At 37.5% G+C, this 288,358-nt stretch overlaps 4 protein-coding genes and 2 long non-coding RNA genes across 10 annotated transcripts in view; 4 read left to right on the plus strand and 2 right to left on the minus strand.

Moving 5' to 3' along the window:
* Positions 1-53,789: 53,789 nt before the first annotated feature.
* On the plus strand, positions 53,790-124,953 carry RNF180 (ring finger protein 180). Of its 3 annotated transcripts, none has more exons than XM_062612304.1 (7): positions 53,790-54,282; positions 64,684-64,819; positions 67,043-67,138; positions 70,688-71,611; positions 99,712-99,937; positions 104,735-104,860; positions 121,745-124,953. In XM_062612304.1, exons 2-7 carry the CDS (start codon positions 64,718-64,720, stop codon positions 121,948-121,950), a joined length of 1,680 nt encoding a protein of 559 aa, XP_062468288.1. In that variant the 5' UTR covers positions 53,790-54,282; positions 64,684-64,717; the 3' UTR covers positions 121,951-124,953. The 3 variants fall into 3 exon arrangements, with proteins under 3 accessions (XP_062468288.1, XP_062468289.1, XP_062468290.1); XM_062612305.1 differs by having other exon boundaries at positions 53,790-54,099; XM_062612306.1 differs by lacking the exon at positions 53,790-54,282 and adding an exon at positions 54,892-54,958.
* A 120-nt stretch (positions 124,954-125,073) lies between these two features.
* LOC134160377 (uncharacterized) lies at positions 125,074-132,224 on the minus strand. Of its 2 annotated transcripts, XR_009963534.1 has the most exons (5): positions 132,097-132,224; positions 130,817-130,924; positions 128,454-128,560; positions 127,586-127,648; positions 125,074-127,174 (listed from the first exon to the last, which is right to left on the minus strand). It is a non-coding gene; the product is annotated as an uncharacterized LOC134160377 (long non-coding RNA). The 2 variants fall into 2 exon arrangements; XR_009963533.1 differs by lacking the exons at positions 130,817-130,924; positions 132,097-132,224 and having other exon boundaries at positions 128,454-129,677.
* A 222-nt stretch (positions 132,225-132,446) lies between these two features.
* LOC134160378 (uncharacterized) lies at positions 132,447-146,966 on the plus strand. 2 transcript variants are annotated; one of them, XR_009963536.1, is made up of 3 exons: positions 132,447-132,556; positions 133,687-133,839; positions 140,840-141,468. It is a non-coding gene; the product is annotated as an uncharacterized LOC134160378 (long non-coding RNA). The 2 variants fall into 2 exon arrangements; XR_009963535.1 differs by lacking the exon at positions 132,447-132,556 and adding an exon at positions 146,814-146,966 and having other exon boundaries at positions 132,563-133,839; positions 140,840-141,183.
* A 3,855-nt stretch (positions 146,967-150,821) lies between these two features.
* On the plus strand, positions 150,822-190,084 carry RGS7BP (regulator of G protein signaling 7 binding protein). Its single transcript, XM_062612314.1, has 6 exons — positions 150,822-151,472; positions 154,194-154,360; positions 176,934-177,064; positions 184,995-185,142; positions 188,001-188,071; positions 189,071-190,084. Exons 1-6 carry the CDS (start codon positions 151,314-151,316, stop codon positions 189,160-189,162), a joined length of 768 nt encoding a protein of 255 aa, XP_062468298.1. The 5' UTR covers positions 150,822-151,313; the 3' UTR covers positions 189,163-190,084.
* Positions 190,085-198,939: 8,855 nt separating this feature from the next.
* SREK1IP1 (SREK1 interacting protein 1) lies at positions 198,940-205,091 on the minus strand. The gene is made up of 4 exons (XM_062612317.1): positions 204,940-205,091; positions 203,244-203,384; positions 201,027-201,105; positions 198,940-199,533 (listed from the first exon to the last, which is right to left on the minus strand). Exons 1-4 carry the CDS (start codon positions 205,004-205,006, stop codon positions 199,344-199,346), a joined length of 477 nt encoding a protein of 158 aa, XP_062468301.1. The 5' UTR covers positions 205,007-205,091; the 3' UTR covers positions 198,940-199,343.
* Positions 205,092-208,018: 2,927 nt separating this feature from the next.
* The window catches only part of CWC27 (CWC27 spliceosome associated cyclophilin), a 123,334-nt gene continuing 42,994 nt past the window's right edge, over positions 208,019-288,358 (plus strand). The window contains exons 1-10 of the mRNA XM_062612307.1: positions 208,019-208,389; positions 210,586-210,682; positions 212,593-212,705; positions 215,896-216,039; positions 216,791-216,889; positions 217,054-217,157; positions 217,793-217,862; positions 218,900-218,979; positions 222,015-222,048; positions 226,004-226,176. Of these exons, the coding sequence (XP_062468291.1) occupies positions 208,348-208,389; positions 210,586-210,682; positions 212,593-212,705; positions 215,896-216,039; positions 216,791-216,889; positions 217,054-217,157; positions 217,793-217,862; positions 218,900-218,979; positions 222,015-222,048; positions 226,004-226,176 (956 nt within the window). The 5' untranslated portion in view covers positions 208,019-208,347. The remainder of the gene's footprint in view (positions 208,390-210,585; positions 210,683-212,592; positions 212,706-215,895; positions 216,040-216,790; positions 216,890-217,053; positions 217,158-217,792; positions 217,863-218,899; positions 218,980-222,014; positions 222,049-226,003; positions 226,177-288,358) is intronic.

The following is a 288,358-nucleotide window of genomic DNA, read 5'->3' on the forward strand; positions in this document are numbered from 1 at the left end:
TCTGTGGCAGGCTTTCTATTATCTTGCTGCTCAGTATTCTTAATGACGTGAGATCTTTAGCTCTGCTTCGTAATTGTGCCCTGCAAACTCAGAAAATGCAGAAAGCCAAATAAGTAATTGCTTATAAGGAAGATTTGCCAGATTCTAACTTAATCAAACTTGAGATGAGGATCGCAGAGCCTGGCTTGCACCCGCTTAGGTGTCCTCATCTCCTCTCAGTCAACACTTTAAAAATAAGTCTGAGTTCAGAACTTCCCAACACTTGGGCAGATTTCGGCCCGTTCCTTTTTATGAGCGGTCCAGGTTACATTTCTCGCCCCCCCCCCCCCCCACTCCCCCCCCCCCCCCCAGGCTTGCGATCTTTACTATAAACGATCAAGGCTCAGAGATGCGGTGGATCAGCAGAGCAGAGCTGCAACCCTGCATGCCCGTTGTACTGACATTTTCATGTTCTGTGCCCTATTGAGTGAAGACTTACACTACAGAGACACAGACAAAACAAAACGTAATCGATATTTAAGTATGCTTTTCTCCTTCACCACCAGAACCTATTTTCTTTTTAATTTCCCCTCAACTGCACGGCATGGTTGGCTTCTGAACAGCTGCCTATTTAAAGACCCTTTCCCTTCAGTGAAAGCAAAGTTTGTGCTTCCTGCTGTTTAGAGCCAGCCTGAGGCAACGAAGAATGCAGCTTTTTGCATGGTGGTGGGCGAATCATTAGCCTAATTAGATTAGCCTGGAATTAGCGTTTCAAAGCCACAGGGGTGCAGGTTTTAGGGATCCACGAAGGGCTCTTGAGGAGACTGTTTCCGGAGATGTTTTGCACTAATACAGCCAAAGGAAGTCAACCCCAGACACTTTTTGCCAAGAAAATCCAGTGAAGAGAAGTAGGCAGGATCCTTTTTCAACTGAAATCTTTTAAATCGGCTTTACTTTTTGAACGTATTTTTTGTTCAGAGACTGAAAGTCATTTCACTCTGAATTAAATTGAGAAGCAATTTAGGCAGCCGTGGAGGAAGGGGAGGGAGTAGGAGGTGAAAGATATAGACGAAAGGAAAACTCACTCTTCTGATGTGATAGGGTCTTTAATCCTACTAGCATTTGAACACAAAAATGCCATTTATACATCCAAGAAACTAAACGATGTGCTAATGTCTTTAGATAACCTAGACGAAGAGCCCAGCAAAATTCTTTAAGGAAAGCCACATAAAATCTAAGCTAACTTAAGAGTAAATGAAACCTTAACACCGCCCAACCTTAAAAGTCCAATTAAAATGTTAACGTTATTCAGTTATGACAGCTGCAGCAAACAAGAGGTTCCTCTGAAAGTATGAAAAGAAAAACCATTAAGAAACTGTGGCAGAAGATGCTTTCCTGAGCAATTGCATTCTATACATTTTGGAAAGAGAGCTATATATTCTTGATGCTTTCAAATTCTGTCTGTTATCTATTTGCTGAAATAAAATTGAAATGCTACAACCACAGCACCCTGTTCTTACAATTGCATATTGCACTTTGATTTGAAAAGGATTTGGGTCTTGAGTTGGGTTTTTTTTACTATTCACCAGGATAAAATACAGTATTAGTGTTATCCAAGAGATTATATTCTGGTAATGGTTTCAATATGTGGGTTTTACTAGGCAGCTAAGGAAATGAATTATTTCAGTTCACTGAAACCGATCCAGTCAAGTTGCAGTTTTCTGTGAGAGAAGTTCAAACAGGTAGAAGGAAATGTGTGCCAGGAGACAACCTACCAACTACAGCCTTCTTGAATTTTCTCATTAGGCATTTTGGAAATAGAGCCAACCGGAATTAGCACTGCTCCTCACTGTTCAAATCCTTCTGAAGAACAGCTATAACTTTAAAATACAGAAAAGCAAACAAGAATTTCATGGCTGAAATGACTTCATCATTGAAACTCATCCGTTTCATGCAAGCACATGCATTCCACTATGAGATCCACTTCAGGATATCTGCTCCCACCTTTTGTAAAGCACAAAATGTTTCACAGTGTAAGCAAATTTAAACTTTCTACTGTAAAATGCCAAAAGCTGAAAGTTAAAGGCCATTGCTAACATTGTAGCTGACTAGCTCTCAGCCAAACTTCTCTGGACCAAAATGAGTCCAAATTTGGCATTCTGTTTAGTCCTGACTTTGTGGAGAAGATGAACCATCCAGGAACCTGAGGGAATTTCAGTACCAGTAGCAGAACTGTTCCCTGTGACCTCTCTGTAGCTATGATCAATTTGTGAAGTCCTGCACATAGAAATCATATATACGGTGTGGGGGGTGGGGGGGGGTGGGGGGGAATCCCTCTGGAATGCTACAATTAATCAGCTCAGAATCAATAAACTACAAATGCAGAGCAAGAGCACAAAAAGGAAGCCTATGTTTCCAACTTCTGGACCACCTTTGTGCCATCTCAGTTCTTCATGGAGCCCATAGGGCTGGCTAGTTGTGGCCCACTAGGAGCCATTCAGTGCTGAGACATTGCATTAGCTCTGCAAGAATCAGCTTGGGCCTAAAAGGTAACAGCATCAGCACATCAGCACAGCATTCAGCTTCAGTACTGAATTAGGTCCAACTGAGATGTCTCTCGACCTACTCCTTAACACTCCCAGTTCTGCGAACAGAACAGTGACAACCAAGGACAGGTCTGGAAAGGTCTTATAGCTCTGGTGTCTGTCATGCCAAAGCAGCAGTGCTGCTTCATAGCTTTAACAGGACTTGGTACATCTGGGTTCACACATTGCCTATTCAGCCTCTTGTGGCTCTGCCCTGAACCCAGTCAGATTTCTCTTCCCTCTTCATTGCACAGTTAGAACCAGATCAACAATCTGGGCCATATAGCCCAGAAGAATACCATGGAAGACACAGGAATAACCACCACCTCAGGATGTTGGAGTGCCTATTATGTTTCCCATGTTAGTAACTATGTTTTCAGTTGCCTGAGATACCCCTGTTGCCACAATCATACTAGACAATGGTGGGCAGAATGCAAATTCCTATTTCCTGTCCTATTTTATTCCATTCAGCTATCTTACAGCACCTCTTGTGTTCATAATTTTCATTAAGGCCAGAAATTATTTAGATATGCAAGTATTTATTTGCTACCTCTGCCTTTTCTCTGCCAAGAGCTTACCATAATAACTAACATTGTAGCATAACTCAGCATAAGCCACAAAAGAGCATAATTAATTCCACCTCACAGTCTTAGAAGTAATAGAACATTGGGTAAATGTTTAATCCAAAATGAATAAATGTTATGTATATTCAACGAGCATCACTGAAATTAAACTGTTCCTAGTGATGCCTGCTATCAAAATCCTGGGGCAGCTTTTACGCAAAACTAGAAATTTAAGATGAATTTTGAAAGAAGTTCACTTTCTTCTCTGAAGGAAAGAGAATTTCAAGCATTTTGGTTCAAATTTTTTTTATAAGTTTATAGAAACTTCACAGAATTTTTACATTGAATTTAGGCTAAATTTTCTTCTGTGCACAGTGCAGCTGTGACGAAGAAAGGTGGAAAGTTGTCTCTTAACCACTTGTGCATTTTCTCAATGCTTAGGCTGCTAAGCACAGATATGATCCCAGAGAAGCTCTGACAATCTATTTAGTTAACTCTAATTGGGCTGTGGGGAACAAAGCAACGTTTCTGAGGTTTTTATCAGCACATCTGTGTCAGAGACAAGCGAAAACAATACACAGAGGTGGTGCATTAGGAACTGGTTTCTATGAATGAAGATGTCATAACTGATTAAGAATCACCTGTGTAACGCAATGCTGTTCCAAGAATATGGAACCTGGCTAAACCATTTCTTAAAAACTGAACCCCAATGCTTTTAATGTACTTAAACCCACTAGCTCACAAGTAATTTCTCAGCCAAAGTTTGCAAAATAAATTATCTTATTCTATATTATTCTATAATTGCTGATTAGCACTGATCAGAGCAGCTTCTTCGTTAAATCAGACTTTTTCTTGTAGCTGATTAAGATTATTCCATCTACTTAATTAACATTCACATTCATTTTATAGCAAGACACACAACTGGCTTAAAGCATTTCCTGACAATGCATACCAGATTCCAGCAGTGTTCTAGATCTTAACCAGTTTTTCCAGATATTAAACAGTATTGGCATGATTATTTTAACAACAGTTGCCAATACATTTCAAGCTTTGCAAGCATTTTTTTTTCACTTATTAGTTACTCTGTTTATGGATACATTTTTGTGGACCCATTCAAGTTTGTTTTATTTTGCTCTCCCTGCACCCTTCTTCCTCCCCCCCCAAAAATGGACTAGCTTCCAGGTGAGAAGGAACTTTTTACAATGAGCATTAAAAGACTTCCAAAAATATTTTAGCTTATGGAAACTTGTTCTCCATAGCTTTTATTGCAAAGGCCATTTTTGCTGCTTTTATATACATACGTTATTTGACTTCAGAGATATAAAATAAGAGACAAATTATTCTTGAATAACAGCAAGTTATGAAAAAAAAACATCTCTAGCTAAACTTCTGCAGGCCTCATCTATAAATACGAGGCCAATCTAAGTAAGTTTATCAATATTTTCCAAAATAAAGTTAAGGTATTTTAATCTTACAATTGAGTTGCAGGTATAGCAATTGATGGCTTCCTTTGCTCTTGCCATGTCAGAACTTCAATACTACAGTAGAGATTAAAAGTAGATTATGTAATATCATTGTCTCCTTAATCAATAAAGACAGCAATTAGAGTTTCAACATCACTGCTTACAAAGGACATAAACCTTCCTATTTCATGCACACTGACTGGAGCTCAACAGTATTGACCAGTTCAATAGTATATTAAACCAAGTGCATTTCTTAAAAAGATATTATTATGACTTATGTTTAATTTTCTTAAAATGAATACAATACTATTATTTTTAAAAATACAGTTTGGAAAAAAGCAGGGCTGATGTCTAAACATTAAATTTTAGGAAGATCTTGTCTTTGCAGACTAACTTTATCCTTTTAAATGAAAACCAGTTTATTTCATTACACAGAGACAGGTCACATCTAGCCATAGAGGTCCACATAGACTCTGCTTTTAGAGTGACCTTGACAAAGGCCATGAGGATGTTTCCTTTCCCCTTAAACCCCTTTACCTATGGCATTAGTTGGCACCGTGTCTTCCCAGGAACCCGGGACCTTGTTCATGGTGGATATTTTCTTGTTTTCTTGCTGGAAGTAAACATGCTTTTGAAGAATTACTTAGCTGAAAACCCCTTCTTGATTGGTTTTCCTAGTCAATCACTGTACCATGCACAAGTTGCTACTGCTTGAGGCAGTTGGAGTGTATGGCCAAGGATACAGTGGAAGACTGAAAGGCTTCTTTAAGCAGCATCCCATACTTGAAGTCAGTTTTTAATGGTTGACTCATAGCTGCTGCTCTGACTTTTAAGCACCCTACTAACCAGGAGGAGTCAGGTTAAGTTAATCACCCAGGATTCCTATGTAACAAATGGAGTCCACAGATCCACAAAAAATTTGTATTTTGAGCATACAGCCTCTTAATCCTTCAAATAATAAATCCTAAGGACAAGAGTGTTATTGAGCCTGTTCTCAGATACCTAATTCCATCAGCACAGCTGGAAACCTCAAAAAAATTTTGTGTATTCATCGCAGCAACAACATGAGTTCTCTTTAAGTTGACCAGGGAAGTCATAAGTGGAAAATAGACCAGTGCAAAAGTCCAGGGTGCAGATGAGTAAGTGGTGCAGGCCACTGCCCCCCATCTCACTTTCAGTCCATTCACTAGATGATTCTTAAAGAAGGTCAGTAAGGGAAAACACAATGAGGACAAACAAATATTTTGGCTAACCATGGGACTTAGATACACAAAGATAGTAACATATTTTATAACCTAATGGGTGAGTGTACTATCAAGATAAGCCAAGGGAACCTTGTCTTCTACAAAGAAACAACACTAGAGATAAATGAGATTTTATCAGATCTTAAACATCATCATAAAATTATGGGAGAGGTTGTGTTATTTCTTGGTGCTGTTCCTTGATGATATTAATTCTTTCCCATTTTTTTTTTATTTTTCTGCTCTCCAACCTCATTAATCACTCTTTATCAATTCTTCAGTGCTAGACAAAATTTCTGTACCCTCAGGAGCTTCATCACATCTGCTTCATCACATTCCCTTTCTAGTTGCAGTGGTAATCTGAACTCCCTCTCTGCAGTTTCTGCTATCACTCATTTAGGTTCAAAATAAGTAAAACAGGGGGTAGGGGTGGGGAATGGATTGTATGCAATCATCTAGTTATCAGTTCCTCATTTTTAATCTCCTGACCAGATGGCATCAGATTTTGAAGCTCTCAAAACTATCCCAACTGCACTTTACAGTCATGGATGTTGCAAGTGTAATTGTAGTGCACAATGTCCTGCTAAAACTTTTAGGAAGGTTCATCTCCAAGCAGGATTTGTGAGAATCGAAATTTTGCCCATAGGCACATGTTGAAGGAATGAACTTAGTTGCAAAGCCAGCACTTACTACTTTTCTTAGATGCTGTCTCAAATTATTTATATCCAAGAAGTCAGCATTGTAGCACCAACGCTGACTTCTTGGATATAAACTTTACCATTATAAGCATTACCATTTAAACTTTATATTGTCTTTACCACTACAAAACAAAATCTGAGAACAAGCTGCTAAGCAAATTCTGAAAAAAAAACCCAAAACTCAGATACTTCCTCCCTATTCTCTCCAATAACTTTATCTTCATGATTGTTTACCGGAAGAGTCACAATGTGTTCTATGTATCCTGTACATCATGTAGCCCTCAAGGTCTTCACAGTTTTTCTTGCTGAGTCACAGTTTATGTTAGTCATAAGAGTCTAGATAAACTTTCTTTCACCTGTAATCTTGTGCAGTATATAATTGCAAAAGAAGCATAGGATTATGCCTCTGAGAGGAGCAATTCATTTCCTCCTTTCCATCTGTCCAGAGGGGAGAGTAATCTGCCAGATGATACCTGTTTGTGTCCAAAAAAGGAGTATGGCAAAATCTTCATTATTCCTCCCTGTGGGGCATTCTCCTTTCTCCCACTCAACACTCTTGATTATGTGAACCAAGAAACCACACCGTTTCTTCACTAACTGCATAAAGTTTTTCTTAGGTTTTTCTAAAGATAGTTCCATGAAAATTAACACTGCAGCCATATATATACTTCATGTATATGCTCACTTGGTATCGGTCCTCTTCTGCATCATATTCCATTTTTAGTAAGAAATCAATATTATGATATCACCCTTGAATTCAATTCCATTTTGCTTATTCTCCACCTATGTTTCTGCATGACATTGTTAAGTAATTAAACTGGCTAAGGGTTTTCAAACAAAAAAAGGAGTAAATTGTTTTCTGCATAAGTGCACATATCTGATTTTGTTTATCTGGATGTCAGACCAACATTGCCATCATGGGGATAAATTTACCTGTATTTGATTATTACAAGACAATGAGAGAGATTAGAGCTGAGAAAGATTGTATTTATGACTCTTTGTATGCAATATCATTCAAGTTAATATTCTATTTGCCTTTAAACCACACAAAGATCACAGAAAAAAAAGTAATTACCCATTGTATTCCTTACATAGATCAAAGCCTGGATGTTCATTTAGGGATTCATATTTTAAACTGTGTCTACATCAAGACAAGGGATGCATCTTTATCCATCAGTGGCCACAAACTGGAGTTTCAGAGAAAGATATAAACCCCTACTAGGCAATTATGCACAATATACCTATACGAGAAATTACTGAAAGATTTTGCAGTCCCATAATTAATGATTAACGTATGTTCAAAACCAGAAGATAATTTATTCCTATGTCTTTACATACCTTTTTACCCTAATGTAATGAAGGTCATAAAACTGCTAAGTTCAAGAAGAAAGCATATTTTGCTCTTGGCCTTTATTTCGTATTTGGCAACGAGTTTAATATTTTAATTATATGTTGTGTAAAGGATTATAAATGGGTTTAAACATTTTTATTAGTAAGCCTTGTAGCTGTGTATAAAGAAAAGTCTGAAATACCTTCTATATCCTTTTTTTTATTCCTCTCATATATCTTTCTAATAAGTTCTAATAAGTTTCTGACTGAACAGAATTACTCCAGTCTCTTCACATCATTGGGAAGGCTTTATATCTCTCTAAGCCCCTCTCAAAACTGATGTGCCTGTTGTGTCTTTGGAAGCATTGTCCCAGGAGAAGAGAGTTTGTAAAGTTCTTTTTCCTAAGAGGATTCACTTCAGCAAATGTGAAATTTTCATCTGAGCAACTGATTTAGTTATTGCTTCTGGTTTCAATTTTCAGAAGAGTATTACCAGTAGCTACTTCTATAAACAGTTCTCTCTCCTTGAGCTACCTTACTCAATCATATATAGTTTGGAGCAAACTTCTACTCCTGTATAATACTCAGTTCCTCTTGCATCCATCTTTCTGACAGTTGGATGAGGAATAGATTTCAAGCCTTTTCAATAAGTAATAGCATTAGTCTTATTATTAATTGTGAGTGCAGATAAAAATTAATAATCAGTATTTAAATTAAAAAGTCTAAAGAAAGTTCCTGGATTAAGAACAATGGAAATTGGTTAGAATAAATGCCATTATTAAGAGATGTGGGTTTGATTTCCCAGCTGCTGTAAATCAGGATAGTTAAATCAAAATGCAATTATCAATGGCCATAAATTATAACAAAATCTGAGAACTAGTAAGACTCAAAGAAGTCTGTGGCAGCTAAAATAGAGTATCCTCTTTCACATGAACCCAGACTCTGGTTTCCATTGCACTTGGTCATATGGTATAAGTTAAAGATCTTGGCTGCTGTAAATATATCCAATTATTCCATGTTTTTAAGGTAGTTGAATGGGGAAAGAAGGTAGGCTGGAAAATTTGCTGTTGAAAGGAAATTGTTACTCTGTACCACAATAATAGCTGAATCTTTTTAATCTAATAAAGCATGTCCTGCTTTTCTTAGTGAGATGCAAAATGAGGTTGATATCAGACACAGGAAACTGGGTACAAATTCCTTTAAGATAGGGGCATATAGAAATGCATACATCCAAGATCATGTAAATAACTGTTCCGTGAGACGATGCTGTAATATCTGTTCTGTTGCATGATGGCTATAACCCTGCATCCATCAGTGTTCATCAGAGCTGTTAAGGCTGCATTCCTGACTTTGGGTTACCTGCCTGGTTTTTCTGTAGTGTTTATCATGCCATTCTAATCAGAATTTAACAAATGTTCTCTCTATAACAGTTGCTGCCTATACAGAAACTCCATTTGCCTGCTGTGTTAGTATTGTGTAGGTCATTGTAATGAAGACCACCTTAAGAGAATTTCTGATATGTCACACTTTATAATTTTTTTTTCCATTTTTGATCTGTCATCTGTTGAGGTTCACTGACAATGGATCCTTATCAGTTTCTTTCTTCTATAGTTATACTAGGCTCCTGGTTTCCTTCATACCTGAGATGAATGTTCCAGTTCTCCACAGCGTGTTCACAGGATGGACACAGGATGAAGACAGTCCTAAGTTAAAGCAGCTCATGCTTCAAGAAAATCTTTACCGTTTAGCCAAAGTTCTGCAATCATAACAGCTACAGGTTTACCAAGTATATATGAACAGCTGCACAGTATCACTTTTCTTCGGAACTACATGAGAATAAAGATTATGGCAAGTGAAAAAAAACAGTCAATGGAATGTTGAAATACAAGTCTTTGTCAAACAACATACTATTTTTTTGCAAAGTATTTTAAGCACATATGTAATGCTCAGCAAATATATGTCTGTTCTACATATATAATTATAATATAGTATAATATAATTAATATATATACACACTATATATACATAGTGTATGTCCCACTGACATATATAGGCAAGCCAACTACCCCACAAATAGTCAGAATTCAGGGAGGAATAATGGATGCAGCTCTGGCCATGTTAAAAGCAAGGTGGGTTTGCCCTGAAGTTCGTTCCATTGTCTCCAGTGAGGATAGGCTTTCTTGCAGAATTTTCTTTTCATGTTTGTCCAAAATCCTCCATTTAAAATCACTTAATAAAAATTAATATTAATGGCAAATAACACGTTTAATCTAATTAGATGAATGAAGATGAGACCCAGTAGTGACCCTAATTAAAAAAAAAAAAAGTTATTCTATTAATCTACTGTTGATTCTAGCTGATTGTCCATTTCCTAAATGATAGAAGGATAGCAAGGTATAGTATAGTGTCAGTACATCTCTCTCTTGATTAAAACTCTTTTATTTTCTATGTAGATAGATAAATATCCATTAGTCCATAGAGAGAATGATTCAGTGACTTAGTGCAGATAGCCTTAAACTGGTTTCAGATCCCTACCCCTATGACAAGTGAATTGTTTATATAAAGTGGCGCAGCTCTAATGAGCTGCTGCGTATCTCCACCAAGAGATGAAAAGTGCCTTATTTCAGGATAGCAAATAGCCTCATGGCCAGAATGCATTAGGGTCATGGAAAAGACCTAAGTTCAAGTCTATCCTCTAAATTCAAAAGAGTTTTGATGACTTCAGCCCACATGTTCTAGACCTTAGGGATATATCCTAATGATCAAGTTGTCAACTATGATATTCCTCATTTTCAAGCCTTTTCTGTAAAAAAAAAGTAATTTCATCTAAATATTACTGTCCTTGCTACAAAGATGAGCCCTAAATCTGTTTATCTATCCTGGAACAAAATTGTTCTTGGTGTTAATATTTTTTCCTCCAGTGTCACACTCTGTCATGGAAATTCAACACCTTTAAGTTCTAACCCTAACAAGTTCTAGCCTAACAGCAAAGCAGGTAGATGCGTAACATTTTTCAAACTGAAGAATCAGTAGTTATCAGGGATAATTGCTATCCATAGTAGCCATGGGTAATGACTGTTTCTCCACAGCTACAGATCTCTCATGTTCATGTCATGTTTATTTGATTATCAAGCAGTATAACATCTTTCAAGGCCAGACTATTAGTTGCTGAACTGAGATCAGAGGTCTCTTTTCAGGCTCTCGATTAATAAGTCTATTGTATTTTTGCACGAGGAAGTATCTTTCACCCCAAAAGCTACAATAATCTGCAATAGACAAGTATTTTCTCCCCAGCAGCTACAGATTTGGTTCCATAATCTGTAATTCAGACTCTGTCTCTGAATTTGTCACACTAACAGCCTTTTTGCAAAGGCCAAGGACAACAAATACTTGTCTCTGCATTCATTTTAGCCTGGCAAAACATGAGTTGTGTGAGAGGCCAGAAGCTTTGGATACCTGCAGGCCAAATCTTCTTGTACAGAAGGATCTTTTGTTGAACCAAATGGCTAAGACTCCCTGAATATAGATAACGTGGTCATTGCTCTGTATCTGTGCACTGGATACTAACTATATCTGGATATGTATTTTTCAAAATATCAATCTGCATCCTATAGTTCGTCCCAAAAATTCTAAGTCCCAAAAATTAATTTCTAGGAGCACAGCCTCTATCAAGTCTCTAGTCTTTCAGCCATAGGTAGCATAACAGTGACTGCAATTGCCTCTCTTCCATGCACCAGGTTACTCCAGTATAATTCAATGCGCTTTCTCCTACATTGCAACAAGGTGATGAAATCCAAGCCTGTAGCATGCTGCAGAGATACGACATTTCTATACATGATTTAGTAGTTGCAAAACTGCAGCTAAGATAGTGTTTCCGTTTGCCTTAAGCTCCTACTTTTCCAAGTACAAATGACAGGACAATGATCTGATTCTGAAATTAATCAGAAATAATTCATTACAACCACGTTGGTTTAAAATATTAAAAGCTCAAGCGTACCCTGACTGAGTTTGCTGACAATACCAAACTGACTGGGGAAGCAGGTACTTTGGAAGGGGGAGCCACCCTACAGAAAGACCTGGATAGGCTGGAAGAAGACTGGGCTAACAAGAACCCTATGGACTTCAATGAAGACAAGTGTAAGACCTTGTACATAGGAAAACACAACCAAAGAGTGCAGCACAGGCTGGGATCCGCCTGGCTAGGGAGTAATTGTGGGAAGGAACCTGAGGGTCCTGGTGGGCAACAAGCTCAATACGAGTGAACAGCGTGCAGCTGTGGAGGCAAAGAAAGCCAGGGGGAAGCTGGGTTACACCAACATGGGCATCACCAGCAGAGATAAAGATGTCATTATCCCACTCTACTCAGCTTTTGTCACCTGGAATACTGTGGTCAGTTTTGGTCCTTGCTATACATAATAGATGTGGACAGGCTGGAGAGGCTACTGAAAAGGGCCACAAAGATAAAGGCCTGTGAAGCCTGCAGTGTGAGGGAAGACTGAGAGAAGTGGGTTTGCTCAGCATTGAGAAAAGAAGGCTCAGGGAGACCATGTTCCAGTATTTAAAGGAAGATGGAGACTCCCATTTTACAAGGAGTCACATGGAAAAGACAACGGGTAATGGGTACAAGATTCAGGTTGGACACAAGAGGAAAATGTTTTACACTGAGAAAAATCAGCCACTGGAATAATGGTGGATTCCCCAGCACTGGACACTTTAAAGATTTGGCTGGACAGGGTGCTGGTACGTTTAGTCTAGATCCTGTTTTGCCAAGAAAGGTTGGTCAGATGATCCTTGAAGCTCCCTCCTCAAGGCATTGTATGATTCTATGAAAATTTTAATAAGTAAATTATAATAAGTAAAAGCAAAATCAGCTATATGATTATCTGCATACTACTCTGCCATCCTTCTAGGTTTCTGCCTTTGAGCAACTGTTTCCAAATCTTTTTTTATTGTTGGCTCCCAATATATGTTTGTTTGTTTATAAAACAAATATATGTACCTCTGTACTAATACATAATGCACATTATAAAATGCACATAAAGTAGAAATTAAAAAGGATAAGATAAAGCTGAAATAAAAACATTTAAAATATTATTTTATATTATTTATTAATAGTAAAAAATGTTTTTTTTTAATTCCCACATCCCAACAGATTGTCCTGTGCATCATCTGGGGTGCACACACCCCACTTTGAAGATCACTGTCCTACACTGAAGTTCTGCCATTGTTGCTTCTTTTCCTAAGCAAAGACTGTCCCAATGTAATATACAAGTCACTATCAATGACAATGGGTTTATGCACTGATGGTTTAACTGGCAAGAGCATTCAGCAGTTGCAAATATACAACAATAATGTAGCAAGCCCTGCCAGCTCTGTCATTATGGTTTCTATGGCTAATTCTAGATGTCTTATTCACTGCCCAGGACCATGACATTGAGCTATTTTTTCTGCAAAGACAGCGTAAGTCAAAAAATTGCCAACAAAAAATTGCATATGAAAATGTATATGCCCCTGTTTGGAACACTTGACATGAACTATCTCAAAAAGTCAGAGGACTTAGAAGCACGAAAAGGTAAGAAATCAATTTCATACTCATAGTATGAAACTTGTGAGTAAAATCCTGGTTCCACCAAAATTCAAAGTTCCCATCCACTTTCACTACGTGAAAATTCTGCATCAAATACAGATATGAGCAGTTGTCCTAGACACAGCCAAGCAATATTTCAGACATGAACACTGTAAGTTAGATCAATGTATGCTTTTAGAAAGATAAAAAATATTTTATTTGCTGGAAATAAACTGAGTGGTGGAATGCATTAGGTAATAAGTTGGAAGAAAATCACCTCCATCTTTTGAAATTAAATGAAAATGCACTTAAATGTATTTTAGCTGGCAATCAGAAACTGCCAGGTTGATTAATTTTTTAATATAACTCAGCTGCAAGACGGCAATCCAAATTTTGAGAATTTCATTCAGAAGCCAGCTACTAGCTAAGGAAAAGAGCAAAGTAGCATCAAAAGCTATACCAGTTCCATCAAAAAGGGATAATGTGCACATTAAAGTGGATTGGTAAATGTTCTGCTTGCGGAAAGTCTTTTTGTGAAGAGTTCAACGTCCACAATTACAGTAGCAAGACACACCCTTTAAATTCTAGTGATTCCAGGTGTCTCAGTGAGACTATTTGTATGCTTAGAGATAACTCCTATTTCAGCAAAAAATTTGAGAAAATGTTGAAATTAGCAGGCATTTACATTCTTCAGTGCTCCTGAATGAATCCACATAACTGTGTGTTTGCTTTAGGACATAGGTCAGTACTCTTTATTCATTTTAGTAGTGCTTCTGCCTCAGGGAAGCAGATAAATCTGTCAAATCTCTAAATCAGATCAACACATTAAATGGCGGTATGGACACAAGAGGGAATTACTAGAGCACACAGTCTTAAACCATTTGGTAAGTGAGAATGCCCTTTAAATATATGTGTACAAGCAGGGGCCAGAATGAACCAGCATGTGATGGTACCCCAGGCACGTATCTCCAAATTTTTTTTCAGCTGCCTTGACTAGGAATCAATTAGTAGGTAAAATGCAAGAAGGTTTAGAGTCTGTGATACGTAATCCTCAGCAGTTCCGGGATGAAAACACTCAGTTTTGAGCCTGACAAAGAGCATTTTATAAGCGTCCTATAGAGCTTGCTGGCTCTTAGTCATCATTCCAATTCAGGCTAGGAACCCTAAAATTAAGCCAGAACTCAGCTGCTACTCAGGCTGCAGCAAGGTACAAAGAATTGCCAGAAATGCTGCTAATACCCCCATATGTACCTGGAAACACTGCAAGGGGTTGAAATCCACATGGGAAATTTCACACACTGCTTCAATTTTATCAGAAGTCACCCATGCAATGCAATACCTGTAAAACACTTTTCAATAGCTCTGAAGAAATCAGCTTGGTTTATGTCATGTTCTCCAGGTACATTTTGCTTCTCTGGGGCTTGAAGGGAAGTTTTCTGGAGATGAAGTTACAAATATATTTGAAGGTGCTCCATCCCTGGTGGTGTTCAAGGCCAGGCTGCACAGAGCCTTGGGTGACATGGTCTAATGTGAGGTGTCTCTGCCCATGGCAGGGGGTTTGGAACTGAATGATAGTAAAATCCTTTCCAACTCTAACTATTCTATAATTCTATGAGACCAGGGGAATATAGCTTAGTAAATATTTAAAAAGTAACCTATTAATTGCATACCTCAGCAAGTCAATTGTGCAAAGACAATAGAAACAACAAAACCAGTTTTCACACTGTGGAAGAAACAAATCATCAACCCTTGAATGAAACAAGTCAGTGTCTTGGCTGACTTGAATTATTAAAAGCCATCATTTAGCTGGGAACCTGCCAAATGTTCATCATATACACTGGGTGGAAATGCTGGGAAAAAATGAATGCATAAACATAAAATATGATGGTATGACTCTCTTAAGCAAAGAGACTTTGTGACGTAATAAAATGAAGTTGGGGAGAACTTTGTCACTAAAGTATTGGCAGCTCAACTTTAAATAACCTGATCAAGGTTTTATGTTACACGCTTTTTATAGATGGAGTTGAAAGAAGTACAATAAAATTATTGGATGGAATGAATACAATTCACCATCAAAGAAAGTGGGAGTTTAAAGAACAATCCTTCCTTTAAAGGCAAATGATGGTATGACTCTATTTGGGTTATAGAGGTCATATGATATGTATGCAAGATTTGGAGCTTGTGAGGAAAAAGCAGACAAACCATAGCCATTTAGCAATCTCTGTGACACAAACTTCCTGCTCACACTTAGTACGTTTCTCGTTTCTATAGGCACAGAGGTCAAACATTGTAGAGTCTGGTAATGCGGATGGACCAGGAGACAGCAAGCTCACATATGTGTGTGCTCTCCAAGCACATCTTCCCTCAGCAGGCCAGAATTCTTTTGATAAACTGTCAGATATTGGACAGAAATACGTCTGATCAACATTTATCTACACGTATCCACTATTTATCACCCTGAGATATGGGGTCACACTTGATAAAAAGTAAAACACATGTTTTTATAGATGCTGCGTGTTTATGGGCTGGGAATTTCATGGACATCAAGGAAAAAAAAATAGGCTAACACTGAATGCATCTGAAAATGTTCTCCTAATGGAAAGAAAGTAGTAAGAGAGCAAGTGGGCATTTTAATATATTTAATTACTATTTATTGTTTCTATTAATTTTTATTTTCTATTACTACTAGTTATTATTTTCTATTAATAACTTAAACAGCTTGGGCAGCATCAGCCATTGACAGCACCCAGTTCTACAGTTACAGCCAAGGCAGGCAGCTTACACTGTTCTAGTCAGTTAAATGGGAATGCTCTTGGGCAGTGAAGTGAAAAGTGTGAAATGCCTACAGCTATGCTAACGATTTCTCTTAGCACCCAGAGGATGGTAGTTGCATGCAGTATGTCCTTTAGAAGCAGTTTCTAGGAAAGCACAGAAATTGACTGGAAGTGACAGATGACTGGAGATGTAGGTATCCCAGGGAAAACTTGTGCAGTATAAAGGGGAGATATTCCAGCGCATGAGTATGTCTGGGCTACAATTTAGCAACTACAGAAGGTGTAAACTGCAGTAGATGGAGTCACAGAATTCAGGTGTATTGTTACATTTATAATTTGATGTCTAATCTCTCACACATGCATGCACATGTATGTGCAAATCTGAACAGTTACAATCCCATAGGTCAAGAATCTTCTGTGATAAATTGCCCAGACTAGAAGAGGAGGGACTGCTCCTTTACCTAAATAGGTGAATATTTTGTATAATTCTAAATTTTGTTAATCTACCTTGCTTCTGCACCCAGATTTTCTCCTGTTCATTTCGTCTGACACTGGCACCAAACCAAGCTTCAGTTACTAGCCTTTGGCACAGGATTACTGAAACGGGCCATTGCTGAAATCAGCAATATCCATAAAATTAGAAAGCTGTAACAGCTGGTTATACACGATCCTGAGCTAGTGAAAGGGTAGGTTTGGCAGTAGTAAAGACAGACTGGTTTGTTTCTCTGGGTTAAGTTCCAGTGGAATTTCTAATCATTTAGCCTGGTTTTCTACACAGCACAGGCCATTTTATTTCTGCCAATTGCCCCTATATTTATCCGTATCTTATATTATCCAATTTTTATTTGAAAGCATTTGGTCCTTAAAAAAAAAAAAAAAGGAGAGACTTTGATAGTTTGTTCCAATACTTTACACCTTAGTTGTTAAAGCCCATACTTAACATCTACTTGGAATTAGTCTCATTCCAGCTTCCAGTTCTCATTTGCAAGGATTACACTTTTTTTTCCCATCACAGTCAGAGAAGAGATTTTTAGCTGTGTGATATTTCAACTGAAAAATGAAAGGATTGTAGCAACTTTCAGAGTAATCATCTCTCCCATTCTGGAAAAACTTCATGGTACATTTTTTCACCATACTTCTCCTTAAAGAGACATACTCATTAGCAGTTTTGGAGGTATTTCTATAACTGTTAAAAGCACTCATCTACTTTCCCTGATTAGTTGTTTGAACACTAAAGCACTCTCTCATTTTGAAAAGAAACACACTCAAAATCTCTTCAAGGAAAATCAAGACCTGGTATATTTCCAACATTAACAAAGCTTTTTCCAGTCTGTGATGTTTTCATCACTTGTAAATGATATTCACACTGGCTGGGTATGATAAGTGTGAATGTGATACGAAGCAATATTTTAAAAATATATTGAATATTTAAATATTTAAAAATATTTACAATTTTTTAATATTTTTTAAAATGGATTCTAGATGTTATTAAACTTGACTGCTTGTTCCTAAATGTTCACCAATTATTTCATATATCTATTATATAGATATATGTGCAAATTATCTTATATATCTAGATATATGAATATATATATAGATATAGTCATTATATAGATATAGTTCAATTTATTTCATATATCTAGACTGGTTTCTTTCTCTGAGTTAAGTAAAAACAGCTTCTAATCACACTGTTTGCTCAATTAATTATGAAAACCTTATCAATGTATTCCTCAGAAAATATGTACACTTCCTCTGTCATTTTTTGTGTACTGGTACAGTGAATTCCTGGGTCACTTAATTCTGTGAAGATCACTGAATTCTTATTAAGATATTTTCCCCTAATGTCTTTATACTCCTGCAAAGAATTTAAAGAAAAAAGCTAACTTTTGAAAATAGAATGCTAAATACTGCTAATGAGTATGACTATTTAAGAAGAAGTATCGTGAAAATACGTACATAAATAAAGAGAATATTATTTGCAGTTGTTTCATGGATATGACTCACAAGAGAAATTCTCTTTTGGTTTTGGACTCTTTAACTTATTAGGGACACTCTGAATTCTAGTCTTCCTGTCTTCCCTCCAAAGTACTTCAAATCCACTGTAGTCCAGTGATACATGCAGACTTTCTCAATATGTTCTTTATTTCACCATTCAGGCCATTAATTAAATTCCTGAACAGAAGCATGCCCCAGGCAGACTTATGCAGTAGTTCCAACCACCCAGAATGAGAGCACATCTTTGAAAACCTGTTTGTTCCCCCACTTTATTTCACCTGGACCATATTTCCTTAGTTTGCAAATAAGGAGGTCATGCAGGATAGTGACAAAAGTCTTACTGAAGCCAGTATATCCCATAACCTGCTTCTTCCTCATTTGCTACACTGGTTCTCCCATCAGATGAGGAAATTACATTGAATCCCATTATTTGATCTTGACAAACCTACATTGAATACCATTGTCATCATTGTTATCCCACAGAGATGCTCACAAAATGGATTATTCTAGCACTTTAACTAATATTGAAATTAGGCTGACACACCTGTAATTCTCTAAGTCCTTCCCTGGTCCTCTTCAAGTTATGCTGCATTTTTGCGTTATCCTTTTCAGATTCAAAGTGATAATCTCTACTGATTCCAAGGTTGCTCAGGAATTCTTCAGAAAACCAAACTGAGTTTTACCAGCCCTTGCAACCTGTAGTCATAGAATAGTATCAGATTCATTCAGGATTGTATGTTGGAAGAAAAAAATCAAGTATGAGACCGAATTATACTATCCCCCATCTCAAGCAATCACAGGAGATTCCAGCCAAAGTGTAATAGGTCTGTAGTCTGTGGGTTACTTATGCAGTATGCTGGAAATTAGGTGAAGAATCGTGCGTTTGATAGGTAAGATGCTCTGCTGTGGTGTTTGAAATAGGCAATATTTCTCATGTCCATCTGCTTGTGTTTCTGTGAAGTGAGGCTTAAGTAGGCAGAGTGAAAACTGATCTGACTCATAAGTGATCAGGTAGGTTTCCTGCAGAGGCAGCAGCTCTAGCAAGAAGCTAGGTAGCAAGGTGGCGGCAGTAAGCTCCCTGGGTTTGATAACAACACACAACTCACAATGTCCAAAGAAAGGCAACTGGGGCAACTTGCTTCGGACTATTACACCTGTTAGCTGCATGGAGCCACTAGATTAGGACCCGTCACTAGTGATGCCCCCCACAGATTGATTTGGACCCAATATTGTATACTATCTCCATGACAGGATCAAGTGTACCCTGTCTAATTTTGCTGACAATACCAAACTGAGTGGGGAAGCATATACTTTGGAAGGAAGAGCCACCCTGCAGAAAGACCTGGATAGGCTGGAAGAGTGAGCTAACAAGAATCCTATGAAGTTCTGCAGGGACAAGCAAAAGCTCTTGCACCTGGGAAAACATAATCCAGGAGTGCAGCACAGGCTGGGATCTACTTGGGGATCTACTGGGATGCATTTGGGGAGCAGCAGTGTGGAAAGTCACCTGGGGGTCCTGGTGGACAACAAGCTCAAGTATCTCTGCTCAAGCAGAGATATAGAAGCTCTTATCCCACTCTACTCAGCTTTTGTCAGGCCACACCAAGAATACTGTGGTCAGTTTTGGTCCTTGCTATACAAAATAGATGTGAACAGGCTGGAGAGGGTCCAGAGAAGGGCTGCAAAGATGATCAAAGGAGAGGGAAGGCTGAGAGAAGTGGGTTTATTCAGCCTTGAGAAAAGAAGGCTCAGGGAGACCTTATCACCACATTCCAGTATTTAAAGGGAGGCTACAAAAAGGTGGGGAATCCTATTTTACAATGAGTCACATGGGAAAGACAAGGGGTAATAGGTACAAGTTGATCCCAGTGAGATTCCAGTTGGACACTAGAGGAAAATTTTTCACAATGAGGACAATCAGCCACTGGAATAATCTCCCCAGGGAAGTGGTGGATTCCCCAGAATTTGAGAGTTTTAAGATTTTGCTGGGACATCTACTCTAGATCCTGCTCTGCCAAGAAAGGTTGGACCAGATGATCCTTGAGGTCCTTTCCAACGCGGTATTCTATGATTATATAATTCTACAATTCTATGATTGTATGACTTTGGTTAGCAGTGGATTTGCTGGAAAATCCATATATATCTTCTGCAAGACTAGGTTAAATGTTAACTGCATCTACGTTTTACCTCATCTCCAAGGTAGGCCAATCATTGAAAGCTTAGAACACTGCCTATCACTCTTGAAGGACTTCTGGGTTCCACTAATGCTAAAAGCATGAACTCAAGTTTTTATGCTTTTAAATTTTTTCTTTATTCTATGCAAATCATGTATGTAACAGGGAAGAATTTAGAGACTTGTGCTGAAACATTATAAAGACAAACATATAATCTTAACCATCTCATTCACCCAAGATTTTTTGAAAAGGCCATGTTCTATATTATATAGAACCCGTTTCTCTTCTTGTGGACAATTTCCTCTTTTATTAATATAAAGTTCTCTATTTCACAGTAATACATAGCAAATGCTAAAATGTTGCCAAGGTCAGATGACAGTATTTGGTGTTTCTTTTGCTTTGATACATATCACATCGTGCAGGGTAATAGGTCATTAAAAGAGTAATTCTCTACTCTTCATGTAACATGTAACAATAAAGAAGATCTTATTTCACCATTTCTTACATGTGAATAGAAAAATGACACTCAGCATTTGTAATTTCTGTTTAGGCTGTGAATCTCTCTTGCTATGCAACACTTCAAGGCTGTCAGCAATATCTTTTAGAGGTGTCAAATCTTTTAGAAGTCTTACTGCAGTATTTACTGACTATAAAAATGATACGCAGCTGCATGCCATGCATCACATGGTGGGGGGAGTGTATATTCTTTAAAACAGATTTATTCAGTCATTGCGCAATTCTCTGCAATGGAAATCATGTTCAGTGGTGAATCATTTTCTACTGGAAACATCTGTATTTATACAGAAACACTAAAATAATAAAATATTTAATGAAGATTAAAACTTAAGGCAGATAAACCTATTAGATACAATATGAAAGATTTATTTGCCTTATTGTTTCTCCTCCTTTTTCTGACTCATAAGGATACCAAAATGAATAAGGCAGGTACAGCTTTTCAAACTGTTTATACAGCCAGAGAGACAGTAAACACACAGTTAAGACATAAAACATGAAAATAAAACTCTCTTTCCATTATTGATGCTCCAGTTTGTTAGAATTCAATTGCATTAATAGGGGAAGATCAACCCCTTACACTAATTCTTTTGCCTACTCTACATCTGTACCATATGCAATGTGTTGTCGCTCTAGACAGGAGAGCCATTCTGTTTCTGTAGCAGGATCCTAAAGACCATGCTGATGCTAGAGGTGGATTTTAGTTCCTTCACAACTGTCAAGCACAAATGTTTTCAGGACTCATTCATTCACAGGTCTCCACTTGTGTTCTTGGCATTTTCCTAAGGCCTATTCCCCTGTGCCCTAGATAAAGCAAATGGCAGTACTGTAACTTGGTAGCAGCTTTGACCTGTGGTAGGAACCTTCCCCTGGTCATTAACATTGGTCAGGTGTAAATTCAGAAGAAATATGCTAACTCCAGCAGATCTTTACGAGAAAGCCTGAGTGTGAATCTTAAAGGTCATGCCCACTCCTATTGAACAGCTGTTTTTATCTTCCAGTACCCAAGAGTGTGTCTGGAAATTTTAGGTCCATTAAGTAATTTCTAGAGATACTATCTTGCATGTCTTCTTCATAGCATCTGTTCTGAGGACCAGGCACATGTAATATGGTCTTTAAAAAAAAATGCTGTCATCACAGGTAATCACATGTTCAATCAAACCAGTTAAAATGAAATTATTTAATCTGTGGGGCGATGCCAGCCCTCTCTCCCCTGTACACCCCTGGACTACTACTTTCTTTTACTCTTCTCCCTCTGTCCTTGATTATTTTGACATTTACCGCAGTCACACAGTCAACTTCATAAGATTATAACTTAAGAAATGCAACTCACTTTGAAAGCCCAAACATACTTGTCGGTTTTCTAATTCACAATGACCTACACAGGCATATTTGTGGCATATCCTTCTAGGAACAAAACATTCACTATTATATGTGCCTTAAGACAAAGTTACTGCCTATATGCCAATCTACTCTTCCCATGAGAACTTCTGAGTCTGTTTTTCCTTCAGTCTCAATGGTTGCCACTGGATTAGTTAGATTCTGTAACATCAGCAAATGCTAACAAGCAAATTCTATGCTACCAGTACGTAAGAGGGTAACGGTTCGGCATGAAGAAGGGCAGAGATCTCAGTGAAATATATACAGGGAATATTTTCCCAAAATGAACTGCACTGAAACTTGGACAGTTAAGCGTAGATAAAATTAGAGAACAAAATCTAAAGAAATGAACAGTTGTATTTTCTTTGTACACAGTTCACAGCAGTGAAAATAACTACTTTCTGCTCAAAGAAGGACTTGCTTATAGTCCTAGCAATGAAAATATTGTAAGTCTCATACTTTTATCTGTATCCACAGTACCAAATTCTATTCTCTTTAGATCACAGCTGAGTAAGCTTTCCCATCTTTACAGAATTCTCATATGCATGAACAGAAATGTGATTCTACATATTTCTCCTTTATTTGATTGAAATTCATGGCTCATATATGTTGATGTTTTCTTCACCTCTATTTTATCCAACCTGATCTCTCCTACACTCTTCACTGTCAGAGAATCATAAAACTACAGAGCAAGGCTGGGCTTCCTTTGAAAACAGATCTTTCTTTTGATTTCCTTTAGCTTGGGTACTATTACAGCTGTGGAAAATTTTACCCAGTGTTTCTGTTTTATACATTTACCACAGTTTTTCTGTCTTCGAAACTTAGTCGCATTTAGAAAACTGCAGTTTGGTAAATCTAAATCAACTTACTCCCCAAAGGGCATTATTTTTTGTTCATAAAGCCCTATAGCAAACATACTGTAGCACAGTTCTGTATGGAGAGAGTTTTCTCTATATCTATAACCTGACTATATAGACAGTTAGACAGTACAGGGTCCACAATGTCTCAAAAAAAAAGTTATATATTTTCTGGTTTGGCTCAAAGTAAAAGAGAAAAAAATCCTGACCTTGGCATTAAGCCTGGCTAAAATTGCACAGTCTTCTAGATAAAACAAATGCTTACCTCTTGTATTAATAACCAGTTTTTCAATATTCAGGCATCTGTAATGATTCATTGGTGCCAGAGTTGCTTAAAGTAATATCAAGCTCACTGGGAAAGTCCTATGGAATGAAAAAGCAAATAAATCAAGGAAGAAGAAATCTAAAAAACAGATTGCAGAAATTACTCACTCAAGCTATGATTTGTACTCATACAAGACATCTCTCCTAAAGGATTTTATTCAAATAATTGTATTATTAAAAGCCTCTGTGGTGAAATAATTTTTCCATCAGTTTTTGTTAATATTCAGATATAACATGTTACTCAGTAAATGTTATTTCTGAAAAAGCAAATAGCATCTGACACTAGGACAAGTTAACCTAATATGAACTTTTTACAAAATGAAATAGAAGTTTAAATGCGCCTGCATAGTTGAATGCAGAAATGTCACTGTCTTATATAACACTGGCAAATTAAAAAAAAAAATCTATTATTGCAAGATTTTATTCTTTTTTATACCTCAAGTTTCACATGTACTAGAAAGCAGGTTCTCACTTTGGGACTTGTGAGCAATTGAGTGGTATTAAAAACATTTTTTTCTTAACAGCTAGATGAAGATGCTGAAACTCAGGGACTGAGTATACCTGAGAACAAATCACATAACTGTGTGAGGATAACAGCACTAACGTATTTTTCTTGGCCAAATTGTTAGCAATTTTATATTTCTATTTTATTCTACTTAAATATCTCCACTTTACTTTTTCACCCATAGAAGTCCCTCTGACAACTTATTGCTCAAAGTACTTAACTGTTTTAAAAGAAAACATATCAAAAGTGGTATCTACCAAGGACAAATCTATTTCACAAAAAAAAAAAAAAACCTGAATCTAGAAAAACTATTTTACAGAAAACCTTCAGACAGATGCTAGCTTTTTCTGAAAACACCTGTTTGTTTGTATGGCAAGGTTTTGGTAGTAGAGGAGTTACAGTGTTGGCTTCTGTGAGAAGCTGCCAGAAGCTTCCCCTTTATATGACAGAGCCAACACCAGCCAGCTCCAGGATGGGCCCACTGCTAGCCAGAGCTGAGCCCATCAGCAATAGGGGTAGCACCTCTGGGATAACACAGTTAAGAATGCGGTGGTGGGGGGAAAGTGCAATTGCAGCTGGAGAGAGGAGAGAATATGTGATAGAAACAGCTCTGTAGCCACCAAGGCCAGTGCAGAAGGAGGGGAGGAGGTGCTCCAGTGCCAGAGCAGACATTCCCCTGCAACCCATGGTACAGCCCATGGTGAGGCAGCTGTGCCCCTGCAACCCATGGAGGTCCACGGTGGAGCAGATCTCCACCTGTAGCCCTGGGAGGTCCATGGTAGAAGAGGTGGATGCGCCTGAAAGAGGCTGTGACCCTATAAAGAGGAGCCCACTTGTGACCCTGTGGGGGACCAACGCTGGAGAGTCTGTTCCTAAAGGACTGCACCTCATGGAAGGGACCCACACTGGAGCAGTCTGCTCCTGAAGGGCTTCACCCATGGAAGGGACCCATGCTGGAGCAGCCTGGTCCTGAAGGACTGCACCCCTAGAAGGGACCCACCCTGGAGCAGGGGAAGAGTGTGAGGAGTTCTCCCCTGAGAAGGTGGGAACGGCAGAGAAAACGTGATGAACTGACCAGGACCACTATTTCTGGTCCTCATGTGCCACTGGGTGTAGTGAAGATAGAGCACAAGTTAAGCCTGCGAGGGAGGGGATAGGGGGAAGGTAGTTTAAGGTTTGGGTTTATTTCTCATTATCATACTCTGATTTGATTGGTAATAAACTGATTTCCCCAAGTTGAGTCTGTTTTGCCCATTACAGTAACTGGCAAGTGATCTCTCCCTGTCCCTGTCTCAACCCACAAGCCTTTCATAATCTCTCTCCTCTGTAAGGCTGAGGAGGAGGAGAGATGGAGGAGTTTTGGTGGGCACCTGGAGTTCAGGCAAGGTAAGCCCACCACTGCACCAAAGTTCTTTTTGCTAACTGGCTCATTTTCCTAGTGTTCCAGCTTTAATGACGTAAAAAATTACTGTGATGTGAGGACAGCACCAGGATGCCAATTTTTATCATTTCACCTCTAAGGGGAGCTGGTAATAAGTCATATAAAGAAGATACAATGTTCCTAGGAGCTTTTGTACTTACTACAGCAGTGATTCCTTTGAGAATCAGTGCATGGTGTTTATACTGGACAACTGGATCAAACACATCCAGCAAGTCTGAACCATCTCTGTCATATTCCATAATTTTGTGAAAAATAATAGAAACAACACAGACCTGCTGGAAAAAGTGGAGAACAGGGAGGGGAACCTTAAGAGGGAATAACAAAACAAAAAAATCTCTTCCTTTTATGGACAAATCCACTTTTGTCACATTATATAATGCTCATGTGATTTACAGTTTCTTGCTGGCATGTATTACTCAATATGTACCACAAACTAAAAGTTCTGAACTGGTCATATTTCTTGTTAAGCTGGTCCCAAAATAAAAATTATATTATATTATTATTTAATTATAATAAAAAATATTAGAAAATATTAAGAAAGGCTCAAACAACAATGAAAGAGCAAATCCAGTGTAATTATTTTTAGGTGATAAGCACTTGGTGATTTTGGTGTATAGTTCTTGCATGTAACATAAAAGAAAAAAAAGTCTCAATTAATTTTAAATATAAGGTAGTCTCTTCTGAGGAGGAGAAATAGTCTGACAAATTTCCTGAGAAAAGCTTATAACCAACAACCCACCTCCTGGACACATCTTGTTAGTATAGCAAATGGGCATGCATACAGGACATGAAAAAATTGCACCAGTTACACCCGCCTAAAGCCAGGTTTAGATGTAAGTAGTGGGAGAAAGCCTCAGACCACTGTAGTGAATTACATTTAACTTAACCTTTGCCTGATTAAAGCACAGATTTGTAAGTAAGACAAGACAGGTGTAAATTCTCTTTTCTGTAACCACCCAGAGTTGCCTACGATGGTAAACTGTGATCTTAAGGGTAATGTAGTAGCTGATACTCAGTAGAATACAAATTCCACCATTTGGAGGCTGGAAGGAAACAGCCTTTGAATGAGTGTGTAAGTTTGAATAATTTCATTTTCCGTATTTCAGGTTTTTCTGCCTATAAAAGAAAGCAAATTTATACCTTTCCAACACTGATATATTTCAATACTTTATTTTTCCCCCTCCAGTAAATAAAATTTACTATGGGAAAATTGTTAATAATTATTTTCAAAATTTCATCTCAAATTCACCATGAAATGTAAAGAATTCCTTCTTTTGCCTTTTGTGCTAGAGGGTATGCAGAACTCAACAACTCTTCAGAGATCATGACACAGAAATTATAACTGGATTTTTTCAGCAGTTAGGTAGAAGGCATGATTCAAATGACTATTAGCATTTGTTCACAAGGAAGCCTAAAAACCAGAAGAGTAAATATTGTTTAGCACTGTTACACTTAAATTTGTTCCTGTCTATGACAAATGAGGTCTTTAAAAATTACTATGTGTAGCCTTGTACAGCATTTTCAGTATTTCTTACTGCTTATTTTCATACTCTGGTTTCCTTTCATGTCTTTTCAGATTGGCAACTGCAATGCAGTTGTTTTCATTCTGTAAAAACTTTGCTATCACTGGATATAATGAAGATGGATTAGCTTAAGACATTATCATTTTAGATCTACTGAACAAACTTGAAAGTATTATGTTAACAAGGATCACTTGTAAAAAATTTTCATTGGAAACAGATGTCTGTCATTGCTGGCTAAAACCATTGCTGGATACACTTAGAATGTGGTTTGATATTACTTTAATCCCAACATAAATGTAGGTTGCTGCTGAAGGAGGTGATTTACATCATCCACATAACCCTCATCAGCACATTCAGAGTGCACATGAATGTTTGTTTGGTCACTTGATGAATCATAACAGGAAACAGATCCAGCTGAAAATTAATCTTTTAAGCTATTTGTTTATCTTGCTGATTCCAGCTGGATCACTTCCCAGGCCCAGCTCACTTACCTCAACACAAAGATTTGCACAAGATAGGGACTAGGAACAAGTGGCTGCAGGTAGAGAAAAGGGCATTCAGGTCAAATAAAAGGAACCATGAAACAACAACCTCAGAGAACAACAGTATGTGGTTGTGCTTCTTTCTTAGGCGGCTGGCTTACACTTTTCAAATCTGTCACTTTTTAAAGGAAAATTATAATAAAAAATATTCAGTTTTGTTGAAAGGAAATCTGGACAAGTCATACTTTTAATAGAAGAGTTTATATTGACTACCTAATACATTCAAAATACAATGGCTGTGCTAGATTTTTTAAATGCTATTTTAAGGATGTTAATGTGTATAAAATGTAAATTTAAAAAAAAAAATCCAATTTTACATGGAGGTAGATGTACACAGAGAATAAAACCAATACAAAAATACCCTATGATCCTGTAGACAAGAGTAATAATAATATATATATATAATATAGATATAATAATAATATATATATATAAAAAATACAATAAATCAGTTTCCAACAGGTATTTTAGACGAATCTCACAGAACTTCCTTGGTAATCTGTAAGTGTCAGGATAAGCTATGATTTATATGGTTTATCAGAGTGCAGCCTATGGTATCAGCACAGGTAAATCTTAATTTTAACTATTAACTATAGTTGACTATGAACTATAGTTAACTAAAGATAGCCATGCTATCTTTAAGTACCGGATTGTAAAATAACAACATTTACCATAGGAAAATGTTTTACTCTTGTGTACTACTGCCAAGTAGCCCAAATATGATTGCATTTCTAAAGCCAAAGTAAAATCGTGTTTACTGGCCTCCTGTTTTCTGACCCTCTGAAGACAAGCATTTTCAGGTTTTCCCCTACTGCTCACCAAACTATGAAAAGGGCTTTATGGCAGAGACACTTAAATTAGTTGAACTCTTGTTTATGTCTGTTTTGCATGGGTAACTTACTAACTCAAGTTAATTCAGTTCAATAATAATTAAAATAGATCAAGCACATTTTTATTAGGCTTCTGAACTGATCTATGTAAGCTGCTTCAGTTTACCCTATTGCAATGTTTTACAAATTAGGACAGCCCAAAGGAATCTCAGTTTGTAAAAGCTGCATCCTGCTCAACATGAAAGGACAAAATGGGATACTTTTGCAACTGAAAGAATCAAGGTTGCAGCAATTTGAGCAAAGGAATCACGACTCAATGGTTTGAAGAGGTAGGCACAAAGAGGAAATTGCGAGCATAGAGACAAGACTGTGCAATGTTGTGTAAGCAAGTTGGCAGGAAAAGATCAATGTTTTTACAGGTAAATTGTGCTTGCTAAATTTTTCAGGAGACAGCCTCTTGTATATCATGTCCATAGGTAGGCATCAGCCAGGCAAAGCTATTGCTAAATATTCTCCCATACATGGAAAATCCCCTGTTCATGGAATTAAGTATTCTCAGCTGCAGAACTTTGGATGCTGGCTGTCTCTCTTGGGCACCTTTTTCATCTTCTTGCAAAGAAGTGTGCAAAGACAGAATGACCAGTTCAGTAGCAGAGGATATTCTATTAGAATCTATTCTAATAAATTTTACCAAGTGGAACAGGTTGATACATCAAAAAGGGGAAATCCCTTAAAATTATTTGTGACTAATGGAAACTTGAATAAACAACATGACAATCCTCTCATATGTTTTCATAGTTATTTTAGTGCTAGAGGCAATTTCAAAAACTTTTTGCTCATATATTTTGCCAAAGAAACAAGTGGTACAAGTACTTGTCATTATTCCAAATATTCATCAAAGATCCTCACAAAAGCCCTCCTAAACATTCTTTTTTTTTTTTTTTAATGCAGATAACTCAGTCTGGTTGTAACCCCATATCCATTCATTCAGAGACCCCATCTCTTAATTTGGGTATTTCTTTATGGCTGTTAATGAAGTGTGACTTAAGCGCAGGACTATTAAAATAGCAACTTGTGAGCTTAAAACATTTTAGAAATAAAACAAAATAAAATATTTTAAAATTAAAGTTATATATACTTGGAATTCTGTGTAGAAGCAGGGTGATTATGTTTTAATGTGTCTCTTGTTCCCACAAGACCTGTTCTTTAGTTCTTAGTCCTCAAATCAGTTTCAGTTTTGCTGTTGATTTTTTTTTTTGCTTGGCTTTTTGTTTGTTTGTTTTTCTTATTTTACACATATGGGGAATAAAAAAATTTCTCCATGAAGCCTCTACACCCAGTGTACCCTCTACCTAGCACTGGTACAACTTTTGGATCTAGAATCAATCCCCAGTGCCTTATATAGGCTCTATGCAAGGACCTAGTGGAGCATGGTACCAACACAACTAAAACCTTCAAAAGGTCAGTTTTGTTTCAGGGCAGCTTTGCTGAAAGATGCTGGACAAAAACTACTGTAACGAGGCATAGACTGTGGTCTTTTACCATTTTGTATTGTTCCAATACTGATAAAAAGACATAGTGCTTTCCATATCTGATGTCTACAATCCACCAATTTTATGACTGAGATCTAAATTCTGTCCTCATTGTACAAGGTCATGCTCACTGAAGTGTAAGAAAGTCTGATGCAAAGAAAAGTCTAGTAACTCTCTTCTGTGTCTATTACTGCTCATCTATAGAGGAGAAGGGATTTAATTCCTTATGAGCCAAACGTGACCTGTGCAGAACCACTTTTTCTCTGATCACTGGAAGAAAAGAATATACTTTGGTTTTCTGATCCCAGTTGTGTCTGCACATAAAGATGCAGGGGGGAGGAGGAGAGTAGAATAAATAGATTTGATCAGAAATAACTATGATATTTTTACCAAAACTTCCTGTATCAATGAGTCACTTTGATGTTTGAAATAATGTGCATTGAATACAGTACATCCTACAAACAAAAGTAATATATTTCACAATTACTATCAGGTTTTTGTATGGCAATGTGAACTTTTGCAAAACAGACTGAAAAAAATATGCAATTCCCTGCATACTCGAACTGGTATGCACAGGCTCTCTAACTCAAAAAATTACTCCAGCTAGAGAAGAGTTTGTTGAATTATAATACTGAGCACACATCTCTTTTAATCATAGAATCATAGAATAGTTAGGGTTGGAAAGGACCTTAAGATCGTCTAGTTCCAACCCCCCTGCCATGGGCAGGGACACCTCTGACCAACCCAGCCTTGAACACTGCCAGGGATGGAGCATTCACAACCTCCCTGGGCAACCTATTCCAATGCCTCACCACCCTAACAGGAAAGAATTTCTTCCTTATATCCAATCTAAACTTCCCCTGTTTAATTTTTAATCCATTACTCCTCCTATCACTACAGTCCTTAATGAAGAGTCTCTCCCCAGCATCCCTATAGGCCCCCTTCAGATACTGGAAGGCTGCTGTGAGGTCTCCACACAGCCTTCTCTTCTCCAGGCTGAACAGCCCCAACTTCCTCAGCCTATCTTCATACAGGAGGTGCTCCAGTCCCCTGATCATCCTCATGGCCCTGCTCTGGGCTTGTTCTCATGAGAGAAAGAGGGGCAGGATCACCTCTTTCAACCTGCTGGTCACACTCCTTTTAATGCAGCCCAGGATACGGTTGGCTTTCTGGGCTGCAAGCACACACTGAAGCCGGCTCATGTTGATTTTCTCATCAACCAACACCCCCAAGTCCTTCTCCGCAGGGCTGCTCTGAATCTCTTCCCTGCCCAACCTGTAGCTGTGCCTGGGATTGCTCCGACCCAGGTGTAGGACCTTGCACTTGGTATGGTTAAACTTCATGAGGTTGGCATCAGCCCACCTCACAAGCACATCGAGGTCCCTCTGGATGGCATTCCTTCCCTCCAGGGTATCAACCGAACCACACAGCTTGGTGTCATTGGCAAACTTGCTGAGGGCGCACTCAATCCCACTGTCCATGTCAGCGACAAAGATGTTGAACAAGACCGGTCCCAACACCGATCCCTGAGGGACACCACTTGTTACTGATCTCTAGCTGGACATTGAGCCATTGACCACAACTCTTTGTGTGTGGCCATCCAGCCAGTTCTTTATCCACCGAATTCACACACCTGAAGACTTAGGAGCATCTTAAATCAGATTTTTATTTTTATTATCCTGAGTTCAATCACATTCTTGCAAATAAAATTCTAAAGAAAGAGAAAACAAACACAAATTATTTATTTTTACTGTTAGATGTGCAAATTTTATTCTATAATTTTTAAAAGGGAAAGATGGTTTGTAGGAACTCACACTGAAATCGACAGAAAGCAGATTAATCAGTGCCGTCATAAATCCCACACATAAATGTCTTCTCTAAAAACTTGAGCTCCTCTAATTAAACCTGTCATAAGAAAACAATTTTCAGAAAACAGCAAAGGTTAAAAATATATATTTGTATGACTTACCCTTGTGATCATGTGTGGCTGTTTACAATGACAATGGTCTGCTCAACCTGGAGAGGAGAAGGCTCAGGCAGGATCTTTTCAATATATATAAAGGGAGCTGCAAAGAGAACACAGCCAGTTTCTTTCTGATGGTGCCCAGTCATAGGACAGGAGGTAATGGGCACAGACAGAATCACAGGACACTTATTTTGTACATCAGAAGACACTTTTTTACTATGAGGGTGACTGCACGCTTGCACCCGTTGTCCAGAGCGGTTGTGGAGTTTCCTCCCTTGCAGATATTGAGGCTGCATTTCAAATACCATGTTCAGTTTTGGGCTTTGCACTACAAGAGGTGCTAGACCATGTCCAGAGGAGAGCAACAAAGTTTCTGAAAGGTATATAGAGTAAGTCTTCTGAAGAATGGCTGAGGGAACTGGGGTTTTTTAGCTTGGAGAAGAGAAGGTGTCAGGTGAGACCTTTTCACTCTCTTCAGCTGCCTGACAGGAGGCTGTGGGGAGGTGGGGTCAATCTCTTTTCCCAAGTAAAAAGTGATGGGATGAGATGAAATGGCCTCAAGATGTGCCATAAGAGGTTTATATTGGATACTAGGAAAAAATTATTCAATGAAAGGGTTGTCAAACATTGGAACAGGCTCCCCATTGAAGTGGCAGAGCCACCATCCCTGGAGGTATTTAAAAGACATGTAGATGTGGTGCTTAGGGACATAGTTTATAGGTGGACTCAATGATATTAAGGGTCTTTTCCAACCTAAATGATTTTATGATTCTATTCAACAGCTGTCTGGACATGATCCAGGGCAACAGTTTTTAGGTGACCCTGCCTGAGCAGTAGGGTTGGACACAGTGACTTTCAGAGGTCTCTTCCAACCCCAGCCATTCTGCGATTCTGTGATTCTGTGACAACTAGTCCATTACTGAAATAGAATTTTCATGAATTGAATCATAAATATTTATTGTATAATTATGCTTACTATACTTTCAGAAACTTTGTATTAAAATAACAGGAAGAAAGCATGTGGAATCAGTTCAACTAGGAGAAATGAATGATGTTAAAGGTCCAAGAGGGCTGCCCACTTTATTGTCTACACCTTTTTGCCATAAGACCAGGTGAAAATTTGGAAAATGTGAAATTTGGTCTGCATGAACAATCTCTTAACTGAAATAACAAAAAGGGCACTTCAATGTCAACATATGGGACTCTAAGCCAACTGGTGAGAAGGAATTTCCTTCTTACCTGTGACTTCATTAGTAAATTTGACCTTCAAAGGAGCTGTTAGGTAAGACAGATAGTTGCAAGTCAAGGCTGTAATACAAAATCCTGTTTATTGTGATTCCAGGGTATCCTAATAAGAATGCTTTGCCTGTATCTCCATTGCTCAGCTTATTTTGTGTTCATAATGTATTACCTTGATTTAACTGCCTGAAAGCTTCACTCTGGAAATCAGAAATAGAGAAAAAATCAGAAATGTCAGAATCGATATACAAAGTCATATCGCAACTCCAAGACAGTCACCAAAATACTACTGTTGTTAAAGGCCTGTTCTTGTTGCTGTTCTGTGTGAGAGTGGAGCATGCTATTATTAGGATTCTGCTAAGCTATCATTTCCTTATTTAAAATGCCAGAAAGGATGTTTGCTTTTGTTTCTATTAGATTTCATAGACCACATGTATAGCCTAACTCCCATGGATGCATAGTAACAAAAAAGCCATAATGACCAAGCTCAGCTGTCACGAGCTGAATGAAAATCAGCAGTGAGGCAAACTTGCTAGACTTCTTATTATAATTCATAATCCATACAGCCATACACAGGAATTAGCACTTGTGACTACTACATACTGCATTCCTTTTCCTTATCTACTGTCTTTTCTGTGTGCTAAAGGAGAAAGTTCTTAGTCTGGGGACTCTCACATTTCCTACTAATGCTTTGAACCTGTGGTGACCAGTCAGCTTCCTGCACATCTCTCCAGAGTTATGCAGCATACTTCACATGAAGAGATGAAGTAATGCAGCTTCCCTTATGCTCCAAATCTCAAAAGTCTTTCCTATCTGTAATGCCAACTGCTTTTGCTGATAGCTTCTGTTCAGAGTAGATTAGCCTGGGAATGATGGAAAGACATAATTGGGAAAAGACTGCAAGTGCAGCTGTGTAATAAAACCAAGGCTGGTTGCTTAACAAAAGTGCCTGTACACTTCTTCTGAGGTGTCCATTACAATCTGAGTAATACAACACATGGAGTTAGAAGAATCATGGCATTTTTGTGTCCCCTTCTATCAAATCTACAAGCAATGAATTGTATTGCACAGCTGTTTCCAACATCTCATCCCTGTGCAATTTTAGGATGATGGTGCATGAAGGAAATGTGTGCAGCTTTAAAAACAATAAGCAGCTTAAAAGCTAACACAGATATTGTCAATGGACAGACACTACACTAATATGTAAACTCCATTCAAGATTTATTTATACCTTATGTTAATGACCTTTAAAGAAAGAGTTGAAACCAATACCTTCAATTAGATAATCCTTGAAATTACTGAAGTCTTCAAAACTGTCTTCCAGACAAAAGTAAGAAATACTGTTCAGAAATACTTCCAGATCTTCCCACATTTGTAGCAATAAGCTTTCAGCTATTTTTGATTCTGTACCTTCATTCTTTGGCTCTTTGATTCTTTCAGCTAGAATTTGCAGCACCATAGACATATTATGGGACAAGCAGAACACTATGTTATCCAGGAAGAAGAATGAGACTGCTTCAGAACGTAGTAAGACATCAGGATAATGGATAAAGCATGCCTTAACAATTATCAATTATGGTATGAAACTCAAGACTTCAATCAGTGCTTCAGTACCATTTAGGATTTGAGGTAAAATAGATTTCAATTGGTTTTAAAGAGGAAATTCCTTTTCCATCACTAGTGAGGACATGATATGTTTGACTACTTGAACTCAGATTGCTGCAGAATCTATTTAACTCAGACAGGTGCAATTAGCAAATCTCTTCCCTTCTATATCTTCAAGGGTTTCTTTGATATCTTCATAGTTTAACAAGTAAGAAATTGCCCTTGAGAATATGAGTTATTTTCATTCATCTACATCACTGTATTACCAATCATTTTCAAGTAAAGTTAAATTATCTTCTTACCTTAAGTCAGGGTAATCTGCATATATTAAATATCTGTGTTAATTGGCCTAAACTGGATGGGCACACACAGAGCAGACACCTGTTTTAGAGTGATAGTCAGAAACAGCTTTCACTCTGCCTGGCTTATGACTTTAGGATTTCTCTCAATTCATAACACCTAACGAAGCTTCCTGCAATAACGTATATTGTCTGTGATTTTTAGCATGCATTTGCACTTTTATCTTGCTTGAGTGAGAAAATGCACTCACAGACACATTTTGAGAAGCACGATCAATGATTCCACACTAGAAAATCCTGTGACTGAGAGCTGGCAACAGCCTGTGCAATAGTAGGCAAAGATTCTGTACAAGTGAACGTATCAGTTCTGGTTGAAATGTGAGAAGGAGGTAAGCACATTCATGTATAGTCTTAAAATGCTCAGTCATATGTCAAGGAGCCAAGGTTATTCTGGATGGCTACCCTGAAAGGAGGAATAAGTGAAGCTTGCAAAGTGAGATTGTTACTAACCCTTCATTATGCCAGGGAACAAAATAATATAATCCCTCTTGCGTCACTTGATACAAGTTTAGCTAAGAGTGCCTGCATACCAGTTGCTGACATTAACCAGGAGAGAATGGTTCACTTCCACACTCCTAAATTATCTTAGCCTCTAAAACGGCAAGGGCACATACAAACTGCCTAGTGGAAATGATTTGCAGTACATTACAAACTCAGCTTGGAAATTGTTTGAAACAGTGCAAGCTCACATGGGCCAAAAAATATAGTAGGAAACACATTAAAAATTCCACAGCATGTACAATTGAATTTCAGTGCTTAGAAGTGTTCCCTTGCACTGTTCAATTTCATAGTAGGTTTCAGAAAGATGATTGGTAGTAACAGTGAGATTAATGGTCTACCTGTGCAATTTTTTTTTATTAATTTTACCTAGTACCTAAACCTCCTCACTTTCTCTTTTCCATTTTGGCCTTGTTTTGTTTTCTTACTGAAGGTGAACAAATTTCCCTATGTTGTCTGAGTTTCAAAGATTTCTATCAGGACTGGATTATACTGTGTGTGCTTAGCAGTTCTGCAGATCAGGCCTTTCAGATTGTACTTCCTCTATCTGCAGCTGCGCCTCTGTGCTTGATGCATGATCCAAATGAGAATGTAGACTGGTGATGTGGAACTAAAGTTCAGAGGAGACTTGAAGTGCCTCATTTAAATCTGGAGTCAAACGTAGACATTTGAAATACCAATACTGTCAATTATGTTATATTCAGAGGTGAAAAATTAATCTGAAAGGGCATTCCAGGGGGATGAGAAAGCATTAGGGCTTGAGGGTATTATGACTCACTAAAAGCGCAATTGCTAGCTCCAGAACTCGAGGCAGTGTAGATGTTACACTGTGTGCTTGCTCACCACTTGGGACTCCAGTTCTCCAGTTGATGGATCACAATTAACAGACAGTAGAAACAGAATAGTTAATCTTTGGAGATAATGATTCAGAATCCTTCTACAGATTCTTCTAATTCTTCTACATCTTCCCAGTAGTCCTGTCAGCAAATGCATGGGTGTGGACCAGGCTTCTGTGAAAGGCAAGCAAATCATTGCCACTTTTGAAGAAATGGAAGATAGCTTCCTTCCAGTCTTGCTCTGCTGCATGAAAATCTAGCTCAAAAGTTAAGACTTTTAACTTAAATTTTGGAAAGTACAAAGCACAGATTTGACCTCTTTTTGCACAGAGGTAAATCTTGCTTATACATGGAAGCAACTAAGGCTGCTGGATGATACCTGGCACAAAAGGGCTATGTCTGCACTATGCAGACATCCTAGCTGCAACAAAAATAGCCATGTCAAGGTAAAGTATAAGCTAAAGAAGACAGTTAAAGAAGAATGTGTTCTCATTCTGTTGCCTTTCTAAATTGTAAATGTGAGATTACAGCCTTAACAGTAGAAACTTTTCCTCACATTTACTGTGCTTTGAGATACCATTAGCTGTTAAAATGACTACTGAGTAACACCTCTGTTTGTGGGAGGGGAGATTGTTTTCTAGAACTAGCACCTTAGACTTCTTCCATACACTGAGAAGGTTCAGAGGGGCAAGCCTGTGTATGACGCAAATTTCAGCCCACCTAATTTTATTACTAGGCAATGGAAAAATCCCTTTCAGCGTGGGCTAACAGAGCGGGTACTCTCTCTGTTCATCATCTAGTAAGCAAAAAGTGAGTCTGTAAATCTTACAGCAGATGGTAGATTTATGCTACAGTCTGTGTGCTTTTCATGGGATTTATTACCATATGTGCTGCTTCTATTTTACCATCCTTCTGTTTTGATTACTGATACAACTCCATTTGAATGCAAGAACGATTAGGGCTCAGTGTAATGAATCCAACTCAGGTTCCAAAAGAGCAATAAGCAATGCACTCATCCTTAATGTAAAGATGGTACCAGATCAAAAGTTAAGATTAAATGAAAGAATTCATCAAATTGATTTAGTTATCTCAATTTTTATATGCTATGTCCTGGGATTTGAATTCTCCAAAAAAGGGGCTAACGACCACCACAAGCTTTTAAGAACATTCATGCTAAATTAGCATTAATTAGCACTAGTATTAGCATTTAGCTACACAGGCAGCTGGCAACTTCTGAAAGCCTTCTTGGGTAGTATTAGACAGGTGCCTCCTCTTTGTCTCTTCATTCCAAGATGCAGACTATTATTCGTATTCTTCTTTCATTCTGTCTTCCTCTTCTTTTCTGTCTCTTTCTTCATTTCACCCAGTTGACTTCAACAGGTGGGAGAGGAGCAGTCAAAAGGTAAAAATATTCAGCCAAAGATTAATCAAATGTACCTTTATTTCCCTGAAGAAATGCCTGTCACTTCTGTCAGGTTGCAGAATTAGAAAGAGGATTTGTATATTTCACTGGAAGTAAAAATTAATTTTGCAATAACAGCAGCCCAGAAGAGAGGTGATATTAATTCTAGAAGTTCAGGAAGAGGCTCTGTTTGACATCCTGTGGCTCAGTGTTCTCCTGCATACCTTTGTAACAAGGAGTAGGATGGACAGCATCTAGCCCTTAAAAAACAGCTATGACTGTAGTGCTATAAAATGCTCTAGGTCTATCCATAAAAAAATGTTATCATTCCTGGTTTTCATTTGGTTTGGTTGTTTGAGGAAAAGGGGAATACACCTTTCCAAGGATTTGTTTGGGGTTTCTGTTTGTTTTTTCTATCCCATCAATACTCTGGAATGAAAATGGTTCATTGTGCATTATTGATGTCTAATCATCATCTTTTTTCTATTCAGGTAAAAATCTGTGACTTTGGGACAGACAGCCTAGGACAGCTAATAATCAAAGAGTTGTGTTCTGTTTATTTACTGTTATATAAATGCTAAAGTTATGTCAGACACGCTGGAGAGGGCAATCACAGCCCGCTCAAATCTGTGTATAACTTACAGTTGCAACCTGGCAGAGCCAGTAAGAGCCAGTAAATCCCTACTCAGAGCATGTATTAGTGACCCACATTACAGTTTGCATTTAAAGTACAGAGACATAGTAGATACCAAGAAGTGCCAGAACAAGGATTACTCTTCAAGTTTCTTATGTTTTTGAAGCATAGCACCTGAAAGCATTTGTATGCCACAGGGTAAATTCTGGAAATAATCAGTCAGAAACACAAGGCCTCACCTAAAGTTCAGTTATCTCCTATCAAGACACTTTATAAATAAAGGTAACTTTTAAACAAGTTACAATAACAGAAATGGAAACCACATTTCACAGTGAAATCCTACTGCAATGACGCTTGAGAAAACCGTGAGTACAAGTTTGCTCACAAACAGGACCATTCAGCAACAGTACTAGCAATCATCAGGCTAACTTTAAAGAAGCTAACTCAGGAGCCTTTGAGAGTCTACCCACAGTCACACAGCTCAGTGGAAGTTAAATTTAGCCTGGTAAATACAGTTTCTTAACTCAATGATGCTTTGAGTGGACAGCTCTTCATTCTCAGGAGAGGTTTGTTACACCCTTATAGTTAGAGCAAGTCAGCATCCTTAATAGCCTTTAGAAAAGCCCCCCCAGCATGACTTGGACAGTATACCAAGTGAAATGCCTTGCCTGACCTAGATAAAGGGACATGCGGTTTTCTAAACCAGTTGTGAAAAGGAAAAACCTGAGTGGCAACCCTTACCACATCTTCGAATTTGGATGAAAGGGTTTTATTTAACTGACATTTGTGTCTGCAAATATTTTTCAAGCATATAGAATCATAGAATCATAATTTCTCTCAAATAAAACCTTACTTTCTTAAACATTGCTGCCTTAGACCTTTTAGAAACTACATGATTACTGTACTTTGGCAAATACATTACTACCACACCACTCTTCCTAACAGTGGGCTCCTGGGCAATAAATATAGTTTGCAAGTTGACATACAAGTCAACATACAAAACAAGCAATAATGTCCACATTCATCTTTTCAAGCTACTACAAGTTCTTTTCAAGGTAAATACTATTGGTAGTGAGCCAATACCCAGTTATACCAAATATAAAATAGTGCCTACAGAAACAAATCTGCCAAAGACATGTTAGGTGAATGTCTAGAACTATGCATACCAGAGCAAGGAAGGCTTTTTTGGGATGGAGCAATGGGGAAATAACACATCTGCCAAAGGAAAAACATACAAATGTTGAATATGTGCATTTTAGTCAATCTGTACTAGTGTTTTCTTCCATCATGCATTATTTTCTTTGGAAATACAAAGAAATACAGAATTTCTCCAGTATACAAATAATACTATGTAAATTCTGTATTTTGGAGACAGCTTGATGGTGAGCCAATGGTGGTAATCAACATACTGCCAATTAACATATTTTGATTATCTCACATAAAAAAGACATTTAATTAGATAATCTAAAATTAACTAAACTTGCGGTTTTAAACTTGTGGTGCATGTAGAAGATGCTTTTTGATGCCCCAAATCAATGAAAATTCCTATCATTGATGAAAACACCATTGTGGGTGAAGATGCAGTAAGTATAGCAATATGTCTGAAGAAGACTCCGTCTTGGTCTTCCAAATACTTAAGCCATTTATGTAATGACATTGAGATGTTGTCTGCAGTCTGATGATGTCTCCTTTCAAAGGTGGCTAGCCTTCTGGAACACTGCTTGATTTTTTACTGACCACATCAGTCATTAGATAAGCTATTAAACATCCCCAGAAACCTGTCCCCCTCAAATAGAAGAAACTGTCTCAAAAAAAAAAAAAAAAAAAACAAGTCTTAAAAATGACACTTGCTAGCGGAATACTTCTGAATATCTGTCTTTCAAACCCTATGTCTATATAAACAATTCACAAGAAATAACTTTCTTAATTCTATATCAAAATAATCACAGCAACTTGTCATTGTTTAAGCCCAGCAAGTAACTCAGCACCACTCAGCCATTTGCTCATTGTCCCACTTCCCCCCACCACTCTGTGTGGGAGAATGTAAACTCCACAGGTTTTGATGAGAACAGGCCAAAAACTAAATAATATAAAACTACTACTAATAATAACAATAATGATGATGATGATGACGGAAATAACAAGGGGAGAGAATATAAATCTAAAAGGGGAATGGAATTAAAACAGCAAATAGTAAGGCACAGTACAACCACTTACCACCCGCTGACCAATACCCAGCCTGACCGGAGCACTGATCTATCTGCCCTTCCGGGTGACTCCCCTGGGTTTATATACTGGACATGACGTGCTGCGGTATGGAATACCCCTTTGGCTAGTTTGGGTCAGGTGTCCTGTCTCTGCTTCCTCCTGGCTTTTTGTGCTCCTCCGCACTGGCAGAGCATGAGAGACCGAAAAGTCCTTGAGCAGGGTAAGTGCTACAGAGCATCAACTAAAACATTGATGTGTTACTGGCATTGTTCTTAGACTAAAGTTGAAACACAGCACTACACCAGCTGCTAGGGAGGAGAAAAAAATAACTTATAGCTGAAGCATAACTAGAACCAAAAATAGCTGGTGGGTCACCCTCCAATCTTTTCCCTGCCAATATTTAAGTTTTCTCTTGTAGATGTTACACATTGATCAGAATCTCTGATTTCTATGAAATAGCATAGAAATCTTTATGTTAATCTTTGCATTCTCTTGAGAGTGCCAGTGTACACAGTATTTGCCATCCCTCAAAACTTTAGTTTTAATGTTTTTCATTACCAAAAACTTCAGTTTATCTTTTGAAATTCTAATTTTCTGATAAGATCTGAATTACGTGTACTGTAGTCAAGAAAAAAAAAGATGAAAACATTACCTAATATCATCTCCCTTTCTGAGGAGAATACAAATTCGGTTGATGTTATCAAACTGCTAACTCTGAGCCTTATTTTCAGACTGCAAGAGACTGTTAAAATAAGAGTCACAGGTGTCCATGTCTTGATGTAATGCTTCTATTTTATTAGATTACAACACCTGTAAAATTCTGCTCATTGATGGTTCCCAGCTTGAGACCAGATTTTTAGGAGAAGCATTCTGTCTCAACATAGTATCTAACACAATAGGCCTCCCTGCCTCGGCTGCAGCTAGTGTGAAATTACTGTAATATTTAGCAATTAATTATGGTGAGCAAGATGTTTCTGTATTTTCCCTTTGAATGTTATTATTTATATCCTTAAAGTAGCTCCTAATGGCCAAAGGCATGCTGAGTTCTACTGTGGCAGGTACAGAACAAATATATAGGAAGTAAGCAAGTTCCAGATGAACTTGCTGGGGGGGGGGATGCTATATCTTTTTTGTACTGAATTTTGGAACTATTTCCATGTAGTAAAAGAGTAATTTATGTGCACAGATTATCAAAAGCTTTTGATATATTGAGAAAATGCTACCAAAATAAAGTAACCCTCTTGACAAAATAAAATACTTTTTGACTACCCCCCTCAGTGGCAACAGTCTAGGTAGATATTACTTTGGCCTTTGGCATGAGACCAACAGCAGTAAGCCTCCTTACTTCACCCAGGTTCCAACCAGTCTGTACATACTACAGATGTGATTAGTTACTCAAGAATCCACTGGGTGTGGTTTAAGTTGTGATTTAGTACTGCTTATTGTTAATGAACTGTTAGAGTATGCTTTCTGAAAACTACACACTATTCTACCATTTCCTTTTATCTTATGCTTTGATCTAAAATGGGATCCTATAACACTGTAAGTCATAAATTGTTATTTGAACCATTAACATGGCACATTGAATGGTATTGTTCCTAAGATTGACTTTTTGCAAATCCTGACACCTCCTCACAGTTAGAGTAATTAGCCTTTAGCTCATAATAACCAAGTCCATTTTTTTTTTCTAATCTAAAGGCTCAAGAGGGCTGTTGCCCAGCAGCCCTATTTTTAATAGAACTAAAAATTAATTCCAGTAAATTTTGGAAGGAAGGAATGAAGGAAGGATACCAAACATAATCACAAGCTGGTGTGGGTCAGTTTAATTACTGGGCTGTTATTCAGGTCAGCCCACTTTGTTTGCGCCTCATCTCTATTCAGCCTTCTCTGTTTCTGGTAAAATCTGAGAGAAACCAATAATTAAACAGTTGAGCACAGCCCACACCTTTCTTAGAGCTCATTACACTCAGGGATCAACGACTGCTTGCAAAATGCTGACAGTTCATGGGTAAATCAACCCCTGTTTTCCATTCATTCCCAGGAATGTACTTCAGGAAAATCTTTAGAATCATTGAGAACAAATATCCTGCAGAAAAATCTAGAGATTTTAACCTTGTTACTTGCTCAGAACATACTGATCAAAATAAGATTCATAATGTTCCAGGTACTACCAGTGGATTAATTACTCATTACATAGGTTGGCTTTTATGAGTTTTTTTATGATTTCTTTTTTTACATAATTCCCATAGTTAGTGGTGAAGATTTTGTTAACCAATAATCATTACAGCAAGAAGACCTATCATTTCAGTTTACACTCTAATGAACATGCTCCAGTAATGAAATAAATTTCCCTATTAAAGACTTAATCTCAGTTCGTCAATATTTGATTTATAGCAATCATAAAGATATATATCACCACCATTAATTAAAAGCAGTTCCTCAGTAATGTTTCACACATCTAGTCAGCTAACCATTATTTCTGCATTCTTACCTTCTAAATTCCCCAAACTTTTTACTAGTTAAGTAAGAATTGCAGCCCTTTCAAGATAACGCTTTCTGTTTAGGTAACTTAAGTATTTTGCTTTAACCATCTCTTTATTACACATCTCCTCATAAGCGTTATTCTTCCGCCTCTGCTGGCACTCCCATGTTCGCTTTTGGGGCTGCAGTCAGGCATCCTCGATAGAGTAATGACTGTGGAAATCTCTCCCTCTGGTGGTCATTCGAGCCTCTCGCTGTCAACAGTTTCCAATCACAACCCAGCATTTACCAGATGGATCTAATCTACGGTTTTATTTTTTCCTATCTGTTTAGTGGCCCACTGTCTGGAAGAACAGTTTGTACTTTTGCTTCACTTCAAGAAATCATCCCATACGTATTTTTATAGTGAGCAAGAGATACTGTCCACACGGTTTTTGTTGAGCTCAGAAAATTATGAGGAGATACTTGGTAAACCAAAAAAGGGAGAAAAGCAGTGACAGATAAATAAAACATACTGACTGCAAATAAGAAAAAGTTACATAAAAAACATAACACAGAATATTAGTACTTTCAACAATATAAGACATACAAAATTTTGCAAATGGGAATTGTTTTTAAACTATTAGTACAGAAAAAATACACAGGCTAAGCAGGTACCAAAAAGTGCATTTAAAAATGCAGTTAGGAGAAACATGGAAAACAGAAATAAACCAAAGGCATATATCTAGAGCTGGATTATGTGGCTACTCCAAGCATGCACTTTCTATAAAGCAGTGTGAGAAATGTATGTGTTCTATGTAGTGTATGATAACTGTGCAGGACCATCAGTTTAGATAAGGGCTGTATTGCTTCTGATCATTGACAATTCAAGCTCTTGGAAGATTATGGATGGCTGAAAATGCAATTTTGATGATGTTTCTACTTTATTTAAAAAATGTTACATTAAAAAATGCCAAAGCACACATCTGATTTCTCAGACTAGAAGACACGACGGTTATGGGCACAAGTCTACTCATGACATCTAGTTGTTCCTTCCTTCAGACGCAGAAATAGTACCTTTAGCTCTTTTGGTAAGTGATGTGTCACCTTAATGTCACACCAAAGGTGGGTTGCTTCGGGACATGCTTGTGTCCCAGAATCATACCTAAGCATCCAGAGCTGTGACAGATGTCCTGCCCACACACCATGACTAATCAGGAACAGAAAACTGAAGGGCTAGTGTGGGCCTAGGAGGGAGAACACCAGTCCGCAAATCTCTCCAGCTGCTCTCCTGGAGCTCTTCAAGCACTAGCCCAAATAGGCTCTCACTGCCAACCCGATGCAGGAAATATTCCAAGAGAGGAATGTGATTCTTTGACCCATCACTTAGCTCCTCCTTGGCATGCTGCCTGGTTCCAAGTACATGCAGAGCACAAATGACTTTCTGACATTATATAGATTCTTTTAGCCATCCATTTAGACTCTTTAAGGACATTATTTTTTCCAAATGTTTTAAATTAATCCCTCTTTTCAATATAATATGAAAACATTTTATTTTTCCTTTTTATTAATGCAGAATTATGCTTTTAAGAATTCAGCTTTAAAGGACAGTAAAATGTTACTACAATCCTGCTATTTCTATAGCCCCATGAACTGGGCAGAGACTGTTGTAGAGAACTAAATTTGCTTGCAAAGTACTAATAGCTCTTGTCATTTCACCTCACCTTATAATGTGTAAGAAGAATTAAAAATACTTTTATGGATGTATAGAAGGATTTATTATTTATAATTAAAACAAAGAACAGCTTCTTACAATCCTTATTATTTACATTGCGTATTCATTTACAATTATTTTGCTGTGCATGAAGAACCACAGGCTTCCTTGTAAAGTATGACACTATTAATACAGAAATCAACAAATATTGTTTCTCATATGTCATTAATATTAATAATCTAACCAAACACAGGGAAAAAAAGTGTATCAAAACAAAATCCGAAATATACACAACAGATCTTGGATTCCTGCAGCATAGAAAAAGAGATGCTGTAGCAAGTATTTGGCACATTCGGAAACAGTGATACCATGGACCAAAGGACAAAGCACTGGCTGGAGACTGACACTCAACAAAGAATTATGATTACATGCCAGCTGTGTGTTGCATTCCCACTGTTATACAGTGTCATTATTTAAGAGTTCCAGTCAGAAATCCAGTCTCTGTCATACTCATGCCTAAAGATAAACACACACAAAAAATATCACTGCACAGTCTGTGAGGATTTTCAGTTTGAGTAATGTGAGTGGACCACCTGGAGAAGGCCACATTTGGGCTAATGAGTGATGAGGCGCACGCTGTACCTGGAGACCACTGCACCTTGGCAAAAGGCTGCATGGCTGTGCTCCATCCCACCAGACAGGCCCTCTCAACCAGACTGCAGCAGACAGGAGGGGGAAGTTGCACACAGCACCAGGAGAAGGAGGAGAAAGCATTGTGTGTTGGGATAGAACTACCAGCTGCACTGTTTGTAATGAGGACTAAGTCTTTACCTGCAGTTCCCCTACTTTTGTTTTCTTCTAATTAGATTATTAGCTAGTGCCTTTGAGTCCTTTTGGGGGGCAGTGAATGCCCCAGCTTGCTGGTGTGACCCTAGTTTCCTTGGCTTCCGGGGCACCCTACTGCTGCCAGAGGCATGGCCTCTTGTGGGCTGAAGAGGCCTGTGAGCTGCTGGCCTTCCTTTCTGGAGGGTGCTGGGGCATCCCAGGTGAGCCATCTGGGCCCTGGCAGCAGTGGAAGGATCTGCCACCACGTGCCCCAGCTACTCATAGAGCATCTCCTCCTCCTTAGGAATGGGGCAGGATCTCCCCCAGGGAGGCAGCAGGGCCAGGAATGGCACAGGGCTCTCCTCCTCAGCAGCATAGGAGTCCAGGAGGTCCAGCTGTGGAAGCATCTCTCTGCACGGTTCTCCTACAACACTGATAAATTGGCACACAAACGTCAGTAATCTTTGCTGCCTATGCTGCCTAAGAAGCTTCCCATGTTAGGAAGTTCAAAAGGAAAGGCAGAGTTTGCACAGAAAATTCCTTGGATATGGCAGAAGTACAACACCTGCAGAGATTTTTGGGGTTGGTCACTACAGGAAACTGATTCCCAGAAAGGTTTTCTCTGACTTTCTTTTCCTACTTATCAACCTTAAAAACAGAAATACTTAGGCAAATAAGAACACCTACTTTTTGGACATCTCAAATAATCTCAGATGTAATATTAATACTGCATTCAATTCCCAGTAAAAAGGCTTCTAGAGCCATTTGACATGCCCCTAGATACCAAACCTGGCTTCCAGATGCTGCTCTAGAGGGCTATGTTGTATCTGCCAGTATGATAAATACGTGAGCATTTAAGTAGCGCTAAAGACGTATGAGTGGGTATCTCAATCAAGCCTGGTATCAAAATCATAAAAAGGACTCTGAATACTAGCTTTCCACAGCCAAAAAGGTCTTAAAGTGCCTGTGGTTTGTAATGTCCACATACAAACTACAAAAGTTTTAATAATTTCTCTTTTTTTTTACTGTTTTGCTCAGAAAGCTGCTGTGCCTTAAGTCTGAAGAAAGGATGTGACTAAACTATGACAAAGTGATTGCTCTGCTAGTTTGCAGCATCAGTACTTCTACTTAAATGAGAGTTCAGCATCATGATTAACGGATACATGTTCTTACTCCCTAGCTCAGGCAGCATCCTGCTAAGTGCTGGAACAGAGAACTGCCCTTTAAAGAATCTCACTCTTCACTGACTCTGTGAGGCACATGGCTGCCCTGAATCACCTCACCAAAGCAGGGAGTTTCCTTTTAGACCACCAATACATAGTTTTGGCAAATAAAACAGACACTTTAATAGGTCCCTTTGACAGGATAAACCAAAGTTTACATCTAAGGATCACAGAACAGCTTCCATGGCAAAAGCTATGAGGTAACGCTCTGTTTATATAGAAACTGGTAACAAATAAATAACTGAAGTTAATACATTGTTTACTGTAGCATCTTACTATAAGACATATTTTAGATGACTGTACCATATGAGAATTTTTGATCTCTGTGAGATCCATCAGAAGGATTCACAGGCATCATATTTCAGTAACAGTAAAAATATTATGCATAATCAGGCATGAGTGTAGGAGGAATTTTTGACTACAAGAGTATTTGAATACAGTATCATGTTAGAAAAACAAAGCTTCCAAGTCCTCTGTTTTGCTTCTGTTAAGTCACTAAATTGCAAATATTAAGTACAACATAGCATGTCAGACCACAATTCTCAACTCAAAACCTGTGAAATAGAAATAATTATTTTTCCGAAAAGTAGAGCTAGAAATTACCTCAAAATTATTTATGTCCTCAACTGAAATCGATATCTGAATCAAGATACCATCCTCTGAGCATAAGACAAGTAAGTTACGAAAAAAATTGAACATTTAAGTTGTGTAATATGAACTGGAATGTGTATGTAAATAAGCCAACCCTGAAGTAATTTAGAGATTCATTTATTGCCAATTGTTTTACTACAAACCAGGTTTTTTAGTTGATAAATTCAAGCAAGTTAACAGGCTAAAAAGTGTTTAGAATGTCATTAATAGAAAATAAAAGTTATTTAATACAACTGCACAATCTGTAAAAATCGTTAATTATGCAAAAAATACCTAGTTCACAGTGTATTTCCACTTAAACAGATCTTATAAAATTAACATTTTGATCTGCCCTCAAGGAAAATGAGATACCTTAACCTAGGGTGTATTATAAAATGAAAAACAGATTATGTTGTTTTCTTCATCAGTCAGACAAGTTTCTTATTCTTTCTACTTCCCCCTCTACTTAATATTTGTAAACTATAGGATTAAATATATTATGCATACAGACATCCAAATGAAAGAAAAGCACTGCTTAAAAGCTAAACTGATTTAATGAGTCTATACACTAAAAGCAATTTTCAGTTTAAGGGGATAATTAATTTATTTGCATCTCAGCCTGAGGACAAGCCTGTTACACGCAAGCATTAGCTCTAATGAGTGAAAGAAACTTTCACTGCTTTCTACTAGTTCCTGCTGAAAAAGTGAAATTGATAATTCTAGAAAGGAAATTAATTTCAGGCTGCTGTCATAAACCATATGACATTGGAATTAAAGAAAAAAAAAAAGATTTAATTTAGACAGTGGCAACACACTGCTGGAGTCTTATGAAATCTAAAACTTCACCAGATAGAAATTACTGTGGAGAGCTGTTCAGCATGTTTGAATGACAGCAGCACTGAAAAAAACCAAATTCCTTTATATCCCTTCTGAAGGATATAAAAGACATTTTTCACTTCTTAGGAAATTTTATTTTATGTAAGTATTAAGCACTGACAAGGCAGTGACCCTCATGGGACAGGAAAATCAGGACTAAGCACACAGAGAGACAGTCACAAGATAGCAAATTACCAAGGATAATCTCCTTTTCCCAAAAACTGTAAGATTTAACGGAAAAACAACCAAACAACAAAACAAACAAACAAAAAACCTACAAACAAACAAAAAAAAACCAAACAGCTGGGGATGTAGTAAAAGAAGACTGCAAAGAACCTTCGAGGTCTTCAAGTCTCACACCGACTGCTGTAAGCTTCATTTCATACAGCTGTACTGCATCTTCAAATCAGTTGGTGGTTTTCTCCAATACTTTTCTTAGGAAGCTCTTCCAGTAATCTCCCTGGTGGAGCAATTACAACTTTTTAATTTTCACCCTAAATTTTTTAACAGTCAATTCATACCTACTTCTTTTTTTTTTTTGCATACATCTTCTAGGGTGTATAGTGTTGACATCTTTTATTTGCCCACTGAAGACCTATCAAGAAGAACTATTCTCAGCATTTCTTTTGCTGAACTGAATAAGTAAAGCTCTGCCTTTCCATAACGCACACTCTATCCATTTTGATCATCTTAGTATTACTTCTTTGTGCCTATTCTAGCCTCAATTTCTTTCTTGAAAAATGGATTATTGCAACTGTCTGTATTACTTTAAAGAGTAACTACAGCATTGATATTCCCCTGTATGTACTGGAAATATACCCACAGTCCAGGTCACAGATGGCGTTTTCAAAGCTACATCATCCTGTCAATGCACAGACATTCTGTGACCAATTAGTATACTTCAACACTTCTTCTCTTGTTAGTTCAATTTGATGAGTCCTCAGCTGATAGCAGAAATTCTTGTCATCAGTATCCAAGTGCATAACTTTGCACATTATTCACCTGAATGTCAGTCATTTTCCACTTCTCTAATAGTCAAGGCTAAGTGCTTTCTTAATAGTCTTTGCAAGTTCTAATTCAGCTTTGATTTAACCAGCTTTTATTCCCACTCTACATTCTAAGAAATAACTTTATTTGCTGATCAGTATTTTCTTAATTCCTTTCTGTTGTTTTCTAGTCCTTACAGTGTTCATGTATTTCTAAAATCCTTCTTTAACTGACTATCCATTTAGTTCTGGTATCATTTCTGAAAGTCTTTTCCTTGCTCAAATATAATTTTTTTGTACTTTAACTAAATTTAACTTCAATTTCAGATTTCCTCTCAATTAAAACTCCTGAGCAGTTCAGACTGAAATTTCTTTAGCTTATCTAAGCTTCCTCTTCAAATCAAGCACTTCACTTGAAGACATGCTTTTTTCCGAAGGAAAGTTAGACTTTTTTGGCTAAACTGAATCAATGTAATCAAAAGCCTTGATCAAAATTTACAATGACTGATTTAACTCCAATGTCATTGTTTACCCAAGCTAAACATAAAATAGTACAAAACCCATTTCAAAGGGTTGTTAATGTTAATTTTTACTTGTCAGCTTAGTGTAGAACACTTGAATCAGTCCTTGAAGTTCCTTGAAATTCTCTTTCCCACAAGTTCTACAATTCTTTAGGCATGGGCATGTTCTCTTTCATCCCTTATAGTCCCACATACCATAAATACTTGGAAGCTGTGCCACTGTGAAGAAAATTAGCTCTGGCTAGGTAACTAGTATGTTCTCCCAAGTTAAGAGAAATGTGGGACAAATAAGCAAGTTGTAGATAGAAGTGACCTTGGGTCTCTTTTCTGTGTAAGTACTTCTGTGTAAGTACTTTCACTTCTAGGAACTGTTCCCAAGAGGTGATAAACAGAACACATCTAATGAACTTCACTGACCTTACTCATTTTCAGAACATGTCTTCATGATGTTTTCTTTTATCCTACCTCAAGACAGCAGGATTCCTTGATCAGCTGGATTCTGAAGCACAGAGAAAATGTCTGCATTTAACAGAGTTCAGGGTTCCATTCCAGGAAAAAAAGTGACCACGAGATAAGAAAATGTTATTAAGAATTACTCTATTAGATGTAGTCCTTGGTGACCTAAAAAATGTTTTCCCTAGTTCTAATACAGCCTACGACCATACAGAGCAATTTTAGACTGATCTGATTGTTTTTCAAAAAGAAGCAAAAGGAAATCAAATGATTCATTAACTGATGGGTATTCTGTATAAGCTTTAAATTTTTTATGAGTATGACAAACTTTACAAATCAGATTTGGAACCTTAACTGCAAATATAAACTATTATCTTCAAAGGAAAGAGGAAGAAATGTAATTTTCTTACAATTTACTTTGTAATGATGCTAAATTGGAAATCAGGATGTATTTTTGAAAAGTTAAATTGGAAATCAGGGTATATTTTTGAAAGGACAATAAAAAGCAAAAATATTATAATCTCTATACAATGTAATGTTATGCTTTATGTAATGCCTAGTGCTGTTAGCAAAGTTTTTTCCAACAATCCTATAGTGAAGGCTTCTCCCACTACAATGCTGTTTAAGTATGCAAGCTGCTTAGAAAAAAACGGGTAATGGCAACAATAAATTTCCTCCCATGCTCAGTATCAGGACCTGAAAGTTCTACCTAACAGCTTCCATTTCTTCATTCATTTCTCCTCTCTGACCATCTTCTTAAGATACTTTCCTCCAGCACAGATGATCAAATAATAGATATGCAGGTTTTAGATGATGCCAGATGATGGGGACAGCCTAACAGGCATCTCAGACCCAGGGATTATGGAAACAGGCTAATGCCATTAGTCATTAGTGCATTATTGAACATCTGGAGAAAATGTAATTTTTTCTTTTGGAGAAGATGTATTTTAGAAAGGAAATCTACAGGAGTAAAAGTCAACTCATTCAGTTTCTTAGGCAGCCAAGGATTATTTTTCCCAGCTTCATCAACACTATTGTCAAGAAAAAATGATGCATCCATGCTAAGGCTTTTGGAATACACTGCCACATGTCAGAAGTGTTCAGGGAGGACGCGTGAACTGGATATACTATCTATGTGCCATGGACAAGAAAACAGTATGAGTCATTTTCTATGCACAAATCACAACACCATTGCACTCTGTTTCAGCGTTCACTAATACACTGCATACAGCCTTCAGTATAGTCTTACCACTATACCATCCTTGTCTCAGAACAGCACGTCAAAAATACTCTCTGGTTTCTGATTTACTGTGTGTCAGTTTGACACTGATCCTTGGACTGCTCACCACAGACTCAAGGGGCTATCCCAGTAAAAAGCAATTCCTATATATTCTGCCTTAAAATTAACATCTGCACCAGGCTGTCACATATCCCCAAAGCCACAGCACAAGCAATACCCATTAAACTTCTTAGTCATCACCTAAGCCACTCTAAACTTTGCACAGGCCAACTGCCCGCTCTCATCCTCTGACAAACTCTCTCTAAGAAAATAAATACAGCTAACCACACATTACCCTTGCTTCCCTTGTTTAACAAAATCAAATATGCTGAAAAAAATTCTCAAAATATAATCTTATAGGAAGTAGCAACGTTCTATTTTTTCTTATGCTACTTGCTGTTACTCTGACATGAGACATATGGTGCCTTTAATTTCTTTCTCTCCAGGCTATCTTCACTGATATTTCTCCTTAAGGACGGGTTGCCATTAAATTCAAATAGTCCAAACCTACATCTTACTAAAGTGGAAGCAAATGAGATGACAATTTAAGAGTAAAAGCTTTCTCCCGTAACAGTTTCAATATTCTTTTATGTCAGAAGGTGAAGACTTAAAGTAATTTTAACCTGTATTTTATTTCCTCAATTCATCTATTTCACTTGTTTCTACATGCCTTTACCAATTAAGTTTGCTAGAAAATGCCTTATAACCTGCAACTCCTTATATATATACTATATAGATACATACAGATATACCCTGTATAGATAGTGCTTTATCTAAGCAGTCCTTTAAATTTAAATTGAAGTTTACTGTACCACACTAGAAATTATTTCAAAATAACAGCCTGTCTCTTCTACATATAATTACTGTACAATCATGGCAGAGCAAAACAGAATTATTGTGAGCATTTGTGAACATCTTTATGTAGACCTTCTTCACTAGATCTACATTAAGCAAGAAAAAATATCGATTAGCACATGTCACCAAATATAACAATCATTAAAAAGACCTTAATAATCCTCTCCTCAAAAATAAAACCAACAGCTTTTCTAATCATGGAGTAGGGAGAGAATGGCAAGATAGGAAAATGGTCCATCATAGCACAGAGTAATTTGATGTTTGTAAAAAAAAACAAAAAACCACACAAACAAAACCACACACACACACACACCAAAAAAAAAAATACACAGAAAAAAAAACCAAACCAAGACAACCCACGAGATCCAATTATAGTGTTTAAGCACAAACAAGTAAGTTAGTTAGCTGTAATTACTGAAAAACAAGGCTTTCTGAACAGACGAGGTACATTGTTACTTAAAATATTTGTATCACACTGAAAACTTTTCACATGATTAGAACTCTAAATAGCAGGAACAGAACAAATCTATATCAAGACAAAACAGACTACTTCTAGTGTTACTAGGCAGTCTGTTAGAATAATAACAGGGTAGTAAAAAAAAAAAAAATAAATAAGACAACCGGTAGGAGCACTGAAACTAAAAAAAAAAAAAATAAAAAGTGAGATGGTGGGAGCGCACTTCTGCATCCATGACAGCCCAAATCTTACGGTGAGTCCTACCTCATACAAAATAGCTTACCTGATGACAAACCTTGTCTTGATCTACAGGGAATACGCATCGAAATGCAAGAAAAATCACTGAAATTATATGTAAGTGTAGGAGAAACCGTGAAATGGAGGTTTCAGTATTTCAAACCACCCCCACAGGAAAATGTGGGCAGATTCTAAATTTTTATTCCTCAGCAATCTTCCAGCCTTCCCTACATTTACACTGCTTCAATAACCAGTCCCTTTCTGTGTTTGAAGTTGAACAACTATTATTAGCAGACTGTCAGCTACGAGCACGTTAGCTCCTGATCAAGTCACAGTACCATCACCAAAAGAACACTTCCGAGGTGAAAACAAACCCCACTTAGTTTACCAGCTTCTATTCACTAGCGAGGTATGGACACCAGCGAACAGCCCATGGTGCTGCTCTCTTCAGAGCGGTATGCCTGCCTTTTCTCCCACACAGCTCTGCACGATTTGCAGAGATTCCCTATAAAATTTCACAAGTTTACTTCATTACTTCCACCCGCGCCCCCCCCCCCCTCCCCCCACTTTTTCCTGTAAAGCTTCCCCCTTTGCTCTTGCAGCCTACTAAAATAGTCAGGGGCTACTGATGACACCCTTCCAGTACGTGGTTCTTTGCTGGCACTTGCCGATCCCTGTGATGTCCCTAGCCCAGCTCTTTTGACTTCTGGCTCTGGGCTTGTTCCTCGGGCGTGAAGGCACGTATATTTTGTCCCACTTTTTACTGAGAAGTTTCCATTCAGCTCCCCGTAATTCACCGCTGCACCCTCGCCACCTTGGCTGACCCCACCCCAGCTCCATCTCTGCCAGTCAGGAGACGAGAGAACGTGCCACCCTCAGGCCTCGGCAGGGCGCCGGCTGGCGCGGCCGCTGCCCTCTTCCCGATGACAGCAGGGCCGGCCCCGCGGCTGGCGATGGGCCTGTCCTCCCGCGGAGACGAGGGACGCTGCCGACGCCGCCCGAGAGGACTGGCCTTCCCCAGGGTGAGTTTCACGGCCGGCCGGCCCGGGCAGGCGCCGAGCTAGCGCAGCGCTTTCCGCCGCCGTTTGTCTCCCGTCTCTTCCCGTTCGCCCGAGCAGCTGCTGCTGCTGCGCAACCCTTCCCCGCCCGCCCGCTCGCTCACCCCAGCGGTGTCGCCTCCTCTCAGCCTCGCAAAGCTCGGCCCGGTGAGCTGAACCCGGTCAGGGTCGGGGCGGGAGGGCGGAGGGAGGCGCCGCCGCCGCCCGTTGGGCCGAGCCGGGCCCTGGGCTGTGCGGGCCGCCGAGCCGCGGGTGCTGGGTGCGCAGGGTGAGCGCGGAGGTGCAGGCACCTGCCCGGAGCTGGGGGTCGGCGGGGGCTGCCCGTCCCAGGCGTGCATGAGGGGGCGCCGGAGTGCGGCGGCGACGGCCCCGACGTCTTGGAGTTAACTTCGTGGTGTAGCCGCCGGCGGTCGGCACCCGAAACGCCCCGGGAGTCTTTGGAGCCCAGCCTATCTCTCCCTGTGCCGCTCTGGGGCGGCTGACATGCCCCCATGGTCTCCTCACGACCAGCAGGAGCCCCCGCCCGAAGTTGGTCGGTACCCGGCCGGGGGCAGCTGCGGCGGCTGTGCAGCCTGGTGACTTGCGATCGGTAGCTCACGTTACGCTGGGACGCCGGCATAGTATTCCTGCCTCTGTCGTCCTTCATTCCGTGCTGCAACTAATGTTTGTGCATGCAAGAGCGTGAAACGGACAGTACTGGTCTGCAGGACATTACGAGCCGATCCGTGGTTTGCTGTTGACCTCTTAGGTCTGTTCCCCGTCGTTGTTGCAATGTCTGCTAGACCTGTTGACTTCAGCAGCATGCAGTAGGATTTTTTAACAGGTTAATACGTTGCATTTATTAACTGTCTTTATCTTAACTGCCTTTTAATTATTTAGGCTACTCCTGCCACAAGAGAAAGTATATCATACACTGGCCATTCTTTCTCATCAACCAGTGGGCTGTGATGGGGGAGCTGATCACACAGCAATAGCTGAACTGGTAGGGCAGTTCATAGTTGAGCAGGAGCTGGCACAGCAGCAGTGGCACAACTCTTGTGCACTTTGCTGCCTTGATCTTCTGGCAGCCTGGAAACAGTTCTTTAAACTTTCTTTTCTGGCTTCCCATCTAAATCCTACTTTATTGAGAAACAGTGAAGTATGTATTTAAAAGTGTCTCTTAAGAAATAAACACTTAGGAGATCACATAATAGCAGCAAGGATGTTTTTGTAGCAGAATGCCTTTCATGATTGTTTCTCTTCCTAGCGAAGTGTCAGTTCCTGCCTTTCTGGGAGCAGGAGCTTCTGGTATGGACACCTGTTGGCTAGGACAGCTCATCTAGCTTCTGTCATGTCATCCTCCTTCAAAGGTGCCACTTATTTTTCAAGACTCTTGGTAACTGATGCTCAAGTTTCTGTGCCCTTATTTCTCGTGACCTAATTATTGTTGTAGTCTCCATGGCTGCAGTATTCTGAAAGGATCACAGGTGACTTTTGAACAAAAAGGCATTGAGAACCACTGTGCCACTGTACTCTTTTTTTTTTTTTTTTCTTTTTCAATTTATGCATTTGGGGGTTGGGGGCAAGCTAGTTGAAAAATTCTAGGCCAGGTTTTCAATAGAAATTTAGGGGGTTGTGTTTTTAATTTTGAACTTTTGAGAATTTTTTCTTGGGGCTTTACTTCATGTTTTCCTGCAAACTTTTTGAAGAAGAAATGGGCAAAGCTTAATGCATTGTACAGTTCAGACTGTATAAGGAACTTAAATATAAATGTCAAAGAGGACATCTTACTAGTGAGAGGATGCTAGAAGATAAAGTGTCCCATTCAAGGAGTGATGAATAAACAGGAAGCTGATCAGCTCTGTACTGTTTCTCTGACTGCTGTGTCTGCTGCTTGAGCCTTCACCTATTTTCTGTTGTTTTCCTTGTGAATAGTTCCACTAGCTTTCTGTGGTGTTGCTTGTAGGTTTACCAGACAGAATGGGAGGAGGGTAAAAAATACAGTTCCTGTTTCCTCTTCCCTTAACATGTTGACGAGCATGTATGAATATGAAAATCTTACGGATCTCATGCTGAAATTCCTTAAAAATTATTTGCTGCTGGGAGTTGTTATTTAATATTCCAGTTTCCTGCCCTTATAGATGTAAGAAACAACATTTTCAAATGGATCCGGTGAATTTTGTATTAGTTTTCACCATAGTGAGGCATTCTCAATTCTTTTTTTTACCCTTGAAAATTTATGAGTGGTCTGGTGTGCTCCCTAGACAGGGAAAACTTTATTTTGAGTTCTGCATCCAGATTTAAACACTACTATGAAAGAATAGCTGACCTATTTGGAGAGTTCACTAAATAGCAGTGACAGCTGGAGATCAAGAAACCCTGACTGGTGAAGAAAGAGAGAAAGAAGTGGATTTATTTAGCACAAAGTCAAGTTTGAAAGGGAGCTAATATATATAGTAGGTGTTTAAAGTTGTAAAATTTTCTTTGTGGAGAAAAGGAGCTGTTCTCTGTATTCGCTGTGAATAAGGGAAATTGCAAGAAAATTCAGGGTAGATGTTAGGGTAAGAATTAAAATAATAGAAGATAAGAAGGTAAATAGTTTGGGATGGGTGTGAAATCTCTGTCAAAGGTCTGTAAGAGAAAGACAAAGGAGCTGAAAGGCTGACTTGTGAAGGAGGTCTTAAGACCCTCTGCTCCTGGCTTTTCTGGGACTGAATCATAAAAGAACATTTGAAGGAAATAAAACAAGACATATGAAGGAGCATAGGCTTTTTAACACTTTGATAGGTGTATCACAGTATCACAGTATCACAGTATGCTAGAGATTGGAAGGGACCTCGAAAGATCATCTATTCCAATCCCCCTGCTGGAGCAGGAACACCTAGATAATGTTACACAGGAATGTGTCCAGGCAGGTTTTGAATGTCTCCAGGGAAGGAGACTCCACAACCTCCCTGGGCAGCCTGTTCCAGTGTTCCGTCACCCTCACTGAGAAGTTTCTTCTCAAGTTTAAGTGGAACCTCTTCTGTTCCAGTTTGCACCCATTACCCCTTGTCCTATCATTGTTTGCCACTGAGTAGAGCCTGGCTCCATCCTCGTGACACTCCCCCTTTATATATTTATAGACAGCTATAAGGTCACCCCTCAGTCTCCTCCAAACTATAGAGACCCAGCTCCCTCAGTCTTTCCTCATAAGGGAGATGCTCCACTCCCTTAATCATCTTAGTTGCCCTGCGCTGGACTCTCTCCAGCAGCTCCCTGTCCTTCTTGAACTGAGGGGCCCAGAAATGGACACAATATTCCAGATGGGGTCTCACCAGGGCAGAGTAGAGGGGAAGGAGGACCTCTCTCGACCTACTAACCACCCCCCTTCTAATACACCCCAGGATGCCATTGGCCTTCTTGGCCGCAAGGGCACAGTGTTGGCTCATGGTCATTCTGTCGTCCCCTAGGACCCCCAGGTCCCTCTCCCCTACACTGCTCTCTAACTGGTCGCTTCCCAACCTATACTGGAACCTGGGGTTGTTCCTGCCCAGATGCAGGACTCTACACTTTCCCTTGTTATATTTCATCAAGTTACTCCCTGCCCAATTCTCCAGCCTGTCCAGGTCTCGCTGGATGGCAGCACAGCCTTCTGGTGTGTCAGCCACTCCTCCCAGCTTAGTGTCATCCGCAAACTTGCTGATAGTACACTCAATTCCCTCATCTAAATCGTTGATGAATATATTAAATAATACCGGTCCCAGTACTGACCCTTGAGGCACTCCACTAGTTACAGGCCTCCAACTAGACTCAGCCCCATAGACTACAACTCTCTGGCTTCTCTCCTTCAGCCAGTTCGCAGTCCACCTCACTACCTGATCATCCAGACCACACTTCCTCAATTTAGCCGTGAGGATGCTGTGGGAGACGGTGTCAAATGCTTTGCTGAAATCAAGGTAGACCACATCCACCGCTCTGCCATCATCCATCCACCATGTTATTTCCTCATAAAAGGCTAAGAGATTGGTCAAGCATGATTTCCCCTTGGTGAAGCCATGCTGACTGCCCCTCATAACCCTCTTATCCTTGATATGCCTTAAGATGGCACCAAGGATAAGGTGTTCCATCACTTTCCCAGGGATGGAGGTGAGGCTGACCGGTCTATAGTTACCCGGGTCCTCCTTCTTGCCCTTTTTGAAGACTGGGGTGACATTTGCTTTCCTCCAGTCCTCAGGCACCTCTCCCGTTTCCCAAGACTTGGTAAAGATGATGGAGAGCGGTCTAGCAATGACTTCTGCCAGTTCCCTCAGCACCCGCGGGTGCATCCCATCTGGACCCATGGATTTATGGATGTCCAGATTGCTCAACTGATCTCTAACCCATTCCTCATCGACTAAGGCAAACCGCTCCGTCAACCTGACTTCATCTAAGGTCTCAGGGGTAAAGGACTCTTCAGGACTGCCTGCAGCAGAGTAGACAGAGACAAAGAAGGCATTCAGTAACTCTGCCATCTCTGTATCTTCTGTCACCAGGGCACCCATCCCATTCATCAGTGGGCCTACATTGCCTCTGGTGTTAGTTTTGTCTGCCATGTATTTGAAAAAGCTCTTTTTTGCTGTCCTTGACCCTTCTCGCCAGGTTTAATTCTAAGGATGCCTTAGTCCTCCTAGCTGTCTTCCTACATCCTCTAGCAGCAGCCTTATATTCCTCCCAAGTGGCCAGCCCCTCCTTCCATGACCTGTAAACTCTCCTCTTCCACTTGAGCATACCCAGCAATTCCCTATTTAGCCACGCAGGTCTCTTGGCCCTCTTCCTTGACTTCCTACGTGTCGGGATGCTCCGATCTTGAGCACGGAAAAAGCAGTCCTTGAATGTCAACCAACTATCTTGGGCCCCTTTACCTTCAAGCAGCCTTGCCCATGGGATTTCCCCTAGCAATTGCTTGAAAAGGCCAAAGTTTGCCCTGCTAAAGTCCAGGGTTGCAATTCTACTTGGTATTCTCCTAGTCCTACCACACAAGATCCTGAACTTCACAATCTCGTGGTCGCTGCAACCAAGGCAGCCCTCAACCCTTACTGCTTCAACCAGATCCTCCTTGTTAGTGAGGACGAGATCCAGCAGCGCTCCTCTCCTGGTCGGCTCATCCACCATTTGCATGAGGAAGTTATCATCCATACATTGGAGGACCCTCCTGGACTGTGGCTGGGTTGCCGAGTGGTCCTTCCAGCAAACATCAGGGAAGTTAAAATCCCCCACGACGACCATGGCCTGTGACTGTGAGGCCGCTCTCAGCTGCCTGTAGAAGGCCTCGTCAACTTCCTCACCCTGATCCGGTGGTCTGTAACAGACACCTACAACAGTATCCCCCCTGCCAGCCTGCCCCTTAATTCTCACCCACAGACTCTCAACTCACTCGTCATCTGTCCCTGGACAGAACTCGGTGCATTGTAGTTGCTCCCGCACATAAAGAGCAACCCCACCACCCTTCCTGGCTGGCCTGTCTTTCCTGAAAAGGACATAGCCCTCCATGACTATATTCCAGTCATGTGAGCTGTCCCACCACGTCTCTGTAATTGCCACCAGATCATAGTCTCCTGACTTAACACAGGTTTCCAACTCCTCCTGCTTATTTCCCATGCTGCGCACATTGGTGTACAGACATTTCAGGGAGCGAGCTGAGCACACCGATTTCACCCTAGGATTATAGGAGGCCTCCCAGTCTTCATCAATTCTGGAGCGTACATGCTATTCTGGAGCGAAACATGAGCTCACACAAAACAAATGATCTGAAAGCAGGACAGCCACAACAAACATGGCTCAGTGCAAAGCTGGAAAGACCCACTGAGAGAGACCCTGTTTAGTTTCTGAGTGCCAAATACTTTTGGCACTGTATGTGGAATATTTTACCTTTATATTGGCGTTTTTTGCTGAAAGACAAAGCAAGGTGAGAACAAGATGTCTGTAACAGTTTTAGACATAAAACAATACAAATAAAAACTTCTTAAAATATATCCAGAACACTGTAATTAAACTACATTGAACTATGAAAACACCTCAAAATCCTGTGTTTGTCTGAGTTTAAGTTCAAGTTATATGCAAATCAGACTAAAAAAGAATGCTTCAATGTCTCATTTGCTGTTTCTTAGCATGATACTGATATCTGGTATAGAATCACAGAATAGTTAGGGTTGGAAAGGACCTTAAGATCATCAAGTTCCAGCACCCCTGCCATGGGCAGGGACACCTCACACTAAACCATCTCACCCAAGGCTCTGTCCAGCCTGGCCCTGAGCACCGCCAGGGATGGAGCATTCACAACTTCCTTGGGAAACCCATTCCAGTGCCTCACCACCCTCACAGTAAAGAACTTCTTCCTTATATCCAATCTAAACTTCCCCTGTTTAAGTTTTAACCTGTTACCCCTTGTCCTAGCACTACAGTCCCTAATGAAGAGTCCCTCTCCAGCATCCTTATAGCTCTGTTTCAGATATTGGAAAGCTGCTGTGAGGTCTCCACACAGCCTTCTCTTCTCCAGGCTGAACAGCCCCAGCTTTCTCAGCCTGTCTTCATACAGGAGGTACTCCAGTCCCCTGATCATCCTCGTGACCCTCCTCTGGATTTGTTGCAACAGTTCCATGTCCTTTTTATGTTGAGGACACCAGAACTGTGCACAGTACTCCAAAGTGAGGTCTCACGAGAGCAGAGTAGAGGGGCAGGATCACCTCCTTCGACCTGCTGGTCATGCTCCTTTTGATGCAGCCCAGGATACACTTGGCTTTCTGGGCTGTGAGCGCACACTGAAGCCGGCTCATGTTCATTTTCTCACTGAGCAACACCCCCAAGTCCTTCTCCGCAGGGCTGCTCTGAATCACTTCCCTGCCCAACCTGTAGCTGTGCCTGGGATTGCTCCAACCCAGGTGTAGGACCTTGCACTTGTCATGGTTAAACTTCATGAGGTTGGCATCAGCCCACCTCACAAGCGTGTCAAGGTCCCTCTGGATGGCATTCCTTCCCTCCAGTGTATCAGCTGAACCACACAGCTTGGTGTCATCGGCAAACTTGCTGAGGGCGCACTCAATCCCACTGTCCATGTCAGCGACAAAGATGTTGAGCAAGACCGGTCCCAGCACTGATCCCTGAGGGACACCACTCGTTACTGGTCTCCAGTTGGACATTGAGCCATTGACCACTACTCTTTGCATGCAGCCACCCAGCCAGTTCTTTACCCACCGAGTGGTCCATCCATCAAATTGATGTCTCTCCAATATAGAGACAAGGATGTCGTGTGGGACAGTGTTGAACGCTTTGCACAAGTCCTGGTAGATGACATCAACTGCTCTACCCCTGTCCATCAGTTCTGTAGCCCCATCATAGAAGGCCACCACATTGGTCAGGCAGGATTTCCCCTTAGTGAAGCCATGGTGGCTGTCACCAAGCACCTTGTTTTTCATGTGCCTTAGCATGCCTTCCAGGAGAATGTGCTCCAAGGTTTTGCCAGGCTAGAGGTCAGACTGACTGGTCTGCAATTCCCTGGGTCATCCATTTTCCCCTTCTTGAAAATGGGGGTTATATTTCCCTCTTTGCAGTCATTGGGAACTTCACCTGACTGCCATGATTTTTGAAATATGAGGGACAGTGGCTTAGCAACTTCATTCGCCAGCTCCTTCAGGACCCACGGATGGATTTCTTCAGGTCCCATGGACTTGTGTACATTCAGGTTCTTAAGATGGTCTCGAACCTGAACCTCTCCTACAGTGGGCCTAAGGTCCTCATTCTCACAGTCCCTGCATCTGCCTTCCAAGACTTTGGTGGTGTGGTTAGAACATTTGCCAGTGAAAACTGAGGCAAAGAAGTCATTAAGAACCTCAGCCTTCTGCAAATCCAGGGTAGCCAGTTCTGATAGCTTCTGGAGAGGGCCCATATTGTCCCTTGTCTGTCTTTTATTTGCAGTGACATTTGGTGACACAGACAGTGGGATTGAATGCACCTTCAGCAATTTTGCTGATGACACCAAGCTGTGTGGTTCGGTTGATACGCTGGAGGGAAGGAATGCCATCCAGAGGGACCTTGACACGCTTGTGAGGTAGGCTGATGCCAACCTCATGAAGTTTAACCATACCAAGTGCAAGGTCCTACACCTGGGTCAGAGCAATCCCAGGCACAGCTACAGGTTGGGCAGAGAAGAGATTCAGAGCAGCCCTGCGGAGAAGGACCTGGGAGTGCTGGTTGGTGAGGAAACGGAACATGAGCCAGATGCATTGTGCGCTCACAGCCCAGAAAGCCAAGTGTATCCTGGGCTGCATCAAAAGGAGCGTGACTAGCAGGTCGAAGGAGGTGATCCTGCCTCTTTACTCTGCTCTTGTGAGACCTCAGCTGGAGTATTGTGTGCAGTTGTGGTGTCCTTATCGTAAAAAGGACATGGAACTGTTGGAACAAGTCCAGAGGAGGGTCACGAGGATGATCAGGGGGCTGGAGCACCTCTCATATGAATATAGGCTGAGAAAGCTGGGGCTGTTCAGCCTGGAGAAGAGAAAGCTGTGTGGAGAGCTCATAGCAGCCTTCCAGTATCTGAAGGGGGGCCTATAAGGATGCTGGAGAGGGACTCTTCATTAGGGACTGTAGTGCTAGGACAAGGGGTAATGGGTTAAAACTTAAACAGGGGAAGTTTAGATTGGATATAAGGAAGAAGTTCTTTACTGTGAGGGTGGTGAGGCCCTGGAATGGGTTGCCCAGAGAGGTTGTGAATGCTCCATCCTTGGTGGTGTTCAAGGCCAGTTTGGTGAGAGCCTTGGGTGAGATGGTTTAGTGTGAAGTGTCCCTGCCCATGGCAGGGATGTTGGAACTTGATGATCTTAAGGTCCTTTCCAACCCTTACTCTTCTATGGTTCTGTTATTCTGTATTATGCGTAGAAACCTGTGCAATGTGTTGGAGTGCATTTGTAGGTTTTCTTTCTATGTAAGTACTGCAAAAGACATATACATGCAGACCTACAGGAATTTTCCTTTTTTAATTCTACTAAGCCAGAGGAACACTTCAGCCTACTGTGGTATAGTCTTACAAAGTGTGTGCATTTTGATGGCTTGTTGTTGTTTTTTTTAATGAGTTCACTATTAGCGTTCTTTGTTACACAAAATACAGCCTATGCTGTATAAGTTGTTATTATTATATATAAGTTTCAGTCAGGAAAGTGTATTTTAAAATTAAAGGTACATGCAGAAATATGGAGGTCATTTTCAAGTGTATAAGTGTAGAAAAAAAAGCTTTTATTTTGCTGTACAACTGTTTGCTTGCTAAATAGAATTCAGTTGAGAGGGATGTTTGCATCATTTCAAATGCCAGTGATCCTTAGACAGCCTTTGTTTGCATGACTTGAACCTTGTCTTTTAAATATAAGAAGCATGTTTATCCGTCAGTCCTTTATCTTTTGGTTCAGAGGTCTGTCACTAATAGTTTTATACCCCACTCCAGTATTAGCCCCAAATGAAGCAGCTGTTCAACAGATAGCAAAACAGCTTTTTCTATAACAATTAGCATAAGGGAACAGAACGTATACAGAGGCTTAAATATATACTATTTGAATACACATATACAGCATATAAGGTACGCGAGATGTACATCACTAACTGTAGTACATTTCAAGAATATATTTTAATCGTTGGGGATTTGGCTGTACATGAAAAGCACATCTGAGCTAGCTTTATGTAAAGTCTTTCAGTCCTTCCTGGTTGATGTTAGATTTGAAATTTTTACTGAGCTATGATAAGATTAAATTCATTCTAGCAGCGTGTTATGAAATTTATTGTGAACAATAAATTAATTAGAACAGCTTTAAAATGTTTGAGTGATAAAAACAAATTCATGACTGGTAATTTTTTCAATTCCCTGTGAAGTCTAATGTCTCATTTATCACAGCAAAATGATACATACAGCCTGTAAAAATCTTTCAGAGCCTGAATTTACTTGGAAAAAAGAAAGAAGTCATTTGTAGAGAGGTCTAGGATTTTTATACATTACACTTTTGAAATGTGTCTGATACAGAAGGTAGCAGTGCTGACACAGCGAGGTTAATAAAAACTTGAGGGATTCTGATTTAGTCAAGGCATTTGAATCATCACATTTTTGTCATAAACAAGACAGGTTTCCAGTGTAAATTCTACCTTTTCTGTGGGTGTCTCTTCCATGATATTTTGCTTGGCCACCTTAAGTTAAAATACGTTAATGGAATCTTAAAAGAAATGATAGAAATTACTTATGGGCATATTCTAGGAAAACTGGAATTGTCCTTTATCTAAATATTGAGGAAGTTTGTGCGTTTCATTTTTTGTTTGGGGTGTGTGTTTTTAAATTTGGTCTTGTTGTTGTTGTTACCTTTTAGTAATGTATGCAACGTGGAAATAAAAACAACTCTTTTCATTTTTGCTATTTAAAATGTCTAGGTCACATGCTATACAAGATCAGGGAATGTTTGTAAATAATGTCTTTTTTATACAGAAGAGGCTATTTATAAACTTCTGGGTCGCGTAAAGAAAGCGTGTGTGGTTTCAGTGGGTGACTGAATTGAATGTTTTGTATGTGTGTCTTTACAGGTAGCCATACAGAACTGAAGAATCACAAGTTGAAATGAGTAACCAAGAGGCTGATGTTCTACGTTGCTGGAGATGTAGAAAATATGTAGCAAATTCTGTTTGCCTTGAAAAATCTCATAAAAAAGAACCATCTAATGTAAGTATAGCATATGCAGGGAGTTTGTAACATTTTCCAGTGTCATAGGTTTTAAATAAAGAAGCGTTAGACTTGCCCTCAGTTATTAATTAATGTACTGTGAAGATAAGTACAAAAATATGGAAAATTCCATAGAGAGTATGTAAGCAGCAATGCTACAGAAGCCAAGCAAGCAGTAATCACGTTTTTGTTCTGCAATAGGAAGGCTGGTATTTATGACTCATTTGACTACTAGATTGTGTGGAGTATGTAGTGTTACCATTTTTCATGTAAGAATGGGTTCTTGTTTTGACAGTTTTAATGAAGTAATTTTTTGTTTTAATAACTGTTAATAGAGAAGTCTTTTTTTTCTAAGGAGTTTTTTAAATAGAGACACTGATTTCTGCTGTGGTAGTTGGGTGTGCATTGAGAGTTTCCTACATCAGAAACTTTTGCTTTTCATTTTGAAAAAGTAGGGCATAGTCTGTGCACAAAAATAGCTCAGATTAGCCTTCTCCAAGGGGGGGAGCATGTTCTGCAAGGCTAAAACACCACTTAGTAATTTACATTATTCTGTTAATTTATTAAAATGAACAGAAAAATAATCACGGGGAATAAAACAATGAGAGTATTTCCTCTGCTTTATAATGTCAGTTAGTAATCATAAAGAGTTAGGTCTTTACAAATATGCCAAAAAGCTGTGCTTTTATCGCATGATCTTGAATCAAAAAAGCAAATAGAAGGGAAGTTTTATTAATATTTTTATTAACACACTAGAAATATAACACTGTTCTTTTTGGCAGTGGAGGATGGCATAAGCAACAGAGGTAGAAGCAAAGTTATTTTTTAGATCCTAATATAATTAGCATTATTATTATTTTAATCACTCTTCTTACAGAGCTTGAGGTTCTGTAATAACTTTCATACTTGGGAGTCTTTATTTTGTGCATCATTTGAAGCAGCTTTTGGGTGTATGGGAGGGAAATTTCAACTTTTTTCATGGGAATGACATAGCGAAATGAAGATTTCTGTGCCCCATGGTGGAGCTTTTAGTTGTTTGTGGAGATCCGCCATCACTGTGCACAAGACTGAGGCATCTCCTTCCCTAATTACATAGATAGCAGATAAAAGAATGTAATTTAGTGCTACTTCCCAAGACACTGGGAGGCAGATTGTGCTATGATGAGAAATGTTTTCAGTATGTTTCCTTTCCCTGGTGAATTTTAGACCTTTAGTCAAAGACATAGCTGAAATATGAGTAAAAGAGAAAAATCTTAGACCTTAAAAACAATTGTTGAAGTTACGAATGCAGTGTAAGCACTTTAAATCAGAATTACATCCAAGCTGAAGTACAGGTACTGTCCAAAGACAGAAGGAAGGTGGTAACATAGACATGGCAAACAGATCTGTCTGCTGTCATTACTTGGAGAATTTCTAAAAGCGTCTGTCTTCTGTGTATAGCCCCACTTTCAATTTTTAGCATAATGAGGTTTTATTCCTATGAGTTTCATAACATAGGAGTCAGTGATTTTCCATATTCATAAATTTTAACAGGTTTTAAGACCTTCTCACCAGAGTTTTCTTGTCTTTTTAGCCATCTTTATAACTTTACTGACATTCTAAATCATATTAAAAGATTTAATTATAGTTGTATCACTTCTGTGCTAAAAAGCAGTTAGTTAGGTATTTGTTTTTATTTTAGGATCAATTAATGAAATGCTACAGTTCTTAAGATTTTGTTTTCAGTTAGTCACATCATCGCAGTAAAAAATCAAAAGCTACTAAGAGTCTCTGATTTCTCTGCTAGTTACTCTAACAAGCATTAGAAAAATAATTAAAAATATTTTTGTCATAGTTGTGTGATGCTGAAAACAGTCTTTAAACTAGAACTTAAATTCTCCTTTCTTTATTGGAAAATTGTGCCAGCTGATAGTGCTTCTGAAATAAATTTCTGAATATACTTGGGAGATCATAAGTTGCATACTTTCTTGTAAATAAAACAAAACCACGTCCAAATGCCTCCATCTCCACAGTGAAGTCTGTCCAGTATCCTTAGATTCAGAAATAGAGAAATATTGACAACATTACCTGATTTTTAGCTTACGGAATGTACCAACATCTTTGAGTTCTGTCATTTGTTAATATTTACTGAATTTGGGAAGCTGACTCCTGGGTATATTTAGACAAAAAAAAAATGCTTGAATAAATGTTGAATATCAGTAGAATAATTCTTTTTTTTAACAGACATCTCAACCTTCATCTGCTGCACAGGAGCCTTGCAATGTATGGCACGTGAACTTAGAAGCAATTCCAGAGTGGGTGAAATGTGTCATTGAAAAGGTAGATAATTTTTTACTTGCCTCTTTATAATCCCAAATGTGAAATAAGTAAGAGAAATAAATTTCAAGGGCACTTTTCTTCCAAGGTCCACATGTTTTATAGAGACCCTCTAACTGAGGGGGCTCTTGGTAACTTCTGTCATTACCATTTAGACAGGCTTTTTTTTGATCTTACATGTTGGTTTTTTTTTTACGTAGGCACAAAACCTACAAGTGATAAATTCTGTTCCTGCCCATTTATAAATGAATGTATTTCAGTTTGTCCAAACAACTGTTGCAGGCATCTCTGCAACAGTTCCAGTGCTTAAAATTATATTATTATCTAGGCTTTGGGTTTTGGTTTGTCTTGTTCATCGTATCTTGCAGTACTGGCATATATGTTGACAGCGAGAGTAAGAAGCATGTTTCTCCATAAAACTGCACTGGCAGTTTGTTAAGATTGCTGTTGCTGGAATATGATGTGAAGTCTTTTATATTTAATGTGTTATTTTGTAACATCAATAGAAAGCAAATTCAAAGGTCTGATGACAAGCCAGTGTCACTGCTTTTGAGTTTTAACTCCCTGTTTGAAATGACAAACCATCCCACAACTTTCCCGTTGTACTGTTGCTTGAATTAAGTATTTTCTTTGGTGTAAGTCTACAAGTTAATATTGTTGAATAGATAATAATAAGCAGAAACAGTGCTTTTCCTTTGCCCTACAGTTTTTCTCTGATGAATCTTTGATTTTTGAGAGAAATGATACCTGCATTCTGCTTAAACTTCAGTGTCTAAGTTTTATTATATTGCAGATAACTTAAGTTTAAGCAAATGTACCCTGAAATTGTGAAAGAAAAAAACATGATTGTAAACCTAAGCATTCAAAAATCAGGAAAATTTGTTTCATCTTTCCTTATTGTATTGCTGTCTGTTTTATTTTGTTAAACATTAATTAATTTTAAAATTACTCATCTCTTCAACAGTGCATGACAGAATAGCGTTATCTGTTTCACAAACTTTAATCTTGGTGGGGTGTGTGAAAATTAGGAGTGATGAAGTATTTCCTCACTTTACAAAACTGCCTCATCTTGACTGCCTGATCATAGGAATGGAGGTTTTTACAGTATAGCATGTTTTATTGTTTCACTAATACTGGATTCAATATTGATAGTAATACTGTTCTTTTCACCTTTAGCTGTAAATGGCCAGCCTTCTGATTTTGAAAGCCTAGAGGGTCAGGTCGGAGTCTGGGGAAATACAGAACATGTAGACTGGTCAGGAAAAGCTTAATTGCTCAAGACTGCAGAGGAGCAGTGCTCCGCTGGTGGCAGAGGCAGAGAATGCAATTCTCTGTGGATATCTTCAATATCTTAGTGTTCATTTTGTGCTTTAATATCCTGGGAACTCTTGCCTCATTCACTTCTGACTTCTCTGTAAGTCCTGTGGGTTTATGGACAAACATGTGGGTTTTTTAAACAATTCTGACTTATCCCCAGATCTCCTGGCTCTGAATAATTTAGTGATCATGTGTTATTTTCTCTCTTATGACTCCTGAATCAAAGGCTAATCATTTTACATAAGCGCAGTCTATTTGCAGGCTGTAAAAACCCACTGTTTCCCAGCCAGTTCTTTTTTGCCATCTGTCCCTGTTCTTAACCAGTCTCATTTGGTTTCATGCACATATTAGTATAGATAACCTTCAATAATCACAAATATTTGGGTAGTGACGCTAGTGACCTTTATTTGCCTACATTTTCTTTTTCTCATCGCTCTTCACTTGTATGAGCTTCTCTGGCTAACCTGTCTCAGTTTTTCCTCTTTATGCAGTCCATCAGTAAATCTGTGTACCCTCAGCTCCTTTTCATATCTTGCTGATTTTCCCCCTACCACCTCCTCCAGTAGTAGGCTGTTACTTCTTTTACTGAGTCAATGCTTTATCAGTCCATTGCCAAACTCATGCTAAATCAGTCCTGGACTCCCTTGTACTGCACCTCATCTCCCAGTTTCTCTGCACATACGACCTAAAGATGTCCTTTTTCTTCCTACCATCTATTGAATTCCCAGTTTTGCCAGACTTCTAGTTTTCTTCCCAAACCTTCATGAATCACTCTTCCTCTCCATTTGGAGATCCAGGTTTCTGTTCCATAATGCCTGAGTGCCAGAAAGACACATTAGTAGCACTAGAGAGGGCTTTCTCTGAATTTTAGTGCCTATCCCATGACACCTGGATATGGAGCGTAGGAGACTTACAGTAAATCTGTGAACCATCTTAATTCTTCTTTGGAAATGGCATATGCATAGATTGGTCAGCCTTCTAAACTGAGTGTGACTGTGCATGTTCAAGGAATTTTCAGGGATTTGAAAGCCTTTGGACATATGTCAGCCGAGGTATTTTTTTCTTTAGGTTAAAAACATACCAAGATTTAAACAGAATCTTGTAAGTGCAGTGAAAGGCACATCTCTGAAGCTTTGCCATGTTTTGCAGTATTAACCCACAAGGCAGGAGTATGTTCCTCAAAGAAGTGTTTTCAGAACTTTTTGTAGCATTGCATATGAAAAATAACGTTTTTTCTGCACAAGCTTGTCAGTTTTTTTTTCTGAAACTGCAAAATTGGTTTTACTGAAACTTTCTGAAGCTTTCTATCAGACAAGCATCAGTCATAGGATCATCTTCTCAAACTACCTTGAAAGACATCTGCAACTGAAAGCAATGCTTTAACTGGAAATGTGGAGCTTCTGTATTCATGTCTTAGCCCCACTTTAGGCACACTATTGAATAATATGTGACTGGAGTTAATAATGTTGTTCCTCATACAGGCTTTGATCCTACAAACACTTGCATAACTTTAATCCTCAAAAAAGTTTCTGTGAGAGATGAATATGTTTACTGAAAATAGTAATAACTGTGCTAATATGTAGGAGTTTATAGATCTTTGATACATATTTTCTTTTGAAAAGTGCCTTTAAGATTGAAATAAAATTCATAAAGTAACAAATAATGAAAATAACTGTCTCCTTATAGATAGTGTATTAAGGATTTGGTGTAGGATTTGTACACAGATTATGTTGTAAGAATACATACAACAAAATGCAAGTGCCATTTCAAGCTTTTGTAAACAAAGCAAAAAGCTGTATTCTTTTTGTAAGAAAACTCCTTCCACTGTACTTAGTATGCAAGAAATGTATCAGCATTCAGAAAACTCAGCTGAGAAACTGTGCTTGCCAGTTCCAGATTAACATGGTAAATTGATTTTACTGCTTTAAAGGAGCTAATGTTTTCATTAGTATTGCAGCGTTATTCTATCTATGGACAACTTTAAAACATATTTCAAAACCCTTACATTTTGAAATGTGTGTTCTAGAGTTCTTAGGGTAAGTTATCACTGCAGCAAGCAGAGTTTTGACCTAAACATATTTATGGTGGATTTGCTTTCTGCTGTGAAGTTTCATTTGTTATGTTTGAAAACCAGAGTAAACCCTTTATTAATGGAGCAGAGTAACTCTAGTAATGATTTCTTAATGATTTATTTGCCATGAATGTTTCTGATGTATTTTTTTTTCTTACCAATAGGCACAATGGACAATTGGAAAACTGCACTGCCCATTCTGTGAAGCGCGCTTAGGGGGCTTTAACTTTGTTTGCAACAAAAAATGTTCATGTGGACAGTTAGTAAATATACACTTCTGCAAAAGTCGGACTGACTATCAGCCAGCTTTCTCCGTTAAATTGGCAAAATCACCAGGGAAGCACTTGCCTCTCCTCAAAATTCACTCTGGCTTTAGCAAGGATACCTGCCATGAAGTGGTAACTGCAAGTTTGGAAATCAAAAATCAAGGGCTTTTGTGCATGGCCAGGAATAATAATAGTACTGGCAGATTAACAGAAGCCCTTTGTCTAGAAGTGAGAGCTCCCAGTTTTGAGAGAAGTAAAACATTTCCTTTAAATCAAAAGAGAAGTATTTCTGCTTTCTATCCTATGAATGATGCATGGACTGTAAAACCTTTTCACAGAAGATCACATAGTTTTGATTTAAGTATCAGAGAGAGGCTTGTTTTGTCACCTGCATTATATGAAACAATTTACCATAGCCAAAACAAAAATCCACCTGTTTACCCACAAAGTGGCTTGCAGTTAGAGTCCAGTAGGAAAGATGTTCATCCTTTGAAGGACCTGTCTAGTTCCAGTGCTGACAAATTACAAAAAAGGTTTCAAGTTACTTCCTTTACCACATTACTACATAAAGAAACAGAGAGTGAGTGTGATTTTGAAGCTCCTGGACAATCTTCTGGAAATGCCATTGCTGATGGGTCACCTTTTGTGATGAATCTTCCTTCACCTACAAGTGCTGTGGAAGAGGAACAGTACATCACACCTGTTGATTTCCTGCAGCCTACAAGTATTTCCTTCAACCAAAGGCTGAGTAAGAGAGAAAGAAACAATTTGAAAAGCTTGAGAAGAAAACAAAGACGGAGGGAACGGTGGCTACAGAAGCAAGTAGGTGTTTAAAAGTAATTATGATACTTTTTTTGCAAACTTAGCCTTGCATTTATGATTTTTTTTTTTATGCTGTCCCTTAATACAGCTTAGCATGGTACTGCCTAGAGTCGTGTCCTATAGACAAGGATTTATTACATCTTCCTAGATGTAGTTTTTCTAATTCAAACCAGTATGGTTTTTTTCTGTGTAAAATCAAAGCTTGGTGGGTAGATATAACTAGTTACTATGGGCCTTCTTATTGGTTTGTGATGTAATAATAAATTTAAAGTGGAAAATAATAGGTTAAAGTTTATTCAGTGTTTAATCCGCTTGCAGTCCTTTTTCTTCAGTGTTCTCACAACCCTCCTGTAAAAATGCATGCTTTGTTACAGCAGTACTTAAAATAGGAAGCTGATCTGTGCTACTGTGTAACCATCATTTCCAGCATACTTCCCACATAGTCTTAAGCAGTCAGATAGTAAAGAAAATAAAGTATAAACCTCTCAGTGGGTGGAGTGAAAGACTTTTGATAAATGACAATGCAAAGTATTTAATTTAAGGGCTCTTTTGAGAAGTACTTCAGTGTAGCAGAACCCTAATGTGAGGTGAATCTCTTCTAAGCTCTTTCTGTTAAAGGCGCTGTACATCTCATTTTTATGTTTAAATAAAGCTTTTCAGGAGGCAGTCCAAGAGAACAGGCTTGTTCAGAATTTGCAATTTCTTTGTAAATGCATAGGCTGTGACTCTTAAGTTCATTTTGTAATGTGGTAACTTTCATCTGTCAGGCGTTTTTTCTGTCTTGCAATAAGCCAAAACGCCCATAAATGTTGTATTGTGGCAGAATGCACTCTATTGCTGAGCTGAAGTATATAAACCTTGCATTTTAAGGTAGGAGCGATAAGCCTCTGATCTGCAGTTGTCTCCAGAGGCCTATCCTGATGCAGTGTCTGTGGTGAAGAGCGGGACTGAGCTAGCCTGCTAACAGCAGAGGGACCCAAGCTTCTGCTTTCTGGTCCACAACGGAAAGCTCTTACTGCCTGAGCTGGATGCTTGCATTTTATGTGTGTGTGTGCGCAACCGTTTGTGTTTATGTTTTTTTTTTAGATTTATGGTATATTGCTAGGGTATGCTAATAACTACTTACACCTAAGAATTGCAAGTACTAATAATGATTCTTGTTACTGTTGCCATAGCCAAGAAGATGAAGCATTTATGTTATAAATTCCTTTTTGTATATATCTTGGTTTATGTTTGCATTGTTTGCTAATACCTGGAGCTTGTAATAATTTTGTGAAAGATCTCTCTTGCTTCTGTTCCAGGGTTATATTGATTACTATTCCAAGAAAATATTTATGAACAGCCTATAATTATAGAAATACTGCGTGCTTTTCTTGTATAGTCTGTTAGTATTGGAAACTATTACAATTTTTCTAGAAGCCCACAGAGAACCTGGATTGTCACAGTTTATGAGGCGTGCTGTCCGCAGCTAAGACAATGACCTGTTTATGGAGGCAGGTTGCAGTGGTGTGCATGCCAGAATTCCAGTGTGGATTCTTATTACATAGACAGAGTGAAGAGCAGACTAAGTTGCAGTTACATAAGATGACTTACGGCAGATAAAAATCAAAGTTCAACAATTGTATGAACAACAATACAAGAATAATTTCGTATTTATGGCATTTACTATGTATTATGACAAGGACCACATCAGATGCACAAGGAGAGAGTTTGAGGTGAGACTTTATATAAGAAGAGAATGCATTTTTATAAATTTTATAGGATTTTGTGCCCCAGGTTTATAGTCCTTCTACAAATTGTTACTGACTCAGGGTCAAGAATTTGAGTAAGTTTTATATGCCTAGTTGGTTTTCATGGTACTAAACTCTCTTGAATACATATAAACTGAGGTAAATTGAGTGCTGCTTGCATGCATGGAGATGTAAGTAGAGTTCAGGGCTTGGTGCCTCAATTTTTTATTTCCTTTTTTTTTTTTTTGAGGAAAAAAGGAATTCCTGACAACTGGGAGAATTAAAGCTCTCCATTTTTTTTTTTTTTAGGAACTGTTTCTTCATGCGTTGTAGTGGTCAATCTGGGAATGTTTCTCATCCGTGAACCCCCTTTAAATTTTACAGTATCCAGTTTCTAAGCATTTATTTTTCCTCATGTCTGTATTTGGAGAAAATAATGCTATCTGAAAAGAATTTTTTCTTTAAATTTTTTCAAGTATTTTAGAGGCAGTTTTTTTTTTAGAGTAAAATTAGAGGCAGTTGCTGAACAGTAGAAGTCACTCTATGCATAAAAAGAGAAGTCACACAAACAGCATAGCTTTCATAAGAACTTACTGTTTCTCAAGTTGATGAATAATGAGTTATTTTAGTAGGAAATAGCCAAAGTAAAGTAACAAATTACTGAAATAAATTATTATGTATAGTATGCAAAGTCCTGAAGAGGTGTTTTATGGTAAGTGCAGTTCAGAATTAAATGAAAGATAGTATCCATAGATGAAGAAGTTGGCAATCTCTTGGCATATGAACATCTTTTGTGTATCCAAAGTACAAACTTATACCAATATGTTAAATAAAACAAAAGTTTTCTGGTTTTGATCTAACATCCTTATGGCTGGAAAGCTGTAGCAACGTAATTTTTTTTTAAAGCCAGCTATTGCGAAGTTTTTATTTGTACAGTGCTTTTTCTGATATCATGTTCTTCCCTAGTGCTTTTTATCAGCACCTAAATTAAAACAATTACACATCAGAAGGGAAAGGTTTCCTTTATAGATGACTTGGCTAAAAACATGCTTCACATTTAATAGAATGTAGAATTATGGGGATGGAATGTATGAAGGTTTTTTCTTTTTAAATTTCCTTTGAAGTATATATCATCTTTTTGTGAAGATGCTAGAAATATATCACTTCATGTTATTAGTAATTTGCAGTCCATTTTCTAACTAAAATCATTTCACCTTTCATTTGAGCATTAGATTTGATGTGTTGTTTCTAGACACTGGAGACTGGAGCATGAACAAGAAAATGGACATAGTGAACATGAAGAAAAGAAACATTCTAGTTGAGTAGTGATCTCACACTTTAGAAAATGCCATTAAGTAAGGTTTCCTCACCATAGTCTTTTTAAAAGAAATCCAACAGTTTAATCCAAAAGGTTAATCAAATCTTTATCTTTTGTTGAAATATTTTAAGTGATCTTATTTTCATATTTTGTACATCTCATTTTCTTCTATGTACAAATTGAGGAGAGCTTTCACTACTTTTACTAATCAATTTTGTATGACTAGTAGAAGTGTGTAGTCAAATGTTTGGTGTTATGAGCACTTAAAGAAATAAATCAAGGTCCTACACCTGGGTCGGAGCAATCCCAGGCACAGCTACAGGTTGGGCAGAGAAGAGATTCAGAGCAGCCCTGCAGAGAAGGACTGCACCACTGGGGGTGTTGCTTAGTGAGAAAATGAGCATGAGCCGGCTTCAGTGTGCGCTCACAGCCCAGAAAGCCAACCGTATCCTGGGCTGCATCAAAAGGAGTGTGACCAGCAGGTCAAAGGAGGTGATCCTGCCCCTCTACTCTGCTCTTGTGAGACCTCACCTGGAGTATTGTGTGCAGTTCTGGTGTTCTCAGCATAAAAAGGACATGGAACTGTTGGAACAAGTCCAGAGGAGGGTCACGAGGATGATCAGGGGACTGGAGCACCTCCTGTATGAAGACAGGCTGAGGAAGTTAGGGCTGTTCAGCCTGGAGAAGAGAAGGCTGCGTGGAGAGCTCATAGCAGCCTTCCAGTATCTGAAGGGGGCCTATAGGGATGCTGGGGAGGGACTCTTCATTAGAGACTGTGGTGATAGGACAAGGGGTAATGGGTTAAAACTTAAACAGGGGAAGGTTAGATTGGATATAAGGAGGAAATTTTTTCCTGTTATGGTGGTGAGGCACTGGAATGGGTTGCCCAGGGAGGTTGTGAATGCTCCATCCCTGGCAGTGTTCAAGACCAGGTTGGACGAGGCCTTGGGTGATATGATTTAGCATAAGGTGTCCCTGCCCACGGCAGGGGGGTTGGAACTAGATGATCTTAAGGTCCTTTCCAACCCTAACTATTCTATGATTCTATGAGTACAGTAAAGAGAAACACTGATTTTGGTATTAGCAAACTCAATTTTGGTTTTGTGCATTAGAAAAAACACTGAACAGGAGATTTTTTTCTGGATGATCCAATGTCTTCTATAGGGAACTACTAAACTGAAAAGCAGAACACCATTTTTGTAGTTGCTGTGGCAATATGGTGTTTCCCTCTGCAGCACAGCACAACAGACCAGTCTGGTTTCTAATAGTAAGCTGGTTTAGGAGGATTTAAATAATGCATCAGAATTACTACAAGATGAATCTTTCTGGATTGAAAACTTAATCTATGGAATATAACCATATTTAGAATGGTATTAACCACTGTGTGGATGTCTGCCTTTTGCATTTCTTTTGTTCTAAAAGTATCCCAGCTCCCTTTGGCTTAATTGTAGATGTAGCATTGACTAGTATACTGAAACTATTTTTATACTGATGTATGAGCAGTACTGAATTTTGGAGACATATGCTGAAAAGTACAATATGCAACCCATCACAGTGGGGACAGAATGTGGTGAGGATCTCCTGGGATTAAGTTGATCCACTATTAGTAAAATATAATCTCACTTCTTAATGGAGAGCCATAGTAGTAGGTGATTGTTCAGCCAGAGTGCTGAAATGGGCTCCCAGCCTTGTCTGCATGTGCTCTAGATTGAACTTCTGTAAAACCTGTCTTGGGAAGCAGTGGAAGATCTTACTGAATTCTGGCTCTACCAGTACATTATATGAATTCTGTTTCACTTTATCTATACCACTATCTATACCACCTTCAGCTACAAAGATACGTTTTTTTCTTGCTTCTAACACAGATTTTGTTCATCATTTTGAATCTCAACAAATTCAGTGATCTGGTTAGATGAGATTTATAGGATTTGTTTATGTAAGTTTCTCTACCTAATCTCTCTGTGCTCTTGGCAGCAGTTTGTCTCTTTTTGCCTTTCTGTGCACTATAGGTGGTACCATATCAGGAGGCTTTGGACAAATGTGATTGCTGTTTTGAAGTCTAATGTGCATTTTCTCATCATCTTACGTTCAATGTGCTTTCAGGCAGGGTTTTTTCCTACTTGTCTTCCATCAGTGTTCTGTCATTTTTCAGATATGGGTGTGCATGTTTTGTGAAAATGGACTTGCTGTATATTTGCATGTAGTATGCTTTTTATTATCATTTCTTGCAGGTAGAGTTCAATTACCCATGTAATTCTTTATGAAAATCAGGCAGAAAGTGGGATGGATATTGAGCACAGTGGAAGAAAACAGTTCTTACATCTCAAATCAGACAACATAAAAAGATGTTTGTCAGTATTTTCCTAGTCATTAGATGATGTATGAAATGTGCACTAAAATGGTACATTTTAGTGACAGAGGTATTGACACATCTGCTTATGAACCCTCAACTAGTAAACTATGTGTGAATGTAACTCACATGTCACCTTCTGCACTCCTTTGTGCCCCAGATACTGGTTTGTAAGGGGTCGTTAGTACATGGAGAGGGAAGAGAGCTGGCACAGAGCTAGCTGGAAGTTCACTGACAAACTCTGAATCTTGAGTCCAAGAGTGAGACCGCTTAGCCTAAGAAAGGAGAGGAAATAAGGGTGTCTTTTCTTCAGCTGTCTCTTGTCATGCCTCCTGTTCTGTTGGATAGGACTGCAGTTGGAGGTGGAAGAAGAAGAAAAGGTAGTGGAGCTGGAGTGCAAAGGCATGTATTTTCCCTGCTTCTACTCTTCCTTGTTTTGAAGCTGGACTATAAAGGGAAGTGGGGTGAGGCAGAACAGAGGCATGAACTTCTTACATACACATAAGTGAAATCTAAGAAGTAGAAAATACAAAGAGTAGTGACTCTCAATTCACACTTATATTTGGATGTTTAAGAAAGAGGCCAGGAACATGTGAGGGTATGTGAAACTCAGAATGGAGAGCATCTTTACTCACTTTGCTCTATGTTTCTAAAAAAGAGGAAAGTTAAGACTTGTTAGTAAAAAGCAAATAGCGGCCATTTCTGTGGTTTATCCAAGAACATCCTCTGTATATTCCTATGATCTTGAGAATTTCTCTAAGGAACCTCCTCTTTAGTGTAGAGCAAAATAATGTTGAACTTTTTTGGTTTTATGAAATTTTTGTCTTTAGTGTCAAATGTAGTCAAAAAACCACAGTGCTTTGTCAAAATTGTGTTTCAGCAAAAACCTGTGCTGAACAGCAAACTCATTGATGCAAACAGCTCACCTTTCCTGATTTAGAGCCTGCTAGTGCAAGATGCATCTTCTATGGGAAGAAGCTCACTGGAGCTTGTGGAAGCTCACTAGCAATTCAAGGTATCTACTACTTTACAGGATGGTTCTTGTGACTAGCTTACTAACCAAGGTAGATTTTTGGCACAAGACAGCAAAAAGTATGATACTTGTACTATCCTGAATCATGTGCCCTTCCACAGGGCTCCTGTTAGCGACTTTGTTTAGGCTGTCTGAAGAATGCTGGCCTGTCAGAATGGTGGACTGGAATGGTGGATTTGTGACTGAACTAGAACTTTTCAGGAATTATGCTTTTGCCAGGGAACATCAGCAGGGAAGGTACTTGACTCATCACACCAGTGATACACTATTGCAATGTGGTTTTATGAATGACTTTCTGGGCAGTTTACACAGTTGTTTGTTCACAGTATCATCACAGTCAGAAACACATGGCAGTGCCAAAATACACCAGTATTTAATTATCTTTTACTGTAAATGGTAGTGTGAGTAGGCAATGTGGGCAGTCGTTTCATGTTATAGTGGGTGAAAAGGAATCCGCATACAATTCTCGCCACAAGTGTCTGCTTCTCTTGTCTCATCTGATTACACAGTGCTCCAATTCAGAGAAGGAAAAAAAAAAAAAAAAGGCAAAAACTAGAGTTCTCTAGTGATTCTTCTGACACATCAGCTCATGCTGGGTCAGCAGGTTGTTGCAGCCAGCAAAAGAGTATAGTTGGAACTGTGCAGTTGGAGGTGAAAAAGTGTTAGCTGATAGGTCAGCTGAGCTGTAACATGAAAGGAGGGCTTTATACTTAGTATTTTTGCTAATTATTAGTTTCATATTCTAACAATGCTCCTAGAAAATGTGCTGATGTTAGTGTTCTGTTTGCAGTCATACTGTTTCTTATCAGCAAATCATCTTCACTTGATGGATGTTTCTTATGATGGCTGTAACAGTGTAGTTATTGTCAGTGGAAATAAATGTATGAGATATTACCTGAAACTGATTTGCTGTGAATGGAATTAAGTTGAGGGCTAGTACATAGTCGCACTGTATTTATACCCTGACTCTGTAATGTGAATATAAAAACTGATCTGTCTTTTATCTTCATGAATTTTTAAGATGGACTTCTGTATCTGCTTTGGAAATTTTGTAGCCTTACATATTTAATATATTTAATAATCTATACTTAGATCATTACTTATTCTAACCTAGCACATACAATGGTATGTTGCTTTGCATTATAGTCTGTATTTTGGCTCTATGGCATTTTCATGCTGCTATACAAATTACCTCATTTAGGGCTGTGGGGTTTTTTTGAGAAGGAATACTTTTTCAGCAGCAGACCAGTACCATGGAAAGAAGCATCTACTGACTCTTATTTAATTAAGATCAGCTTCAGTAGCTATGTGATACTATTTATGCAAAGAAGTTTGTAAGAGATATTATTACAAATATATATTTGTCTAATTCTAAATGGGTAATGTGAGACATCTGTTCCAGCTGTATATTCCACTTCTGAAATGAAATGTATTTCACAGTGGTCTTTACAGAGCACTTCTTAGGCACTAAGAAAAGCTTGCTCATCTAGTTTTTGACAGCCATTTTTCCACAAGGCACTCAGCATATTCTTGTGTTAAAAAACAGGCATGGTATCATATGGCAAAAGTTCAGTGCAAACTATGTGGCATTTTTAATTTCCACCCAGTATTGCAAAACCAAATAATAGGAATATCCTACCCAGTAATTGTGCTGGATGAACTGTGTGCTGATAATACTGGATGACCAAAGTTTGAAGATACACTGTGAGGTTGAAGTTAGCCCTCAGCTGGTTCTAGGAAAGGCAGATTTTCACTCTCATGTTTGGCTCCTTACTTTTGTGCTGTGGCCTGACTGGACATGGGTGATTGTAAGGGACTTCAAAGACCATCTAGTTCCAAGCCCTCTGCTGTGGGCAGGTACATCTTCCACTAGAACAGGTAGCTCAAAGCCCTGCCCAACCTGGCCTTGAACACCAAGAAGGAAAAATCCTCCTTTTTTTTCTGCCTTTACAGAACTTAGTAAACAGATATACACAGTGATGATGCTTAAGAGCATAGGAACTGTAAGAGTTACCCATAAAAACTGTTATGCCATTTATTTTCAATATTGCTAAATTCATACTTAACAGTTTGGTTTGTAAGCAACGTTTTTAGTGTGCAGTTTTTCTGTAGAAGTGATATGCAGCATTTTCAATGAAAGATTTAGGAGATACATTATTCTAGCATCTTTATTTGTTTCAGAGAAGTTCAGAAGTGTTAGATGCTTTTCACCATAGGTAATTCAATAATCCCTGTCTCAAGGGCATGCAGTTTACTTTCAGTAATGAAATGTTCGGTAAGAACAGCCAACAAGAGAGATGAATATCAGCTGAACTAAAGAACTACACCATACAGGTACTTTATCTGGAGCACTAGAAATTCTGGGGTATTTCAAGAGATGGAGTTTATGAAAAACCCAAGTAAAATGGATTCTTCAATCATGCTGAAAAGGCACTTCAGTTGTTACACATTAATCATTTTGGACCTCTCCTGGCCAGTGCTGAACTTGTGTCCAATAAGCCTGTCTTGGGGAGCAAGCTGAATTTTGCAAGTGTTCCGAGTTCCTTTGCTGTCATCTCCATCATCACAGGACAATAAGTGGAATGCACTAAGAGCTACACACAAGCTGATCCTGCAGTTTACACCATCAAGAAAGAGCATGATGCAGGACCGTGAGCTTCTTCTGCATGAATCAACATGAATCCAGGCAGGGTCACTCAGGTGTCTTCACCATACACTCCTATTTCTGGATTTATCGTGCAGAAGTATCTCTGATATGCTAAATTTATTTCTTCACAATGAGTAAAGTGGCTAGGCTGCTCATTTATCTAACTGATGCTGAAAGCATAATATCAGCTTTAATGTGATTCTGGATCTGTCTAGGAGACCTGCTAGATATAGATGGCTGTGCAAAGAAGCAGTTGTCTTTGAACTGATGACAGTTAATCACAATGTGAAGAGACATCCCAGAAACAGGTAGTTGCTCACACAGAATGCAGGATTAGTCTGTATCAGAATGTTAGCAGACAGTGGCCAGTGATTTTTCACAAGGTATTTCCAACATTACAGTGTTACAAAAAGTTAATTTTAACAAGCAATGATATGCTTGTTTTGCAGTGTATTTGGGGTGTTCTTGTTTTCTTACATGACCATCTTACCCAATTGTAAGATTCTATATATCTATATATGTATATAGATATGTATGTGTATATGTAAATATATGCCTGGTGGAAATCCAAAGTCATCTCTGATTTGAAAGATAATAATCTTATGAAGTAATTTTCTCAGTTGGGTTAAAAGCTGCTGGATTGATAGTGGTATTATGGAGCAGTCTGAATTATTAATTTAATTTGGCAGGTTAAATAGTCTTTATTAGTTACAAAATATGATAGATGCTTATTACTGTGGTATTTGCATTTTAAAGATATTAGAGAATATTTAATGTTGAGTATGTATAAATCAGTGTGCTTGAAAACAGAGCATTATCTGAAACTAAAAATACATACTTGACAAAGGAAAATTCTGTGAAGAGTCTTATAAAAATCAAAACTACTTAAAAGGCAGAAGTTCAGTTAATAGATTTCAAGTTTTAAAAGATGAGCTGTTTGCTGAATAACTGTTGCAGATTGCTTTGAAATAAGTTTTGTTTGAAGCTTTAAGTAAGTGGCAAATAACCTTTATCAAGGTGGGTAAAACAGATACACACATTTTAGTAACTGTCTAGAAACAGTTTCTGTTAGTAACATACATTTGGCTTGCTATGCTAAAACAGGAGTGCTTAAGCCTGGGAGAGCCGAGGTAATTGTTGTGTTCTCTCACAACTTCTCTTGATTTTTGACCAAAGTATCTCAAGAACTTATAAAAATTGTTCCCCTTTTTAATTTAAATAAATTAGATTATAGTTATTTCAAGAATCATATTAACCCTTGGATTCTGAAAACAATTCCAGCTCTATTGCAAGGAACTATAGTAGATTACCATATATAAATTATTATGCATCTATATAATTATAATGTGTACACATTTCATGAAATCAATAGTTGCAGGTTTTTTCCATTATAAAGTTCAGGATCTTAACCTGTAATCTCGTTTGGTACAAGGTAAGAGCTGAATGGTGGTATGTGTTCTGTAAATGAGTGTAAGGAGAAAAATAAAATACCAGCATCTTATTTTTGTAGCATGTGTACCTCAAACTTCTGGAAGGTTGTAATTTTAAAAATATAGACCTATGAAAGTGTATCATTCAGACTGTCAGATTACATGCTTCTCTTGCAAACACAGAAAAGTAGATGTTCTTTTGTGAAAGATAAAAGCAAGGTCATAAAGAAACCTTTTGCCAAAGGTAATGTCTGAGGTCCGTACTTTTCAAAGAAAAGGACCCTAGCAGAGGTAGGAAAGGGCTTTTTTGTTTGGTTTTTTTTTGTTGGTTTTTTTTAATATACCATTGGATTTGAGTTTTTGTTTGTAGAACACATACTCAGAAAGTCACCAGTTAGTGGAAATTTACTCCTCCTACAGGTAGGCCAAATGCTTTGATATTCATTTCTCAGATTCTGCATTGATAGGTCATCTTTGCAGTAACCTAATGACTAGCCAGGAAGAAATTTTTTCAGACAGATCGAACTGGTGAAGGCAGGTGTTTAGTACAGACATCTGGACAAATTCATAGTTTCCCAATATTATCTGCCATTGATTTCCTTCCTTTTAGTTTACTAGGTTCTCATTTTTGCTTTCTCCTTTCAGTACAAATAAAAAAAATTATTTCAGGATGCTGGAATGGGCTTTAGGATCTGTGGCTGTGGAGAAAGCAGTCAGTGGAACTCCTGTCTTACTACTCGTAATTTTAGAATACTGGGCTCAGCGATCCAGAGAGTCTTTTGATTCTGTTTTTTGTTATTATAAGGTCTTTTAGCCACTGCAGATCATATTTCCACCCTGCACTAGTTCAAATAGATCTATGTCAGGCACATAGGCATACTGGGTACATTTTTAATTGCTGAAAGAGGGCCAAGGAATCATCCCCTGACCTGAAGCCTGGTGACCCTGTTCTTGTCACTCTGCATAGAGCTCCCTCCCCCCAGAACATACTAGTTGTGTCCATCTTGCAAATCACTTGGTGCTGGGTCAGAGCCCCAGATGGTGCCCTGCAGTCTGAAGATATAATAAGGTCTTGGATGTCTGCTTTGTTAGGTCAAAGTGGCTATATATGATACAGCACACCAGGGTGGTGATTTTACAGCATGAAACTATGAGTAGCTATTGCTTGTCTAATAAGAGTATGGCCCAAGCATACAGAATAGTATTTGGGATGCAAAACTTGAAGCTGTAAAAAGAAAGATGCGTCATTATTCCCTTTGCCATATAGCACAGCTTCTGCTGAAAAAAAAAAAATTTTTTTTTTTGTTAAGTGTTCTTGGATAGTGTCTGTTCCCCTACCTGTAAGCTAATTCTGGCATAATGGTGAATTAGTCACCATGGTTAAGTGACTAATTCAAATGCATTGCTTCTAAGCACTTGTGTAAGATACGGCATCATTTCATAGAATCATGGAATAGTTTGGGTTGGAAGGTACCTTAAAGATCATCTAGTTCCAACCTCACTGCCACAGGCAGGGACACCTCAGACTGTGACCAGTTTGCTCAAAGCTTCATCCAGCCTGTCCTTGAACACTTCCAGGGATGGGGCACCCACAGCTTCTCTGGGCGCCCTATTCCAGTGTCTCGCCACCATCACGGTAACAAGTTCTTCCTAATATTTAGTCTGCATATGTACCCTCTTCCAGTTTAAAGCCATTCCCTCTAGTCCTGTCACTACCTGCCCTTATTAAAAGTCCCTCTCCAGCTTTCTTGTACCCCACCCCCCCTTTAGGTACTGTTAGGCTGCTCTGGAGTATAAAGGACTGTGGAGACTGGAAGATCTCCCTGGAGCCTTCCCTTCTCCAGGCTGAACAAGCCCAGTGCTCAGCGTGTCTTCCTAGGGTTCCAGACCTATGATCATCTTCGTGGCCTCCTCTGGGCTCACTTGAGCAGATCAATGTCCTTATTGTTTTTAAAGGTGGATGGTTATGCTACTGAATTAAGAACTGCACTGAGGGAGGCTTATATAATGTGTTTTGTATAAAAATTATAGTAGTAAACTCTAACTGGATTTTATTACATTTTATTATAGGTTTGGGCTAATTACAAGATCTTTTTAAATAATATTTTAAAGCACTTAATAGGAATTGGTCTCTTCCGGCATTTAAAAAATACCTGTTGAAACTCAAAAGTTCACATACAGTAATGTAAGGAGCAGTGTGAATGCACTGTGATTGCAGGCTGAAGAACTATTAAAAACTGTGTAGATTATTTACTTCAGTACACAGAGCAAAATTTATAATGCTTTCTCATATTCTTTGTGTAATTAGCCTCCACAGTTGTGCAACAGGTAGCTTGGGTTTTGTTTAATTATTTTCTTTTTCCTATTTTAAATAAAATTATGTTGTGATCTCTATGCCTCCTTATTCCTGAAAAGATACAGTCTTTGGAAGAACAGTTAATCACTTATTTAGCAATATCTGCTCAGTACCTTCAGGGCTGTGGTGGGCTGACCTCAGCCAGCAGCCAAACACCCATCCAGTCTTTTGCAGCTTTGGGGGATGACGGGAGGAAGGCAAGAAGACTTATGGATTGAGATAGTGACAGTTTAATAGGGAAAGTAAAAGCTATGTGCGCAAGCAAAGCAAAATAGGTATTTATTCACTCCTTCCTGTAAACAGGCAGACGTCCAGCTGCTTCCTGGGAATCAGGGCCACAGTTGCTTGCACAGTTGCAACAAGTAATGGTTGCTTGCACAGAAAAATGTGATAACCACAAACCTCCCACCTTCCCCCTCATCTCCCTGAGAATTTATTGCTGAGTGTGACATCCTATAGTGTAGCACAGCTGTCTCAACTATATCCGCTCCCAGCCTCAAGCCCACCCCCAGACTACTTGCTGTGTCAGGAGTAAAGGAAGCATTAACACTGTGCAAGCACTGTTCAGCAATAGACCAAACAGTAGTCTGTTATCAGCACTGTTTTGGCCACAGATGCAAAGCACAGCCACATAACGTACTACTATGAAGAAATTTTCTTATTTCTCTCATTGCTGGTTGTTTACACATCTTCATGCTTTTCTTAGCATATTCTTTCCAGCAGCATCTCCAGTTTCCAGCTGAGTCGGTTTCATTGCCATTTCATACCCTGTATATCCACTAAATGATCCATGGTTAAGTGACTAGTTGACAGTGATGGACTTCAGAGCTAAGACTGCACTCAGGCTTAAGAAGGGCAGAGTTCGCATCACTGCATTTTTCTTTCAGGTTGACTGAACCAGTTAAATTTTATAACTTATGAAGGTTTATCTGCAGAATGAGGGCTAAGAACTTTTTAGTAACAAAATGTCGGGTGCTAGAGGATTTGGATTTTTTCTGTGCACTCTTTGTGCTGTTTCTACCCTTCACAAAGGCTTGATGTGGGATCTTCTGCTTGAGGGCTTCAGCTTGCATCCTTTAAGACTAAACGTCCTAGCCCTCCTCGAATATACAGTGAAACCCATAAAATGAAAATATGTAGCCTAGGAGGTTTTATTCTTTTTAAGGTAGGCTTGTCTTTGAACAATATAAAAGCGAGCTTTGTTGCTCCAAACATCCCCTGCTTTTGCCTGAAGAAATGACATAAATAATACATCTAAAACCAAACACAGTTTGTCATCTACAAACTTATATTAAGGAGGCAACCAACCCAGCACAATCAAACTAAATGGCATTGGTTTGCTTCATGTGCTTCACTGTATTGGGTCTTTTGGTTTTGCCTGTTTCCTCATTATAAAAGACTTTTTTCGTTCTGATGAACTGGGACATAGGATGCTGCCCACATTAAGGAAATTAAAATTAGTAGCTAACATCAGAAAGCTTCCAAGACCTCACTTGAGAGTCCTGAATTATGTGGTATGCCGCTGTGTGAGATATGTCCTCTGCCAAAGTCTAGTAAGATTATTTTGATAGTTTCTCCTTTCTTCCCCCTGCTGTTTTACTAGGTGCAAAGCAGGGTTTTAGTATTCTTTATGTCAGTACAAATAATTAAAAAGAAAATCATCTTTTACTGACATGTTGATAGTAGTGTGCAGTATTAGCAGTCTATTGAATTTTTCAAAAAGAGGGCATATATTCTGATATCAGAATAATTTTCAGCTCATTTTGAATCCGATTTTACTTTTCTCCTTGTGTGCATTTTGAACTGGTCTTCAAACGAAAAAGCTGCGTGTTCCAATTTTGTTTATATTTTTACAAATTTCCAAATTTCTCTTTTTTACATTCTTAGGGTAGAAGAGTCTTACAAAGACTTTCAGGCTGTCAGCAGTGATATTTTTGAGATGCTTTGTCTACTGATGATTAATTGTTTTCTATGTTGGCTACCGTTGCCAGGTCTGAATATTATACCTAAGTTCAGTCAAATGGGTGAAGTATAGGGCAGTGTATTGACTTCTGTAAATCCAGGTATCTTGAGACTTCTAATGAATGTGTATAGCGGGTTTGCTGTAGGAGCATTTAAGCTTTCCAGATAAGGTGTACTAGTGCTAAGATAAATTCAAAAGCTGAAGATACATTTAAATGTGAGAAGATGATCATGTGTAAGGTTGGGGCTTTTTTTCCTGGACTACTTTATGAAAAATTTTAACTCTTAAACAAGAATCTTGCCTGCATCTGAGTTATCACAAGTAATATTTTATGGTAATGTTACTTTTGTTGAAAGATAAATAACTGCTCAGACTTACTCCGTGTCTCTGTTTATATAAGAAATTATTAGCTACAACCTGCACATTTGTAAATATAACTTCTCTGTGTAGTAGTTATAAATGAATACATGCTATACTGCTAAAATAAACTAGGCATGTAATTCTGCAGCACAAAATCCTAGACCTGTCCAGGTGAATTTAATGGGACATAGGTTTCATGCTATTGTTTACCGAAGTGCTAAAAGTACAATCACTTAAAAATGTATTGTAATTACAGACAATTTTTTGCATTTTATAAATATATGTATATTTGGTGGAATTAATTTTTTTTGTTTACTGCAGTCTCATTCTATGTTGTATTTCAGGTTTTCATTAAAAGAAATTAATTCTGTCCTATTAACTTTTTTTTTTTCATATCCTCTTGGGTCCTGAAAGATAGGGCCCAGCAAGCTTTTGGAATTAGTAAAGAATCCCAATAGACATTGTCTCTTCTTTGTAACTATGAAAATGTTGAATTGAAGTGGATTCTTCCTGTAAGAGGTTGTCTTAGCATCTGAGTTTGATTTTTTTTTTTATTGAGCCTAAAAAGTATTGCTTGACTGAAGCAGCATATTCCATGTAACTTCAGTAACAACAACAACAAAATCAAAAAAAAAACCCTGTGTGAAGCTTTTTCCATTATTCCATTATTTTTTTATCTTAGTCTTTATTTGACTACTGATTCTGTTTGACTAGTGAATTCCTCAAATACTGGCTAATTGGTTAATTGAATATCAAAATTATTTAATTCTCTGTTTCAGTGTGCTCAGTGTTGCAGGCAGAAGTATAAGCATTGTTTTCAAATTTTGTTATTTTTTATCAGCTGTATTTTGTTGGAATGATAAAATTATGTGTGTTTCCTTCTTATCCTTTTTTTAGCATTTGTTGATGTCCAGACACTACAGCTGTGCTTGACCATTTGTTGCTTTCTTTATTCTTAATTAGAAAATTGTGTTCCAGCCATGCTCTAGTTGACCATAATTTTCCATAAGTCTTAGGGAGACCAGTAAGTGATCCCCTGAACACTGAGCAGTCTGAGCTAAACAACCTCAATGACAGCTTCAGAAAAAACTGATGGAGATTTCTACATAAATTTATAGAGATTGCTGCTATTTTAAGGCTTAATTTGTCCACTGAGGTTTTTCTAACCTTTTCATAGGTGATCTTTTATTATTCACTATCATTTGATTGACTTGCCGAGGTGAGCAGCTCCCGAGAGGCGCCTTCAGCACCGGAGCGTTGCGAAGACACAGCGTCCACCAGCCTCATCTGTGAACTGCCAGAGCCACCGGGGGCAGTCCCAAGGCCTCCTCAGGCCTTGCTCGGGAGCCGGCAGTGCTGCTGACTCAGCCGCTGACTCATAGAGGGTGACCGCCGCCCGGGGACCACGGCGAACGGAGCAGGCGAAGAGGCAGGGGAGCAGGCGGGACGGGGAGCGCACACGGCGGGGCTGGGTCCCGCTCTGGCAGCTCTGCGCTGGCTGCCCCGGCGGTGTCATCGTCGGCACCCAGGCGGAGCTGATGAAGGGGGAGGCTCCGGCGCAGACCTCAGGATGTAGAAAGAGCTACTTCAGCCGCTCCAGCCAATGAGTTAGCTTTATTCGGAGATCGGCTCAGATGCTGCTATAGTGTTTGCCAATAGTAAGGGGAATAAATAAGACGAATAAGATGTGTGCACGTCTAGACGGTGTGACAACACTGGCATCACAGAAATGTGGTGGCATGGCTTCTATGACTGGAGCGTTGGAATGGAAGGTTATAGGCTCTTTAGGAAAGGCTGGGCAGATGGGGAGGGGGTGTAGCTATTTATGTCAATGACTGGCTGGACTGTATGGAACTCTGCCTGGGGATGGGAGGTGGGCCAACAGAGAGCTTGTGGGTTAGGGTCAGAGGGAGAAACTCAACCATCAAAAGAAGCATAACCAAGAGGTCGAAGGAGGTGATCCTGCCCCTCTACTGTGCTTTCATGAGACCCCACTTGGAGTATTGTGTGCAGTTCTACTGTCCTCAACATAAAAAAGACATGGAACTGTTCGAACAAGTCCAGAGGAGGACTGCAAGGAGCTGTGCAGGCTGGAGCACCTCCTGTATGAAGACAGCTGAGAGAGTTGAGGAAAATCTATATCTGAAGGGGGCCTACAGGGATGCTGGGGAGGGACTTTTCAGGTTGGACATTCTTGGGTGACGTGGTCTAATGTGAGGCATTCCTGCCCAAACCATTCTATGATTCTATTTACCAAAGTATTTTTCTTCTTTTTGTGAGGAGTTATCATTTTGTTTATTTGTACATGTAAGCAAAATGGGAAGGAAGAAATTTAGTTGGATCTCTATTTGAAGATGAACACAGATTAAAAGTACTCACCACATAAAAATTACCAAGAAATTGGAGTTCTTCAATTACAGCAGAATATGTTGGAGTAGCTTCAGTTTCTGGACCTGATGCAATATGAAATACTGTAATAAAGTTTCTTTTACAGTACAATGAATTCACAAGGTTTGAAGCACATTTTGTGCTTGCCAAGATATTTTTTTCTAAAGAATAATTCGTAGGTGAAAATGGGAACACAAAGAGATTTTCTGGATATTGGCAAGTGTGAAACTAACATCAAAAACAGTGGACTACAGTTTAGTAACTGGCATTGGAGCTTCCTCTGGAAGACTGCTGTCCAAGATAGAATCATAGAATCATAGAATGGTTAGGGTTGGAAAGGACCTTTAGATCATCGAGTTCCAACCCCCACACTAAACCATATCACCCAAGGCCTCATCCAACCTGGTCTTGAGCACTGCCAGGGATGGAGCATTCACAACCTCTCTGGGCAACCTATTCCAGTGCCTCACCACCCTAACAGGAAGGAATTTCCTCCTTATATTCAATCTAAACTTCCCCTGTTTAAGTTTTAACCCGTTACCCCTTGTCCTGTCACTACAGTCCCTAATGAACTCCAGCATCCCTATAGGCCCCCTTCAGATACTGGAAGGCTGCTATGAGGTCTCCACGCAACCTTCTCTTCTCCAGGCTGAACAGCCCCAACTTCCTCAGCCTGTCTTCATACAGGAGGTGCTCCAGTCCCCTGATCATCCTCGTGGCCCTTCTCTGGACTTGTTCCAACAGTTCCATGTCCTTTTTATGTTGAGGACACCAGAACTGCACCCAGTACTCCAGGTGAGGTCTCACGAGAGCAGAGTAGAGGGGCAGGATCACCTCCTTTGACCTGCTGGTCATGCTCCTTTTAATGCAGCCCAGGATATGTTTGGCTTTCTGGGCTGTGAGCGCACACTGAAGCTGGCTCATGTTCATTTTCTCATTGAGCAACACCCCCAGTGTTGCAGTCCTTCTCTGCAGGGCTTCTCTGAATCTCTTCCCTGCCCAACCTGTAGCTGTGCCTGGGATTGCTCTGACCCAGGTGTAGGACCTTGCACTTGGTATGGTTAAACAAGACCAGTCCCAGCACAGATCCCTGAGAGAGGGACACCACTCGTTACTGGTCTCCAGCCGGACATTGAGCCATTGACCACAACTCTTTGCGTGAGGCCATCCAGCCAGTTCTTTATCCACCGAGTGGTCCATCCATCAAATTGATGTCTCTCCAATTCAGAGACAAGGATGTTGTGTGGGACAGTGTCGAATACTTTACACAAGTCCAGGTAGATGACGTCAGCTGCTCTACCCCGTCCATCAGTTCTGTAGCCCCATCATAGAAGGCCACCAAATTGGTCAGGCAGGATTTCCCCTTAGTGAAGCCATGCTGGCTGTCACCAAGCACCTTGTTGATTTTCATGTGCCTTAGCATGCCTTCCGGGAGAATCTGCTCCAAGATTTTGCCAGGCACAGAGGTGAGACTGACTGGTCTGTAATTCCCTGGGTCATCCATTTTCCTCTTCTTGAAAATGGGGGTTATATTTCCCTTTTTGCAGTCATTGGGAACTTCACCTGACTGCCATGATTTCTCAAATATGATGGCCAGTGGCTTAGCAACTTCATTCGCCAGCTCCTTCAGGACCCACGGTTGGATCTCATCAGGTCCCATGGACTTGTGCATGTTCAGATTTTTAAGAAGGTCTTGAACCAGATCCTCTCCTGCAGTGGGCCCGAGGTCTTCATTCTCACAGTCCCTCCATCTACCTTCCAAGACTTGGGTGCTGCAGTCAGAGCCTTTGCCAGTGAAGACTGAGGCAAAGAAGTCATTCAGAACCTCAACCTTCTCCAAATCCTGTGTAGCCAGTTCTCCTGAGAGCTTCCTGAGGGGGCCTACATTCTCCCTGGTCTGTTTTTTATTTGCTATGTACCTGTAGAATCCCTTCCTATTATCTTTAATATCCCTAGCCAAGTTTAATTCTAACTGGGCCTTGGCTTTCCTAACCTGTTCCCTAGCTTCCCGGACAACATCCCTGTAGTCTTCCCAGGCCGCCTGTCCTTGCTTCCACTTATTATAAGCCTCTTTTTTTATTTGAATTTTCCTCAGTAGCTCCTTATCCATCCAAGGAGGTCTCCTGGCCCTCCTGCTGCACTTCCTTCTAGTTGGGAAGTTCAAAGCAAAGGTAAGTCTAAGTCTGCCTCCTAAATATTGCCAGTTAAAATGCTGGCCAAAAGAAAGGTTTTCTTATGTCCTCATCCGGCTCATTCTTTGCAAAACTTTTTCTGCCACTTCTATGTCATCCACAGGGTTATAGTCCCTTTAAACAAAATGAGAGAAATTTGAATTGAATTCCTGTCCATGTGCAGTCAAGTGCTTTTTCCCTTGCTAAGAAAATTTCATCAGCAAAGCAACTAGGAAAGAAAACCTAACATTGCTATTATTTTGACTTTTTTTAATCCAAAAGTCTAGTATTGTAGCAACATGTTCTTTAAACATAAACTCAAGGCATAAGAATTATCAGGGTAGCATGTGTTATATAAATAAAACTCTGTATAACAACTTCATGCCAGCTAAAGAAGTACCACATATCATGCCTAGCCCATTGCTAGGTGAAGAGGTTTCTGTACAAGAGAAGGGACAGCTGGCAGGGCTTGTCAAAAGATCTTGTCATCAGTCTGCTGCTTAACATTCAGAAAGCTTTAATTTGTGGACAGTCTGGACCTTCTGTAAGATTTATGTTTTCAGTAAGTTATTGCAAAGGGAATGCTGTTTGAGAAGTGGTGGACAGGAGTAAATGGCCTGAGATTTTTTTTATTGATATGTTTTTTCTTACAGTTACCAATTACTTTGAGTTTGCTTTCGTTTGCTAATAATGCTATTTTTAGTTACTTACAGACCGTAGCAGAGTAATTCTTAAATCTTTCTGTTGGTGAGGATATTACAAACCTTAAGAGTTGCATCTTACTTTTATAATCCAGGCAGAGAAATGTGAAATAGCAGATGTTCATCTCAGTCTTCCTATTTCAGCATCCTGTCATTCCAAAGAAAAGCTTTAAACTCACTTATGGAGGGTGAGAGGGGGGAAGAGATTTTCATACTTGGTTTCTGGGAAGCTTTGTGAGAGACTTCACTAGAAGGAAACACTGCAGTGTTACCCTATAGCAGGGAGAAAAGATAGAAATCTTCAGAAATCATTATTCAGACTTCTCAGTGCTTTTGTAAAAGGCTCTTGAGAAATGTTGCCACCCTAAAATTTAAAATGGCCTTACTGTCTTCATAAATAACTTCTGAGGAAAATCAAGTACGATGCAACATGCTGCTTATACAACACAGAAAATTCATGTCTTGCATAAAATAAAGTCTTGAGTATTGTAATGCTTTTTCAGTGAATGCAGTTTTCTCTCTGTGAAAGGAAAAAAAATAAGCAATAATTTCTGCTCTGTTTATCAGACAGAAAAGATTTGAATAGCAGTAGCTTAAATGAAGTATCTGGAAAGAGGATTTATTTATGTATCAGTGTACTGACAGCTGACCCCTTTGAGGCCATCCATGTTCAGCACTTTCAGTCTGAGGCTTCTAATGAATAAATTTGAGGAAAGCAAGCTTTTGCACATTTTGGATGACTTTGGATATGGCTGACTCTATACCAGGGGAAGAATGTAGTCCTTATTCCTGACAGCTGCCATTACAGAACCATAATTTCTGATATAATACCATCAAAATGAGAGTTGAGGAAAGATAGATTAATCAAATCAAGCATCTAGACTTTGTTTGTCAGAAGAACAATATATAAAACAGTTGGATTGCCTTTTATTACTGCAGATCCACATGGATTTTTTTTTTTTTTTTAAAGCAGAGGATCAAATTTCAGTGCTAGTTTCCAAAGGTTGCATGTAAAGAAGAAAAAGGGCCTTTTTTTTTTCTCTATCACTGAATGAAGACATCTGAAACACTTTTGTATTTTGGTTGTTTATTGTTTTAATTTTTCATTGTAATATTTACCACAGGTGGAGAAAAATATCTTGCTTCTTTTGTTTTTGTTGATGACTCCTAGAGTCTTAACCTTAAATATTTTTTTTTTTCTTTTCAACTTTTTCTTCTCTTTTCAAAAGAAAATCTTTGGAAAGGTATTAGAAGTTTTATAGAAAATCAAAAATACTTGGAATTCTTGCAAATTTGTAGTAATTGAAAATCTGCCATCATTTTGCTGGGTTTTTTTGATGTAAAAACATACTATGTATTTCAGTGATCTGTTAGCTTGCATTTTAAGGAAACGATATGGTTTTTTTCAAGTCATCCCAGAACTGCATAAGAAGTGAATTCAAAGAATTTATTCTGATGAAGTTATTCAATAGTGATTTTACTAGGTTTAAAAAATTGAGCAACAGTGATGAAATGTGATTACCTTTCCCCTGGGTTTCTCAGATATATTCTTCTTTGAAACCCTTGTCTTTATTTTCCTTCAGTATAAGTAAATGATGTTCTTTAAAAACTGCTTAGAGATGGAGTCTATTATGTAATGAATAATTAAACTGAGTTTAAGAAACTCAGCCAAGACACTTAAATAGGTGGCCTGATTGTCCTGAGCAAGATGATCACCCAGTTGTTCGATTCACATATGGAAACCTCAAAACTGGGAAAATAATTTTGTCTACAGTTTTAGGTTCCCAATTTTAGACTTATTCTAAAGCAGTTCATCTTACTAGGTGGATCCTTTTACTGTAATATGTCACAAACTATGCCTCAATTGTGGAACTTGCAAATTCATAAATCCAGGGTGTTCTGTTTGTATCTTGATTTGGGGGTAAGCGGTAGGAATGTCCCAGCCCAATTAAAAGGACACTTGTGGGAGCCCAGTCCAACAGAGGGGTATTACATTCCAAAGATGCCCTCTTGAAGGGTCAGGGTTGGGCGTACCGTAATGTGCGTCCAGGTGAATACAGAGGCAGAGTTAATTTGTCTGGGTTAAATGCCTTTTCGGAGTCATAGTTGTGATGGCTCTTAACTAAATTCTCTCTTATCTGATGAATAAAAGGCAATAATTTTCTCATTTCTGCCCCAGCTTCTGTTGGTAATATGTGTTATTACTGTATTAATAAAATCTGAGTGACTGTGTAGCCACCACAGTTAACGACTGAAAGTATCATGTTTACGTAATACTAGTACAGAATTTGTGTAAAATTTATTTAAAGACATTTTTGAAAAAAAAAACAAACAAAAAAAACCAACAAAACAACAAAACTGTGATGAGAGTTCAGTTCAGCAAACTCAGTTTTCTGTCCAAAACAGTAATAAGTCTTCTATAACCATACCTAACAGGCAGAAACTCTATGTAACTCATCATATTAAAGTTTTGATAGCTGTAGACAAATCTATGTAGTTGGTGTAGACTGTATGAGCAGACAGAACTGTTACTTGGTGCTGGCAAATCCCAGGAATAATGAGGCTTCGGTAGGTAACTAGTAATCTGTAGACTGATGTTGTTATTTACGAAGGTGTGTTCCAGATGTGGCAATGCAAACGGTTTGTAAGTGCTGTTCAAAACAGCAGTGGACCTCCCTCTCTGACCAGCACTCTTCCAATGTTGCCTACTCCACTTTCTGCTGTACAGCGCTGGGGAAGGAACCTATATTAATGACAAGAGTAGGTGTTCTTCACTAAATGGCTTTTTGTATACTGGTAGCTCAGATTGTGTCATGCATCACTGTAATTTGCTTCAGATTTATGCTGAATCACAAGAAAAATTTCAGATGTGTTATTTGATATATTTATGCAAAGCTGCCAAAATACAGCATCACTGTTCCAGACATTCTTTTACAGACATTCTGAATATTTTCCCTAACACAGTAATAGTATATACAGGTCAAAGGAGGTGATCCTGCCCCTCTACTCTGCTCTCGTGAGACCTCACCTGGAGTATTGTGTGCAGTTCTGGTGTCCTCAACATAAAAAGGACATGAAACTGTTGGAACAAGTCCAGAGAAGGGCCATGAGGATGAGCAGGGGAATGGAGCACCTCCCATATGAAGATAGGCTGAGAAAGTTGGGGCTGTTCAGCCTGGAGAAGAGAAGGCTGCGTGGAGACCTCATAGCAGCCTTCCAGTATCTGAAGGGGGCCTATAGGGATGCTGGGGTTCATTAGGGACTGTAGTGACAGGAAAAGGGGTAACGGGTTAAAACTTAAACAGGGGAAGGTTAGATTGGATATAAGGAGGAAATTCCTTCCTGTTAGGGTGGTGAGGCACTGGAATAGGTTGCCCAGAGAGTTTGTGAATGCTCCATCCCTGGCAGTGTTCAAGACCAGGTTGGATGAGGCCTTGGGTGATATGGTTTAGTGTGAGGTGTCCCTGCCCACGGCAGGGGGATTGGAACTTGATGATCTTAAGGTCCTTTCCAACCCTAACGATTCTATGATTCTATGATTTACGCAAAGCCTAGAAGTAAATGGAAAAATGAATGCACACAAATGTCTGTTATTTCAGTACTGCAGATCTCTTTGTTAAAATATATGCTGATTTTACGGGTATAACATTAATATTTCAACATAAATACTTTATTGATTCTCTAGCTCTTTAGGTAGGTGAATTGACAGGACTTTCTTTTTTTACCATGTACCAGAACAACTGCTAGGTTGTACTAGAGAGCAGTTGTACTCTTGTTGTACTAGAGAGAACTCCAGCTGTAGATAGCAAATGCTTTGATCTGACTAACAAGGCAGTCTTTGTGCTTGGAGCTTGTTTATTTCTTCAGGGCTGTAATTTAGCCCTCCAGTCCACATATGTCTGTAAACCTCAGCAGTATGCTTATTGCAAGTGTTACTGCCAATTCTACATCATTGCAGTTTCCATAATACAGAGGAGATCTGTAATATCAAAAGGAGGTACAATACTCTCCTTTTTTTTTTTTTTCCCCTGTAAATTCTTTAAAGAAAAAGAAAGAAATCGTTGAAAATGTTTTCTCTGCATGGAATTCGCACCAGAAGGGCCGGCTCAACCTTCTGTTATTTAGGCATTGCATCAAGGCTCAAGGAGATTCACAGAAATTTCTGCAGGTGTCTGCAGAATTTTCCTCCTCTTTGAAATACTGGTTACAATAAAGATGAATGATTATTAATATTTACTTGTTAGGTGTGCTGACACTCATAGCTGTGCATGAATGCTCTAGTCTGCATATTCATTTTTGGTGTGAAGTTTCATTTGCCAGCTTAGGTGTACTGCTCACACCATTCTCTTTAATGCCTGAATAAATAATATGTATGGTTTATTAAATACAAAATCAAAATGAAAGTGAAGATAGGCTTGTAAGATGGCTCTTCTTATATAGTAGTTTAGGGGTGGATATAAATATTAAAACATTCAGATGATTGTAGCTCAAGTATTTTGAATAACATTTATTCCTATCTCTGAATTCATATTGATAATTAAATTATTTTAATAGGAGTAATACTTCATGATAAGTCAATGGAGTAGTTGCCATGATCTTCAAGAGTTCTCCATAAAAACTGTGTTTACAGATATTGCTCGAACAATAAATCTGATTCTCCTAAGAGAAATTTCCAAGAGGGTAATAATATCTAGAGCTAGCTGCCAGTTTAGCTGTATATTCTTAAAGGTTTAAGTCTCAGTTACTCCAAAGATATAGCTGCAGAAATTAACCAAATTGCATAACAAAAATGCTTAAATAATTTCAAATCAATCTTAGCAAGAAACTGAAATATATTATAGAAGATGCTTGGAAAGAAAGGGGATATGTGCATAATACAGCATCTAGCACAGGGGTTATTCTGTTGCATGTGGCCTGTTTCAATGTGATCGAAATCAGCAGTACAATAACATAGTCATTATTCTAGTTCTGTGAAGTGTGTACAGGAACAAAAAGAGAATATATTAGATCATTTTCTTCTGCTTTATCTTTTTTTCTGAGTTTCATTTTTTGTTTCTTCTTCAGAATAAGCCTTTATCTCCTGACATAAGTAAGATTAAAGATCTGCTGAAGTAAAAATACTTCATTGAGACAAATCGGTTAACTTGCCACATATCAAGCCATTTTATAAATTGGTTTGACCTTTTACATAAAAGAAATAATATTAATATTGCACTTAACTAGCATTAAATAGTGTTTGTCATTAACAGGTTACTGAGGGTATTACAGTTCTGTAACTCTTAATGAATCTCTAACCAGAAGTTAAAAAAAAAATGTTCTAAATAATGTTCATTAATTTATTTGGTAATTAATGAAGTGTATAAGAAGGGCATGGTTCCTTGAACAATCAGATTAAATAAATGTACCCTGTTTCTTCGTAATAATTTTAGGTCTGTCAAAGTCAGATATTGTCAGCTTTCCTTGATATTTTTTGAATATAACTGCTTCTCTAGAGAAATAAAATGCAGGCTGAACCTACTTAGACTTCAGTGAAGTGCCCATGGAAAGGATGGGCTTTATTATTCATGAAGTGGTGAATTAATCCAGTCATGTCAGTGCTAGTACTGTCTCTCTGTTAACTTCTGACTGCAGCAGATCTGTAATAGTTATACTGATAAATAACCTCCCATAGGCTTTGCACTCAGTGTCTTATCCCCGCTCCATTAATGCACATGCCATGAGATTAGCCATTTTGAAAAAAAATAGTCCTAGTCCACATATATGTAGTCCATAAGTGATGGAGTGTTTATCGCATTGATAATCCACTTAAATTGTTATTGTTCTCACTTCGAATTTGTGGCTGATTTTCAGTTTGAAGTGTAATTGCATGTGCAAGATGTGGCATCTTGTTATTCCTTTTTCTGATAGATTTTAAAAAATCAAGTTGATTAAATTCCTTTGCCTTCTGTCGCATGATGTATTTTAGGCTTTTATATGTTTTTCTTGTGCCTTCTCTGTTTTTCAATGCCAATTATAAATTATAGATGCTCAAACTTGGTTATGTGATTCTAGAAGAGATCTCAGTAACAACCTGTGCAGAACTTCAGGACAGTCTTTAAAAGAGTTCTGTGTAGGCAGCAAGAGATGAAATTCCTTTGGGGCAAGCATAAAGTATATCATTCCAGTGTTTTTTTATATCCACAGTTTGTGGTTATGAAGGTGTCCTGGCATTCAGCACTTGGAAGAATTTTTTGGCCTTACAAGGCTCCATGGAATTGGCACTATTTTCCAAACGTATTAGCCATATATGCTATCTAGAGATTCCCATCTCTACAGTAGGCACAAAATAACAGTCATTAATATTTGGTATACCAATATCAGGCAGTGGTTGTCTGTAATGGTCTGTGAGTGTCAAAAGTGGCCTGTGAAATACACAGCTAGTGGGCATACATATTAGATGCAAATCAAGCAGCTGCTCTAGCAGAGAGTAGAAGTGCATCAACAGGTGTGCTTAATGTCAGTAATAGGTGTCTGGAAAGACTTGTGGAGCTAGTGTTGCAGGACTACCAGAGTACCTACAGAGCAGTGGTTGAGCAAGGGATGTGAGGGTATTAAGGATGGATACTGGAGCTTGCAAGAAGTCACAGATACTACAAGGCAGCTTAGAATTAAGACACTTAAACTAAGATAATGAGACAAGGACTGGGAATTTAAAACAAGAGGCATGAGGGAAGAGTTCTGAGCAGCATCTGATACCCTCCTCTGTCTTTGTTCTTTCCTGGTGGGTGTCTTAGATACTGGGCTGTGTTGGGTTCTGTTAGACGTGAAACAGGGAGAATGCATAGAGGAGCTAGAGTAAAGTCACTGTCTCTTGTATGACTCCCATACAGATGAAAAAGATAGCTTTTTTCTTTAAGCCAAAAACCTCAGATGAAATTAGTATCAGATCTTCAGATTACATGGAAGGGCTTATTCATCTTACAAGACAAAAGCAGAATCCTGGCAATATACACAAGGTGTTAACGCTTACATGGCAAGTACGCTGGGAAGTCCAGCTGTGTTCCCCTATGAATATATCAATGCAAGAAAATTTGGAGCACATGTGCTGGCAAAAAACAACAGTTACCAAAGATGGTAGAGTTTTCTAGACTCTACTTTCTTCTCTGAGGTTTAGATTCTGCATTATAGTAATAAAGTTGTGGCTTGTTTCAAACTGGGAGCCGTTATTCTTGCTGAAAATGCCCTTTGTAAATTATTTTTCAAAGGTAGAGCAATCCAGTGATTACTTTTAGAGAATTTTTGGTTTGTTTCGCCTTCCCTGGCAATGTAACGAGGTATTTTGGTAATAAAGTTACAAATAAATTTTTAAAATCCATAATAAAAGAAGGAACCTGATCATACTACAGTTTTACTCAACCTTTTTGCTTTTGTTATTTTGTCTTTCACTGTCTCATATGATTTTTGTTCACCTTTCCCACAAAATGTGTGTTCTGACATTCCTCTTATCATTATGTTACATCATCTTGTTGAAAGTAACTTGTATTAAAAATTAAGAGTATCACCAGTATGTACCAGCTTCTTAAGTGTTATTGAAAGTCACCTTCCTAGTGATTGGTTTATCCAAAATTGTTATGAGCTGAGCTGTGAAAAGATGTTTTCTTTTTCTTCTTGCAGACTGCAAATGATAACCTGCATACAGATGATGAGCATGACCTCAGAGGAGATAAAGAAAGCTATCTCTGTGCAGTGTGCCTGGATGTTTATTTCAATCCTTACATGTGCTATCCATGCCACCACATCTTTTGTGAGCCTTGCTTAAGGATGCTTGCCAAAGACAATCCAGCCAGTACTCGATGTCCACTGTGTCGCACTACAATTGCCAGAGTCTTTTTCCAAGCAGGTATCAAAATGAAAGTTTTTAAAATAGAGAAAAGTATTTGTGGCTTTCCCTGTTGTATTTATGGCCTGAATAAATATGTAGTTTAAAGTATAGTAAGACCCTGCTAAAAGAAAAAATAAAATAAAAGCAATATGCAATGGGCCACATTCAAAATGCATGCAGAACAAAATTTAATGATGTTAATCCACTGTAAGGTCTTCTTTGCATTTAACTCCTCCTAGGACTATTCCATGCAGGCTTTCTTCAGTAGCGAGAAACTATTCTGGATGCATATTTTAAAACTGTCTGATTTTTGAAGTGCGATTCTGATATTTTGCATTTCATCGGCTTCCTCTTGCTGAATGCTCACAGACTCCAAACATAATAAAGATTTTCTTAAAATATCCTACCAAGAAAAGCATTTTTAAAATTACTAACATACCGACACACCAAAAAATGCACTTTTCTTGGTTTTATGGGTTTAATTTAGCTATGAGTGAAAAGAAAGATTGGCAGAACTATATCCTCCTCACTAAACTTTTTTTAAAATTCTCCCTTCCTGGCCTCTTACACCCTTATCTCTAGTGTTCCTGACTTCTAGCAGTAGGAGAATGTGGTGGATAAGAGGTGTTTGATGTGAGAAAGGGTACAAGGTTAGAAGAGGGTAAGCAGATGTAGATGGGATACCTGGAACAGCACAAGTCAGTCTTTTATACCTGCAGCTTAAAAAGGTAAATTCAAGCACCATGGACAAAATTGCAATATGATAACTGGAGTTAGGCCTTTTAGAGTTCTTAAAATGTGTATAGACAGGTCACAAAGTAATGGAAATGACTCAGCCACGCAGGAGAATTTGTTTATTTTTGCATGCTGCAGAGATCTTGCAGCAATACTCTTTAAACTGGGAGAGTGCTGTGATGGTGATAGGTTGAGGATGCAGAGTATTGAAGTATGGTATCACATTTATCAGCAGACCTGCCCAACTTGTATTTCTGTTTGTGCAGATTCTTGCTCTGCACAAGCTCAACTTTGTATAATTTGATGGCAGACCAGTTCAAAGAACCAACTAGGTCAACTATGAATTCCTTTAGGTAAGAAGGAGGCATTTTTTAGACAAACTAACCAGTGAACCAGGATGGTTCAGTTTATTGCTGCTGGTGGCCAGAAATAGGGACTGACTATATCAGTACTGCAGCAGGGAAAATGGATGGAAAGCTGCAGCCTGAGCACTCTCAGCACCCTGCCTGGCTGATGTGTAGAGGTTTCAAGCTGTTCTCACTTCATTTGCTTAATGTTTGATGCTCCTTTGGATTTGATACACAGATGAAGTGTGTTTCACCGGTAGATAATTACTTTTAGTTGTTTTTTAAGGGCTATTTAAATTAAAAAAAAAAGGAAAAGAAAAAGCTACTTAACAGATTGGATGCAGCAAAATACTTCTGGGAGAGCACAAAGAGAAAATACAGATGCTTGGTAAAATGTATTTGCAGAACTTTTCAACACATTCAAAGTACTCCTATTTAAGTGAAATATTACCAGGATTATTTGCAATTTTTGAGTACTTAATATGCAATGTGTAAAATACGTCATGGGAGGGAATGAAGAAGAGGGAGCTGGACTCTTCTCACTGGTGCCCACTGACAGTACAAGCAGTAGTGGTCACAAACTGAAACACATGAAATGCCATGTGAACAAGGAAAACACCTTTTCACTGTGAAGGTTGTCAGACAAGTTGTTCTGAAAGGTTGTGGGGTCTCCATCTGTGGAAACTCAAAACCCAACTAGACACCCTGGGCTGCCTGCTGTAGCTGACCGTTTTTGAGCAGGGTGGGTTGGACAGAGCCTTGGGTGACATGGTTTAGTGTGAGGTGTCCCTGCCCATGGCAGGGGGGTTAGAACTAGATGATCTTAATGTCCTTTCCAACCCTATTCTATGATTCTGTGATTCTGTAACTGGTTGATCTCAAGACATCCCTTCCAATGTAACCCATTCTGTGAAAATATTAAAAAGTCATGTACTGGTTTTGAGGAAAAGTATTTGTGTGGCTGAAGTGTAAATACAGTGTCATAAATATATAAACAGGGAGCCTAGTCTAAACAGAGAGTCATAGCAATGTATGAGATGTGTTTAGTATTAACAATTTCAGATGAGAGAAATTCATATAGCCTTACAACAGCTATTTGTATATTGCTATTCAGTACATAGCAATATATGCTTGACATGGCAATATATTTTGAAAAGGATACACTGAATTTACTTCAATTTGTTATACATATATTAAAAAAATACTTCGTAGTTTTCGAGTGCATAACATACTAAGCAGCTTTTAAATCAACCAAGAAATATCGATGATGATATCATACGCTTAGAGATTAAGGAAGATGGATAGTGCCAAATCAGTCTAAAGGGTAGTAAATATTATTTTTTTTTTTTACTCAGGAGATTTAGTAAGGCATGCAATAGTTAGGCTAAAGTCACTGCTGCTATAGGTTTGTGCAGCCAGCAAAGCAAAGTTGCTAGGATTCTTTGTGTATTTCTGTAATGCCACAGCTGAGAAGACTTACTTCACTCTCTAATTTATTCTGGGTATTTTCTACAGTTTTGCTTTTGTATAACTGTATTTTACCTTACAAGGATATCTTAAAAAGAAAACATTTAAGGGTATATTCAGAAATTCACTTCTTAGCTAGTACAGTTTTACAAACTGAATATATCTGCAACAGAAGGTTGCGTGTAACATGTCAAAAAAAAGATGAGGGCTAGGAGTTCAATTACCCAATTATGAAGAAAAAGACTGCTTAAACCAGAGCTACAAATCTGGATGTGACCCATGAGGATACTTTCTTCACCCTGTTGCCTTGATCAAGTGAGGTTTTCTTACTGATTCCCTTTAGAGTGAGTTCCAGTCCAAATAGGGTTAGGGTTAGGTTTAAGGTTAAGCTCTGATGGTGTCTGTTGTGCCTTCCCATCTTTTTTAAAGGCTTTATTAAAAGTCCTTCTTACATCAGGATAAAATCACGTCTAGTCAGTTGATAGGGTGCCCAGGATACACCTAAGAGAGCTTTTGATCTGATAGCTACAACCCAATTAAAGTAACCCTGAAAAAGTCCTTGATCAGAGTAAGCATTACTTAGCAACAACTAAAAACATTGGTGTTTTATCAGCACTGTTCTCAGACTAAAGTCAAAAACACAGCACTGTACCAGCTACTAAGAAGGAGAAAAAATAACCTCTACAGCTGAATCCAGGACATCAAGAAACCTTCTAAAAGCCAGTAAGGGTTGGCACCACTGCCTTTTGTGAAAACCAGGAGCTGGATACTTGACCAGAGATTTCAGTATTTGAATCTGGACAATAAAGTTGAAAGAACTGTGTTGATTTTTATGACTTGTAGAAGAAAACTAAAATATTCTGTGTTGATATGATGAGAGGCAGGCAGAGTCTCATCAGAGGCTTTTTCTCTGAATCTGAATAGTATTTAATCTAGATATGTCCAGTAGCGTATCAAGCTCTTGCATAAAAATTAAGCGCTAGTGAAAAATGCACATTTTGCTCCTTTTACATTTGGGAGAGAAAATGGCCTCTTTTCCAATTGATGACAGAGGTTTATGGGTGCAGTAGCATTGTCCTTGGGTAATGAGATAGGATTTAGAGATTTCTGTTGTCTGCATGTGTTGTGTTGATTCATTTCACCTGTGTTTTGGCATGGTGAAAAATATAGGATAATTTTTAGAGTAAGACCAGGTTGGGGGGGGGGGGGGGGGGTGGTGGTGTTGGCTTCAAATCTGCCAATGCCTTCCTCTTATTCAGAAAAAGCTACTGCAATCCAAGGGCATTTGGAATTTTTTCTTCGTTCTGGAAGCTCACAAAAAGCTTAGGTTTCTCAAATTTTCCAGAGAAACAGATTTCATAAAATATAGATTATTGAAAAATTATGTACAATTTCAATGAAACAGGTGAACAAATAATACATAAGACTTTTTGAAGGTCTGTAAAGGGTCTTTTTTTTTTCTATTAAGGTACAGAAGGAATTATGGTAGCGGCTGCTGGTATTTATCTGGAGCCATGATGGTTTGAAGAGTCAAAATGTGCGGGGTTTGAAGTTTTCCCTGTTAACTTCTAGCTTAGCAACTCTGTTACAAAGTAAATCACTTCTTTCTGTGTTAGGAAAGCATGGTTATTTTAAAATTGTTTTACATTGTTAAATTGCTATGGACAAGTTAGTTTTGACAGCTTTGAGTTGCAGTGCATGTAGGTATTTCACAAGATTGTATCATGCGAAGCTGATGATCTCTCGAAACTAATAAGGTATGTCAGCTCTTGCAGTGTGCCATTAGTCATTCTACAAATGAATTCCTGTTAATCCACAACATTTTAAAAATCTCAACAAAGATTTTCAGACTCTTCCCATCTCTTTTCACTGCAGACTGTTACTGAGCAATACTGTTAAACAGAAAAGCAATATGAACTAAGAATGTGTCAGTAAGTTCAATAGATGTAATTTTTGATTCATAGAAGTCATCATTTTTTTACATGAAATGGCCTGATTTATTATATGCTTCCTTTTTGCTAGATTGCCATCATAGTTCTTAAACAGAAACAAAAGGAACAGAATCAAAACAGCCATGTTTAAGACTTGTTCTTGCTGTATCTGGAAATGTTTGGGTTCATGTGATATTAAAACAGCTTAAGAGATGTTATCATTAGAGAAAGGATTACACAGTAGATAAAGCATTTTTTTTTTATTATAAGTGTATGCAAATTATTGCTATATTTGCAGCATTGATTTGTACATTCTTTCCCATTAATTACCATAGAACTGAACAACTCCACCAAATCTTTTTTTCCTACGGAATATTTGAAGTTAAAAGAAAATTTTCAAAAATCAAATTCTGCAAAATGGCCTCTACCAAGCTGCAAGAAAGCCTTCAGAGTTTTTGAAGGTAAGTTCTTTAATTTTTCCTTAAACTTCACTCAGTCTTGAGTATAATATTTGAAAATAAGTCTCTAGGTAATACATGCCATAGGAAATCAAAGATGGATGATTATTAAGGTAGAGCTGAGCTAAATTCTCCTGGGTAACTTATACACAGTGCTCTGAATCTGAGGATAAACTGTAAATTCTGAAAAGGCAATTGGTGTGTGTATGTACCTTTTTATTTATTAAATCTTCCATTTTTTGTACAGTATCAGAATAATTGTAGTTTTCTGTTTGGGAAAAATTGTGTGTGCATAGTGGGATAAAGAATATTACTCAGTTACTCTGGAAAGAAAAAGTTCTGAGTGGAGTCAGTAGAGATGTAAAAAAGAAAAAAAATAAAAAATTAGGATAACTTTTCCATGAAAGAAGTCATATAAAAAAGCTGGAATAACATCACATGCATTATTATGTATTGTTTGCTTCATATATGAAGAGGAGTAAAGGCTGTGGATGTTTTAGCTTTGTTTTCTGCTAATTATATGAAGAAATCTTAGTTCTCTTTTGCTACTTTAACACTTAAACATTTTCATGGTTATTAACTAGTTGTTAACTGAAAAAGATTTAAGTTAGATCACTGAAATGTGGGATTCACTGTATACTCCATTTTCCCTGTTTTCAGTCTAATGGTCTTTCTTCACCAGGCCTCATCTGTGTTTACTTATAAAGTTACTTTCTGTTGTGCTGAGCCTTCCTAGCAAGTACATTTTTCCTGTTAGTTAGAACAATACAGATTGCTTCTAAAAGTAAGTGCAAAGAATAAAACAGGACATCCTTTTTATATTACTTTCGTGAGTCTACCCAGGCATTTCTAGAGGTAAAATTTCATAAATTCTAGTCCTCCACTTACAAAATTATGTCACACAAGGGGATGATTTGATACTGAAAATAACAAATGCTCTTAACTATCAAAAAATAGCAGACTTGAGAAGTTTGAGAACTGACCATCTTTGGTATTACTCAGAGGAGAAGCAGTTGGCAGGAGAACATGAGTATTTCTTTTCTCTAAGGCAGTTAATGTAATGTGGATGTTGATGCTGATGTAATACATTATGTATGTGACATAGTTCATGTATGTTCTGTAGTGTCATATCAATTATATCTTTCATAAATATAAAAAGCTACCATGCCAAGCCTTCTTCAAATCATAAATAATTAAAAATAGAGATCATAGAGGTTTAGTATTGTGCTGTATGAAAACTGGGCATGTCATTCCACCACAGTAATTCTTAATGTTGGATTTATGTGTCTCCAAAGGATATCCTGTAAGTCCCACACCAAATGAGAGCATGACTACATCTAGTTAATAGGAAACCTGAACCATATAGCTGTCTGAAACATTGTCTTTGCCTTCTTAAATACAAGGGTCACTGCCATATCCCTCTCTTCTGACTTTTTATTTGAATAAAAACTACTGCAGTGTTTATGTCAGTTCAAAACACAAATGTATAATATTTTCTCCTGGGCTGCTTTTTTTGGCTTACAGCTGCACTATGTTTGGCAGCATCTAAAATTCCATATTTGATATGGAATTCCATATTTAATATTCCATATTTGGTTTTCTTAACTGTCTCAGGAGGCTCCCAGGGATACACAGACATAGAAGACTGAGCATACAGGCACCAAAAGACTTCTGACAACATAATAGATGCCTTTCACAAATACACCCCCTAATATCAGTAAGACCAGTAGGGCAAAAGAGGCTACTTAGGTTAATTTTTGTTTAATTACAAAAGTAATAACCAAATAAGATGTTAGAATTGCAGAATGGGAAGAAGAACATAGTGGCATGCATGAGAAGAGTGACAGGAGTGAAAGTGGCCCTGTTAGAAATGCATATGCTCTTTTGTCTAGTTCATATCCAGCAGATTCAGTGGCCACTGAAAATCTGGCAGCTCTTTTCAAACTTTGTATTGCTCCATTTTTCCATGTGACAAAACTTCTTCTGTAATAGTATTTTTATAATCTGTACATAAAAATGGTGAACGTTGAACAGTAAACCACTCATTAGAGATACTAGTCGTGATAAAATGAGACCTCAGCTGACTGTTGAGAAGCCTAGATTGAGTGTATTTGTCAGTTGTAAAATTTAAAAAGTCTAATTTAGACTTTCTGAACACTGCAGGACCACTAGGTAAAATCAGATGTCTTTTCTTTTTCCTTACATTTTTCATGAACTGATTCTCTGAGCCAGATTTTGTAATCAATATGTGAGTCTTCTTTGATATGAGAATTTGAATGAGGAATGTAAAAGTGTCCAGTAACTAAAAAAAAACCAAAACAAACTATATGAGATAAACTTACTACATTAGTTGCTGGTTTGAGTATTTGTAATCGTACGGTAGAAATAACATCTCAAATAATGGTTTCCTTAAACACATTTAAAAATAAACAAATAATGTCATTTGAATAGAATAGTTAAATAGCAGATGTGCTTTATTAGAGTCTATTATCGTATAGTTATAGTTTAATAAAGTTGTATAAATAGAGCCTTTTCATGCCATTAAATTAGAGTTACATTCTATGAACACTGTACAGTTACAGAAGGTTCACAAACTAAGAGTAAGTCTCCAAAAATAATATGATACAGGATATGTGGCCTAAAAGAAGTGATAAAGATATTTAAATTGAAAATATGATACGTAATTTGATAGTGACTTTGGTGTCATGAAGTACAAAATTAAAAAGCAGACCAAGACAGTACACTGGGCCTGAGAGAGTTATTTCAAATGCTTTTGGATAGATCTGATGTAGAAATACATTGAAGAGACCAGAGGCACAGGATGCAGTATTCAAGATAGTGATGCTAATGTCGTAAAAGGGTGTTGGCTGCCTGCATTTTGGGAAAGCTTGTTAGGTATGCCTGAATATAAGTATGCAGCTAGGTGTTCAGAAAGAGAGAGGGATCATGAAACCTCGGAGTTACAGCCCTTGGTATCTAATTCAAGATGTAGGTATTCCTAAGCTAATAGGAAATTCCCTCCAACTGGTTTTATGCTAATGTTTTTATTTAAAATACAATGACTACATTGAAAGTGGGAAAGCCTATTTAGAAATAATTTGTTTTAAAGGCTTAATCTAGAAAACATTCCCCCAGTGTTGCATACAATGAAGTCTGTACTAGTTCTTTACTGATCTCATCTCTGTAGTGGCTTAATAAAAAGCTGTTGATTTCTGCATCAGTCAAGGATTGCAAGATACAATGTTTTCAACACCTGCTAGTACCAGTGGAAATTCCCACTACCTCAGTAGGTTGCATCTACCATGTCCTTTTATCTAATCATTCTTAATAGAAAGGGGCGCTCCATTTCCTAAATGTTGGGTTGTTTGAAGAAATGTTATAAAAGCTTTTAATAACACTTGTTAATACATTTTTATATCTGTCTTTAAAATTGAGGTACAACACTTTAAAATCTGCTTTATTCAAGATTCTTGTTATCATGATTACAGTTAGATAGGCAATAAAGGAAAGATATTAACATCTCTGAAAATTTACAGCTACAGCATTACATCAACTATGTTTTAAGTTCATAGTTCTCTGTTTAAAAAAAATGATTATACTGGCTTTCAAGTTTCTGATGATGTGACCTATCAAGAAAAGAAACAAAATAGGTGTTACTGAAAATACCAGGTCAGCATTCATTTTAGCTCTAAAGTGTGATGCTGGACTATAAGAAGTCTCTCAGAATAATCCTTGTATCAAGCTATTTTTTCCCCGAGTCCTCTTCCATCCTTCCTTACTGCACTTTTTTCTTTCTGTTAATTTCCTTACTTCCTCATTTCTTTAAGTTGCTTGTTGCTTTGACATACTACTCAAGACTTCAGCTGTGGGACCATGCAATGCTTCTTCACCAGAAGGCTTTCATTTTTTTAACCAGATCCATCAGATTTTACAGTATAGCTTGTGGAATCACAAAAAACTAATCTGCACACATGCATTTCTCACAAGATGCATTTACAGTCTACATTACACATCTACATTACAGTCTTCACAGTAAGTGAATTTTCTGCCTCAAGGAGACACACATTACTCAGAAGTGTTGTCTTTGAGCATCTCTTATGCTTATAGTACACTAAAACTGAAAGCACAGAATCTAAGTACTGCTGGTTGAGTGTGTCTTAGGTCAACTGCACTGATGGCAACTTTGTCATTTTGCTATTTTGTCAGCACTTGCACCCATTTTCCTTGCCCACCAGTCCTTTCAGCTCCAACAGGTCACTGGCAAAAAACACAAGACTTGATTTCTTGATTCAGAGGCCCCTTCTGTCCCCTGGTGCAGCTGTGCTCCAGCTGTCCTTCAGTCCTTCATTTCTGCACCTCATCAAGCAGAAGTGAATCTGAAAGAAAAATGAAATAAAATAGAAGGGGAACTTTAAGGTACAAAGATCAGTGCCACAGATGTGTCTTAAGCTTCAGCCCTAACAGCACTGCCACTTTTTGTCCCTGCTGTTTTGCCAGCAGTGTTCTACAAATTATTGTGTAAGTATCAATAGCCTTGTGTCCTGGGTTCGTCTGTAACAGTTATTTTTCTTCTTCTTAGCAGCTGGTGCAGGACACCTTGTTTATCTTTTAAGCTATTTTGCAGAGGCAGCTTTAGAGACTTCTTCAGACCCACAGTCCCATTAGAAAGGATATTTTATAGCCTTTTCCAAGTCCTGAAGACTGCATCCAGGGCTAGGTTGTGTAGGAGAATGATGCAACTCACTCTTACAAATCATGGCTGCTCAGTCATCACTATTGGTTCATCAGTGCATTGAAGGGAACCAAATTTTAGCTAATCTGATTGTGTCATCAGGATTGTTTGTTTCCATCTAACCATGATATTAGAAGACAGTTGTACCAGGAATATTGATAGCTATAATTACGCAAACAAGGATTGTGATAGAATGGCTATGTCAAAAAAGCATGCTGTATCATTTCCGCATTTATTTCTCAACACGTCCTTAAATGAATATTGGACTGACATCCTTAGTTCTACTTAGGGAGCCAAGTGTTCATACTGGCTTGAAAAGCAAATTAAGAACATTAGAGACCTCTTACAAAGCCGTGGTCCAGCAGCTGTACTGGAGGGACTCAAATGAACTTGAAGGGGAATTAGAGGCATCATCCTTTTCACCTTGCAGCTTACAAATTCCTCAAGACTTTTAAGAAGGTTCTTTTCTGAAGATGCTTGAGAAAACATAGCTGTGTTCATGATAAGAGGTAAAGTCCGATCATCCATTAATAGCTAGTTAAAAGATACCAAACAAAGGATGGAAATAAGTGATTCATTTTTCTCACTGGAGAGACATTAGAAGTCTAGTCCTAGATGGATATATGGTACAGTTTGTACTATCCAGCATATTTGTTACTAGAAATGCAGGACATAACATTTGCTTACATTACTGAAATATTTGGGAAAATAAAAATGAAAGCCAGGTTCAAGCAGTAGCAGAAGACTGAGTGATCTTTAGCAATGTTTACATTAGTTTTGTTTCATAGAAAAAGGAGGTAGTAAACTGGATGGGTACAAAGAAGATAAATAAGAACGTAATTTTTAAATTACTTCCAGTTGAATAATATGTAAATAAACTAGAATGCTTCAGCCAAAACAAGAGATGACGAAAGAGGAGTGATAATAGAGGTAATTAAAATCATGAGAGTCATGGCAGAAATGAACGGGCTGTTGTTATTCAATGTCTTATAGTAAAAGAACTAGAGGACAGTAAATAAAATTATCATTAACCCAGAGCATGGCTTCAAATAGTGGCAGTTTCTTGGAAGAAAGTGGAGTAAAGAGTATTAAAATCAATAATACCACACCTGCCTGTGAAGATTCTTGAGCTGCAAGTCCCTGGGAGCTGAGAGAGAATACCAGGGATGTATTGCAATATGCTTGGTCTGTTCTTATGTTCTTTCCTCATCACTCACCAATTTGTCATTGTTTGACCTTGTCAGGGAAAGAATGAGAGTGTAAGTAGACCTTTAGCCTACCCTTACTATGCCTATTCTTATGAGATATCCTACAATTTTATGGCAATGGTGTTTTCTATTACAGGTTTAACTTAGGCGGTGTAAAAGGATTTTATGCATTTATCAAGTAAGGTTATACAAATATTTATTATTTACCCTCTAAAGACAACTGAGAATAATACATAATCGTAGTTAGACCACTGTGGGTAAACTGAATTGCTAGATTTTTGAAGTGGTAGTCTTTCATCACAGAATCTGTTTAGAGCATAAAATATCTCTTGATCATTATTTTTCATGTTTTGTGTAAGATTCTGCTGAGACTATTTCAGGTTACGACAGGTGTCTTTGAGCAAGTGGAAGCAAAGATGCCTTCTGTCTTCATCACTGGCAGGAGTTAGCAAGTATCTTTCTATACACTTCTAGTGGAAGTGAGGAATAATCCTTGCCAGCTCTGAAAATAGAATGGCAAAAAGATTGTGGCCACTGAGCACTGGTAAGTAAAATTGGTTGTATTCCTAATTAGCTGTGAACTAATTATGTTCAGTAAGGATATTAGCAGACGTGCTTCCCTAGCATACTCCTCCACTCCACTTAGCACTGAAATGCACTGCGTAGGAGAGCAGCTTGTACTGAAGTAGCCCTAAAGAGTCAGTTTTACTGGTGTGAGCACATCGTTACTTGGAAGTTCAGTTTGCGTGGTGTTTAGTCCTTTGATTTGATGCCTCGTAGAAATCCCATTTGCTATAAGAATAACAAATAATTCTTGGCTAAGAATGAATTGTAAAGATATCAGTTGGCTTCATCACTATAGATGAGTTAATAGAGAAGTAAGTAGGACAAATGTGTATATTGTTTCAGAGGCCTACCATGCCTATGATTTCTGTTTCATACATCTCTACCTGCAGCACAGGGACCCACACCATTCCAAAATTTGGATATGAACACAAGTTCAGTTTGATCCTAAAGCATTTATTGGGTAGAAAACTCCTAAGATAATCAAGAAGCATATGGTAGTTGCATAGCATAATTATAAAAAGTGAGGCAACATTTTGGGGGCAATGTAGAGTTTTGGAAACCCCTAAAAGTGGAAAAAAAAACTGGAATTTTAATTTGATGGACAAAAGATGAAGCATGAAAGTACTCAAGATGACATGTGAGAATAGTAAGCAAGAAAAGGTAATAGTATTTTTATTAGATCAGAGCCATATTAAGTATACCTGCTCAAAGAAACAAGAGATGAGCAAAGAGCAAAGTCTAGAGACCTTTGGTGACTATCTTAGGTGAGTAGGTAAAGGTGGATGTTTGAAATGGCGTCAGAAAAAGTTAGAGTTAACCACCATAACACATTTGATGAAGGATTAAAGGAAGGATTTTTTAACAGTTCATAAACTTAGTTTTTAAAATTTAAGTAACTTCTTTCTTGATAGCCTTTGAAGTAACTTTACTTCGGGAAAATTTATCTTTAATTTTCAGTTGAACATATATGAAGGCTTTTCAGACAGCTTTTTCTGTAAAACCTTGGTCAGCACCCCAAACACTGCACCAGCAGATTTTCAGTTCAGAAAAAAGGTGCCAGCGTGCTCAAGACATAGTCTTGCACTTCGTATTTTTTTGTTCCTGGGAGGAATTAATATTTCTTTTGTTTGCTCAGATGAGAAGTAGGGTTGGCATTCGCTAAAGCTGAATGTGAATTTGTTCGAGGACAATGGCATGACTCCAAGATAGGTCATTCACCAGTTTCTCTGGGGGAATTAAGGGAGGCATGTTGCCAGACAGCTCAACTTGCAAATAAACCAAATGCTTTGTGTATTCTATATGAAAAAGGTACACACAGCCTTCTCTTACAGAGTGGTGTGGTGGGGCCCTGAAATGTCCATCCTGTCTATTGCCCCTAACCTTTTCTGTCAGACAGACCCTGATTTAATACAAGTAGAGACAATTCATAAATTTATTTTTAAGAAAGTATTTACATTACTGTTATCTTACAGTGTTCCACTAAAACTGGCTTAAAAGATTAAAGCTTTAAACACTGAAGAACTTACAGACAGCAGTGTATAGCATAACTCTGCAAAGTTTTATTAAATAACCTTTAGTGTTAATATTATTTTTTTAGCAAAATATAGCAAACTTGCAAGCCAAGAAATACATTATCTAGAGCAAATTGAACAGTATGCCAAGTAGCATTCACATTAGAGACATCAGTATGAGATCCTTTTTAATTCTATTTCATACTTATTCGGTCATTTTGAGCTACTGTATTAAGCCTACCTATAATATCAGTAGATTTTGCCTCTCCTTACTTTATACAGTAGCAGTTCAAACAAATGGAGCCTGAAGAGATTAAGTGTTTAGGGAGGAGTTATAGGGAAGACTGAAACTAGAGGGCAGTGATGCCATTACAGCAATGATACAAAATGTTAGATGCTCTTATGAGGATAACTTAGCAAGAGTTGCTGACAGCTTAAATGTAGTATTTGATCATCTGGAAAGATAAAAAATGTAAAGAAAACATAAACTTGCAACATGATTTTTAGAAATGTTCAGTGATTAAAAGTAACAACAGAAGAGGTTGTTGATGGTGAATAGAGACCATTAGATTTGCTGAAGAGACAGAAGAAGAGACATGGAAAATAGATAAAAATTAGTAAGAAAATTCACAGAGTCAAAATATTCTTAATACTTTTTAAAATTTGTTTTTCCTGTAAACTATTGATGCCCGTACCATGGAAATCAGATTCTTTAGGTTGATGCTTGAGATTCTCTCATTCTTGTTGTCTGCACTATCATAGCAAGGAGTGAAGTTGTCCAAAGGTTAAATTCACTGTTACGATAGAGTTTATCTACTCTTTATGTGAACAAAAGTGATTACAGATCCCCATCTTAAGAAAAATACATGAAAATTGCTGTAACTATAATATGTATGTCATCAATATACAAATTAACTTACCTTTAAAATTAAAGAAAGCTACTTACAGTCTAGAACGTATGAAAACTGTACATTTAGATCCATTACATGATCTTACATGGAGACCATGAAGCTTCATTTCCTGTTGCAAATAGGACAAGGAGTGATGGTTTTAAACTAAAAGAGGGGAGATTCAAGCTGGATGTGAGAAAGAATTTTTTACAATGAGCATGGTAAAACACTGGAACAGGTTGCCCAGAGAGGTGGTGGATGCACCATCCCTGGAGACATTCAAGGCCAGGCTGGATGTGGATCTGGGCAACCTGATCTAGTTGAAGATGTCCCTGGTAATTGCGGGGGGGGAGGTTGGACTAACTGACGTTTGAGGGTCCCTTCCAACCCAAACTACTCTATGATTCTATGATACCAGCAGCAAAACTCTATGGATCACAGTCACAACAGGTATGGTGAAAGAGAGGTCAGTTAAAGAAGCCAATGTTTTATTTATTCACAGAGCTAGTTTGCACCCTGAAAAACAAAGACACACATTTCAATTGCTGTATGTTATTTTTGTATCATCTGTATATTTTTTTATTTCATTACCCTTCATTGAATTTTGAAGTAAAGTGGTTTTAAAGTAAGAAAGAGAGTAGGTTTTGCTATAACTCATTTTTTACAGCTGTAATATGGTGTCCTGCCTGTTTTGTACTTTGTGTGTTATGGTTTAGTGGAGAAAAGAAAAAACAGACAAATAATTCACTTGGGTTACTTAAAAAAATAAATAAATCTGCTTGCAGGCTGGCTTCATGGCTTCCACAGATGAAAGACATTTACATTGTGAAATGTGAGATTGTTTATTCCTGGTTTACTATGTATCCCAGCACTTAAACTAGCCAATTAGCTTGTATTTGTGACTATTGATAATTATAGAATAATATCACAGATGTTTGGACAGAGTATGTTTTCTAAACTCATTTAGCCTTCCCACAGTCCTCTTGCTTCTTGATTCTTCCAGGGAAATAAACATCCCAAGACAGAAAACACAAGTTTTTCTAGTTTTGTTTTGAATTTATGAGAGGGAGTGGGCACAAGTGATCATTGAATATTGCTCATAAAATTGGTAATAAATTTCATATTTAATAAATGAAAATGTTAGTTATACAAAATGCTCAATGTAAAATGCATATGCTGGTGTTAGTATTTTGTCATTCATTTTTAAAGCTTTTTCTTGTTTTCAAATAATGTGAGTCGTCGATAGTTTATAGAATCATAGAATCATAGGATGGTTTGAGTTGGAAGCAAACTTAAAGATCACTAGTTCCAAACCCCTCTGCCATGGGCAGGGACACCTTCCATTAGACCAGGTTGCGCAAAGCCCCGTCCGAGCTGGCCTTGAACCCTTCTAGGAATGGCGCAGCCACAGCTTCTCTAGGCAGCCTGTTCCAGTGTCTCACCACCCTTCCAGCAAAGAATTTCTTCCAAATGAGTAATCTCTTTCAGTGTAAAACCATTCCCCCTTGTCCTATCTCTACAAGCCCTTTCCAGAGTTCTTGTAGGCCCACTTAAGGTACTGGAAGCTGCTCTAAGGTCTCCCCTGAGCCTTCTGTTCTCCAGACTGAACAAGTCCAACTCTCTCAGCCTGTATTCGTAGGACAGGTGCTCCAGCCCTCGGCGCATCTTCTTGGCATCCTCTGCACTTGTGCAAGCAGCTCCATGTACTTCTGTGTTGGGGCCACAGAGCTGGACACAGTGATCCAGGTGGGGTCTCATGAGAGCAAAGCAGAGGGGCAGGGTCACCTCCTTCAACCTGCTGGCCAGACTTCCTTTGATGAAGCCCACAGTACAGTTGGTTTCTGGGTTGCAAGTGAACAGCGATAATTCACGCTGAGCTTCTTGTAACTCAGTATCTCCAAGTCCTTCCTCTGAGGACTGCTGTAAATACAGTCTCTGCCCAGCCTGTAGTTGTACTTGTGATTGTCCTGGCACAGGTGTAGGACCTTGCACTTCACTTCGTTTAACTTTGTGAGGTTTGCACAGGCCCACCTCTCAAGCATGTCAAGGTCCCTCTGAATGGCATCCCTTCTCTCCAACATATCAGCTGAATCACACAGCTTGGTGTCATCAGCAAACTTGCTGAGGGCGCAGTCATTCCCACTGTCCATGTTGCTGACAAGATGTTGAGCAAGAGCAGTCCCACCACCGCCCCCTGAGGAGCATCAGTCATCACCAGTATCCATTTGAATGTCAAGCCATTCACTTAAATATCAAGCTGTTCACTTGAATGAAGAGCTCTCTGAGTGCAACCATCAAGCCAATTCCTTATCTGCCAAGTGTTCCCTCCATCAAATCAATGTCTCTCCAGTTTAGAGACACGGATGTCATGTGAGACAAATACCTTGCACAAGCCCAAATATGGTATCAGTCACTCTTCCCTTATCCACCAATGTCATGACCCCTTCAAAGAAAGCCACCAAATTTGTTAGGCACAATTTGCCCTTACTGTTGTCTGTCACCAGCCACCTCCTTATTGCCTCTGTGCCTTCACATAAGTTTCCAGGAGGACCTGACCTGTGATCTTGCAGATACTGAGGTGAGACTGCCTGGCCTGTAGTTCCCCAGCCTTCCTTTTTTTCCCTTTTAAAAAAGAGGGTTATGTTTCCCCTTTTCCAGTCAGTGGGGACTTCACCAGACTGCCATGACTTCTCAAATATGACAGATAATGACATCCACCAGTTCCCTCAGGAGTCATGGATGCATCTGTTCAGCCCTCATGGGCTTGTGCACCTTCAGGTTCCTTAGATGGTCTCAAATCTAACCTGCTATAAGAGGTGGTTCTTCATTCTCCCAGTCCCTGTCCTTGTCTTCTGTGACTTGGGCAGTATGGCTAGAGCTCCTGCTGATGAAGACATGCAAAAAACTTCAATTATAAATAATCTGTACAGAAATCCAATGAGCCGTACTTGAAAAATATCACATCTTCATTTCCTGCCCAGAGTAAAATTGTCAAATCTTCTTGTCAAGTGTAAATATTGTAATTGTGATTGAAAGAAATTTGGTTTATTTCACAAAGAAAATAGTGAATATAAAAATGGTTTTAGATAAGATTATGTCCAGTTTAAGTACATTTTACATCTAGCTGTTCTACAGCCCAACTGCTAGTATGAAAGTAGGACATGGATTCTGGGGGTGGAAAAGGAATGGAGAGAGGTTTAGGCCACCATATAAGTTTAGTCAAGTATGGATGTAGTGTGCTGGCAGCCAGCGGGAGCCCATGGTGAAATCAGAAGGGCAAGAGCAGAGAAATATTCGAAGAGCAGGATAAGTGAGAGGAAAGTAGAAAGGAGTAGGATAGCAAGGAAGTTTTGGTAAGATGATTGGACTTCACAGTGAGAAAAGCCTTGAAAGGTGATGTTAGAAGCTTTAGCATAGGAAATCCGGAGGTTCTGGTGTGCATTCTGGGGCAAAAGGAGTTTGGAATTTGAGGGCTTTCTCTAGGAAAAAAATGAGATTTTGACTTCTGAAACAGTAAGGGTGTAGAGTTGATGTAGGTGTAGAGCTGATTTATCTGAGGCAGGAGGGCAGAGAGGTTCAAGCTTTTCATGTGGGAGCAGGAAAAATGCTAAAACTCTAGACCTGAGAAGGATGGTGATTGGCTTCAGTGGCCTTGTTTGGGAAGGAACTGGATGCTCTGCAGACTTAGGTTTGGTGGAGGGCTTGAGGCTGAGTTAGAGCTTTGGACATGAAATCAGGAGTCAACGGGACATGCTTGCAGGCATTCACACAGGCTAAGTGCCATCATCCCATAAACATCTCTAGCAATACATGCTTTTTTCTTTTTTTGGAAATACAGATCTCACAGCTAATTTTAACTAGGAAATCTTGTAATTTAGCTATTAGCATAACCAGAACGTGATGCCGCATGATGAGCATATGGGAGAAGGCTGGTGTTTAAGCAAGAAGTTTTGGGATGATACCATATTTGTGAAAGCATTATAAAAACAATGTATCCTTGAAAAAAGTACAGCATGCTGTGAAAATTTGACCCATTTCTCCATACCATCATCAGGTCTGCAGATGACAGCGAAGTGGAGGACTGGTTGGTAGACTTAGTGACAGGGCTACTATTCAGAGATCAAGACAGGTTGGAGAAATGTGCTAAAACAGTAAAGAAGGTGTTTCAATACATAAAAGTCCCTTTTAGCAGCATGCATAAACAGACCAAGGTAAAGGATGGAAAATGATATAAAAGACTATCTAGCAAATGACATTGAATTGTTGTTGGAATCCCACAAGAGTCTGCGTAGGTCAGAACATTCATATGTGTTTTGAAAAAGTGATACATATACAGCTTGATGCAGTTTATTGGCGATACTGAATTATTCAGTTCACTGATTATAGTAAATATGAACTTGCCAGCTGACAGTTCTCTTGATCAGCAGCCTCAAGGAGATAAGAGAATCCACTTTCATCAGGCCTGCAAAGGACAATAAATTGAATGACAGGTTGATAAACTTAGCAGCAGTTGTCACTGATAGAAACTTAGGCAGGCCAGAGAAATGTGCTGAAAGGAACCTTGTGAAATTCAACAAGGACAGTGCCAAGTCCTACACCTGGGAAGGAAGAGGCCCTGGCAATGAGACAGCCTGGGCACTGACAGCCTGGGGAGCAGCTCTGTGGAAAGGACCTGAGCATCCTGATGGAGAGCAAGCTGCACGTGAAGTGGCAGCGTGCCCTGGCAGCAAAGGCAGCCAACAGCATCCTGGACTTTATGAACAGGAGCATGACGTATGAATAGCAGTAGATGAGGAAAATTTTCATCCGCTGCTACTCAGCAGACAACTAAAATACTGCAATTTTGCCCTTTCCCCCTCCTCCCCTCCACCCTAATACAGGAAAGGTGGCAGTAAATTGGGTAAATTGAAGCAGGTTTAAATTGAATAAATTTATGAAGGTTTAGTAAATGGACATCAGGATGCTCAGGGTCTTGGAGCACCTAACCTATGAGGAGAGGCAGAGGGAACTGGCTTGTTCAGTCAGGAGAAGGGTAGGCTTTGGAGAGGATCTCCAGCCAGCCTTACCACATGTATAAGGAGACCACCAAAAGGAGAGACCAGCTATTCACAATGGTGTGTGGCAGGAGGATGAGAGATAATGGATATGAGAGGTTCAGACTCAAAGTAAGAAAAACGCTTTCACTGTGAGGACAGTCAAGTGGTGGAGCAGATGCCCACAGAGGCTATGCAATCTTCACAATACATAATATTGACTATGACGAGCTGTAAATGTAGCTACTGCCACTTAGGAAAAGAGGTCTGGGTAATGCTGTGATTAGTTTTCTGAAAGCATTCAATGCACAGCCAAAAGGTAAGCAGGAATTATTAGGATCATAGCAAAATGGAAAACATTATGTCATTGTCTAGATTTGTGGTGATACCACATCTCCAATTTTGAATATAATTTTCATTACATCATCTCAGAGAAGGATAAAGCAGGGTAAAGGATAATGTGGAAAAGATGATCTGAAGTATGGAAGCTTTTCCGTACAAAGGAAATTTACAAGTTTTTTCTTTGAAAAGGATATTACAGAAAACAGCTGAAAGAGGTCTGTAAAATTATGAATGGCATAAAGATGTTTTATGAAAGATTGTTGGCTATCTCTCAGAGGCATTCTTGCATTAGCAATTATATCAGCCATTGTAGACAGGGCAAAGGAATTGGTGCTGAGGGCCAGATGCCCACATTTGGATTTTAGAGAACAAGGGCAAGTGAACTTCAAGTCCCAAGGGCTGAATGCCCATTAGTGGTTGAAGTGTATTACTGGAATGTATAAGAGCTCTTGGAGCTTATCTTCTGGTTTAGTTTCCCCTGAAAGAAAATAAATTTTTTTGTTCTAAGACTTCTCCACCAAGGGACACAAAGCTCAGCCAGTGGAGGCAATGAGATCTGGTTCAGAAGCGTGCAGAGTCACATGTATGGAAAGAAAATCTTATCAATGCCTTTTTAAGACACTGTTCTGAGCAGAGATTCCAAATCACTAATATCCTAAGTTGCTGGTTGCTGCAAGTGCACGTATGGGAAGGCGTCAGCCTGTCCTTGCCTTTTTTCTTGTCTTTCAGTAGCTCTCTCTGTTACAGCTCGTAATCAGAAAGAAGAGACTGTGTCAAAATGACCTTGGTACATCTTATTACCTAAGAACACTTGTTTTAGCATAATTTAATTTTACATGAGCACTTACAATGTAAATGGTTGTTATAGCTTGCATATTATTCATTTGGGCACATTTTTACAGTAAAATTTTCCATCTCTGATATTCCTTAGCAAAATAGCGAAATGAGGTCAGTCCATTTACAATACTGGGAGAATATCTTTGATTGTTTGTACTTTTATTTTGAGTATTGCTAGTACCTCAGCAGGAGGTTGCTGAAACTTTGGCAGGGACGCATATAACAGATGTGCCTATTGATGCTTTGGTGAAAATCCTTTTTGATTTGCATGCTTTGGTGGCTATAAAAGTGTGACTTGAACACAACATTGCTTTTGTTATCTAGTAACAAGTTTCCACTAACAGCCTGCCAGACTGCTGGCACTGTGCATGCATATTCATGTGATTGGAGTGGAAGTTCTTGCTCAGAATATAGCGACATAGCCATGCACAAAAAAGTTTAGTAAAATTTGTTTTAACAAATACATGCCCATGTAGAAAGCATTTAGGGACTGTGTTCATCAAATAAGATAGGGTTTCTTTTTAAAAAAGGAGTAAATATATTAGAAGTAATTTGAAGCTCCCTCAGCTCTCCTGTTTCATAGTGCAAACCGCTATTCCATGTTTTGAGGAACTCTACAACTCTTAGTTGTTATCCACAGATGGCTAGAATCACATGTAAAGACATGGCTTATTTCCACTCTAGCTGGAGGGAGAGACATTTGGAGGTATTTTTCATGTCAGAATTTATTAAAGATGGTAGTTGCAGTATGGACCATAGAGTCTGCAGTAATATTTATGTATGATCATACAGGGTTTCTAAATCTGATACTTGGTTTCAGTACTGTACAAAAGTTTGGTAATATACTTCAATTCTTCTTTTTGTTAGCCTCTGTTGAGTCCTGGAATTCAGTTTACATAATAATTCTACTGTTGACATTTTCAGCTGAAGCTTAATCAATTTACAGATGGTAAAAAAGACACTATTTCAGCCACAGAATATAAATATATATGTAGTAGCTTTACTCACACTCAGGGAAGCCACAGGGATTACATATGGTATAGTAAGCAGTTGCTGACTGTATAAATGCCTTTAATACAGCACCAACGATATTTCTGTGGCTTTCTGTATGAAGAGCAATTAGAGAATAGCTGGTTTCCTAAACTGAAAATGCTCTTCTTCAGTGTATAATAATTACATTACAGAGTCTAATCTGTCATAAACTCAGTGCAGGTTTGCTTAAGGTGAGTTGCAGATGTACAAATCAGGGGTAATACTTGCCCAAATCCTCTAGAAGGCGATGACTAACAAGTTAAAACTAATGTAGCTACATGTTTCCATAATTCTCTGATTATCCCTTTTGATCCAAAAACAGCCTCTAGCATTTTGTTTTATATCTACATTAAGTATAGAAATAAATAAAAAGAAAGCACAGATAGCAATATTGACGCAGACCCCCCAGAGAGTATAATATACACTGATATTCATTCATGTGTAAAAGGCACAGTTAATGACACGCATTAGTATCATTCATATCATAAAACGTAATGCCACTTCCGAATTAAATGTAAAAATTAGAACGTAATAAATAAATCTAGGTTTCTAATTGATAATAATGCTTTAAAAGTGTTAGAAAAGAAATTAAGAAAAATAACAGGTTTGAAATTGATGTAAGTTTTGAAATTAGCATTTTTGAAGTAAATTCAGTCTTGGCAGGGTTAACTTTTTTTTTTTATCAGTCTCATTGCTTTTATACAGAATTTTATCTTCCAGTTTGTTTTTTGTCAGGTTTCCAAAGACGTTCAGATACTGTAACAAGGAGGCATTTCCCACATGCTGCTCACAGAATGGACTACATGGACTTCGAGGATGATAGCCGTGTATGGCGGTTTGATATGGACATGGTGATAATCTACATTTATTCAGTCAACTGGGTAATAGGATTTATTGTGTTCTGTTTTCTTTGTTATTTCTTTTTCCCTTTTAGTCTGTAATAATCACAGCTATGGAAAAAAGCAGTCATGTGAACCACAATAATGTGAATAGAAAAAACTTGAAGAAGGCAAATGCTTGATACTGCATTTTTGTCGTTCAGAACTGTAATAGACTGCATCAAGCATGCTGTGAGGCTATTTGATACTTGTGCTATGTGTGACAAAGTACTTGAGTTTTGTTCCAAGTATAATGTGAATTCTAGATAGTACTTAATTTAGTGGGAGTTTTGCCTCAATTTTGGTGGAAACAGGGTTTACCCCTAATGTATAAAAGAATTACTCAGTAGAAATATGGAATACTGTGCTTAGGGGGATTCTGTCTACTACAAAAGAATATGATCCATAGAGTCATTTTGGGGTTTGACTTTATGTTGACACACTTTGCTCGCTCATCGATGCTTCAATTCCTCATACATCAAAGCAATAAATATGCTTCCCATTTATAGTCAGATCTTTAGGGAGCAGGGAATTATAAGCAGTGCTGGACCATGCATTAACAGACATTTATGACAGCTATTTCAGTAGCCCAGATCCTGACGATTGATAGACCTGTCAGCACTCTACTGTGGAAATATGCTGTACTCAGTGCCTGCAATTTTGAGCCTATTAACCAAAAAAGAAGTGATTCTGCACATTGTACTGACAGTTTATATTTCAGCAAATGGCAATCAGAAGGAATCAAACAACCCCAAGTCCTACACATTAAAGGGACCATTTTTGTGCAGATTTCCAGAGTAGCACCGCACCTTTTCTTACCCATCCCGATGAATGTGTGTGGATCCAGCAAGACAGCTAATGGAGGACAAGCAGCAGGCCTCCTGGCTATGATGATGTGAGACACTAACCCAGTAAATATTGGAGAAAGGAGCGTTCTCCAGTGTAAGAGATCAGTACCATTATTGAATTGCTGTAACTATTTGGGGATACTCTCAAGTGTGGGCTCACCAGGACTATGCATCTCCAGGGAGATCACATAAGAGGACACAGTATTTATTTGCACCTTTCATGTGAAACAATTCTAAAGCACTTTATAGTTACTCTATATAGAGATTGCTGAGATACAGTAACAAACTGCAGCCAGTTCAGCAATCATTCTATACTTGCTGCTTTACACAGTATTTCAAATGAAAGTGAAAAAGCATCTATTAAATGATAAAAAGGACATTAGAAACTATTGTGGGAATAAGGTGCTAAAACATAGTACTAGAGGCTTACTTTTCAGGAAGGTACAAGGCCATTTTTATTTCTAAGGGCATGACCCTACAAAGTACAATGTGGTTTCATCTTGAAAAGCATGTGAGTATATGTATGTATCTGGTATGAGGATTTGTGTGGGAGACCTGTGGTTTTTCAGTAGGTGGTGTACTCCCCTGTTCTAGCAGAGAACAAGGAGAAATGTGTTGTGGAAGGTGCCATCTGCCAAATGTGATGAAATGAATTTGGGGATTTTATTAAGCATGTACTTATGCTTCTTTACTGGAGCAAGGCCAATATGGTCAATCTCTTATAGGCTATAAAGGGATTAGGACCAGAAACTTTTCACTTAACCTGAAAAACAGCAGTAAATCAGCTACTAATATTTAGTTTTACTACAGGCTGCATAAAATAATCTCTTTGAGAATATATGTATCAAATTAAAAATTACAAGTCTAACTATGCTAATTAGACTAAATAATTCTTGGCATCTTTTTAAATATGTGTGAACTTACAGATATACAACAATTGAAATTCACCATCACCACATAGTCATGTTTGTGACAGTAATGCATTTTCTGTAATTACAGTATTATCTAGTTACTTTGTCTCTATCTAAAGATGATTGTCTCTATTACTGGTGGCATTAGGCATAACATTTTAAAAGCTTTAAGATTGCATTAGAGCATTCGGTGATTTTCCCTCTTTATGTTGATACAAACAAGTCTTTTAAAAGCTAGGGGTTTTAGGTCATAGGCTAATGTTTGCTTCATGCATATGTGTAGGTTTGTATGCTGAAATATTATCAATAATTTTAAACACCTTTCTTATATATGCCAGGACTGGGATTTTAACTGCAGTTTTCATTTGTCTCTCTAATTTTATGAATTTACTGCTCCTGTCTCAGCAAAGAGAAGGACTGATTCACCTGTTAAGTTGAAATTGCTTCTACCTTTGATATCAGAAAATGCTAAAATAAAAATAAAAACGTCATGAAGAATTAATTTAGCTGACATAGTCTGAAATTCCAGTAACAATGTAATTTAAAATTATTTAACCAGGATGTCTGATAAAACAGTATCCTTAAGTAAAATATTCTAAAATATATTGAGACATAAGAAACATAGGTACTAACTAATTAGATAAGAGTTACTCAGATAATTTTTAACAGCACATTACTATGGTTTTATTTTGAAAAAGGCAACAAAGGAGAGTAAAAAGTCCAATGTAATATTGGCCCCTTTTGTACAGGAAGAATTGATGACACGGTGGCTACATTTTCCTAAATTTAATAGGTGTGACAATTTTGTATGGCATTTCTAACTGTGTAACTCTGCCTTTCTTCAAAGCCTAAACAATAAACTGTTACTTGGACTATATTGTTTTATTTTATATTGATTTTCCAAGAGATAATTAATTTTAAAAGATTACAAATGTACATAATGAAGACTTGCAACTCTGGGAGACAACCTCCATGGGAAAAAAAAAGCATAGAGTGGGTTGTACTTTTTTTTTCTTTATTGCTTTTTTGAGATACATACTTTTGTAAAAATACAGTAACAATTTGAAGGCTTAGATCTGTTTTTTCTTGAAGTCTGCCTGTAATATGCTGTCAGTATCTGTGGGAACAAGAGCAGATCTTTTGTAAGCAATTTTCTGGTTAAATTGATCCTGCTCTGATCTGCTTGTCTTTCTTATCTATAATACTATTAAAATGTTTGGAATAAAATTTGAGTTGTTTGTAGTATTTTGCAGTCATTTCACTAGATTTTGTGTGGTGGAATTAAGCTTTAATATTTTTTTCAATCAGTGCCTTGTTTGTTACCCTGTGTGTTCTTTACCTGCTTGGGGTGTAGCTAGGGTTTGCTGAATTTTTTACTACTGTGATTAACTCTTTTCATACTAGCATCCTTTTATTTGTTTCAGTACTTCCCAGGAAGCAGTCAGCTTCTGTCAGAAATCATCTAAAGTCTGGGTTTTGTAGAGGTAAACGTTTGAATTCAAATTTCCAAAAACACTTCCTAATTTTGGGTGCCTCTATTTGCATTCCCAGCATGAGGCCTTCCTTCTAGAGGGGCCTGATGCAGAACTGAAAATCAACTTTCTCCAAAATAGTTCTTTAGGACTTTTTATGTTGGGAACCAAAGGATGATAGAAGTTAAATATACCTGCTTATGATGGACTTCAGCAGTGATCCAAATCTGAGCGGAATCTATAAGAACCATAATTGTAAGGTTCTAGATTAAACCCTAAAATGTAATATTTAATTTAGGATATTTAGCTTTTTGCTTGATTATATTTTTACACAGTGATTTCTTATTTTTAAAAAGTACAGTGTTCCTAAAAAAAAGGCTGAAGTATGCATATTTCATATTTTGGTTCCCTAAAATCTATAGGACAGACTTCATCTGTGATATGCACTGGAGAAAATGTGCTGAATAAACTGAAAAATCTAATCTGAGGAATGTTTTTGGGCAGGTCAGCAGACTGACACTGTAGAACAAAAATCTCAGGGATCACTTCTCAAGGAAAAGCTGTCAGCGGGACAGAGTTAAGTACAAAACCATGTGGCTTTATCTTGCCGTTTGAATGCTACACAGGACACTTTCTACTTACTTGGATACACAGCCTCCACTGGCACTTCAGCATCAGCTTTTATCCTCTACACCCAGGTGGCCCATACAAGTCATTGGAAGTTATCCAGAGGATCTGATGGCAGACATTGATTTTCCTTTTTTTCTTCATTAAAACATTCCTGAATATTGACAGTTTTATCCAGTTTTTTTGATTGAATTGTGACTGCTGAACTCTACCCAAGGGAGACAAGATGATGTGCTATTATTTTTCATTACTTTTTGCCCTTTGGGACTGATCTTCCATTTCAGTCAGTTGATGCACTGAGACATGTATGACATACTACCCTGAAACTCTGAACAGGATTTTTTCAAAATTCAAATATATCTGTAAGCACTTCCTTTAATATTGTAGCAACAGTCAGTATCCTGTGTGCACTTAACTAAGTAGGTTTTGAGTTGGAAAGATATTCTAGACTCAGTACTACAGCATATCCTAACCCAATACTCCTCAGGCACTTGTCAGCAGTGTTGCTTTACATCAACAACATTATTAATGTCTGTTCTACTATATAAAATTTGGAAAGACTCCTTCAGCTTCATGTCCTCAACATCTCAGTACTAATTAACAAGTGAAATAAAACTGTTCCCATGATTTCTAGTTTCATGTTATACAAGTGATACGTATCACGATGATACTGTATTGGTGATGGCTTGTTTAAAGTTAGTTTCATTTTAGGATGAAAAAGCTGCATTAACTATATTTGGGATTTTTACTAGATATAATTGATAATAATGTATTCCATTTTCCATCAAACATTTTCAACATTCAGTTGAAATATTTCTACATTTCCAGAAATGCATTAAAATGTAATCAGGCAATCACTTAAAATATACTCCACATGTAATCTTTTATCCTCAAACAAGACGATGAAACAGAAAAAATAAATGCAACCAATAAAAAGATTATGGTAAGTCATTTGATACTGATACAGCATTAAAAATTCATTATTTAAAATCATTTTTACTGTCATTAAAAAAAGTATTAAAATGCTAATTATGTAATGTACTCCAGTGTTTCTGAGATGGTCAATGAAATTCACACTGAGTAGAAGGGAAGTCTTATGTAGCCTTTCTGTATTATCTGTATAAAATGGAAAATGCTAGCTATTTACATAAAAATCTAGATTACCATCCTGTTCAATGAAAAGTGAAAAATGATACTTTAAAGAATCCTATGTAATCCAAATCTCCCTAACATAATCTGTGGTTTGGGGGTATTAACTCTTCTTATAATTAGGTTGCTACCCAAGGAATATTGTTTAGACTTGCAATCAAAGTGTGAAAATAACTGAAATGCACAAAACTCTGTCCTAAATCCATGCAGATTATAAATCCTTGGGGAGGTACATAAATCCAGAACTCATTGCCAGTCATAGCATGGCATCTGATAGTGCCTGAAAGATAACACGTTGCAATTAGAAACATATGAGGAAAGAATGTGTTTGCCTTGCAGATGGCTCTAGCTAGCTAATGTATGCATTTCAGCTGTCAGAAGTTAAACTAGTTCTAAAATAATTTGAATTAGACTTCAGGGAAGGAAGAATATGCTAATTTTCTTTTATATCTTTCCAAGCAGGGAATGTTTGCAAAAAGTTGATGTACAGGCAATTTATAGACCTGTCTTGTTCTATCTTAAAGAACCGGACCCCTCTTTTTATCTTTTTAAGGAATTCTGAATTAAATGAACATAGGAGTTAATAATTAGCTGTATGGTTGTGGATTTTTCCAATGTATATAGTGCAGTTTTACTTGAACAGCAATTACATGACCTACAAAATTATCTGATATTTTTGTATTATACTCACCTAGGAGTTAAGGCTCCCAAACTCATTTTTATTTGTCATCTAGATTGTCACTTGAATTCTAAACTACAAAAAAAGACATGATGGCATTAAATTACCATGCTACGCTGGTAGTTTTCTTTAATTCTGCTTAAGATGGGAACATAGTGTAATGATAATAATAGCATAAAGTCAAGATACCCCTTCTTTGCCTATCTATTATTCCTAAAATGCCTTATTTCAGTGTGATTTACAGGTCAAATTCTCATCATTTTTGATTTCTAAAACCTAGTTCTTCAGAACTTCCATTTTCCATGTAGATTCTAGTGGCAGCAATGCTCAATGTGCAAAGCACTTAGAGCTTTTTAAGTGAAAGGCACTTTTACAGGAACAAGATGACATCTAAATGCAAGTACTACAGGTTATCCAACAGGTTAGTGCATGTTTTGGCAACAGTAACTATATTATCATTATTACCATAATTTAAATCAAATGACAGCCAAATTGCACATGCATGTCTTCCATAGATGCTAACAATTCTTCACTGATTTAAAGAAAAAAAAAAATGAAGCTGGTTTAGCATGTACTGCTTCACAGGAAGTTTAATATTAGACGTTTTTCAGCATTTGTGTGTGACCCACTGATCAAAAGGAGATTTCTGGAACTAGTCTCCAAGTACTGCTTACCTAAGTACCATGAGCAGGAAAAGGAGAAAATGTCTAAACCTTTAAATAGTGCAGATAGCAAATTGGTTCAGGCAACAAAATATAAAACACAATGTAATTTATTAACATTTATCTGAGTCTTTTTACTTACAGGAAAGATGAGTTTATTTAACATCTAAGCTTTTTAACAAATATAGTTAAACCAATCCAGTAGTTATTGCACAAACCTGAGTCATGATCATCAGTGATCAGCAATGTGATCACAGCAGTCATTCAACATTTTTTGTACAAAAGGATGCTGCTAAAGACTGTTGAACTCTCTCTCTGAAAAACACTATAAGCATATTTCAGCATTATTTTGTAAAAACAGCACAAATGTAATAGATGACTGAAAAAAAAAAATGTATTGAAATGACTGACATTTTAGTCAGTAATAATGAAGGACTTGGAGCAGAAAATGTCAAGTTGTAGAAAAGAGAGTCTTCCAAACAGGTAAGGTTGAAGTTCTGAGGCAGCAATGAAAGTTGTCCACCAGCCTCTTGTTTATAACCTGGCGTTACAGACAAATCCATTCTCTCACTAGGCCTTTTTCTGTACCCACTGCAACAGCCATGCTACACCTGAAATTGCTGTGCTCTGCTCCCCTTGTAGTGCAGGAATCCTCACACAGACTAGAGCCAGCACAGTTGGCTGCATGCGCTACCACTTGGCATGAGAAGTCATACAGATGGCAGGAAGCATGGTCAGATGACACTGCGAACTGCCCATACACTGCTGGAACAGGCTCTTGGTGACTGTTAAAAACATGGAAAATGAGTGACTGCACCTCTCCAAATATTTCTTCTGTATTCCTAGGAAGGAACTGTAATGTAGAATGAATTAGGCCTATATTCTCCAAAGGCCCTGAAGACCTAAGACCCCTTAGAACAACAGTATCCGTTACGTATAATGATACATGTTCTTATCACTGATCATGGTAGTTTTTTTCTACAGATCAGTTACCAGAGTGCTTCCAGGAAAAGGGTTTAAACATATGATCCTAGAGCCAAAATTCCCCTTGTTGATAGCAACTGCCCTAAGGACTGGGTGATAACATAGGCATGTGAGAGGGCAACACTTTACTGTCAAGTGAAAGAAGGCTACTATATTACAGTTGGACTTAATGATCTTAAACATCTTATCCAACCTAAATGAGTCTATGATTGTATCTGAAGTTGCACACATTATTAAGTGCAGAAGATGGAGTTTCTAAGTTTCTGTTTCACAGAAACTGAATCTTCAAGTTACATGCTTTAGCTGGGGGTACATGGGTGAAGGGGAAAAGGGGCAAATGCTGGTCTTGGATACACCTTTTATGTTTTAGTTTTTCTCCCAGTCACTATATGACATTCTGAATCCCATTACCTTGCACTTAGCCTTTTCTAGATAGAGGGAATTCTATTCAGTTTCAAATTTCAGTTCCCTTGGTAAGTGTCTAACTTGAAAATTTGTTGGAGCAAATCCAGAGGAGGCTACAAAGGTGCTCAGAGGGCTGGAGATCCTCTCTTAGGAGCACAGGCTAAGAAAGCTGGACTTGTTCAGCCTGAAGAGAAGGCTTCTGGGAGACCTTAGAGCAGCTTCCAGTGCCGAAAGGGGGTCTACAAGAAATCTAGAGAGGGACCTCTTGAAAGGATATGTAGGGACAGGACAAGGGGCAATGACTTTAAACTGGGAGAGGGTAGGTTTAGTTTATATATTAGGAAGAAGTTCACTAATGTGACGGTGGTGAGACACTGGCACAAGTTGCCCAGGGGAGCTGTGACTGCCCCATCCCTGGCAGTGTTCAAGGCCAGGTTTTCCCTGGCTTCAAGCAATCTGGTCTAGTGGAAGGTGTCCCTGTCCATGATGGGGAGGTTGCAACTAGGTGATGCTTGAGGTCCCTTCCAACCAAAATGTTCTATGATTCTATGATCTATGATGTATTGGAATAAATGTTTTCCCTTTCTATGTTAATTTATACTGTTTGTCTAAGCATACACCTGCAATCATTACTGTGACTTATGTTAAGTATTATTATGAGCGTGCTAGTTATTTTTTATTGGAAACCAGCAGATTTCTCATTTACTTTTATATTGGTAAATATATTGCTAATTTAATATTATAAAAAAATGTATACATACTACTACTTTCAAGTAGTGCAATCAATAATACCTATGGATGAATAGGAAAAATTGATTAATAAAGCCATTAGCAGAAGTCAGTTACTAAATAACTGAACATTTGTTTCTCAAGTTTTTAAACACCTTTTACAAAAACAAATATGTTTCTGTTGTCAGATAATGGATGAGTGCAAAATATATACACATCTCAAATAAATGTTTATAATAATGAAACTTTTCAACTTTACTGTAAAGAAAATGCAAAATAACACTTAACGTAATTATGCTGAATGTTCAGTAAGAACTTGCTGTTTGACCTTACCAGTTTATACGAGATGCAGTTTTTAGGTACCGTGTTAGGCTTGATGCTGTTTATCACCTTCAGTCAGAGACAGAGCTGCTGCAGTCCTTGATGAGAGCCATGGGAACATGTGCAAAACCTCCTCTCTCACCATTCTGAGTTGTCATGAGTGTTCATTTTCTGGGAAATGTGACAAGTCTTTCCTTCTATGCCAGACACTGCATTTACTGATGGTTTTTTACTGTGCTTTCTTCAAACGCTTGTGGCAAATTTAAAAAAAAAAAAAGTAATATATGTATTTAAAAAAATAGAATAAAAATAAGTGTATTAACTACTGAGCATTTAAACAAATGTTATCTGATTATATGGTAACTCTGATATATTCAATAAACCCTTTAAACCCCACTTTTTATTATAAACTCTTAAGTTTGATAAATATCCAAATTTCATTATGACTAAGACCACAATTGTGGAATTACTCTTTGTTCAAATTTTTGAACTACTCATTACCACATCACTTCTCTAGTCTCATGCAGATGAGTTGAGGCTAAGCTAAGCTTCAATTTAATTATTACTGCTTTTTGCTGGAGATTTCATACATGCCAGGTACACACAGTACCGTTTTAAGTCTTTGCCCTCAAATTCACAGTTTTATTATTATTTTTATTTTCTATGATAGGAAAAAGATGATGTGGTTAAATATGACAAATAAGGAGGGAGCCAATATGGGATTAAGAGGTAGAATAACCTGGCTTGACCTGTATGCGTGTATCATGAAGCCCATTAGAGAACCCCAGCTCACTGTTCTCATGAGCCATTTAAAGTAATGTGGGAGCTATATCAGCTTTCGAGAGGCAGTGAATAGGATGACTCTTTGCTGCACCAAAAATTCCTGCTGGACCAGGATCAATAAGGAAAGGAATATATTAATTAGACTGCTTTTATTACCCGTCAGGAGATACTTGTGCTAGGAGTAGGTCCAACAGAAAAAAACAAAAGTTACATTTTGTCATTGGCTTTTCAGAGAAAAAAAATGAGAATAAAGCAATTCACACAGCTATATGGACATTTAGAAGGGGAAGAGGAACTTCTGTTTCTCGCTGAACTTTGAGACAGTATGATATACTTTCATCAGAAATTATATCATCACTGCATTATCTTGAACCCTCCATTGTGGAATGCTGATAATGTTTCTAGGTTTTGTTCTGTGGCTTTGACCTGATTTCCTTCATACTTTCTCAAAACAAAGCCATCTACTCCCAACAGAATTTTTTAAAGCTTTACAAACATGGGATTATAAATCACTTAGGGTTTAGCTAATGTTAATGCTTTGAGGCAGACCTTTTTTGTGCTTTTCAGCACCATTCATAGGATCATATAACCCTTTGTCTGGCTTATGTAATTTAGATCAATGCAAATGGTTTCAACTACTTTTGCTTTTCACGCCATTCTTAGAATCGAAAGGATGTAACAGGTACTTATCCCAGAATGTCAGGTAGACTTCTCTGTACTATTCTGGAAGAGATTAAAATGTTATTTCTTATTGCATTTACTACTAAGTGACATCTCTGCCTCTCTGTACATTTTAAAAACCATAGATCATATTCTTAACTTCCTGTCTATGAAGGAATAAATATTCTAAATTAAAGCCATCATTGCAAGTTCACAAGATGAAACATATGATACCAAAGAAATGCAGATTTATATTCATAGGTTTTATGTGTAGAAAAAATAGAGCAAGATGCAAGGTAAGCCACTGTTAGGCATGCCATAAACTGTTCATTTAAGTGGCAAAGAATAATGCCTCACTTCTTGAGCATCTTACATGTCTTTGACTAGAAGAGCACTGCTTTCTGGACTATTAAAAGGATTTTACTGTCTTGAACTGCCTGTAAGTTCCACTTTTTTAGCATTTCCTTCTGTGTTTCAGACTTTTGACAGAGGCATATTTTATCGGTATGAAAATAAAAGAGTATGTTTCAGCCTGTAAGGGTCACGAATAGATGGCAAAAGTCTCTTACAAAGACCTTTAAGTTAGTATTTCAGTGATCTAAAGAATTACTTGGATCACCATCCATCTATTCTCATAAGTAAATAGTGTTTAGAGGGAAACAACTTTATTCAAACATCACTGAGAAGAAGTTTTCAAACATCATGGCTCTGAAGAAAAAAAATCTTAGGGGGGATTTTTTCAGACCTGCCAAGTAAATCAGGATTTAAAATCACCGAATCATAGAATCATAGACTGGTTTGGGTTGGAAAGGACATCTAGGTCATCTAGTTCCAACCCCACTGCCATAGGCAGGGATGCCTCACACTAGACCTTGTCATCCAGAGCTCTGTCCAGCCTAGCCTTGAACACCACCAAGGGTGGAGCATTCACTGCTTCCCCGGGCAAACCATTCCAGTGCCTCACCACCCTTGCAGTAAAGAACTTCCTCCTTATATCTAATCTAAAATTCCCCTGTTTAAATTTTAGCCCATTACCGCTTGTCCTATCCACATATCCCACTTTAGTCTCAGATATACCACAGCTGAAGGGGATCTTCGGATAACCATATGGTGTTAGCTGCCTTTAAAGCATTTTGGTTGTTTTTTTTTGTTTTGGTACAGAAGTTATTTTAAATCACACTTTTGTAACTATGGAAAACCCATTAGAAGAAAACATCTGCCTGGAGGAAATAGAGTTGTACAATCTTTACTCTCTCCAGATGTTTAAGAACGTTTATGAGATGTTTATGAGAGGCTCAGAAAGAAAAAGAGATAGATGGTGACAATGCCTGAGTGTATCAGTAGACCTACATGCTCCAAAAATAATTTTGTCACAGACTCTACATCAGGGTAAAGAGAGGACTTTATCAGAAAGGCTTTTGTCCCTTGAAAGCATTATATGCTAAATCTAAAGCCTCTGTGTGCTAGATCCACTTCTCTACAACAGACTAGAATTTCAGAACTGGGTTTGACCTCTTTAGAGTGTTATCTACCTCCTTCATTTTCATGTCCCTCTCTTCCTGCCTGCAGGAGTGATTGCCCCAAAATGATCAACTGTGAATAATCTCCGAAGCAGCTGAGGAAATATTACCATATTTATCAAGTAGCAGTTCTGTGGCCTTCCAGGGTTGAGTACTAGGCAGTAGTCACAGGTCTTTCCTGTCTTTTCCCAGCTGCGCTCAGGTAAAGTTTCCACAGACTGATGTCCTAATGTTTTGTATTTCATATATCATATAACTTTATTTGCATTATTCAAATTCCCAGTAAACTGGATGACTACAATATGACCATAAAAACAAGTCTCTGAGAGAAATAAAAATATTATTATATATGACAGTTCTGTAAATATGCACATGTAAATGCCTATTTCAAAATTACTTTGAATTGTAAGGTTGCAAAAGCATTAGTAATAAAACTATTCCAGTTTTTGTTTAGTATGAATTTTTTTATTCATTGGAAAAGTGAGTTGAAATTGCTTGGAGCTACCTTCTTAAACAACTTCCAGATTGAACATGTACATTTTGCATGCAAATAAGACTGAGAGACTGGCTACAAATAGCTATGCTTAATCTGAATATGCAAAAATAGTATTTGCATGTGTGAACTTTACTAGGAAACGAGTAAGAGAGTTAAAAAAACAGGCTTGATATCTGTGTTTTCTAATCTGCAGAATGACAGGCATATTTCTCAAACACATAGGAATATCAGGAAAGAAACAAGTCTGGAAGCTGAGGGAGGAAAAAGGGAAAAGAATCAAATTATAATCCAGTAGACTTCCATAATTTAGCAATCAATCAGATTGTACTTTATAGAAATAAAGCTTCAGAAGCCCAAATAATAACGCTAAACATATCACAATTTACATTAACCAAGTATTTCTTAATGCCAAATTGGTAGACCTTGCTTTCCTTCAGATAGAATCCTTTGCTGAGTCTCCTACGGTTCTGTGCCCTGGTTCTGCATCTGGATGAAGGCAGAATTCTATTCCTACTACCTGAGGGAATCTGGAAGTTAAGAAGACAAATACTGGATAGAAAAAGGGAATAAATCAAGTTTATGAACCATTCAGAACAATAGAGTAAGAGCCAAACTTAGGGTAAAAAAAAAATACAGCTCTTACAATAATGAACAGTAAGATCATATATGCACCAAATATCCTACTATTAAGTGTATTTGAGGCAGCAGCTGTTAGTTTCCTCACCAGGAGTCCAGAACTGAACATCTATGTAAAGACACCACCAAATAAAAGGTATCTAAGAATTTATCCCAGTTTTTATATTTTCATAGTATAGTACTAATACTATTTTTTTTAATTTTTTTTTTTTTTTTTTTTTGGTAGAGAAGTAATCATCATACTTCATACAGGCATGACACAAGGTTTGCTATACCTTTATCAGCATTAAGTCAAAATGTTTAAGTGTCTAAGACAGCTAATATATTCCAGCACATGTAGAACAGACCAGATGATCACTCTACAGACTTTCCATCAAGAGCTGGGTACCTGTAAAACTCCTTCTATAAGGCTTCCAGGAGTTGTCTCCCTGGAATTTTGACTACTAGCAGGGGATCTCCAACAGGGAGGACAGCAAAAAGATCATCCATAGTAAAGTCCTCTGCTGGGTCTACTCAGTTTAAAAAAAGGGTATATACAAAATCATAATGAAATAATGAAATTTCCTGTAGTATTTTTCTTCATAAATGTTTGGCTAAATAATACATTTTCTTGTTGAAAGATTTGAGGTTGGATGGTGTTTGAGGTTATGATAAGAAAGAATATGTGTTAAAAAGGTATTCAAATAACAATGATGTAGGAATCAGTATCGCAAAGATGTGTACATATACTTTATGTGCAGTAAACTGTCTTAGAAAATTAAGCAAACGTTGATTCAATGACTTCTGTATTTAGAGGTCTATTGTTTGGGGTTTTTAAAAAACCACAATACCATATCTTTTAAGAGAAAAGCGGGGGGGGGGGGAAGGAAAGGAAACCGAAACCCCCAAACCTCAACAGAATGTGTACAGAATAATAGATCTTTAAGTAATGGGAATCACCAACACTATCTGACTGATAAATACCACTTTCAAAATTATTTCTTATAAGGTTATGTGTTCCTATATGCACCAGTATACATGTTTGTTGTAGTTAATAAACATAACCTGAAGCTGTTAGCTTAAGTGATCAGCTCATGTGTTAAGTGATTATTTTCAGATGTTTATTAATGTATGAAGCATTAAGATTTGCAGGTTTTGTGCAAATTTTAAATTCTTAATTTCTTTGGAGGTTTCTTTTTCTCTAATGTAACTTTCTTTGAATGCCTTCTTTTGTGTTACAAATCCCTGATTTCTGGATTTGATCTTACTCAGATATTTTTGAATGGCTACTCCAAACTAAATAACTAAGACACATTTCCAAGGTTAAATAATATAAACTTACTCAAAACATTTGGTGACCAGATACATTTTAAATGATGACCTAAAGTAGCTAGTGCTACATCAGCAGGATCAGCTTCTAGTACTGCATTGACTATAGGATTCCCTAGACTGCTTTCTGCTGCTTATACAATATTTATATAAGCACCTAGTTCTGTATCAGCTGGACAAAGAACTACTTTTGAAAAATGCTGAATAATAAGGCTTCCAATATACTTATCTACAACAAATATTCCTGAATTCTAGAAATCTGTTTCAAAAACCAGATTTGTTTTATAATTTTCAGTATAAGAAAACCATGAAAAATGTGTATTATCCCTTCAGTCCCATGAACCTGAATAAGCATAAAATATCATCTTCCACCCTGCATCCATGCTCACAAGAAGCTTAGTCATAGCAGCAGCAACAAAGCTGCAAAATACATCTCTGGAGCTTATCTAAGCAGGTGGAATTCTAGTCCAGCATTTTTTCTTACAGTATCTGATATAAATGATTTTCAGATAATTGTGGTGCACAGCAGAAGTGATCATAGACCTACAGTAAGATGATAAACCCAAAATATTTCTGCAAAAGCAGTAAATAAAATTGCATCCAGTGCAGGACTTAAGAAGAAAGCTTGACTGGACTGCAAGAGATGACTCTGCAGGTGACTGAATTAGGGATTTTATTCTCATGTAGGGAAATAGTTCTTAAATGCAGTGGATATCTGGGATTTTGCTCATTAGATTTGAAAATTCAATATCAATGGTGGGGTTTTTTTGTTTGGGTTTTCTTTTTCACATTGCCTTTGCAAAGTGGAAGGTAAAAGGACTCAACTGATTGTACTAAATCCCATAAGAAGACTGAGAAGAAATATGCCAGAACTTGAGAATACATGATAACAGCCAATAACCATGTACATCAAATTAACAGGTTGTAGCTTGTTGCTTAAATCCATTCTTGGAACCATTATCATCCACGTGCACTTCCAAAGCAATTTTCTTAACTATTCTCCCAGTTAAAAGTTCAAAACGAATTCACCTGCTGTCAGCAACAGAAATGTTTCTATAGTTTTAAGGTAGTTAATATCACAGGTTGCAGTCAGTTTACAGTCAACCTAATATGAACAATCTCCAAGTTTCATATGGAGATGTTCATATGAACACCTCCATATGAAGATGTGCTTGTTTTTAGCATCTCTAGTGAATACCAACAGTATAATTAAAATTGTCTTGTGATCTCTAGAGTCCCCTCAGGAACGGAGAATATAGCAGATGCCATCATACTGCACTATAGCAAAGCTGCTTTATAGGAGTGTACCTGTGGTTGACTGTATTAGTGCTGTGTACTATAAAAAAAATAGCTTATTTAAAATTTAATATTTTGTCAGAAGTATTTTATTCACAGTAGGAATGTACTGTGCAACTCAACAGCAATAATCACATAAGAGATTTAAGTGTAAACCTCTAGGGATTGAACTGCCACAGTAGTATTACTAATAAATATCTATAATAAAGGAAATTCTTATGAATGGTGCTCTTTCACTTAGAAAGTCCCAGCATCTATAAAACAGAATGTTACTGAATGCTGCAGTCTTTTACTCTGCCATTGTTTCTAACTGTTGAATGAGTAACTATTGCAAGGGTAAATTAATTAATGTTAATCCATATGCCATTCATATAATTCATATACTGTCACCAAATAATTCTGCCAAGAATTCAGAAAGTAAACACAGAGGGATGTTAAGGGCACTTGTTCTGCTATGAGCTTTCCTATTCAGTAATATTTTAGGATCAAACCTGATAATAAGATTTCTAAATGCCATTTTCATTTGATAAAGTTTTGTCTTTTAGTAGTGATCAAATTTAGTTGTGGTGAACTAGAGTAACATTCCATTAAAAATTAAACTGAGGCAATTAAAAAAAATAGGCCACATTCCTCTGTGGTCTAAGTTTGCTGAATCAGGAAGAAATATGGATCTAATTTCAAGATAGAAGGGCAAACTAATCCACAAATTCATGTTAAAAATAAATCTAGACTGTATTTATAAAAGCAGAAAAATTCAATGACCACAATGGGATGTACACAAAGTACACAATGTACACAAAGTATATTTAATTGTATCTAGAATAATACAGAGTAAAGGACATGGAGCACTTATAGCTTCCAACCCCCTAAATTCACACTCCAATATGGAATCAGAATGCAGCCATAGTAAAGCTCAAAATCCAGAAATAAGGAGATGCCTTCTGGCCTGGTATTACTGATATGGCCATTGAAAAGAGTTGTTGTTTTTAAATAAATTTGAACCTGATTCTTATTAGCTGTTTATTTCTTAAATAAATCATTAAGAAAATCACAACTACCTGAAGGTTCTGAGTATACACAGTGATCACTGATTTTATGCATAAATCTTTTCTCTGGATTTCCCAAAATGTCAGTTCTTTAAAAATTACACTGAAAAGATGAACCAAAGTGGGGGTTTTTCTTTTTTTCTTTTTTTCTTTTCTTTTTTCTTTTCTTTTTTTTTTCTTTTCTTTTTTTTTCTTTTCTTTTTTTTTTCTTTTCTTTTCTTTTCTTTTCTTTTCTTTTCTTTTCTTTTCTTTTCTTTTTCTTTTCTTTTTTCTTTTCTTTTATTTTCTTTTTTCTTTTATTTTATTTTCTTTTCCTTTTCTTTTCTCTTTTCTCTTTTCTTTTCTTTTCTTTTCTTTTCTTTTCTTTTCTTTTCTTTTCTTTTCTTTTCTTTTCTTTTTTCTTCTTTTTTTCTCTTTTCTTTTTTCTTTTCTTTTCTTTTTTCTTTTCTCTTTTCTCTTTTCTTTTTTCTTTTTTCTTTACTTTTCTTCTTTTTTCTTTTCTCTCTTTTCTTTACTTTTTTCTTTTCTCTTTTCTTTTCTTTTCTTTTTTTCTTTTCATTTTTGATATAACCTGTATTGTTTTTTATAGTAACAAAGGTATTGAGCCTGTTAACCCAGTTTTTACACTATTCCATGTTCCATTTAACTGTGTTTTTAAATGTGCCTTCACCTAGGGTTTCCAAAGTAAATCTGTCATATACATTGTGGAGGAAACCTGGAAAGCTGTATTTGTTACATATATTCTTCCAGAATATCCAAGGCCAAAATCAAATTCATGGTTTCCTAAAATTAAGTTCAGAAAGTAATTTTTTAAAGTTAATAAAAATAACTGTAAATTTTAGCCAAGTGCCTTTTTTATGGTTTTATTTTGGTTTTGGGTTTGGGTTGGGTTGGGTTGGGTTTTTTTTACCATGAGCTAGAGATTGAGGAAATGTACACTTCACCTTGTTCTTTAAATAAGCTTAGTAGGGGGATTTAGTCCATCTATCTTTTATGCCAAGAAAAGATGGATCCATTTAATTTATTCTTACAGCTATTCTAGATGCACAATTGTAAAGGACACTTTTGTGCATCTGTGATTTTCAATCCACAAGTTACCTAAGTCAAAATCATAAATCATCCTTATAGGAGCATTTTTTAATGAAGGCTCAAGGAAAAAATTTTACATTTAATGCCCAGCCAAATAGCTGAAGTAAAAAGAATCTCTCTCAATGTATGATATTATTTTCTGAATTGAATATGAAATAATATGGAGGAAAGAAAAAATTTTTATCAGTAGCCTCATAAAGCAGTATTCTCAAATCTGTGTATGTTACAGAATCCTATATAAAGGCAGCGGTTAAGTGGGCTTTTGGTTCAAACCCTGCACCTACAACTGGTGTAGTCCCTGAAAAGGTCCATCTTCAATGAATTACCACAGAGATACTAAATTAGCTGCTTTTGCAGAGGATTTAATTGCTAAGGGCAAAATCCCACACACTTGCTAAGTTTGAAAAAAATACTAGCATGAGCAGGAGGAGTATTTAATATGAAAGCGACTGTTAACGTGCACACAGGCAGATTTTTACCGATAAAACCACTTTTCTTTGAAAAATATGATCTTCTCATGTTTCATGCTGCATACATTCTTGCTCTGGCGTATATGTAAAACAAGAGCTGAAAAACAAATTTGATTAAAAGGAATTAAATTTACCTCCTAAAAATTAACTAGCCTTTGAGCTTTGCAAAAGAGTAACCAAAATAATAGGAACTCAAAAAAGACTAGGTGACCTCATCCTTCCGTCCAACGAAATCCGTGGCTGAAAGGACAGATATGTTTGGAAACACAAATCAAAACAAAAAAGAAAAAAATCCCATTATAAAAAAGAATCATCGACTTGATGTATTTTTGCTTTCCCTTTCTGGCTCGTAAGAAGTCTTGTACTGGCTTAGCAACCCTAAAGGACCTTTGCCTTACTTATGTGGGTAGCTGCTGAACAAACTAGCTTGTGTTTCATTATTTTCTGGGTTACCACACTGTTGTTTTCAGTAGCCAGTTTTGTTGTCTACTCATTCCAAAGCTATTTATCACAATCTCATTTGGGAGTCTGAACACTTGCTGCCCACATCAGAACCAAAGTCTGTTTCAACTCAGAGTCAATTACTCTATTTATTAAAAAGTATTTCCTTACAAAAGCACACTGTATATGGTCTGCCTGTCAATTTTGAAGTAGATTGTAGGCCAAACCAAAAAACTTACATAGACTTAAATGGTCGTGGATTTACTGTTCCCCTGAAGTGATAGTCCCGTAGTTGCTCCACATAGCACAGATCAGAGATGAGCTGTTTTCTTTTTTAGAGAAGTTACTGTTGACTGATGATTTTATGTTATAGCCCCATACTTCTGTGATTAGATTTTCCTTTTCTTTCTGAAGTTCTAGAGGCAAACTTTGACTCTTCATTCATTCCTGAGAAGGATATGCCTCTTGTAGAAAAGGAGTGTTGGGGAAGAGCTTGCAAAATTGCATGCCCTACACCCTGCATATGCTATGAAGCTGAGCTCTGCAGAGCATGGACATACTGTGGTACACCTCCATAACAGGAACTGGCAGAGCCACAAAGACATTGCCACTGTATAAATCATGTGCTTGTCCTACTGTGACAAGGGCTATGCTAAGGCTTGCAGAGCACTACTTCAGCCACTAGATCAAACAATGCCTTTCTGTCCATCACATCAAGAATTTAGTCTGTGTTGACAATGCAAAGACCACAAGCTGCATTAAAGGTAAGAACAGAAGGTGCTGCTCGAGACAGCTTATAATGAAAAAGCTGCAGATGACCACCCACAACCAGGAATAATCAAACAAATCACAAGTATTATTGAATTTAACTTATCTTAGATTTATTTACCAAACACAACTAATGGGCAGCATGTGTAAAATAGGACCTGTGTTTTCCTTTTGTAGCTACAAGCTGGTGGATTTCAGCAGTGTCCACTAAAAGGTGGATCCAACGAATCAAAGTTTTTATATCAGCAAGATACAAGTATCTTGTAGAAAATATATAAATATCTACAGAAAATGAACAAACAAAACCCAGGTCAATTTGACATAGTCTTCTTGCTGTTCATGCATAAGCGTAACTTCATTTTCATTGCTGAATTACACCAAATTTCACTTGGCATTTCCTCAAAACAACTGAAATAAAACAGATGTACAATGCTTAGAACACTCCATTCTTTTTCAAATGTCAAAAGAAAGTGTCCTGTAAATAGAAAGGGAGGGAAAATAGAAGAAGGCTAAAAGCAAAATGTGAACTTGCTCTTTTTCTGTGTCACGCTGACTTGTGTTTTCTCAGTCTGACGTCAACACCTAAATAACTGCTCTTATCACTTTCCATTTCACTTTATTTTGTCATTCATAAGCATTCCCTGTTGCTGTTCAGCTTTTTCCACTCTGTTTATTCATGTTAGTATGTTTCTCTTTTTCTCCTCCTTTGTTTCTTCCCCACTTCTTCATTAGCCTTATCTGTGAAAGCTATATAAATTTCTGGAATATTTAATAGCACTGATGCTGGTGACATTAAATCACTTCACTAGTGCTCTACTGGGAAAAGCATTTCCAGTAACTTAATGTTAAGAAGTGTTGCTTCCAGCAGTACTGAATTTGAAGAGTCAAAATGATGCTGAAGTAGTGGCAAATAACAGCGGAAGAAAGTATTTCTCTCATAATTCCAAAACAAACTTCCATGAAATAACAAAACCTTTCCTAACACTTGGGAAGACTGTGAAAGCAGAATTTTATACCTCCTGTAGGAATATTTACAAGTTGATATTTCTTATGAAACTGACATGATGTTTTCATAACTCCAAAAAGTCACAGAAGAATAGAGTTGAAAATGTCCTCGAGGAGTCTATAATTCAATTTCCCTCCCAAGGGGTGATTAAAAACACATGCATAATTTCTGGCAGAAGAGTGTTTTTTCTTAAAAACTTTCAGCTAAATTCTCCTGTAGAAAATTTTTTAATGCAGCTGTTCACTATTCTTAACATTAAAACAAGTTCTGTTTCTAACCTGGATACTCTCAATGAAATTTATCTATTTCTATGATGGAAAAAACATGCTGTAGCACCTTTTGGTGTTGAGAATGGTTGTCTTCCCTCAGTCATGTAGTTCCAGCACTTTCAATCTCTACAGACTGCATGTTTTCTAGCCCACTTTATCACTTTTCTTGTCCCTCCCTCTTCTCTCCAAGTGGCTCACATCTTGCTTGAAGTGCAAGGCACCAGACTGGATAGATCTGCACCAACTGGTAAAGCCAAGACCAAGTAAATATTAAGTGGAACTACTATCTCATCTATCTTGCTGGCTGTAACACTAATTCTACCTCCTGGTATGATACAGGTTTTTCCCACTGATAGTTCCATCTTCACGTCAACAAAAAAAGCTACTAGTTCCCATTCTGCAGGGTTTTGCCTACCGCAATCTTGTATTTGTGTGGTGGATAACTTCTACCAAAGTGCAGTATCTTACATATTCTTTTACTTGATTTCACAACATTTTAGAAGATGGTATCTTCTCAGCTGGCTAAGTTCCTTTTGCATTCATGTCATCTAACTTAATAATCATATTCCAGTGCTGTCATCCCTCAGATAAGGTGGACTCTCAAGCATCTGCTGAACCCCATTCATGTTAACCCCATGTTAAGAGTAACCCACTGGTTACACCTTGAGCTATTCTTTAAACTATTTGTCCTCCCTTAGAATTGACATTCCCCAGAGTGAAGGGGAAGAAATAGTATATAAGCAGACATTAACCATAACCTGCGTATATATATTCTATATATATGTAGCCTATATTCAATATGATTTCTCCAGTCCTCTATGGTTACTCACGGTAAACAAACACAGAACTAGGGATCTGGCCCTGTAGGTCTACCATGTAGTGCAATCTGTGTGAACATGAATGTTTCTGTCGTTTTTAAAACTCATTTATATATGTCTTCCTCACATAATAAGCTTTAGCCTATGCAGGGTAAGTTTTGAATTTTGCTCATATTTGGAGGTCTGACACACTAACTTCAAGACTATAGTTCCACTTGTCATTTAGAAGAGCAGAATACAAAACTCTTCTTTGGTCACACAGTAAAAACCAGATGGGACTGTGGACAACAGAGAAATGAATGAGAAACAAAATGGGAAAAATGAGGACAAAATACAGAGTAGAAGGATAATTTGAGACTAGAAGAACAAACAGAAGGTGAGAACAGGCCAATTAAAAAAAAAAATGTACAGCATAAACTGTGAAGAAATTAAAGCAAAGAAATAATTAGACAAAGTTAAAAGGAACAGGTTAAAAAAGGCATGAAAACTGAAAACAAGCACTTATTTCTTTGCATGTATAGAATAATGCAGTCCTATATATTTAGCGTGTATAGGATAATTCAGTCCTATATATTTAGCAGAGTAGTCATACATTCTCAAATCCGTAGCTCTTTACTGGCAGCACAGCAGCCTCATGCAGGATTTTAAAACATATTTCAAGACAAAGATGTGCTGTATCTTTCCTAATCTTTGCAGGTCCTCCCACATGCTGTGTCCTTTTCTGAATCTAAGATTTGTTAAAAGTGAAGTTGACTTGCTTTTCTTGCCTTTGAAATAACTGTCAGAAACATTGATCCTGGTGATTATGGCTCTTTAAATCCTCCATCTTCAGAATTGATGATCTTGTTTAATCATTTTCTGACTCTTAGAAAGCTGTTTATTTCACCATCATACAAAGCCCAGGTAAGAATTATTAGAGAGCATTATTCTTCTTTCTGTCATCTGCCAAGCAGAAATGAGGAGGAAGAATTAGAGGAGACAGAGTTTGCCAGCCAGAGCCTTCATCCTGATGTTTCAGGTTCCAGGCAATGCAGCTGCCACCACAAGTGGAAGGACACACCCCTTATTATTCTACCATTCTCAAATACAGGGTCGTGGGGAAGAATATAATATTTCATTTGCTTTCTTATGGATAATCTTATGTTTTGGGGTTTTTTTTTGATTCATTTTTATATTCTTAAATTCCCTAGTTTATTCAGTTCTAGTTTTCCTTAAAACTCTCCACGCTTTCAGTAAATATCCTTGAAATAACACCAGGGAGCACCATCATTTGTAATCATTTTCTAGTTGTTTTTTTTTTTAAAGGATAGTGTAGAATTTAAAGGTCAGGAAAGCAAAAAGGAAGGTCCTCGTTATTGTCCTTGTATGTCAGACATGCACAGCCAGATTCTCAGAAGTGCACAGCATTCATCAAGAACAATTGCAGTGTTTGTTTTGTTTGTTTTCAGTTGAAAATTATACCCATGTAAAAAAAAAAAAAAAAAAAAAAAGGTTTTTCTTTTTTTCTGATCAAGCTTATCAAATTGCTTGATAAGCATGGTGGAAGCAGGTTGATAACTGACTAAGGACAAGTACAACCAGAGGCATTTGGCAGTATATGTTTCTATTAAGAATGGCTTGATTTCAGTGTGGTTACTCAGAGCAGCAAGGCTAAAAAGCTTGTAGGGCAAAATAAAAGCTCAAGTTTCCCCACTGAAATCAGTGGATCATTTGATTCAACCCACATTGCATTTTCGTGTAAAATGAACTGCACTGCGCCTCCATATATTGAAAGTCATTGTTTGTGGTGTCCTGTAAGGACACTTACATGGAAACCACATAATTTTCCTTGTTATTTAAGCTTTCAGTTAAAGAAACTATGAAAATGCAGTTATTAATACAATCTTTCAAATGCGACAACATAACAGTCCAAGTGATAGCTCATAAGAGGATGTGATCCATTTATGTTCATTTAAATAAAACATTAATTCCATAGTGAAGTGATGACAATTTCAAAAATCAATGTTGTACCTCTTCTGACCATTTAACAGAAATGTGCAACAACAGAATAACTGAAACTGAAGTCAAAGTTTGCTCTGTAGGGAGACAATATTTTCATTGTAGCCTTTCAAACATGTAGCTACTGAATGGTCATCAGGACAGGCAGGACAGCGGAGATATGAAGTAGCCAGTAAAGGCTTTTTCACAAAGTCCAGCGAGAAGAGGTTTCAGAGTACTGCTGCCTCCAACGAAATTACTGATTTTGAGTTGTGTTCTCATCATCTGACAACACAAACAGAATTATATGAAACTGACTAGGCCTGAGTGTCCAGTCTGATTTAGTTCCCAGATTTTCACTAGGTCGTTTGTCCTGGAAGTTGTATTTGGATTATTTCTTGGAACAGTATAATTTTTGTGCTGTATTTACATTAGAAACAGTAGTGAAGTTTTACCATCTTTGACGTGCTTTTGAAATCTGAAAATATTTGTCCTTTAAATGTTATCAGACCTTTGCTTTTTAGATCTCTAAGGAGAACAGCCAAAATATTACAAAAATAATCTTCCTTTTAAAAATGTGTGCAGGTAGCCTACTAGCAAGATTTCTCTCATTGGTATAGATTATGCTGCTTGCTATTCCATTTCTGAGCACCTGAACCATGTGACTATTAGAAATCATGGACAAAGTGGAAAACCATTTCTCATACTGACTAAACCAGAAACTTTCTATAGGACTTTTATTTCTAGTAATCCCCTGGGTCTATAGAAAAAAAAAGCATGTACATAATAATGACTACAGAATTTAACATCTATTCCACTTCTATAAACCATATAACTTCTTAAAACATTCCTGAAGATGTAGTGGAGGACCTCTGTATTGGTGCAGGCATTTTTCCTGTAGGAGTAAAGGGGATGAAGATATTTGGGTTCAGTATTTATGTGTTATTCCCAGATTCTCAAAAGACTATACTTGTTTGTTTTTTTTTTAATTAAATATATGTGTTCTGAATACACAGGTAACTGCAATTTATACATTTAATATAAAACCACAAACCACACATACATCTTTCAAAACCACACATACATCTACCACACATGCATCTATCAAACAGCCTCCAAACCACTGTATGCCAAACATTGCATTTGCTAAGTAGCAAAACACTGATACATCTACAGACATTAATTTCTTAAGCATCCATTTGGCTAAAGCTATATTCTCTCATTCCTCTGTCTTACAGCTCCTCATAAACCCATAGTGTTTTCTTTTCCATAGCTGTTCCTATTCTACTTTAATAATAACAATGTTTTACTTTTAAAAGTTTAAACTTCACCATTCCACAAATAATGTACAGATTTATTATATGTAAGACTTTATCCTATTATTTTACTATCCAGTCATTTATGAAATTCGTCATGGGACTTTGAATTCATAATGAATTTAAATAATATCATAAAAATTAGCTTTTAATTGTTAGTTATTGTAAGTGGTCCTTAATTATTTGCAGGTTCTGTGTTTTTTGACCTTAAAGGTAATTTTTCTTGTCACTTTTTTACAGATACTTACAGGAAGATTTATGAGTGGTCTTTTTCATCTTCCATTCATTCTGTGGCTTTGTTTTCATGCCAGGTTTTCTGTCATAAAAAGGTAACATTAAGAAAAATGTATATTTATTTATTGCAATCAATCTCTGTTCTATTGGCTACACTACAGATAAAGGTAAATTACTGCATTGACACTTTCATAATGAGAAACTGATGTTAGCCTTGTGCTTTTCAAGTTTCTGCATTTTGAAGATTTGTCAAGATGTTTGGTTTTTTAAAGTAGGCATTTGTTTTTTTCTCCTAACAGAAGAGTGCTGATGACACTAGCATTATTTTAGTAACTATATTATGTTTAAAAAAATACTTATACAGGTGAAAGCAAAAAAAATCTGGTTGCACGGGCCATTTTCTTAGACTTCCGTGTCATTGAATCCTGTATTGTGTCAGGCAAATCTGGCTAAATTTGAAACAGCTGACTAACTACCTGAATGCTTCCATCGGTATCTCAACATGAATTCATGTTGAATTACATATGTAAATACATATTGTAAAGGAAATAGAGAAGGTGGGAACATATCCTGGATTATCTGATTTAGAATTTCTTTCATTCTCTGATTTAAGGAATGCAACAGTTCATAAGTGCCAAAAATCTCACCACAATGATCTCTAGCATCCTCAGGGCATGACTTCCATGTCAGAGTCTTGCAACACTTACAAAGAAGGCAAAGCAGACTAAGCTGTTTTGACATTCTTGCTAGCCTAAGCATATTGTTTCATGCATACATAACCAGGAGCAACATGCTTGTACTGGGCTGGCAGCTACAGACGAGCTCACTAATGAGTGCATGCTTTTTTAAACTTTCAGTGATTGCAAGCAAAATAAACCTCTTCCTCAGCATCTCCACTGCTAATGCACTTCATGGATATTAGTTTCCTAAGTAAACTTGGAAATTGTTGAGAATGACACAACGGAACTTAAAAAAAGTTCCTACTTTCTTTAAAATCTCATCTCTTATATCAGTAGTCTTTGTTGAACTGCGGCTAAATTTCACAGAACAGAGATGTCTGTCTTTGCTTTGAGTAGTATCCAGATAAACTGGTTTTAGACACTTTAAAAAAATAAAACCTACAAAAGAAAAGCTTCATTACTATATTTAGGGTCAGAACTGCTGTATTTACTTCTATGCAAACTAGGTGTAATATTTTTGTCTTGATACTTGGCCTGTAGGACATGAGTAACAAGAAAGAAATAGCAATTGAAGCTCTGATTCTCAAATGCATTTTTACACTGTTATTTATGAGAGTTAAACAGTTCTACTCCAGAGGAAGCTTGGTACAAAATTTGAGCAGTTCACCTCCAACACTGATCCAACCCTGCATTTCCAGGGAATAAATCTGTGCTCTGTTTAAAAAGTACAGTATTTACTTAAAAAGATGGTTGGCTCACTTTCTTTAATAATATAAAAAAAAAAAAAGAAATGTGAAAAAGTCTCTGTTGTTATTCTTAAGGCTCTCATTTTCAATCCAGCTTTAACACTTATGTTTTATTTTTTTCTGTCCCATGGAGATTATGCAGAATTACTTTATTTATTACCTATTTTTTTGGTTTTCTCTCTGTATCTCTTTCTACAGAAATGGCCTTTTTTGCCTTCTCCATTCCTTCGCCTCCTTTTTTTTCACTTTTCTTTTTTTTTTTCCTCCAAAGACATCTCCTCACATTTCCCAGCCAATCAGTGTATCAGTGTCTCTTTCATAACTTATCTAGTCCATTACATTCTACTCACCCTTGGGAAATGTTATCAGAAGCCAACAATCAGAGAAATAAATAGATTAGACAAAGATTGCAACAAAATAGAACAAGAGAGACTCCCAAGTAAAAAGTTAATCTGAGTTCAGATTTTAGAACTACAATACAGGGTAGGTATAGCAAAACGTACATATTTACTTTTATTTCATTATGAGCTGTAAAATTGCTGTATAACAAGAATTTGACTGTGTAACAGACACAGTACTCTCTGAACCTGTTTCAAGGTCACCTAGCTGTAGTCCTAAGAGGTTGCTTTGGGAGCGAGCAACAAGTCCCTGCTTGTGGCTATCAATTAAACATCAGGAGACTCCTGCTTCTCCAACATAACCCTGGGGTGCCATCAAATTCATCACATTCCATGATGATTTCAGAGGTCAGCTTGACGAATGATGAAAATATGCAGTCTTATGAACTGTAGAAAGAATCATGAGATCCACTTCCAAATGTGAACATACTGAAGATACAATCAGAAGTTAACATGCTCTAGGTCACTGGGCCTTCAAAAGTGTCCCAGATGTTGGCTGAAGGGCAAAATTCAGCTGTGACTCAGCTTTATATAGGACAGATATATCGCCAAGAACTAAACTGTAACCATTCTAAAAGTCAGTGAGACTGGCATAGACTTGAAGGGACCAGAACTGCAGCCAAGGAAGGTAATGTACAATTAATCATGCTGCACTCTTTGAAGATCTATTGTTATTGGTTTGGGTTTTAGAATTAGGATTAATTATTGCTATTACAGTAGCTCTTAATAAGACTAGAAATAGACTGAAATAAGACTAGATCATATGAATAAAATTATACATGAGCAACAATTAAAACACTAGCAATAATGTAGCATGGTACTATGTTTTAATTTCCCTTTACAAATATATGTATTTCGTTCTATATAGATGTGAGGAGATGTATTCGATTTGCTTTTTGCCAGTATTAAATACATTTTCCTTGTCATTAAGTAATGGTTTCTCTGGATATGGAAGCAATATGATGTCCTGGCTAAGAGCTTGTGTTCATGCAGCACCAAATTCAAGCATTTATTTCCTATCTTTAATAGAATTAAGTTTAGTATGGATTTAAAAAAAAAAAAAAAAGTAAGCAAAAGAAGTGGTGTCCTTACAATAGCACTTGCAAAATCCAAGTTCGTGCTGTCTGGATGCTGAAGATCTAGTAGTGTGTTTACAATTGTAACTTTGTAATTACAAGGTCATTCTAGTTTTACCTAAAGCAATGACAGCGCTTGCAAAACACAGCAAATCCAACGCTAGCACATCCAGTAGCTTTCCCTTTTGGGAAAGTTGCTGGAAATGTCTAAACAAAGTTTCCAAGCAGACTAGCACCAATTTCCACACTCAGACAGGTACCACCAGGGTGTCTGTCAGTAACGCTTAGGACTGCTTGGAAAGAGGCCCTCGACCAGCCAGGGTGCCATCAATGACATATTCAAACTCTTTGGCAAGACTGGGTTTCTGCGTGTGATGCATTTGGTGTTCCTTTGCTTGCAAGAACATTACTGAAACATAAAAATCTTTTATTTAACGTCCTTAAGAAATAAAATTATACCAGAAGTCAATTAAACAGCCACAGCTACGTGGCTACAGAAGAACCGGACCGGCGCGGCAGTGGCAGCTGGCCCAGGCTGTCTCAGTGCCCAGGGTGGCCTGGGCAAGTGGGTTCAGAGGAAGCGGGCACAGCCCCACGGCCGTCTGCTTCGGAGGGACTGCGGCGAGCATCAGCCCGGTGAACTCCAACCGTGCTGGCATGCTGGAGCCCAAGAGGAAACTATTTCTCCAACCGATTACTAATTCACCTCTTCAACACTGAACGAATACGATCTACAGTGCTGCCGCATCACACACTCCGAACATCTTCCTTAGAGTCCAAAATAAGGGGTTTTGGTGACAGAAAACAAAACTTCCGCGTCTGCCGGACGGGCGGTGCGCTCATGGCTGGAGCAGTGGGGTATCTGTAAGGCTGCGGCCACTGCGGAGGCTCCGCTGGCTTCTCCCCGGGGCACGCAACGGGAGGCGCTCCTCCCCGGCGCTGACCCGCCTCCCGCGAAGGCCGGGCTCGGGGGCGCCGGACGGGCGGGCTGGGCTGGCGGCCGGCGCTGGGGGCGGCTGCGGCTCCTGCTCCCGCCCCGTGGGGGCGGCGCGCTGTTGACGGCGTCACCCGCCGGGCCCCACCGGCCCCTCCGAGCGGCGTCTCCCGACGGGCGCCCCGGAAAGGCGAGACGCGCCGCTGGGGGGAGCGCGTAGGGGCGCGGCGGGGCGGGGCGGGCTCCGCCGCCCGGAGCATCAGGCAGGGCTTGGCGGTGGCTGGATGGGAGCCCGTGCCCGCTGGGCACGGCCGCGCTCGTCACCCGCCCGCTGGCTGCTGGAGGGAGGACGGCAGAGCATGCCACCGGCGGGGCGGTTCCGCAGGGACTGACATGCTGCTGGAGGAGGGAGGGCGCCAGCCCCTCCGCCTTTCCCCGCGGTAGCGGAGGCGATGGTGCAGGGCGCTTCCCGGACTCTCCCGCAGGCGCCAGGCTATCGCCCGCAGTACCCGCGCTCGCTGCCGTGAGCGGCCCGGTCCCGGCCGGGCCGAGGCGACGGGCGGCGCGGACCCGCACCCTCCTCGGAGCGGCGGCGGCGGCTGGGGGTGGAGGCGCTTCCCGCGCCCGCGGGGCCCCGCACGGCGGGCGGCTCCGCACGGCCCATGCGTGTGCATGATCTCTGCACCGAGCGGGCGCAGAAAGCGCCCCCGCTCCGCCGCCTCCATCTTCCAGGGCAGCAGGACCTCACCGCACAGCCGCGACAGTGAACGGCGGGGCAGCGGCTCCGACGGCACCTACCAGACCCAGAGAGCCCTGGATGACTGCAAGATGGTGGGTACCGCGAATGGGCTTGCCTTGGCTTTTCGTCTGTTCCGAGTGTCCTCGTTGCGGGCGGCGGTGCCGCTCCTCGCGCCGGCTTGCCTATTCCCATCACGTGCAGATGCACTATTTTTAAAACTGCGGTCCCCATCGGGGGTGCTGCCCCGTAGCCCGACTCGTCCCGGTTCCAAAGCGGGAGAGGAGAGAGATACCTGTGGGGAGCCGGCGGGGGGACTGCGGGACGGGCAGGGCAGAGACCTCGCCCCAGCACACGGCGCCTTCGCGGCGCTGCCAAAGCTGGAGTCACTTTTTGCAAGGTCTGGCTAAATCTGTCCCCAGACTTGAACTCACCGAGCCCTAAATACTAGGTGAGGAGCTGGTTCCACTGCGTGACTGCGCGCTCTGAATGCCGTCTTGTGCGGCAAGCACGCCCTCGACCTAAAATCCTTCTCAAATGGGACTCGGAATTTGAGGCTCTGAAATTCTGTTGCTGACATACGTGGTACCTGTTAACAGTCTCCCCAGAGTAGCTGGTTACAACTGTAAAACCCCGGGTCAAGTACCTGTATTCATGCTGGTTTTGTACTGTCACATTATGGTGTGACATTTTTCCCAATTCACGTTCAAAATTGTTTGGATCCTGACAATTTCCTTCAAACCAGTGCAATTTATACCCCCTATCTGGGTCCACGAGCTACAGTTAGATGGACACTGGGCCCAAAATTGCTCCTCTAACCAATGACAGAAATGGAAAACAAAATAAAGTCGCTGCTACTTTACTTGAAAGATCTGGATATTGCTAAATCTCTGTCCAGTAGCATTGGAAATGTACCTGCTACTTCTGTTCTGCTGGATTCTGGCATTTTTTTCCTCTAATACTGCAAAATGTGCTGGCAGATATCCGCTCTGGTACTTCAAAATTGGAAGCAACTCGCAGTGCACCGAGAAACAAAAGCTGCCACAGTAGCTCTATAAATATACCCAACAAGTGGATCCTACTGGGTCCTGTATTTTTTTTTTTTTTCTCACCCCTGGCAGCATAATGTGGTTAGTTAAACAGAGATGATAGCTTGGTAGAATTCGCTGACTAGAAATAAAATATCATTTGCAGATGGGTTGTCAAGATGCAGTAAGATTCAGGAGTTAAAACCAATGTTGTATTTTCTTGTCCTGTGACTGGATGCTGCAGCACCAGTGTGGTTTTGTTTTCCCAGGCAATGCTGAGGTGGCTGAATGTGTCTGTTTAGACGGGGGATGTCAGAAGAACTGGCAAAATGTGTCTGTGGAAACAGTTACCAGTTCCAGGATTCTCTTGATGCAGAATAATTATGCTGTGACACAATGTAGTACTTTTTTTTCTCTATATACTTTCGTGCATTCTCTTAAACTACAGAACAAGAGAGTGTTGAAGCCAGGTTTAGCAAATACGGTGCCTAGGGCTTTGGGTTGTTTTGTGCGCTTTTAATTTAGGTTGGGGTTTGCAAGTGTGAGGGTGCAGATGTATTGGAACACACTGGGATTGTTTTGCTGCTCCAGAAGCAGAGAAACCTATTTGATACTCTTACAATGAAATTTAAGAAAGCATGGCCAAAAATCAGGTCCCGGTACTAGTTCTCAGTAATACAGGTAATTACAGTTGCATGCATGAAGAGTCAGAATGTAATACTGCAGGAGAAGTGACTCGCTCATTTTCTGGCTATGAAAATTTGGGAGCTTGACTTTAAAATCTGATCAAACCCAGGTTTTTAGTATACTTGTATGTTGGGATATATTGAACTCCTGGTTGTAATGATGGCTGGAGAATTACAAGCAGTTCTCTTGTCTGTTTTTATGTAGTTTGGAAATTGAGGTCAAATTAGCAAAACACAGATAAATAAATATTCTGTTTCATTGCTCCCTGCCTTCCACCCCCGCCACCATGTGGAGCAAATGGTCTGATGTGCTTTCTTTCAGAAGACAGCAAATGCTTCATTTCCTTAAAATATAGTCCCACGTACATGATCAGTAGAACTAAACAATAATGATCTTTCTATCACAGTAAAAATCTACCCAATAACATGTAAAAGTTATCCAATAGCATCCATGTGTTTCTGCGGGGTATTAGATTTCTGTAAAGGATGAAGTGTTTATTTACTTCTTTGATTGTTTTACACACACATGCATTTGAAAAAAGTGCTTTCTGGAATCTGAACTGGAAAGTGACAATCTGGTGCATTTTTTCAGCCAATAACTGCAGATCAGTTTTAAGTCTGAAATCTGGTTTGGGGGCCAGTGACAGAACAGAAATTGTTACAAAATAAATTAGCAAAATTGCCAATGTAAAAACAAATGCCACATTCCAGTCTGTAAATGTGCTGTTGATCAGGAAGCAGGAGGAGCAAAGGCAGTAATTTCTGGAGATATTTTTGTCTTTTATGATAGCAAAAAATAACCTCATGCTACTAATAAAACAGCTGCTTTTTTGTCTCCTTGATATTTAAAACTAATAAATCAAACACTTTCAGAGATCAAAATCAGAAACACTACTTTCCTGCAAATGAACATTTATGGTTCACAGAAGAGGCAGCCGTCAGGGAGGCCCTAGTCATTACTAAATCTTGGGATCTTGATCCTGTACACCATGCTATTGGAAGCAGCAGGGACAAGTCCTAGGTGGGCATGTTTTTTTAAAAGTGATTGTTTTCATCAGTGTAGTTAAATGTCTCATGTAAGTAAATCCTCTTTGTTTTTCAGCTTGTCCAGGAGTTCAATACCCAGGTGGCTCTATACCGGGAGCTGGTCATATCTATTGGGGATGTCTCAGCCACCTGTCCATCTCTGCATGCAGAAATGCACAAAACTCGAACCCAAGGATGCGAGATGGCCTATCAGGCTCATCAAAAACTATCAGCAATTTCTGGGTAGGATTCTACTTACTTTTAATTAAAGCTGTACTCATGCACACATCTTTGCACACAACATTATGGAAAATTTCAGCAAAAGCATTGACTTGTGTTTCTGGTTTAGGCATAGAGGTGCATGACCACAAATTCTACAGAATGGTCATATTCTTATGGTAGTGCAATTTTGGGTCATATCCTGGTCCCCTTACTAACATGATATCCTACTGATACCACTGGATACTTTTATGTAAGACGAACAGGATTTTACTCTGTATCACTAGACGACTTAAAAAGATCAAGGGGAAAGCCTTACTTTTCAACAGTGAAATAGCAATAACATTCTGCCCACTCCTTTACTTGGTATACCTGATTGAACAGTAAGAGACAGCTAGCTCAGCTCAACTAGAGACTTTACAAAACTAGATGAAAAAATAATTAGGCAAAAATTACATAAGGGAAGGGAGTACAAATACTATTGTGAAAATTTGTGTTTATATTCTGCATGTTTCTGAATCCTTATTTCTATTGAAGTAAGAAGTGAAGCCTTCCCAGCATATAATGTTTTCATTTATTCTTTGATATTAACATCATATACATTTCTTTCCATGGTGACAGAATATATTATCACATACTTAAGACTATGCCTCAGTACAAGATAAACTGGCATAAATAGCTGTGTCTTTTAAAATAGGTATTCATGCTACTTACACCAAGTCTAATTATTTGTGTGTTATTCACACTATGGTGACTAGGGCATTTATTTGCATTAACACATGTACTCCTGAGTCGTGCCTCCCTGACTACACTTTGTCAGAACTTTCTGCACTTGCCTTGTTCACGGTGGTCCTTTGTGCACCACGGGAGAAAAAAAAACTTTCTCTTTTTGCAGCTCTGCCTAATTTCCATTGAAGTTCTTTCATGACTTTAATGTGTATGAGAAATCTGTCATAGGTTTAGTGTTAGAGGGAAGACCACACTAACAAACATAACAGAAGGAAACAGTGGTTGGTCATTTTAGTACAACTGTAAGCATTTTCAGATGTTGTTTTGTGCAAAGACTTGTAAGTTGATATTGTGACCTCTGATCTGTTCCTCAAACAAAATTTGTGCTTTCAAGTTCCTGAGGTGTGTGAGAATTAAACACACAAGCAGCCAAGAGACACAGGTCCTTTCAGTCAGTGCACTGAAAACATGGAAGCAATCAAAATAATATATTTGATTAGCAGAACCTCACTTGGATTGCTTTTTTTTCCCACAAACAAAAAAAACACAAAAACAAACCAAAACAAAACAGGGATACATGCTCATTTAGAAGTATGGAGGCTTTTTTAAGTAATCATTTCACAGCTGGGAATCTGTCACATACACAAAGATGTCCTGAAGGTTGTGCAGTCACTGTGAGATTGACATTTAGCTAATCTAAAACTGTTTTAAATAACTGTGATAATAATATGATATCCATAACAACTGGTAGGTGTTAGAAACTCTCTGGAAATTACTTACTTGGTTTGACAGGCATTTTACAAGATGTGCTTTGCATCCCCACGTTCCCACACCTGAGGAAAGCTATATGAGCCAATTAACTTGTTTGTTGTATCTGTGAGGAAAGATGGGACATGAAGGTGCAGCAAGGATTCAGTGTAGAAAAGAAACAGGAGACGAGTAATAAGTATTCTCATAAGTTCAGTCATTAATTCATCAGGAAGAGTGATGTAGTGCTTACGGCATAGGATCTTGAATGGGAACCTAATTTGGTAGGAAAAAGACTCAGTAAGAAAAATGCTTTGGGACAGGAATTTATTAGGGACAGGAATGTATTAAATCATACTCAGTATTAAATAGTCAGGAGGGTAGTGGATTGCTCAGAAGCTACTGTTAGTCAGCAGACTGGACAAAGGCTCATTTAGTTTGCTGCTTTAGTTCAAAATGCACAGCATTGCACTGTGAAAGCTTCTGGGTAACACACCCAGTTCTGTCTTCCAAAGCTTGTTAAAAAAAGCCTATTGCTTTCCTACCCAGAGAGAATAACAACAATTAGTGGATTATGTTACTAGTCTATAAAATTTGCTTTCATATCAGCATTCTATTGGTTAAGGTCATCAGTAATGTTCAGTTGGTCTCTAAGTGACCTGAGCTGTTGCGGGGCACAGTTTCTTTCAAGAAGTTGGCATCACTGTCCAGTACAACATTAAGTTCATTAATCTTACTTGGACTGGTGTCTTTCTTGGAAAATCAGCAGAGAGCTTCATTTTACGCCTCCTGCTTGAATACATCAGGATTGGAGACTCTTAAATGCACTCCTAATTCAGGCAACTAGAAGAGGCAACTATTCCTATTCCTAACTCACCTGTTCCACAAGACTAGGGAAAGTAGCAAAGAGGAAATGTGCAAAGACTTGGAAGGAAGAAAACAAGAACACATCCTATGAGTGCTGAGAAAGGCAGCTCTAGAAGAAAATTTGGAAATTACGGGAAGAGAAAGAAATGCTGAGGTGGAGATAATGCATTAGAAACTGAACAGTATAGAAGTCATGAGGAGAAGAAAATTTTGACTATGGAGATATCAGTGATGCAATATGAAATGGACATCATAGTAGGACAGTGGTGTAATATGATAAGAAGACCTATATAATAAGGTCTAGCTGTAGAAAAAGTATACACAACAAAGGAGATTCAGCTAGAGAAAAGGAGGAAGTAAAAGCCAGACTTATGTTCTAAAAACTGAGAGAAAGGAAAACAAAGGACGTGATGACAAAGATAAGGAAGTAGCAAGGAAACATCTTATGAAGCCTGCACTGGATTAGACCGTATCACCCCAGCTAGCTCAAATCTGACAGCTGCTGGTAGCAGAGAACTCATAAAAAAGCATATAAAAACCAGGCTGTGCATAGAGCGATACCTCCCATAGTATGCTTGCCACTACCCAGCAATCAGTAGTTACGGGATTTCCCGCAAAGGATGCATCTGAACAATTTGTATTTGACAAATACGAGTTCTTAGAAAAGATTTTAGGAGTTGTCTAAATACAAAGGTCTTCTACTTAGAAAATGTTGAGGATGAATAATGAGATCTTTACATTGTGGTGTGTTTAAAAATATTACAACAGAAAAAAAGATTATATGAGAAAGAAAATTTCAAATTCAATCTCCAACTTCATAGGGCCTCCTAGCTATTACATCCTTGTCTTCACTTGTTCTTTTCTGATTTTTGTTGTAGAAGCAAGTGAAATTTTTCAAAAAGCAGATGCATGCCTGACTTTATCAGCAATATCGTGCCTTTCAGGAAATGATGAATACAAAGAAAAAGAGTTCAAATTCAAATATCCTAATTCTAGTTGGTGATCTTCTAGGAATGCGAGTTGAAGTATACTCTGTAAGTGTTGGTTTTCTCAGAACTTCAGGCCAATTCCTGCTCACCACACTCATACTAACAATTCTTAGTGATTTTTAATGAACTGTCTTCTGAAGAAAGTGAGTATGGTTTGGTCTTTTTATTACATTTTCTGCATATCAATTTATCAGAAATGCAATATCTCAAATTAATTACGTTGTGCACCCTTGCGGTATCAGGTGACACGGTCAAATCTGAAGAAAGTAAAACAGCAAGAAAATGAGACAGCATTACTTTTTCCAAAGGAAAAATACTTGTAACAGTATGAAGGGGGGGAGGTGGGTAGAATGCAAATCTCTGTTTTCAAAGGGAGTCTGCTTTATGGGGTGATAAACAGCAATGATATTTTAGAAGTCATCAAACTGCAAGCCAGTTTTATAGGTGAAGTACACCAAGTCTGGGATGTAAATGGAAAGGCGACTCAGAACTGTATTTTAAGATACAGGTCTGCACAACTGTCTACACACTTTTGTAAATGTCCCTTTCATATTCTCAAGCACTTGATACACTTACATAATGCAAGTATTTCTGTGTGTACTTGGCACACTGAAACCAGAACTGACAGTATTATCTCTGTGACAGTCTGCTATTTATGTTGACAGTAGGGTTTTGGTTGGTTTAATTTTTCTTTTTGAGTAAAGTGAAACTGTGCAGAGTTTAGGGGTGCATGGTAATGTAGATCTGTGCAAACACAGCTTTGAAAGTGGCTCTCCTCTGTTGTTCAGATTGCAAAGTCCTGATCTAAGGAGGAATAAAACCCTATATGAGTACAGGTGTGGAGCCAACCACCTGGAAAGCAGCTTTGCAGAAAAGGAGCTGGGGGATTCTGGTGGACACAAGTCGAACATGAGCAAGCACTGTGCCCTTGTGGCAAAGAGGGTGAAGAGCCTCCTATGCTCCATTAAGGAGTGTTGCCAGCAGGGAACTGATCTTTACCTTCTACTAAAGGCTGTTGACGCCATTTCTGGAGTACTGTATTCAGTTCTGGGCTCCATAGTAGAAAAGGGAAAGCGACATACTGCACCAGGTCTAGTCAATGGCCAAGAAGATGATTAAGAGTATGCAACATCTGACATACAAGGAAAGGCTGACAGACCTGGTATTGGTTAGCCTGGATGACTGGAAAGGAATTTTGTCAATGTGTATAAAAAATAACTGATGTGATAAAGAAGACAGCCAGACTCTTCTCAGTAGGACAGCAAGTGCAGGTTGAAATACAAAAAATTTGATTTAGAGGTTTTTAAACCCCTTTTTTTCTGTAAGCTCTGTAGAATATTGGAACAGGTGCCCTGAGAAGTTTTGGAGTCTCCATCCTTGGAGATACTCAGAAGTCAGCTGGATATGTTGCTTAGTAGCTGCTATAGCTGACACTCCTTTGAGCAGAAGCAGTGGATTAATTTTTAGATGTCCACTCTGGCCTGTGACAAGAGACACTGTAAATCTTCTTATTGGAAAAATCCCAAGCTGAAGTTTCCTTCTTTGACACTGAAGTTTCCTTCTTTGATATTGAGGTTCTATAAAACAGTTGTCAATGTAACTTGCCCCTGAATTCAAGAAAAGTTAAGGAAGTAGACCTAAAAATCACATTCTGATTGCATTCCTGTGTTTACTGCAGTGCACAAAAATGTTAGCATATTTCAGAGAATCATGGAATCATAGAATGGTTTGTGTTGGAAAGGACTTTAAGATCATCTAGTTCCACGCACCAGGCAGGGACGCCTCACACTAGACCATGTTGACCAAAGCTCTGTCCAACCTGGCCTTGAACACTACCAGGTTCAAATGCTCCAGGGGTGGAGCATTTATCACTTCTTTGGGCAACCTATTTCAGTGCCTTGCCACCCTCATAGTAAAGAACTTCCTTATATCTAACCTTTACTTCCTCTGTGTAAGTTAAAACCCACCTTACAAGCATGTCAGGGTCCCTCTGGATGGCATTCCTTCCCTCCAGGGTATCAACCGAACCACACAGCTAGGTGTCATTGGCAAACTTGCTGAGAGTGCACTCAATCCCACTGTCCATGTCAGCGACAATGATGCTGAATAGGATTGGTCCCAACACTGACCAAATAATGTCACCACTCATTACTGGTCTTCAGCTGGACATTGAGCCAGTGGCCACAACTGTTTGCATGCAGCAACCCAGCCAGTTCTTTATCCACCGAGTGGTCCACCTATCAAATTGATGTCTCTCCAATTTAGAGACAAGGATGTCATCTGGGACAGTGTCAAACACTTTGCACAAGTCCAGGTAGATGATATCAACTGCTCTACCCCTGTCCATGAGTTCCGTAGCCCCATCATAGAAGGCCACCAAATTGGTCAGACAGGATTTCCCCCTTAGTGAAACCATGTTGGCTGTCACCAACCGCCTTGTTGTTTTTCATGTGCCTTGTTGCTTTAAGTATGTAGTTTTAGGTAATTCCTACTTTTGTTTTCCTTTGAAATCTACAGTAGATTTCTGATTTTTTCAATGAGCAATAGAGAGTAATTTTTCAGCCCCAATTAATATTATATCAGTTCCTATGGTGGTATGAAAACATTCTGTGGTTAACCATTTATGGCCAAATTTTTATTAAACTGCCCACCTTTTCCCCAAATTATGGCACTTTGAAATTAATAGTCTTATTTCCACAGCACACAAGGAAACAAAAAAGGCTGCTGCAAAATATTTTACAAATTAAGAGAAAAGGAGACTTAAGGCTTATAACTTAGTGAAAGCTACATTATGAAAGACATAAAAGAAACCATTCTAATTTAACATCTTCAGGTGTTAAATAAAGCACTGCTGGCAGGCAGTATAGCTGAACAGAAACAAAACACTTAGCTCAACAGGGCTAACTGAAGTTATGTCAAGAGACAGAGCAACAAACTAGAGCGTCATCCAAGCTAGGTACCAGTCAAGCAGCATGTATGGAGATCTCCACCCTCCATAGATGTCATTAAAATCCCTGCTATTGTATCACTTGAAGTGTATGTGTGAGAGGTGGGACGAGTGATATTCATGTTGATCCCTGGAGTTCTGAATTACAGGAATGGCATCTATATCCTACCTCAGTTACAGTTAGCATTATTTCAACAGCCAGATGAAAGTTAAGAATAAGGTAAGTGGTTCATAGAGGTTGCACCATGATAACCTGAGCATGGCCTGGTGAGAGTGTAATTAAATATTAAAAATAATGTGGTAATATGTAAGAAAACAAAGCGAGCAGTCTATATTCATTGCAAGAATCAATACTGTTACACATGTTAATGCCCCCTGAATTCATATGGTGGTTTTGTTTTTTTTTTTACTGAAATACTGCAAATATTTGAAAGAGTAAGATCTTAAAAATCTAATCTTAAAAATCCTATAAAGAAAATACAGTGACTCAAATCCCATTTTTGACTAATGGGAGTTGGTCTACATGGAAATGTTTGGGGAATTAAGCTCATACATGGATATTTTGTGAACATACTGTTTATGGACAAACCAGCACACAATAGCACAGTAAGTATAACATAGCTTGCTGCTTTCTCAAGAGGGTAAGATACACATACATTTTCATTAGATTCCTTTGTAAATTTCTCTCTGATTATACCACTCACGTGCATCAAAAATGAATGGTGGAAAGGGACATGGAAAAGCTAAAACCATTTTATGTGGCACTGAGTTATGGTGGATTCTGTTGTTGGGAATAAATACGTTTATTTAAGCTACAAGTCGAAAAAGAAATCATTTAAGTTGGCTATCTCAAGTTCTAATAGGCAAATTCAGAAAGCAAATAATGGAGGAGGAAACAAGGTTACTTACCTAAGCTAGAGTTCTCAAAATAGCTGACCTCCAAAGACTCATTTTTCCTTTGTACCTTTGTCTTTGGAACTGTGCTGTAATAGGTAGTTGGAATTTGAAAATACAAGGTACTAATATCTCCCTTTCTAGAGCGGTCTTTTATAACTGGAGGTCATATTTAATAAAGGGCAAACGTGCCTAAAAGTGAATTTAGCATTTACTTCTCTGTGTCCAAAACAGCAATGCTGAAAACCTGGAAGTTCTACATCTGCAGTGACACAGTATGGCTTAGCTTTGACAAAGCTGAAAAGCTTAGAGCCTTGCTTAACAGTAAACCTAATCAGCTGGCAGAAGTGGGGCATTCTTGCTTGTCCAAGCTGTGATGACCTTCATCCCAGAAGTGCTGTCAGAGCATCCTCAGAGCCTGACACACACTGGCAATTTGGACTCTTTACAAAACACAGTGACACCTGCTACTTTCTTTCAAACCAAAGTTGAAAGTGGGTCAACTTAATTTCTAGACCACTTGCACCCACTTCCTAGAAGAATGTTCTGACTACAGTCAGGAGAATGTGGGAGCTAAAAGTAGAACTGGCAGCATCTTTTTCAGTCACTTATTTGACCCTTTCATCCATCTCACACTCAACTGCACATTCACAGAACTTGCCAGTGGAGCACTGCCACTGTTCAGACACTCAAGGACATGCTGGGTAAGCCAGGCAGGTAAGCCTGCTGCTGATGTGAAGGGTCCTCTAACAGAAGAGAAGCTGTGTCTCAGCCCAGCAGCCTGGGACTCTGCCCCATGCTCACATGCTCAAGGATCACCACAAATAGCAACGTTCTCCCCAGGAGATACAGAGCAGCATAGCTCATCCACTGTGACATGAAGCTGTAACTGCAGGAAGAAGGAGGTTCACTGCCATCATCTCTACCCAGTGCAGAGAGTATCATGCACAAGGGAGCAAAACAGTGCACAAGTCTGCACGGTACTTGGGTTTCAAGCAGTGCTGGTGCAGGTGAAGAAGACTGTTAAAGAGCTTCCTTGGTGTTAAGGAGAACTTGTGTTCTAGTCCTTTCTTCCAGGGTATTTTCTGTGCTTAAGCAGATAAATCACATAAAGATGTAAAAGAGATTCAGAACTCACATAAATGATGAGTATTCTTCAGCATTCTCCATCTTCAATTTGGTGAACTGTAAATTCAACTGCACGGTACCTTGGTCTAGGGTTGAAGTAGGCTGAAGATTTAGGGTGATTTGGCTTCTGTTTTGACATGTCTTCTGCATTCAGCTCTCCATTCTGGGTCCCAAGCTCCAGCCTGGAAGAGGAAACCAAATAGTAAGGTGTTGCAGTATTTGAAGTCCTTCACTGGAATACTCTTCTCTGCTATGCATGTGCAGCATTTCACCAAAGTTAGATTCCAGGGGAGTTGTTTTTCTAAATCTAAGTCAGGAATAACGAAGTAGTCTAGCCATTGGTAAGCCTATTTATCTGTAGCAATGCTTGAAATAACCGGTGTTTCACACCACTATTTTAAGGTATAGAAACATTTTACATCAGAAATTGAAGAAAAACAAGATACATAGCCTGAGAAATTTGGAGCCTGAATTACAGTGGCAGGGTCCCTTTAGAAATGCTGCAGAATCAGAGCTGACCTTGTTCAGACCATTTGTGCAAGTTCAGATCATTTGTGCAAGTATTCTGTAACTTAGTGCCTTTCTCTTGCCCCGGTTTGCCTTTCCTTCAGAATGTGTTATCACATTTGGCATAAAAAACTTTCCATGCTTCTTCTGTGAAAGCAATTTTCTCAGAGACTAATCAGCCAGAGAATCCAGCTGTTAGGTACATCTATAGGAGCAAGAACTGTGGGATACCTGTACTTATTATCTCTGAAAAATACTATACTATTTAATGCTTTTCCTGCATCATATTTCAGTCTTTCAAGGGAAGGCATAATATTCAGATATTCTATTTTATTATTGCTATAGTGTTTACTAAATTAAGGATGTGGAGATTACATTTTTTTCCTAAATTCTTTTTTTTTTTAATTTATTTTAAATGTCAATTTGGTAGAATTTTAGGCCCTGACATATAATAGCACATAATGACTCCTGCATGTGTCTTGGCATGTCACAAGTGGAATCAGTTAATAAGCTCTTCTTGAGCAAAAACCTGAGTGAAACTAACATATCTGTAAATATCTATGCTTTAAAATGGGATTTAAAACTAAATTTTAAGAGGTATTTAAAGACTTTAAAGTGTATCTAATTATAAGTCTGTCATGTCATGCTAATGACCCTATGCTCACAAGAATTGGGGGTATCAGAGATGCCTGCATGGTTCAAAATTAATGTTAGACCAATCCAAATTTTTTATCTTTTTTTCATTTCAGTTTTTCTGAGGTAAAATTTCTTTCTCGGGAAAGTTTTGGAAAAAAACATATTTGCTAGGAAAAAAGTATATTGATGCTTCATACTTAGGTTCACAGGTGTGATTAAAAGTTGCAGTTGGCTGATCTGTAACCAAAATAGTCAAGAAGAGCACCTTTATGTCCCCTTGAGGCCCACTGCTTTAAGATCTGTCTCACTGGCATATTTCATTAATTTTCTTCTCTAGATTTATGCTGAAACACAGCTGATGCCAAAGCTGAGAATTTAGTCATGAGTTTTAAATGTTTCTTTCCTGATCATTTTCTTAAATACTGTCTGATTAAGAAATCCCACATAGCTGCAATTTTTAGTGTTAGACACTCTGTTTATCTTGGTTCTGTACAGCTTTGATCATACTGTTTCCAGAAAATTACTTCTGAATCTCACTGAATCTTCTAAATCCAGACTAGCTTAGCAATATGTTCATATATCTCAAAGGAAGTGAGAACATGAAATAATTAAGTTGTGCATTAGAAAAAACTTCCAACATGGGCTCTTAGAATTCCACATACACTGTTTTATTTAATAAGTATTCTGATTTATTAAATCCTTTCTGAATTTTGGACTTAAATTTTCCTGTTAACAGAAATATTTTTACTAATTTTCAGTCATTCTCAATATTCTGAAACACTTTAACTAGAAAAAAGAAAAAACAAACCCACCCAATTTTGATTCTGTGCCCCTCACTGGAGTCAGCCAGTGCAGTTGCTAAGGTAATTGTGCAGGACCACGCAATAAAATGACCCATAGTCTGTCATGCCCCTTCAAGTGCTAGATTTCTGCAGTTATCTAAGAAAGGATTCGTTTATTGTGAGCTTCAGTGCATGGTGCTCTAGTAAGATGTTGAGTACCAAACAATAAAGGATAACTGCTCTAAACAACATCATCAGAAACTTACAAGATCAGTCTCTGAGTAAGAGTTATACAGGAAAATTCCAAGCACATACAAATTTATTATAAGGTGTATAAAATCTGTTCTAATTTTTCTAGTTGTTTTGTAGTTTTGTTTCATAGCAGTTAAATATTTGAAACTGTTTTCTGGCTTTAAAGTCTTGTATGAACAAAGCATTAAATTAAGAATTATTTAATCAGGAATCCTTCCAGTGCTATCAATTAAATGATATTTAAATTCATGTTCATATATAAAAGTATACTGAAGTGCTGGCTATTGTTTAATATTATCTCCTCTTTGCTGGATACATTTGCAGATGTACATTTAGCTTTACTACATCATTTTAACTATAAGAGAAATAATGCACTTAGTTGTTTGTATATGAACAGTTACTCATTGCTTTATTTTCATTTATTTTAATTTCATTTATTTTCACTTCTTTTCTCTCTTATGTTCCATTTTTTACCTTGCTATTCTTATATTTTATATGAATATTTTCTGCATGAATGTTTCCTGCCAGGAGATCTGCCGTAAGAATTCAAATACTGTCATAATGTATTAAATTATGTGCTCGAAGTTGTTGAAGAAACTGCTTTCCCATTGCAGAAGAAAGCAAGTTTGCATTTATTGAGAAGAAAAAAAAGAAAAGTTGACACTTCATATATCTGTTTGTCATGGCAAGACAGGTCATTACAAATGTACTGTTGGTAACCTTATCAGAATGGCAAATAGTTAAGCGGCAAAATTATTTCCATAAGTTCTGGGGCTGTGATTTTGGTGAAGCAGAGCTATCTACCCATATGCATTTACACACCAAAAAATTTACCCATCCTCAAGTACAGGGATTGGTACTATGGGGATAGTATGGCAACTGCAACCCTAGCCCTTTTACAGAGGCTGAGCAAAGGCAGGCCTTGTGCTGAGAAAGCAGTCCCATCATGCAGGTTGAAGATCACCAGATGTGACTTCCACAAGTAGAAATTAGTAGTATGCATGTGCAGCTGCTAATACAGAATACTGGATGCCCAATGAAGACTTTCTGGAGGCATCCTTGCTTCCTAAACAGAAATAAGCATTTCAGGAAAGGGAAAAAACCACCACCAGTTCACAAATTCAAGGGGAGAGTAGAGTAGGATTAAAAACCTGAAATGGAGAAATTGCAAAGTTCTTTATGCTGAAATACTTCTTCCTGAACACATTTTGCCAACAGATGGTTTTTAAAATTTCTTTCTTTCTCTACGTGGGAATTTAAATTCTGTTATCTTTTTTTTTTTCACTCCTCTTTTTTGACACATGCAAGTTTTCTCACAGTCTCTCAGCTGTGATTTTTAACTACTCACACAGATTTGATCTGTGAAATATCTGGTGGGACTGTGCGACGTACTTCTACTGACACCATATCACAATTTCTTTTTCACTTGGAAAACTTCTATATGGAGGTGTTTGGGTATTTGTTTTTAAAAAGGTAGAAAGATACTCTGTGTCATAAGAATGACCTATTCAGAGCCCTCGTAGAAGCATTTGATACATCCAGAATCCCAAATTCTACCTTAGTCTGAGCAACCTAGTAATGATCTTCTTGGTGCACTGTTTTCCTTCCAGTTTAGAAGTGTAGCAGTGACATTGTTAGACTAACAGGAAAAAAAAAATGAAAAAATACAGATCTTTTCAGTAATTGTTAGGGTGATATAGCTCTTACCCAAACCCTGGCGAAGCTTTGGTCCTTAGACCAAAGTGTTTTGTCATACTTTTGAGGAAATGCAAATACACTGCTCCTTACCACTTCTCATTATATCATCTCATCACATTTGCTCTGTTTTTCTCATTTAGAAATATGGAAAACCAGAACACTAAGTCACAAACAGGTAGCAGGCATCCAGGTCACATAAATGCCTTATAGAATGCCCTTCGGGGGGGGGGGGGGGGAATTATACCAAAATTTATACTCAAAATAGATATTAGAGACATTAAAAAGAGATGTGTCATAAATCAAAGCAATCATCTGGTTTAGTGTCCTGTGGATGGTCAACAGCAGGTGGCATTGCTTGCCTGTAGGAGAGTTCCTTCTAAATCCAGTATGTTAGTAGTTTGTTGTGACCTAGATCCTACAGCACCAAATACCTGAAGTATTTAACTCATTTTCAAGCATTTCTGGGAAGTCTGTCCTGTTAGTCCACACAAATCACAACAAATATCATAGATCATCCCACCGTGAGATACTTGGTTTTAGTAATTTTCAGACATTCTCTTTCCAGCTGTTAACCACAGGAATGGCACAAAGGTGTAGGTATGAATTCTTACCATTTAAGTTTTGTGGACTTTGAAAGATAGTTTATAAATAATTTATTAGTGAGTAGTATCTGATTAAGGGACATTTTAAATAACTTAGAACCTTAACTAAAATCAAAGGGGGAATCTCTAGGCAGCATGAGTTTCAGCTGTTAAAGGTCAAGTTGTAAGAGGTAATATGGAGGAATGCAGGACTTGAGCCTGGTGGCTTGGCACATACCTGTTTACTGGTTTATCAGAGAAATTCATTTGAGAAGAACTTGCAGATGCTTACAAGGCAGGTTGCTGCCTAGGCATTTCTTTGGGAAACTTAAAAATTTTTGCATATAAAGCTAATCTAACTGCCTCCTTGGTTAGCATGGATCTTTTGGGGAAGGTCTGTGTCATGTTTTGGGTTTATCTCTTAGTTGGTATCATAAATCTGGGGCAGTGAGACTGCAAGGTGTTTTGACCAGCTGGGGCTAGAGCTAACCGAGGCTGACTTGACACTACCTCTTTTCAACAGGGAGTCTGATAATGTGAGAATGAGACTGATAATGAAAGGCTCTGTTCAGCTCATCTTTGACTACTGGAGGAGTCTTATGGATTTCCTCAAAGTAAAAGCAAGAGACAGCCGACTGAAGAGAATAACAATGGAAAGGGTGCTTAGAATTGTTTTCTGCAAAAAATACAGAAATGCCCTGCATTCTTATTTTTTAAAAATCTTATAATAACTCAAAAGCATAATTAAAGACGCATGCAATTCCACTTGGAATTCTGAGTGCTTAGTATCCCATTGGAGATTTTAAGCTTAACTAGTGTGGTGGTTTAGCCTTGTCCAACAACCAAACACCCACCCAACTGCTTGCTCATTCAATCCTCAGCAGGACATAGGGAGAAAGCAGGCAGAACAGGAAGGAGAAAACCGGGTGGGGGGGCAAAGACAGGAACATTGTTTGCCAACTGTTGTTCCAGGCAAGGCAGGCTTGACCTGGGGAAGATTAACCTAATTTATTGCCAATGAAAATAAAAATAATTACTGATTTGGGTAAATGGGAATCAAAAAGACAAATATTAAAACAACACATTTTCTGCCCCTTTCCCATGCTGTTTCACTCTGGACTTCTCTACCTGCCCCCTGCCCTGAGCAATGCAGGAGCAATAGGGAATGGGGGAGTTACAGTCAGTCCATAATAGTTCTGCTTCGCTGTCCTTCCTCCTCACCCTTTTCCTCTTCTCTAGTGTGGGCTCCTCCACTGCCTGTAGTCCTGTTGGGAAAATCTGCTCCAGTACAGGCTCTCTACAGGTGACAGTTACTTCAGGAATATCCATCTGCTTGGGTGTGTACTTCTCTGCAGGCTGCAGGGAAGATCTGCTGTGCTGTGGAGAGCCTCCTCCTCCATTCTCTGAGCATGATGTTCCCTCGTTTCTCACTCTTTTCATTCCCTTTTCCTCTCTCCTTGTGGTGCTTCCTGCCCTTTGTAAAAACAAGTTTTCAATGAGGTGCCACATACTTGGCTGGTGGGCTCAACTGCATCCTGCTGCGGGAGCCAGCGGAAGCTGTCTGGAACCATGCTCAGCCCTGGGCAGCCCCTCACATCCTCACGCAGAGGCCACCCTGTGATCACCACCCCTAGCAAAATCTGGCCACCCTCACCCAGTACATGTAGTCTTACCTGAAGTGGTGCGAGTTTGAAGAAAGTTTATTCTAGTAGTGCTGCTTTACTCAAATTTACATCGTTTTGCCTAATGGTTGTAATCAGACATATCCTCTAGTGAAACAGTTTGGATAGTCCTCTGGTAATTCTTGCCCATGCTTGAGTTAATTCAGCCATTAAAATTCACTTTCTAGAGCAAGTCTAGAAAATTCCAGTCTGTAAATCTGAAAGCTGAAAAAAATGGTTTTCTGAATATCGTATCATAGAATAGTTAGGATTGGAAAGGACATTTAGATCATCCAGTTCCAGCTTCCCCTGTTTCAGTTTGAAACTCATAGCAGCTTTCCAATATTTGAAGCGGGCCTACAAGGATGCCAGAGAGGGACTCTTCATCAGGACTATAGCAACAGGACAAGGGATAATGGGCTTAAACTCAAACACAGGAAGTTCATTTAGATACAAGGAAGAAGTTCTTTACTATGAGGGTGATGAGGCACCAGAATGGGTTGCCCAGAGAAATGGTAAATGATCCATCCATGGCAGTGTTCAAGGCCAGGTTGGACAGAGCCTTGGGTGACATGGTTTAGTGTGAGGGGTCCTTGCCCATGGTAGAGACTTAGAACTAAATGATCTGTCCAACCCTAACCATTTCATGATTCTGTGATTCTATATAGTGAGTTTCCAAGAGAATTTTAGAACTACAACATAAAAAAATAGAACACGTCAATAATATAAGTGATGCTTTTTTCTTTTTTTTTTTTTTTTTTTTTATTTTGGGAGTATTTCTGAGAGAGAAATGGAACAACAGCATATTCAAAATGACTGTATCTTGCAGACCATACATGCCTTTGGTTTATCAGATAAGTTCGATGGAATTAGGTGAGGTTTTCTTGAATGGATTAGAAAAGTATATTTCCCACTATAAAAGTTGTAGCTAAATTGTTCTAGCATGGGGACATCTAAACTGCCATCAACTTGGTGGTTAGAAATGTCTACAATGAGTCACTACATTGTGTTTTTAGTCCACTTGTGTTATCATATACCAAATGGACTCCATCAGCCTTACCAGAGTTACTGGAGATTTTAACTAAACAAAATGTGATCACCTGTTTTCTGTTATTAGGAGCACTGTTGCAACTGCTTCAAAACAACAATAAAAAAACCCTGCAGATTGGAGAAACACAAAAAAGGATTTTTTTTCCCAAGATCTGTTTAGACGAAAACATTGTCATTGGATGACTTTTCTACTTATATTCAAAATGAATCAGCAAATCTTTTATTACCTTTAAAGATGAATGGTTAAGTGATAAAGAAATAAGTTGTGTTTTTAAAGTACAAAATCAGAGGCAGGTTTAGTAGGCTGTTGTGCTTGAGCCATAATTGGAGAGGTCTCTTGCCCTCAGTATCTAAGGGGAGTAAGAGTATCACATCCACTGTATTTGTCACAGTTTTCATTCCAGCAGAAGCAACATAATGTTTGAGGTAGATCTTGTTTACAGATCATATTTGTAGCTGCTATATATTTCTAAACTCCAGTGTGTCTGATATTAAGAGACAATCTACAGGGTAATGTTTACAGACAGTGGTTTTTCACAGCTTTTCAAGTTGATCTACCTTTCTTTTCATGGGAATATATGGGGTGTCAGGCAGAATTTGATTACTTCATTTTCACATCTGATTTTGCAAAGATTATTTTTCTTTTCCTTTTGAAGACAGTCTTCATTATATGTCTAAAAATATCTAGTTTTTCCATCAGCTTGTTAGAATATAGAACTATTGATACCATTCATAAAAATGATACTTTTCCTTAGAGTTAAGCATAGAATTTGTCAAAACAATACTTTCACAAAAAAGCATATCAAAGTGTTCATAAAACTTAGCTACTCTTTTAACCAGAGATAATATATCAGTATGTATTTTTAAATGTTGTTGATAGTAAAGTACTGCTCAAAATTTTTAAGTTAAATTCAGAATTAGCCCATAAAATTCACTTTCAATAGTCTTAAATTTCATTTATTTCAATGGAACTATGAATGCTGAGCAGCTGTGAGAATTCAGGAAAACCTAAAGGTATTTTTCAGTTGTAACCAACAAAAAAATAATCTGACCACTATTTTGAAAAAAAAAAAAAAAAGGAATTTCTTTATCTTTTCATACTAAGGAGTTGCATTTTAGTCATGTTTATTCTTGTATTTTAAAATTATTACCCAGAGTTGCATTCACCTTTCTTGGGTGTATCAGGAGCTACATAGTTGGTATAAGAGCTCCCTCTGTAGGTTCTAAGTATCAGCTTAGGGAAATACAAGGAAAAGTAAATTCCACCTCCTGTCAGTGCTCTATTAGCATACGTAGTTCAGCAATATGACCTGATTTTTAAGAAGCATGATTTTATGGTAAGAAAAACATCGGGTTTAGCAGTAGTTAAATTATGAAAATGTAATGTTATTTATTGAAGTTGTATTTACAATATTTATATTTTTAATTTTAATAGCAGCCTGAGAAACTGCGGAACTTAAACTACTTTTATATAAAGGAATAAACCAGCATTTTCTTTCTTATAAGTACCTTTAATACATATATATCTCAGAGCTCTCAAACTGTGGAAGTATGGCTCACACAGTAGTATGAGTTTCTCATGAACTGAGTAGTATTCGTATCTTTGAATAAGGACTTTTACCCTTTATGGCATGCTGGTGGTACAGTTCCTATGTGGCAGCTACAGAAATTCCTACTAAAAAAAGGGACAGGATATTTAAAAGTATTAATGTACGGCTATCAGCATAATATAGCAGAGAGAGAAAGGGAAATTCTGAGCCAAATGACTAGATATCAGCAGGTGTTTCTGGGTCAGATAAATAATCCTACAGTCCTCATTATGGGAAATGTCGTTGTTGTTATTAATAAACTAACCATCTGGCAGTTCATACAGTTTTTATTACTAAAAGGAAAACTAAAAGGTTTCATATAAAGAAACCCTTTCTCTGAGTTCTCTTTAGAGAGCAAAGCCTACTGTTTTCTAGTGAAGACCAGACAGGAGTAAAGTCTGACAGATATTAAACAATATGCCAGCTTGTATGGACCTATAAACTTTACCTTACATGCAAAACATTGGCATTAAACACAGGCACACTGATCTCACCCTTTCCCCTTCCTCATGTACAGGAACATGTGTGTCTTGCCACTTCACTGGAAAGTCAAGAGTCTTTCTCAGAGCCACAGAATTCCATAAATTCTGTCCTTCATCCTTTCCTATATGGGCCATTCATTGCATTAATTTTGTGAAGGCAGCAGTTCTGCCCTGTCAGATGAAGTATCCCCAAGTCACAAACTGTGTATAGAAATCCCATAAAGTTTATCAGTATGTCTTTATCTTACCTAAGTGGATAGAGAGAAGCAAGAAAATTTCTTTTCCACAATGGATGCATGAAGTGAGCACAATTCTTATTCACAGCTTTGTGGCAGCTGTGCTTAGAAGTCAGTGATGAGGAACTGGTGTTTGGCTCGTGGGCAGGTGCTCAGTGCTGAGCTAGCTTTTGTATGTTCAGCTCCACATGAGCTATTGAACAGCTCCATTGAGAACAGAGTTTAGCATAGTACTCTTATGAGACTGTGTTGTGTGAGATTTTTCTTGAATATGTAAGTGGTCTTCATACAGAAAGCAGCTGGACTAACTGAAACAGAGGTAGCTGACTTTGGGGGTTACTAATACAAGTTTGCATGAACTTTTCTTTGTAAATATGAATTTTTTTATATAGCTATTTGATAATAAACACATCATAATCATCCCACTGAAAATTACATTCGTGCTAGTCCCCTGTTCAGCATTTCTTATGGCATGACACTGAACATACAGAAAATTACTGAAGGAAGTGAAACTGATGACACATTAAAGGGAAATTTCAAGCCCACTACACAGAATGTACTTCAGGAATTGTAAACAAAATCTTTGTGTGCACTGGCGTCAGAGCATGTGGCTTTCAGAGGTGAAAATGATGCCTATATACATGCATAGGAGAGAATTGTTTGGTTGCAAGCTAATGGAATTCTTGTGGTCATTATTGCAATTAAATGCTTATTAAACCGTTCGAGAAAATCCATGAGGGTAGTGGCCTGGAAATAATTCTTATTGTATAAACTTCAGATAATGAAAAATATTTTTCTTGGATGTCACTGCTGTTGCTTTGGATTTGCAAATGAGAGAAGAATTTTGCCCACAGTCTCATTACAGATGCTCCATATTCTGGAAAAAAAACAAGAATGGGTCAGAATATGCATATATTATCATAGATGTTTCTAGTTCTTATTCTCATGCTCTTCATAAACATAGACTCATAGAATCATAGAATCGTTAGGGTTGGAAAGGACATTAAGATCATCTAGTTCCAACCCCCCTGCTGTGGTCAGGGACACCTTACGCTAAATCATATCACCCAACATAGTTTACAAGAATACATTAGATAAACACAGGAAAAAAAAGTCAATGAAAATACTTATTGCTGTGCTTTCTGATTACTCTTCCAACTCACTTGTGAATAGGAAGCCACAGATAAATTTAAATTGGCCTATAAGCCAATCATCTTGTATATAATTGCTGCTTTCTTAATTTGCACAATCAAAAATTCTGTCAGTAAGACCAAAAACCTTTTCACCGTTCACAAAACAAGCTTTTCACCATTTTTGCTTCTTAGAAATTTAATAGCTGTATGAGTAAAATGACATTTTCTTACACCAGAGTGCAGACCCTTACTCATTTTGCCAATGACAGCTAGAAAGGAATAAAGATTCAACATTGTAAATAAAATTCCTGTAATGGCCATGATTTCTAAAATATCTAAGGATTTCTAACACTTCAAACAATGCAGATAAAAATAGGACAACCATAATCTGCTACAAGGAAATTATCTTCTCATGATGTAAGTTAACATACTCCTCTTAGTGATAGACTCATATTTAAAGAATCTTAGCTTTCAGAAGAGCTAGAAAGATTCAGCTTTACTTGCATAAGTGAGTGGAGTGAATCTGTATCTCTCTATCAGAAAAAGCTCTCATGACTGAGCAGAAAAAGGTCATTGTTACCATTTGTAGTGGCTTTATTTTTTGCAGGTTCCACTTGGCATCTGAATATTTATGGAGCAGTGCCCTGCAGGTGGAATAGGCAAGTCAACGACAATCTAATTAAAAAAAACTTGTGTAATTGTCTTCAGGACAGAGGAAACCCTGCTCAGAATGAAAGTATAGGTGTCTATGAAACTGAAGCAGAAACTGAATGTGCTTGTGTCTATGTGGTAGGGCTCCAGGACTTACGTATTACATGAAATACACCGTTAAGTTTGAACAGCTAAATTTTGGACCTGAAGGCTAAATATGGAAACTTAAGTGGAATTCTATACTCCTAAATTGTTTTTGTAATCTCTCTTTTGGTAAGGATAGCTTAAAGGAAATTATTGTATATATGCTCATGTGAAAAGACCTGCAACAGTAAGTAATGCAGATGATGTGGAAAAAAGGATGCATCTACTGCAGGAATTCCATGGTGCTGAACTTGGGAATTCAATGCACATGTAAGAGTATGTGACACAAAGGGGTATGAAAATATCTCATCTGTAAGCTAAAAAGGTCAGATAAATCAGGATAGTAAAAGCTTCCAAGAGTATTACATATTATGTAAATACATACCACATGGTTCTTAAATTTAGCTATCAGGGAAAGTTCAGAAATTTAAAATACTGTTCCAGAGAAAGAAAAAGTGGTATGCTGTACTTTTGCTGTATTTGGCTAGTTGCTGATTCATACTGTATTTGATTAGGTGAATTCTGTAAGGTTACATTTATTCCTGGAACTGCCTCCTATATCAAACATCAGAAAACTATTCTGCTTTAGGATTCCTCCAGTTTTGTAGCAACCGTTTTACCAAAATGTTGAGATTATTAAGAATAGTATATGCAAACTGAAGGACTAGAGGCTGATCTTGAAAATGCGAGTATGATTTAGAAGTAAGTCTACTTTTGAAGAACTGCTTCTGATTTATAATAAAACAAATTAAATTGATATCTGAATTACATGTGTTTTATCTTATTTAATTAATAAAAATATGATTACATTAAAAACCCTTCCATCTGCCAATTTGAAAAGAAATGCTGTTAAATTGATGGTTACTCCTTATTTAGAGACAGCAGTCCATTTCTAATCAGCTAAGTGATCACAGATCTGACAGCTGCAATTCATATAACAGATAGATTGGTTAAAAATTAAAGAAATGGCAAACACAACTGCAAAGAATGTTGAGATTTAACTCTTTTTAAACCAGGACTAGATTTTTGTATTAATGCAAGAGAAGAGGTACTACATACGTAATTCAAGGTAAAAAAAAAGTATAAAATATTGTAAGAACTTCAAAGTGTTTGAGGAGTCTGCAATGAAGTACAGTTTTAAAAAAATCAAATTCATTTTATCCCAAAATGATTTTGTGTGCATGTGTATGTGTTGTAATGCTATATTGTTTTCTAAGCATCATTTTCAGTATTTCAGAACTAGCATTCTTTATTTTGTTATACTACTGCTTATGCAGTCACTAAAAATACTTTTGTTTGTATATGTTGGAAAGAATGTGGGATTTGAACACAGATCCATTTCTAGGAGATACATGTTTTCATATGCAGTTAAGGACTTGACTCTGGACAAAAGAGCTGGATGTAACGTTTTGAATGGACCCTGGATCTGGGTATAAATAATGCCCTCTTACCCTCAAAAAGAAATAACCTATATTATTAGTTTAGATAAACATTGTTTGCTATAGCTTTCAAAACCTTTGGCCTAAATTGGTATTAAGAAATTTGACTCTAGCAGTAGAATCTGTTGTTGCTACAAAGAACTTATCAGCAAATAATTTATTTATAATAATTATTAAGATATAATTATTACTTGTGATAATTTATCAGCAAATCATGTATTTGCTTTGGTTTTCTTAAGGAAATTCAAAAGTCTACTTTTTTCCCATACACAGCAGGGTCTTTTGAAGCATCAATTTAACCACAGGAAACTCAATCACTGTAAAGAATGTTAGCAATCTTTTTATCATAAAAGCTTCACTTACATTATTCATAGTCTAGAAATCTGAAAGCATGCTGAAATTTATTTCATTTTTTTTATTTCTTAGTAATAGTAATCAGAAATGGCATTATGTTCAGGTTATTTAGAAAAGCAGGTTCCTCTAGCTGTTACAAAATGCAGTTTTGAGGGTTAGCTTACCATTTAACATCACTATGTAACAAACAAATAGCAGGAATGTCTGAACATGAAATGGCTGAAATCCTGACTCTTCAATCTTGCCACTTACTGCACCTTAGAAGGAGCATTGAAAACCTGATTTTTGGGTATGACTGGATAAATCACTTTGTTAGCTTAAATCACTTACAGAAACAGTTACATTTATTAAAAAGTATGTTTGTCCCCATGCTGTATTCTTAGACTACAAAAGTGAGGTTTAATGTCTGATTTTACAGCCAGGAATGCAAATTGGCTCCTGGATCTGTATAAATTATTTTCTTAGTGTCCTAAACAATTAATTGAAGGTGCAGGATTACCTTGGATTTCAGTTTCTGTTTTCAAGATAGTTACTACTTTTCTGAAAAAAAATTCTCCTCCTCATGCGATATTTAAACACGGGGGGAGCATGAAGAAATTCAGGCAGAAACTGTAGAACTGAAAGACTACAGCTGACTTTTTCCTGATGAGCGTTTTCCAAGTAGGGTTAATTATGCCTAATCCAGGATTTGTAACTGAACAGTGACTGTGAAAGTGGCTGTGCAAGGGTAACTGAAACTGGATGGCAAAAGAACATTTCAATCTACCAGAATATATTTATCTAAAGCTTTTAAAGAGGAAAAAAGATCCCAGTCATTTATTTACCCCTTTTCCAAAAACAAGCAGAGGAGTAAATAAGGACATGCAATTTTACCAAAGACAACCCGAGTTTAGCTGTTTTAAGCCTGGAGTTTTGCAGAGCTGAAGTATTTTTGTAAATAAAGCTTGATATAAGGGCTGGTTTTTTTTATCATATACATATAGCTTAATAGTTTATGAAGCAGATTATAATGTGGTTGCTTGCAACAGCAGGGAAGTGGATTTGATGACCCTCATGTCCTTCCAGTCCCATTCTTAACAAATTCTTTTCTCTTTACTGCAGCCCAGAAGATGGTGAAATTCATCCTGAAATCTGTAGACTATACATCCAGTTACAGTGTTGCTTAGAAATGTACACAACAGAAATGCTGAAGTCCATATGTCTGCTAGGATCACTGCAGTTTCATCGGAAAGGTATGAAATCGCTCAAATACATAGATTTAAAGAAAAAAACAGAACACGGTCTTTGGGGGTATGGTTGGGTATTCCTGATAGACAAAGCACTGTGCTGGTTTTGGCTGGCATAGGTTTCCTCACGGTAGCCAGTATGGTCTGGTTTAGATTTGTGCATCAAGACTTTTTCTGCTTCTCACCTCACACTATCAGCAAGTAGGCTGATGGTGCGCAAGAAGCTGGGAAGCAGCACAGCCAAGACAGCCAACCCCAGCTGAGCACAGAGATAGTCCATACCATCATGCTCAGCATGTAAAACTGGCAGGGAGAAGAAGGAAGTGGGGACCTTCCCTGACAATGGTGTTTGTTTTCCCGAGTAACCATTACACATAATGAAGCCCTGCTCTCCTGAGGACGCCTAAACACCTGCCTGCCCACAGGCAGTGGTGAATGAACTGTGCACAGCTTTGCTTTCCCTTCTCAACTGTCTTTAACTCAGCCCGTGAGTTTTCTCACTTTTACTCTTCCAATTCTCTCTCCCATCCCACCAGGGAGGAGTGAGTGGCTGTGTGGGGCTTACTTGCTGGCTGGGGTTAAGCCATGATAAGCCCCAAACTGTAAAATGAACTATACCACTGAAACTCTTCAGCTACTAAAAAAACAGCTGTATTTCTGCTTCATTATCATTATTCTTACAGAAGGGTGTCATATCAGGCATTTATCACTAATGTCCTTGAAGTTTAGAAGAATGAAATAATTTTTTAAAGAGTGATCTCAAAAGTTTTACCTGTCATTGGTCAGATCAGTGGGCGAACTATCTTAGTCATTTTGTAAGAGGTATTTGTCTGGTGCAGTATTTGAGGGCATGTGGTTGGTGGAGCAATATGGCATGGTTTTAACACTAAACTGATCCCTTACTGTCCCTGTTGTTACTTCTGCAGAAATGTGAGCTTGTAGCAAAGGACAGATATATATGGTCAGAAAGTGGCCCACCTTAGTAAAACTAGATGCAAGACTGAGAACTGAAAACTATCTCAAAGAGTACTTTTACACACAAAGGATATGTTCTTGCTTCAGCGAAGCTGCTTCTTTCTAATGATTTCATATTTGGTTAGCCACATACTAAAAGGAAGATGTAGAAATGCATATAATTTACTGAACTGGTTACTTAGTAACCTCATTGCTCGTTGATGGAATACATTGATTGGGAGAATATATCTGCTGATTGTAACTGTTCTTTCCCCAGACAATATCTCAGCAGAATTTATTAGGTGAAGACAAGACGAAGTTCTGTAATGAGCTGTAATGTAGGTTTTGTAATGAACCTTACATTTCCTGTCACCCTGAAAGATCTCATAATGTATTCTTAAAATCTAACTATAGGGTACAGCTAAATCAAATTATTTTTTATTATTAAATTAAGAATTGGAGGTTTATAACTGCTCATTTGAGCTTTTCAGTGATTTTCTCAAGTCAAAAAGAAATCTATAAAACAGAAAGAGACAGAATTAACAGAGCTATCATACAACAGTTGCCAGTAGCTGCTAAAATGAATCATCATTTTTTATGACAGATTGTACTGCATTTCCTAGCATTGGCTACAGTTGTCAAACCATCTTCTGTAATTGCAAAAAGAAAGTAGCTTGAGGTGACAGTTGAGTAACCCTGATATATCTGTGTCTCTCCCTTTTGCCTTTGGATGGAATCTACATTAATAACTTAATATCAAGCCATTAGATGTCTAAATTGGATAAGATTAATTACAGCATTATAGTATGGGCCAGCTTAGTTCCTATTTGGCTGTACTTCTGTTAAGCATTATTTCCTCATCTCACCATAGAGAAAGTTATGGTAGCCATTCTGCCATTGCTAAATATAGTAATTTTTGTTCTGTATCCATGTAGACATAATCATAGTAGCTTGACTCTAAGTTTCTGTGACATTCTTTGAGAAAAATTCATAATAGGCAAAACCTGTACAATTGCAGGGATTCACGTAATTTGAATTTTGGAACTTAGCCAATAGAACATTGATTTGTATAGTAAATAATGGGTGTTTACAACACCTAGAGGTATTTTAAAGCTATCATGCCACAAGGGAAATTCCAGTTATATGGGGTTTTTCACAGTGAAAGTAGTCATATACTGGAACAGGCGCCCAAAGAGGATGTGAAATCTCCATCCTTGGAGATACTGATAACTCAAATAGCCGTGAATAATGTGATGCACGTTGACCCTGCTTTCAGTAGGGTATTAGATTAGATGGCTTTGCAACCTATTTATTGTATCTTCTGCCAAAACATGCTATTTTCCAAGGAGCAGAATGAGCCCATAACCTTTCTTTAATTTCTTTACTTATGGAGAATGGTATTGCAGTGTAGGCAAGGTACCATAAATTTATCTTGGGCAATGAAGGAGCTGGTAACTTCACCATCATAAAATCATTGTGCTGTTTCTAATATATAGCTTTTTTTACTTTTTCACCTGTTTAGTTCTTCACCATCTGAGTGACCATATTAAAAAAAGATTAATAATTTTCCTTGTGTATAAATTGTACTACCCTTAGAAAAAAATCTTCGTTTAATTCATAAATATGCATACCTGATATTATTGTGTCTTGAAGCTCATTTTTGAAGGTAATATTTTCCATTTGGATATAATTTTTTCATTTTCTAATACCATTAACTGTTGAGTAAGTAGTTTGTAAGGTTTTTAACTCTCCCATGAGACTTCACCAATTTGTGTTCTTCCTCAAGCAGCAGATACTCAAGTAGGATGACATGCAGGCTTTTCTCAGCAAACTTCAGTTAATAGATATTAATGTGGGTACTAGTATCTTGACCAGATGTTATCAAACAAACTACAGAACTGATAAAGCTAAGGCAGCGGGCTGATGCTGATGCTCTTTTCCCAAGAGAAACTCAGTGCTCCCTACTGGGAAACAGATGCTTTTTAACAAAACACCAACTACAATTTGAAGGGCTGAGCCCTGCGTATCTTCACTATCTTTCACAGTACTGGTCTTCTCATCTCTTTCTTTCTGTTCTTTCTGTTGTACAGAACAGACAGTCCTATATATAATGTATAGTATATATATCAAGCTTCCTGTACAGAAATTTCTTGCATATTTGCAGTGCTTTAGATTAACTTACTGCTGCCATACATACTCTGCTAGAAAATTCATATAGTCTGTTATTTCTTCGAGATGTGATAGTCACAGTGGGGCCAAAAGTCATAAATATTTCCAGCTGTGTTATGCAGTAAGTAAACTGAGGTAAGTGCTCTCTATAATTCTTTTCTAAGGTACATACACCCAAAAAGCCAAGTGTTGAAAATACATTATGACTGTAAAGTTCCAACATTCAGAAAGTCTGCAAAGGATGCAATGAAACATGCCTGAGTAGCCTTAATTGAAGCTTTTTGTAGCTGCTATGTGTTTGGTTAGCTGATCATATACTTTATGATTCCTCTTTTCCACAATCCCCGTATTAGATTACTTAAACTTATATTAGTATTAGATTAGCCCTTTTCCAAATTAATACTGAAGTTGTCAAGGTCCCACACTGGGACAACCCAGAATTACTTCAGATCTCCTAAGTGCACTTCAGCATATGTTGCTGTATTCAGCCACCAATATTTTGAGGTCAGATGTTTTTACTGATACCTTATAAAGAACTTAATTGCATGTTTAAATGTAAACATAACAGATAAAAGAGCTTTGTGGATTCATGTATGCACAATAATAATATATTAATTTCATTGTGAGGAACTGTAAAATATTTTTGTTATAATTGAATCATTATAGCATGTCACTGTGAAATGCACATTATTGAAGTTTAATGTCTATATATATTTACATAGAAGCCATTAATTTCTTAGGATAAGCTACAGGTATAATTGACTTGTTTTGTTATATAATTACATATTACAAAGTATTTTGTAAAACCCTAAATAGCAGATTACAATCATTCTATTAGTTAGCTATGCAGCATGTTAGCAAGCACTTAACTCTAATAACAAATTGAGTAAGCCCATACAACAGATCAAAGGCAAGAGGGAATAGTTAAAATGAACTGGAGGTGTTCTCCAGAGTTCAAAACATGCTGTAAAAATAGTTAAAGCTGCCTTGTCAAAGAAATATAAGGTCTGAAACTGGTAGCTATTTGTGCTGAGTTTGAGGCAAGTAATTCCTGCATTCTTGGTACATAAAATCACAGATTTGATATGAAATCACAGATAATTGTGTATCGTATACCACTCTAGAAGTTAATAGTGTTGCTTTTCCAGTATGCATCTTGTAATAACAACATGTTATTTCCTTAAAATAGTGCTTAAAAGCCTGTGATAACTTGTGTTACAGATTACAAAAATAAACCCTCAATTCAGTGATGGGATTTTTGTTTGGAGGATAAAGGAATGATTGTTTAATGGAATTACTACTGTCTCAGCAATCTATTTAAAAACTGGTAGTAGATATGTATAATTACTTACACCTACAACTTACACAAGAAGGATAAGACATGAGAGAGAAGCACACAGATGTGGAGAAACAATCACTTAAAAAATCCAGAGATTTGCCCCTTCTCGTGTGGACACTGTGAAGAGACCAAAATGAACAGAACAAAAACAGGCATGGAAGGAGGACAATGCAACTTCTACCACTTCTACTGTGTTTTGCTTCATAATAACAGTCTCTTGAGTTCTGCAGGTCCCATGTGTGTCAGGAATGAAGTTCCTCAGGCTGCTAGCCATATTTACCATTTTTCTTGTTTACTTCCTATGTCATTCTTTCCTATTCCACTTTTTACATTCTCCTTTTCATTTACTTTAGTTGTGATCCGTAACTTGTGCATTTATCCTTAATACCAGGGTAGAAGCCTAATGCAAATGCCACCTTCTTTTTGAGAGAGAGGTTCTGTCAGCTTTGTTAAATTGTGTTGTTCCCTTCAAATATCTTTCCAGTTCATTTGCAGTGAAATCTAACTAGCTCTGAGGTGCCTATAATAGGTGCTTTATTCATTACATAAGTTTCTCTCCAAAGCAGGGGATGACTGAGTATATGCAAAGCGTAGCATGACTAGCAGTATGGAGCAGAGTAAGTGAAGCACATAAAGCACAGTGATCATAGATGTTGTATGTAACCTTATTGAACCGATCATTTTCTACCCTCTTATTTAGCATCAATAAAGCTCAAGTTTGATGTGCACAATTATTTAATTCGATAAATTTAATTTTATACCAAACGCAAGTTAAAAGAGAAGAAAAAAAAAGCTGAATTAGAGGCTAAAAGATAAAGAGTAATCATGCTTTATCTTAAAATTTCACAGTAAAAAGACTCTGCCTCGTCAACTGGCAAGAACAGCAAGTGTGTGGACACCTCTAACAACACTGTGGGCACAATCAAAGTCCAACTGAAGTTAGTAGAAGTCTACTCACTAAATTGAAAGTAAAATTTAGGGTTCATATCCCTATTTTAAGAATGTGTAACAGAAAAGCTATCCTTACCACCACTAGGAAGATAAGAAGATTTGACGAGCTTTTGTTTCTCTACAGGCTGTGCCATGTACTAGAAACGTTAAGCCTGAGTCATAGACATTATTAAAGCAAAACCTTTATTATTAGCTGACTCTAACTGTTTTCAAGTGGTTGAACAGATGTTCTGAAATTCAAGAAAGGCTTCATGAACTGCTCAAAATACAACAGAATTACTGGTAAAGAGCTCTTTTCAGCTGAAATCTATGCTGCTGTTTCTCTTAAATCTGCAAGAGTTTTCTTTTGTGCTAACAGAAAGAATGTTACATTCTCAGTGCTTCTGTTCTCAATTTGCAAAAAATAACCTTTACTGTTATTTCATGTGGTACTGCTATTGTTTCCATTGAAACACCTTTGACATGCTTGAAGGATGCCTCTATAGACAGGGTTGTTCTTGACACCATGTCACCAGAAGTCAGGTCAGAGTTTCAACATAACACTTCAAAATAATGGGAGAATTAACTAATACCCAGTTCCACAAGTAATAAATTGTGATATCACTGGCAAATTAGATGGATTCCCTGGGGCAACCCTCTTTCAAAGAAGCAGTAAGAGGTAATAGTATGTGATGTAATGGGCTTCTTGTAATAGAAAAATAATGAATAACAAAGCTTATGCAATTAACTATTAGACTTGTACAATATGAAGTGCTTTAAAAAAACAGCATAAGCTAGAAAGATTTAAGAGCTAGAAAAATTTGAAAGTCATACCTATAGGGTGATACAGAGTAAAACAAACAATGTGGGAAGTAGTCTTTGGCTGCTTTTCCACAAGCAATGGGGTCAACGTAATCCCTTGTTACCACCAGAAAGATACTCAGCTCTTCCTCTTTATTAACACCCCACCCTGTATCATGTCTTTATTTCTTTCTCCCTTCCACTGCTTCTGGCCACATGATCTTCCTCTGGTACTTGCTCTCAAACATGTAAGCATTATTTACTGACCTAAAACTTTACTGACTTCAAACAGTTCATCAGAAAACTTCACATTTTATTTGATCGTTTTTTACAGTAATCTACCATTTGATGGGTTAAAGTAGCTCACAGAGAGATCTCACAAAGCACAAGTTAGTAGTGGATACCAAAGTAAGGAGCAGAGAAAGGAGAGAGAACATCAGTCTGTTATAGACGGTAAACTTGTTGTATCAGGTCATGCGATCTCTTGGGATCATAGTAAGATGACTTAGTCAAGGGCAAAGCAGGAAGAACGGATTTCTACTGACTTAAAAGAATAATTAAAACATTAAGCAAGTATTTTCTGTAGTACAAGTAATGTCTAGTTTGACATTCAGATGAGTTGCTAAGAATATTATCTTCTTTTTTCAGCAAAGGAGTAATTTACCTATTCTTATTAATATAATTCCTGTCATTGGTACTCCTTGTCAAATGTTATAGTAACTACTCAGGATTTTCCTGATGTGAATTTTTTTTCAAATTTCAACAATTGTGAGGTGAAAAAACATTTCCTACTCAACTCCTCATATCACTGGTTTAAACACTGGCAGGTTTTCTCTCTATTTTTTGAGATTTTTCTTTCTTTCTGAGATCGTTTACTGAATTTCATGAGAGAACTCAGAAGGGAAAAAACTTTAATTCTCAATAACATGTCTGGGATATACTCCAATTTGAATTTTCTTATTTAAATGTACTTTGTGCCAGGACTGTATTTGCATTGCAGAAAGGAATACCATCAGACAGTCCAAAGGAGGTTTGGAAGGATGCCAAAAAATCCCACCAATACTTAACTCTCTTGCATTCTCCACTATCATGGACCACATCCTTTATCCCATTCTCTCCCTGACAGAAGCCATGGCAGATTTGTCATGAAGCTCCCATTTGATTCCAACACTGCATTTCATTTCCATATAGTGAGCATGAATTAGGCAAGTGTAAGCATGGAAATTCAAAATATGATGCTCTGAGTGGTGGCAGCTATATATTGCTTTCAAAATCACAAAGTAAATATTTTGTCTTTTGTTTTCCCTTGTCATTGCTGTAACACTAGGAGACATGGGTTGCAATGTTCTTTAGTGTCAAAGTTTTTGAAGCTGCTTTCAGAATGTATGCTGTAATATCCTTGCTTATTTTGTTCTGTTTTACCCTCTGGCTCTTATTTCGTATCACATGTGAACCACTAGAGTTTAAGTGAAACCTTTCATAATACTCACTATGTAAAATTCTAAACTCCACACATGCCTCCCTGGAACACCTCTTACTTCAGCAAGAGTACATATAGGAGCACTTTGATTAGCAGGTGGGTGTCTTGCTCTCTTTATTAGCAGTTCTTCCTCAGAGTTTGCATTCACAGCTTTCTTCATTTATACTCTGCAAGACCAAGCTCAAAACATCAATTATATTATCTGAGTATACAGTTTAATTAATAAATAATGGGGATATATGTTTTCTTTAAATATTTTAAAGGGAAAGACCCTGGTGCCCCAGCCAAGATCCTAGATACTAAAGTGGAGGAGAGTTCCGAAGTACCTTTTTTAGAAGACGCATCATCATCACCATTGGATATTCAACAGCATTTATGGCAGGTTTCCACAGATATTGAACATACTGAAAGGTATGTGTAGCACTTCATTCCTAAACAAAGCAAATTTTCATTTAGGGTTTATTTAGTCTTTTACAATTAGGAAGTCAATGTTGCTAGTATTAAAGATATTGATAAATTAAATCACCTGTTAACATTTCTGTTACATTTATCATACCTGAGAGTGACTCCTAAAAGAAGGGCAGAGGGAGGTGACATGCTTAATTTGGCTAGTTAACAGGGGGTAATTAGCAAAAACAAAGTGTGGGAAATTGTGTTGCTAGTGGGCCGGGTTCTCTAAAAGAGGCAAATCTGCTGGCCTGCAGTTCTGCATTCATAAGTTGAAAGCACAGAATCTAGTTCATTTCAGTTGCTTCTGCCCATAGTTATCAATGTAGAAGCCTTAGGAGAGGGGGAACATCATCCACAGCTTTGTCAAAATGGACTTCTCTTACCCTCTTAACTGTGCAATTGAAAGATTGGCAGTAATCCTGATGGCCAACATTTCTTTGCAAGAAATACCTGATGTCTTTGCATATTAAGATGCTGATGAGATTTTAATGGTTATCATGTTTGTTTGTATAAAACTAAGTTCTACTGAGAGAGTAACCTGGAGATTAAATCTGAGAAATTTCTTATTAGATGTACTGCGTTATTTCTAAGAGCCATTTTGTATGTAGACGAATGAGACAAGACCAAATCCTGAAAACTTTAAGACATTACAAGCCTGCTCACAGTATTGCTGATTTGCCACCTATCTGTAAAACAGGAACATTTTTGCAGATTTTGGCCACTCTCAAAACATATCCAAAGGTAACTTGCTTTGTGAGATAATCATAGAATCATAGAATAGTTAGGGTTGGAAAGGACATCTAGATCATTTAGTTCCACCCCCACCCCCCGCCATGGGCAGGGACACCTCACACTAAACTGTGCCATCCACTCTGAAGAAAAAAAGCTTAGGAGGAGTTTTTTCAGACCTGCCAAGTAAATCAGGATTTAAAATCACCGAATCATAGAATCATAGACTGGTTTGGGTTGGAAAGGACATCTAGGTCATCTAGTTCCAACCCTACTGCCATGGGCAGGGAAACCTCACACGACACCTTGTCATCCAGGGCTCTGTCCAACATGGCTTTGAACACCACCAGAGGTGGAGCATTCACCACTTCCCTGGGCAGCCCATTCCAGTGCCTCACCACCCTAACAGGAAAGAATTTCTCCTTATATCCAGTCTAAACTTCCCCTGTTTAAGTTTTAACCCGTTACCCCTTGTCCTGTCACTACAGTCCCTAACGAAGAGTCCCTCCCCAGCATCCCTATAGGACCCCTTCAGATACTGGAAGGCTGCTAGGAGGTCTCCACGCAGCCTTCTCTTCTCCAGGCTGAACAGCCACAACTTCCTCAGCCTATCTTCATACGGGAGGTGCTCCAGTCCCCTGATCATCCTAGTGACCCTTATCTGGACTTGTTCCATCAGTTCCATGTCCTTTTTATGCTGAGGACACCAGAACTGCACACAATACTCCAGGTGAGGTCACACAAGAGCAGAGTAGAGGGGCAGGATCACCTCCTTTGACCTGCTGGTAACGCTCCTCTTGATGAAGCCCAGGATACGGTTGGCTTTCTGAGCTGCAAGTGCACACTGAAGCCAGCTCATGTTCATTTCCTCATCAACCAACACCCCCAAGTCCTTCTCCTCAGGGCTGCTCTGAATCTCTTCTCTGCCCAACCTGTACCTGTGCCTGGGATTGCTCTGACCCAGGTGTAGGACCTTGCACTTGGCATGGTTAAACTTCATAAGGTTGGCATCAGCCCACCTCACAAGCATGTTGAGGTCCCTCTGGATGGCATTCCTTCCCTCCAGCGGATCAACCGAACCACACAGCTTGGTGTCATCAGCAAACTTGCTGAGGGTGCACTCAATCCCACTGTCCATGTCAGCAACAAAGATACTGAACAAGACCAGTCCCAACACTGATCCCTGAGGGACACCACTCGTTACTGGTCTCCAGTTGGACATTGAGCCATTGACCACAACTTTTTGTGTGCGGCCATCCAGCCAGTTCTTTATCCACCCAGTGGTCCATCCATCAAATTGATGTCTCTCCAATTTAGAGACAAGGATGTCATGTGGGACAGTGTTGAACGCTTCGCACAAGTCCTGGTAGATGACATCAGCCGCTCTACCCCTGTCCATCAGTTCTGTAGCCCCATCAAAGAAGGCCACCAAATTGGTCAGGCAGGATTTCCCCTTAGTGAAGCCATGCTGGCTGTCACCAAGCACCTTATTGTTTTTCATGTGCCTTAGCATTTTATTACCATTTTTTTATTTTTTACCATTTTTTTATTTACTGACTTAGAAAATTTCATGTCAGATTCTCCTAAGAGGGATGAGAGTGACAGCTCTGTTTCTAAATTTTCACTTAATGTGCAGCAATACATATAATGGGTTAGCTACGTGTATTATAATTTCCTTTTGAACAATGAAACACATTCATGGTACAAGCTACAAACTTCTGATAAGGCGTATCAAGTTGTCATTAGTACTAGCTTGTCCTAAAAGATGTATTGTGTGCTTTGCCACCAGGACCACATTGTATCCACCAGTTCATTTATTTGGATTTAATATGGAAGTGCCAGAATAGATCATAAATTTGGACCAGATGAAACTAGTTAATATCAGACTGGCTTAAAAGTGCTCCATTATTAAATCTACTGCCCTTTCTTGTATGCATTTTCTGAAACGTGTGTGAACCAACTGCTTGCCCGATAGATTTTTTGTATTTATTGCTCCATTATTTCACCATATAAAGCTATCCTGTGGGCCATTCCCCATGCAGTCTTCAACTGCTGCTCTATTGTATCTCTTTAAACTTTTGTTTCCACAGAGATATTAGAGAAATGAAAAACCTTTTAAGTAAACTCAGGGAGACTATGCCTTTACCACTGAAAAATCAAGGTAGGTTTTGTATTTTCTTCACATAAGGAAAATTAAGATAATTAAAGGGTTTGCCTTCCATTAAAAAAAAATAGAAATGACAAAAAGAAAAATGTAGGTGAAGTATTTTCCCTACTGATTCAGTGGAGTCAAAATTTACTATTTGAACTTTGGCCTTTCAAGTTTCACATGAGGTATTCTGGAATTTTATAGGTATGGTATCTATAGATAAAATAATATACTTTTCCTGGTGACATGAGGGAAGCAGGAACTAATTCCCTGATGTAACCAGAATAAGAACATAATGAGGCATATCTCTTGTCATGAAACCTGCCTGAAGATGGCTCAAATTCAAAGTGAATTCTAAAGATTTTGCAAGATAGCTCTGTGATAGTGCACAAGTTGGCGCTACTATATACATTTTGTATGAATTTGAAAGTAGTTAATATAAAAGCTAGAAAGCTAACCAGAAATAGGGAGAGCATATTGTGCTAGCTTTTCCAGACAAATGCTTCTTCTCTTGATGTGCCAAGATGTTTCAGTGCTGCAGTTTTTAATGAAAATTCTCCCTTACATGCATAAATGGCCACCAAATAAGGCTGGGCAGTTTTATATTTAAATTAAGCCAGAATTTACCTTAAGATTGACATTTCCAAACTTGTATGTCTGAAAGATCTCAAGCTACTTATCTTTAGGTTTCATCTGGGACCCTAACATTATTCATTCATGCAGGAGTATTGTGGCTTAGGTCTTGCATTTTTGGAGGTGTAATTTCTTTTAGGTTTCATTAATAAACTGGTATTCTCCTTGACAAAATTTCTGTTACATTACCATGGAGACCCAGATTATTAGCATTGCAAGACCCTTATTCACAAAATTCAGGTTATTATTTTCTATGCCTAGAGCAGTGGGATCTATTACTTAATCATATAGCTGCTGTTAGGACGTATAAATGATAAAAACTCTTGTGTATGTGCATATGTACATGCTTGTATTAAAATGTGGGGTTTTACATCACAGATGATAGCAGCCTCCTAAACTTGACTCCGTATCCATTGGTAAGAAGACGGAAGCGAAGATTCTTTGGACTGTGCTGTCTTGTCTCAAGTTAGAAGATTAAGCCCAGAAGCACCAAGAAAATCATTTATAACTTTGATTAAACCACTATTATTTGACCACTGAAAAGATGAACATTGCTACTCTTAATTATAAAGTACATTTTCTACACTAGCCTATTCCTTTTTCTCTTCTCCATCCCCCTTTTCAAAAAAGGGTTTTAATAGTTTAAAGTTGTGGTGGTCATAAACCAGCTGAGGAATAGATCTAGCATAACTAAGAATGCTTTTAAAACTTTTTAAAATATGTTTTGCATGCTTACTTTCAACCACTCAAAGACATATGAATAACAGTTAATAGATAACTTTAAAGGGGATTTTTATCGTTTGAACTGCAGCTAAAAGTTTGTGCATAGTATAATATTCTTATTAGTGTCTTATTAAAATACTTGATCATATTCTAACAGTCTTTAAGCATAGGAAACTATTTAACAGCAAAAGTATTAAAGCTCTAAAACATTTAAACAATATTGTAACAGAATTTGCACACAAACTCCAGTTACTTTTTGTGCTCTTATTCATATTTAGTCTTCCACTATATCTCAATTTAAAAACTTCATAGAAAAATACCTTAATTTATGATACACAAACCATAGACAAAAATACTTAGAACTTGTAAATACAGAGAAAGCATAATACGTACATACTGTACAATGCATAGAAGCAACAGATTTCCTTTTAAGGTGATAGTATCTCTACAAGATTTTTTTGGGGAAAAATAATTTATTAAAAGAAGAGTATTGAAAAAAGAAAACAAAACAATGTAAAAAACACCAACCCATTTTGTTTCCAATAGAATTCAAAGCATGGTGTCTGCATATAACTAAGTACTAATTCTTATAGGGCATGCCAGGATTATCTGAGACTGTAATATATTAAATGTTTTACATTGTTAATAAAGTTTTTTATTTAACTTAAATGTTGTCTTGTTTCTAGTTACATTGCCAGAATATGCCTTTTTTTTTCTAATTTTGAGTGCTACACAAAGTTTTGGGAATTTTTTTCATTTTAAGAAGTATATTTACAAAGACAGATAAAAAATTATGATGAATATGTAAATGCTAAAATGACAGCTACTAGCAGCAGTAGATATTAATAGGTCATACTACATTATTGATACTTTAGGATGGTAGGCAAGACACCAGAACTTACTTCATACTAGACTGAAGCCCATAGCCATCTGTAACTACGGTATAGAGCAGGTCAGCATAACCTTGTTAGTAATACATGAAGAAGGTGACTATGAGCCCTTCTGCCAATCCATCATGACCCAGCATAATCCAGAACCAAATTCTTTCTTCCTGTGTAAGGGATTAGTGATGGATAGGCAGGTATTGTTTTCTTGCACAGGTAACACATGCACCGTTAAATTCTCCATGGGAGTTTTTTTGGTAGGTTATTAGTATGCTCCCCAAAGCAGTTTGTTCAGGTTATCAGTTCTGTTATCAGATAACAAAGTTTGATCTGACTGATTTTTCTACCAAGTTTTTCTCCTGAAATGCTGTTTGTTGAGAAAGGAAAGGAACACCCACATCATCGGAAATATTAGTATATTGTCTCATCATCAGAAATATTAGTGTGTTGTCTATAGCAAGGACCAAAACTTCAGATTTAATTCCCAGTTAGGGAAGGCAGAAACTTTTTTCCTAACAGCCACACTGCTCCTGTTATAGACATTCATGTAGGTGAGCTGCCAGCATTTCTCTGGAAGGATATTCTCCTTTTCAGTCAGAGAAACCAAAGTGTTTTGTTTTTTTTCCAGGTTGGACTAATCTGTTCACCTTTCACCTTTCAGTATCCCAGACAGAAAATATATTTTTTTTTATGCTTGGGTCCCCAAATAACTACTTTAAATGCAACAAGGGAAAATAAATGTCCTCATGGTAATTGTGTCTTTCCATAAGCAAAATTAATTCCATCTGAGGAGTGCATGACTAACTTTTTTAAATAGCACAGAAAAAAAGGTAACTCCAGTATCTTTTAAGATTTCAGGTCACAAACTATTCATGGCATTTAACATGGGGAGATCCCTTAAACTCAAAAAACTGTGCTTGTGAGCATGAATGCATTTTTAAGAAGAATGGAATCAAAGTCCACAGCATGACGTTTTTTCAAAGTTATTTCTTTGACATTTTCCTCACATCCCTCATGAACTATGTCCACATTAATCAGATCAAAGTTCCCTGTAATTAGTTAAAGAATGTCCAGAAGATGGCAGGACTGACAGGCTTTCATCAAAAGTCTACAAACCAACACGCTTGTTCTATGGCTCCATCCCCACAGATCCACTAGGTTTTGCAAATGTTAAAACTTTGGAAAAATTACTCCTGATGTCTAATGGCTATTAAAAATATTGCCTGGGAAAACAATCTGTAATTACAATTAATAAATTATTTTTGGTTTAGCATAAGTTAAAAAAAAAACAGGCTGATACCACTTTTTTTTAATTCTGAAGACATCAATGCCAAAAAAACAGTGTATGAACACACAACTGAATATGCAGAGATGCTACAAGAGAAAAAAGGCAGAAGAAGATATCACACAATATCTCTTTTAAAATCTTGTTAGATTGGTACAGACACAGAAATTCCTGTAGGAAGTCAGTACAATGCTTTTTTCCAACAACTACTTTCAAAGGATGATGGGCAGATTAAGTAGGGTAATACCCACCACATATCATCACATGGAAGTTAACATGCCAAGTTACATGACAACTCGTATCTCTCTATTTTTACTGCATCTATTGCAATGGAATATACATTAGTGACACAAATGTATACATGTTAATTAATTTTGCAAAGCTTTTGACATCACAATGAGTTGCACAAATGTAGCATATTCTGTGAAAGAAACGGGTTTACCTATATTGTCTTTAAAGTCCTTTTTGGTTGCACTGTTTTAAAAGTGTACGGTAATATGTGTATCCTTGTACCTCTTGTTATTCTGGAAACATTAGTTGTGCCTCTTCTTCCTGAACTAAAGACTAATAAAATTTCAATCTTTGCTCATTTTGAAGACTTTCCACATTTGTAATCAATTTTACGGCTTCTCTCAAACCCCTGCTATATATTGTACCCCTTATTAATCCTAATGGACACATGCTGTAATCCCCAGGTTTTATGGCCACTTACAGCATATTGGTGATCAAGGATGAATGGAATGTCCTCCTGTTATCGTTTAATAGATAGTGGACATGAATCAAGACCTGGTAAGTATCTGAATTGAAGAGGTGTTAAGGGATAAATTGTTTTACACATGCAGATTATGTTTCACTAAAACTCAATGGGAAAAGAAACTTTCTAAAGACCCAGCACGTTAGGTAGGTCCAAAAAGAATAAATGTTAATGATAGTTTAATGGAATAGAGCAATGTGGGATCAAAGTTCAAAAGTTTCCACAATAAAATGATTCACAAATTATTTACAGATTATTTAGAACCATTTTTTTTTTTGAGGATTTTCTTTATTTTCCAAAAGACAAATTTACATTGATAAATATCAGAATGCATGGAAACAAACAATTTAGAGAAAATACTGAGGAAAACAGTACTTGCTATTCAACCCAACAACAATACTTGCATGCTCAAACACTTAAAGGGGTTTGAACATTCTAGATTAAATGATAGAGGTTAAAGGCACTACAACTTTTTTGCTGAACCCATGTAAAATGTCAAGTTCCACCAACTCCTGTTCTTTACTAAAACTTTGTGTACCTTGGCTTTTCAAAACAAAACTAAATTCTTTTTAACCACCATTCACTTGTAAAACCATTCTTTTTTTCACAGGCATTTCATGTCATAAAAATACCTGTCTAAAAATCACTTATCTGCACACAGTGTAAAGTTTGCATTTTCAGAGCAAAATACAATCATACAGAAATATAGTAAATACATAATGCAGGCTGCATGTTAACCTACCTAATATATAAAAGTTAGCATGCAAAACCTGGATATTGACTTACATGGTAACTTTCAGAAACTGTATTTCTTGCTCTTCTGGGACTACATTTTTATGTATAGAAAATTTCTGCCAGTTTCCAGCCCAAATCTACTCCTGGACAACTAATACCAATTTATTTGTATATTTGTATAATCTTTAAAATGCTTTCTTTGCTGTTATTTACGTCTTCTCCCCTCATATTTAGGGAGGATTACACCCTTATCAACTTGCATTTTACTAATTAAAATGTCAAGTTTTCCTAATTTTCTGTAAACATTCATAAAGCAATATCTTCATGGTGAAAATGCCTTCCTCCTCAAAGACTGAGTAAATACCAATTTTCTTCTGGTTTTGAGTTCCATCAGTAACAGTTTAATGAAAGGAGACTTAATACAATGCAGTTACCAAATTTAAGAGCAAAAAATTGCGTAAATTAAGGCTTTGTTTAGGAATACAAAAGATCAGTTTACATCACCTAGAAAAGAACAAAAAACATCCTTTAATAATATAAAGTGTGGGGTTTTTTCACTCGTATTAGGAACAGCTTATTAATTTTTAGCCATTAAAAAGTAATCTAGATGTACACTCATTTCACAATGGACAATAAATACTCCTCTTTGCTTTTTTCTTCCTTTAGTTTACTTAACTCCAGTATTTGTTGCCTTTACCTGGAAAATTATTTTTTTAGACATCTGGGAAAATTTAAAGAAAGAATTTCTACTGTCTGCATTGAAAAACAGCTTTTTAATATTCTTTGTGCTGCAACTTTGAAGAAAAGTAATAAAGCTTCTGGAGCTGTGGTAGACTGCTAGAGAAAGTTGTTGAACCTAAGAGCCACACTCTTTTAGCTGTCTTTCTCCAGATTCAAACCATTAATCTCTTTTAGTCAGCAGAAGATACAATAGCAGCAGAAACAGCAATTGCACATGGAACAGGTCTGGCAGATGTTCTAGAGAGAACATCAGTTCAGATTCAGAACAATTAAGAGATTTGGAAAGATTTGGCAAAGCAGATTTGTAGAATTTAAATGTAATAGAAAAGATTACCTTAAGTAAGTCAAGGTTATTTATCTAAAAAAAAAATGTCTTTCAAAGAATTAAGAATCTGCTTTTTCTCCTTTGAAAGAAATAGTGAAGTTCTCATTGGTACAAATCCACAAAAAGCCTTTTTTTGTTAGACTTTCTTTCATGCTTCTTCCAGTACCTTGCATTCCTAGTCCCTGGCAAAAGCAACCCAGTCTCCCAGAAAAGAAAACTTCATCCTCCTAGTCTTCCCTACTTCTTTTATTCTGAAGTTGGGCTTAATACCACAGCAACTTCTTTAATTCTGATACCTCACTAGAGAGCTGGTCTGAACTGAGGAAGAACCTCAAAGCAAAGCTTAACCAACCTACTGGAACTGTTTGGCAAGTTAGCCTTTCTACAGCAAACCATCATGCATTGGTTAACTAAATACTGAAATTAAATCCCTGAGTTTAGTATCATATTAAGAAAGTTTTTAAGATGAATGCCCAGATGCTTCTGAGGTCAGTGAAACACCTATCAGTACCTGAGTTTTTTACATTTTGTTTTAAAAAGTTTCTGTTCATGTGATCTGAAGCCTGTTTGAGACAGCTCATTAGTGTCCACTGTTGTAGGCTTCCTGTTGCCTTCAAAAATAGATTATTCTTCCTGTAATGGTTACCTTGTTTAATAATTCTGAGTTGGTAAATATCCCCAGACTTCTGTTATAAGCCCAAGTCAAGAGTTTAACCAATTCCCCTCTAAACATAATGTGGAAAACTCAAACCTGCATAGTGAATTACATATACTTCAGAGTCCCATACACCCACATTTTTAATCTTTATATGGAAAAGTTTGCTTTACTGCATTACAAGTTCAGAGCTGACTCCATTTGTTTTTCTGTAATATTTCAGGATTAATGTTCTTTATAATTTTTAGTAATTTATTTGGATCAAATAATTGATTTTGAGCTTGCATTTTTTTGTTAACTAGAATTAATCTACAAATCACAAAAAACTCATACTTTTCAGACTAATACAGGTCAAGTGTTTTGGAACAGATGCTTTCCTTGAAAATGGAAGAAAAGAGAGGTAAGAGTGAAAAGAGTGACAGATAACCAGGAGGGATGTAACAGCTGAAGAAACAGAGGGGTTTTATGGACTTTGCTGAACTTCCTGTAAGATAACAAAATAACTTACAATAAAGAAAAATAAGTGATCAGTAGGAATGATAAATAAACATTACAAGCACATACCATGGCTTAAACTCATATTTGTTATATTTAAAACAGTATTGAAACTCCCTTCCCCTCAGATCTGGGTTCGATACTAAGTAAACTGTGATAAAGTATTTTGAAATTGATGTACATATAAAAAATAGTTGTCAAAGTTGATCACCTGTTCTTGTTTGCATTTTCTTAGGACCATCTGTCTTCAGCTTGAAATTACTGTAGCGGAGCGGTCCCAAAATAAGCTGCAGTTTTGTCTTTTTTTTTTTTTTTGGAGTTTTACATAGATAGACATTGTCATTTGTGAACTATTATATTCAGAATATCACTGTATACTAATGGTGCATCAGTTACGAATAGAGGATCCATAAAAGCAGCTTATAACAACAAAGCTTTAAAGTTCACTGGGATGAAAGAACGCTAAGGTATTATTCATATACAGTTATTATACAGCATGTTTCTTACAGCTCAACTTAATTCTTCTTTTTAAATTCTCGATGTCCAAAATTCTGCCAGGATATTTTATAAAATATTACACTAAGTTAAAGCCTCAGGAGTATTTATATAAAATACAGATAAATAAGGATAAATCATTCTTCTTCACAGTACACTTTCCAGTGGGACAAATATTTAGCTTACACAGAAAACTGTAAATAGCCACATTTAGAATACTATGCTAGAGTTTAAATGAATAGCCTGTTCTTATTACAGACTCTTCTCCTTTATTGGTATTATTTACACTCCAACATTTTTAGGAAAATATTTGCATTTACAGATAAACATTTCCCTCTGATCTTATTTCTCAAGTATATTTTTTTTCTATATGAAAATATGTTCTTGACAGGATTTTCCTGTACTGGCTAATCACTGGTTTAGACTGTTTCAGCATTTTCTGTCCATGCACTTGCATTTCTCTATTCTCTGGATTCTTCACTCTTGTACTTCTTCTGCAATTGCTTATTTTCTGCTATCACCACCTCCCTCATATTCTTCTTTGTCCCCTATAATTGCCTTGATGATTGTTATTCTAGAATTTCTTGTGAACAGTTTCAGTGTTCTGGCATTTTTATTGTAGAAGAGTTTCTATCAAGTTTTTTTTATCCATTCTTGTTTTATTTACTACGGTTTGTTCAATTCTCCCACCAATTTGATACATATTTAAATTACATTAAAATGTGTTTTACAAATCTATTTGAATGTGCTGAAAATAACTTTCAATTTTTTTAGGTACTTAAAAAGTATATATACTTTACATCAACAAAGAGAAGAAAGGATTTTCCATGGTGACTCACATGCTGCAGAGAATGGTGAAGTTGTAATTTTTGTGCTGTGAATGTATGTTTCCTTCAGCTATTTGTAAAATAGTTTTATAGAGCTTTGATTCAGTGACTCCAGCCTTTGGTGCATTTTATAGCACAGCCTGTTCCCTGGTTATTAGCTGGGTGGCAGATATGCACATCTTTCTTCGGCTCTCTGGGAAAGAAAACTGAAGGAAACAGCAGGTATCTACTTTGTTTCCTCATGCCCACTGATGGAGCCTGCTGTATGCTAGTAACAAGTGCCAAGACATGAATAGTGGAATTCATGTCTCACGCTCTTGTACAAAATACCATTGTAACAACCATAAATAGCTGCTGTAAAGCTACATGGACAGTAGTTACACTATCAGCATTTAGATACATAATCTTTTGATGTCAGCAATTAGAACTAAAAATCTAAAATGGCTATTTGAAACTACACAGAAGTATAAAGAATACTACTAAAATATATATCAGTTGTCTTCCTGAACTTTAAGCCTCTATCCATTCTCTGTCATTAAATATAGTTTGATAGATTACTTATCCACAGAGATATACTAACTCTAATAAGGGTTAACGAATGCTTCAGCCATCCTTGTCTTCAGATGAAGCTGATTCAGAAATCAAGAAGGGTACAAACTCCCATTCCCCAGAGTTGGCATCATGGGATGATCGGAGACGAGATCACAGGAAGATCATGGCAGAATTACATATTACATCTGAATTCTCCTAACTCCAGTAACCCTTCTAATCTCATTAAATAAGGAACATTTTAGGGAGGGAAGGGAGGGGTGGAGTATAATGAGTTGTGTCTTAAACTGTGGTCTGATTAAATATTTCCTCTGGCAACAGTACTGGCTTGGGTAGCCCACAACTCTCCTGTGCTCTCTACAGAATGACTGTCTAGAGAGTTAAGCCTGTCAAAAATAAGCTCTAACAGCCACAGCAACCCTAAGGAAACTAGATTAGTTAGATTAGTATTTCTGAAATTAGTGTTCTTTAAACTATGCACAGGCATTAGCTAATTAAGGGGTCCAGTCTCCAGTTATGTACCCAAGCCCATCTCAAAAATCATTATATATGACATGAAAAATTAGACTAGAACAAAGTCAGCAGGAAAAAGAGCAGATGCAAGGACTCTTGACATCTACTGAGAGACCTACAAAGAAGGTTACAGGTAATTTCTCTTTGCTCTTTGGCTTCTATGAGTATTTTTATTCTTAATGTTCCTAGCACAGCACCTACACCAAGAGTTGCCCAGTAATAAGGGCAACCTTTTATGTCTCTCTTATGTTGACAATCAGATTTAGGTATCTAACTTTCAGAAAAAACACAGTAACCATTAAAATACCGTGAAATATTTTTGTACTGACTCAGTGCTCTAACCCATCACAGAAAACATGAGCTTTTTTGACAATAATATCCAAGGCCTAGGTGCTCTCCCTCTTATTTTCACTCCCATGAGACTTATACTGCAGCTGTATGCAAGCTGCTCAGGTGGAAACAATTCCATGTCTAATGTATTAACCCTCCCTCCTCAAAAAAAGAAAAAGAAACCACAGGCACAAACAGCATTTTCAAGAAGCTGTAAACATAATCACTTTGAGGTTTAGGCATTTCTGAGGTAGAATTATACACCACCTGCTCAACTCCAAAGAATCAGTCTGTCTTGCACCAGTACCCTACCACAGTACAAGACATGAACTGGATACCCCAGAACCGAGTTATTAAATGTTGACATGCTTAACATTGCTCCTGATAGCAAATGGTATATTTTGCTACTGACTTCAACATGATGTATTGCTGACATTCCACAAGAGCTTTATTTGTTTGGTTTTTAACTTTTCAGTGATAGTTTTATTAGAATGAGCGGAGTCTTCACAATTCTTGTCAGTCTTCTAATTTCCCATTTTGATTCATGTATTAATCACCACATGCTGTATTAACATAGTTCTTAGAACTTTGTAAACAATCTTGCTGGACAGACAACTAGTGTTAGGAAGTGGCACTTTATGCTTAAGATGAAATGACCATAATTGTAAAAAAACAAAACCTAGGCAGAAAAGACTTTGAAAAATTAATAGAATCATAGAGTAATAGTTTTTGTTTGTTTTTGCTTGTTTACAGCTTGCTTACAGCGATCCTGCCAAAAGAATGTGGAATTGTGTTTCACAGTCTGACTAAATCAATTTTACAAGATAATTCTGAAGAAGCAATGTCTTCCAGTTTCTCACTGCCTGTTCTTCCCTTCTCTGGACCCAAATACTATTTCATATTTGGACTTACTGATTAATGTATGTAAGCAGAAAATGTTCTAAAAAACATACCTTTATTTAAATGATAACAATAGAAAACCTCGTTTGAATTTCCAGGTTTGATTTACCCATTCTGTTAGTACACATATTTAAATCCACATCTTTCTACACAAAGACTTGCAAACTGAAGTTTATCATATCCTACAGTAAAGGATTCCAAACGCAAGTACTCACAACTGAACTTAGGAGTGGAGAACTAAACAGACTTGCATGTCTTTAAACACAAGAACAGGCTTTTTCCCTAAAGTCTATTAATAGTTTGAAGCACTAATATTTGCAAACAGATTTCTTAAAAATATATATATATCATTTTAAAACAACAGGATTGCAAAGCATAATAATTTTGATTTGAAATGAAAATCATCTCTATAGAAGTGAACACAAAAATAGGCCAGCACCTCAGTCACTACTAGAACTGTCCGAACTATCAGAAGGTGAACTTTTTTCCTTTCGCCTCTTCTTTTTTTCCTTTTTATGATGTTTTCCTTTCTTAGATTTATTCTTTTTTTCCTTTTCCCTTTCTTTTTTGTGTGTTTTTTGTCTTTTTGACTTTGGCCCATCCTCTTCAGCTGCACTTGATGAGGAAGATCTAGGAAAAAAATATACACAGATTGATATATAAAGAAGAATAATGCCACAAACATAATGCGGGGGGGGGTAATTTCAGTATTTATATAATGTCACAAATTGAACACGGTGTAGAATATGTACATCCACTGGAAAGCTTATGATATCTTGGTCTGCATGTTCAACTGAACGATGACTTTTCTAATTAGACTATTGTGATAGATAATCAGACTATCTAATTAGACTATTGTGCCAGAAAAGCAGTATGTTTACCTTATGATAAGTAACAAAGGAATAGGCAAGTTGTGCTTTGAAACATTCAAGAAGACTGAGTACAGATTGACTGAAAACTGAAAGTATGACAATATGATAGCGCTTCCTGCTTTTAAAATATCTTATGACCAATAACAATGCTATAGTAACACCTTTAGACAAATTTTATTGTATTTCTCTCATACAAAATCTAAGAGAACTATGTACCACAAATTTGGACGCTCTTGCAGCTGCTAATATTGATCTCTAACCAGCAGTGATGAGTGACTACATATATCCAAGAATTAAGATGATAGTAAATGAAAAGTCATGATTATTATACTCAAGAGGGCACGTTTATGCTATTCTTTATATGATTATTAATTACTTGCCTGTAAAGACTACAGCCAGCAGACTGATTCTTTTCTACTGTCTCTGTAAGTTTAAGTCAGAGCTACTTTATGTAAATAAGGAAGGAGATAAATGCCCATACAACCGGTGCTAAATCCTGTTTGATTACTTCTGAAAAACACCATACTGTGGCCTTCAAATATGTTACATATTTCCTAGCTCTCAATGCTGTTCATGGGATCTCGTCTCATCAACAGTCCTAATGACTAACCAGTCTATAGTCTCATCTAAAAAGAAAAAAAAGATTAAAAAATCAGTCAGCAGGCCAAAACTCAAATTCACAACAGATTTGGGTATTATGGCATTTTCCTTTGAAATTACAGTAACACTTAACTTCGGCTTCTATAGTAACAGTAACATTGAAAGTCAACACATGCTAAGTAAAACTACAAAACTGTTCTTTCTGATAGTTACATGTTACTCAGAGTGTGTGTGTGTCTACACATGCATGCATGCACACAGTGAATCTTAGGATCCCTGAACTGCAGAGAGGTTTCTCTAAGCTCTGGACCAACTCCATATTGCTCCTGACTCATTGTTCTTTTCCCACCACATCTTGCCTAGCACTGAATAGTCAGAAGTAGCATTGGTTTCTCAGACCTGCAGACCTCAAACTTGCTAGAGCTTTCTAGACTTCCAAGGTCTTAAATCCACAGCAGAAAGCCTAGGGCTTTAGTATATCTCAAAGAACAAACAAGTTCTCACTAGAGAACAGGAAGTTTTTTAAACCAAAGATGTACTTGCAAATAAAGTTGCATCAATAGAAGCAGTGCTCTCTGAGAAACAACCCAAACATCAGAAATATTTCTGAAGTTCTATTTTGAAAATAAAATAGGTATGTGATAGAGTTACCTTTTCCTTGGTCTTTTTAATTTTGTTTTTTCTTTGCTTTTTCGTTTTTGTTTCTTTTTTTCTTCCTCCTCATTTAAATCTATGGATAAAAAGTTACAGTTTACAAAACACTTGTCTAAGTTAAGATCAGCATTAAAAGCGTGCCTTCAATAGCAATGTAATATTACCACAAAATGCCTGTTAAAAGTTTTTTTTTCCTTTCCTCCAAATTCTGGTCTAGTATAGTAATTTCAGAAATATTTTGCAGAGTAGCAGAACTTTCCATACAACTTACATTCTAATGACTTTGATCCAACCACTAAAAATGAAGGAAGGCCTGTAAAATGCAGCAAACCTGTGACTATATATGTTTACATCAGCTTTAGGTTTTCATATCCATTCTTCTGTATTTTAAAAGTATTGCCCAAGTCTGAAAACAGATCATTTAACTAGAAGGTACAAACAAACAAACAAACAAACAAACAATCCCTTAGCCTTAACTGAATTACTTCATACATCCTCATCTCACGCTGCAAAAATAGCTATGCCATTAACTAAGATACATTTGAGTTAACTGTCAATAGTGCCTACAAAAAATTGACAGAAGAGTCACCCCTTATCTGGTCATGTTTGTTTCCTGCCCTGACACTTCATAGTACTGTAGAGCATCTTCACATTTCACTTACAAGCAATATTTTTATCACACTGGATGAAATTTTTTACTTTAGACTTTTCTATAGCAGTTCAAAAAGTATTTTTGAATTCTTTGAAATGCAAATCCACTCTATAAATACACATGACAGTGTCAGCTAACAGGAAAATACTGGCTTTATAATTTGTCCTTAAAACAGATAGCAACTTTTGAGCATTCAATCTTATTTCTATCATACAAATAACTTTCCATAGAGTCTGCATGGTAGTGCAGTTATTCATTTGCTACCATGAATAGAAATTACTGGTACCAGTATGCTCTCAAGTGAAATTTTAAAGAATTCAATGTGAGTTACAAAAAGCAAATTACTTTTGGAGCAATTAAAAACCATGAACAAGAATGCGTGAACAAGCACTCAGTAGTTTTTTTAAAACAGTGCAAAAATGAGGCCACCTGAAAATAGCAAAGATGAGGCCACCTGAAAATAGCAAAATCCTGTCTAGATAATGGAAAATTAAAGATCCATATCTCCTTACAGTACACATAGCAGCCACAATTCAAGAAAGAACATATAATAAACAGAGTTATTACAAGATCAAGTAAACAGCTCTTTTTCCTGCAGACACCCCTCTTCAATCAGTTTAAGGCCAAAAAAAAACCTTATATCCAAAAGTACATAATGAGAACAAGTTTTTCCAAAGAGAGTTGTTCCAGAAAGGAACAGAAAGGGCTGTTACAGTACCAACTCAGTACTCCTGACAAGCAGACTATCCATTTCTTTTGAAGTGTTCCAGCAAATTAAAAGGTTCTCTCTAACCCTTTTCCTTTCTAAATAATTTGTATAGTAGGAACTGAATGTGAGCCTGGAATGTGAAAGCAATAGAACAAAACATGACATTTCAAGGGGCACAGGGGAAGAATATTCATGTATTTAAAACTTCATATGTTGGAACAACCTCCCCTAAGAAGGAGGGAGGGGAACAGCCTCTTAGGAGTTCAAATTCAAATGAACTCAAGTTATCTGCTAAATAACCCACCTATTCTCTCTCTGACAAACAACTGAGGCTCAGACCTTACAAAGAAAGAACAGTACTTTTCCAAATATGAATGTTTAAATTCAATTCACTGGCTGCTTCAGTCAAAACACAACTTAGAACCTGGAAATAAATTCAACTGTCATATTTGTCATTAGTTTTAAGAGTTACTATTAACTTTAAGATTTTTAAACTACATGCCATAAATGACAGATTAACTCAAAATGTCCATGTCATTTTCTCCTAAGCAGCTTCTTAGTAATAGTCTTACAACCTTCTGCATTTATAAGCCCTTTTTGAGACGTTCCAAATGTGTACAATACTAATTTGCTATGACAGGAATTAATGATAATTAAAAAAAGATGCCGGTGTAGCAAATCCCTGAAGCCTGAGCACATGAAGTAAAAGACCACCTTTTAAAGCACAGACTGAAAAGAACTACCGGTAGTTATAAAAAAAGTATAAAATGGGCATTCCCACTATCCAATGTATTTATAAAAAAAAAACAAAAAAAAAACAAAAACAAACAAAAAAAAAACAACAACATCTTACTCTTTTTTTCACGCATAGCTTGCAATCTCTGTAGTTCTTCTTCCTCACTGTCTTCACTGCTAGTGCTGCTGACATCTAAAACAATATCTCTTTGCGGATCTACCCGGAGGAAGTTTCGACATTCAAATGTCAGATGACCAGCTGAACAAAACAAATATTCAGAAAGAAAAAAACAATTTACCAAAACCAACAGAAACTAAAGAACATACATTTTAGTATGATTCAGTTTTAAGAAGTGAAAAAATGCTAGGGAGCAATCTGTGAACAAGGAGGGAGAAGGCTTACTTTGAAGAAACCTCGATGGATTTCAACAGGTTATCCCTTTAAGAGTGCTTTATGACCTCTCCCTTATACCTAATTTCAAGATTTTGTCCAACCTTTATTTTCCTTTTTTTTTAATAGTCTCAGATCCGTCCTGAAGAAATTACCTAAAAGCATGAAGCAAAATATTTAAAAAAAAACGTGGCAAGTGTGTTACATTGATATTTCTGCCTCCTCCAGCGTTATAGAAGAATCTTGTTCGCTTACAAGACAATTTTTTACAACCACTACTTACTACTGACTGAGGTACTGCTTGGCTAGTATTTTTAGTTTTCTAAGTTAATCTCAATAATAGTGACCAGAGCAAGTAAACCTACTGAAATAATAAAGACATATAAACCAAAGTGAAGGTATGATTTGGGAGAAACTCAGCTAAAGACACTGGAATTCAAGACATTATTGAAATAAACTCATCTTCATATCAAAATACCTACATCTGAAGACAGACCTTTTAGGAACATAAATACAGAATGTGTGATTTGACTGCAAGTTTTATTATCTTCCAGAAACCTTGACATTTACTGCATGTAGAAACGAACCACTAAATTTATATTGATATCCAAGCTATGTTGGAAGAACAGATATACAAAGCAATTCACTGACAAAATTTTTTGGAGGCAAAGTCAGCAGTGGAATAATGAAGCAAGCTTTTCCCCCTTCATCTCACATAACACTCATTTAAAAGAGACTAAATCATGCTGTTAAAAGTTCAGCACAATTTACTGCCAAACACCAGCCACTGCTCCACTGTTGTAAAAGTAAGAGCTAGTGATTAACAGACTAAAGTCTTCACTAAGACCTGTCTCCATTCATCAGGAGAGCAGCCACAGAGATGCTTGTATGATCAGAGCATAATGCAAAGCATGAGCTAAATTTAACTACAGAACTTGTGACAGAAATGTTTCTTGAAACACAGAATACACAAAGTGTGTTTTCTTCACACAGAAAATCATACAGATTTTAAACTATTTTTTCTTTTAAAACAGACCTAAGTTGAACTGAAACACTTGCTTAAGTTTGCAGTGAGACTCAGAAGAAGCACAAATGCTAATCTCAACAGATATCGAAGACTATGCATTCAATTCAAAGCTTCTCAAGTAATTGCATTGCAAATGTAGCATATGTGAATAAAATAGCATACTTCATGTTTTTTTTTTTCCCTGAGAAAACTCAAGAATTTTCAAATGCAGAAATAGGTGTAAGTAGCTAGAGAATGTATAGGAAATAAATAATTTTTTAAAATATGGTAATTTAAACTGACAAACATCTGTGCAACAAGGGAGAACATTTATTTCCCCCCACTCTTCAAAAGGCAATTCCAACATCATAAACTGAAGAAAACGCTGTAACTCCACATTGCTTACTACAGACTTACGGTAGCCACACTTCTTGCATCCAGCTCTGATATTATCCTTATTTCCACCTGAAAGATAAAATTTCATCAGTTAGGTGTTGCTAAACAGAACCGTCAAGCTTCTTTTAAACCTAGCTTGATAATGTCAATACATAGACAGGAGTGATCCTGCCTCAGAGTATTAAGTACACTAAGATGTCTTAAAAAACTTAAAGCAAAGCAAACCAGTGCATTTCTAAGGCCACTTTTCTGTGCATCAGCCTACTACCAAATTCTCATTTGATTTATTCTGTTCTTTCTGTTGTAATTTTAACAATTATTCTGTGCCTCTGAAGGTTTACGCATTTGTTTTGTTACAGCACGAACATGGTAATAGCTATCTGATATTCCAGTGGTACCTAATTGCACACTACAGGTCTACTTATTAATTCTAGTAGTGCGTGGATGCTGACAAACAGTCACTGGGAACTCTGAAGTAATTTATATTCTAATTACAAGAACTGTGTTAAAAAGCCAATTTAAAAAAAAAAAAAAATCACTCCTGAAAAGTGAAAAAAAAAAAAAAGACAAAAGCAATTGTGTTCGTTTTTTTTTTTAAAAAAAAGCTAAGCTAATCATTAAATTATTCTGAATCCAGACAACATGATGCCAAATAAAAAGAACTAATGGTGCAAGAAAGCAAATGTGGAATAAAGTGAAGTGAGTAACAAAAATATCTGTAAATGCTGCGCAGGAAGGAGGACCATAATAGCACAAATTTTAGGGACAGCAAGTGTGTGATTTCCCCATCTGATCTCACAGTTAAGTTAAACAGACATAGTAGGACATGACTCAAAAGAAGAGAAATCCCAGAGACCTGCTCCCCAAAAATATATCAATATCCATAATGAAAGTCACAACTGAATTTTCAAAATCAAAGGGTGCCTTTCTATCCTGCAACTTAATGAAACATATAAAAAAGCAACTTAAACAACTACATACAGTTTATTTAATAACTAGGTTAATTTATTTAAATAGATAATTAAGCAAATTCAAGGAGAAATGCATGACAGAAATTAGTGAAGCAGAAAGCAGGTACATCAGCTCCATGAATTTAAAGTTTTCTCGACGGAGACAAGCACTGCCTTTAGAAAATCCTACTCAAAATAACAAGGGAAACCTTCAAACCCCAGGTTGAAAAAATAACTTAAAACCTCAACAACTCACTGGTCTATGTCCTGAAGAGCACTGGAAAACTAAGCAATTTGGGTACTTACATACTATTATGACACAAGGTTTTCTGTGGATCCCAAAACCTTACTATGACATGTCACCTTCCAGGTCTATAAATTCAGCAGTGTGTAGGTGCTTGGTTTGTAACTATCATTTCAGGAAAACCCATGAGAGGTAAAGAGGTAACGAACACAGAAGAAAGTCTCAAGAACCAAGGTACAAAAGTATACCTGTGTCTTGTGACATCATGTCAAAGAAATACTCGAAACAGCATTGGCTTGTTCACTACAAGTTGCGAATAAAACACAAGATCACCCAAGCTACATACTACATGCTTTCTCTCAGCTTTCTGAAATCCTCAGTAAACTTTGGTGCTACTGTGTAACTGACCTGCAGGTAAAGAAAGAGTTGGTATTCCATGGAAGCCAGATCAGTATGGTCAGGCACACACTGCAGTATGTTCTGTAATACGTGGGGGTGCCATTTGCCAGGATTTCCAAAACATACATCCAGCAGATGACAAGAACATTGCTACTAAATACTCACAACAAATTCCTGAGACTGAAATGTAACTGTTAATTAATCTAAATAATTTAAATTTTAATAAATAAATAATGTTATAATAATGCTTTAAATAATAATGTTAGAAGCAGGGTTTTACACTAGGTGAAGTTTTAGATTATTAAATCAAATTACTGGCACAGGTTGCCCAGAGAAGTTGCGGCTGCCCCACCCCTGAAAGTGTTCAAGACCACGCTGGACAGAGCTTTGAGCAACCTGGTCTAGTAACTTGTACCTGCCCAAAGCAGGAGGATTGAAACTATATGATTTTTAAGGTCCCTTCCAAACCAATTAATTCTATGATGCTGTGAAGCTTCCTGTTCTCATTCTCTTCTTTCAAGATATGAATCTTCCAGATTTACAACTGACACAGCAACAACCACCACTAAGGACCTTACTCATTCAGTAGAGCACAAGGCTGCAAAAAAATCTTTGGAAACCTCTGAATGCAAACATGAGATGTCTTCCTCAAGAACCCCTTCCGGAATGGAAGTAAGCTTATTAAGGTCTTCTCTTTTCTCAGGAGCAGCTTATCAAGGCTCAGGCTTATTCAGCTGTTCTTCAACCAAGCACTCCTCATGTCTTAGGATCAAGAAATCTTTAAGCAGTGGCCATATGTGTGGCTAACGTAGACCCAAATACCTCACATACAGTGCAAGCCTTTCTTCCAGTTCCTGTCTCATTATTCTCGATGGGTCCATTTAAACAGTAATATACTAGGACACAAGCTTTAATGCATAGCAAACGACGAGGAGGAAAAACAAGTCTGACAATAACCATGCTTTGGATATAACTTTAAACAAGGTGGTTTATAGTAACAGACAAGAGGAACACAGTACCTGGTCTTCTCTCATGTAGAACTCTGGGAGGAGAGCCCGGAGGCCTAGAAAGAAGGGACTGCACGAAGGGCTGCGCTCACCAGCGGCTGGCCCGACGCGCGGCCTCCTCCATGCCATCTCCCTCCCGCTGCCCCCAGGCCGGCTGGTTTGGAATGCCGGCCGTGCACACCAAAGCAACGCTTCTCCACCGGCAGCCCGGGCGGCCTGCAGCAGATGCGACAAGATGCTGCTGCTGCCGCCGCCGCCCTCTCCGCCTCACGCTTCCAGCTACGACGCACAATCGCGCGCGCTCCCCGCGTAATTTTCCATCACCCCGCCGCTTATCTCCCCTTCCCAACACGCCAGCACCGGGGCCAGTCGGTCACTGTCTCTCCTTCCCCCACAAATCTGGCGGGGCGCCCTTACCCGGTAAAGCCATGCCGCCTCACCCCGTAGTCCTAGTCCGCCCGGCCCGCGCCCGCAGGGGCTCCTCTCCCCGCCGGAAGACTTTGCTCGGTGCACTCTCCGACCGTACCACTCACAGGGAGGACAGGGGACCTCAGTACCTGACGGAAGCCACAGAGAGGGACTGCATGGAACTGGAGAAGTCTTTCTCAAATGAATTTCTTCCTTAGTGATTCCCGTAAAGACTTTGGCAGGGCACTCATCCCTTCGTTCTTCCTCTTGGCTTGGGCAATTTCCTCCCTATCTCACTTCGCTGCATAAAGGGGCCCAAGATGGCGGGAGGTTCGGGGTGGTAGGGAGAGTTAGTGGCGAAGGGTAGTTGAGTGTCTTGCTTGAGCAGTTGGTTACCTGCTGGGACGCTCCTTTCTCGACAATGAGCAACATCTACATCCAGGAGCCCCCCACCAATGGCAAGGTGAGGCCCTTTGTGACGGGCTACGGTGGGCGAAGGGTAGGTGTAGTCAAGGTAGGCCGGGATGGGAGTTGCAGGGCAGCGTATGTGAGGGGGCTGCGCGCGGGGGTCTGCTGCTGGGGTGCCTGTACGTGAGTGCTTTCTAGTGAGAGGTGTGAAGAAATTCTGTGTTGTAGGGGGGGGAAGAAGACAGGTGAGGAGGGTGTGCGATGTATGTGTGGTGATGGCTGTGGTTTTTATGTCGTGGTGCTGGTTTGCTTAAAGTTGAAGTGATATAGTTCTAAAAAACACTGCCTGAGTCAAAGCACAAGGCATGCAGTGTGGATAGGTAACACAGAGCTGTGCTTGAAGCATTACATTCAGTTTTATCTATTCTTGACTGTATCTTAGCAGAGGCCAAGGAGTGGTGGTAAATGGTGTCACATCGTGTTAGCGACTGGTCACCAGTGGTGTCCCTCAGAGCTCAGTGTTAGGGCTGGTGTTGTTTAATGTCTGTGTTGAGGATCTGGATGAAGGGATTGGGTGCACCCTCAGTAAATTTGTAGATGACATCAAGCTGGCTGGAAGTGTTGGTCTGCTGGAGAGCAGAAAGGCTCTGCCTCTGCTCAGAGGGATCTGGACAGGCTGGATCAATGGACTGTGGATAATGTCGCCTGCACTTGGGGTACAATTGCATGCAGCACTACAGGCTTGGGGAAGAGTGGCTGGAAAGCTGCTCAGTGGAAAAGGACCTGAGGGTGCTGATTGAAGGAGCTGAACATGAGCAGCTTGTGGCCAGGAAGCCAAGAAGATCAGTGGCCTCCTGGCCTGTATCAGCAATAGTGTGGCAGCAGGACCAGGGCAGTGATCATCCCCTGTACTGGGCACTGGAGAGGCTGCACCTCATATCCTGTGTTAAGTTCTGGGCCCCTAACTACAAGAAAGACATGGAGGTGCTGGAGTGGGTCCAGAGAAGGGAAAAGAAGCTGCTCAAGATTCTGGAGCACAAGTGTGATGAGGAACAGCTGAGGGACCTTGGAGGGGTTTAGTCTTGAGAAGAGAAGGCTGAGGTGGGGACCTTATTGCTCTCTACAACTAACTGAAATGAAGTTGTAGTGAGGTGGGGATCAGTCTCTTCTCCTAGGTAACAAGTGATAGGACAAGAGGTAATGGCCTCAAGCTGTGCTTGAGAAGGTTTAGATTGGATATTGGGAGAAATTTCTTCACGGAGAAGAAGGGGTGGTCAGGCACTGGAACAGACTGCCTAGGGAATGGTGGAGTCACCATCCCTGAAAGCGTTCAAAAAGCATGTAGATGAGGCCCTTAGTGACATGGGTTACTGGTGATCTTGGCAGTGCTGGGGTAATGGCTGGACTTGATAATCTTAAAGGTCTTTTCAAACTGAGTTCATTCTTATGATTCTGTGATTAGGTTCTTAATTTTATTATGATCTCTTGCTGTATTGAATGGTATTGTAAAAAAGGTATATGGTTTTGGAGATTAATGATGCAATTTTTTTCTTCACCATGTTGTTTCATTATGGAAGTGCTAGTGTCAGGTACCAGGTCATTGTCCTTGAAACCTCATTATACATATCAGTTCAGAACTGTATCTGAATAAATATTTTTTTACATACTGTAGAGGGTGATAAAGTTCCTGTAGTACACATAAAGAAAATACTAAGAAAGGTACTGTGCATTATTCCTGCCTCAGGCAAAGGCAAACCCAGTCACGGGATTGCTTTCACTCAGGGACCTGGGTGCACTTGGTGGGTAATGCAGGAAAATGGGGAAGTCTGGTGTGTACCTTAAGGGGATTTGATTGTGGGTGAAAATAGTCAAATAATTAAAGTTTATGATGCTGTATAATACTGACTATTTTTCAATGGAGGTTATCTGAATAGATACAGTTCTGGCTAGAATTATATATTTTATATTTTTAGAACACATAGTGCTTATTATATACTATATATATACACAATATATGTAATATTGTACTATATATGTAGAATTACGTAGTGTTTCTAGAATATATAGTATTTTTTTTCTAGGATAGTATTCTGGCAATACAGTCTAAACTAACAGTATCTACCTGGCACATTCAAATGTCTGTTACTGTTAGTATATAATGAGTTCTGAAGTGTATTTTTTAACTCAGGATATATTCTTTGATAAGTGACTAAGTTACAATAAAACTAATGGTGTCTTTATCTTTTCATAGGTTTTGCTGAGAACAACAGCAGGAGATATAGATATAGAATTATGGTCTAAAGAAGCACCAAAAGCATGTCGAAATTTCATCCAGCTTTGTATGGAAGGTAATGACTGAATGGGATAGGCGTTATTGATATTATTTCATATGCAATCTTTGTGGGTTTTTTTGGTAAAACAGAGGTCATAATTATGTGTAGGTAGTTAGGGCCTGGCGGCCAGAAGATATCGCGTTGTACGGAAAGATAGAGCCCCCCCTGTTTAATAGCCAATAGTATGTAGCTTGTGATGTAAGCAGACGGAAGTGACACTGTAAACCCAGAGTATATAACGCTGTGTTGCGAAGTAATAAACGCCATTTGCCGTCCACCACACTGGTGTCTGTGAGCCGATGGCCCGAGCGACCTGGGGTTGGTCGCCATGCCGTTCCTGAACCAGGTCGCCACGCCTTGCGAAGGCAACAATTATGTTTTAAATTTAATATGTTAATAGATTTATTTGTATTTAGAAAATATTAACCAACAGTCAGACAATGTATTTCAAGGTTATTGATAAACCCAGTGGGGAAAAATAATAATGGGTTTTCTCCAGTGTAGCAAATGATGACTATTAGTGAAAAATTAAATGTCAGAGGCTTGAAAAGGCTTATTTTCACCAAGTCTCTACAAATATTACTGCTTCTTTAATGTATGTGTGAAATGGCGATGATGCAGTATTGAACATGCTCCAAAATTCTCATTTTTGTATCACCATCTTTATTACCTTATTTTTTTCATGAGTTCTTCTAATGTTTCCTTTGCTGTAGTTTTTGTTGATGGAGGCTCTGTAGTGCTCTTCACTGAAGCAGTGGGTACCAGAATGAGAAGCTCCCTATTGGAAAAACTGTAACAAGAATATGTGAAGGGCCCTGTGCCTTTATGTGCTCTCTAGCTGCTGCTATTATCTCATGTATGCATTTATAAAGTGGTTAAGAGTTCTTTTAGCACTCCTCTATTAAGGAAAAATATTAGTCTAGGATTTGTGCCTCCAGCACATATCCAACTTGTTCCATATTCTTACAGCTAATGTGAAGATCTTTTATAATGGAGAATCAATTTCTTAGTTCTTGGTGAGTGGTAAGAATTCAGTTGTCCTCAGTGTTAAAGAACTGGGCTTTATTTCCTTTCTAAGTTTCTCTGACTGCTGTGTAGGATCCTATGCTTTGTATAATAAATTTGAGTATTTCTCTTGTGAGTATCCTAACATGTAACCATCCATTAATAGATCTATCTTTGCTGCGACATTTTCAGATCCTGCTTTGTCTTGCAGCATCCTGAAGGTTTATTTTTAGTTGTTGAAAAACCCAAACAAACCAGAAAGCAAAACCCAGAAATTTATGTCAAGTAAAGTTTTCATTCATTTGTTGTCTTATGATCTCCTATCACTTATCTGGTTAGACAGATGGATAGATAGATAGATGGATGGGTATATAGATGAAAGAAAATAACTTAGGAAGCAAAATGTACCACATGTTTCATGTTGTGAAAATTACCGGTTTAGGTACAGTGAAGGTGGTGAAAGGGAAGACACCTGCGTTCCAAGCTGTTAACATGTTAATCATTTGGTGTATGGGTATGGCTAACGATTTATGTGAGATGTTGGCTGGGACACAGCATACTAGTTTTAGCTCTCGTTTAAATTGATTTACATTAGTAGTATCATTCCAGTGATAAAATTTGAAAGCTGAAAAGAAAATAATTCATTTATACCATCTTGTTGGTGATTGGCAGTGTTTTTTGAAACATATGATACCACTTCGTTTTTCTTTTTTTCTTCATAAATGTCACCAGCATTACTCTATAGCTGAGATACAGTCACACTGAGTGGGACAGTGGAAGAGGAGGAAACCCAGTGGAAATAGCAGAATCCAATTACATTACTTGCTTTCTGGAAATTCAGTCTCTGAGCATTTGTATGAAAGTCTGATTTTTGAGACCACTTACATGTTTTTAATATCCTTTTTTTTTTTTTTCTTTAGAGTATTACAATAACACAATATTTCACAGAGTAGTGCCTGGCTTTATAGTGCAGGGAGGTGATCCCACTGGTACTGGATCAGGTGGAGATTCAATCTATGGAGCTCCCTTCAAGGTACGTACCTGTATATCTTATGCATTAATTTTTGGTTATTCTCTATCAGTTGTTCATCCTGCTGTGTTAGGTTCATAGAATCATAGAATAGTCAGGGTTGGAAAGGACCTTAAGATCATCTGGTTCCAACCCCCACACCGTGGGCAGGGACACCTTACACTAAACCATATCACCCAAGGCCCCATCCAACCTGGCCTTGAACACTGCCAGGGATGGAGCATTCACAACCTCCCTGGGAAACCTATTCCAGTGCCTCACCACCCTATCAGGAAAGAATTTCTCCTTATATCCAGTCTAAACTTCCCCTGTTTAAGTTTTAACCCATTACCTCTTGTCCTGTCACTACAGTCCCCAATGAAGAGTCCCTGCCCAGCATCCCTATAGGACCCCTTCAGATACTGGAAGGCTGCTAGGAGGTCTCCACGCAGCCTTCTCTTCTCCAGGCTGAACAGCCCTAACTTTCTCAGCCTATCTTCATACAGGAGGTGCTCCAGTCCCCTGATCATCCTTGTGCCCCTTCTCTGGACTTGTTCCAACACTTCTATGTCCTTTTTATGTTGAGGACACCAGAACTGCACACAATACTCCAAGTGAGGTCACACAAGAGCAGAGTAGAGGGGCAGGATCACCTCCTTTGACCTGCTGGTAATGCTCCTTTTGATGCAGCCCAGGATACGGTAGGTTTTCTGGGCTGCAAGTGCACACTGAAGCCAGCTCATGTTCATTTTCTCATCAACCAACACCCCCAAGTCCTTCTCCGCAGGGCTGCTCTGAATCTCTTCTCTGCCCAACCTGTACCTGTGCCTGGGATTGCTCCAACCCAGGTGCAGGACCTTGCACTTGTCATGGTTAAAACTTCATAAGGTTGGCATCAGCCCACCTCACAAGCGTGTCAAGGTCCCTCTGGATGGCATTCCTTCCCTCCAGCATATCAACCGAACCACACAGCTTGGTGTCATCAGCAAACTTGCTGAGGGTGCACTCAATCCCACTGTCCATGTCAGCGACAAAGATACTGAACAAGACTGGTCCCAACACCGATCCCTGAGGGACACCACTCGTTACTGGTCTCCAGTTGGACATTGAGCCATTGACCACAACTCTTTGTGTGTGGCCATCCAGCCAGTTCTTTATCCACCGAGTGGTCCATCCGTCAAATTGATGTCTCCCCAGTTTAGAAACAAGGATGTTGTGTGGGACAGTGTTGAATGCTTTACACAAGTCCAGGTAGATGACATCAACTGCTCTACCCCTGTCCATCAGTTCTGTAGCCCCATCATAGAAGGCCACCACATTGGTCAGGCAGGATTTCCCCTTAGTGAAGCCATGTTGGCTGTCAGCAAGCACCCTGTTGATTTTCATATGCCTTAGCATGCCTTCCAGGAGAATGTGCTCCAGGATTTTGCCAGGCCCAGAGGTGAGACTGACTGGTCTGTAGTTCCCTGCGTCATCCATTTTCCCCTTCTAGAAAATGGGGGTTATATTTCCCTTTTTGCAGTCATTGGGAACTTCACCTGACTGCCATGATTTCTCAAATATGATGACCAGCAGCTTAGCAACTTCATTTGCCAGCTCCTTCAGGACCCACGGATGGATCTCATCAGGTCCCATGGGCTTGTGCATGTTCAGCTTTTTAAGATGGTCTCGAACCAGATCCTCTCCTACAGTGGGCGCAAGGTCTTCATTCTCACAGTCCCTGCATCTGCCTTCCAGTACTTGGGTGGTGTGGTCTGAGCCTTTGCCAGTGAAGACCAAGGCAAAGAAGTCATTCAGAACCTCAGCCTTTTCCAAATCCTGTGTAGCTAGTTCTCCCCAGAGCTTCCAGAGGTGGCCTATCTTCTCCCTAGTCCGTTTTTTATTTGGTTGTGAGAAGACAAACTTGATATTAGACATGCATCATTATACATGTATAGTACTTACTTTCACGTTTCTTTGGTATTTTTTAATATGTCTTTTTAAATTGAGAGTTCTTAACTCTGGGTGTTCTGATACTATGATAAATGTATAACCTTCCTAGTGTTGAACTTCACACACTCATGTGAGGCGAGGAAGAGTGAAGAGTAAGTGTTGATCTGTGGCAAACTCTGATGCAGAAATGTACATTGTTTACACATACTGTCTCTCATTTAGCAAAGGTCTTTGAATGTTGTTTGTTTGTTAATATTATTGCTACTAGGATGGCTCATCTCTTAACCGGGAGGCTGAGATTCTGAATGAAGCTACACGTGCACAGCAGCTGTGTCCTGTTCTGCCTGATTGTTTTATTTCAGATGTGGCTGGCACCTTTAATTCATGATGAAAGCTGCGTAGCCTGTGTCTGGGCCTTCTATCTCCCTCCTGACAGAGTAGACTCATAACATGAATGTTAAGTTTGTGGAAGGGGTTGGTACCTGATCAGAGAACAGAAAAAAAATATTACCAATATTGTAGAAGCACTGCTCCTTAAAATTAATGTATCTCAATATTGCAGTTTTTAGAACCATTAATGGTATTTAATGATATTAATATGTTACTCATCACTTCAGCTTTGCTTTGAAAGTAATCATATTCTGTCTTCTTATAGTCCAGAAAATGTTCTTCCTATGAATTGTTGCAGTACTGTATTATTGCAACCTGTTACTGAGCTTTCAATTATTCTACAGGAATTAGAATTTTTTGTCTAAATACAGTGGCTAACAAGAATAGTGGTTTTACAATACATGTAATAGATGTAGTTACTTTTAGAAATGCTTTGGATTTTCTAAATATTGGGGGGATAATAATTCCAATAAAAATAATGAATAACAATTGTTACGCAGTGATTGGAAAAAAAGGAAGTTAGTTAAACAAAACTTAGAATTTTATTACTGGTATGTTTCTGTTATTGATATACTAATTTCCAAGTTTTTGTATCAGTGTTTGTTGGATACATGTTTACAGTTTCTTTTGAAACAAGATTGTTCACTTGTTTGCATTATTATAGGCACTAAGAACAAAAAACATTGACTAAAAATAATCCCTGCTGAAAACAGAAGCTTTTAAATATAATTTTGGCATGAAGTTTCAAAAGCCTTTGGCTTTATTACTGTCTGAAATAAAATTAACAGCAAATATTCTGTGTGTGCATATTGATGTAAATAAGATGTAGCTAAAGAAGTGGAAAAAATATTTTCATACTTAAATCATGTTCTTTTCTCTCTGTCTTTGCCAGGATGAGTTCCACTCGCGATTGCGATTTAATCGAAGAGGACTTGTTGCTATGGCAAATGCCGGGCCCCACGATAACGGGAGTCAATTTTTCTTTACACTGGGTCGTGCAGATGAACTTAACAACAAGCACACAATCTTTGGAAAGGTCTGCTATACAGGCTAGAGTGCTAGCTTGAGTGTGACAGAAACTACTATGAGTTTCTCTGTGTTCAAAGGCTATTTTAGTGTTGTCTGCTGCTACATACATTTGAAATTTATTTCATTGCTTTCTAAGTTGTTTCTGTTCTCTGGGTTTCCCATGTCTAATAGACATGTTTGTGTGTTTTTTTTCCCGTAATTACCTACTTTGGTGTTGTTATTCTTCTAAATTATATTTTTGTGTTGTGCTTTCTTTGGATAATCTTTTGAATATTACTTTGTCTCTGTCTTACTAATCAGTTCATCTAATACTAGTAACATTTTAGAAAATTTTGATTGTAAATTCCAATTACCCAAGAAAACCAAGAAAATGAAAAACATGAGGTGAATTTACCACTGGTGATACAGCTGAAATAAAATAATCCAACTATTTTTTATTTCACAATGTCTTTTATTTTCCTGTTTAACAGCTCACACTAAGAATTTGACATCTTCCCCTCCATGCGCTCTCACACATTAAGATTTAGCTACCTGTTTTCCTTCAACTTTGGCAGTTAAATTTAAAAAACCCAAACCTTTGTACATTGTACTTGCTGTCTTTCAGAAGTCTTACATGCTTACAACATGTAAGGCAGTGATATTTCCGATGTCATTTGTATTTTCAAACTTCTTTGCATAATAATTGCCTGGCATACTGCAGAATAATTAATAAAAATCAAAGGCGAGACCTTTCAAACTTTTTTTTGTAAACTTAACAGGTTACAGGGGATACAATATATAACATGTTGCGCCTGGCTGAAGTAGAAGTTGACAAGGAAGAGAGACCTCTCAGTCCACACAAAATAAGAAGCACTGAGGTGAGTATGCTCTGGTATGAAATTTAAATTTTTAAAGTTATTTTGTTCATTGTGTTCAGAAAACAGTGTTCTAGTATGAAAACTTGGCATGGATTTATATATATTGTTTTAAAATACAGACTCATTTAACAAAACACTTACTAAAGATTATTTTTTTTTAACAGGTTTTGTTTAATCCTTTTGATGACATTGTTCCAAGACCAAATAGAAAACTGAAGAAGGACAAACCAGAAGAAGAAACTAAAAAGTCCAAAGTAAAAGGCACAAAGTAAATATATGCAACATAAGTGGTGGTTAATTTTCTTTCACTTTTAATTTGCAGCTTGATAATTTTCTCTTTCTGGTTTCGAAACACAATGCTTTACCAAGATGCACAGAGAACATTCTCTAATTTAGCAAAACCTACTTTGCTATTTCTGAGATGATAAGGAATCTAATTGCACTGACTGAAGTGGTTACTGTTACATCAGCTGAGCTGTACCTGTTTCATGCATGCTGATAGTTTGTTGTATAAGAGAGGAAAAGGTAGCTTAAGCCTTTCCCATGGGCAAGAATATGCAATAATTCTTTTGTGAACGATGTGATGCTGAAGTTAATATGTATTAGTAAGTAGGCCGTGACTCAGTTTTTTGAGATTTTTGAACCTGTTTTATCAGCTATCACTTTTCTTCCACTAAAACACTTAGCAAAAAGCATTTTGACGTGAAAAATTTCTGTTTCTGTGAATGAAATTTGATAGTCATAAACTTGCAATGAAAAGTGAAATTGGTACCTTTAGCAGGAAAAAAGGGTTATTTTTTTTTAAATTGTATACAGTATGAAAGTAATACATTGAAAGTTTATGGAATGTTATTAACATAGTATGTAAAGATTTACTAGAAAATATGTTTTCTCTCTTAAAAGAAATTTTAACCTGCTTTCCTTTGGGGAAGAAGCTGAAGAAGAAGAGGAGGAAGTCAGTAGAGTTAGTCAGGTACCATACCAAATCATCCCTATTTTTCTTTTTGACTTAAGATTACCTTTTTTTGCATATCTGTGAAAAACTCTGAAGTTTTTAATCTTTGTCTTATATTTGAGTTTTGAGCAGTAATACTAGAAAATTATGTCAGGTTTTATGATTCTACAATTTTATTGTGTTGAAAAAATAGAGGTTTTTAACTTGTACCTTTGAAGGTGCCTTCACTTATTGTGTGATATTTTTACATTTCGATAAACATAAAATTTCGTACTTCATAGTGTAGATCTACATCTGCCATTTAAAATTCATGGAGGTGATAGGTACTTCATTATTCTTCACATAATTATTCTTAATAGTAGTGTGATTTCTTGGTAAAATACATGCGGTTTGAAATCGGCTTGTTCACTGCCAGCACATTCTTAGCTCTATCTTCTTATGTATATCCATTCTGTGTGCAAAATGAAGTGGGATTGCTGTGGGGAAAATAGTACATTGTCGTAACTAAATATTACACTATTGTGAACTGTCCACATTTACAGAGCTAGGGTTGCGTAGGTAGTCTCTGAGCTAATTTTCCTTAGCTGAATTTGCCTTTTAAATATGGCTAGTTTAAAAATTTCTTTAAAAAACAGTCATTCTGATTTCTACTGCTGAGCAAATTATTTCTTGAGAGCACTATGATTTGGCTACCTACCTGCTTCAGTTAATGATCAGACTACATCATGGTGAGTCTTGTACCACATGGTGGAAAAATGGTCCTCAGTATTTAATTAAAACTGCAAAAGACAACAGTGAATAATGGTGGTCAGTATTACAGTGAGATGGTATCAGTCAGGATGATAGTAGAGGTTTATCACAACAGTAGTTTTAAACTTGATGCTCCTCTTCCTGGAACTCCTCTGTTCTGCCGTTAAAAGTGTTTATACTTACTGATTCAGCTAAAGCTAACATGAAATAAGTTATCTTTTTCTTATCATTACCTTTGTCATCATCTATTCCCTCAAACACTGGAACTGATAATACCTTTTTCTTTCTTTTTTTTTTTTTAACAGAGCATGAAGGGAAAAAGTAAAAGTAGTCATGATCTGCTGAAGGATGATCCACATCTAAGCTCAGTTCCTGCTGTCAAAAGGTTAACACATGATTTCCAGTTTCCAGAACAGCTTTACTTTCAGGATGTTGGATGTGATTAGTGTCATGTATACTCATTTTTTGTCTGTCACTGTTTAAGAAATTAAGAATTGGCAATGCTGGATCTGACCAGATGTTTCTCCAACCCACTATGCTGTCACCAGCACTGGCCATCAGTGGATGCCCAACAAAGAGTAAAAGCAGGACAAGCATAATGTTTAATTGAGCAGTCTACCCAGCCTCCATCTACTTTCAGCTCAGGGGACTGTCAGAGTTTGATGTGGTTCATCTGTTTAATAATCCGTAATAGATCTCTTATCAAAGTACATCCCCATTCTCTCATGATATTGTTTCTATTCACAACTTTATGTCTCCTGCAGTAAAAAGGACTCCTCTTTTTGTTCTGAACCTGGCAGCTACTGGCATTATTTAATAAATACTAATCTTTACTGGACTGCTGCATGAGACAGTGAGCAGTCAGTCTCTTTATACTTTTCTTTACCACAATCCCTACTTAGGCCCTCTTTTGTAGCCTAAACTTTTCTCCCCACAGAAGTTGTTTGTACTTATTGTTGCTCTTGCCAACCTTGGTTCTGTCCTAAAATTAGGTGAATCTTAAATCTGTATGCTTGCATAAGGATGGTCTGCTTTCTTCTCTATTTCTTTTTAAACTTCTGATCTGCTTTTCTTAACCAGTGTTGAGCATTGAGCTGAGACAACTCCATGAAAATACATCAGCTCCAAGAATTTGCTTATCATAGAGTAGTTTGGGTTGGAAGGGACGTTTAAAGGTCATCTGGTCCAATTCCCCTTGCATTTGTGAGCAGGGACATCTTCAACTAGGTCAGGTTGCTTAAAGCCCTGTCCAGCTTGACCTTGGATATTTCCAGGGATGGGGCACGTACAGCCTCTCCAGGCAACCTGTTCCAGTGTTTTTACCTCCCTAATTGTGGCAGCAGGCCTTACTAAAAAGTCTGTCCCTATGAAAGGGCACAATAAGGTGTCACTGGAGACTTCTATTTTCCACAGTGGAGAACCCCAGCTCTCCCAGCCTTTCTTCACAGGAGAGGTGTTCCACCTCTCTGGTCATTTCTGTGTCCTTCCTCTGGACCTGTTCCAACAGGCCCCTGTCTTTTCTGTACTGGGAACTCCAGAACTGGCTGCACTACTCCAGGTGGGGTCTCACAAGAGCAGAGGGGAGAATCACCTGCTAGTCACGGTTCTTTTGATGCAGCCCAGCATAGGTTTGGCTTTCTGGTCTGTGAGTGCATACTGCTAGCTCATGTCCAACTTTTCATCCACCAGTACCAGTTCTTCTCCACAGGACTGCTCTCAATCTCTTCATCCCCCAGCTTGTATTGATACCAGGGAGTTGCTTCAACCCAGATGCAGGACCTTGCATTTTGTCTTGTTGAATTTCGTGAGGTTCTCATGGGCCCATTTCTCTCTTTTGTCCAAGTCCCTCTGAACAGCATCTAATCCCTCAGGTATGTCAGTTGTACCACTCAGCTTGGTGTTGTCTGCAAACTTGCTGAGGGTGCACTCGATCCCACTGTCTGTGTCATTAGTGAATTTATTAAACAGTACTGGTTCTGGTATGGACCCCTGAGGGACACATGGTGATCAGTGGTGGTCAGCTGTAAGCAACTTGTTCTGGCTGTGGAAGTCCTTTTCTTCATGTGCATAGCTTTATTTTTATCTACTTCAGATTTCATCTGTCATTTTGTTGTCTTCTCATACACTTCCATCTTCAATTCTTCAGTCTACTCTTGGCTTTGCCATCCTGCATAACTTAGTATTACCAAAACACTCAGTGACGTGGCTGTTTGTCTATCTTGTTTCTGAGATCACTGAACAGGTTAAGCTCTCACATGGACTACTGTGGATATACACTAGTGATCTTCTTCACTGCAGGAAATGATTGTTTTCTTCTAACTTTTGTTCCCTATTACCCATCTTTTTATTCGTGCATGGACTTACCCAGGACTACTTGGTTTCCTTAAAAACCTTTGGTCAGAGATTCTGTGTGAGTCCAAATAGATCAGAGAGATCATCCACAGCCACATATAGCCTCTTCAAAACACTCCCAGAGGTTACTGGTAAGGCAGTTCCCTGTATAGCCACGCCACAAGTTCCAAATAGAAGTAGACCGTTTAACTCTTACCGTGGCTCCTACTTGTTCTGGACTGACACCAGAATTACAGATCTGAATGAATGCATTCTAAATATTTGCTTTATAAATGGGGGAAGAGGCTTGGTTTTGTTTCTGTTTTGTTTGTTTTTTTTAATTATCATCTCTTAAGTAATACTTCCTCAGAGAGTTTTCTGAATGAATTTTTAATCCAACAAATTTATAATTTCTTTGACGATCTGGATTACTTCCTTGACTTAGGACTCCTTTAATATTCCTTGCTTTATTTCTCTACTATAACTTTTTTTTAATAGTGTGTTGGAAGAATCTTCAGGGGTCTTCATTATGAGTTTGTGACAGTTAATAGTGGATATGTAGCCTCAGTATATTCACATAGATTCCTTTTTTAATGCATTAAACTGTAGCTGTATTAACAAATTAAAAATTTTACTTTAAACTTAATTATCACTATAATGCAAGTTAAACATGCCTATACAAAGAAGCCTTTCCAAAATACGGAACATTTGCAATGAAATGCTAGAAATAGCTTGATACTTGCATCTTAAGTGAGTTCTTTGTGGGTTTTTTCCCTAGCTGTATACATTAGTGTTTTCTCTGGATGGCTTAAGATATGGTTAAAATTTGTCTGTTGTATGGAAGTGTGGTTTTATCCTGTGTTTTTGAACATTTTTAATTGGAAGATATAATAACAGTCAAATGATAAAAAACAGTATTAAGTGATAATTTTAAGGTGAATATGAGGATGATATAATGACTATGTTGACTAAAATTTCAAGAAGGTAACGAAACAATTTTATTTTTTTTAATATAAGAACTGGAGATTTAAAGCACTGTCTTAGATCTCTGGTACTTCAAAACAGTTATGATTATTTTTCTTCTTTTAGTGATTCAGCAAGTGAAGAAGGGGATGTGAGTGAGGTAAGTTACGTCTTTTTACAGTGAGACTTGTTTTTTACACTGTGTGAATTAGATTTCCTTAGGGGAAGAAAAACTACTGTAGAGGTTTCTGAAAATTAGCTCAAATCACATTTCCAGCCAAAAGGCTGGAGGCCTTTCAGAGATACAAGGTTTGGCTATTGTAAATATTCACAGCAGAGTAGTTACTACTGCATAGTATCTACTGTATTTTATAAAACTGCTTAGCAGATAGTTCAGTCAGTAGATGAGGTATATAAGAGGTTGTGTACCACAGAGTGACAAACCATTAATAAAACTCTTGAAATTACTTCTAAAAAAAAGTCTAAAAAAAAAAATTGTCATGAATAATGATATAATTGCAATGTCTGAAGAGAAATCTGTGTATGAGAGGCTTGTTGGAAAGATTTGTTCAAGGAGACAAAGTTTCAGTGAATATATCTCAAATTGTATTGGTGAAGATGATCACATCTGAAAGGCAGAAAATGTGAGTAACAAAGCAGTAACATTCAACCAAACATGGAGGCTATTTTAGTTGCAAGGAGTTTGTTGTATATGGTGTAAAATAAGTTTGCCAGCTGAAGTTTGCAATGTTTTTGCCTCCAGCCGTAGGTCATGGTGGTACTCCTTTGAGTTGCTATTGAGACAAGAATGTAATATTTGACTAGGAACGTAATCTCCCATTCCCCAAACTGCATCCTGAAAAGTCCTGTACTCCATATGTTCACAATGCACAGGTGCTGCATTGTTACCTGATGCACTATTTAAGTGAAGGAAAGTTGGGATTTATCCCATTCTTGTGTCTGATCATAGAAAAATAGAAGATTCCAGCCTCATTCCTGTTCTTTTTTTGTTCGTTGTTTTTTTGTTGGTTTTTTTTACACAATTCATAGTATGAGTTCAGGTTCTTGGACTCTTCATAATTCCTACTTTGCAGGAGCATTTAGATGTCAGAAGGGTTCCAGGAATGGTATTTAATTAATAATTTGTCAGATGTTCAGATAGGCCTTTGTTAAATGAACTGGATTTGGGGAATATAGAACATGGTCATGTTAGGTGTATGTATTTAAATTTTTATTTTTTGTTCTGAATGTTCTAATAATGTCATGACATGGAAAATAGGAAGGTAGGAAGGCTTTTTTTAACCTGCAGGGGCTCTCCTTAGATTTCATTGCATTGAAAGAACTTAGCTAGAATCTAGCATTTCAGGCAGCTACTTTGAGCCTTGTAAAGTGGTACTAGTATTTTATCATCTCTCTTGGATTTATGCAACACATAACAGGATCGCTTTTGCGATGGCTGCAATGTGTTGTAGTTTCATAGCTGCACAAATAATTTTTCCAGGTCTCCCTACCTCCCTCAGATAACAAGTCCTTGGCGTGTTGTAAGAAAAACTGTTATTATTCTCTATGCTTCTAACCTTCCTGTTCATGCTATTAGATACCATCCTGTTTTTCTTACTGCAGTCCTCAAGATCATACATTTCATCCTTTGAGAGTCAGATCCTGTGTATTAACAGTATCTTGTTGCTGTTCATTAAACCTCTTTTTGTGCCAAAGTCATTAACAAACACATATGAAGTATTTTCACAAGACTGACTTTTTTTTTTTTCCCACCAGTGACATTCCTCCATTTCCCTTTTCTACATAGCTTGTTTTCCTCTCCCTGTTTGCCAGTTAGTGGCTGAACATTGTTTTGTTTAATCTTACAAATAGGTAAAGCTTGGTACCCCGATTCAGTGATCTTCTCAAATGTCTAAATCGTATTCCATACAGTAGCCATCATTTGGACAAAAAAGCTCTCATAACATTTTTATTTCCAGAGGAAAGAGAAGAATAGGGCAATTCCATGCAGCTGATAACAGCAACAAAAAACAGTATAGCTTCCAGGCAGGCAGTTTTGTATTTCTGTGTCACTAGGGGAGCACCGTCATTCAACTGAACAGCCACTTCCCTCCTGAGTCAAGCAGCCCTCTGTGAGTGGAAATGTGTTAAATCTATTAGTTGGTAATGAGACTTCAGAAAAATGAGATTTTATAAGGTCTGAGATCAGATGGAGTTAATGAGACAGAAGAGGAACTGAAGGTGGAGACTGGGCAGAGAGAATAGTACAGAGGACAGAGTTGAGGAGGCTTACATCCTCATTTATCAGTGTTTTTCTAGAGAAAAAGTGGTGAAATCCTGTGCAGTCAGGGGAATGGGAGATTTGGAAAGCAGGGAATTCAACTGAGCTGGACAAGTAGAACCACTTTTTCTCTCCCAGTTTAAAATACCATCCTTGGAAACCCTTCCTGTTAATCAGATTTCTGGGGTTGGTTTGTTTTGTTTTTTTTTTAATTAGCTTACTACTTAGCAATTTCAATTTGTCTGGAGCTGTCCATTTTTATTTTGGAAATTCTCCTATCCAAGTCCATGTTTCAGCAATGCTCTCACCTAAGCCCTTGCCAAATCTCCACCAGGAGTCTGTCTTTATTCTTAACTGTTAAACACATTGAACACAGTCTGTCACATTCCTTTACTGGGTTGTGCCCCATGCCATAGAAGTCTGTTGTCATCCCATCTCCCTGGTAATTTATCAAGTAAGCATATCCTTCATAAGTTTTCATTATCTGCTCTGTCAAGCAGTACTTCAGGAAATCAAGTGAAATGCTGATCCTGACCTACATTTCTCTTTCCTGTATTTAGAAAAGAACAGACAAAACCTCAACAACCTTTTAATTATTTTGTTGACAAAATATTCAGCTGTTTTACTGTGCTGAATATTCACATATTTTATTTGTTATTCCTGACTGGTCTTCTCTTGTCTAAACCTAAAATCGTAAGTATGGTGGTTTGAAGATTCCAAAACAGTGACTGCAATACAACATCTGAAATCCAGCTCTTGATTTTTCTCTTATGTTGCCAAAATTGTACCTCTTGCTGCTTTTGTGTTTTCTCTTCTCTCCCCTTCCATATTTATGGACATAGTCTTCATCCTCCTTTTCCTCCTACCTGTCAGTCACACCTAGGACATGTGCATTGTCTTTAGTGTGTTCCACTCCAAGCGCTAGCATCCTCACAGTCTCTTAGGTAAAGTACAGTCCTTTGGAATACCAGTTCTAAGTCCGTCCTTTCTCTCTGTAGTTGAGATTATAATTACATAGAATCTTACGCTTTTTCTTTAGCTAAGTAGCATCACTCCGAAATAAATATAAAAATATGTGCCAGCTAGTCTTTGAGCTGGCATCCTTCTTTAAGATTCATGCAGGCTTCCTCCTTTGAGGAAGGGGGTAGTCAGAAGCCTGACTAGACCAAAGAATCTTCTTCATTACTGAGAGGAATGGCTTATTTATCACTCCAAATGTCTTCGAACAAGGTTGTTTATTCTCTTTGCTTCCTCTGCTAGGCCTGTAAGCATAGTACCTCTGTAGCAAGTCAGGACAATAGATTTTTCACAGGTTTTTCACAGCCTGCTTATCAATGTGGTGTTTGTAAATTGTCTCATGGAGACTGGTGGGCAAACCTCTTCAGTGCCACCATGACTGTAGTACAGTCCTGTGGCAGGAGCTTCTTAATACATTTTGTTTTATTCTTAAGGGAAATTGGAGGAGATGTTTAATGTATTGCCTTGGTCAAATTTTGGATTCATGAACAGTGGCCAGACTAATGCTACATAGCTGTGAGATCTTCTACATACCTGTAAGGGTTTACAGTCTAGAATAGGCCATACAAAAGTTTTTTAAGCCTTACTAAAAGATGTAATTTGTGTACGAAAAAATATTCAGTTAGCATAGTTCTAATTTTTTGTTCCCTCTGAAGAAAATGCAAAGACATTTGTTTGAAAAGTTTGCTTTGAAATCAAGTATTTTTCTTTCTTTCTTGTAACTGATTGTCTTAGAAAAATTTTCCATATTCAACATCTGTAGTAAAAAAGAAAAAAAAACCTGAAGGAGCAGTTTTACAATTTTAAATCCATAAAGGAGGAAGAACACGATGAAGATGCTGATAGTGTAGAAGGTGAAGCTGCCATCAGTGAGAGACTTCAAATAAAAGAACGCATTGCCAAGAAGTTGAAAATTGATGCAAGTGAAAATGCGAAACAGCAACTTCAAGAGGAAGAAACTAAGACAGAAAAGAAAACAACCAGTCGCAGGTAAATATCATGGGGGTTTTGCGGTTTTCTTGGTTTTGTGTTTTTTTTTTTTTCCTTCAGATTGTTTAAAGTTAGAGTTTATACTCGATTTCAGTTTTGCAGTTACTGCACTGATGAGTTAATATTACAGTAAAATTATTCTCCTTGCCTACCTCCAGAGTGAGATGGAAGATGAAATTGGCTACTGTTTTCTCATTTCTTAGCTTCATTTGGCAGTTAAGCCAAACAGTTAAGTTACGGGTTTTTTTACACTGAGCACTTACTGATACCTTGTATGGGAGCTCTATTTTTTCCTGAGTTATAAATGAAGAGTATTTATATGCATTTATCATGCTTTACTTTGTCTTTCTGCATAGTTGTAAGATTGTGTTTCGTAGCTTCTTCATCTTTGATTGACACGTGGTGGTCATCCACCATTGAGGTTTAGAGAAAGGAAAGGCTTCCTAGTAATCCATTCAAGTCTGGTTTAACACAGTAGTCATTCTTGCAGTTTACCAGTTTTTTAACACTGCAGTTGATACCTAGAGTTGTAAATACCATCTAGGGCTGCTCTTAGAGGGTTGAAGTATGTCTGTGTTTAGTAGCATAACAGAGTATTCAAATTATTAAACTAGCTCTAGACAAATTATTATGTTTCTGTGGCAGTATTCAACTCTTTACAGATGTAAAAGTGTGGGTTCCAGTCATGTAATGTAACTGTGCTAACCATGGTGAGCATCTGTACTGTTTAGCACTCAATTTTCAGCGAGTTAATTTGTTTTCTTGGAACTTTGTGTCTTGGCAGTCTTTCTTCCAGAGCTGGTTTTGGAATTTCTGCCTAATAATATTTATATTGCATAAAAACATCCATCACGTATGTAAGTGATATGTAGTGAACCTGATGGCAAACTTACTGGAATTATTATTAACTGTTTCAATAAAGATGGGCTCCAGAACTTGCTGAACAACTAAGTCTTTGCAGTTATAAAATTTAGTATGTAAATTTTCTTATTCAGCAAAACTTACTGGGGGACAGGGGGAAAGAAGCATCAGAAAGGTAATATAGATTATGTACTCTTAACTCTGCACAGTTGTCATAAATAACTGCATGATGAAATTATTCAGGCTTTGCCTATACTGAATTCTGCATATAGAGTAGCTGTCTTCTCCCACAACAGTTTACTCTAAACCTGTTTTATCTGTTATGGCCAAGGCATATTGCCAACGTGGAAGGACAGTCTGTTTGTGACAAAAGAGTAACCAGTAGTCAATATAAATGCTTTACAAGTTCCATAGCGATTATTATCCCTATTAGTAACTGGGAGGTAAAGGATTTGGGTCAGGAAACATGAAGATAAATTTGTTGTAATAATAATACACTTGGAGATAAAATACATATTGAAAATTTGGTTGCAAAACAGAAGGAATAACAAAATCAGTTGTTGTTTTACAGTCATCAGAAATTGGCATATTTGACTTCTATCTCTTGGAGGTTATTCTGGTTTTATATGACTATGTAAACCTGCTAAAAACAAAACCAGCTGTATCGTATTGAAGAAGGCACTGTTGTCAGTTATGGTGAGCATTCAACTGTTATCTTAATTGTAAAAAAACCCTAATTATTAAGACGAGGGAAATCACTGCCTGACATTTGCAACTCTATGAATATCAATCTGATTATTTTTACTGAAAGGATTCATATGATCATAAAAGCAAGATTAGTAAGTTTTGAGCATCCCACATGAAGTAGTATTTTTAACGCTGTGCGGCCTGTTTGCTTAGGAGCAGGCTGTGGTGGGAACACTTGCATTATTTTGGATAATTTTTTTAATGCTGGTGTATTATAATGTGAAAACTTTTCTTAAAATGTGAAAGCTTTTTGTCTGCCTGTTTTGAAGCCATGAAAAGCCCAGTCAGAATATTGCCAAGAAAACAGTTCTTATTAACCACTTTGATAAGTTTGAATAATTCCAGAAATTAAAATATTCATGGGATTTATGCAGAAAATTTGGTATCCTTTTCCACATCTTCTCTAGCATTGATTTGAATGTGAGAAGCACACCAGGTACGCTACTGCAGCAAGTTTGTAGCAGGAGGGGAATGCAAAGCTAGAGCATACTCTTAGGAAAGAGATACTCTATGCCCAAGCTTATGTGATGTTTTACCATGTTTTTAGGGATGTGTGTAGACATTCTGTAAGCTGCTAGCTCTGCATGTGGATGGTTAATGTGCTGTGTCTGTAGTTACTCAGTCTTTCAGGGCAGTCGCAGTAGTATTACAGCCAAATGAGCTATCTTAAGTCAGAAGAGGGATTTACTGGATGTGTTTTTAAGTAGTTGGGAGCCATAGCTTTGGGAGCCACTGCTTAGTAGCGCAAGTAACATCAGTTTCCAGACTTACTGTTAACCAAATAATTGTCTGGCATCCTCTGGCATGAAAATCAAAAGCACAATATTGTTTATTAGAAATAAGGTGGTGTTAACTTTGTCGTCTGATGAGATAAAGTAAGATTATCAAGTTTCATTGTCTGGAATAATGACTTTTTTTGTAAGTATATTCAGACAATTGATAATATTCTTATAGGACTTCAACATCCACTGTAGTCCAAGGGTGTGTTGATCAGAGGAGGTGGAGATATGGGAGGTGAAAATATGAAACAAAAAATTATATCCACCGTATACAGTTTGATGGGTAATGTCTACTAACGTATCAGAAGGCCATGAAAATTTGATAGCGATAAGAATTGTTCATCTCAGCAGATATTTAAATGTGATAATAGAATCTTCTAAAAATAAGTTTTCAGAGTACTGTCTTCTAACATGCATGACTTTACAAATCTGTTTTTATTTATATCAGTCCTGTTTCTTTTAATATTAATTTATTTATGACATCAGAAGTTTGCACACATCTTTCAGAGACTTAATATGGAAACAGTAGGCACTTTCTCCAATTCATGGTACTGAGATCCAATACCGTTTCTAAATGCAATCGTACTTGAAGTGCTCAAATGGTGAAGTTAATTTTAGTCATTTCAGTATGCATTTGGACCTTTTGTGTATGTTTTAGAACATAAGTTCAAATACTTCCCACTTTTGTATTAGAAGGAAACTTTGGGGAAAAAAAAATTCCCACTCATCCTGGCAAGTTGTTAGAGAAATTCTGCAGGTCTGTTGTTTTTTGTTAGAAGGCTTAAACCTAATCTTCAAAGTATTGAACAGGTGTTTACATGAAGGAATGTATATAGATAGAAGAAGTGATTTCTATCATTGTAAAACTAATCGCATTTATCAGATTACATCAAGTTTGTGAATTGGCTGTGGTTTGGGGTGATTGTGTGAAGGTTTCAGAGTGAACAGTCTTCTAGTTTGTCAGTTAAAAATACTGGGTTTACATTTGTTTTTATCCAGTAGGTGGAGCTCGGGTACTACGCATTTCTGGTTGCCAGCTTCAAAATCTTTCGCTGGTTCTTGGTTGCAAGACTTGCAATCCGCAAATAGCATACGATTGACTATACAGTTGCATCCTTATAATGGATGTGCTAGCAATATGAAATAGGTGTCTAGAATAGCTAAGCTATTGAGGAAGAAAAGCGGACTGAGTTGTTAACATCAGTTGAATTTAACTCTGTGTTTGTATTTCATGTTGTGTATTTTTCTTCTAATAATCCTAGAATTGCAGTTGAACTAAGGAAGCACATTTCTTTTGGCTTATAAACCATTGCTGACTATCATAAGGGATGAATAGTAATAGAAATAGCTACCGTTGGCTGCTTTTGTAATTAATAGTAGCTATATGGCCACTTTACATTCTTAGTTTTGCTTATATGCATGTTGCTTGTCATGGGTAAAATGAAGCTTTAGAAATCTACTGTGTGTATATATAAGAAAGCAGTTGCTTCATCCTCAAAGCAAAATTCTGTAACACCTTTTAAGCTGTAATTTCGCTGACTTCTTTTTCTCTATTTGTTCAAAGACAAGATGAAATAACTAGTTTACTTACAGATATCTGCACTTGGTCAAAACTTGCATCTCACTGTCATTTTGTCATCTAGGCACAGTAGTAGTAAAAATAATAATGCTAGGCAACATGCTCAAGCTCATGCAAAATCCATTTTAGATCATGCAGTAAAAATTCATGTAGTTAAGACATCTTAACATTTTCTTAGCATCTGAAAAAACATTGACACACTGAGCATGCAAGATTGCTTTCCTAAAGTGCTCTCATATTACTGTGGTGTAGAACAGCCAAAGGTAATTCTGCATGTGATCTGATGGATGTCTTTTAAAAGATCTTTAAATCAAAACTTGTAAATCTGCAATTGTTATAAATGAAGAATTGAATAGAATACAAATTAGGTGCAGGTAAAATGTTTTGTTGTAAATGCATTTTCTGTTCACTTCATACATTGTGGTTATAATGCAGGCATTAAAATGAAAAGAGAAATAATTTTATAGGCACATAATTCTACAGTAGAAAAATTTTTGTCATTCTTGTAATTGTTGAAAATCTGTAACTTCTTTGTTATTTGTAACAGTTACGTTTCTGTGCATCTATGGAATGTGTTCAGGTGGCTGAGATGGGTGTCAGACAAGTCTGCTCTTTATAACCTTCATTGCTAGTTGTCTGATGTCATTGCAAGGCTGCTGTCTGTAGTCTTTGAAATGCTGTGGAAATCCTCAGACTAAAGGATGTTGCAGATGTTGCACCTGTTCTCAAAAAAGGCAGTGACCATAGGGATGATCCAGTTAGCCTCACTTTGGTCCTTGGGCAAATAATGGGGTAGGTTCTCTTGAAAGCTGTTTCTGGGCATGTGAAGAAGTAAAAGGTGACTGGAAATAGTAGCCATACATTTTGCAAAGGCAAGCTGAGGAGAGAGCAGTGGATATCATCTGTTTTGAGCATGAGGCTAGAGTACACAAGTGTTAGAGATTCATTCCTGAGAAGGAAGCCTGAATGCTTCTGTGATATGGGGGTTTTGGGGTTGGGCTTTTTGTTTGTTTGAGGATTTTTTTATAATTTTTTTGGAACATGGTTGGTTGGTTGTTTTTAATTGAGCTCCATGTCCCTCCCCCTTAGACTCTGCTGAGGTCTGTAGTAAAAAGAGCAGCAGCTCTTCAGTTCTTTGGGGTGGAGTTGTTTTTTAGGTACCTGTATTGAGGTGTTTTATTTATGCTTCTACTTATTTAAACTTAATCCACTATCTCATCTTCTGTTCTGGAAGGTACTTTTATACCTTTTTGCAAATGTTGTTTGTATATAAATTGTGGCAACGTAATATGAATACCATATACTTAGAGCTACCAATTCACTCTGCAGTGTGAAGTTTATCTATCTGTAACTATGATATTATTTCTGCACAATAATTACTATTTCCAACTTACTAACTATATTTATAATCCTACTAACATTTTCTTAAACTATTTTTAAGTGTAACTGTCAGCCTGTGTCCAGCAATACAACTTGTCTCTTTGCTTTTCAGTTTAGCACCAGGAAATAAAAATTCTGTGTTAGTAAGACTGGCTTTTGAGTTTTTGAGTACTAACTCTCTTTGTAACTGACTTTGAATTTCACTACATCTAAAGAATTACTTCTGTTTTCATATAGTAAATTCAGGTGTTCTGTTGATAGTGTTTTAAGCTGAAGGAGAACATTAGACAAACTGTGTATCTTGTGCCATAATTTACTGCCAGTTATCCCTGTATTGAGCTCACTATTTGGCTACAGCTGAACAGGAAAGGCATTGAAATGTAATTTGTAGTTATCAAGAGAGTATAGTTTGATCCGTATTTAGCCAGTGAATGTAATCTGTTCCAGTATTTAGATACCTTACCCCTAACAGTACCTCATCCACTTTTACATTTTAATTTGTCTGGGTTCAGCTTGTAGCCAATGAATTTTTTTTTATTTTTTTTATTTTTTTTCTGTGCCCTTTTTAGAAGTTCACTGCAGTACTCTGCATTTGCTTTTACTTCAACTACTTAAATTCTAATTCAGTCCTTTCTGCCTTTTTGATAAGCTGTACCTGTTGAGTTCTTTCAGTCTTTCACAGTAAGACATTTTCCAGTCCTCAAATCACTTTATGGCTTTTTTTGTTCCTTTTCCAATTTTTCAGCATTCTTTAAAGAGCTTTGATCAGTAATCTCTTATTAGCGTTACTACCACAGTATGCAGAGGGCAACAATGTGTTTGTTTTTTTTTAATTTCCACCTCTCTGTTTATTCATATAGTGTCCACATCAGCTCTTCTTACTGATACTTCACTAAGACTGCTTTTGTTGCTAGAGTTTTACAGATTATTTTCAGTCATCGCTGTCCAAGAACTAGTTTCTCATTTTGTATACTTTCTCTGTTTTTTCACTTCCTAGATTTTGGTGATCAGTTGTCTTCCGCTTTTGTTTTATTTAGCAAGGGCCTGTTGCCCAGCAATCTTAACAGGGGAATTTGCTACTGTAACAGTTTGTGTGATTGGCTAGCAATATATTTAGTACCAGGTTCCCTGGAGTGAAAAGATACATTTTGAGGTTAATATGTCATTGGCGACTCTTAAGTTGCCAATGTGAAAACTATCAAGTTTCTAAAGCAATAACTTTGTAACCTAATTATTACATCGCGAAGATGTGCTTTCAGAGTGTTTTGTGTTGCTGATTTTATTTTTTTAAGGACTTTCTTGCCTGAACGTACTGAGAAGCAAATTTTCCTGATTTCATATAATAAGAGGGGTTATTTGGGTTGATGCTAAGATTAGTTAAGTTAGCAATGAGTTGGGAACTCATTTTGAAGCTAAGAAATTCTTTCATAGAATCAGCTAGGTTGGAAAAAACCTTAAATGCCATCAAGTTCTTTAATAGCATTATGTCAGAATGGCTATGCTACTCTGAAACCATTTAGTTGTATTGGATTGTTGTATTCTATCTTGATTTTAAAAGTACTTTTCTGTGTGCATGTAATCCTGTACCAGATTTTTTTTTTAAATGACATTGCAATAAAATTTAACTCTTGAGATGAGCGCATGTAAACTGATTAGTTTTCATTTTTGATACGTAATGAAGCCAATAGCTTTAGCTCCTCATAATACAACAAACCTTTAGAAAAGTTTAAAGACAAACCTTTAACCATGACCTCTTAACTTTGTATCTAAAAGTATTTGCTAAAGTCCATAGAATGACAGGTTTTAGAATAATGAGAAACACCTGTTAGGTGTTAAGAGAATAAAAGGAAAACATAAACACACGCTATTGCACCAAAAACTATCACACCCCCCCCCCCCCAAAAAAAAACCAACCAACCAACCAAAAAAACCTGTCAAGTGGAAGCAAAAATCTGTCACTAGATATACTATACTATTACAAAAGCTTATTGCATGCAATTGCCTTGGTATCTGCAGCCTTTCCTGTCTCATGTGTCTCATCCAGTAGTGGAAACCTAATTGTAAATATTTGTATTTTATTCCAAGTCATTCATTATGGACTTCAGAAAAAACATGTTCCCTGTGTGATTATTATGCTTCATTTGTATGGGTATTCTTTTAAAACTAGGAACCATTGATAGTTACAAATCAGCAAACCAGCTTAGTTTGTTTAACTTTCTTGAAGTGGACCATTTTGTGTGCCACACTGAGTATCCAAAACTATTTTAAACTATTTAATAGATTAAATTGAGAAATTCCAATTCTATGTAAAAGTAATATTTAATCACATACTGGTATAGAGCAATTGGTGGTGATGTGAAATTAGACTTCTTCCTATTTCTGCTTTGGTAGATATAGGAGTATATTCAAAGTACATTGTCTTGACTTGAAAACAGAGTGGGTAGCGATGATTGTATAGCGCGTGTCAAAGGTATACATCTATGTAACATAGTGCTATAAAACAACAGTTACAGAGTTGCAACACTTTACATTTGACTCCATTGTGCTTTATGCAGCCTGTATTTCAAATAGGATGGTAACTAGAGATCTGTAATCTTTTCTTGGGCTGGGGAAAAAGTATTTTATGACCAAAAAAACCCCTCAGCTTTCCTTCTGAATACTTCTGATTCATTCTTCAGTGCTTCCTTGTATTAATATATCTGTGCTGTGCTTTGCAAGACTACTTTAAACATTAAACTTCCACTGAGGACCCTCTAGCATTCCTCGCGTTGCCCTCTGCATTCTGCTTTTTAGGTCTAGTGTAATTGGTGTAAGATTTGGAAGTTTTGCTGGGAATTAGCTGGAGTTTAGCACCAGCATCCCCAGAGGTCCATATGTTAGAGTGCTATATCTATATTAAAATATAGTCTACTACTCAATATCTGATATTAGAATGGAAGCTAGATGCTGAAAGGTTATCTGTACATTCTTGACCTTGTAGTTATTGTGGCTTGCAAGAGACTGGAAAGTGTAATGGAAGAATCCTATATATTGAAATGGAGGTCAAAGAAGTTACATGTTATCTTCTGTAATCTCACTTCCTTTATGCAGTTTTGTCCCATAATATGCTGACAGAAAGGTCTGAAATTATTGTCATAGGAACAGACATGAACTTTCCAAAGAAGTTATTTTGCTCTTCAGAACTGCTGCATAGCTTTTCTCAAGCAGGATGTGGCAACAACTTCATAACCCATAAACTTCTAACCAGTATTTCTGGAAAAGTGCAAAAGATCATATAATGCTGAATTTCAGAGGAACAGCAAATCTTTTCTACTAGTCCTGTTTCAATGCAGAGTATGAAAATGTTTGTCTTAAATTCTAACCTTTAGTGACTTTATTACACTAAACTTACTTAGGACTGTTCTAAATGTTCTCCTGGTCATTCTTCAGAAGTTAATAGATTTGGATTTCTATTTCTGTTCTTTCAGTATTGGATTGAAATATCATTTGTAAAGATCTTTGGAGAAGCAGTACCTCTCTGATGGAAAGTACTAAAAATTATGCTGATACACATACAGAGCAGTATGGCAGTATTTTATATATATACTCTTCCTGGTTGTCTGTGTCAATTGACCTGTGTCCAAGCAGAATGTTGTTAGGTTAGTCATTTGCCTTAGGTACAGTACATCATAAACACTAGCTGTATTAGGCAATTTTGCTTGTTCCTCATATAAATTCTTGAGAAGGCAGTAGTTCAAGCATGTGAACTTGGCTGTGAAGACCTGGCAAGGACATAGGAGATACCATGGCTATATTATGCAGATAGTACCTACCTAAATGTTTTCAGTATACATGAGGAAAATGCTGTTTCACTAGAGGAGCACTTTGCAGGAATCAGTCCAAATAAAGAGGTAAAGATTTTGGAGTATTAGCTGTGAGGGACAGATTAAGGGATTACATTAATTGTGAATTGACTTTACAGCATAAATACAGAAAGCTGCTGCCATATCAAGATCACCAGATTTTCTGCATTTACTTCATAAGTGTACATGCATCTACATGCAGTCCTTACCACACATACACAAACTCGGATCAAACTCAGACTGACGACTTCTTTTATGTGGGGCACTACCTTTAAAGAATTTTGAGATTATGCCAGAAATTAAGTAGAAAGAATAATGGTCTATCAAATATTAGCATAAAACATAATACCTAGTTGACACTGAAAGTGCATTACACTGGTTCTGATTTACGCATGCCACCTGTGGTTTGCAGGTGCAACTCTCTTGAATCCTAAATATTTTTAGCATGTGTTACCTAAGAGAACACGTCTGTTGTGCTTTATTGCCATAGCTGTGGTAAGCAGATGTGTGTGGGCTGCAGCTACCTGATAGAAAAGTGAAAACTTTGGTTTCTTTTCCACCTGCGATGTTTTTCTAGGTATGAGGAGACAGTGGGAATGGTGTTGGTATAAGCTAAGTTGATGTGACTTTTACAGGGATCTGCAATAGAAACTTATTTTGCTGTATTATTTTGAATTAGCGCTTAGAAGAATTAATTATTTTAAATTCCAGTTTGGTTGAGTGTATGTCTGAGTAGTGTAGCAGCTGTTTTAATTTCTGCCTTTCGAAAAGTGTAAGTGTATAAACTTCCTCATCTTTGTAAGTTAAATACTTTTTTTTTTTTTTTCCCCTTGGTATCTTTATAAATTGGATCCCAAGGAAAAAAAAAAATGTTAAATGCTTTTATGGTGCATTGCTTGAGTTTGGCTATGGCTGATGTTAAACTCAAAAATCAGAACCAAAAGTTCACTTTACATTTGAGAGGAAAAGGAAAGAAAGCCATTTAGTCCCATGTATTTCAAGAGTGCCTGAAAGAAGGGAAATGGTTTCTGAACTTCTTGTTTTGGTACTGATACCCTAATTTCATAATGATACCATACACAGACTCACCCACAGGCCATATTATATCTTACAGTCATATATACTTACATGTCACATGCTTGTTTTGACAGGCCACCACATTAATTCTGTGTTTTGTATGCTTGGAGTATCTTAGCACATACCGATGTGACAGAGATAAATTTATGGATAATTTACGGATAAATTCAATACGGATTTGAAACCAAAGTGCTAATTTATAAATTTACGTTTATCCACAGTCATATAGAAATTACTTCCAGCTGCAAATATTTACATGACTCAGTGATTCCAGTGAAACAATAAATGTAAGTAAAAATTAATGGAAATAAGTGTGAGAGCCACTGAAATTCCTTTGGACTGGAATTTGACAATCATTGCGTTGTAGGAAGTGTAAAGGAAAGGAAGGAATATTTCGGCTACAATGATCGAAAAAGGCCTTACCCTTGGGGTTGAGTAACCTCTTCCCCTGCTCCAGTCCCCAAGGCTGTCATAAGAGATTATCATTATCACCTTCCTTTCGTGTCCCCTTGACCACTTTTTCTTGCCATTTTTTTACTCAGTGTTACAGTTGCTTACGGAGTTCCTTGTAAATCCCGTATATACGGTCCCAGTAAATAAGATTTTAAAAAGTTAACTAGAAAACCGTGGCCAAAAGTAAGCTGTCAAAGACGAGACTTTTAAGTGTAAGTGCTGTAGAAAGTGTACATGACCTTCTGCCCACAGCAGTCTGAATAAAAGATGCAAACATCAATCTCACAGAGGAATGGGATCAGCATTTTGCTGGGACTAGAAACTTGAATAATAATTGATCTAGCTAAGTGTAATGGTTTAAATTTTATTCATTCTGCTTTAAAACTGTTGATCAGTTACTTTTAGACTGACGAGGTTCTCTTTCTATTTATGTCAGATAATAAAAAGAATGATCTCTGTTTCCTTTGGTAGAAATGAATCCTGAAGTTATCCGTAAGTTTAAGAAGCTAGTGTGTTCCTTTCCATTTGCATTTTTATATTTTGTTCAAAAAAATTCAGTATTTCAGACATGTTAGCTGAATGACAGGAAAGAAAGATTACTTAAGAATTGGGTTTAGAAATGCTTTATTTTTATGAGTAAGACCATTTACTTAGTGGTAAGGATTGCACGATTCGTTTATTCTTTTTAAAATAATGTAGATTTTTCTGTATTCTTTACCTTAATAACATTCATTGTAAAGAAAAAATAATCCCAGACATGCTGTTTGTAGAGTTAATGATTGGCAGTAACTTAAAAGCAAACTATACTATATTAAACACAAACCCAGATTGTTTGGGCACAAAACCCAGAATCCCAGCACTGAGATTTTTCTTGGCTAAGCATCAAAGCATATTAATAGGTATAGTGTTAGCCTGGGACAAAGGCGGGATTGTTACTGTGGTATATTTCATCCTGCTGCTACTTGGCAAGAGTCAGTGTATTTTTAGGTGAAGTTTGGTGTGCAAATGTCTAGTCACCTGGAAAAAAGGATGCGCATATGACCCGTGAAATTGCAGTTAGCATGATGGAAGGTGAGAATGTGTAATCCTTATTATACAATGAATTGTTAGCACTGTATTGTGGCTAAGTTATCATTTCAAAGGGCTGTACTGTCTCAGTTGTTTAGCTGCACATCTGATTTTTTTTTTTTTCTTTTTTTTCAACATAACAAGACAGATTTAACAGTGGTAAAGCCATGTACTTTTTAATTGCTGAATGTTCATGCTCCATTACCTTTCTTTGTTTCACCAAAGTTGAGTAGCATAGGAAGAGACATTTTGAGGTTTTCTTTTTTAATTATAGAACACATTTTTTGTAAATATGAGCAGTACATCTTAAAGTGATAAAGCAGTGAAGGATGACTACAGGATGTTCAAACATTTTCTCCATCACATCTGCTGTTTATCTCGAGACAGTCAATTTGTGGTGTAATTCAATATTTTTATTATTTTACCTACCTTACTACCTAGCCAAGCAGGTAATAGGTATTTTCCATATAGTACAGAAAAGTAATTTTGGTTATCAGATTCTGGTTCTGGAATCTTTATAATTCGTAATGTTTCCTGAATAAAAAGAAGTGAAATTAAATTCTTGCCTGAAAAGTTGTTAAGATTCTGGTAGGTAATAGTAGTAGTTGGCAATTTGGTAATAACAAAACAAAGTAAATAATGAACCTTGTGAGCTGAGCAGATTTAATTTTAAAATCTTTCAGATAGTAAAGATAACTGCTACTAAACTCGTTACTGCCCTTTTGTTTTTAAGTTCCAAGATTGTAGCTATTACACTAAGATTAAAACCCATATTTCATAATATTCTCCATCCTGTTTTATAACACTTAACATGCTGATAATTTTTTTGAGTACAGGTTTCACTGATTTGTCTGCAAGTACACCTATCATCTTTGCTATTAAGTGTGGCTTTCTGCGTTTTTAAGCCCTTTTCCTCTTCAACCTAAGATACATAATTTCTAATGCAATCATTAGCCTTACAGTGTTATCTTAATGATGAGTTTTACATAAATTCCTATGTAAATTAACAGTGATATTCAAGATCTCTTTTTTTTCTTCCACTTTGGTCAACAGGGCTGCTCAGCTGTTTTTCTCTGAGAGCTGTCCAGTGTAGAGAAATTAACCTTTTCATCTTTTTTTCTTTGTTGTTTTGGGTTAAGGTGTTTTTTCTGAAAGCGCTCTTCCCCTTTCCTGTGTTCTTCTTCCACAGGTATATGAGCAATCTTTGCAAAGCAATCTTTACAGTATCTTTTCCAGGAGAACATTTCCTTTACTGCTATATATGTACAGCAGTATAATTTTCTGATTCTTTACCACTGGCTGAATTTTAATCAACTAGATTTTTAATCCTTTCCCTACTGTTGTGAGGCTTCTACTCTGTTTTCATTCCACTGTCACTTTGCTTTAAGAGTTGGGCCTATTGAAGATCACTTATGCTGTCATTTCCTTTGTAAATTTTTCATTTTGAGTTTACTTTGATAGCTGTTCCTCACAGCAGTTTGTTATTTGGTGGGGTGATTGCTGCTGACAGTCTATTATTAGTTTAATTCCACTGCAGAATATTTACATAGGTTAAAAAATTTTTTGCATAGTAAAATGGTTGTTACTGCACATATCAACTTTCTTAAATCACTTTGAAATTTTTAAGTTAAATGGTGTCTGTCCTATTACAATAATAACTTGATTTTCTGTTTACAAATATCTTTAATTTTTGTGTACAGATATGTTTAAGTTTTGTAAATACATTCATATCTACATAATATTCATTCTTAATTATACATTTATATTTCTTAATGCAGGCATAGACTATTTGGGGAAAAAATGAGTTTTTTGGCAGTACACTCGTACTGAAATCTGTTTTCTTTTAAAATTGTAGATGAAATAATTTGAGAGGAACTTCAAGATGGTGGCTGTGTTTAGTCTGCTGCTTTTATTTAAGAGACCATTTTTAAGGTTTTTCACAGATACAATTATATATATATCTATATATGTTATATATGTAACAGTTACAGATTTTTAGACAGTATGCTGCCTGCATACTTCCAGTGGAAATTGTGAGATTCTTACAGATGTCATTTCAAAATGCTATTTCAGAGTAAATGAAGAAAGATTTATGAAAAGTCAATGTTTCTTGCAATCAAATTCATAATTTTGTTGAAGGCAATATTTCTAGCTTAATAGACCTCTTGGTCTTTTTATTTTTTCTTCAGTATTTTCTAGACTTGAAGACCAGAATATACTGCATTGATCCTCACTTTTCTGTGCAGATACTTTGTAAAATACGCATTTTTACTCCTAGAAATCTATTCTCTATGGTTAAAATTAAAAAACAAGGGGGGTAACAGGAAGGCTGGCAAAAGAACAAACCAAACTCTGAGGATTGGACTGTTCTTTTGGTCTTAATCCTTAACACTGTCAAGTATTCCTGAATGGATTATTGTGGACCATATTTATAGGTTAGCATTCCTGGACTAAGTTCTGCAGTCAACATTACAAATCCAGTTTTGCAAAAGTCTTTCAGTTCTTTCTGAATTTTTGCATTAAAATAGTACTGTTCCCTCACAGTTGTGAACTCTACAATAAGAAGGCTATATGTGTGTTTTAAATTGAAATTATATAGCAGATTCTGTGGAAGTTAAAGCAATGTGTATGTTTTGTTTCTTGCATAAACAGCCTAATTTTTGTTCAAAGTGATAGTAGTTGCAATTTCAGTCTGAGTTTTGTTGAAATTTTATTGCTGGTTGACAGATTTTCACAAATTTATTTTTAAATATGTGCTGCTGCTGCAAAATCTCTCATAGAGAAATTCATGTTACTCAAGCTTTGTTTTGTTGGGTTTTTTTTGCATTGGCCATTTGAGTGAATGTGATTATACGTCATCGTGTTTAGCTTTCCATGTGAAAAATTAAATCTTTATATAGGCTTAAGAAATAGTAATACTATTAATAACAAACTTCAGATTCAATGCTTTTATCATTTTTTGTTAAACTTCACAGTTTTAATTTATTTTGTGTATAAATGACACTCTGGTTGCATACTGTTCCAATTAAGATTACATATATCGAATCATAGCTGTCACTTAAGCAGTGAAGCATTTTACTTGCAAATCATGTGTAACTTGCTTTCTTATTAGTTGATCAACTGTGTTTTAAGCTAGACATGCAGCCAGTGATGATATGGATTGGCTTCTGCCTCTCTGTGCAGATGCCTTGAATTTTATATTGAATGACACTAGTGTAAATAATAGTGTAAATAATATTTGGTCTCAACATATGGCACTGTACATGTAGTTTATGGTCAAAAATTACCTTATTTTGAAAATGTGCCTTTATGGTACTGAAAAGCAACCTTACTCAAAATGTTAATAGGGTAGTAAGTATGACTAACACTCTCCTATAGTCTTGTAAAGCAGTATTTTTACATTTGTAAACTACATGCTCAAAAACACATTTCACTGACCTGTGTGTTTATGAGAATAATCTATACTCATCATACATATTTATGCAAAAAGTTTTCATAATAAAATATTAACAATTTTAAAATTTGTGTGTGCATGAATGTATCTTTATATGCTAGATGTAATACAGAATTTGGAATTTGTTTTCCTCTCCATTTTCTTTCAGTGAGATTAGTTGCTTAAATGAGTGGTAAGTTAGACAATTTCTTGCAGCTCAATTTTAGCCTCTTTGAGGATACAGGAGTTTACTTGAGAACAAGGGACTAAAAATGCTATTTATAAGCCTTTTGCTGGAAGTATCATGGTTTCTATGAATGATAGTCTTACAAATTCACTGCGTGTAGTTAAACATGGTAATAAGTATTACAGTAAATCAGTGAAACTGATTACTGTTTCTTATGATCACTTTACTTTTAAAAGTAAGTTTAAGAATGGAGGAAATAGTAGTTTCCTAATAATTGTAAGCATGAAAAATTATTTTAGGTGTTTTATCATTAATGTGCTTCATGAAAATTATCGTTGCAAGCACTTGCATTATTTCTGAAAAAAGATCTAAGATGTATTAAGCAGGATTCTGAACTGAATTTGTGTCAGCAGGAATAAATAAAACCCAACTTAAATCCTTATAAGGGTATATCTGTTTCTAATGAGAAGGAGCTGTTTATCTAATGAAAATGGAAAACATCCAGAAAGCCTGGACTTTGAGAGGATAAGGCAGAAAAGACTGCTAAGATCATGTAATTCAGTGTTGTACCTAATAGAGCACACAAGGCTCTCTTAAATTCTTTTATCTCACTCTCACCTCTTGGTGAAAAAAAAAATAAATCACATTTTAATGTAGAGATGTATGCTGAAAGATACCCCTTTGAAATTTGCTTTGGTAATCCTTGTTAAATAGATTAAGATGCCACTTTTCAATCTTTTGGCTCATCTTAGAGCCATTAGAGCCTTTTTCACTCATCTGTTAGACTTCTGTTAGGACATTCACCTTCGTTTGCAAATTTTGACCAAATCAATCTTGAACATTGTTTGATAAGTAGATGGAGCATTAACTTGCTTTTTGTGCATTTTACTGTTTCTGCAGTCTTTGTCATGTGTAAACTTGGTCAGAAATTATGCTTTTCTTCCCTCTCACAAGGTAGTTTTACAGTCTGTCTTTAATTTGTGTCCACAAGTAGTGGAAATATTTTTGTCATGGTTCTAAGTTAATGGTTATGCTTAAGAACAGTTAATGTCAGTCTTATAATTATCTGAGTTACATTTTCTCTTTATAAATAGTGAAATTGTGGTTTCCCCCTCTGTTTTATCCCCTTAATTCTCTAGAATTTCCCTCCTCTGTTATTCAGAACCAGTGTTCCCTATGCCTCAAAAATCTCTTTTAGTATCTTCTAAAAAAAAAAAAAAAAACCACTTGGATGCAAATTGCGTGGCCCTGACGGTTTTTTTGTAATGCTTAATTTTTAGTAGCTGTTCTTTCTATTATGGGATAACTCAAGAAGGCAGGAAAATATATCATCTTCAGACATATCTGGCTTTCTTAGAGAACAGAAAGAGCTGTTGGTTTTTATTTTTTTTTCCTTTTCCTACATTGTTAGTCCTTTTCCATTTTTTTAGGCTTTAATCCCTAAGATAATAATAAAATTTAGAAATTCTGTAGTTTATATATATATATATATATTCTCAGAGATGCATGTCTGTATAACTATAGCAGTACCTTTTGTCATAAATAAATGGACAATGGTTATTTAATGATCCCTTTTCTATTTAAAAATATTTTTACCTTTTTAAAATAACACCTGAGGCCAAGCTAAGAATTTTTTCCCCTCTTTTTTTTTTTTTTTGGACTTTTGGCAGCAAATTACAAATAACCAGCTTCAGTCTCTTCTCTGTACAGCTGTTTATTCTTCATATTTCCCTGGACCTTGAATATAAAATTAAAGATGCTGTTAAAGTATCAAGGGAAAATATCATACTTTCTAATAATATTTTTGTTAGTAATGCTTCTTTTGTATTCTCATATATTAAAAGTTGAAAATAGGTCTTTATGAATTTTGTAGAGAATGCCTTTATTACAGAGAAAATGTTAAAGGGCTAGACTAATGCTACAGGATGGCTATCCAGTCAGCTTGTTACTCTCAGGGATGTTAGGATATTAGAGCATCTCACATGAGAGAAGAACTCTGTTAAAACATATAGTACTATTAATTGCAGTGGAAACAGTGGTACAAAATACATGATTTCATGGACCTGGCTCTAGCCTTTGAATTTTCATTTGTCACTTACCACTGACTTCTTTCACTATGATTTTTTTTCTAGTTCTTCCAGGTCCCAGAGCACAAATAGTGGCTCTGCCTCTTGTCTTTGCAAGGGGAATTAGGGGAACTGCTTTGAGGCATCTGAGACAGGGGTCATAAAAACAGACAGAAGTGAATAATGCAGCATGCTACAATGATGCATTGTTCTTATCTGCCCATTTTTAGCTAAGATGTATTACGAAAGAAGTATTGCTAGAAGAGTAGGTGAAAAGGCAGTCTGAGTTTCAGTGGATTTTGTGCAGTGCTACAGAAATGTGGATTAACTGTCTGCAAACAGAATTTGGTTTTAAAAGTTGTATAAACCATGTTACTGCAATGTGGAATCAGTTAGTAAGTCCTGCCCAGCCTATCAGGTGTCATGTGGAGACAGCTTGTGTATTCTTGCACATGTTCTTAGAGTGATGGAGTTAACTGTTTTGGACCATATGGTGGTATGTGGGGTCAGCATGGCTTATCGAGAAAATTACTGCACAGTGCTTACTAACCCTCTAAAATACGTTATTGGCACATACTGAGCTGAATTTGGATTTATGTATTTACCAGGGGGGAAATCAAAAACTATGAGGAGCCCTCCCAGAATACTGGCAAATGTAATACCAAGGTATGCAAGATTCTCATTGAGAGCCATCTTTGGTCTGATGTATCTGATGCCAAATTAGACTGGTATATCATAGAGTCATAAAATGGTTAGGGCTGGAAAGGACCTTAAGATCCGTGTTGGACCTTAGTTGATAACCATGAAGTTAGCTGCCTTTGCACCAGTTTGTGTGCTTGGAACACAAGGGAGGGATGACAGACCTGAGCCACTTATTGTTAGCGCCTGTGTCTGGTTTTATGTTTCATTAAAGCAGTCTGCCCTTTTCAGACTTCATTTGTCTCTGGAGATGACTGTTAGAGTTGGGGCTTGTCAGCCCACTGTCCTAACACTGGTATGTCTGGCTAGATGCTTTGTGATCTGCTGCTTGATTCATATGGTTCTTCAGTTCAGCAACGGCTGACGTTGGGTTGTACTTAGCAAGTCATTCCATGCTCCCAGCTCACTCAGCATTGAGTGTCTATGTGGTTTGTGGCATCTGTGTGATAGGTAGGGATGGATTTTGAGACATGTCTCTTCAACTAAGCCTAGACATGAAGAGTGCATATCTGCAGCTTTCTGATGCTGTGACTTTGAGGGAGATCTCAAAACACCTTCTACCCCTCTTTACTGAACTGATTGTACCACTCTGCATTATAACTGAGCTCCAAGTTATCTGTTGACTGCTATGAGGTATTGTGGAGCTACATACTTTTTTTAATATATTCAATTAGATGTGTGATGGCGATGTATTTGTAATCTGCAGTTAACCTGAGGGGTTGTTCATGGTTCAGAAAATCTGTAACTGTTACCTAGGCTTTTATATGGCAGTTTTGGGGGTTTTATGTGTGTGTGAAAAATAATGGCTAAATAAAACAAGTGTCAAGCTTAAAGAAGTTATGGTTTAATATAAACTTATCCATTAAAAAGACATAAGACAGAGCTTAAAACAGTAGTTGTATGAATGGGGCAATTTGATAGTGGAATATTTTCTTGGATAAGTAGACCTTTAATGCTTCGATTTTCTGCCTCAAATTGTAACAGAAAAGACAAAACCCTGGAAAAAATTACATCACTATGTGGTAACTAACATTAGGAAAGGACTATTGATAGGTTTATAGATTTATATAGTTTTCAACTTTTTCTAAAAATGATTTGGACAGTTATGAAGTTGGACACTATATTCCAAACTATGAGCTTAAATACATTTTGTGCATACTTAATGCTTGGCTCTGTTGCAGCTACTTTGTTTCTTGTATCTTTTTTTGAGAGATTTAAACTGACGTGCAGTTCTCATTGTTTTCATTAGTTCTCATTTTGACTCACCATACTTGAAATTTTGTAATCCTCTCAGTAAAAGGGTTAATGCACATTGTTTGACAGCTTCCCAAGTTAGAGAACAGCAAAGCATATCGTGGTCACAGTTGGATAATTTCACAGCAAAATCACTTTTTAATGAGAAGTATATCAGCAGCACAGAGCTTTTGAAGTTGCTATGAAGCCCGCCTGACAAGCAGCATGCACACTGAGCTCACTGATGGAAAAGCGTCATTGATGAGCAAGCCTCATGCTCAAAACTGGAAGCTATGGTTACGTCATTCCTCAGTTAATTGGCTGCACCTGTCCCTTGTTAACAGCTCTAATCCACTGGTCCCTGCACCATGTGTGGAAAGGTCAGCAGGAGCAGGAAGGAGCTGGTGCACTGGGAAGCATTGTTAGATGTAATCTGAGTTTGGCAACCTGTTGCGCTTGTTAAATTCAAATCGTCACTTTTCAGCCCTGAGATGAGCTTCTCAAAATGAGAATGTTGCAGATGACTTGGAAGTATGTGGTTCTTTTCCTTCAAGGCAGTGCTTAATTAAGAACACTTTTTAAGAATGTACAAATCTGTGGGTTTGTCTTTTGTGAGGAAAAATTTGTTACAACTTTGTTCTCCTTGGAGTGTAATTAAAAAATACGATTTTAAATTCATCTGTAGCCAAGGAAAATATGTCTAGGTATCCATATATATACCCATGCACATATGTATGTGTTAGTATTTAGATGTCCCTTCCATGTCACAGAGTTTGAGTCCTCAGCTGTCTGAGGTGCTTGTCATTGTGTTGCCTTTTATCGTATAATCATATTTGGCGGATTGAGTTTTCAGTATACGTATGGTATATATGTTGGTGTTTCCTACTACCTATATACTTCGAATTTTGGTATGCTTTTCCTCTAGTTAAATAGTTTGAGTTCTTCAATATGTCTTGAAAATACTTGCTTTCTACATGTGTTCATAACGTATATGAATTTTGAAAGTACATATGAGTTCACATGAGCCCACTTTTTGAGTTTGTCCAAGTCCCTCTGGGTGGCATCCCATCCCTCAGGTGTGTGAGCTTCATGTCATCTCCAAACTTGCTGAGAGTGCGCTTGGTTCCGCTGTCTGTGTCACTGATGAAGATATAACACAGTACTGCTCCCCGTATGGACCCCCGAGGGGCATCACTCACCACAGATCTTCATCCAGACCATTGAGCCATTAACCACTACTGTCTGTGATTGTCCGTTCAATTCATTATCTGCTGAACAGTCCATCCATCTAATGTGTCTCTCTGATAGAGAAAGGTGTTGTGGGGGACCATGTCAAAGGCCTTACAGAAGCCTAGACAGATGACACTCTATCATAGAAGGCCACTAGGTTGGTCAGGCAAGACGTGCCTTGATGAAGCCATGCTGGCTGTCTCATATCACCTCCATGTGCCTTAGCATAGCTCCTAGAAGTATCTGTTCCATGGTCTCCCCAGGCACAGAGGGGAGGCTGAAAGGTTGGTAGTTCCCAGGATCCTCCTTTCTAAACTTTTTAGAAATAAGTGCAATGTTTCCTTCTCTCCATTCACCAGGAACTTCACTGGACTGCCAGGACTTGTCCAATATCATGGAGAGTGGCTTGGCAGCTACGTCAGCCAATTCCTCAGGACTCTGGGATGCACCTTGTCATGTCCCATAGATTTGTGGATGTTCAGGTTCCTCAGGTGGTCTTGAACCTGATCTTTTCTTGGTGGGAGGGACTTTGCTCCCCCAGACCCTGTCTTGCTGTCTGTCTGCTTGAGAGGTGTTGGAAGAGAGGTAACCAGTGAAGACTGAGGCAAAAACTTGAGTATCTCAGCCTTCTTATCTGTTGTTACCAATTTTCCAGTCTTGTTCATCAGGGGTGTACCCTTTCTTTGACCTTCGTTTTCTGGCTGACATACCTGTAGGAGCTGCTTTTGCTATTCTTTGTGTCACTTGCCAAGTTAAGCTTCAGATGCACCTTGGGCTTCCTCACCCCATCCCTGCACAACCAGGCAGCATCCTTATAGTCTTCCCAGGATACCTGGCTCTGCTTACACTGCCCATGCATTTCCTTCTTGCTCTATAGTTTGGTGAACATACCTTGACTCATCCATGTGAAAATCTTGCTTTCCTTTCCTCGTTTCTTAGACCTGCAGATCAAGAGCCCTTGCACTCTGTGGAAAATGGCCTTAAAAGATCTGCCAGCTCTGTACCATTTCCTTACCCCTGAGAACAGTTTCGCAGGAGTTCCTGTTGACTAACTCCCTGAACAACTGGAATATTGCTTTACTGAAATTCAGGGTCTTTATTCTTTGCCTATCCCATATCCCTTAGGTCTGCAAATTCCATCAGTGCGTGATTGCTGCATACCAGGCTGCCTTCAATTTTGATGTCACCAGTTCACTCACTTGCGCTGGTAACCAACAGGTCTGGTAATGCATCTCCTTTGATAGGACCACCTATTACCTGACTTAAGACGTTGTCCTCAGTGCATTCCTCAGTGCATGGACTGCCCACAGCATAGTAGTATAGAATACATTTTAATAGGTATAGTATGTTATGTCTGGCTCACTCCAGAAAGTAACTCTGGTAAATCCTGATTGGATTCTTATTTTATTTTTTTTCCTTCTGTTTTTGAATATATTGCTTTAATAGCTTCAATTGGCGTGGTTCAGAAATAACAGAAATTTTTGAAACTATGGTATATAACAACTTTTACACTTTTGAATAGATGGTCTACAACAGATCCTTATTATTACATTTAGGTAATGTATGTAAGTTGAATCAGAACAGTCTTTAAATATTGTGCTCTGGCCATCTCCTGTAAAAATTTAATACACTGCTATTAGGCCACTCATTGGAATACTGCCTGGATGATCAGGTGAATTTCAGAGGATACAAGATGATTTACTCTTTTCTATAGATCCTTTCCAGAATAGAATTTTTTTCTTAAGCTTTTCCACAGGAATTTAAGTAGGTTTTGTTCAAATTTGTGAAGCTTTATGGAACAGGATTAGCTGCCACATTCTGTCATTGTAAGTAATGTTAAAACTATAGCCTGATCTGGCAAAAATAATCCCATTTTCATAGAATCATAGAATAGTTAGGGTTGGAAAGGACCTTAAGTTCATCTAGTTCCAACCCCTCTGCCATGGGCAGGGACACCTCACACTAAAGCATGCCACCCAAGGCTTCATCCAACCTGGCCTTGAACACCGCCAGGGATGGAGCATTTGCAACCTCCCTGGGCAACCCATTCCAGTGCCTCACCACCCTCACAGGAAAGAACTTCTTCCTTATATCCAATCTAAACTTGTCCTGTTTTAAGTTTTAACCTGTTACCCCTTGTCCTATTGCTACAGTCTCTAATGAAGAGTCCCCTCCCCAGCATCCCTATAGGCCCCCTTCAGATACTGGAAGGCTGCTAGGAGGTCTCCACGCAGCCTTCTCTTCTCCAGGCTGAACAGCCCCAACTTCCTCAGCCCGTCTTCATACGGGAGGTGCTCCAGTCCCCTGATCATCCTCGTGGCCCTTCTCTGGACTTGTTCCAACAGTTCCATGTCCTTTTTATGCTGAGGGCACCATACATATTTTCTTTTAATATATGTAGAAGATCAAAATCATGACGCTTCTAGCAAAAATGTCACCTCTCTGGCTCCACAGTGGGGTTGAAATTACCTCATCTCTGTACAAAAACAGGAGAGGAGAATGGGTGGGAATAACAGGAGATGAGGGTGTAGGAAGAGGCAAGGAAGGGAAGGGTCAGAAGAATGTAACAGACAAAACTGAAGATTGAAGACATGAAAAGAATATGGGGACCAGTTCAGCAAGGAGCACATAAGAATGGTAGGATTAGACTATGGTGGGTGGAGGCTTGTGGGAGTATGAGAAAGGAAATTCAGGTGACTGTCAGGAAAGAGTGTGAATGGATAGATAATGTAGAATCTGACTCAAGCAGGAGGAGTTTGTTCTCTTTCTCACATGCGCAGCCCTGAGGTGAGTCTTGTGACCCTATGGGACACAGGAGCCATGTTTCTTCAGAGAAGGGTATAAGTTAGTAGGATTTTTATGGTAGAATTAATATTTAAATATTCATTGTGAGATCATAACATTTAATTTGGAAATGTTTGTTGCATATGGAATGGAGCATATTTCTGAATGCATGTACATTAAATGTTAACATAGTGCCAGTGTTTGCAATTCATTGTGTTCAAAAAAATCCAGCAAGAAATAGCAGTGATTTTAAATATAGCATTTTGTTATTACAGAAATGTCATTATGGTAATATTGTCTTGAAGAGTATATGCATACTGTAATTCACTGTACATAGAATAGATGATAGTGAAACAATCAAAATATGTTTATTGTGAATTGAGGTCAGCAGTTACAAAATCACCTCCTAGAAAAGAGAATGGTCTTAATATGCTCAGCTTACTCTGAACTGCAATATTTTATTTTTTTTCAATGTATATTATCTGTGAAGTACTCAAACTGACAGCTTCTTCAAGACTTACTTAGATTACTTAAAATAGCTTATTTTTTTATGTCATGGCCTCTCATATTTTATGCTAAGGATGATACCTTTATGATAAGTGTTTTCAATGGAAAATGTCATTAATTAGATGTGGCAGTAATCCTCAGTTGCTGTGAAAGTGTAGAAATCGAATTAAAAGCAGTTTTAAAAAAAAAAACAAAGTGCATAATCCATTGAAAACAATCTTTTTAATTGAAGCTGTTGGGTTCTTTATTACCACCCCTGTGCAGAAAAAAGACTTGTGGTTGGTGGAATTCTGTTGGGGTTTTAAAGCGACTTTGATGTATAACCAAATTCAAACCTCCTTGAAAGAAAGATTTACGCCTACCAAAAACACAGTATTTATACTGCTTTATGTATGAAGCAAAATCCAATTATACTTTTAAAGTATTATTAGTACTGTTAAAACTGTTGTAATCTTAGTATTTTTGTTGGACAAGCCTTCGGCAAAGATGACCAAAATAATAGTCATCCTTAATCAGAGTTGGAGTTTCGGACACACATTATATATTCTCTCCAGGTTGGTTTTATTGCTGCCCCTCAAATCCTGTCCGTAATTTGTATGATTGTAAGTTTCTCCTGTGAATTTTCCAGTGGCCATTAAAAAGAGGATATATAAATGCTTAACTTGTCCAAAGGCATACACATCTGTCCATTGCAGATATATTATAAGGTTACAGCAAGCTTTAGACTTGAAGGCATTTTCCAATGGGAAGTTTAAAGGATTAAGCAGCTGTTTTCATAGCTGTGTAATCAATAAGGTTGTAGGATATTGGTGGGGGGAAATGCATTCATGAGTGTCTTGTTTTCATTAAAGCACTTCCTCCAGAAATTCACTGCCCAGTAAGCTTTGTGCTTACTCTGTTGTTTTGTTGGGTTTTTTTTTCACTGACTGCTGAAACGGTAGCTGCAGCCTGTTGGCATGAAAGGATGGGTTTGAATAGTGGCTATTGTTCTATTAATGTTAGAACCCTCTGGCTAGAGGATCAGCAAGAATGCCTGCTAAAATAAAGTGACAATGTTGTCCTCTCTTCCTGGCTGATAAACTATGAGAGTATGAAAAGCCCTAAGGGCTGAGGGCAGGAGAAAGCTATAATAAGCTCCATGTATTACTCAGCAGAATTCTTATTTACAAACTAATTCATCCATTAGTACAAACAGGAAGTACAAATTCTAAGTGCATCTTGCACAACCTTACTTATTTGTACCGTTATGTTTTATAAAATAATTCTTTAAACAATTACAAACAGTGAGATTCTATTTTTGTCTCTGTTTTTATGTATTTTTTTTTTTATACCAGAACGTTTAAGGCATCATCTAATCCTTACAGGGCAAGGAGTTACATAATGTTTATTAAATATTTCCAGTACTCTTACGCGAACTCATATGCCAAAAGGCTAAATAATAAGTTCCTCTCTCATACCTCCAAAACTTTGAGTAATTTTTAGATTCAGACTAACTGTAAATAGGGATTGGTACCATCATTGTTTCATCAGGTTCTGCTAGAATACTCCACAAAACACTTAGCTTAATTTAAATGCTAGTGTAACAAATATTGTGATTAATATAGCTTTACAAAATACATGCTTCTAAATACTTCTAGAATTAAAATGTTCCGCACTCCCTGAAATGTTTTAGTATGTACTGAAAATTAGAATTCTCAAAGACTGGTATTTCATCCTTACAGTAGTGTATTCTGTTGAAATTTTGTAACAATTGTTGAAACTGTTAAGTCAGAATCATAGAAATCATTTAGTTGGAAAAGACCATTAAGATCATGCAGTCTGACTATAAACCTAACATTGCCGAAGTGACCACTAAACTATGTCCCTAAGTGCCACCTCTACGTATCTTGTCCATAAACACAATCATGAACAACGAGCATGAGTTAAAAATCCAAGCTCTTAGGAATTTTAATGTAATGTAATGTATTTCTAGGTCTCATATGTATTTGAAGAAGAAAATGTGCTAAATATCCTTTTACTGTCCTTTTTTTTCTGTCTCAAGAGATGTTTCTTAGGTAAAATCATTGCATTGTAATTATTGTTCATTCATTTCTGTGATCATAAACTTTAATTGTCTGTTGCACTGAAATTGGTGAAGTACAGATGTTCCCTGAGCAGCCTGAACAGATTTCAAGAATAAAATTGTTGTCACATGTAATGGAAAACAGAATTAATCTTTTACATTTCAAGTTCCTACTATGGTTTTACAGTCAGCTTCATAGCTGTGTATTTGGTTACATTTGTGAAACTCCATGAAATTTGTGAGGCTATCCATTACTTTTGGGATCTAAGTAACGCATATTGTAATCTTAAGAACTGGAATGAAAAAGCCCTTTTTAGAGTACTTGCAGGTGAATGCATTTTAGAGTTTCCATTGTTGCAAATATGCTGGGTTCTTGGATAGCTTAGTTTTTTACCAGAATCTTAGAACCCGCTCTTAAAGTGTATGGGTTGCATACCTTTATTTTATTAAATACTAAAGAAATTTCAAACTTGCACCTGAAGGTTCACATCATTCTTAAGTTTTCTGCTTCAGGGTCTGGCTAAGCAGGTAAGTCAAAACCAGTATAAGTATAAAGGGATCTGTAATTCCTGTGTGGTTACTCTCACTGTAGTAAAACTGCTTTTTCTGGCTTAAGTTCCTTGCAATTTATTTGAGCCTTGTCCTGACATAACTTTTTTTTTTATTTTCTGAAAAATAAGTATATCCACATGAGGAATATTCCCCAGTTTTATAATAGTAGTGGTCAGTTGTAGATTAAGCCTCTGTTCTGTGCTTAATCTTTTAATTCCCTTATTCTAGCTATGTAAAAAGAAGCTCTAATGCAGTCTGTCTTTGACTGCATAAGATTCATCTGAATGCAGTACTAAGTAAAATGCTTTCTTCTGTTCTCTCATTTATGTGCTCAAAATTACATCACCGATTCCTTCTTTGCCCAAGGAGTGGAGAAGACCTGTTCCATGGCCCAAAACTGAACACAGTATTCGAGGTGCAGTCTCACCAGTGCCAGATACAGGGGGATGATCACTGATATAGTCCTTCTGGCCACACTATTTGTAATGTAAGCCAGAATGCCATTGGCTTTCTTGGCCACCTGGACACCCTGCTGGTTCATGTTCAGCCAGCTTTCAACCTACACCCCAGATCCTTTTCCAGCTGTAGCGCTGCATTGGGTTGTTGTGCCCAAGTGCAGGACCTGGCACTTTGCCTTGTTGAATCTTGTTATACTTGGCCTTGACCCATTAACCCAGCCTGTCTAGATCCCTCTGCAAGAGCCTTCCTACCCTCCAGCATATCAACAGTCCCACCTGTCCTCCGAGAGCAGGGGGAGGGCAAGAAAAGGCGGGGAAGTGAGCGAACGAATTACCTGACTGGGTTTAAACCACGACACCACCCAACTTGGTGCTATCTGCAGATTACTGAGGGTGTACTTGATGCACTGGTGAAGGATCTAGAGCACGAGTCTTAGGAGGAATGGCTGAGAAAACGTGTTTAGCCTGGAGAAAATGAGGTTCAGGTATCGCTTTCTAAGCTATGTGAAAGGAGGTTGTAGCAAGGTGGGTATCAGTCAAGTAACAAGTGAAATGGCCACAGGATGTACCCCAGGAGGTTTGGATTCAGTATTAGGAAAAAGCCCTTCAACAAAAGGGTTATTAAGCACTGGAACAGGCTGCCCAGGAAAGTGGTTGAGTCACCATCCCTGGAGGTATTTAAAAGACATCTAGATGTAGCAGTGTTATGTTAATGGTTAATGACTGGACTCGATCTTAAAGGTTCAGTTCTTTCCAACCTGAATGGTTGTGTGTTTCTGTGATCTGCCAAGAGAGTCTCTCAAAACCTGAAGTTATGGGAGCTCTGACCTGTTTTCCTCAAATCTATAGGTTCTTGTATCACCTGAGGGTTAGACTTAGAATTGTGAAAACCTTTGCATATAGGCCAAGATTTCTTGTATGAAGCATCCTTTGCAAGGGCAGAGTAGACCATCTTAAACTTTGAAAGCTCAACAATACATACTGCCCGTACCAATCAAAATTTTTGCCATACACAGGCTCCATTCACCTCTAAGACAAAAGATCCGGTGTCATGGGATTTTTAATTGGTCATTGCGATAGAAAACGAGATTTGGTACTACCATTTCCAAGCTCTTTCTCCCTTTACTAGTTATGCTCTTTTGCACTTTCTTTTCCTGCTGTATTTCAGTCATGGTTACATTACTTTACTGTTTGAAGCCTTATAGTTGCCAAGGGAAGAAAAAGCTTGCGTTCAAAATAGGTATTTAAATGCAGTTATGGAGAACTGTTGTTGTTGGAAGTGTCTGTTAAGGAGCTCTCAACAGTTTTAGCTTCCAGTATTCATATTTCACAGTATACCAGTGTATTTCATATCTTGAGGTCTCTTCCTGCAGTTCGTCCTTTTTCTCCTCACGTACAGCCAAGAAATACATTTTATGCCAGCATTTATGTAAAGAGTAAAAAAATTCTTATTCATGTGTTCTTAGAGATCTAAAATTAAAGGAAATAGGTTTTCCATTGACATGAGAGGTCTTTTATGTTTATTGGAAAAGATTTTTTTTTTAAATAAACTTATTTTTCACCATTAAAATAAAGGTGTAAGATGCATTCCCAGTAGTATAAATTCATTATATTAAGTATTTATCATGTCTTGTGGTTGTATGCTAAAGGATATGTTCCCTCAACAAACATACTCTGAAGCTGAACAGATAACAAACCTAGGAAATGCCATAAACTACCTTACTAGTGATGAGTATTTAAAGAATACTAAACAATAGAGGATGACCAGATTACTTAGTAAAAATATTTGGCAATTCCAAATAATAATTAGCAGGCCTGCAGTTTTGTAGACAGGATTAATTTACCTGTCTCTTTTTAATGACTCTTCTCTCTGTATGCCCAGCTCTTGCTTACACATTTTTACCATTTACTGTGCACACCTGCTCCAACCCCTGTCAGAATCCCACTGACTTATTTCACTTTTCTGTAAGAAAATTAACTGAGCAAAAGCCATAAAAAGTATGCTTTTGGAAAGGGAGTAAGGCTTCCTAGATTTCATCATAGAGGAAGGAGGTACAGAGTAGGAGGCAACAGTAGTGTAATTCCTTCTGGTTTCAGTGTTAGCAAACTCTGAAATCAGCTGAGCTGTTCATGAGACATTCATCTATGCATACAAACAGTATGCATGCAAACAATATGCAAATCTCATACAGTTCCTGTAGTACTTCATGATGTGAGTTTCCAGATGTCAAATTCTATTAAAGCATTTTCAGTATTTTTCTTATTTTTTGAACTTTACCTTTCTATTAATTTTTTGTTATAGTTACGGGTACAGTTGTTACTTAACTATGAATGAGAAGTATGGAAGTATGGATTGTTGTGATGTTTGGTAATTTATTTTTTTTTTCTTTAAAACTGTGAAATAATGTTATTTCTGTATCATTGGTACCATTGAAGCACTCGCCCTGGAACAGAAGAGGAATGGCAGACAAATACAGAAAACTCTCCTTTAACATCAGATGTATAGTTTTCTCTCCCTACTGTGTCTGCCAGTCATGCAGTAGTAGGATGTAATTGTAAGTCCTGGGAAAGACAGAAAACCTTAATTTCACAGTAGAAAGAGTATGTATATGAATAATATCTTTCAGTTCCTTAAAAGTTTGTATCCTTATTACCACTAAAATTGAGGGACATATTTGTAAGAACCTCAAAGGCCTTGTAATCTCTTCTTCCCACTGTTTCCTTAAGAACTTACTTTACTTGATGAATCTGACATGCTGAATTCAAATACGTCATCCTTCAAATGTGTTTTCTAGGACTTGAGTAGTAGTTTCTGCTCACTTTGTTGGGTTCAAGTAGACTCAAAAGATTTCTTCACATTTGATTTAAGTTGATTTCCTTTCTCTCCCTGAAAGTTTTTGAACAGAAAGCTGGAGAAATTATTAATTACTTTAAAGTTATGTTTTCTGTGGCATACCTTCTGCTGTAGAATCTGCCACTGTGAGATCTTGTTATCCTGTTTTTTATATCTACGTAGTTCATTTCCCTTTTCCAGTTTTTTACTTTTTCTTATTTAACTTCTCTATCTGATTTACTTTGACCTCATGTTGAACATTGTCACAAATCAGATTCTCTGTCCCTTTCACCCTCTCCCTACCCCTCCTTATTGCTCTTCTCTTCCCCCTTTCCTCTCCCTCCCCTCTCTCCTCTTCCATGTCCCTTCTTCTCTCCTTCTTTCATGCTCCACCTTCCCTTCCACTTTCTTTCTCTTTCTCCTTCCTTTCCTCCCTCCTTTTCTCCATCTTTCTCCCTCCCTTGCCTTTTCTCTTTCCCTCCCTCCTCTCTTCATTCACAGTCACCTGCTCTCACACTCATCCCCTCTTGTTCCCTCATCCTCTTGTTCTCCCATTCACACTTTCTTTTTTCCTCGTTCCTTCTTTCTGTCCCTTTCTCTGCTTTCATGCCTCTTTCTTCCTTTCTTCCTCCATGTTTCTCTCTATTGCTCTCTCCATTTCCCCTTCCCTCACCTTCCCCTCTCTCCCTGTCCCCCTCTCTCCCTGTCCCCCTCTCTCCCTGTCCCCCTCTCTCCCTGTCCCCCTCTCTCTCCCTCTCCTTTCCATCTCCCTCCCCCTTCCTTTCTCTCTGCCCCCATTCTTTCCCTCTCTGTCTCCGTTCTGTCCCCCTGACTCCCACACTCCCTTTTTTTTCTCTTCCTTCCTTCCTCTCTTCCTCTCTCTTTTTCCCATTGTCGTCCTCTCCCTCTCTCACATTTACCCCTCCTCTCCCTCTCCCCCTACCTCGCTCTCTTCCTCCCTTCTTCCCTCTCTCCCTTCCTTCCTCTTTCCCCTCCTCTGTTCCTCCACCTCTTTGTCTCCCTCTCCTGTTTCCTCCTGTTTCTCTACAATTGCTGATAAGTTATATTATCTGCTGCCTAGACTGATTTAAGATTTTTAAATGTTCATTTCCACAAATTCTGAGAATTTTGGTTGTTTTAAAGCTTTTTTTTTTTTTTTTAATAGCAGGACATTTTAAACCTTATCTATTTCATATTGATTTATTGAAAAATATGCTAAAATGGTATTCATGTGCACCCAATGCTCTTTTCAGGTTTTAAGTGCTTCTAACTAATAAAAGAGCAAAAAATTTCCATAATGCGAAATGAACCATAGTATGCCCTCCAACTCACCCTCCACAGAAGAATCTAGGGTTTCATAAACTTTTTGCTAACCCATCAATAAACTGCATTTTTTTTCATGGCTGTCATAAGAGTTATGAATTCCATGATTTTCATGTATTTTAAAAAATGTCTATGACTTTTGACATTGTGGTTTTTTGCGTGTGTGTGGGAGGATGTGATGGTAAACAGTTTGAGCCATTCTCAGTGAGAACTTTCAGAGCTGCCAAGTTAAGCTTTGAGCTCCATGGGAAGCAAGCAGAGAACAGGAGCTCAGCAGCAGTTCTTCAGTGACACACTGAATTAGGCATGCGAACTCTCAGTGAGAACTTCTGATTTTTCCAGAGGTAGTTATGGTTCCACTTCCTCAGCAGGGTGGGATTTTTTTAATATTGTTACTTAGAAAGGTCAATAACTATATAATTATTCCTGTTTGAGATCATGCTGTGGTTCTTGAAGCAGATTCTACTCTGGTTTTTGAGGGGGTTGTGCCTCTTTTGGTGGAGTCAAGTACTTGAATTTCTTGGTAGAAGAAACCACGGGTTATGATGCTTTTCAGCACATTTCTGTAATCTTCAACCTTTTACTTCAGTTCATTATCTTAACTTTTAAAAAACACATAAGGAAGTGCTCTTACACAGTTTTTGATTATAAACACTTGAATCCATTTCAATAAATGCTATTTTCTGTTTTGCTTTGAAAATATGATAAATTAAATAGCAAAATCACTCAGTTTGTGGGTTTTGTGGTTCCTGACTCTGGCTCGGGCTAAGGTTTGCAAATAACTTCAGGGACATAAATTAAAACTGCATTGGATATAAATATGAAATAATGATTTGGAAATTTAATCTGTTTTTACCTTAAACGCCTCTGTCTGTCCCAGTTGTCTATATACGGGTGCCAGTGTCTCATAATTTGATACCTAACTCATTTTTGGATGACAGATTGGCTTTCAAAAGCACAAGACCAGTATGTAACTAAGCTTTATATTGCAGAGTGGTCTCAAAGAGAGGTACGTACATTCTTGTAGGAAATGCTTTTATTATATGCTGTTTGCTTTTGACAAGCTGTGGCATTTTGTAAACTGCCTCAAATGGTCTAACATGATTGAAAAGATATGCAAAACCAGTCATGATTAATCAGGGAGTATTTTAACCCATGCATACTTTCTGTTAAGGAAGGTTTTGTTTTTTCTGTCTGTCTGTCTAGCTATGCCAAGTTTTGCAACTGTGTTGTGCAGCAGAGTACCAGGAGCTTAGGCTAAGCAAACTTCTGCTTGATAAATTAGACTCAGTGTCATTGACACACCATGTCCATTCAGAGAAGACCGGTTTTCAACTTTTAGTTTTGGAGGTACATCCTTTTCTTTTTAATGTATTCAATACATGAGGGTTTGATGTTGTTTTGGGTTTTTTTCCTTTCAAATTTCTATCAATACAACGTATATGGGACTGTATTGTGTTATTGTCAGAAAAAGATGGGATCTTCAGATTCTAGCAACTTGTTGTTAAGGGACATGAATTAATATTTTTGCTCTTAGTTTTTGAAGGCCAGAAAGCATTATTAGATTGTGTAATCTGAGTTTTCATATCACACATTCACTTCTACATTTACCCAATACTTAATTATTTCATGTTTAGTCATTAAGCAGTTATTGTTAGTAAATTGTTATATTCCTATATTGTTCTATGCCACAGCCGGAAGGTTCTAATGAAAGATCTATTACCAGTATGCAAGCACATAGTATACCAAAGTACTAAGATTTGCCCTTATTGGTAGCAATAGGTAGCAAGAACTCTCAAAATTTCATGTCAACTAGACCTTTGGAGAAAGTCTCTTGTGATAAGCAGTTAGACATTTTAAGTCTTTATCTCAAGATTTTGCAGATTTTTTTTAAACTACCTGTAAAGAGTGGTGTTAGCCCCTTTGATGCATTATCCCAATTCTTTTTCAATCACTGATGCTGCAAAGAACTCCAACAAATTGTATAAAAGTGGAATAAAAATTTTTTTGTCCTTGTTTGTGTAGTATTATATATGATTATTACCATCTTAATTCAGAATTGTGAGTATCATGACCACATTAGAAAAATTGCAAACCTTATAATTTCATCATAGACTGTAAACCATGTGTAGGGTAAGTGGGAACATTTGTTTGCTAATGAGTAAAATAGATCAGACCCAAATGTCATATTCTTAAGATCACAAAGTTTGGGTTTATTCTTTGTCACATGGGAAGTAATTTTAATAAATATATGCTTACTGCCAGCTTATTTTGGGGTAAACAAAGGCTTGCAGAGGGGCGCTTACGAGTCTAGGAAGAGAGGTATAAAAGGGACTTTCAAGGGCGTTCAGAACAGGCCCCTGCTGTTGCAGGTCAAATTATACATTCCCTTTCATGAATTTATGAAGATTTATTTCAAGAAAGGGTGATTTTTTGCTTAGTTTAGATAGATACTACCATGTAAATGTATTTTCAGTGTTGGGTGGAGTTTTTTGTTGTTTGTTTTTTTGTCTTTTGTTTGTTTGTTTATTTTTTTCTTGTTGGAGTTTACCTAGACATGATTTCCTGGAAAAAAATTTAAGACTACTCCCAAAACATAGTTATTTAGTAATTTCATCTAGTTATTAATCTGGAAACATGATAGCTGGCTGCATTCTCTTTCCATAATAGGCTTACAGAGCTTTTATTCTGCTGCTTCTGTCTTCCATTCTTTACTCTATATCCCTTTCTAAACACATCATTTACTGTCATGCTGCTTAGAAGCCTGCAGTTTTCTTCAGAATATCTGAAAAAGTAAACCAGGGGTTTATTCTATCCTTGTCATTATATCCTTCATTTATATGACTGACATCCGTAAACTACATTAGAGATATCATAAGAATAAAAAGAAAAAAATTAAAGCAGACATATTTTCTTGTTAATTTGCTGCATACATGTTGATGATCTTCATTCCTTTGTTTTACAAATACAGTGACTGTTTTGTTTTCACAGTGTGCAGCAGTCATCTTTAACTCAGAGTTATGGTTAGACACTACAATATTTCTGCCATCAAATTTGTCAGATTTGTTCAGGAGAGGATAGGAGTTTGATCTGTTTATTAAAAAGATCATATCTGTCTTCTAAAAATTATAACATGCATTCATAAAATTAGTAGATCGGAGTGAGATCTAACAATTTAATTTAAGAAGATGAACTTTACCTGCAGTCATTTTTATAAAGCCTGATATTTTTCACATACCCTTCATAGATTATGCAGAGACTGGGAAGAGAATTTCAGTGTTGTTCTGCATGAATCCGGCATTAACTCAGGTAGCCAGGGTGTTTATTAAATTTGCCCAACTAGGTGAGCTCAAATATTCTAAAACAGCTTTGGAAAGTATGGCAGATTGAAAGGATTTTTACCATATTTTCTTTCCAGCTCTTTGTAGGTAACTGGCCAAATTACAATGATAGGGTAGACCGTGCTGTCTCCATGTTTAAGTGAGTAAATACCGCCTGATTCTGTCACCTTCATACTAATGATTTTTCAAAGAGAACAGTAGGTGATGGACGCTTTTGTCAGAAATTTACAAAGTGAACATTTCTGGGTTTTGTGCAGAAGTTTGTGTTTTGGTCTATAACCTTTAGTTAACTTTGGGCACTATAGATTTTTGAAGAAAGAATAGGCAGTCTTGAACTCTTCATGCAAGATATTTTCTTTAGTAGCTGAGCAGTTTTTTGTCTTGTTTCTGTGCCACCTAAGAAATTGCACTTGTTAGATAAGACCTGTTTTCCGTAAACTTGTTTAATAATTGAAACATTGCTACTTATTATTTACAAAATACCTTTTTCTTTTTTCCCCTGTCAATTTTCTTGTATTTCATAGCTTGTTGATACCAAGATAATTGGCCAATAAAATATATGGATAATCCTAAATTCACTTTACAAAGGTTGACATCATATTTTCAGTCTTCTGACATTCATGTGATAAATGAAAAGGTGAGGAGACAGTCTCTCAACTAAGCCTTTTAGAAGTATCAATAGAAGTTGACAGATTAAAAGGTATTTATTATTCCATTAGATGAGGTCTAGCAACTTCATTTACAACTGATGGCCTGAACAATACTGCAGCATTTTTGTGTAGTATGATAAGGCAATTTGGGGTTTTGCCAAGGAGAGAGAGTATTATGTGTTCATCTCCCTCATTGTTACACGTAGTATTTTTCAATTCCTGTTGCTTCCTTCACTGTGACCGTGAACCTGGCTATATTGCCCTTTTTTTGTTGCAGAATTGTGATTTTGGAACTACTAAATTGCTGTCTTTAAGGACTTTCAATTGTAATTGCAATTTCTTTGCATTTTAATATTCTCGAATTTGTAGTAATTCTACAATCCGTCTATAATTTTTATCAGTATTAGAAAACCAGCTCAAAGGTCACACTGTTTTCATATGGTTGTGAGCTCTTATTTTCTCTTCTATTTTGGTTTGTAATTGGTGGTATCTAAGCAGTCACTCACAAATCAGTAACAAACTAACCTTCATCTAACATAGTGAAGTCCAACATACTTTGTGTTATGTGCAATAGGCACAATGTTAAAAGGTCATATGATACTCCTTAAACTTTATTTTCATTTGAACTCCCAATACAATTTCTGATTTTTTCTCTCAGTGTCTTATTAGCAAGTAATTTTAAAGTATTGCACTTCTTTTGTTTGGGTTTTTTCTCTTTTTTTGAATGTTGTTTTGTAGACAACATCATAAATAATCTTTTTCTAGGATGTTCATTTTTTCTTATAGAATCATAGAATGGTTAGGGAGGGACTGTAAAGATCATATATTTCCAACCCTGCTGCCGTGGCCAGTGACACCTTCCACTAGACCAGATTGCTCAAAGCTCCATCCAGCCTGGCCTTGAACACTGCCGGGGATGAGGCAGCCAGAACTTCTCTGGGTAACCTGTTCCAGTGTCTCACCACCCTCATAGTAAAGAATTTCTCCTAATGTCTAAATCTGAATCTACCCTCTTTCAGTTTAAAACCATTCAGCCTTGTCCTATCACTACATGACCTTGTAAAAAGTCCTTCTCCAGATACCTTTAGGTCCTCTTTAGGTACTGGAAGGCTGCTCTAAAGCTCTGCCCTGAGCCTTCTCTTTTCCAGGCTGAACAAGCCCAACTCTCTCAGCCTTTCTCGATACCAGATATGTTCCAGCCCTCTGAGCATCTTCATGGTCCTCCTCTGGACCCCTCCAACAGGTCCATGTCTGAGGACTCCAGAGCTGGATGTAGTACTTTATGTGGGGTCTCCTGAAAGCAGAGGGTAAGAATCAACGCTCCTTAATCTGCTGGCCGTGCTGCTTTTGAGTAACTGTCAGATTGGTTTGCAAACCTGAAGATTTCTTTGGCTCCAAACATATATTAAACTAATTTCACCTTCCTCACCTTCTTTTACTCTGCACTGTCTTTCTTAAATAGATTTCTGGTTGCTAATATCTACCCAGAGTTTTCAACACTCCAACCATGCATATTGAACCAGTAGGTTTCAGTAATGTCAATTGTATCAGTTAGCCAATTGCGCCAGTTAGTGTCAAATTACGCCAGTTAGTGTCATCTTACTAAGTAGCTGGTATGTGGGATCATTCTTACTAGAAATGAGGGCATTATAGTGAAGTCATGCAGTCTATATGCATCTGGGATATATTAGGTCATCTAGTCCATCATCTCACCAGTGGGGGATTATACTCTTTTATACTTTTCTAAAGTTTGTTGAGGACAAAATGTTCAGAGTAGTGGTACTCCCATCACTTGTCTTAATTACTCCACAAGCAAATATGTTTTCTGGCAGAAAAATTCATTTCTTTTTGTGTTTCCTACTAGATTATTAAATAACTGAACTTTTAAGGTACAAGCAGTTGTCTTGGTCAAGTAGAACTGTTTCAGCAGTATAGTTGCATATTTGTTCTTTGTGCCCTGTGCTTCTTTTAGATTTTTGTGTCCTTTCCTAAAATCCAGGTTATATGGATTCTTCTGAAAGGAATTGTTTGTTCAATTCTTACAGCTTTTTCTGGTTTTATAAAGAGCACTTCCATAGTGAGTTCATGTGTCTAAACCACTATATTTTCCACTAGTGTCAAACTGTACTCATTGTATCTCTCACTGTTGATCCTTAATTCTTTGTAGTGTATTGACTTTATATATCAATATGTAACCGTACTCCTGGAGGGGAAGAAGAGGGTCATGTACCTATTGGACATACCATATAATTAAAAAGTTGGGGTTTTAACGTACTGTGGCATTTGGTTTGGTTTTCTTAATCACTGGATGTATGTGAGTGAGAGTTGTGTTGTATCTCCGTCTTTGGAATGCTTTTTCCTCTCCCTTTTCCCTGCAGTCAAATAATGATTTCTTAATCTAGTTGTTTTAGTTGTCAAAACCAAACCAGCTTTATACATTTAGAATACCTAACTAATGACAATTTTTATTGTTAGAAATTATTGTGGATTAATCATGAATGGTTCAATGCAAATCCTTAGCATCTTGGAGCGAGAAGTTACATAGTTTGTCATTATCTGTTTCTCTTTTTTGGTCCTAGGCATTGAGTTTGCTTAAAGTTGGCAGTTTCTGTGAATGGTTTTATCAGTAGCTTATACCCTGGCTGCAAGTAAAAAACTGCAGCAGGACAGCTGTAGTAATTTGAGTTCTAAAGGCTCACAAAATTGTTTTAAATATTCAGTGATCTTAAATGGAAGGACATAGTGACTCAGTTTGCCTTTTATTTATTTATTTTTAATAAAGTTGTTTCTACATGTTGTGTGTACAGTTTGCCTTTTGGTGGAGACTTAGAATGCTCTGCAAACATTTCTCTGGAAGGTAAGAGCTGCTGACTCATTGGATTCAAGAGGCTAGACTCTGGGTTATGGGGTAAGAGGAGAGACTTGTTAAGACTGAAACAAGATACAGACAAAACAGTGTCCAAGTCTTAAAACTTCTTACAAAACACATAAACATGTAACAGAGAATGGAGGTGGGAGAAGGAGTTTGGAGGTATCTCAAGGAAATGAAGTTATAGGGAAAAGATGCATTTTAATGAAAACTCACTATGTGTGCTGGAAATGTCTTTTATATGCCCCCCCAAGCAGATGAAAGGATGCTTTTTTCTTTTCATGAATTGAGACCAAAACATAACGTCACTACTCCACTGGAGACTCCTGTGGGACAGGTGTGGTCAGAAAAAGACTGCTAAGCCTGTCTGAAGGGAGGGAGTCTAAGTGAGCAATGCTTTGAGACAGTTAGCATTCACTTTTCTGTAACAAGTTTTTGCACATATTTCCAGACCATTTTAATATAAAGCTTACTTAAACAGCAAACATAAGGGTTTTTGTATTTTCCCTTTTTAATAAGAAAAAAAAAGTTAGATTAAGATTTTTAGATTTGCTATGTTTTAGACTACTGACTTGAAGTTCTTTGTGTATAATTCTTGCCTATCTGTATTGAAAGATAGTGTGAGAAAAATGTGTGATATTGAGTTAATCTAAGGCTGACATGAAATGGAACATGAACAACCCAGAAGTTAGAAGTAGTTTGATCACAAAGAGAGGCAAAGGCACATCTACTCTTTGTACAAGAAAGTAAGTATTTCAGACTGGCAGGTGGATTGTTAAGTGCGGTGAGGTGTATGTCTGTAGTAGAGTAGTGTTTGACATAACATTATTTTGTGGGACAGTACAATAGTTTTTGACTGGTATGTCTTTACTTCTGTGGCCATACAGCATATGTTACCTTAAAAAAAGAAATTGCATCAATTTTTAACAAAGAGTAAGCTACTTTTGGATCAAATATAAGGACAGGCATGTCTTCAGTATAAAGAGTCCTAAATTACTTGCATTTAGTTGTCTAAATTGCAGTGTTCTCAAAGGCCTCTTAGTGTTATAGGAAGAAAAAACACACAAAATATACAGATTTTATGAAATATTATATATACAAGTATAGTAAAATTGTCATTAGATCTATTTCAGTTGTACAAGATTATTCTTTTCTATGGGAGAATTCTCAAATAGTGCATTAAAATGTCACTGAAATCAGCCTTTTCTTTATCCTTCTTAAGAAAAATGGTAACTCTCAGAAAATTCTGCATTTTGGGGTTTAGAGCATGAGATAGGCATATCTTTTTGACAAAGTTCTATTATAGTTATTTCTAGATATTTAAAATACTAAAACCCTCAAACTTCCTTCAAAACTTACTATCACAAGAGCAAAACTTAGAAGTTGCATTAAGATCATTCCTATAAACCCTAACCAGCTGACACAAAACAACATGGAATTTTATTTTCATATCAAAATGCTTTTAGGTTTTGTCACTGTTTCTTGGGCCATATAATCAGATTGTTCATTTCTAAATGATTTAACATCCCCAGCCCATTCATGCAGTGTTAAAAATGTTAGAGCAGGCAACATTTCTGTTTCAGTGTGATACCAGAGATACTTTTGAGTTTTAGATTTGATTTCTTAGTTGGTTTTGTTTTGGTTGTTTGTTGTTGTGTGTTGTTTTTTTTTTTTGAGCTGGGATTAAAAGAATCACCTTTACATGCAGCAGATAACTCTTCCTTTGATCCAGCACTTCACATGCTACCTAATCTGTACAGTGGTGCAGCTTCACAGCTAACAACTAATCAATTTTCATATGTTCCCAATGTATCTTTGCAGGCCCTCAGAATATAGTGAACAACAAGACAGCAAATGTTTTGTTGTTTCCATACTTAAAAATATTAAATATGTAATAGCAGTTTAATTCAGTTCAACAAGACACCAAGCAGTAAAAATCAAAAGTGGTGTCATAGCTCATGAGTTATTCATGAATAAATATGTAATACCTGTAATAATACTGCTACCAAATGTGACAAAACCCACCCAAAACAAAACCAAAACCCACCCAAACAAAGCCCTGAAACATGAGTCAAAATGCATGCATACCAATATTCTTTAAATATTTAATGGAATCTGTTCTCCATGCATGTTTAAAATTCAGGTTTCAATTTCAATAATAAATTTCAATTAAGAAGTACTGTTTAATGAATTACTACCTTTTCTTCTCAAGATGGGCATTTCTTTCTGCCTATCACTTAATATGCAAATATTTGCAGGTGGTGTCTGTATTTAAGAGTGCATATAAACCATCGGGCTACTAGCCTGTCAAGCTGTTAACTAACTACCCTTGCAACTGATAGTTTTGCAAACAAAATGATTACTGAATTTCTCAACATAGCAAGTGTATATCCCCCCTAACTCTCTTAGGGCTCAGAAAAATATTCTGAAAGAAACCAGTAGGTATTTAAGGTTGAAGGGAGTGTGCCTTTTAGCAAGCGTACTGCAGTTGTGCACCATCTCCACCCTTGATGCACTGTGAGAATGTTTTCCCTTCTCCAGATCTCTGGCAGTGTCATAGATCTAATCAGGATAGGGTTGTGTACAGCAGAATAGGAGGGAATAACTAGAGAAAGAGTACCATCAAGTTGGTTTGGCTGGGGTTTAGGTAAAGCAAGATGCAGATGGGTTGGATACATGGGTTGAATAGCTCACCAATACTGGGAAAAGAGTCAGAAGACTAGAAGGGGAGGGAATACAGTTCAAACCAGTAATTAGTGTTTACAGGTTTTGCTATTTAATTACTGTTTGTGATTGCCATGGCTGAAACACGGTTCTTGTGGTTCAAGTGAAGAAATGTAAGTACACAAGAGGCTCTCGGTGCTGTGAGTGAGAAATATTTTTAATACTAAAACTATAAATTGCTATTCTTTATTTGTTGCCACTGGATGGTGTTACCCATTTGCAAGATGGTCTTGTAATGATTTTTAAAATAATGAATAAATATGTCTGCTGACCTTAAAGCACTCAGCAATGTTGCAATTAAAAAAATAATTTAGTCTGTATTACTTTTGAAAGTGTTGATGATAATGGACAGTGAGGGTATTGGTGCCACCATATGTAACTGGATTTAGGTCATTTCAGATGGGATTCTGTGTTAGCATGGAAAGGCTACAATCTTCTCTTACTGTACTTCCAAACTATGGGCGAACAGAAAAGTGGGAATTAAGTGGTATAGATACAACGTATGAATACTGAGCACCAAACCATAAAATTGTCTTTAAAAAGTAATATAATTCCTCTCCTCTTGTTTACTGTTTTAGTAAGCAGGAGTGGAGAAAGGCAGTGGGAAAAAACAAAGAGAACAGAAGGTGGATATAGACTGATACCTGTTTACTCAGTGGTATCAATGGGGTTTTTTTGGATGTCTTGGCAGAGGATGAGTAACAGAGGAAGTTTTTGCAGAAGTGTTTATCTCTGTCTGCATTTTATCACAAAATTTCAACTCAGATAAATGAGGCCGTAAGGAAGAAAGCAAAATAATATTTAGGGGAGGAGCTGATGTTTATGAACAGATCAAGATACAGCTGTTACAGCAACCCTGTGAAATGAAAGACAGATGTCTGAAGTCTTTTTACTTGCCTGTACTAAACCCAAATTTTTATGTTCTTGGTGCTCATATAGTTTGATTGGAGTCAAAACACAGCAGTTTTGTAGGATTTCTCTCCTGTTGTATAAATGTAAGCTACAGTGAACGTGTACTGTTGGCCATATTCAATTTATGAGTACTGGAAAACTGCTAGGGCAGCATTTTGAGCTAGTAGTTTGTATGACCTATACCCAAGGCAGTCTCTGCGTGTTTCAGTAATACCAGTTACCATATGCTTTGTAAGAAAAGCAGTCATTATTTTCTTATTTCATTTGCTGTCCTTTTTAATGTGAAGGAAGACAAGATTATAATCATCTCATAGTATAAAATTAATTTTGCAATTCTGTTACTTCTTTCAAATCTAAATTTTGTGAAGTAAGTTTTTGTACACCTCTGTAACTTCAAGACATCAGTTGTCTCCAGAAGCAGTAAATTCCATTGTTTTAAAAATATAATTTTAATGCATTTTCTGTTTTAAGGTGAGATCTCTGAAGCTTAGGTTTCAAAAAATATTCAGATTTGAATATGCCCATTCATCTTTGCCTTCCTGAATGCTCTAGAATGTGTTTCTGGAGAGGTATGAACCTAGGTGCTATTTTTGCAGCAGATTATAAATAAACAGTCTGCTGAATCTGAAGTTAGCACCTTCTGATATACTATTAGATGCATGAGATGCAATTAATATTTATACTTCTTTTCAAATGCATTCATTACCTAGTTTGCTTGGGTTTTTGATGGATTTGGTACTCTTAATGGGAGATTTATATGACATCTGTTCTTGGTTTAGCCCTCACTACCTTCCTTTTCTTGCTAAAGAAGCTTACCTCGTAAGTTTTCAGGCAGTGTTCCCTGTTAATAACAGAATACTTTATCTAGAATCATAGAACAATTAAGGTTGGAAAAGACCTTAAGGTCATCTAATTGATACTTTCCAAGCCTAACTGTTCTGTGATTCTATGATCTAGTTCCAACCTCTTGCCATTGGCAGGGATGACTCAGAGTAGACCCATGTTGCCCAAAAGCTCTGTCCAGCCTGGGCTTGAATACTGCCAGGGATGGAGCATTTACCACGTCTCTGGGCAACCTGTTACAGTGTCTCACCACCCTCACAGTAAAGAGCTTCTTCCTTACATCTAACCTGAACTTCCCATGTTTAAATTTTGAACCCATTACCCTTTGTCCTATTGCTACAGTCCCTCATGAAAAGTCCCTCTCCAGTGACCTTGTAGGCCCCCTTCAGATACTGGAAGGCTGCTGTGAGGTCTCCACGCAGCCTTCTCTTCTCCAGGCTGAACAGCCCCAAAATGCTGAATATCGTAAACTGCAGGAAAATGCAAAAGTAATCACAGGAATGCTTCTTTTTCTGCTTCTACACTTTATAAAATACAGCAAAAAAAACTACATTTAAATTTCCCTCTATAAAAATTATTTATTAATTTTGCCTTAGCTTCTTAAGCCATTTCACTGCTTTCTCCAGAATGTTAAGAAATTACTTTCATTTGTCATGGGGTTCTGGCATATCAGCTTAGTGTCAGGGGTGGGTAGGATGGGCAGATGTGAAGCCTGGCAAGGGAAAGGCATGGCCATACTTCAGTAGGACTCACAACTGATCCTGCTGTTTTCAGTCTTCCACATACCAGTTGTGGAGAAAAATGTTCTTAATGAAATAACCCTTCTTTTTAGCCTTTAAAGTAGTTTTAGTAAAGGTATTAATAAAAGTATAAGCAATATGGCTCTTCAATATTTCATATACTAGTCATAAATGTTAAATAAATGCATTATCTTTTTTCTTGTATTTTATACCACACTGCAAATTATGCAATAAATTGTAAATTTAAGACTGCAAAATTCTTTTTCATAAGTGCTTAATCTTCATGCAAGAAAGATAAGGCAAATATACAAAAGGCAGTGTTTGGCAATAGTTTGTATAAGGGTGAACAGATAAAAGGAAAAAAGTAGGTAGTAGAACAGTCTGAAAAGAAAAATGATTGTTAGAAATGGAGGAAGGACTGTTGCAAGAGTACCTACTGGAAAACCAATGACCCACACACCAAAACTGTGGGTCATTGGTGTCAAACACATGAGTGTTTGACTCTAAATATCCAAGTAAGTATGAAGCACTTTTGTACCTAAAATAAATGCTAGAACTAGATGGTTTTAGTGTTTGGGGGGTTTTCCCCATGTTTTTTTAGGCTCTTAAATATTTACTTCAAAAATGGTCTGGCTGATGTTTTTCTTATCAGTGAGACAGAAGAGTTGGGCAGATTATTGCAGTTACTCTGATGCAGAAGACAGGCTGTTGAAGACAAGACAATCAAGGTTACTTTTGTGAGGAAGACAGGATAGTTCTTTTTCTGCATCTGAGCTACACAAAGCTGATATTAAGTACCTACAGAAAAAAATGCATGAATGTAGCTGGCCAGCAACCAGCTCAGTGCAGCATTCATTATCAGGAAAAAATTGACTTTTAAGGAAAGGAAGCCCCCAAAATAACATGTGAGCTAACTTTAAAAACAAAAGCAAAACAAAAACCAAGAGTAGGTGGGGGCAAGCTACATAAAAGATGGGTTTACGTAGATATGGGACATAAGCACATCAGCTTCCATGTAAGTATAGAGTTCAATTTGCTTTATTTTCGTATACACTTTTTACATGGAGTGTACTTTCAAAATGCTCTGAACATGCAATTCAGAATTCCTATTTTCATGTGTTTGTGAATACTTTGTTATGCATACCAAAATCCAATCAACCGTTGTTGGTTCTTAAGGGCTTGTATTACTCACAAAAATAGATGCTAGGTTTTACCTTAGAGATTTCCTAATAGTGCTTTCTATTAAAGAAATAACTTTATGGTACCTCTTGAAAACAGTATTGGCTGTTATGCAAATCTCTTGTTGAGCAAAGTTCTGAAGCAGGGAAAATCTTTGAAAAATAAAGAGTTACAAGAACATTTCTGCATATGATGTTTGCTTTCTTATTAAAATTTTGTTTAACAGAGTTTCGGTTTACTAATTGTGACATTTCCTGTGATATGAATGTCAGTAATATAAATCATTATTTATCTTTCCTTTCTATGTTTTGTTCTTGTAAGACTTACCTTAAACAAAATGTGCAATGGTTCATGACTGTTTGGTCATTTCTGAGAACAGATATGCGAAGTGAGATTACTCTTTTATACACAGCATTTAAAAATATGTATAATATTTTGCTGGTGAAACAATTACAGGCCTGTAGTCTCTTTACTAACACATTAGTTCAGAATACCATTAACACTAACTGTTTTCGTCACCTAAATTATACGTAATATGAGCACCAACCTTTTCTTGGAAATCAGAATTTTAAGGCATTGAAAGTGTGAATAGTAGACTCATTTAGGAGTATGGTTTAGAAGGCATTTGTATAAAATATTAATCAGCTACTTACAGAGTACTAGACTTAGAGATAAGTAATACTGTTTTGTCTTAGAATCATAGAGTAGTTATAATTGGAAAGGACCTTAAAATTATCCAGTTCCAACCCCTCTGCCATGGGCAGGGACACCTCCCACTGAACCATGCCACCAGGCTCTGTCCAACCTGGCCTTGAACACCGCCAGGGATGGAGCATTCACAACTTCCTTGGGCAACCCATTCCAGTGCCTCACCACCCTCACAGTAAAGAACTTCCTTATATCCAATCTAAACTTCCCCTGTTTAGGTTTTAAACTGTTAGCCCTTGTCCTACCACTACAGTCCCTAGTGAAGAGTCCCTCTCCAGCATCCTTGTAGGCCCCCTTCAGATACTGGAAGGCTGCTATGAGGTCTCCACGCAGCCTTCTCTTCTCCAGGCTGAACAGCCCCAATTTTCTCAGCCTGTCTTCATACGGGAGGTGCTCCAGTCCCCTGATCATCCTCGTGGCCCTTCTCTGGACTTGTTCCAACAGTTCCATGTCCTTTTTACATTGAGGACACCAGAACTGCACACAATACTCCAAGTGAGGTCTCACGAGAGCAGAGTAGAGGGGCAGGATCACCTCCTTCGACCTGCTGGTCACACTCCTCTTGATGCAGCCCAGGATACGGTTGGCTTTCTGGGGTGCAAGTGCACACTGGAGCTAGCTCATGTTCATTTTCTGATCAACCAACACCCCCAAGTCCTTCTCCCCAGGGCTGCTCTGAATCTCTTCTCTGCCCAACCTGTAGCTGTGCCTGGGATTGCTCCGACCCAGGTGTAGGACCTTGCACTTGTCATCGTTAAACTTCATAAGGTTGGCATCAGCCCACCTCACAAGCGCGTCAAGGTCCCTCTGGATGGCATTCCTTCCCTCCAGCGTATCAACTGAACCACACAGCTTGGTGTCATCAGCAAACTTGCTGAGGGCGCACTCAATCCCACTGTCCACGTCACCGACGAAGATGTGGAACAAGACCGGTCCCAACACCAGTCCCTGAGGGACACCACTCATTACTGGCCTCCAGCCGGACATTGAGCCACTGACCACAGCTCTTTGTGTGTTGCCATCCAGTTCTTTATCCACCGAGTGGTCCATCCATCAAATTGATGTCTCTCTAATTTAGAGACAAGGATGTCGTGTGGGACAGTGTCGAATGCTTTGCACAAGTCCAGGTAGATGACATCAACTGCTCTACCCCTGGCCATCAGTTCCGTAGCCCCATCATAGAAGGCCCGCAATAGGTCAGGCAGGATTTCCCCTTAGTGCTTAGGCTGTCAGCAAGCACCTTGTTGTTTTTCATGTGCCTTAGCGTGCCTTCCAGGAGAATCTGCTCCAAGGTTTTACCAGGCACGGAGGTGAGACTGACTGGTCTGTAATTCCCTGTGTCATCCATTTTCCCCTTCTTGAAAATGGGGGTTATATTTCCCTTTTTCCAGTCATCGGGAACTTCACCTGACTGCCATGATTTTTCAAATATGATGGCCAGTGGCTTAGCAACTTCATTTGCCAGCTCCTTCAGGACCCGCGGATGGATTTCATCAGGTTCCATGGACTTGTATACATTCAGCTTCTTAATACGGTCTCAAACCAGATCCTCTCGTACAGTGGCCCTAGGGTCTTCATTCTCACAGTCCCTGCATCTGCCTTCCAAGACTTGGGTGGTGTGGTCAGAGCCTTTGCCAGTGAAGACTGAGGCAAAGAAGTCATTAAGAACCTCTTACAATAGCTATAATCATGCAAAACTGTAGATCATAAAACTTCTCTTTTTTATTCACTAGAAATATTAATTGCTTTATAACGTCATGAGAACAGCAGTCTAGCTTTCTTTACAGAAGCATTATTTTTTCTTCTTTGAAAAGTACATTACCTACTAAGGGATAAAGAAATCTCAAAAGGAGCCAGTTACTCAATTGAATTTTTTAATCCATTTTCAGTACTAATATGTCTAAAAATCTTTAAAGTACCTCTCTATCTTTTGGTGTCTCTTGGATTCCATTCAGTTTGAAAATACAATTTAACATAGCCTTAATCAAGCACATTCTGGCTTGGCTTACCAAAAATGTTAGGAATTGAATTGATTTGGTGTAAGTACGAGATTAATTAGCTCATGTATGTGTAATTGACACTTTAATTTTAAGCTAATATGGTTTATTTTGTATTTGGGATTGCTTAAGATTATGTACAGTTATAACTAGTCAATGGACACAAGGTCACTTCTAAAGCTTAGGTATCTACCCATGTCTGAGGGTGTAAAACAGCATGTTACATGGGAGCTTTAAAAGAACAAAACCAGAAAAGATTCAGGGTGCTGAAAGGAAGGGGGAATCAGAATTTTTGAATTTGATATTAGAAATATTTTCCAAACATAAGAAATTATTGTTTCATATATTTAAGCTAAGAGTACTAAAAAGTGTTATGTGTCTGGTAGAAACAAGGAAGTAGATAAACCACATAACTTTCTAAGTCTTTTGCATTTTCTTCCTCCCGTTTTAAAAATTGTTTCCTACGAATTTTGAAGTATCCTTTTTCAGCTGTTCCAGAAACCAGTTTAACATTTGCCCTGTCATTCTTCACAGTGAAATTTCAGCTTGAGCTGTTATGACCAGAATATTGATTGCACAAAATTTTTAAAGGGAATCGTGAATGTAGCCTCAGTGCTGGCTTTAATTAGGTTTGTTTGCATTGTCTTTGGGTTTCATGTTCCTGTTTAGTTCTTCCCATCCGCTGTCTGTACTTGTAACTATTTTTCCTAGATGTTTTTTCTAGCACTTTTCCAGACTGCCCATATTTTAATTTTTATAAGTCTGCTAATGCATTTCTATTTTCTTACTAGAGATAACAATTATTTAGAGTCTGTAGATTTTGTCAATGTGCTGTTTACCCATGTCCGAGTCATAATTTAGCCAAGACAGTTTACCCATGTCTAATAGCTAGTGAAGAAACGCAGAGAGATGAGCAATACCAACAAATTAAAACCACAGAAGATTATTGAAAGGTGATATTTGTGGTACTAAAAGCATGGTAGACTGTGTAAAATCCAAAAGAGCAAAATTAAATATTTCTGAAGTAATCTAGCCACATGAAACAAACTTATCTCATGTGTGTTGCATCAGTATAACCCTAGCTCACTCATAATGTGAAATGAAACACTTTTTACATGAATAGTATTTAGTCTGAGCGTAAATGTAATTTGGTTTGTGGAAGTGCAGTGCATCTGTATTAGCAGACACACAATGATTTAAAAAAAAAAAACTGCTAGCAGATGGTGTCCAACAAAGACCACTATTGTTTCAGTGTGAGATGCTTCAAATGTTCTGGGCGTTTAGCCCAGACAGAGCCATTTTCCTATAGTATGTGACCAGGCAATAGCAAAAAGAATGAAAATAGAGGTGTCAGTCCATATAAAAATATTGTTATAGCTTAATATATATAACAAGTCAGTGGCAATTATTAAACCAAGTTAAATTAACAAAAATGATAAGATCATTCTTTTTACATTTTCATGTCTCTCCAAACAGTTATTTGGCATTCTAGTGTCTAATAAAAATGAGTTTGGAAAGTTAAGCTACCTGCTGGTAATGTTTAAATGCCCACAGATAACATAACTCAAGCTGCCTGGTGCCTGAAAATGAGTGTTAGGGCAACCAACAGGAACAATAAAAATCTGTTCAAACAGAAAATCCACAAATCCCACGGATTTGGAGCCTCCCTATGGATTTTCCACAAATTTTGCTGTTTTCAGCAGAATCTAAGCTTTTCTTTTAAAGGTGAATTGCAAAGCTGAAAAGAAAATTGAGTTAATGAAATATGTGCTGAATCCCTGCTGTCCTTTTGCAGCCTCCTAACTGGGGCTGTCAGTCACATGTTAGAAGTTTCACTTTTTGTAAAATTAAAAAAAAAAAACCACCAAAAAAACACATCAACAAACTCCCTGTGAGTACCATCTAATGCCTACTTGTTAACTTCAAGAATAAACTTTCTTCTCACTATTCCAGTGACTCTGAAGTATTTCTTAAATCCATTAATTTATATTTTTCAAGACAAGTGATATATGTCTTTTTTAAGAAAGATGAGAGTACGTGTTTTGGGGAAATTGCAAGGCTACAGCAGATACAAGTTTAGCTTAAGATTCTGATACAGGTAGCTTGAATGAGGAATGGCTATTGATTGTAGCTTACAACCATCAAAGTGCTTACAGTTTTAAAACAACAGCTGTTGTGAGAATTTGATTCGTGGTTAACTTAAGAGCCATGAGAGAGTTTATATAAAACATTTTTATATAAAAATATTTCAACTGGCTTTCCTTATTTGCGAATATTTAGTGATAATCCTTAGTAGCTCAGTATACTTTACTGACTAATCAATAAATTAAAGCCAGATCCCAAAATGCTGACAGTTATAAAAATAACAAATACTTCTGTTAGTAGTTGTGAATTTTTAATTAAAAAGAAATCCCTGAATTATTGTACGTGTCATTAAAATATCTGTGCGTTTAAGCATATTAAAATTGCTTTTTTTTTTTTTAAGTATAAGGGAGCTGTAGTGTTGAAGACTGTGAGACCCTTTCTTTATGTTCCAGTAGCCTTTTTTGTTCTAGAAGTGAATAACAGATGCAATGTAAAAACTAAACCAGAAGATGGACCCTAGTAAAAAGACTACGGGCAAAATTATTATTTTATATTGTTCCACGAAGACTACTTCTTGCTATGATCTCTTTATCTTTTTCTTTATAGTATTTTTTTTCTTCACTGATCTTGACTTGCAATGGATGTTCTTTGCCTGTAATTTTAGTGAGAAAATGAACACTTTTAAAAAGGAAAGGGCATTCTTTGATTTCTAAGTGCAGATATTATCAGTATTTCAACTGTCTGTTTGACTTCTTAAACACTGAGTTTTATTGATTTGCTGGTAAACTTCAATATTTTTAGCTGATTAAATAAATGTGAACTCAAAGCAGTTTAGAGATAAGATAGAGTTTGATCCTGAGAGCTTTTTGGCAATTAGACTTCTACCAACTCTGAGAATTTCTCACAAACCAAGATTCACCTGTAACATTATGTATTTAAGTGGAACGTTGTAGAAAGCGTTGGTCATGGTGCCACGCAGCTGTTGTGTTTCACAGGTAGGGATGCACTACTCCAGTTACTAATTTCTTGTTTCTTAGGCCAAATGAGCACTGTCTTCAGCAGGTCACAGAAGTATTTCATTATTGTTACAGCGGAACTGGTGTTCTTGTCTTTTTAATGGAACTCATCTGTACTAAGAATAATTTGCATTACTTTATAAAGTGTAAACCATGTTAAAATACTGATACTGTATGAAGAGTATTATGTAGGATGTTGATAGCATATGAGGTATATTATGTAGGATGTTGATAGTATATGAGGTATATTATGTAGGTATATTATTTTGGCAATAGTAGAGCAGTTGCGTTATTCTGAAGATATCTTTTTAATGAAGTACTATATTTACACATAATAAAAATATTACTTTACTTGAATAATAACATATATATATATATATATATGTCATGGTTTAAGCTAACCCAGGACAATATACTTGACAGATAAGTGCTTTCTATAGCACTGATCAAATTGATGCCAGTGGTGGCATTGTTACAAGAATTGTTCTTGTGATACAAAATGTAAAAATATTATGTATGTCAGCTTCAGTATAAAATTTAGACAACTGTTCCATAATAAATTAGACCAGTCATGACATAAATTTGATTGAAACCTGAAAAGGTGAAAATTGCAGGATACTTATTGATTAAAGTAGTTATACATGGGATAAAATGCATGTCAGCCTGCACCTGCCTTACAAATGTTTGTATACAAGCTTAGCTTTACTTGCATGCTTACAGCTAATTGCTTGGCAATGTTTAATCCTCAACATTTCAAGTCTATGTAATACACAATTAATAGTCTCACTAAATTTTTTTAACATTTTATTTCATTTTAAGATACAGATAGAAGGCATCCCTGCCCATGGCAGGGGGGCTGAAACAAGGTAGTCTTAAAGTCCTTTCCAACCCTAACTGTTCTATGATTCTATGAAATTAAACTGTTCTTTGAGTAATACAGTGGAATTATTTGCATGTAAAGCAAAGTACAAAAGTGCTGAATTGGAGACTGTGCTTGTAGCAGAAATAATTAATTTGGTTAGTTATGCCAGTCTGTTATCTCTATGTTAAAATAATGTTGAGCATTGTAAAATAGATTTGATATTATAATATTCATTATTAGTCAATTACCTGCCTTGCTTTTTCAATCAGAATAAATGTTTCCAGTTACATCTGGGAGTGAGTTGATCATCTGAAGTGGACTTCTGTTGCATCATGTAATTCAGGTCCAGTGTGAGATCTAGTGCAAAAATAAAACATCTTTGCTATTTGATTTGAATTTTCGAGACTTGCTTTAGCTCAATTTAAAAATACTTTTTATTCAGTCTAAAGAGTTCTTAAAATGTATTTCCTGGCTCACATACAGTCCATGCTTAATTGAGGTACAGATGTGAGATAATAATGTAAGAGTCATTTTGGAGTCACTTTCTTCACTTGAGAAGTAATGGGTAAAGGGAGTAAGTTAGAGATGAAGCTACTTCATAAGAATATAAAATTCATCAGTGGTGGGGAGCAAATCTGCTCAAATATTCTTTAAAATAGCCTAGAGCTCAGATTGTGCTTCTGTAACTCTGAGTTAATATACCTTACTTGCATTCTTCACAGACTTCACAGAATTTAATAACTGCTGTAGCAACTATCACTTTAATTTGCTGGATCAGTTTTTGGTAGTCTTACTATGAAACTATTATGTTAGTGATTGTTGTGACTATATGGTTGAAATTAAAAAATTAGTTTTACAAAATATACTAGGCATACTGAAATACATGCTTGATCATACTGTGGGAATGTACGGAAGGTTTTCCAATTTGTGCAAACATCAGTGTATTTAATTTTATAGTCTTCAGGCATTTGGCTGGATAACTATATCAGCTATGGCATAATGGTCATGCTTTAACTGTTCAATATGGAAGAAGTTTATACAGGTCCTAAATACTGAGTCAAGCTTTGATTATGTTTCAAAATCCATCTGATGGTTAGTAAACTCATTCTTTATTTAACCATTCATGCATTACATAAAAATTATTAATTTTTTTTCTTTTTGTTTTACCTTTATGTAACTTACAGTTTTGCTTTCAAAGTTATATCAAGCTTTTCCAATTACATAAAAAAAAGAATGCTCTTTCTTAGAGCTGTGAAAAAAATTACTTTCCCCCCATTCAAAACCAGAAGATGACAGATTTCTTTCTCTGAGGAATATTTTTACATAAGAGATATTTCATCCAAAACTCAGAAAAAAAAAAAAGGGCAAATGTATTTGTGCACCTTTAGACATGGGCCTCTCCAGTATGGAAAATATCACTCCATGCTTATGTGCTCCTAAGTCAAAGTAATAAATGTCAGGTTTTTAGAAGTCATAATTGATTTAAGAATAAACTATGCTGGATTAGATCAAAGATCCATTTAGCCAAAGAATCCTGATTCTGACAGTGGCCAGAAGCAGGGTAGTTCTAAGATACTACTGGGGAACTTTTCCTGTTTCAGTCTCAAGTGTAAGACTTATTTAGTCTCAAAGTTCATTCGGCCTTTTGTGTTTAATGCTCTTTGGTGTATTTTTCTTCTGTGAATAGGTCTGGCTGCTTTGAACTTGTTCATACTGTATGATGTCTTGTGGCAATATACTCCTCAGTTTAATTGTAAGCACTGTGGACAATATTTCCCTTTATTTTAAATCTGAAGTCTTACAGTTTTGTACCTGCAAGTCCTTGTCATATGAAACATAGTGAATAACACCTGTAGCTTACATTCTGTTGAAGACATTTCTGTCTTGTATTTTTTTAGATATCATTTTCAGGCTCGTTCAAATCTCTATTTATATTTTAATTTGCCTTAGACACAAAATGTCCATATCCAGGTTCTCTAATGGCATCCTGTCTATAATACTTGGATTCTGAACCATGAACAGACTTTGGAAGAGGTAATACATTAGGGATCTCTGCATGCACTGGACAACCAGAGGGACTTGATAGCCCATTTTCACTGAAATCCCAACTGCAAATGGTGTGCTTCTTCTGTCAGCATATTTATATAGAGGGGATCACAAAAATAAGGCATAGGGACTCTTAAAAGGTCCTCTTCACCACCATTGTATTCTGATATAGAAGCAGTTGTAGACTGAGCTATGGTGGTTGACTGGTGAGTGAACTGCATAGTTTTTCCAGAGACAAAGAATTTCCAAAATATTACTTGGCTTATTGTGAATGCATTGTTCAGTGCATCTGTGAAGATCAGTTCCCTGAAGTGATGTATTTACTGTGCTTGTGTTTTCTGCCTTAACAAGAAAAGGGAAGCAAGGAGCAGGATACTGCTACCAGAGTGTCCAGCCCTACCTAGCAATCTGTCTTCAGGAGCCCCCTCATACCTGGATGCAAAGTATGATGTAAGCGGGAAAAATTGTTCTGACAGTGGGAATCCTGGCTTTTGACTTCTGCTGAGTCTTGCATCCCTGTCCTGTCGCATTGTGTACATGTGGTCCCTTCATGTGACAGAAGAGGGCTTATGAAAGGCAGTTTTCCAGCTAGGGTTTTTTCTTGCTGCTAGAAAAATTCTTTCCAGTCTGCTCTTTTCTTGTCTGGATCTGAGGCACTCCTAGAAAAGGGAACAGCCAGGAAGGATCCTCAGTCTGGTTGAATCACCCTGTTGGATCCTTTGAGGCTCAGATAGAACTATTGCAAAGAGGAGAATTTTGTTAGCATTGAGTGCAGCTCAGTGATTGCTTCTAGACTTAAAACATTCTGCAAATCAGTCTTTAAAGTAACATTGTTGATGACATTTTTATGTATAGAAAAGCAATTTTATGTTATGTTGAGGTTTTAGAAGAATTAAGTTATTTTGTTTCTCTTCAGAGATCTGCTCATTTTAAGTCAGTAAAAAAGAGAATCTGTATTTGCTTGTGGAGGAATACAATAGGTAGAGTAGAATGTTAGTTGATCTTTCAGACAATTTGGCATTGATCCTGCAAACACCTCAGCACATGCTTAACTCCCAGCCTTTTTTTACATCATTAAAACTACTAACTACTGTGAACTCAGAGTTCTCAGTTGTAGTTTGCAGTAGCAGAGCATTTGAATATGATTTGTTTGTTTAAAACATGCATTATGTAGAGACTGCAGAGCAGACTCACTTGGGAACAATGTTGCCATTTCATAATAGGGAAGAATGCTGAAATTTAGAAGTGTCTCAGACAGCTAACTCTATGAAACATTTTTGGCAAGATTGTCTTTTTTGAATCTGGCTTTTCAGTATAATAATTGCAAATCAAACAAAGTTGAATATTTGTTTTATTTCAAGCTGCTCATATGACGGAATTTACTGTTTTGTATAGACAGGTGATATGGCAGGTCAGAAAAGGATTCTGTATATCTGTGGTAACTGTATTTTACAGTGTCTGATAGCTTTTTGTGGATATCATTTGGTGATCTCATCAACAACAAGTCTATTGTTTCATTACTATCAGATTCAGTGTGTTTGTGATTAAATCAGCAGAATGGAGAACATGGAGGGAGTGCTGTCCACTTGGCAATCATTTCCATCTGTTATAAATTTTTATCAGATGTTGGGAAACAGCAGGCAAAACTCAGAGCACATTTTCTAATCAATTTCCAAGAAACAGTGGTATGTAATTGGCATATATTGTGCTCTGAGTTTAACCTGTCCATTTAGGTATTTAAAATGTCCTCTGATATAATGTTATTCATAGAGTATGTAGAAAGCTATTTCCATCATTCACTGGGTTTGGGGGATTTTATTTTTTTTTTTGAAGTCTCAGATACTGATGTAAATATTTTGGTACTTAATAATCATGAGCACTGATTGCACTTCTCATAAAATGGAGAGTCAGAGTGAGACTTGGAGAGGAAAATCTCTATTGGGCATACACAGCTGTTCTAAGTGTCTTTGCCTCCATTGTTGACGTATCAATCTGCAAGTGGAATCAGCTGCAAATGGCCAGGACCATTTGCCTCAGAAAAGTGGGAGAGGAATCCATCAGCAGTACAGGTCAGTTGATTTATAATTAGGATATCCCAAGGAAGGAAACCTTATATTTCTCCTGAAATTAATTTTTAGTGTTAATGGTTGTAAATAGATGTTTCTGCTTTTCATGTAAATGCCTGAGATCCTTTTAATAATGTGAAGGCTTTTACACCAAAGAAATTGTCTACAAAAGAATTATATGGTCTAACCTGAAGAGTAGAAGATAACTTTATCTTTTTTTTTTTTTCCTAAATTACTGAGATTTTGCTGGGTGTCTCCTTGACTCAGATATTAAACATATGCAGTATTTTTATTTTTCCTATCCTTTTTCTTATTTCCTCTCTCTCATTTTCTTTATGAAATGAATAATTCTATTTTACTGTATATTCATATCAGGAGCAATGTCTCATGTTAGGAATAATCTTTGTTATCCTTTCTGGAGTTTCCTGTATTACTGTGTTGGCCATTTTAACATGGGATATCCAGTTTCATTTATAGTATTCTAAACTGATCTATATTGTCATAATACTTTTTGTATTCTCCTTAGTAAGTGTACATTTTATGTTATTGTTTTCCTCAACTACATATTATTAGAGGTCTTCATTGAGCTTTCACTAGTAACATTCAGAGGCTTTTCATGAACTCATTCTGTTGCTATAGAGCTGTGTAAGGCGTACAAGGATTTCCCTCTACAGAGTCTCCCTTGATTTTGTAAGAGAATAGAACAGAATTTTTGAGAATCTGACTGTAGCTATTTGTTATAATCCCTATTACTGAGTTAAAACCATGAGAAATCACTATATTTTGTCTGGGCTAGATTGACCTCCCTATTTTGGATCTTCCAGAAATGTTATCATGTACCTCACTCAGTTTTTTCATAGTATTTAACTCGAACTATGATCTTTGCCTCCCTGAAAGGTAATTGGTTATTCTTGTCTCAGTTTGGCTATTTTTCTTTCACCATGTGCTTTGTTTTCAATGTTTCTCACTATTTTCCTTTTCTTTTTAAAAAAACTCATCATAAAGGCTTTTTAATCATCTAAAGCTGTTCACCTTGTCTATTGACACATTCACCAATGCATTGTAATGAAACTACTAGATTAGCGGGACAGCATAGAAACTCACTGTTCAAGATGGTGTTTGTTTTATTAATTGCTTAAAACTACTCGACAGAAGTTGCTATGGTGTTTACTGTGCTTTCCTTCATCATCCCTTTTGTTCAAAAGGTACAGTGTTTGTTACTTACTAGTTGTCCAATAAAACATTGTTTTTAAGGTTAGTGGGACAGCCATTCCTGAGTTCCTTCCAGAGGAGCTTCATCATACTTTGACTGGCTGATATCACTTCTTTTGACACCTCTGTCTATGGCCTTGTCTCATCTTTATGTCCAGATCATATCAGGTTCTTAGAGAGTTATCTCACTAACATCTTTTGAGAAAGTTGACACAAATCAATCATTTATATTATCAGCAGTGGTTTTATTTTACTTTATTATTCCCTTTAATCCCATGTGACCTAGTGACCTGTTGCTGCTTTTATGTTTCCTTGTTATAGTTAATTCAATCATTTTAGCATTAATACCTTCAGCTGTTTCCTCTTTAAAACTCATCATACTTCCTTTTATAGGTCATCTAACATACGACCTTCTGCAGCCTATTCTGACAACCCTGGCTTTAGGTTTTATCTCTTAAGCCTTGTTTAGTCACAGTTTAATTCCTTGACTTTCTGTCCCTTTCTGTAAGCTTTGCACTGCATCTAATACTTTTTTTTGTTTTACAGGAAGCATCTGTGTTGCGTCTAAAGTATTTAGTAGTAGCATTTAGAACTTGTCTAACTTATCTGGTGAAACCACCCTTCTAAATTTTCAAATTGATTTATGGATTTAGTTTGCTTACTCTAAAATGGTAAAACAGTATAAAATACAATGGTCTAGATTTGAAAGTAAGAATAATTAAAGGCAACTATTAGTGGCTAATAGAAAAATATGTTGAATTGGTTTACTAGAAGAGATTCTGATAAACTAACTAACATGTCTTTAGGTATTTCCTGGGCAAAAGTAACATTTTTCTTGGGTAAATGTATACAATGAAACTTACTCTGGGTTAATCTGTAGGAAATGGCTAAAATGAAGGAGAGGGAAATATGGAACAAGAAGTGTAAGATAGGTAAGAAGCTGCTTGAAGGAGAACATATGTTGAAAGAGCAGCTATTGGTTTTGGTCAGATTTATTAGGATAGTTTTAACTTCAGGTTTTCGGTAATAAATATAAGAAAAAAAACAAAACACAAACAAAAACCAGAACAAAACAAAATTTATTAGAAAAAGCTTGCAGATAGTACAAAGTTGTAATGTTAATGAGATAGGAATGTCCTAATGGAAATTTGTATTATCCTGAAAGCTTGAGTGATAGAAATGGGCTGAAATTTAACAGTCATAGGATCATGCGTTAAGGAACTAAAACAAGAACTCATCCTGCAAGCTGTCATTTGAAAGTGTCAGAGGAGGAGGAAAATCTCTTAATTACAACAGCTTTGAGGGACCATTGTGGTGTATACTATTACAAAAAAAGAAAAAAGACAAATGCATTTCTTATCAAAGATAAACATATCGTTGATCTGTATGAGAGGTGCTGTCAGTCTCCTCCAGTTTTTCTGTTTATTTGTTTTAGTTTAACTGTGTTGCCTATCTTACATTAGCCAAAGTTATGTTCTTCTCTTACACTGGGAAAATCTAGGTTCTCATGTCTGTTCCAGAACCTGCTGTGAACATAGAAGTACAGACAGTGCGTAAAATCAGCCTTAGGCTAAAACCATGATACATACTTCTGTACATGCCCCTATGCATACATCTGCATTTTCTGGCAGTGTAACTGGTGGCTGAACAATGTAAGTGAAGAAAGTTTGTAAGGAAAGTTAATACCTTTTATTAAGCAAACTGTAGAAGAAAAATAAACTAGCTGAAGAAGAGCTCATGTACCCTGAAACCTGTGGGGTTTTTTTCCTTCTCCATCTGTCTTAGTTGCTGTAATGATTGCTTTTCCGTTAATATTTTTCTTCTTCTTGTGTAAGTTTATGCTTCATGCTCAGTCTCCAGGCCCTGCTATTTTGCTAAGCTTCTCCCAGTAGAGTAAAATGGTAACATTCTTCATCAGTCTCAGCCTGTGAGAATTCATTGCCCAGTACTGAGGCTGCTGACGTACAGTGTAGTTTATAGTCCAGTATGCATAATTATGTCAAAATAAAGTGCCAATTATCTGATGTTTTAATGATGTGATACATTTATTTACACTCGGGCTTATGAAATGGAAAAAGAGTAATGGTTGCCCATGTAGTCTTTAATAAGCATGCTGGTCCTGGTAGAGTTCAGCATTGAAATCTTTCATTAGTCTTAGATAAAATACATAAATAATGGCAATTCATCCATAAACTCTTTCAGTATAGAAGTTTTTTTAAACAAAGAGTTGCATAGTACTTGCAAACTGTAATATTCAAAGTACTGTTAAAGTCAAAGCCAGCATTAACTGTTAGCATTAGCACAGGTGTCCAAAAAGGGTCCAGCAGCTATATTAAAATATATAATTTGCAAGTTTCCAATGTCAAGACCTGCTGAATATGTCTTCCACGATTTTTAAATCATATCTTTATTTGAAATATGACTGTGATGTGTCATTTGCAGAAGACAACAGATGTATATCTGACTCTACAGGAAAACTAGGCTGGCAAAAATATATAGTCATACTCCAAACCCGTAATTTTCATTCTCATTTTCACAGTTGTAAAATTCTTGCAGTGCCAGAGATGAACAGTGATGTAATCCAGACAAAAGGTTTTTGAGCACTAGAAAGGTCTTAGATCTACATGCCAAATAGGGGAATTTGCTACCCATCCCAAGAACTGTATAGTATGCAGGTAGCCCAAAGGCAGAAGGGGGGTATAACAGAATAAGCTTCAAAACCAACATTGTAGAGCAGATGTTTCCCTTGATTCTACCATGCATTCTGCAAATATCTTAGTTGTACAAGCATGACACTTACATTGTTTCAGTACACTGTTAGAGTTCTTTGTTTAAAAATACTGTTTGTATTTTAACTTAGAATTGAAATTCTCAAGCAGAATATGCGTATTTCAAGAGTGTTCTAGCAGAAACTAAAAGTGATGGTAAAATTATCATAGAATGATTTGGGTTGGAAGGGGCCTTAAAGATCATCTAGTTCCAACTTCCATCCGATGGGCAGGGACATCTTCCACTAGATGAGTTTGTTCAAGGCTTGCCCAGGGATGGGGCAGCCACAACTTCTCTAGGCAAGCTGTTCCAGTGTCTCACCACCCTCATAGTGAAGAATTTCTTCCTAATATGTAACTTAAATCTTCCCTCTTTCAGTTTAAAGCCATTTCCCGTTGTCCTATCACCACATGTCCTTGTTAAAAGTCCATCTCCAGCTTTATTTTGAGCCCCCTTTAGGTACTGGAAGGCTGCTCTAAGGTCTCCCCTGAATAACCTTTCAACCTGTGCTCCAGCCCTTTGATAATGTCTGTGGCCCTCCTCTGGACTTGTGTAAGCAGGTCTGTGTCCATCCCGTTGCGGCCCCAGAGCTGAACACAGTAGTTCGTGTGAGGTCTCATGAGAACAAAGTAGAGGGGGAGAATCACCTCCCTCTGACTGCTGATCATGGTGTTTATGATGCAGCCCCGCATACGGCTGGCTTTCTTGGCTAAAAGCACACACCAACAGGTCATGCTAACCTGTCATCTGAACAGGTATTCGTTTTCATTGTCCATAATACTATTAAGGTGTCCAGTTGTCAGTTCGAGAATGACCTTTCCACATGAATCATGTTTGGTAGTGATAAAATAGGCATTAAAAAATATCATTAATAAATTTAAGATGCTTTTTATGGAATTAATATAGGGAAAGAAATGTGACTGCCTGTAATAAGAGGGAATTGAATCTAGGGTTTTTTTCCAGGCTATTGGCTTATGTTATGAAGGGATAATATTGTACTACAGCTTAATTTTTATTTGATTTATCTGAACTTAAATTAGAATAATTTATTCAGCTATGAAGCTAACATGAGCAGTGTTAAAGTGCTTCAGTATTCACTGTATTTTGTTAAGATGTTAAAGGATGCTACTCATGTAAAAATTAAATTTATGTTACAATTTTTACATGCTTTTATTATTCATAACATTTTAAAATGACTATGTAAAACGCGTAAGTTTTTTGTTTGGATTTTTTTTTCTTGTTCTGATATATTTACATTGAACAATACAATGTAATTATAATATCATAAAAAGAGGAAGGGAAATAACATGCTTTGCCATAAAAAAAGAAATATTTTATACTCATTATTACAGAAAACAGTGCTTCCCAGAGTTAATTCTTATTTCAACTACGACATGCCTTTTAGAAGAACACCAAGTCCAGTGATGCAGAATGCACTGTAAACTTTCAGTTGTTCAGTCACTGAATGGTTCCTCCATTATAAATTCACATTTATCTTGGGGAATCATCTGACTGTGAGGCTATCTGTGGTTTTTGCACAGCCTAATTACTTAAGTTTTGAAAGAATGTGGCCTTGTTTAATTTTGCTTGTACCAGGATCAGTACATGACTATGTGCTAGGGTAACCTCAAGCAGTTTGGGCACCTTTAGGGGCCTATGTGAAGTTTAAATGGGGAGGGTTGAGTACTCTGAATTGTAGTGAATTTTCGACTGGAGTTGGGATAAATTTAGAAATGAATAGAAGGCAAAATTTTCAGGCAATCAAAATATAGATACCAAGCAAATTTTAGCATCTACTAAGTTTTGTCATCGCTGGATGAGGAATATCTAAATCACAGGTTTGAGTATATACAACCACTCACAGTTGAACACAACCTAAATCACAGTGTGTCTCTCTATGTCTTACTTGTGGCTGTGTGTCATACGTATTTTGTTAGTTATAGCTAGTTATGTATATATATGCTCATGTGAATCAGTATAGAAGTACTTACATATACGTATGTAGAGAAAAAGTGGTGGTTTTGTGTTTGTGTATAGCAAGTATAATCATATGGTCACTTATGCCAAAGTCACAATTTGTGTTTATTTCTCTAATCAGTTCTCAAATACACTACAGTTGTAACTGATGCTGGTTAGTGTGATTTTGTAGGTAGTAGACAGCTATGTTGCCTTTTGGGGAAACTGGAGGGAGGGGCTGACACAGGTCTAAAAAGGCTTGACTTTTCTGATTTATAAAAATAACTGACTTGGTACAGTGTTTATTGTATTCGTGACAAATATTTGTTTAAAAGCCACTGACATTCTTATTTTTAAAAAGTCTTTATAAGAAAATAATAAGGTACATGAGAACAGACTGTTGCATATTATTTGAATTGAATACCTAAGTGGCCACAATGCACTACAAAAACCCTTGTAATACAACTAGATCCCAGGTTATACAATTGAAAACCAGACATGTGGGTTGTAGCTGCATTATAGAACAACTGCTGAATGACGTTTTGGAAAGAAGTGACAAAGAGGTTGGTTTAGAGGCACTGTGGAAAGTAATGTGAGTGCTCAGTGCTGAGATGGATGTTCCTTGGTGAGTTAAAACTAAGGTAAGTAACCATGAGCAGAGTCCTACAGGAATGCTGGAACTCATCAGTTCCACTCAGAGACCCATGTCCGATTCTGAAGTCCACATCCAAAAGGATTGTGGAGATATTGTGGGGAGTTCTGAAGTAGACAGAAGTGATTAAAGCTAGGAGAACATTCTTTTCTTTAAAAGGATCTCTTAAGTATAAATTACTTGTTTGCTAAAGAGAAGCCTGGGTGGTTACAAGGTAACAGTGTAGAGGTGTTTGTTGAACATGCATTAATAAAATATAAAAGTAGTTTACAAGGAAAGCTGATGCCTTTACCATGCATGGTGTCTTTAGGGTGTACTAGGTTTCATCCTGAAGTTACCCAAGTTCTCTTAGCTCCTAGATTATGGTGTTCCTGTCTGTCCTGTCAGATCGATGCACAGACC

This window comes from Pezoporus occidentalis, unplaced genomic scaffold, assembly GCF_034315485.1.
Source record: "Pezoporus occidentalis ecotype Australia unplaced genomic scaffold, CSIRO_AGI_Poc_V1 ctg16, whole genome shotgun sequence".
NCBI lineage: Eukaryota > Metazoa > Chordata > Aves > Psittaciformes > Psittacidae > Pezoporus > Pezoporus occidentalis.

Coding starts and splice junctions, on each gene's coding strand:
- RNF180 (XM_062612304.1), top strand. CDS start 64,718: ATGAGTAACCAAGAGGCTGATGTTCTACGTTGCTGGAGATGTAGAAAA. Junction 64,820..67,042: donor ATAAAAAAGAACCATCTAAT/GTAAGTATAGCA, acceptor TTTTTTTAACAG/ACATCTCAACCTTCATCTGC. Junction 99,938..104,734: donor CAGAGTCTTTTTCCAAGCAG/GTATCAAAATGA, acceptor TAATTACCATAG/AACTGAACAACTCCACCAAA.
- RGS7BP (XM_062612314.1), top strand. CDS start 151,314: ATGATCTCTGCACCGAGCGGGCGCAGAAAGCGCCCCCGCTCCGCCGCC. Junction 177,065..184,994: donor ACTGCAGTTTCATCGGAAAG/GTATGAAATCGC, acceptor AATATTTTAAAG/GGAAAGACCCTGGTGCCCCA. Junction 188,072..189,070: donor TTTACCACTGAAAAATCAAG/GTAGGTTTTGTA, acceptor TTTACATCACAG/ATGATAGCAGCCTCCTAAAC.
- SREK1IP1 (XM_062612317.1), bottom strand. CDS start 205,006: ATGAAATTTTATCTTTCAGGTGGAAATAAGGATAATATCAGAGCTGGA. Junction 203,385..204,939: donor ATGCAAGAAGTGTGGCTACC/GTAAGTCTGTAG, acceptor TGTTTTGTTCAG/CTGGTCATCTGACATTTGAA. Junction 199,534..201,026: donor TTAAAAAGACCAAGGAAAAG/GTAACTCTATCA, acceptor TTTTTTTCCTAG/ATCTTCCTCATCAAGTGCAG.